This window comes from Lytechinus variegatus, chromosome 3 (genome assembly GCF_018143015.1).
Source record: "Lytechinus variegatus isolate NC3 chromosome 3, Lvar_3.0, whole genome shotgun sequence".
In the NCBI taxonomy this organism is placed as follows: domain Eukaryota; kingdom Metazoa; phylum Echinodermata; class Echinoidea; order Temnopleuroida; family Toxopneustidae; genus Lytechinus; species Lytechinus variegatus.
The window spans coordinates 41,283,466-41,571,823 of record NC_054742.1 but is presented as its reverse complement, the minus strand read 5'-3'; the positions used below and the strand labels follow the sequence as shown (position 1 = coordinate 41,571,823).

The 288,358-nt window shown below is 35.0% G+C and overlaps 6 protein-coding genes across 7 annotated transcripts; 3 read left to right on the top strand and 3 right to left on the bottom strand.

Moving 5' to 3' along the window:
* Positions 1 to 41,946: 41,946 nt before the first annotated feature.
* Positions 41,947 to 51,747, bottom strand: LOC121412031. Its single transcript, XM_041604943.1, has 4 exons — positions 51,461 to 51,747; positions 49,872 to 50,064; positions 45,686 to 45,918; positions 41,947 to 42,240 (listed from the first exon to the last, which is right to left on the bottom strand). The coding sequence occupies exons 2-4, from the start codon at positions 49,966 to 49,968 to the stop codon at positions 41,947 to 41,949; spliced, it is 624 nt and encodes a 207-aa protein (XP_041460877.1). The 5' UTR covers positions 49,969 to 50,064; positions 51,461 to 51,747.
* A 3,949-nt stretch (positions 51,748 to 55,696) lies between these two features.
* LOC121411045 (fibropellin-1-like) lies at positions 55,697 to 112,384 on the bottom strand. The gene is made up of 39 exons (XM_041603519.1): positions 111,972 to 112,384; positions 110,764 to 111,019; positions 108,814 to 108,881; positions 106,601 to 106,735; positions 105,599 to 105,712; positions 103,024 to 103,134; positions 97,445 to 97,573; positions 95,567 to 95,899; positions 94,309 to 94,425; positions 89,602 to 89,721; positions 88,749 to 88,865; positions 87,847 to 87,960; positions 87,115 to 87,234; positions 85,023 to 85,142; positions 82,999 to 83,139; positions 81,666 to 81,809; positions 80,611 to 80,724; positions 79,298 to 79,423; positions 78,941 to 79,057; positions 78,088 to 78,210; positions 76,797 to 76,922; positions 75,523 to 75,636; positions 74,902 to 75,018; positions 73,289 to 73,408; positions 71,825 to 71,944; positions 71,444 to 71,560; positions 70,122 to 70,244; positions 69,318 to 69,437; positions 68,999 to 69,112; positions 68,331 to 68,444; positions 67,858 to 67,974; positions 67,377 to 67,490; positions 66,253 to 66,375; positions 65,099 to 65,215; positions 64,266 to 64,388; positions 63,498 to 63,620; positions 62,195 to 62,302; positions 58,634 to 58,759; positions 55,697 to 57,847 (listed from the first exon to the last, which is right to left on the bottom strand). Exons 1-39 carry the CDS (start codon positions 112,201 to 112,203, stop codon positions 57,756 to 57,758), a joined length of 5,079 nt encoding a protein of 1,692 aa, XP_041459453.1. The 5' UTR covers positions 112,204 to 112,384; the 3' UTR covers positions 55,697 to 57,755.
* A 21,086-nt stretch (positions 112,385 to 133,470) lies between these two features.
* On the top strand, positions 133,471 to 143,317 carry LOC121411044 (paired box protein Pax-2a-like). The gene is made up of 5 exons (XM_041603518.1): positions 133,471 to 133,867; positions 137,108 to 137,287; positions 138,459 to 138,789; positions 141,108 to 141,323; positions 142,847 to 143,317. The coding sequence occupies exons 1-5, from the start codon at positions 133,562 to 133,564 to the stop codon at positions 143,272 to 143,274; spliced, it is 1,461 nt and encodes a 486-aa protein (XP_041459452.1). The 5' UTR covers positions 133,471 to 133,561; the 3' UTR covers positions 143,275 to 143,317.
* A 9,699-nt stretch (positions 143,318 to 153,016) lies between these two features.
* On the top strand, positions 153,017 to 180,569 carry LOC121411043 (inter-alpha-trypsin inhibitor heavy chain H3-like). The gene is made up of 14 exons (XM_041603517.1): positions 153,017 to 153,466; positions 155,224 to 155,378; positions 159,870 to 160,030; positions 160,766 to 160,876; positions 161,750 to 161,888; positions 162,703 to 162,960; positions 164,405 to 164,521; positions 165,240 to 165,411; positions 165,812 to 166,497; positions 168,900 to 169,254; positions 172,109 to 172,174; positions 175,169 to 175,282; positions 178,819 to 179,226; positions 179,646 to 180,569. The coding sequence occupies exons 1-14, from the start codon at positions 153,343 to 153,345 to the stop codon at positions 179,927 to 179,929; spliced, it is 3,150 nt and encodes a 1,049-aa protein (XP_041459451.1). The 5' UTR covers positions 153,017 to 153,342; the 3' UTR covers positions 179,930 to 180,569.
* A 6,023-nt stretch (positions 180,570 to 186,592) lies between these two features.
* On the top strand, positions 186,593 to 265,006 carry LOC121411042. 2 transcript variants are annotated; one of them, XM_041603515.1, is made up of 37 exons: positions 186,593 to 186,891; positions 197,036 to 197,279; positions 197,877 to 197,963; positions 198,393 to 198,502; positions 202,622 to 202,741; positions 204,635 to 204,711; positions 205,275 to 205,412; positions 206,742 to 206,821; positions 207,983 to 208,148; positions 210,058 to 210,264; positions 212,665 to 212,826; positions 213,293 to 213,400; positions 214,726 to 214,933; positions 215,079 to 215,153; positions 219,728 to 219,880; positions 220,632 to 220,840; positions 221,282 to 221,436; positions 221,979 to 222,032; positions 222,658 to 222,740; positions 222,986 to 223,066; positions 223,855 to 224,005; positions 226,184 to 226,344; positions 229,173 to 229,254; positions 230,597 to 230,775; positions 231,635 to 231,682; positions 233,175 to 233,312; positions 235,113 to 235,382; positions 237,903 to 237,993; positions 238,915 to 239,001; positions 246,860 to 247,786; positions 248,823 to 248,887; positions 249,824 to 249,876; positions 251,743 to 251,823; positions 254,793 to 254,941; positions 260,512 to 260,995; positions 263,237 to 263,377; positions 264,238 to 265,006. In XM_041603515.1, the coding sequence occupies exons 2-37, from the start codon at positions 197,054 to 197,056 to the stop codon at positions 264,476 to 264,478; spliced, it is 5,847 nt and encodes a 1,948-aa protein (XP_041459449.1). In that variant the 5' UTR covers positions 186,593 to 186,891; positions 197,036 to 197,053; the 3' UTR covers positions 264,479 to 265,006. The 2 variants fall into 2 exon arrangements, with proteins under 2 accessions (XP_041459449.1, XP_041459450.1); XM_041603516.1 differs by lacking the exon at positions 238,915 to 239,001.
* Positions 265,007 to 270,088: 5,082 nt separating this feature from the next.
* Positions 270,089 to 271,291, bottom strand: LOC121412209 (GTP-binding protein Di-Ras2-like). The gene has a single exon (XM_041605117.1). It carries the CDS (start codon positions 271,107 to 271,109, stop codon positions 270,477 to 270,479), a length of 633 nt encoding a protein of 210 aa, XP_041461051.1. The 5' UTR covers positions 271,110 to 271,291; the 3' UTR covers positions 270,089 to 270,476.
* Between the last annotated feature and the right edge of the window lie 17,067 nt (positions 271,292 to 288,358).

The following is a 288,358-nucleotide window of genomic DNA, read 5'->3' as shown; positions in this document are numbered from 1 at the left end:
CTCTGATCCCAAAGGTTTATAGGAAGCACTCTATCCAAGCAGCAGATGGGTTAATCTTGGGAGTTATTAATCTGATATTCTCCATATGTCTCCTGGGAAATTAACAAATGGATGACAAGATGCTGAGCAGAAAAAAAATATTGGCATGAAAATAGCAAATTGCTTGCTTTACAGCTCTAGGTAAACTACCAACATTTCCATGGGTACCTGTATGACGAATCGGAATTGGAATATTGTCCAAATGCAACAGTTTGGAATAAACATGTGAAATCATGAAACTGGAGGTAAAGAATTGCCAGATATTAAAATTCATACAAAGCATATGTCACCTACTGAACACCAATGAAAGCAGGAAACAAAACTCACAAACCAGTCAATATAAATTTACATAATGTTCTTTGATGCTGAACATTTTTTCACGCTACATCTCAGTTGACATGATGGCATTTCTGCTTAAAAAAGTTGTAGCTTCATTTAACATGGAATAAATCACTACAAGTAATCCCCAGCGGACTTCCTCAAGCTCTCCATGCCCTGAGAGCATTGTGTAACGGCACACACGTCAAGCCTAATTTGGTTGATTCTCGATTTTCTACTCATGGTCACTGCACATGCACACCCCCTCAAATAGATAAAACTTAAGAAAAACACCTCTAGAATTTCTTGGCTATATATACCTTGTGTGGATACAATCATGTATATCAAGTGAAAAGGGTACACATATGTATCTTATTTTCTTAATCTCACATTCTTTAGCCTATTAAGTGTTTTTTTCTTCTCCACTTTCATTACTAATTCTTTTGCACTGTATAGTCTTCTTTTAAGTCATATTTCTCATTCTCTCACTGTGTCTGTACCCACTAATTCAACATTTCTATCATGGGATGCACTTCAGCAAGTTATCACTCTCAGGTTAAAGTAGTTAAAGACTATTCACAGATGAAATGGATACTGAAAAAAATGATGAGATAATTGGAATATGTTAATACACTGATTGGAGTATTATAATGTGGAAGGAATTGGGATGCCCTACATTAAAAAAAATATGTATCATGATCCATTTGAATTAATTTCAAGTAACATTAAGCTTAGGGGTTCAAACACATTTTCTCTTTTGCTTCTGTTTTTTTTTCACAAAGATTAAGTATATGACTTAGAGTCTCATTTAAATGTTGACGTGTAATTGATACACAATGCGCAATCTTGTTGATCAATAGGCAGTAGTGCATGTCCTCTTCATATGATCTGACCAATACGGCAATGCAATTTATATGGCATGCAACAAGACATTTAAGTGTGACTCTAAGTCATACTTAAACCTTTGAGAAACATCCCCTGGACTTAATGTTTCTAATCCCTGCTATACCTTGATTTGGTTTTCATTTAAGATTTTCCTTCCCTTTAAAAAGTTAATCCTCCCTCTCAATGTTGCTTCATCTCAATATCTTGTGCTGCACCTATTAGCACTCTGATGTACAGTATGAATTTCATGCTTGCTTCATCTATCACTAATGGACCCTGAATTACGTACCTTACTGGAACTTAACCTTTACCTCTTTTCTTTTGTTTCTGTCCATTTACCAATTTATGCAACTGATTTGTGTAGGTTAGGAAGAAAATGAGTACACCCCCAAGTAATCACACTACTTATTCCATGAAGATTGATTCTATCCACTTTGAATATAATATACCAATACAAAACATCTAGTTTCTATGAATATTTTTTTCTATTATCAGATATTAAGTTTATAATGAAGAAATCATTAGGTTTTGATAATAATGAGAAAAGTGATGAATCTACAAAAGGAAAGGGGCATTTGATTTTCACGCAATAGGTTAATTCTGAATAAATCACAGGAAATTAACCAATTATCCGTAACCTGTGCACACCTCTCATGTTTTAAGTTTGTTTGGCACACTTTATATATACAGAATAAACCTACCCCATCCCCATACACTCCTTCCACTTCTGTAATGATAAGCTAAATAAGTGAAATATAAACATGTTATAACCTTTTTTTATTTAGGCCTACATCTAATCTCAATGACATTTTCAGTGTAATGCTCATCTGATTTTCTCTGATTAATCAAATCAAATCGACATTGTAGTTTACTTGACCTTTAAATAAATCAATGCAAATTTGTCAGGGCTAGAGCTCCAATGATCTGGAAATACATGCGGTGACAGATTATAAAAAAAATCCCCCTTCATACAGGGAAATAGATTGTTATGAAAGTTAGGCCTTTTTTCACAGACGATCAAATGTTAATATCTGCCTATAAAGTATATTAGATACATATGCACCTTGTAAATTTGACCAATAAAATGACATTAGAATAATTACTTTTTTTTCAAATCAGCACTAAAATAACCATTATTAAAACATTTAATTGTATAGATCATTAAAAACATCCAGATTTATGAAACTCTAAATGCACTTAACAAGTTAATATGTCCATCCATATACCCATATGCATAAGGTACCATAATGCATAAGACATAAATGGATAAAGACATATTTTACATGCATAAGGCATTATGAATGTATGAATTACTTTGTATGCACATGATTTTTCGTGTATCCATTAAAGCCTATGTGAAAAAGTATAATGCCTAGAAACTTCCATTACTACATTCAAAATTTTCATGTATACATTATGTATAAGAGATGCATTTAATTCAATGAAGACATACTGTACATATAAGACACATTTGTATAAAGTGTATGAACGCATAAATAATCTGTCAGGAACTGTATGTATCCCTAAACACAATCAGGGTACAATGCCTGGATACTTAAACTTAAACGAAGAGGTTTTATGATTATTAATTATGCATTAGATGAGAAGCAATGTTTTATATAAGCATATAGAATGTATGCTGAATGGATGTTTGGAAGGTATTGTGTGCATGCCTGGGAACCTTTGACACCTCCATAATTCCTGCCAATAACTTTTTGCAATGTTTTCCTTCTATCCTCCATGTGGTCAATGTAAAAGAACGTGCAGTATGTTCTGTTCAGTAAATACATCAAGGAACTTCTAAAGAAGATACAGAGGGGCTAATACACTATACTTTATACAAAAAAATAAAGGTGAATCAATTAAGGTAAAGGTAAACTTGATAGGTTACATTTTTTTTCTTACACATCTTCCTTCACATTTACAATATAAAATGCAACAGTACTGCAAATAGCCCTTACCTGGTAAAGTTGCTTCTGTGAATACCGCATGAAGTCTACTTGACCCTTCTACTGACCCAGTCCATCTAACGTACAAGAAATTCTGTGTGCTTGTAACACTCTTTGACTCTCCCAAGTTGACGTAACCATTAAGTACAGCTAAAGGATCAGCCACTGAAGAAATGCCATCAAGAATTTCAAGTGCGGTCCAGTTGCCAATTTGCAGATCTGATTGCAATGTAGAGAATCAAAGGAGCACTCGTATCAATATTTCCTTTTCTTTTTCCCCTTTATGTTGTCCAAGTTGTTTACTTACTAAATTCAATATCCATAAATAAAAATCTGTTTTTTGTATACATTTTATTTCAAATTCCCAACTTTTTTTATTACCCTGTGCAAATATTCAACTTGATATACAGACAACATAGGATGAATCTCTTTAGAATAATTGCAAAGATTACACTATTTCCTAAAACCTGGGCCCATGTTATCACATGTAACTCTTGCTAATCATGTAAACTTACAGTTACAATTCATTATCCAATCAATAGTATTTTTAATGGTGCCTGCAGTGTCTTATACAGGATTACCATGTAAAACATTGCCTAGTAAATACCTTCATGTAGATATATATAAATCAAGGGCCCTAGAACAATTAAATAAAGGGTGAAAAGCAATGTAAATTTGACGAGCACCCCCAGCATCCCTGTTTCCCAGGGCCATGTGTAAATCTGATATAAATCTGTGTATTTTGTCCTTATTTTTGTATTTTTTGGTTGCTTATTTTTGTTAGAACATACACAGAAACTGAAAAAACTGACTGTGAATACAATGTGTGAATTAAGGCATGACTGAGTAATCTGATGACTGGGGTGATAATAATCCTTGGATTTTGTGTGTTACTTACCTTATTGATATTTATTTAACATTAACATTTTCATTTGGTTCCATGATCTTCTTTTTTAAAATAATTTCTACATCTCACCAATGTTAGCTGTCACCGGTGCTACCTATCACTTACCTAAGATATTAAGATGAACGAGTGAGTCAGTTGGTGCCTGGATATACCAGAGATAGTCTACTATCCTGACATGATGAAATGGTGAAAGACTGGCTATCAGCTGACCATACCCTGTACGACTCATCTCAGTCTCTTGAACTGAAATATACAAAAGTAAGACAAAATTGATGAATGTACAGAGGGCTAAGGATATCAAGATTCTCAAGCCGATAAGGGTCAAGTATATAACACAATGTTTAGTGAATGGTTAAATTAATATTTAAAATCGACTGCACATTGTGTCAAACTATCATCAAAATTTGATCTATGATCATTCGCTTAGCTTTGTGTTAAGGGGCCTTCTTAAATTATTTATTCTTCAGAAACTAAACTCTTGATGATGTTTCAAAATACATTGAGACTTTATTGTTGTTGTTTGAGTGACAGAACAGTGTTTATACTCATGGCATGCATTCAACAGGCACATTCAGAAAGCTTCAATCTGTTTTCTTAATTCAAAGACCCCCACCATAGCCTACAGGCTAAAGTTGAAGAATATGAATGAAAAAAAAGTCATAAATCTGCCTCTATTTTTTTTTGGGGGGGGGGTGGCAAGATGCAAGGGGATGTAGTTTTCATTTAAAAAGCTTTTGCATGTCTTTCCAAGGTGAAGTTTGTCATGTCCTTTGTTGACTCATCATTTAATCCTGATGACTCAGTCATGCGCTTTAAAAAAACAGTCTCACATTCAAATGAGAAACATGATCTGAGAAGCTAGGACTGCAACCTGTATCCTAAATAAAAGTTGACACATGTCTCACGCTTTCAATCAGAAAAACATGTATTGTCGGCATTCATTGGAACCATGGTATAGGAAAATACAACAGTGTGAAACAAGATCAATGAGTCTAAGTCTCATCATATTTTTCCAACGTTGGTAAAAATCCTTCAGAGGAATGTAAACCTTTATAAAAAAAAGTATACAACAGGAATGCCTATCAATGATCTCTCCTGAAATGTTTTATCTTTATTTTTTCATCAAAAAAGAATGGGGGGAAAACTGCAAAAGAACTTTGCTGGCACTTTTGGTTTTAGCAAGAAAGCTTCCCCATTTACAATAGTGCCATAGATGAAGCAACAATGCTGAGTGCACATTATATTTATCTGATGATTCAACAATCGTAATCAGTCTTTTTCATAGCATGTTAATGGCAGGCAGATACAACAGTTTGCTGAATGCATATTTGTATATCAAGTGCACTGAGTCATTGTCTACCGTTGCTAAAGTTTTTAATTGAAAAACACAATTTTGTACCATATGTATAATGTATTCTTGCATTTGAGAGTTTTCCATATTTCAGCTACAAACAAATTTTTATAATATAGAACTTTTGGCACATACAGAATAGGATTTACACTGCAAACATCTAAACTTGAAATCCTGACCCCATATTGACTGATACCCCTTTCATAAACCCAATTATGCGGCTAATAGCAGCATAATTGGGTCGTAAAATCAGAGGAGGACCAGAGTTATCCGCATTATTTCAATGCTGCAATTATCCGCATAATAGCAGCATCGGGACCAGATTTTTACTTTATGAACGCATTTCGAAAGTAATGCGGATAATTGCCATGGAGCGGTCACAAGGTCACCCTTTTCCAACACAACCGCATCGGAGGGGGTGTGTGCGGTTGCCATGACGATTATCCTCCTTTTTCAGGACGGGCGCTCATAAATATAGTGTGGATTATTTTCGGAGTTAATGAACGCAATTTTTATTTAATTACCCGCACTACTCTTAGGCGGCTAATTGGAGGATAGGTTTATGAAAGGGGTATCATATGACAGTTCAGATGAGTGCTGCTGAGAGTTGTGTTACACGTTTTTATAGCAACTCAGCATCTCCTTTCCTGCATCCTCAAATTGTTTTGTTTACACTGAAAAGAGAAACTCATGAGAAGAGAGACCCTAAGCGGGATTCTCACAGAAAGACATGACTCTGATTTTTTGTTACATACACTCAAGGTCATAACAGTTGATGTCATCTCTGTACTTATCTCCTTTCTTTATAGTTAACCAGTCCTCCTGATAGCTGCCCACTCTCAACCAAGTTTCTATCAATCTCACTCTCCCTGATACCAGATACTCATAAACACTCTAACTGATCTTTCCTTTTTCCTCTTTAAAGCCTCACTCATCTCTTCCTTTTTATCCTCCGATTTTTTTGGTCCTTTTTGTTTTCAAATCCCTTTGTTTTAAGCTACAAACAATCACCCCAACTATCTATCTCTATCCCCAGCACAATCTCTTTCTAACTTGATACCCTGTGACAGCTAGAGCAGCACTTCCATAATACCCGCTCATCCACCCTCCTTGTTAGTCAATCCGTTCATTATGTATCCTTGCTTCACCTGATCCATCTAATGAATCTTATTGAAGCCTCGTTATTCCTCATTGGCAAGCCACAGAGGCCAGAGGACTCAACCATTTCCACTACTCGTTTAAATGCCAACAAGAGAGAAAGTGAAAGAGAAGGGTGACGGCACGAGGCTGCATCACTGAATATTTCACACATTATAATCACTTTTTTTTCTGTAACAGATTTGTCTTTTGCTTAAATTTGCTTCTTATCTTCAAGATTTTGTGGTATAAGTTGCACGACTGATGTTAATGTATTTTAACATCCCCTTTTCAAATCGATTTCTCATTCTGTTAAAATTTCCTTTGCATCATTTACCGAAATAAGCAGCTTAATTTGCACTTTCTTTCGATATCTTGCAGATTACATTTTGTTTGTAGTCTTCCTTATATTTACATAACCACCTTTAAAAGATGATGAAAATAAATAAATTATTTCAAAAAGAAAAAAAAGTATTAAAAAATATGCAATTAAATTTTGTTATTCATTGATTTTCATACAACTTTCAATATGTGTGAACATAGCCTATCTTTTCACTTCTTTGATTTATGAAAAAAAAAACATACACAATACCATCGATTCACATCTTTTTCTTGTTTTACATAAACAGGAAGTAATACTTAAATACTTAATACTAGATATAAAAAGGATGAAAATAGAGTGCCTTGCCTCTCGGTTAGATTACTTTCACTATCTTGCCAATGCTGCACTTGATTTGAATGCACAAAGGCCATTCTGCAGGTGATGGCCAGGTGAGAGGAATTCAAATATAATCTGGTGAACGTGAAGTATATATATTGAAATTGACCGACCGTTGGTTAACCTGAATGACAAATAGACTTCATTTAATTTGGACATTTGCACAATATAAATTTGCAGGCTGAAACTGGACAATATGAATTTGAAAATATATTAATGATAAGAAAATCTATTTCATAAAATGAAAATAACATACAATTTCAGATGTTATAAATCATTTTCCCATTTGAACATGTCATTCAACAATTCAACCTCTTACTGTGTATAAAAATGTGCTTGATTTGTATGGTTTCATCCTGTTTTATTATAACATTTGTATCAAATACTATGAAAGGGTATACAACAATTGTACATTAACATGATGTAATGACAAATAGGATAAATTTTAATACAAAGTATGTGAGATCACAAATTAAGTGACAAGCTGTACAATTTTATTTTAAGATGTCATTTCAATAGGGCAGTTCATCCTGATGGTCACTATCAAAAATGGAAAATCAAGAAAAATTAATGAATGTTTGATATGTTGATCTGATTCTTTGCATGATAGATTTAAGATTTGTTTTTAAACTTTGTTACATAATAAACACTCTCCCCCTACAATGACATGAAATATCAATTTAATAAATTTGAATTTTTGTTGTGATATAAAAAGATAAAACTTTTTGATTATTTTTTATTAGTTTTTGACAAATCTTCTGACGATTCTCATTTTTTTTTCCTTCAGATTTTATAAAAAAAAACTGAAGGTCAAGAAAGCTTCCTCCTTTGAATTGTGCAAAATATGAATAAAGTGTAAATGACACTTTTCCTATGAGCCACCACATTCCTTTTGGATATTTTCTGATGTATGCAAACTCAATTTGCTGAAGAGAATATATAGTAACTATACATGGAAAAATATATCCTGTCATAGATTTATTTCTAGGCATATATAGTTTTGCTTGAGATTGTTATTTCGTTCATGTGAAAGGAGAAAGAATGATTTTTTTGCGAGTCAGAAAATTGAATTCGGAGAGTAGTGAGGATCTTGTAATAAAATGCAGCATGTGTGACAAATATGAAGTGACAGAAAGGAAGCGCAGGGTAGCGCCAAGGAGGAATACTGAATATCAGGGGAGAATAATTATATTGATGAACCTGCCAAATGCAGCAAACATGACACTTGTCTGCCAGCATTCTGAATGTGCTCTCATGACTAAAACCCAAGTACACTCACTCACTCTCTCTCTCTCTCTCTATCCTATGTTTTTGGTAAAAGCAATCTTTATAATATCAAGTATAGGCCTACATGTTTTATTTCAAAATACTGTAAAGTGTGAAGGCCATAACTTGGGTGCTTCCAAAATAAGTAAATGATATATAAAATATTAATCAATGAATCAGGTGTGCTGCTATGTCAGAGCAGAATTTATTCTTTTTTTCAGCATACTTGAAGTCTCAGGAAAGAAACTAACCCCCCCAAAAAAAGAAAACCATTCAAACTGAATAGATGTAAATAGACACCAACGATGGTTGAGAATTAGTCTTGACGCCTGGCGAGCATGTATCGTGGAATATGATGAGTTATTTTCACTGGTTATATTGTTATAAGCTACTGAAAATCATTGTCTCTGATTGGCCGGGAACAAATTAGTCACTGACACCACAGACGAAACTTTTCATGAAAATGCTCCCCTGCATGCAAGATATCCTCAGGCGTTTTTGTTACATGATCATTACTAGGTTACCTTGCCATACTCTGAAAAAAATCTTTGCTCAATTCATCCGGCAAAAAAACGGAAATCACAGCTATGGCAGAGCATTTGGTTTTACGTGTCTGCATGCACAGCAAATACATGTACACTTATAATCTACATACTAATATATTACATGGGCAAGAGACACTTGCAACCAAATACCCGGCCCAAATGCAAGGAGAATTCCCTCTGTTCAAGAAATGCATTTATGAATAAAAGAATAATGTAGATTGAATCTAAGCAGCTAGCAGTGGGGTATGCATGTAGGCAGGGATCGAGAGAATGCAAGATATATATGCCTCTGAAACCCTTTGAATCACTCCTTTGATATCATGATGCTAATGAAGGACTTCTGGATGTAGTGAACATTATAGATTATAAAAGATAAAACCATTATCTTCTGCCTTGATATAATAAAGCACAAATGCTATACCAATGACATCACTTTTTATTATTTCTCTCCACAATTTCAACTTTCTAATAATACGTTCTCCTTATATCAGGGAACATAATCTAACTACTTTTAACTCCTTTTCCATTAGAAAAATAGTAAATTATCATGAAATCAAATTTCAAGGTTTAAAAATATGGTAACTAATGAAAATATGACTTACTAGAATCTATACCATGTACTTCAATAAAACAAAAGGGTCTCTTGTCCCAAAAAGTATCATAGACATCCATGTGATTGCAACTTTTTGCAAAATTTGCATATCACATAGTGTACTTTTTTTCTTCATAAGATGCATGTAAGCTTATATTCAAAAGGCATCAGCATTACTTTCCATAATGCGAAAAGTAAACATGGGCAGGTATCAGCATAATCTAATTTTAAACTTACTAATACAAGGTAAGATGTGAGCTCCAATTTCACAGTTTTTCTGCTACGTATTTTCTCAATACATTTGATTTTGTGAAAAAAATGTAAATAAATTGGATTGGTGTTGAAAAAGGTCACTTGACAGCTTTGTAAAAATTGATGGAATTTGAGATAGCTCTATGTCCAAATTGTTGCTGTTCTCTAAGTGCCTTATCACAAATTTAATCAAAATGGGAATAGGCCTATCTAACATCTGATTTTCCTTTTTATTTCCATAGTGATGAAATGCAATTGCCATTATTGAAAATTATGTAAATCAAGGGGGTTTAGGAGCGTGGTACCAAACCTTGAAACATAATGCAACAACTTGACTAGGACCCCCAAATATTTTTTTCAATATGTCACCCCATCCGATACTATAATAAATAAGAAAAGATGATTTTGAATTGTTAGCACTAAGTGCTATATGAAGAGAATGATGGCTGAAGTCAATAGATTAAGAATTACTGATGGCTCGAATCTTCTAAGAATCAACCTTGATCCTTCTCTGATTTCCATCGTAAACCATGCTAAAAAGATAGGTCAACTTGGAGACAGAGCTCTAGCAATGTGCAATACTGATTTGATATTTTCAATGGGTATCTGAACAGAGGCATTTTGGAAAATATTAGTTTCTTCGGTTTCTTCTAAATTGAATGCTAGTTGGATATTGTTCCCCTCCTTACTAGGAACGCTGCTGCTGCTGCTGCTACTACTGCTACTACCACTGAAACTTCTACTTTACTAATGCTGCTGCTTCTACTAGACACTAAATTACTACTACTACTACTACTACTACTACTACTACTACTACTACTACTACTACTACTACTACTACTACTTCTACTACCGCCGTCACTATGACCACTATTCTTATCAAAACTATCAACATTGATAGAATAATTGCAATAATGATATCAACCATACACTACAATCATTAAAACATGTCTTCTTTATATACTTATCATTCATAATTCTTCTTTTTTTCTTGAGATTTCATATTATTGCCCCCTTTAATCTTTGCTACAGTACTGGATACTAAAATGCATGTTACAAAGCTGTGATCCTTTTCATTTTAATTGGGAGTTAAAATGTGTTACTTCATATTTTCTTTCCAAATAAAGGGGCTTTGTTATGTGTTAATTAAGCCAGATGGCTGTGATTATATGAAATATGATTTAATATCAATATAAAAAGCTCATTTATGAAAACAAATGGGCCACAACATGCAAGTTTGTATGTATTCCTACTTCCTGTAGTAGAGCGGATAAGCTTTTTATGCTTTAGTCAAAATTTGCACAATTGTGATTTTTTGGAGCTTATCCGCTCCACTACTGGTAATAATTGACACATAATGGGCTGTTGGAAAGTCCCAACACAAATCTCCTCAGTAATAAGAAATATTTCTATGAAAATACATATATCCATGAAGCTTAGTTAAATTATTCTCTCATTGATATAATTGAATGGTTGGGATTTATCAAACAAAGTTTCAAATGCTTATTAAGGCACAAATAAGCCATATAAATTGAATTTCTTATCAATATTTGATTTATACCCATTCTGTATAGCTTCCCCCAATTGAGAAGATTAACTACCATCTGAATCAATTAAATAATATAAGTATCATCAGCGGCCTGAGGGAATGAAACTTTACTCATACGACAGATTCATCATTCATAAATCTAACAATCAGAATTATTAATAAGTGAAATTACCAATTTTTGGAAGACTATAAAGCTTTTGCGACAAGGTTTTGATTAAATATTTGGAGAATCATCAATTTTAATGAATGCAGTATATGGGGAGACAGCTGAAATTTACTGCTACAACATGGATTCTACTATGAAATCACAATGGATTACATGTATATCTAATCTGTTCCCTTCATATTTCCTATTAGTATAATTAATTTGATTTTCATATAGAGTAGTAGATTGTTCCAGTTTTAGGTTTATCAGATTGTATGGTCTGTATTATGTACATATACATGCATTTTCAGTTTTTTTCACAGAAAAAATGATTCACAATTACTTACAGAATTGTTTTTAAATGCTTAAATATTGAATAATATATAATATAATAATATAATATATTGAATGTTAATCAAATTTTTATGATGTAACAAACAATTACCAATTATATGTTGACAATAGATCAAGCAGACAAACCCTTTTCAATACCCCCATTCCTTTTGAAGAATTAAATCCTTATAAATTAGGCCTATAAATTATGTATTAGCAATAATGACTGATTTAAATATCTGAGTCACATGATCCTACATGGCACTCATAATATGTTGCAAACATAATAACATTCTTTAAAAAGGTCTTGAAAATCCTCACCCCCAAAGAAAAACAATATTAGTGCATCTTGCAGCAATCAAATATATATCTGTTGAAAAAAATAGAATTTCAAACCCTTCATATTTCTAATAACAAGGTTCATCCATTATACATGTAGATTTTGTAAATATATCTGATCCTTTTGATATTTTCCCTGACCCATTTGATTGAAATGCTATGCATGACTGATGATATTCAAACAAATAATTATTTTATGCAGTTTTAGCTGGGGATTCAAAAGTCTAATCAATCTAAGTGGTTGAGCTTATATCTAACAAAATTGAATACTCACCAACAAACATAATGCAAAGTAAATTTAGATCATTCTCTGCCTGCCTAAAGATAATTTCCATATTTAGATTAATCTTATGTGCAATTATATTTTTGTAAAACAAATCCTGTTGTACAGTAATGAGTAAATATTAGCAAAACATTTTAGCAATACCCAGGCTATCTTTTCAGTCTACAAGTATAACCAGGCTCCTGTCTTTTTCTGCTACGGCAAATTTTCAGGCACTTATGTTTCAAATAATTTTCAAATGTTTACTTTTATGAACTATATAAGGGTGCACCAGAGATGATTACATACAGCAGAGATGTTTACATTACAACAACATCACCACATTTTACTTCAATGTTAAAGAAACTTTCAATATTGTTGTTCACCGCAAATTTGAATAAGATTTGACTTTGAATATAAAAAGAACAACTACCTTATGATTTAAGTCATTGGTATAAATATTTCATGCAACATATTGAATAGAAATTTGCAATTGTGGGCTTTCCTCATGTACTTGATAGAATAGAAGTCTAAGCCAATATTAAGCATTTTTTTTATTCAAAATGATTAAAATGGAAACTTTTGCAATTGTGAGCTTTCCTCATGTACTTGTTAGAATAGAAGACTAAGCCAATATTAATCATTTTTCATTACATTGGACTTTTGATAAAGTATATAAACTTACCACTTGCAAAAATACATTTATCGAATATCCTGAAAGTTTTTGACTAACTAAAGAGTATACAGCTCATGTAAATGCATTGCAAATTCATGTACTGATATTTTAAAGCATACACTAAACTGCTTCAGATTTACACAACTGCAAAAATAAAAGTGCAATAAAAACGAAACACAAGATCTGATATTTTTATTATGCCACACAGATTTACCATCCTCTGCTGCTTAATTTATAAAATGTCAATTGCCCATTGCGTTGATTTGGGAGAAGCAATAACAAAGGAGAGACATCTGCAACAACAGAATGAACTGCTGTCTGGGTAATCCTCTCCAAATTCACCTAAATCATACTAAATGGACAGAGAAATGGGTTAACAAATGCATAACCAAAGGATCTGTCTCCCGTCCCCCTTTCATTTTGTCGGATTTTATTTGTCTGTTTATGTTTCTGTTTACTCACTTACACACCCACACATTATATATTAGTGTGCAGGACTTGCTCCAGTGAAATGGTTTTCTCTATCTCTCTTCACTAATCTACCACATGTGACACAATTATTCAACCTACATTAATTTTAAGACAATTTTCCAGGATACTTGGAATAATCAATAAAAAGAGAGAAAAATCATCTAAACTGTAACACTTGTGCTAAGACACACAAAAAATCAATGGTTTATGATATGTTGTGAAGTCATGAATTCTTTTTTTTTTCAATGCGATACCCTAGAATAGTGTTGGATTCCACACCAGCTGTATCATTATTTTACAAATGTATGTCACAAAATGAATGCTATGAAATTTTGACAGTGCAAATAGACCAGTTCGTAGTTACTTCATGGACAATTTTGGTCAAATGACCTTTCATTTCTTTCATTATGATGGGCAGATTTCAAAGCAAGATATTACGTATGCATGCCTTACATAGGGGGTTGAAGAAATTGAATAGACCAGGTGACGAGAATAACACATCAATGAACTCTATGAAGGTATTTGTTGCATTTCTACTTTGAATGCATATTACTAGAGGATGTTGTACAATGCACTTGGCAAACTGTGAAATATACCAGTCATTTGTGGACACATTGTTTTTTGTGGATGTGAATGAAAAACACAATATAAAAGAATTATTCGAATAATCAAGACATCAAAGTTGGTACTTATCTCATTAAATTTTAAACCACCATGTCACTTTAGTACAAATGACCTTCCTCTTATCATGCGCAGAGTGGACTACGAACTGGCTTATTCCATTGAACAAATAATTTCGCATGACTAGTTTTATTATTAACATTTAATTCTACATTTACAAACTTGAGAATGTAATCAAGGAGCAATAACAAAAAAATATCATTGAAAACAACTGAAATGGCTCTGGCCGTCTCACCTGCATCACGCGATTCAACATAGCAGCAGTGCTGACTTTGAAAACTATTATAACTCACACAAGATGTTCAGTGATACTTGGTTACTCTTATTTCCACGTTTTATGAATTAGACCAATACACTTACAGAGATAGGATGGTAATTCAACAAATATCCCCAATGCGGCAAAAGTTCATTGGTCTCACATGACCTTTGACCTTGATCATGTGACCTGAAACTTGCACAGGATATTCAGTGATACTTGATTACTCTTATGTCCAAGTTTCAAAAGTCAGATCAATAAACTTGCAAAGTTATGATGGTAATTCAACAGATACCCCCATTATGGCCAAAGTTCATTGATCTTTGACCTTGGTCATGTGACCTAAAATGCACACAGGATGTTCAGTGATACTTGATTACTCTTATGTCCAAGTTTTATGAACTAGACCAACATACTTCCAAAGTTATGATGGTAATTCAACAAATACCCCCAATTCGGCCAAAGTTCATTGACCCTAAATGACCTTTGACCTTGGTCATGTGACGTGAAACTCATGCAGGATGTTTGGTGATACTTGATTAACCTTATGTCCAAGTTTAATGAACTAGGTCCATATATTTTCTAAGTTATGATGACATTTCAAAAACTTAACCTCAGGTTAAGATTTTGATGTTGATTCCCCCAACATGGTCTAAGTTCATTGACCCTAAATGACCTTTGACCTTAGTCATGTGACATGAAACTCTAATAGGATGTTCAGTAATACTTGCTTAAGTTTATGGCCAAGTTTCATGAACTAGGTCTACATACTTTCTAAGTTATGATGTCATTTCAAAAACTTAACCTTAGGTTAAGATGTGATGTTGACGCCGCCGTCGCCGCCGTCGGAAAAGCGGCGCCTATAGTCTCACTCTGCTATGCAGGTGAGACAAAAACATTAATTTTCCATTGAAGAGTACAATTTTCAATATGAAAATTCTAGGGGGGAAAATAAATGGGCAAGATGATGGCTAAGGGAATGGAACTAGGCGAACTATGGACAAATTTGACCAAAATAACAAATCTCATATAAGTACGACCTTGAACTAGATTACATAGGCTTTGAAGGTAATTATGGATGCAGACATATACAGGCTTGCCATCATTATTGATCCCTCATCTCACATATGAAAACAGATTTAACCACTGAGTGGAAAGAATAGCAATGAGCATAGGATGGAAGGGAGAAAATCCCTCAAATCATAAAATGTAAAAGAGGAATTGAGGAAAGCTTGGGAATATATAGGTGGTTTCAGACCGCCTCGAAGTTCGTCAGTTCCAGGTATTCTCTGAACGGGAAATTTACCCCGATCAGAAAATACCAGGTATTTTGGTAATGTGAAAGCAAACTACGCGTAATTTCCCCGAAAGAAAATACCCGCTAAATAGTAGGTACTTGGCGAAATTACGAGAACTTTCGCGGGGATTTTTCCAAGGTCGCAGGTAGTTTGGTGATGTGAAAGCAAATTACGGGAACTTTTAGCCCAGCGTGTCGTTGGGTGCGGCGCCATGGGTGGCTGCTGGGCTAGTGATTTTGAATCTCGCGCCTTGCCTGCTTATCAGACCATACTATGCGCATGCTCGTAACTTCAGGAACTTATCCCGAAGAATATGTTTTGGGGCGGTGTGAATGCAGAAATAATTAATGGGTATTTTTTTAGCCGAAAACAGTTCCCATAATTTAACAGGGATTCTTGTGATCGAGGCGGTTTGAAACCACCTAGTGTAACAGCATTTGCTCAGTTGTGTCAGGCTTCAAAGTGATATTAGCCCATTTTATGGACAATACTATCACCATGTCGGGTTTTCATAAATCATGACAGTTCAAAATATGGAACAGAATTGAAATTACTGAAAATTGCACAACATTAAAAAATTACAGTGAAATTTTTTCCTATTGTCAAGACACTGATTATTTCATTTTTTTCTGCAATTTTACAAACTGGCATTAACAAAAATTTTTGTCAAATTTTCAAAATCAATTTTTTTTGTGCATATTCTGAAATCCTGTTAATATGAAAATTAACAAATTTCAGATCAATGGTAATTCTGATATAAAAAAAAAGAAAAAGAAATTAAAAAATTTGCACAAACCAGCATATCACCCTCCTTTGATTTTACAGAGTGTCCTACACCATTGTCTCCATATGGGCCTGCATTGGTCAAAAATCTGACAAAGATGTTGTGTGTATGCATTGAGGGAATTTATAAACTGGCATAACAGTTTGTATGCATGGTTTTATGAAGTGACCTCATCCCCCCTCTTTTGCAAAAATAAAGTTTCTGAAATGCTTCATTTTCAAATATTGAAAAAAAATAGATTCCAACTGTATGTGAACAAACTTGTGCAAATTATAAAAGGATAGAATTTATATTTCAAATAGGTATAAAGTATCGTTCAGATTTTTTTTAAGTGCGAAGTTATGAGCATCAGAAAGACATCCACACTTTAAATGCCATTATCTCAAAACTCAAGGATTAGGCAGGTTCATAGAATTGATGAGTTTTTAATTGCTTGGAATTACATCTCATATGATGGGCATGCAGAATACCTTACCCCTAATAAGATACATGCTCCTACACTGTTCCATCACTTTTCTTTCACACAAAATAACAATTGACCCTAAGATCCCAAAGTCTTTATCCTATTGAGACAATTTCTATTCACTTTGACTTAAGTTGTCTATCTTGACCTTTCAGCATCCTAAATATTTCCACGTTTTGAAGTTCCCAAAAGGTACACACTCCTTCCTACCGAGTTGGGAATGACCTTTTCAAACGAAGTTATCCTTGCACATGGGGAAAAAACAGCTTTATTTGGAAGTCATTACTCCCGCCTTGATTCTCTGAACCTGTTGAAGATAGAGGCCTCTCAAAACGGGTGACCCAATTGTCAAGTTTGTTTCTAGCCCACTTAAGGGTTGTGCCTTTGTCAATTAACACTTTAACTGCCAAGCTTTCACAGTCCTATAGGTATATAATACATTATACTCATTTCCTGTGTTTAATGGGTAAAATCAGATCATAATGCTTAATGCAGTGAAAGTGCAAATTTTTCATGATTGAATGAGTGCTTTCCTTATATTCACAATATGACCCCCCCCCTTTGCTAGAAGAAAAAACTATGTGATAATTCAAAGGGCAATTCCAGCATAATATTAAGTTGGTATGAAAAAATAAGGAAATATTGAAAATTTCATCAAAATCGGATGTATTGTAGAAAAATCATTAATCTTTGCTTTTATTTACAATGCAAATAAATGTGAAAATGTCAACGTCATTACATTCACTATTATATACTCAATTTAGATATTGCTCCTCTCCTCTCCAAAACAATAAATACAAAAATACTGAACATACATATCAACACTTTCAATACTCCACCAGGTGCCTTCTGTGTTAAACCTTCAGAAATGGGAAACTTTGGTACTACATGTAGATAAACAGTGTTAAATTCGTCAGCGCATTTTAAGAAAAAAAAATAAAATGGAAACCTGTGAGAGTTCCACAAAGAGAAACTGCAATTTGAAATCAAATTTCCTACTGCATGATAATGAATAAAGGTATCATCTCATTGGTCAGATCATGCTAAATAAAGGTGCTCTATGTGGTAATCAATAAGATTATATCTTACAATTTATATATGCATGTTGGAATTTAGTTTGACTTAAAAGAAAAAAAAATACATTGTCCTCTTTCATGGATATGAAGTCCAAAGATAAAATGTTTACAACTGGTACATTAACAGTTATAGTGACAGTAATTTTTTTCTTTAATTTAAAACCAAGTAAAAATTGAATTATTCATGCTTAATGAATCACAATTATAACAGATACCTGTCAGAAACAATTGAAGAATGATGAATGTTTTCTACAAATTTGTTAGTAATCAATTCCAATCTTATTTTTTACACTTTGTAAAAGGTGGATATGGTTTGGATTACTTTGTAGGGTTTTGTATTTTTTCCACTTCATGAAATGTGATACAAATGCCACATTTACATAGATTGTGCCTCATTTTTTATGAGGCAGAATACATTATATCAATCAAATACAATACTAGTAAATTAAAAGTAATAACTGCTGCTAGTCAGATATTACTTGCACAGAATCAATGATTTATGATGACAAAGTTTGATTTTTGCCTTCCCTTCATCATTATGTTTTCTTGTTTCTCTTTTTTTGTTAGTCTTTCATTTCCCTCATGAGTCATGACCTATATTTTTTTTGCTCACTTTCTCATTCATTTGGCCACATCATTTGCAATTTACTTGCTAGATATTAGTTGCACTTGTCTCTTCAAACTAATTATTTTGTATATCCATTGCCTTCTCTTCATCTCTTAATGTACTTCTCTTAAAGTTACCCGATCCTTGGTCTTCCTTGATTAAAAAAAAAAATCTGCTCCATCAAAAATATTATTTTTTGTGACCATTATCCTTGAAATATATTTTCAAAACCAGACCAAGCAAAGAACTAAGACAAATGTAGTGTTTAAAAAAATCATAATCATAAAACAATAAAGGGCTTAAATCTATTCATATCTCATATATACTCTTCTTATGTTCTGTGAATCTAGAAGTTGGTCTACCCTCAATCATTTACTGTACAGCTAAAAGTTTGCTGTTGCTTAATTTTGCAAATTTTGTGAGTCCAACGTTGCTAAAAATACAAATTTTTGTATATTGCTATTGAAGTTATTGAAACTATATCAAATGTAAACAGCATGTGATTATGAGGAATAAGTCCAATATGATAAAAATGTCAGTTTGCTGAAATATTGGCTTATACAGTGTAGGACACCCATTGATATTGTAGAAGGATATTTCCAGATTATGAAATGTTAAAATACTTTGAGATGCTTTTGGTCAGTAGAATACTAAAACAATTCTGAACATCCATTTTGCATTTTGTCTCTCTTACAAAATTCTATGAAGTCAGGACAAAAATACTCTAAAACTCCATTTAAAATGTAGTTTGTAATTTACGGTACATTCCATTTCATATGTGATACAGCAATTCACTGAAAATGAAAACTTGATACCTCAATGGGGAAAAAAGCCTGTTCAAAACACAAAAGCCAAGGTCAGATAACATCAGTAGACTTTGCTGTCAAAGAATTACTTAAATTAAAGACAAATGTGATGGAGTTGGATTACCATAAAGAAGAAAGCGTTGACCACAGATCCTTTCAAATGGACTTAATTTTCAAATACTATAGTACACATCTAGGATACACTCAACCATGAACAACGGTGCAATCCACACACAACAATACACTTTTTTCGAGCTGCTGATCTGGCACTCGGCCGGCCCCGCGGCTGGAGGCATATGTAATAAACGACAACAAAGCATTCATCAATCTTCCTTAGCTGTACTTCATTTCTTCCATAATATTCAGGAGAATATGGTGACAGGTTGGTCCCCTTTGCCTCGTTACACTGCTCGTTGAATGCATTTATAACCCCTCTTGTGAATCACCCATACACTAACATTGAGAAGCAAGGCCAAGCTATGGCCAAATACTGCAAGTGTGTTGATTTAGAAAATGAATGTAATATGTGTAGATGAAAATGTGTACCGTCATCTTTCTTGAAATCTATATCTTTAGATCAAAATTATGTACTATAATTAGACATTTTTGTTTGTTTGTTATTTCACTTTTTTTAAAATTGTTTAATTCATACTTTTGGATACTGCCATATTGTGAATACTGCATTTTTGCAGTGATATTATTTTTGTACATTTAAAAATGAGTCCACCACTTCAAATGCTTCTGTGTTTTGTTATTGCCACACTGGCTCTTCCTAAATGTGTTTCAGTCAAAGCTGTTGACAGTACAACTGACATCTAGCTTGTAGATACAAGATGGAAGAGCAAAAAAAAAGAAAATACCAGATTTCTTACTTTTTCAAATTTACAGGAAAACCTTTTATCAAGTCTGATCAAATAGCATGCAATAATGTCTCAAGATCATAATAATCATAACTGACACTGACAACGCTAATCCTTCATGATATTCAAGGTTCTAGTAATATTTCAAAATACTGATCTCATCATCTAAAATGGTCTAGATAATAGAGATAAAAGATGTGTGTCTCCTCTAATTCCTCTGACAGTCACCCTCTATTGTAAGTAAAAGAACAGGTCCACATCCTTATATCATGCAAGACACTATCTAGTTACTGACAAAAAAAAAGGACATGAAACCTGAGATGGCAAAAGGTCATAGTATGAATTTTCTCGGAACATAACCCGCAAAATTGCCTGGAAATATGAAACGAAAGAACCCGCAATGAGCATTCATTTATTAGATTACAGCTCAAATACAAGCATGAAATTGACTTTATTGCGCTATCCATGAGCTATGCTATGATGCAAAAACATCTTGCAAGCATTATACACAATACACTCATTATGGGCCTGGAAAGTGATTCAGCATCTAATATATTTCCATATGCTGCCAAATTTCACCTTTGATTGGATTTGAGTACAGCCACCAGCAATTCAGCATCATCATGTAATATTCATATTGTTTAATCTTTTAATACTTGCCTTCTTATTTGTGTCAGTTGCTTTTATATTCTGTTGTCTGTAATGTGTCAGTCATCTTATTTGTATAATATTTTTCTTTCTCCTTCCCTTTCCCTCTTTTCCCTATAAACTAGATCAAATTCTAATATCTTTTCAATCTTGTATTCCATTCCCTTCAATCTGCTTGTCCAATTACTTCAATGCATTTTAATAATTTATTTTCACAATACAAAATATAAACAATGTGACAGAATATGAGAGATCTGAGATTGTGACGATGGATCTGAGAAAAAATATATTCAGCATATGCATATGTACACTTATGAGTCTACAAATGCAGCCATGATGACAATTGTAGCATTCTAGCTACAAACAATACAAAAGAGTCTTGATGTCACACCACACAGGAGTCTGTGAGAACAGTATCCTCATGGGACAAAGTCTGATGTACATTTAACCTGGTAGCCAATGACACAAATGCAGATCATACATCTAGAAATGCATTCAATCAGAATCCTACTTGTTTATCCAACAAAAAGAGTTTTTAATACTTTTAATGATTAGTTGGAACCAAAGTTGCACTCAACCATTTCAGTCTTTGAAAAATACATTCTCATTCTATTCCTGTTCTGATCTTTGACATGTAACAGACATAATTCAATATAAAGAAAAATATTAAAGAGTAGGGAGGGGATGGCAAGGGTAAGGGAAACAAATCCTCAGAAAATATTAATAAGAAAAAAAAGAACAGAAATAAAATGTATGAGATAAATAAATGAAATGACTGAGTAAGAGCCAATCATACAATATTCATAGTATGAATGTCTAGAAAATATAATGAAAATTTGAATAGAATAACCTGCAGTGAAAACTTATCCATGAGTATGTAACATTAGTCACTGACAAGGTCCTAGAGCATCATATAGTATAAGTGAATGAGATTGAATGAACATGTCCAAAAACCCTCACTTCATCTTTGCATAGTTGTCCAGAAGCAGAGACAGGGGCCGCATACGCATCGACGTGAAGTGGGTGTATTTGACAGTAAAATGGCGGTAATTAGTCAGGAATATAGAGGCCAAAGATTGATCTATGTCCTCTATCAAATCAGGTTAAGTACTTTCCAGAGAATATCTCACTACTGACAGTGACCTCACAGGAGAGGAATTTTGCTGAATGCGAAAGGATAATGACTGCAAAGTATTTGAACAAAAGCAGTGAAAACAGAGAATATCTCACTACTGACAGTGACCTCACAGGAGAGGAATTTTGCTGAATGTGAAAGGATGATGACTGCAAAGTATTTGAATAAAAGCGGTGACAAAGATATTCAGGCTGAAAACAAAAATCTCCACTAGCTTTCAGAGATTTCTCAAGGGTATACACATAAACACCAACGTGTATCCCTGTTACTGTTTTTGCAAGATGGATGTGGCTATATGTCTACAAATGCTGTTCATCATTATAGGGAATATTCAAATTTTCCGTAGGCCTATATTTCTATATTTTGTAATTTTGAACTTTAGTTACCACATCTGACATTGACTGTTTTAATTGCCTAAGCATTTTTACCTTGTATCAAAGCTGCCATGTGCAGACGTAAACTGGAATGCCAATCAAATACATGTAGTCATGGTCATTGTTAGGCCTACCATATTCTGTGGATTTTACGATATACATGAGTTATTCCATTGTTACTAGGTAAATTTACCATTCTCTGGCCCCTATTCTGAACTCAGATTTAAATTAAACTCTGGTTGGGGCACAAATCTCTATTAGTAAATGATCAATTCATTTACTCTTATTACACTCAAATCTTTTCTAACTATTTCAGAATGATAGCTGAAATAATTTCTTCATTATGAAAGCAAAGGAAACAAAAAAGTAAATATAAGAAATATACAATATATGCAGAGTTTTAAGCTCCCAATAATATTAGCACAGAATTAGACCATGGTCTAAATTATACCCGACTTCAGAATACGGGCCACAGATTTTGGTACATTTCCCTTCGAAGAGATGTCACTATTAATGGTAAAGGCTAATTGGAATAATTCCCTTAGCATATGCCAAGAATTATGTACATTACAGTCCGTGTGCATGAGAGAGGCAGTTCAGGCAACCAATTCAAGCTCTTAATTTGATATTATGAAACAGTGATATAAATCCTAGTCACATGCTCTATCATGTGATCAGTAATTTTTATGGCTATTAATCTGACTGATGATAGTTTTAGTAGCTGGTCATAGATTTGAGACGAGGACAGTTCATCAAACAACATGGATCCACATCGCTATTATCACTTTGCTCGGGCATTAAAATAATTACAGACCTTTGAAAAGGTCCAAACACTCAGTTACTAGTATACTGAAGTTGAAATAGTTGAAACTATTCCAAATGTATGTCTTCCATGATGATGATGATGCATCCCCCATGCATGTGGCTGTTAGAACCCGTTACCTTGGGTGCAAAGACCGGCATCCCTAAGAAAGATACTCTTTAGTTTTATTTTTCATTTAATATTGAGTGTCTTAAATTACTAGTAGATCTTTATGGCTTGCACATTTTCTATGCTCTGTATTATCACAAGCCATATATCTCAATTATAAAAGTTGAGAAAATTTACCATGCATACCTCCTTTCAGGTATCTGATTCAAAGTGCCCTGTGGGAGACTGCCCTAGTGCCATAGTCAAGACAGGCTATGGCTTAGCTCAGTGCACCAAGCTAGCAGAACAGGGCAGATTAATACAATACAAGTCATAAAATCACAAAGGTCATGACCAAGTTACCTATGACCTTACTAAGCAAATTCATGTACAATTACATGTATTCCTGAATGTACTCTGCAATATCATATATATTTATTTAATTTAAGATGAAAAAAAAACCTGATGACATCAAGGCACAAATTCATTTAAATATGGTGATGACTGTCGCTGACTCCTCCATGGACACCAACCTCGAAATTAAGGGGATACAGTCCCTGCATCATCATGGGTGATAATTAGCCCTAATGGCTACCTTGGGAACAATCTCGTAAGCCTTGTTGATCCAGCCATTTCATTTCAAAGCAAATTAGAGCTTCATTACAGCAATTAGATTGAGGACATGCACGCATGTTGGGCACTGATTTCCTCTCAACTATTTTCAGCATTTAAGCTCAATGCTGCATTGAATGTCAATGATTCATGGTATTTAAGGTAGTATTACGATGAAATGAAATTGTTATACTAAAGCCATCAAGCACAATAAATGAATGTAAATATAATTGTATTGCTGTAATTGAAGGGAGTGCCCTTTTTTACTTATCTTTTGAGTTACTGGTATGCTATATTTACCTCATACATGTATCATTTCAAAGTGTGTTGACAAATATTTTGATAGCTACAATACCTACATGCATCTTTTGAGTTTTCGTACAAAACTAACCTATTCACCAAGAGCAGAAAAAGAATTATCAAAATTATTAAATGAAAATGGGATAAACAGAATAAACATGCCATGCAAAATATGAGAAACTATTTTGTGAAGGATAAACTGCATGAAGAACTGCCTTAATAGATGTGTAAATATTAATATAGCACTAACATCAAGTTGAATGAAAATGAAACGAGAAGCAAGCTAACACTTTATAGGTTGCATTCTCCTCATTTCTGACTATGGTTTGTTTATTATTACTGTAGCATGCCGAAAGCCATTCCTTCTGTCTTTTCAACATCTGTAACAATAATGCTTTGAGCAATTCAACTCTCAATCAGCTTTGCAGGTATAATGAATATAGGATCTTGCAAAGTGCTATACAAGGACACCACTTTTAAAGAATCAAATTCCTTCTATGAGGTTAGGGAGCAGTACCGGAAAATGTTTTTATATTTCACACATTCTAGTGTGTGTATGTGGAAAAACGAACTAACACCTTGATTTTATAATCTTAATTTTGGATAAGCTAAAATCTTCAATAGAATAGCCAGTGAGAGTGTACAAGAGTTAATCACTACCCCATATTTAATTTGAAATTGCAAGCTAGTACATGTAGTAGCATCATGGCCGAATTACAATTGATTTAGTATAGCAACACCATTATGCACAATCTTTTTTTAAATAAATTTACTGAAAGATAGTAAGGAACAGTGCATATATAAAAAAAAATAAAACATGGTTAAAGTGATAGTAGATTTACTTCTATGAATTACCTTCCTAAATGGATCGAAACATGAGTGATTAGATGGTTCAGCAAATCGCTTCTATTTTTATGAGGCCATTAACGTTTATGGGTGGATAGGGTAAAAGAAATTCTTCTGCAAAACAAAAATATGGCAATTTGGGAGATATTGGTCATTATAAACCCATTTTGTAGGGCACGGTTAAAAGCAGAGAGCAGCTCCGGGCAATTCTAATTTGAAGGTGATGCTAATCAGGTTTTCATCATGTTCATATTTTTGAGGTCCAATCTTGATTCAAATCTAATTTCAGACCATCTGAGGAGATTCCTTAATTGGATTTGCAAAAACTTTTGCAATATCTAGTCCCATTGTATAGAGCAACATGCCAGGAATGTGGTTCAATTGTTTTTTTTTTTATTGTTTATAAAGCTAGTCTCTAACCTATTTAAGGAGTGGTATTCTAGTTTTCAAAATGAATTTCATGTTTTACTGGAACATTTGCTATAGTTTTTAAAATGCGATGATTAAAGATGAATTAAATTGTCATGTAGATTTAGAAATGCTCTTACGAGTACTATTTTTTCCCTTAGATGTAATATAATGGGAATAAAATGAAATACAATATCAAGAAAATCAAATAACAAAAATCAGCTAGATTCTGTAAAAAATCACAAATGTATAATTTTTCCTTTTAAGTCACAATTACGTTATTCATGGCTGCACCACTAAATCAAGTTAGCAATATTAATCTAGTAATATCTGTAAAAAGTAAGCAAAATGATAATAATATTTGTAGTAATATCAGTAGAAATGGTGTTTGTAAATGTAAATGTCTTTGTAATTCATTACTATTATTAGTAGAAGTAATAATAGTACTGTAGTAGAAGTAGTAGTAGTAGTAGTAGTAGTAGCAGTAATACTTAGTAGAAGTAGTAATAGTTGCTGTAATAATAGAATCAATAATAACAGTACTATCATTATCATCATATTGTATTATCATTATCATCACAATTTTCATTACTATCATAAAGCTGTGTACAGCTTTAATGTGTTAACATCTTCTGTAGATAGGACTGTGTATAAGTGATGTGGGGTAAGTGATATCAAAGTCTGAAAGATAAAATAATTGGCAGAATATTTATATAGAATTTAACTTACAGTAATGGCAGCAGACTTAGCCGTTCTAGCCATTAGGGTAGTCATAGTAGAAGTAGTAGTAGAAGTAAAAGTACATGTAGTAGTAGTAGTAGTAGTAGTAATAGTAGTTGTAGTAGTAGTAGTAGTAGTAGTAGTAGTAGTAGTAGTAGTAGTAGTAGTAATAGAAGTAGTAGTAGTATAAGTAGTAGTATTAGAAGTAAAAGTAGTAGTAGTAAAAATATTAGTTATACTGGCACTCTGGCAGAAGTAGTTGTATAATCTACGGTGAAAACATGCTACCAATAATGTGGTGTAAAGTGATAATTATATCTAAAAGATAAAGCAATAGTTATAGTAAAATCAGTACAAATGGTTGCAGCACTAGAGCACTCCCAGTAGTTCATAAGTAGCAGTAGATATTAGCAATATTGTAGACACTATTACTAGCATGTCTTTTCATTACGACCACCACCATCATTATCAGCAATGGCAAAATATGTTAACATCTACTATAGATAAAAAAAAGATCTTAAGTGATATCAGTGATGTGGTCTCCAGGAAAACTGATAAAAAGTCTACAATGAAGTAGAAGTGGTGGTAGTAGTAGAGGTAGTATTATTAGTAGAGGTAGTATCAGTATAGTACTATTTAAGCAGCAGCAGTACTAGTAGTACTTTAGAAGTAGTATTAGTAGTAGAGGTAGTAGTACTATATCAGTTTCAGCAGCAGCAGTGGTAATAGAAGCAATAGTAAAATTAGTATAGTACAAGTTGCAATAGTAATAGTATTAGAGGTAAAAGTAGTAGTTGTACTACTAATATTAGTAGTAGTAGTAGTAGTAATAGTAATAGTAACAGTAGTAATAGTAGTAATAACAGTAGTAGTTGTTGTAGTAGTAGTAGTAGTAGTAGAAGTAGTAGTTGTTGTTGGTGTTGTTGTTGTACAAGAAGTAGTAGTAGTAAGAGTAGTTTAGAAGTAGCAGCAATAGAAGTTGTAGAAGGGCTTAAATGTCTTGATATCTACTGTAGATAGATGGACGGAGGAAAAGTCTGATCTGGCTTATTAAAATTCATATCTTTCTGTTCAATAAAAAAAAATGATTCATCCCATATTAAGAGAAAGCTGATAGTGAAAAAAACAAACAATGTCAATTACTGGTTGCTTAATGGCTTTCTCACCTAAATCCTTTCAAATTCTTCATCCAATATATGTTTCAGAAAGTTTCCTCAGTGAGATGCTGAAGAAGTCACCTGAGGCAAACCATCACACACCTGATTACCTATACTAAAATAGTTATGAGAAATGTGTGTGCACTGCTTCAATTAAACTTAAGCAGAGAATCACTGCTGGAAGATATACACGCTTATATCCTACCCCAATCTTCTCTTTCGTCCCCTGTCATACCCTGCAATCTCAAACAAATAAGGGCGGCATCTTCTTGTTTGCAACAGGAGGTGGAAATAATAACACAGACTTCGGCGGGACAGATGCGAGTTAATTAAACAGAGCACTTTACTTGGAAAGCAATCAAAATTCTGATAAAGGTAGATGGCTAAAGTACAACCAGACCAATGTCCAGGCTCTCAGAGTTAACCCAGAAACTATTAGAAATAATATAAAAAAAATACTGCAATAAGGACATTAACACAAAATAAAACTAATATTGTGAAACTCTCAATTTGCACAGAATTTTTAGTGGGGCATTGATAAGCATATTCCAACTATCAATATGCCATAGTGTGACTTGGCATGTCCTGCACATGAGAAAAAGTGTCTATTCGTAAGATCAGAAATGGCAGTGGGAAACAATTTCTGAGCACTATTTCAAAGGGTAAAGGAGATTTTGTTGTAAAGTATAATTTCTTTGGTGGTACGGGTGATAGTAAAATTACTGGTGACTCCTTTATGTTTTCACAAGATGAAAATGACAGAAAACATGACATTACCCATGATAGGGGCACATGATGAAGAGAAACCAGCATACCAACAATTTAACAGAGGAGTATGTGAAACTTATGGTAACATGTAACTGAGAAGAGACTGGATATGATGTGGAAAAGGTTCATCGTGGTGAAGGATGGAGTAGAAGAAATAACTAGTCTCACGATGTATCAAACGTAATTGGAAAGCGATGTTTTGTCTGCAAGCTGCTAGACTGGATATGTTTTTATATAATAAGGCCAAGATGCTGATTTTTCATCAAGATAATGTTTTGAAAAAATAATTATCCCAATTCCAAATATTTTTTATAATTATGATTTTCCACAGATTATTTACATAATAATTTCATCTTATAAGCTCAGAAATTAACAAAAGAAATGATGTTTGGTGGATAAATGAAAACCTATTTTTCATAAAAGTTTTCTAAATTTCTGTGGATAAACATACTGTAAAAATGTAAGTCTATGCAAGATAATGTTTTGAAAAAATAATTATCCCAATTCCAAATATCTTTTATAATTATGATTTTCCACAGATTATTTACATCTTCAAGAATTTACAAACACTTCAATAATTTCATCTTATAAGCTCAGAAATTAACAAAAGAAATGGTGTTTGGTGGATAAATGAAAACCTATTTTTCATAAAAGTTTTCTAAATTTCTGTGGATAAACATTCTGTAAAAATGTAAGTCTATGATGTGCATGGGAAAAACATGCATGGAATGGAATGAGAGCACATGTAATTCAATATGATGGCAACATAGTTTCCACTCATGGAAACAGGTTAGGTACAAAAACCTTATCAATTTCTTCAGTGCAGCTACCCAATGTGTACTTATGGCTCTCCAAATTGATGTCTAACAATCTCCGTATCTGGTTCCGGTTTCTGCAAGGTGGCCTTTGTAAACACCCAAGACAGAGGGAGCCCCAGTATCATTCTACCCGACATGGTAAATAGAGCCTCCATTGGTGAGACCGACTGTCGTCTCTTTGTCAAACACAACTTCGGCTTGCAGAAATTGAAAGAAAATATTAGGTAAACTTGAAGCACTACTCCTAATCTCTGCACTTAGGTAATCCAACAGTTTGCATTCTGCATGTACCTGCAAGTACATTTACAATTTGGACCAAGGAACAATATGAATTCACTTTAAAAATTGCACATGATAGTTTTTTCCCAAATCATTTCAATTTTTAAATGAACCAATTATTTTGTGCATGTCAATGTAAAAATTAAAAAAAATATTTAAAAAAGACTGAAAATACAATGAAAATCAAGAATATTGAGGCCTTAAGATAATAAAAAACAGTGTATTGTTTCTTTCACTCAGTAATATTTCATGTAGGGAGAGAAAACAATAAAAAAATGCTTGCAAACATGAAGGGAAATCAATAAATCGGGCAAAAACTATTTTGAAACAAGAGAAAGGCCCACTGAAATTCTTAGATCAAGAGTTCGTTTCACAGACCTTAGCACTGGCTGGTTTTTGTGCTTCATTACATTAATCATTGTGCACAAAAACATATAAATCAACTCCAGAATTAAGATCATTGCTATGATTTGTAGAACAGGTACCAGAAGAGCATTACACCTTTAAGATTTATTGTGATATTTTCTGAGAGTACACCTCTCCAGTTGCAGCTTGGTGTTTGAGTAACTCAGATAGCTAAGTGGAATACTACATCAATGGTGTTTGCTCAACAATGCCAGGATGAATTTAGAAAAATATTTGACAAAACTGAATCTTATTCAATTCCAGAATTCTGTGGTAAACTGGGACAGAGTCGCCTGAACAGAATTGATATCAATAATTTGTATTTTCTATTAAAAAAAAATATAATAATCAGTTACTACAATAAAATAATATTACAAATAAACAAAATTGGTTCATTGAAAATTAAAAGAAGACTGAATAAAAATTGATTTTATTGATTAAGAACCATTCCCTTAACTAATACTAACTACTTAAGAAATAATTAAAAATGTAAAAGTTCAGGCATTTTTAAAGTAAACTGGATAAAACACTAAATAAATTTTTGGAAATAGAAAGGACGCACAGTTTATTAATTATGGATTTTGACATCACCACGTCTTTGATTTTTTTTTGTTTACAGAATATTCAAATTATTTATTTACAAAAAAATATACCAATATCAAAACTGTTAAGGTAATGTTGTTGTACCCTGTAAGTTATATTTTTGATTTATTATTAGGCAGCTTACAAAATATTGATTTTAAAAGCAACATGCATACTAATTGGAAAATTACAAGTTTAAAGTGTGCTTCATGGATGAAAAATTACATTACATCAAACTGAAACTGGCATTATTTCATCCAACAGGCATAATGTTCTCTCTTTACCAAATATTGAGTTTAACCTATGTTTTGAGTGAGAATATTAGTCAGATATTTGATAACTGAAGAAGGAATGAAGGAAACTAGGAGAAGTACTTGTATGTTGTTATTTTCAAACACACTGCAGTTTGGCAAAAGTTTGAGGTGGAAAACATGTAGCCTTTTTTAGAGCAACTCAAATCAATAATGTGGTTGATATTACATCTACTAGCATGCTCTCAGGCCTGGATTTTAGCAAAATCCATACATACAGTTAGTTCCAACAGTGATGATGAAACAGAAAAACTGTAACCCAACACAAAATCAGTCAGTGCAAAGAGCTCTATACATATTGGGTATAACTGAAGAAAATAAGTCTATTTTTGTTATGAATGCTCCTCAAGATCAGATTTTTTTGAAAGATAACTTTTTGTTTGGAGCAAGAGAGCCTGGTTTGGAAATAACACAATCTTATAATTCTATAAAATGTTGACAGATTGAGTCACACTAGGAATCCATTCAAACTTAAACACAGAAAATTTCCTAGCAAGAATATTTTCAATAATTTGAAATGTATGTGATAATTTATAGAAAAAATATATAACATGTAAGAACATTCCTCCACAGTAAGGTCTTGCTTGATTTTTTGTCTTGTTCTCAGATAGCAATAAAGCCAGCAACATCCAGCATTAACGATACAGTTTCAATCACATCTTACATGGGCTTCCAAAGGCATTACCAATTGAGACTTCTGGTTATCAGTCAGAAGGAGGCCATCTTCAACCTTCTCCAATGACCAATAATTTTTTTTTCAAAGAACAATGTAACCCTATATAAGTATCAAATGACGATGATGAAGCCAATGTAACATCTGGAGGGGATTGTTCAATGCCTTCAGAAAGAATTGCTCAATTTTCAGAAGGGCAAAGTCTTGGATGTCAGAGGTAGATTGCAATTAAGATATCCTCTTCAGGTCATAACTAGTCCTTAAAATCAAGATAAAAAAGCAATGCTTTACACTTTACCCTCATGTCTGTATGCTATAAGATGCATTTTTTTCAAAGCTAAAACACTATTTTATACAAGTATGCATTGGTCGAAGTTTTCGATCACTAGAAGAATAACTTTTCAAAGCTTTCAAAATTAATACACATAAATACTGATGTTTATTTCCAATATAAGTGATGCTCATGTTAGCAGTGCTTGAACAAATATGTATCATGTTTAGTGCACAATATTGTTTTAAAACTTACATATGTAGATTTTTTGAATCAGTTTCAAACCAATTAAGCTTTGGCTATGCAGCCTTAAAACATCTTTATTGCAAAATTATCATTCTTATACCGTCTGGATATATGATCATGAGTTGCAGTATATACATGTTAATGATAAAGTCCCATACAGTAATATCCAATAGAAATAGGCTACTTAAAATAGAAAGTAAAAAAATTGAGCCATCACTATATTTGAACTGAATGGGTTTTTTCATTTCCTCAATAAATTTAAAACAAGGCATAATCGATGTTGTGTCTCGCCCACTTGTGAAAATAACCAGAAATATCGCAATTTGCTATGGCAGGCAACAGAATTGTATCAAAAGTTCATTGTGAAATAACTGCGATAGTATAACATTTTTCATAAGAGAGCCTTGCACGTAATTTTTAACGTTGACCTCAAAATGACCTTTGACCTTACCATGTGACCTCCGACTGCACAATAACATGCAGGTCCCTTACATCTACAGTCCAAGTGTTGTTGAAAAGTGATTTATTGTTGTAAAGTTATGTGTCATAATTTTTGTGACAGACTAACAACAGTCGGATCCCCTAGTCTCACCTTCACCTCTGGTGGGCGAGACAAAAACAGCTATTATGCTTTTCACACTGCACTTTTTGTCCTAAATTGGTGGGGCTAAGGGGGGTCTTACCCCACCAATTTCCCGGGGTTAAGCTTAGCCCACTTCGTTTTCACACTACGTTTTAGCAAAGTGGGCTAGCACGGTAAATAGTACGGTACTATCTGGCCCTGCAAAAAAGCAGGGTTGGCCGGCTTATTGTGGTGCTAGCACCACAATTGCGGTGCTAAGAGATGCAGTGTGAAAACGAAACAGGGCTAAGGAAAGTGGGGCTAAGCATTAGCCAATCACAGACGTCGAATTGCACATTAATCATGCTCTGTTTGGTAAAACCATCAATATTCATGAGCTGAGGGATAGTCCGGGGTTAAGGCATTAACCACGGTTGAGCAGATAGTATGGGGTTAAAAAAGACAGTGTGAATCGAAAAAAAGATAGTATCGGGTTAAGGATAGTCCGGGGTTAAGGATAGTATGGGGTTAAGGAAATGCAATGTGAAAAGCATATAATATTGCTACTTTTGAATAGTGTAAACATTTAGTTTAAAGAGACCACTCTTAATTCTTTTTAATTGTAGTATCAATGGGAAGTGTCTTTAATCGGTGTTTGAAAATTAAAAAAATATGCTACCAAAGATAGATCCATCTGCTTTGTTAGATTTTTCATTCATAGAGAGAATGCATAATAATCAGTCATCACAGTTTGCAACCAGATTGTAGTAATATGTATCAAGAGTTGTAATTATACAATCAGGCCTATGCCTGTCATATTTCACATGACATGCTCAAATTGTTGTCTTTTGTTTTTCACTTGTTTAAACTGTTAGCTCTGGATATAATGGTAGTTCACAACTTCATACTGTACAGCAAAAAAGTTCTACAAACTTAGATCAGGGATGTCTGTCAGTTCCTCTAACTGGGCCTGAAAAGATTATAAGGACATAGCGCCAAAAATAAGATGTACAATATTATGAAATAAAGCCAGAAAAGTCCTTAAAGGGGGAAAGTTGTGAAGACCTGATATTAGGCAAAAACCTGAAGAAATTCATCTCTGTTATAATACTTGCTCAGAGTGAGAGCATGTGATTTAAAGAAGCTTTGCAAAGATTTAACGAGAAGCTTTGCAAAGATATCCCTTGAATCATCAACATAAGTAAGGTTGAAATGAATGCATATTATTTTTTTATTAAGATGAAAAAAGAACATGACCATGTAACACGCATAAAATTAAATAATAAAGGGGAAAATTGCCAGAATCAGAGTCTGGAAGAAAGTCTAACTACACTGCAGTTGAAAGGAGAAGCATTTCTTACATTTTCTCTTCCTATCGCACCGACAGCACTAAATTTCACATCTCAAGTGCTGAACCCTAGGGGTCTGGGGCCGCACTTGTCAAATTACTGCAATTTACATAATCTCACAAGATGGGATCGTCGTAGACCCAGGGGATGCCTGTATAATACAAAGAAAATCTCAAAACTAAACAGATTCAAATGTTTACAAAATACTTGATTTTTGAATTTTCGCTTAATTCAAAGAGATGTTAAAAGACATTTTAAGTCATAGATGCAAGATACAACAGTGTATAAAGAATATATGAGATTGCAGAGATATATTGGTTGAGGAGCCGTTTAGAGAAACTGGGAAGGAAAATATTCAAACCAAAGTTCTTTTTTCATTCTCCTAAAAGCAAATATACAATGCATGAAGAATAACATTACAAAAAAAACAACTATACATTTCATTCATACAAAATAACAAATGATGTTGATATGAGGAATAGCACAAAGCAATTGGCCTATCACAGCAACTCCTTGATTGACATCACTACACAAAATCAATTCTTCTCATGAACACTTGAGATTGAGAGAAGGAAAATGTATTAAAAAAATCAAAGAGTGGGAAAATAGAACAAATAAATATGAGAATATTTTGGTGCAAAGTTACATTTATCTTGTCAAAGCAGGAAACAGTAAAAAAATGTGTGAAAATACACAGGCTTTGTCATGTTAATATAAATGAAATTATAATATAATTTGATGCATAAACTAAACCCCTCAAAAAAAGTTTTGCAACTCAGTTTTGAGGGATGATACCTTTTTGGTTAATGAAGTATAAAAGATGAAACTGGTATCATTGGAAAGCTGAATTATTCCTCTTTACAATGACTGTGACATGCCATTTGCTGTGATTATGTAATCATGGAATATGCAGTCACCCTGAACATTGAGAAAAGTCAGAAGTGAAATGTTGCAAAATGCATTGATTTCTAACAAGAGTCTCCATTTCTATAGAATTTCCACAATGCGGGTGACAGTGAATGCACTCGGTCCATCCTCGAAACAATTGGAAACGACGCATTTTGCAACATTTCATTTCTAACATTGCTGCGTATTATGATGTCTGTGTATTCCATGATATCTTTAGCATTACAAATGACACATGATTGTAAAGAAGAATAATCATGCTTTCTAAAGATATAACTTTTACACATGATGATGGCACATTAAGAAATTTATTAGCACTCAAACTTGCAGTTTGAGTTGCAGAACTCAAGCATGACATGGCAACGAATTTTGCAACATTTCATTTTTTACATTGCTGCATATTTATCATGTCTGTGTATTTCATATACATATGATAATGGCACACTAAGAAATTTATTAGCATTCAAACTTGAGTTGCAGAACTTTTTTTGAGGGGTTTATGATTTACTCTTCACTGGTCAATTGCATATCAAGCTTTCAGAATGAAGGTGATTTATTTTAGGTTTAAACGGGGATGAGGTTTCTTCAAGTGGAACTCAAAGATTTTTTTAAAAAGCCTTTTTTTATTAAAGGTCAAGTCTACCTCAGAAAAATGTTGATTTGAATCAATAGAGAAAAATCAGACAAGCACAATGCTGAAAATTTCATCAAAATCGGATGTAAAAAAAGAAAGTTATGACATCTCAAAGTTTCGCTTATTTTCAACAAAATAGTTATATGAATGAGCCAGTTACATCCATATGAGAGAGTCGATGATGTCACTCACTCACTATTTCTTTTGTTTTTTATTGTTTGAATTATACAATATTTCAATTTTACGAATTTGACAATTAGGACCTCCTTGACTGAAGCACAAAATGTTAAAATAATGGAATTTCATGTGTTTAGGGAGGAATGAAACTTCATTTTACATGACATTGACGAGAAAATAAAAAAAAATCATATTTCATATAATAAAAAACAAAAGAAATAGTGAGTGAGTGATGTCATCCGCTTTCTCATTTGGATGTAACTGGCTCGTTCATATAACTATTTTGTTGAAAATAAGCGAAACTTTAAAATGCCATAACTTTCTTATTTTACATCCGATTTTGATGAAATTTTCAGTGTTGTGCTTGTTGAATTTTTTTCTTTTTATTCAAATCAAGTTTTTGTTGGGGTGGACTTGTCCTTTAAATACATCATTTTCTTCTTATAGTAGTGCATTATATCTTGTTCTGGTATATTTTGTTCCTTTCTATACAAATTATGTGCATGGAAGCACAATGCAGTATAATGACAAGAAATATCATTTCCATGTTCAACACAACATCACATGGAATCACCACTATGATTATGTTGAACATGGACATGCAATGACACCTATCTTTCACAATGCAGAAAGTGTTATCAATCGATGCTACAATGGATAGGCTAGACGCTCCCGACATGTCCTTGGTCGATGGGACATTTGAAAAGGTCATTTGGATTTTAGAGAAGACCGAAGAAGGGCACTCGTCCTGTCACTGCAAACATTGTGACTTCATCTCGAATTGGCAAGATGCGCGGCAGTGAGCAGCTGCACAAGCAAAGCACATTTTCCATATACAAGGCCCTGCAATACGAACCCTTGCAAACGATGTAGGACTGATATTTATGATTGATGTCTTTCATCATGATACAAAATCAAACATACAATCAATGTCCGATCAGTCGCTAGAATTGGTGCCACAAGGGCCCTGCACTAAATTTCTCATCCAGCAAATTCAAAATGCACATTATCAGTGAAAACAGAAAGGTGAGGGCACTTTTGGTTATTATATTGCGTCTATCGAACCCCGCTGCTTTCCTTACCCTAGTCCTTCACAATCTCAAGATTGATAAGATCTTTGTCTGCGTTTAAAGCGATGGTGGATCACTAGATTGGATCAAAATATTGGAATTTAATTTTCTCTTCACATCAAACATGTAATACCTGTCCTTGATAGGGGAAGTCAGCTCTACTGTGCAGAGAAAAAAATATACTCAGGCAACAGGGAAAGACAGGCATGTGATAAAACATTTTACTGGGTCACTCACTCAACAAATTGAATTAGATTTATCTAAATATAGTCATATTTTACATTTGCACCAAATGCAAACATCTGTTGAAAAAGTGTGAATAACCGCCCCAAAAATCAAATAATCTTAACCCTGTGATGTATTTTGGATTGAATGGTAGATATAGACAGAAGGACACACTGAATTTCATAGATGAATGAAATTTGCTATGTACAGTGACCCGGTGAACCCTGGATTTAAAATGAAATCTGTAAACATCTTAATTTGAAATTTTAAAATTTGAATTTGAATATTTTTAATTTAAAAAATAAATCCTTAGGATCTAACTTAAATCCAGAATATGACTGAGTCACTATTCACTGTCAATGTGGATTTATTTTTATATCCATGTATTCTAGTATTTAGAAAGACTGTAACATTCAAGAGGCTGGAAAGATTTGACAGAGAAAGAGAGGTGGGAGAGAAAAGGCTATGAGGTTGAGAGAGAGAAAGAGAGAGACGAGGGGAAGAGAGTAGGAGGAGAGAGAAAAAATGAAAAAGAGATGAGATGAGGGATAGTGAGAGGCATTCACCTGGGACTGAATATCGTAAAGTGGTACCGGTACTATGCAAAGAAATGCCATTGGCAAGAATGCATTAGTTCAATGATAAATTTGCTAATTACACCAATATGTTTCTTTAAAGAGGGATAAATGCATGTGTTTACATAATATGTAATAAACTTAATGGGGAGAATTGATGTGCAGTTTAATCAACTCCAACTACATGTGAATGATATAAATACAAAGGTGTCTGTGTAATAAAATCTGCAAATATGTATTCTTTGTGATACTCTCTTAACAATTTTTGGTGTTAATAGTGGGTTTTTTGCAGGTTATTTCAGGTAAATTGGTAATAAATTGATGAAAAAACAATAGATATTTGAAGATCTTAAAAAGATCTGCTCTAAACAATTTGTTTGTAAATGCAAGCTATATCCCATGAGATATTCAGCTGGAAATGTTATCACTTGCACAAAAGCAAATAGTTCTAGAAATTGCTGATTTTTTTTGTAGTGATCACTTTATCAATTACATGCATGTCCTTCCGGAAGCCGATGGGCAATTGTGCTACCACTACCCAATTTTTTCTTGATCAAATTACATTTCTAAATATATTAATGTTTAGCAAATTACAAAGCGTTGCTTTTAATAATTACTGTACATGCTAAACTCCACCCTCCCCCTCTCTCTTCTCTTTTTTCATGTTTCCCCAATCTGGCTTTTTTCATCTCTTCCCCCTCGCAATGTTAAACATGTTCTACAGATCGGTATAACATCTTTCAGTTCATTAAATCGACAATTACTTCATAATATGTCATTCCTGTATGGCCATGCATCATGAACTCGCCCCATTTGTGTTACATCGCCCAAATCTAATGAAAGCGCACCTATCTGTATACTATTTCTGAAAGAAAATTTCAGGATTCCAAAAATGGCATTTACAATGAGGTAGGGTGAACTGCTTACATTTTATAAATGAAAATGTTCAAATTTTTGGACCTGCCCCGAATATACTTTATTTCACACATCCATATTTGTTTTTTTTTTATCGTACCATTAATTAGTTAACAGATTTTTATTGCTCAAAAAATTTCTTTCAAATGATATATAACTTAAGGGAATTTGATAATTTCATCAAGGTATGATTTCAATATGCAAATTTATGTTAATTTCAATTATCGAAATCCATCACATTAAAATAATTTTTACATTAATTTTGAATAAATCATAATCAATTGATGATTGTATGATGTGTTTAGAGGTGTATTATTATTATAGGCCTACCAGTTAAATTTAGCTGTAAAATGAGACCAAAATCAACGGTCCAGCCCCTTGGATACCAAAGTCATGCATACCAGCAATATGACATAATCCCATTTGCATGTAATGTGTACCGATTCCACCCTTCCTAAACAAACCTTGTTTTATTCATTTTATCAAGCAAAATGACTCAAATTGATATGAATATAAGTTTACATTACTATCCCTAATACAGCTTATACTCAGCTTTCAAATGACACCAATTTTATAATAATACGTCTGCATTCAGCTGCAAAAATCACATCATAGAATGTTCCTATGCGAAAATTTTTGGCGTTTTTTATGTTGAATTTTAGGGATTTTAAAAACTAATTATCACTAATTAAATTAAGTGATTGCTTCAAATTGTAATAGTGTTGGATAATTATACTATTCACAGAGCTGCCAACCTGAACAAGAACATTTCAGTATTTTCAAGGCTGAAAATCAGTATTTTGGTGAGGAAATTAGTATTTTCACAGAAATACCATAGGACAACACATAAACTGAAACTAAAGAAATCAGTATTTTGCATATGAGACCATCAATATTCTTCTCTATTTTCAGTACTAAAAACGAAAAATCAGTACTACTTGGCAGCTCTGTATTCACATCAAGCTCTAAAATGAGATCAAAATGAAGTCTCTAGCCCCCTGTTTGAAATATGAAATGTGACTTTTCCCATAGACTTTGTGTGTACTCTCCCCCCCCCCCCACCACCCTCACCACTTTTTGTTCTATCAATCATGGTGTCGCAAATTTACATGCTATTGCACTTATTTCTTCAGACATGATAGAGTATATTCAGCTTTGAAATGACACCAATTTCATGACAATATCATTCCGTTCAATTGGGATAATGTATGTTGACCGAATGAAAATTGAAAAAGCGCAACAAAACCACCTTTTTGTAAGGCGGGTTCACAACCCATGGCCGTATAGAAAACAGTTATTTTATAATATACTCTATATATAGAGCCAAATGACTCAACAGGATAAATACTTCTAAGATCAGAATTTCCAGGATACAATTCTTGGATGAGATATATCTTGTTCAGAGCACATATCCCTTGGAGAAGAACTACCCGGCATATCATCTAAGGTGTAAAAGACAAAACATGAATGGAGGGCTAGTCTCCTGAGGAAAACTTGCAAGTCACAGGGGGAGGGGGAGGGGGGGGGTGTCCTTCAGCATACAAGGATATTGCTATCACAGCTTTCATTCGAATGCAAAAGTAGCACATCTTGCATTCAAGGAATGGAACCTCCAAGGCACAAATGTATTTCCCTTGAATTAGGTTGAGTGCAGCAGATGTCAATGATTGTCTTCCTGAATTAAATTAACATTGGTAAGTGGAAATCAAACTTTAAAAAGCATGTGTGGTAAAAAAGACATGAGTCTGGACCACTACTTTGTGATGCATTACATGTAGTATCCGATGAGAGTGGAATGGATGACTATAAAAAAGGACCCAACTGAATATCAATCTGTTGATTTGATCTCCCATTTTGGACATGATCTCTGCTGCTTAAAATACAAATTATCAAACATCAATCAATGATATATACATGCAAACCCTGCCCTTACTTTGCCTGCTTCAATAATATTTCTCCTGCATTTATAAACAGCTTTCCTTGGACTTTGAATTTTAATTCCTTTCACCCCTCATCTATCTTTCCCTTTTGTGATATTATTTGTCATGTAAAAGTAGAATGAAATAAATTGAATTGAATTGTATTTTCTACATCAATTAATTATGCTTAGTGTTGACTTGCATGTCACGTTGAGAAAGAAAACCAATTATCACAATTGCTCAATTTAATTGTATGAAATGTGACATGCAGTCAACTGAACATATGGCTGACTAGCTGAAGAGTCCTATTTGACACAATTTGACAAAATGATTGTCGCTACTTTAAAGAAAAGAGCAACCTTTCATTCCATACAAGAAGAACCATTTGGATACATACATTACTATTCTAGCATACTAGAGCTTCGTTGATAGCCCTTATGAGCTAGCATGCTCCATATCATGTTGTATAAAAAAAAATTACTGCATGCACAATCATCCATTCACTTTTGGTCATAGTAGAATGACAGGGCTGATAGACCTTGTTATAAAATTTTAAAAAATTGAGGTTAGCTCAGAAAAGCAGTATTTTAAAATTATAGCAATGGTGGCAGTCTCATATTGTCTGAAAACTATCGCCTGATCCCTAGTGAGAACTCTTTTGAGGCAAAAGAAGGTTGCTACCCATGTTATTACTCTAAAATGCAGTTTATTCTGAGCTGTCATAAAAATATTTAAATTTTGCGAGACATGGTTTTATCAGCCTACCTGAGAAATACTGCAATCAAATAATAATCATGTATCTCTGGACAGGAGACTACTGTGCGGAAGAAACTATCTGGCGCAAATATTCACTACTGAATGATACGCGCCTAATAAGCTAAAACAACAACACTAACTATTTCACAGTATTGACGACCAAAGAAATAATGAAGATAGTACACTTTAAATGATAAAACAGTAAATGCTGTCAGATTTCATAATCACCTAAATGATAAAGCAATTAAATTTCTGCTGAGAGTAATATGCAACCAAATATATATACGTATGCATTATTTGCAAGTATGGGAATACCAACAAGTGTTAAACCTGAACCTATTAGAGTGGGGTTTGGGAATGTGAGAGCATCTATAGCGAATCATTTGAAATTTTACAATATTCAATGAATATGAAATGTCGCAAAATCTCTATTTACTTTTCCTGTAACATGACAATCCTGGTAATGGTGAAGCCTCCTGTACAGAAGGTGACACAACATTTCCTCCTGTGACAATTGCTCACGGCTTTATATAGGTTTAGGGTTTATAGGTTACAGATAGGGTATAGTGATAAATCTAGTGTTGGTCATTCCTTTTGTGTGTGGAATTCATAGCAGAGCAATTGTTGCCGGAGCAAATATCATAGAACCATACAGAACCTCGGTAGCAAAGTAGTTCAGGTGGGCATCCAAGACAATCACATGCATCGTCTTTGGTTATTAAACCAATCCATGATACCATTCCTAAGGAGTGGATATATCCCATTTACCTGTATATTTCTATTGATCACATGTGCATCTAGCCTTCCAATGCATAGATATTTCACTTAACCTATATCTTACTGGAACCAAGCAGTCCCTGTACAGAGCCTTTAGGAGTTATCAAGTACAGTAGTTGGAGGGTTAAGGACTTACCATAATAACCTCTGATAAGATTGTCCCACTCCACCATGGCCTCTGCCCTTGAGAGGAACTGGTAGCCCACCTTGAAGAGGCTAGGATGATAGACCATTCTACTGGCAGTTGGTGTGTAATGGTACTCCAATATAACCTCATGAGATGATGATATATAAGGTTGGGGTCTTAGCTGACTGCAGTGCCTGGTTACGCTGGAGCCATCAATTATCTACATCATAAGAGATTACAATGACAACATTACTGTACATAAATATCCATGACTGTTAAACCTGATATATTTGGATACTGTGGCAGTTTATACCCAAGATTTGAAATGAAAGTGAAATATTTTTATCTTATTCTATGTGCATACACACGTGTCAACTCCCTTTAAAAGCAATCTAAACATTTAACTTCAGTAATGAGGTTTACTCAAGTCCTTTATTTGCTTCTGGCATGCATTCACTGAAGAGAAATAATTGCACATTAATTTTCAAGTGGGCACACAACAAGGTTATAACAATCCAAGGACACAGGGTCTTGGATGCCCTTGGTCTACATGTACCTTACCAAAAACATTGATATACATAAATGGAGAAAAATTATACAAACTTAATCTATAAAGCAAGAATTTTACTTAGAGAGGTGTGATATCTTAAAAATTTGCTTGGTTTCGTAATGGGAGTTTCTAGGATGTCGAACAGTATCGTGAGTATTTTTTCATATAAGTTTCAAATTTGTAAATGTTTTAATGATTTAAAATAAAAAAAGCTCTTGATTGAATCAAAATTAATTTCAATAAAGAAAATTTCACATGTTTTACATTGTTGATGAAATGATTCATAAAGAAAAAGTGAATGTGTCGCATCATTTTCTGTCTTATTAGTGTACAGATATCATAACTTTCTTATTTTACATCTGATTTTGATACTATTGTATCAGTCTAACGTGTAAGCATATTTTCCTCTTTGTATATCCAATTCAACTTTTAAGTGGGTCTGCCAAAGTATAAGGATTTGTTTTCTCTCTTACTCACATTACTTCTATAGATTCATCTTTAGAGTTATACATCGGTTTGCAATGTTCAATTTGTATCTTGTTTGTTTTTATCTACAATTTTACTAAGTAAATACAAAAAATTGGAATTTTAATTTTAAATTTTTTTTTGGCGGCATGACTGGCCTGTATATCTCTAAAAAAAATTGGATTAGATTTGTTGAAAATTAAGACACATACAATCAAAATACTTTATTACTTTTTGCTTTACCACAGGTATTTTCAAGAAATCTAAATTGACGTTTTTTGGAGTTTCTTTAAATGTCTTTTACATCAGGACCCCTGGGGCAGATACAGCATTCATTACATGATTAATCCATGCTGATCGATTGAATACATCTCAACACCCAATCAATAGCTTCCCAGTGCAGTCCATATATCGTGTCCATGTCCAATCGTTGCAAAACCACCGGAGGTGGGGAAGATGAAAAGCAAATGTTTTACATAACGAACATTGATTTGCACAGCCTGACGCAAATTCCAAAATGGAACCGTGCATTTCAACACCAATACTGCACTGGCTTTTATTTGCATGGGTACGAGCCATGCAAATAGCACAAGAGACATCATCCGATGTATGTATACATGTGTATACAGTACCTGAAAAAAGTGGGATTGACACAATCGGCGGTTGATGGGGAGAGAAAACAGGAAACTTGTATTTGACCAAATTTCTATTTATGAAAACCAAATCCATCATTGGAAAGTCACTTGAGACCATGCTCCTTTGATAACAGTGAACTATCTAATTTCCTTTTGCTAATCATAATGTGCTTGACCAACTAATACTAAGTGATTTTGAATCACAGTGCATATAGTATTAAGGATTAACTATCTCACACCTTGCAGGAGTATAACAAATTCTTAATACTCAAGAATACCCTTTGACTAAAACTTTTGAATGTTTTCAAAAGGAAAATCACTGTTTGTTTTAAATATTGATCACTTTTAATTTGATTCCCCTGCCAAAATATTATGTAGCTCACTACATGATTGTATTTTTAATGTATGCATATGATGGAATGTTATTAAAAAATAACGGATTATAGAGTGCTTAATCCACCTATGCACATTTGGGAGGCAAATGTTATGAACTGACTTGTCAGATGTCTTTTACAAAATTGATTTTATTTGATAATCTAACAGTTGGAAAATTGTGCTTCTCAGCTAATCAAAATTACAATCAAGGAAATTCATCAGTAGTGTTGGACAACAAATGTTTCTAAAATGCTCTCCTGATTAAAATACAATTCCATACAATATCCATAGTATTATCATATACATGTATATAATATAAACAAATACTCAGCAAATTATATGAAAGTACCTGAATACTAGGCTTGCATTGAGAGGGTCTGTTCACTACAACCCCTCAAATGACAAGGTACTAGAAGGACACTACAAAGTATTTCTCTCAATTGATTGCCTCGCCTGCATGTGTATACAATATATTTGACAATAACTGTAGAGAGGGTTGAATGCGACTGTCCACTAACAAGATGTCAGGGTGGCTTGACTTGATAGCAAATATAGGACCTCACATGACCCCACAGCATCTAATGGAAAGAGGATCCATTTATGCCGAAAGGGGTCTTCTTTTCCTTGCTCTGAGTCATCCCTCTCTCTCTGAGCACTTCTCTCCATCTCCTTTTCTCTCTATCACTCTTTCCTAATCCTCACTCTCTCACTATCTGCATCCGCCATTCCTCATCTTCCCACTACCCCTCTCCTCTTTCTACCTCGCTTTAACTCTCTCTCCTCTCTCTCACCATTATATTATCTTACTTACCCCCACACTCTTTCTCTCTGTCTCTCTCTTTCTTTAACTCTTTCTCACCATCATTTTATCTAAGTCATCCCACTCCCCCTTCTCTCTCCCTCTCCCTCTTTTTTTTCTTTCTTCTCTCTCAACACACATATCTGATAGCAAATTGCCCTATTTCTGCTACAGAGCCTAATGGAGTGCATAGAGCTATTCATCAGGTTGGTTTGCATTTTTGCCTCTCGTCCTTTTACATCAGTGTAGACATACAGTATCTTAACAGCCACATGACATCTCTACTTTTCTAACTGGTTTCTGCCCCTTGGTATACCCTTACCTCTCTTCCCCTCTCTAACACTTACTACATGCATAAAATTAAAGCACACATGAATGCACTTTAAATACAATGCTCTTCCTGGTGATGGGAAATACACAGGGAGAAATATTTCAAATACTCTTCTAAATTTCACCACTCCGGTTTAAACACAACCTTGTCAAGTTAAATTTTCTATCTATCTGACGATGACACAAAATTTGCTCCTGCGACAACTGCTCCAATGTTATTTTTGTCTAATATGTCGGGTTAGGGTTGCAACAGGGTTTTATGTGAAGTTAAGGGTAGGGTATAGTGTTAAACCAAAGGTTGAATTTGGTCATTCGATTAGTGTGTGGAATTCAGAGCGGAAATTGTTGCCGGAGTAAATGTAATGGAACCTAGGGAGCTTACAACATGTACATCTCTGTAAGTACTGAAATGAGAACTTATAGGTATATTCTGTACCATATCTGAAGTTCTAAATCATTTTAAACTCTCTTCATGCCATCACCCTGTGCAGAACATCATTAATCATCTTACCTTTACATAATCACCAAGCATTGATCCACACTGCATGGAATTATCCAAAGTCATGAGGAAGAAATCGGTAAAGTTCAGTTTAACATGTCCATGTCTGCTTCGATGGACCAGGTGATACTCATATGTGGTGGGTAAGGAGAAATGGGTGTTGGGAAAACCAGGAGAGCTGAAGGTTCCATCTCGTGTCTCTCTTGCATTGTGGCTCCCATTAATCCAAATATGAAAACGATCATCTGAAATTAACAAGTAGTTGAAATTTCATAATGAAGTGCACATAATTATGAGGAGTTTGGTCAACTTCCTACAAAATACTTTAATGTATATTGTACAAATTTCGAAGAAAAGCAAGAAATATTCTCATCTTCTGGTAATTATCCAAATTGAGTTCTAATTCTATAGTATCAATTAAATACACATACCATTTAATAAAAGAAAATTAATCTTGTTTGATTGTATCTGTATTCATTGTAATTTTTAAAACTAAGATCTGAAGAAATCATAGCAAAATTCAAAAGAGTTGCAATTATGGTCAATGCTTTATGTATTACATGAGGTCAAATACATAATATCTTCCTTTTTTTTGGGGGGGGGGTGGTTCAATACATTCACTTCTTGGCAAGTTTACAACGTGCTATCAGTTTTTGGATGATTGTCATTTTTTATTGCATGTTTTCATATCCTTAATATAAAGGAAAATTAACTATCACATTAAATTTAATTGTGAATAAATACTGAATGTGACATAATTTTCACTTTATTTTCTTAGGGATCGACAAAGTTTAGTGCATTAAAGAGAATGCAATAAAACCCTGAACAAAATGTACAAAACGCAGTCATCTATTAGCATAAGAATACAAACTAACATCCAGTATACTACATGTACTTGCCCTAATGCTCAAGGATTCTTATCAGATATTCTAATAATAGGGTAAAGCAATTTTAACATTCCCTGAGGGTAAACACATTAATAATAAACAATATATTTCTGCGAAGTTTACTCTGTGATCCAGTGCACATGCAGGTATTCAGGACGTGCATACCTCACTTTAAATTTTATGAGGAAAGGACTGCCAATAGTTCTATCTTAACCTTCATTTTCAAGACTTAATTTTATTTGATTTGTTTCCTAGATCCTTGTAGTGGTTGCTGAGAAACTCGAGCAAGAAAACTATAAGAATAAAAAGAAAGGATAAATGTTTGCTGTTACACTTACAAGAGCAGAAATATATGTTGCAATTAAACATAAATGATGCCAGCTATGACAATGACCTTAAGTCTTAAGTCTTGACCTTAAGTTTAAACAGAATCCAATAAAATGTTCAAATAGACAACATTTTGGATTCTGGTAAAAATTCTCAATTAAATGATATTGGTATGAAATGTGCTTGCTTTTGACCTTTGATTTCATGAATTCACATTGCAATGTTTATGTACATGTAAGCTTTATAGTAACAACTTTAAGACCTTTTTTAGGGGGTGCTGAACCAAGAGGGGGATTGAAGATCCCCCCCCCCCCCCCGCTCTAAATGAATTAGTACAAAATTGATTTGCATTAGAATGTGTTTTCCGTATAGTCAGCCCCCCTTCCCCCTCCCACCTTTATAAATTGTTCTGGGCCCACACAAAGTGCTCTAATCAGATATTTCAAAAGGACTCATAGATTTCAAATTGGCTGCCCGGATGGCAACCATCTTAACAGGGTGTAGTCAAGAGTAAAGAGAACTAAACTTTAGCAAATTATTACTTTCGTGACCATAATACCTTGCTGAGCAAAGTGTATATAATTATTCATATTTTTCGGTGGTAATTCTTTGTGATGTTTTCACCGAATTAATCTATGTGTGCACCTTTATTGTTACTTTCACTTTATCACATGGCCCTTGAATGTCAGTATTTACTCTACTATAAATGTTTTCGCTTAAAAAAAAATGATAATGTTGATATGGTTCCGATCGATTTGACATAAATTTGCACCTGCGGAATTTAAATCAAGTTCTACGAGGTATTGGATAGAGCGCCCCCTGCTTACGTTTGAGAGACATAGGGAATACAATTTTTTTGTACTCCTGAGACGCCCTCGAAATGCACCTCGAGCGGGCTTGTCAAGATAACGTACTAATACAGGGCAGGAGAGGTGGTCTTGCACAATTTCCTGAGAACTTTTCTTTCCTTTCTTTCTTTTACTTTTCAAACTGACATAATTTGAACAAAGAAATTATCATATTTTGAAAAAAAAGAAAAGCATATTTATAAGGCAACAATAGTCAAAACTGACTAGTTTGCCTATTCAAAATAACAACAACAACAACAAACTTCATCAAGAAAGCATTGTTTGATGTGACTAATTGTGTTTAGCTTTCAATGCATGGTGATCCCAATTATTTGCAGGAATTGCAGAATTATCTTAGGGGCTGTTTTGTTTAATTGGGTCCTCAAAAATTGATTCACAAGGTAAAAATTACAGGTCTATACAAGTCAGATAACAAAAAAAAACCTTTGAAAGTGCTATGTTATTGTATCATGAAATCCCCAGTAAGTAATGGGTTAATGATCCGCCCCTGAAAAATGAGCTGTCTAATGTAGATGTGAACTTATCATTTAAGAACAATAGGAGTACACAGTGAGGGTAAATTTGTTGCAGCCCCTCCTATGATATTTGATTATCATTGTCATGTCCCATGGTCCATTTTCATGGAGTGATCTGTTGTTCAACAAACCATTCAATAATGATGATGATGATAACGACTACAATGATGAAAATGATGATAATGATGATAATAATAACCACAGTTATGATTATAGTTATAAAAACAACACCAATAATTATGAAAAGAATTAATAGCTTTAAAAATAATGACAATATTTACAATAATGATTCCTAATATTTATGCTATTATCAACAATAGCAATCATAAACAGTAAAAGTGAAACTTGATATTAAAGTTTCTTTTTCTTCACACAAATAAGAGTAGTATGTCAAAATGCAATTCTCATCAAATAATTGTATTGGATTAGAACTGTATAATTTTGACTGCATTAAGTAAATGTATTATAGTATGTCAACTTCAAAATTCAATTAATTACCCTTACAAACTGCTTATTATATATTAATAGGTTCTTCATGCAAGAGTGAGAATGAAGCGACATTGGATGTTTATCAAAAGTATTACATAAACCTGTTCATTGAACAGAGTCATGTTTATAATCTAATATCCTTGAACGGTGAAAATATACTCCAAATTGCCTTCAGACCTGTCAATGTAAATCCTCACAGGATATTATGGCTTGATGTTTAATCATTGCTGCATGCACTCAAAGCACAATGAACAACTTTAAAACAGAGTACCGGTACTTTTTAAGGATTAATCTCCCTTCACACTTTGCAAGTGACCCAACTGGATATTTTATTAAAAATGCAATAAATCCAGATATGGTGCTTCAAATTGTAAACTGTTTCTGACCCAGATCCAGAATAGTTATCTAAATGTAAATATTATTGAAATTGCTTCTGATCTTAGTATTCAAGCTAGCAAGTCAAAGGCCAGCTGCTATCACGTTGTCATCTCTGTTTCTTAGCATTTGCAAATTTTCTACAGCTGCATTGGCTAGAGCTAGACAGACAATAGCAATCTTAAATCATAATATTCCTATACAGCACTTCAGTATATAAGTTTGGAAGAATTGTCCACATATATATTACATTTCAAACATCCAGTCTCAACCAATCCCAGGGTGTGAGGCAGGCTTTTAAATGATGTACAGTTGTTGAAAGATAAATGGAATTTCCACCCTGATGTCAAATATGTTGGAATGAAAGCAGAAAAATAACAAACACAAAAATTACATCCCATGAATATTTATCAAGGTTGAAAGAGTTATGTTTTTAAGTTTTGTGATTGCACTTTAAAAAATGCTCCATCGATGTTTTGTATAAATTCCTTCAACTGCCGTATTTGATAGAACATGATGGACAATTCATTTTTATTTCAATTGTTAAATAATTATGTCTGAAACTATTCCAAACATTTGCAAAAGAATTTGCAGTTTGTGGGGTAAATGGCAGTTTGTGAAATTAATTAATTTTAGAAATCCATCTTTTGATGAATATAAATTTCAAGACACTGATACGTTTCATTCATTTCTGCCTTCATTCAAACTAGGTTGATATCTGGATGGAGTTAGTTACCTGTAGGTTGAGGTTGCTGGCTAGCCAACACCAGAATAGTGAGACTCCAAGACAAGACTTCTGTCATAAAGAGGGTATGGTGGACTGGTCGCAGCATGTTCTATGTTCGGTTTGGCCTCTGGGAAAACTTTCATCAGTCTAAACTGACCATTGTGTTTGATGAGAATCCTTTCACAACAAAAGCTTATGCAATCTAAAAGAACAAAGAGTGAATATTGATTGAATTTTGGGAGAGAACACAAAATAGCAGCAGTTTCTAATTCTCACCACACTTCAAATTATTCTTTGTTATTAATCATGTAAACATGTGTATTGGGAATTCTATGCTGTCTTTACATTTCATTTATTCCCATTCTATCTGAACCAAGTTTTATAGATTAAAAAAAAACCTGTCATCACTCATGAATACTAGCCCATATTTTTTGCTATGAACATAAATGAACATTCATCTGGTTTCTTGTCTAGTGGCAATTTGAATGAATTAGCCATGATTAATTTTCACTGTATGACAAGAGTTCAATATTACTCAAAGTAAATGGAGTAAAGTGGCCCAGTTTTTACAGCACAATTAAATCTACTGTAGCATCCATGGCTATGCAAACACTGACCTGGGTGTTGAAAAGGGGTGGGGAGGAGAGGGGGATCTTTCCAGAAACTGTGGACTTCATACAGTAACCAAAACAAAGGGGGAAGGAATTTGTCCCCCACCACCAGAAGTTAGGAGGGCCGTGTGTGGATGACAGGTGGGGCCGTTAGAGCTGAACCCAGTGGTAATAGTGGAAGGGAGTAGTTCCTCTCCCCCAAAATGTATTGAGGAAAACATACACCTTTATGCTGAAAATCTTATCAAATTCAATAAAACTGGACAATAGGTTCTCTCTATTTGCTCATGTAGCCTACAATATATGAAATATAAAGTGCCTTTATGATAAGCTCAGTTGCTTTGCCCCTTGCCTTATAACAAGCCCCCCCCCCCCCCCCCCCCGGCCAACCTTGGCTGTTATGGTAGATTGTAATGTTTTTCATTTGTCAGACTATTTCTTATTCATCTGCCTCCATTCCTGGTTCCAGGCACATGATCTGTTATGCATGCATACCTTACCCTACCCCAACAAGAAGACAGTAGGCCCAAAATTAACCTTTTCATTTTCAGGGCTCCTTTCCACAACCTACAGCATAAATTGGCAAAACTGGATAAGCTTTAACCCATCCATGGGGATTTTCCATGGCATATTTTTTAGCATGGAATATTTCTTAAGTGGAGGACCTAAATCAACACTTTTTCATCAATACAAATCTTCCTAGGCCTACATGTAATAAAGTAGATTTTTAACATTTTTAGTCAGTATAAAAATAAGTAAGAAAAGATATTTAGACTAGAACTTTTCTACTTAAAAAGGATGATATTAAAACAGGATGTTTCAGTTGTACATGTACGTAGTGACACAACAATATTTTGTTAAATTATCTTTGAAAAGATCTGAATCAACTCTAACGTTACTGACAGATTGAAGAAATTACGAATAAGCACCAATCAGTGAATCGCTTAAACTAAGCCAGCGGATAACCACGAACTTGACCCGGCTTACCGTAGGGGAAAAAACTTGAGCCGTCCCTTGGTCTTTACCGGCAATGCATCCAATGTTCGTTGATTAAGAGGCAAGAAATTCTTGTCTTGCTGATGATGAGCTTCCTATTCAAATATGATGAGAAGAAATGGGATGCACAACTACACACGCCACTGAATTCCACTTATTGGCAGCGAAGCATCGACTTGAAAAGCAAACTGAATAATCCGACGACAGCGAGAAGGAATCGACATCTATAAGCAGCACAGCGAGTCGCTCACTCGCGCTCGACGTTCGAATTTGTCGCTCTTCAAATTTAGCGCGATGTTCCAGCAGGTGGATCGCATTGTGAAGTAGAAATAAAAATGCGCCATTCTCTGTGCATTCTATCCCCTCAATATTTCGCTTGATGCGCGATCCGAGGGGGACGAAATACCCCTTTCGATAAAATTTTCTCCCCAAAATCATATGACCTTTACTGGTGTACAGATGGAGGGAGGGGGCCGGGGGGGCTTAAAGGCGATGGGCTCCAAAATTTCTACTACCGATAAAAAGAAAATAAATTAGAGGAGAAAATGGAAATGAAAATGAAAAGCTAAGACATGAAATGATTTATAAATTATAACTAGTCAAAAATTGGGAGGGGGTAAAAATAGGTATCGGGCAAATTTTGTAAAAAGCTGTAGGTGAGCAACACTTGTGACCAATTAAATACAAGAATCAAATTCTATGATATATTTTGACATAATATTTAGAAAATAATAGGATATTTCAATTCCTTTCTCCTGTTCCCTTGTTCGTAAAAATTATGGGGTCCATAGCCCCCAAAACCTCCCATCTGTAAGCCTGTGAATTTTATAGGTTTCGATTTTACAATAACAAGTAACTTTTCCTTGCTCTCTTCGCTTTCTCGCCACTATTTAGAAATCTTCTCCACTTTTGTGTCATCTTCATTTTTTACCCATTATGCTGACCTTACGATTACACGTGAAGGCATTTCAGGATATTTTTTTAAGTCATCCTACAAGGCCTATCAGCGTGTTTTTTTTAATTACATTTATCAAGGAAAACACGATAACGAGCCTACCACCAGAAGGAAAATACCATTTCAATATTCAACAATGTGTTTATTGTCATAATTTTCAAGGGGGTGGGCGTTGAAATAATGTGACCCCAAAGGAAAGCCCTAAGCATGAACAAATTTTCATATTTACTCCCCACACAATATTACTTTGACAAGAAGAAGAAAAAAAATAACAAAAATAGGTTATCATTCCGTAAATGGTCATATAATGTCATTTTTAATCTGTCAGAAAAGAAACAACCACTTTCTAAGGGCTCCGGTTTAATGGGAATGTTTTCATCGCTTTTTGCTTAGACGCCAGACGCCAGAGTAAAAGAGACCGGGATTATAATGGACTTGTATTTTTGCTGAGTAAATGAACTCGGGAGAATAATGAGCTTTATCATGTTAGTCACTCAATTAGCTTCCTCTCTGTCGGTATACCCCTGCTAATGAAAGAACATTACTACAGCTCTTTGTCAAAATTATCATTATTATCACAAACCATTCGATCACTGATTCTTAATAATTAAAGATGGCACTACAAGGGGTTGAATGCTCCCTTTCTCACCTTTCTCAAGAAGCGGGGGTTGGGGTGAGAATAGGCCTATGCCTAAATAGAATAAGAGGAGTGGGAGAAGTGATTCTAACAGAAGAGACTCCGGTTATAGTACGCAACCCTTATATAGCTCTGTAATTAAATGATACAGAATATGACGTCCTTCGCGTTTTCTTGCCATCCCTAACAAAAATATCCTGGCCCCTGCAAATATCATACCAATATACATGATATATAAATTAAAAAAATGACTACCTAATTACAAAACAAAACTTACATTATCTTGAAATTTTATCCTCAAACTAAACATAATAATGTATAAAGATGACATCTGTAGTTGTAGGCTTACTTTAAAAAAAGTACGGTAGGCCTACTGCCCTTTTAGGACAGTTTGCAGTGACTCATGAGTATACAAATTTCGGCAATCAAAATGATGCGAGCGCGAAGCACGAGCTGAACTTTTTGATATTCCAACCTGAAAATTTGACATTTATAGCACTTTTTGCAATTATGAAAATGAATAAGCGCATTTTTCAGAACAGGATTTATCTCAATAAATCTTTTAGAGAATTTTACCTAGAAAATGGGACCTTCTATTCACTTTTGAAACCATAAATACATAAATAGGACAAGCATATTCCTAAAAAGATGCGAGCGAGGAAGCGCGAGCTGGAGCTTTTTTTATACTCCAATCTAAAACTGGACATATAGCGCGTCCAATTACTGGTAAACCCAGTTGCTTGTCTACAAGAAAGCGGAGCTCTAAAGCAAGAAATTTGTTATTTTAATTTTTACTTCGCATTGTAAAGCAGTTCTGATCTACCGTATAACACACACTTATCTAAATTCAGATAAATCAAGTCATTAGCCAAAAGAAATTAGCTAACCGTCCATGCTAACAGTGACCAGATGAGAAAATGTCAAATTTTGAAGAGTGTAAAACGCTGTTTTGGACAATGGCGTAACAGGCAGGGGGGCGGGTTGGGGCAGGCTGTCCCCCCTGGCGGAATTCATCGGGAAAATAAAAAAAATCAAAAACACGGGAAGAGAGAAAAGGGAGAAAGAAAGGGAAAGGAAAGAAAAAGAGGGAAACAGATGAAAGGGGAAAAGAAAAGGGAAAGGGAATAAAAACAGGAAAAGGGAGGAAAGAAGCGGGGGGGGGGGGTGCTGTTGGGGATTTAGCGCCCAGCACTTTTTTTTCCAAAACCTGGCACAGAAACTGTAAAAAATACCATTTTATTATGATTTTTTGCATGGTTATTATGATTTTTTGCATGGTCAGCCCCCCCCCCCCCCCACTTTCAAAACCGTTCCGCGGCCCCAGAGAAGAACTCGAGAAAGAACAAAATTAGCATGATTAGTAAGACAGGGGAATAAATTCAGAGATGACAAAAATGCAAGCAAAAGCGGGAAATGAATGCAGAATGGAATGAGCCAAAAGCTTGATTCGAATTTCATTTCAAAAGGCAATTTTTCTTTCTGGCTCGCTTCGCTTGCTGTCGACTTTAATTTTTTTTCCACTTTTGGTATGGTGTGCCCTATAAAATAATTTGGATTTTTTTGTGTGAAAGCTATTTGATTAAAAAATAGCGGCCATCTGTCGGGATCAAAATTGCTATATATCAAGAGGATCCAGGGGCTCCGCCCCGGACCTCTCCCACATAGCACTGTTGCATGGAAGGGTTTGGACCATGGCCCCCAAAATTCTACAACAAAAGGAGGAAAGAAAGAAAAGCAAAAGAAAAGTGAAAGAATTTTTGTTTATATATCACGTCAAAATCTATCTCTAAGTTAGATTCTCATGAAAAGGTGATTTTTTTTCATCGTTTTGCTTTATTGGGACTTATATTAAGCAACTCTTTTTTTCCACACTCGCCATACTGCGCCCCCTTCTTGTTTAGGGTGAAGCATAGAGCTTCACCCTAAACTCGTGCACAATAAGAACAAATCCTGTTTACAGTGACGTACCGTCCAAGAAAAAAAGGAATGTTTTCTGCTGAATATTATGTAAAAATCTATCCAGAAATAGGATTTTTAAAAATACAAATGTAAGGATTTTTGCTCGCTCGTTATGCAAAAGAAAATAATACAGCTCGAGTAGGATATTGCAACATTTTTTTTTTCAGTTCTCAAAACTTCGGGGGGGGGGGGGGTGAATGCCGCCCCCTTGGTGCCACCACTGCACCTACTGGCTATCCATCCGTTCAACATAAGATTACGAATTTCAAATTAAATTTAATCAAATTAGCGCAGTTTGAACTTGTCATCTGAAGTACCGACAAGGATTCGCTGAAATAACAATTCCAGTATACCAAAACGTGAAATCATTTAACTAATCAAACCACTGAATGAGTGATGGCGCTGTTTTGTGAGTAGCAGTAGAGCACATACTATCACACCAGACTGTGAATATTTCCCCATCGACACTTACGTATTAACAGTAAACAAAATTCAAATAAAATAACGATTACATTACATCAGGGGGTCCCATGTTCACTACCTGTATACAGGAAATGTAGTTGATATGTATTTGATAAATGACCCTTCCTGGATCCTCATTCCATGACAAACAATTTTATGAAGTTATCAGAGTAACTTAGAGTAAAGTAAGAAATAACAAATGACATCAGTGATATGTGATTTAAATTAAGATATCATTCTGCATTTATTTCAGAATACATAAGAACTTTTCCTTCTTTTCATTGTTTACATGGTTGACATTGTGTGCCTTATATTATTTCATATGTTCTGTAGTACTGACATGAAAGACCCTGCTTTTTAAACAATAAATAAGCAACAACTTTTGATGTAACTGTATAATTTCACAAATGCGAAACAAATAAACCAGCAGATTTCAGATCAAGATTGGATCTGATGAAAATGACTTACATGAAAGTAAACAGATAAGTTATGCTGCAAAATAAACATTCTCTCTTAACCTTAGCTATGTAGGATATACAATTTACAGTACTGTTTGTTACATTGGGGAAAAAACATCGAAAGGCACTTCAATTTGTTGACTGATAAAATAGATACTAAAATGTATTAGCAAAGCAGTAGAATATACAGGGCTTTAATAGAAATCTATAATAAAGAAAAGCCTATAGTTGCTGCATTACACAAGTGGACACGATCATTCTAATAGGGTTCCATTCAAATATCTATTGCATTTTAAACATCTGAGTAAATCCCTTTTCATTTTTGTTAGACTTCATCCAATTCAAAACAGAATAAAGTAATTAAATATTGTATAACATTTTTTAGAGCTTGAATGAAAAGTTTCATTTCCGGCTGACAAGATAAACTTTCTGTGATAATCATTACAAAAATTTAAAAACATGTATGTATACTCAACAAATTTTAATATAGAGCAATCTTGTGCAAAAGATGTATTTGATTCATCAAAATCCTCTCAGTATAATTTCATTATAAATAGAAGAATCCGCCACCACAAAGATTAGTAATACAACTTAAGAACATCATATACAATATAATAATTATGTTTTTCCTTAAAATCACATAAAACTGATAATAAACATTTTCAGTGAGTTAATAGTGAAATAATTTCCATGTATAATGATAGCAATCATTTATTAGACACCAACTGCAGTGCTCCCAAATAATCAATTGATTTCACATTACATGTTAAGAGGTTGTCTATCGTCAGTTTTTTAATGGGGAATTTGACAACTTTGAGGTCCGATGTATGTTTTTCCATCAATTTGAGTGGAATGGAATGGAATTGTAATTGGGCTTCTTTTCTTCCTCATAGTAGCAGAGTAAATAATATCTATCTACTATCTGGCCTGATCTTTACTGGATGAAACGAAAGAAGGTTTGTCCCCAATTTCAATGGTTTATTGGATCAAGGATCTACTACAAATGGAAATATTCTGCCTAAAACTATGAATAATGGCACTGAGTATACTTTCTGAAGTACGCCATCTTGTACAAATTATTCTTTTTATAGATTATGCTGCAGACTAGGAATAAAAAATAATACCCAGGTAACATTGTTTCATAGTAAAAGAGAAGGAGGAAAAAAGAAAAAAATACAAAAAGAAGAGAAATATAGAGCATAAAAAGTAGATAAATATATAATTTAAGAGAGAGATGGAGAGAAAAAGGGGGTGAATAATACTGAGGTAGAAAATATCAAATATATCTATCTAATTCTACATGATAAATATTATTATAAAGCGGAAAAGAATATAACAGTGCCTGAAGGAAAATGAAGGATAGACACATACGTCTCAACAAATTGCATCATCATTGTTGACAGGAATGAAATAATGAAGTGTAAGATGTACAGGAAATAAATGAAATGACACAAACATGTATATTTTTTTTCATCCTGAAAGACATAAGTATATGCTTCTAATCTGATAATATAAAGAGTAAAACGAAGATGGCAAAATATAGGGCACTGACTTGTTCATCCAGTGGCTATAGTAATATCATTTAGACGTGCAGAATTTAAACAGTTTTATTTAATTATATTCCATATATTTTAACTGGTCTTACTTTGAAATAAAGTTAATTTACAATTTAAAAAGCATCTTTATCTATATCCCATATTCCAAATGTGCATTTGCAAGTTTTTGTTTCCTCAGAAGTGTTCTTTCAAAGTAACGATTGATCCTAAATGGGGTTACGGGGTAATGTGTTATGGGGGCTAGATTTGTGTTGATGCATCACTGGTATAAACCCATCAGCAGTGAGATGATACAAAACAGGAAAGTCAAACTTGATGATTTTATATTGGTCGCATGTCCACCTGCTGGAACTAAACAAAAGAAAGAAAAGAGAAAAAGGGTGAACTAAAATTAAGAAAGGTGAAGATAGGATTAAATATAGTCCAAGGACTGTGGATGCTTGTCATCTATCTTTGGCCTACAGTGAACGTACGACTGCAAGCTTTGGAAATTAGCTTGAGAGAGTCCACTTGAGTGGATGAAAGCTTGCTCCCTAAAACTACAGGTTGGTATAATTAATAACATTTTTATTTGATAGTCTCCGCACGATGCCAGTTTTTCTGCATTATTCGCTGAATTGTAAAGACAAAAAAACACTCTATGTAGATTTGTGAAATAAAGTTCTAAAGACCAAATACTTCTTTTAAATAATATAAATGAATAACAAGCATGAATGTGCATAGTGCCTTATTGTGGATGCAACCACTATTGATGACTTTTGAATATACATTTTTATAATGAAATTAAATTTCAACATATATTCATGCATACTGAAATGAATTTTGATTTTCGTATTTGTGTATTATACCTCAATAAGTAAAGTAAATGGAATGAATTTTTTGTTTCCTACCACTGCATGTAATCCATTCATTTGCAATGTGTCAATATGGTGGGTCACAAATGTCCATTTTTAAGTGCTGTGTTGCTTGTATTAAATCAATTAAAAAGTGGGGAGTTGAAGGACATATCTGTCCAGGGAACCAAGGTATGGATAGCAACATGAGGGCATACAATACAATCAATGTTGATGAATGGGGAAGCTATGGAAAAAAACTAACTCTGATGTAAGTGTACTACCTCAATATTCTGATACTTACCGAATTCACAAACATCGCCAGTGTATCCGGAAGGACAGGTGCATGTTGGTGTAAGTTGATTGGAAGAGATTGAACATCTTCCGCCATTCTTACATGGGTTTGGTGAGCAACTGGTAGTGGTCGGTACTAATCAGGAAAAACACAACAACATATACTAGGAATATCATGCATTGAATGACTATAATCACCATCAACCTGATGAGTGTGTGCCTGGTTTACTGAAAAGATCTTCACACATTGTAACAGGTAGTTCAAAAAGAATATTATTTTTTTAATATTGGCTTAATGTTTTCACTTTAAAAATACTATTTTTAAAGTCAGGAGCGTATCCAGCATCAAATCCTACAAAGCATTTCATGGGCTCAATTGTCTGGGGACAATAGTGACTCAATTATGCTTGTGAATGGGCCAAACATTTGTTTTAGTCCAGGATAGAAGAGGCATAACCTTGTTTTTTTATATATATGATAATAATAATAATAATAATCCGCTTTTTTATATAATACATCGGAACGACGTGTCTAAGCGCTTTACAGATATATTATTACCCCGGTCATCGGATTCAATCAGTCATTTCCGCACACAACGTGTGCACATCCTCCACTCCCTGGGGAGTATTCCAGTCAGTCGCCGGTGAGGCGCACACAGTACTGGACAAGCTACAATGACTTTCACATCCTACCGGGTACCCATTTAGCACCTTGGTCGAGAGTGGCAAAGTGTGGATTAACGCATTGCCAAAGGACGCCAGACCGTGGTGGGATTCGAACACACGACCCTCTGTTTACAAGGCGAGAGTCAGAACCACTACACCACGGCTCCTCCACAATATATACAATGTTTTATGATGGTTTCTTGTCTATTCGAGGGTGCTGATTACGAATCCGAATGATGCCACTCGTGTAACCTTGAGCATTTTCCGCAAATCGGCAAAATCCAATATGGCCGCAAAAATATGCAAATTACCCATGAAAATCCTAAAATTGTTCACACATTGCCTACGAAATGCATGAAATTGTGTGGCAGGAGTGAAATACTCTCTGAAAAAATAATTTTTGACAAAATATTTATTTTCCTGATATTCAAAATGGCCGCCAAAGGCCCTTGTATATTGTATTATGTACAATATGAATAAAGAAAACTAATTTTCACAAAAATGAGCACTAAACTGCAAAAAAATCGAGATGTACGAACGAAGTAATATATGCAAATCATCATTACTAACGAGATATATCATTTATTATGTCATATATAGGAACATTTCGGTATTTTGATATCTAAAATAGCCGCCACTCGCCCAAACAGTATTGCGTACAATGGCAATGGGGGCCAAAAAATTCACAAGAGTGATCACTAAAATGCATATTATTAAAATTAAACGAGTGGAATACTGACTAAAAACATAATTGTTAACGAAATATATTATTAATATGCCATGTATGTGATGAATGTTTTATTTTGATATTCAAAATGGCTGCCAAAGGCCCTAAAAGTATTATGCACAATGAGAAAGAGAAGCAAAGAAATCACAAGAGAGAGCACTAAAATGCATATTATATGTGATAAATTGATTGGATACTTTCTAAAAACATATTTTCTAAAGAAATATATCATTCAGGTTTCAAGTTTGTGTTAAATACTGCATTTTGACTTTCAAAATGGCCACCATAGACATTAACAGTATTATGTACAATGTAAAGTGGGAAGCCAATATTCACAAGAGTGAGCACCATAAGAGTGATATATGAGTAAAATATTGTCTGAAAGCATAATTTCTATTAAGATATATCATTTATTCTGCCAGTTAGGTGATAAATGCTGTTATTGGAAAGTCAAAATGGCCGCTACAGGCCCTTATGGTATTATGCACAATGTGAATGGGAACAAATTATTTCAACAGAATTTGGTTTTGCTTGGACAAATGGTGATGTATGAGTGAAATATTGTCTGAAAACATGATTTATAACAAAATATATCATACCTTATGTAATTTAGGTGATAAATACTGTATTTCAACATTCAAAATGGCTGCCATATGCCATTATTTGTCTCCACTCAAATTGTATATTATACGATAAGGGCTTATGGTGGCCATTTTCAATTTAAAAATGCAGCATTTATCAACTTAATTACACATGATATGATATATCTCGTAAGAAACCATGGTTTTAGACAATATTTCACCCTTTCACAATTCACAATCATATGCAATATTTAGAGTCAAGCAAAGCCAAATTCTGACAAAATTATATGTCCCATGTTACAATGTACACAATACTTTAGGACCTATGGCAGCCATTTTGGATTTCAAAGTACAGCATTTATTACCTCCACGAGCAATATGTGATGTATTTAGTTAGAAATCATGTTTAAGACAATATTTTTACTCGTATATCACAGTTATATGCATTTTATGATTCTCACTCTTGTGAAAATTAGTTTCTCCATTCGCATTGTACATGATAAATATAGGGCCTATGGCGGCCATTTTGAATGTCAAAATACAGCATTTATCACAATGACATAAATGGCATATTAATGGCAATGATGTTTTTAGTCAGTATTCCACTCGTTTATCTTAATAATATGCATTTTAGTGCTCACTCTTGTCATTTTTTGGCCTGGGCCAATGCTTTATACATAATACTCTTTGGGCTAGTGGTGGCTATTTTGAATATCAAAATACAGCAATGTCCCCATATATGACATAATAAATGATATATCTCGTTAGTAATGTTGATTTGCATATATTACTTCCTTCATACATCGCAATTTTTTTGCGGTTTAGTGCTAGTTTTTGTGAAAATTAGTTTTCCCTATTCATATTGTACATAATAGAGTATACAATGGTCTATGGCGGCCATTTTTATTGTTTCAGAGAGTATTTTACTCCTGCCACACAAATTTATGCATTTCATAGCCAATGTGTGGACAATTTAAGGATTTTCATGGGTAATTTGCATTTTGCAATTTGCGGAAAATGCTCAAAGTTACACAAGTGGCATCATGTAGATTCGTTATCAGCACCCTCGAATTGACAAGAAACCATCAAAAAATATTCTATATATAAAAAAACAAGGTTTGGAAAAGTTCCTATGAGGCCTATCCTGGACTATTTGTCATAGTTGATACTGGATATGCTAGTGAATATTTCTTTCGTTAACCATAATAAATCAGTTTTGTTGTTGATGTTTGTATCTGCATTATAATGGTTATAAGAGCAATAACTACTTGTAACCAGAATTAGGTTTAACTATTTTGCTCATTGTCACTCGTATGTATAATGTGTAAAGTTTGAAGTTGATCTGTCAAACGCGACGACAAAACGGGATGGATGGACGACTCAAAAACAAAGTCCTCCGGCAACCATGGGGGGGGGGGGGCGGGCGGATCTTCTTTTCGTATACAAAGGAATTGTGCCTTCCTGCTGGAGAGTTATGGCATCTATGGCTTTCCATACCTCGGTTGGGTCAGATCAATGATAATAACTTTGTAAAGACCAACCCCTTGGGACTGGGAGGCAGTGCCAATTTAACAATGTGGGAGACATTTTTCACTTACTGTCACAATTTGTTCCTGTGAAGCCATTGAAACAGCTACATGTGTATCCATTCCCTGTCGTTGAGCATAAACCTCTTCGGCAAGGGTTTGGAATGCATTGACGTGTATCTGTAAATGAAAGTCAAGATGGCTATCATTTCTTCATTCACTCTACAATAAAATGCAAACAAAACTGACTCAATTAAAAAAGAAAGCCCAAATTTTTTTATACAAAGTATAGTCACAGAATAGATGAAACAGTGGATTTGCAATAAGTGGACAATGAAACAGAGCATATAAAGACAATATTATAACAAAACAGATGTAACAGTGACAGGACATATGTTTCATTTACAAATGAAAAGAATCATTTGAAGACTGCTGAATTCTTATTAACCACAGTCCCATAACAACCAATAGGTTAATCACAGGACTAAGAATGCAGATCATGTTTTTTCTGCAACCAAGTGACTTCGACAAAAATATATGATGACTTTCCTATATTGAAATTTCACTTTCATTTCAGTTCTTACAAAAATTACAAGTGTTGATAATTTCTTTACTTTTAAATGGGTTAGTCCTATTATTTTGACTCTCATACTCTCATTGTCAACCATGGAAAGTTATCAGATCTAATAACTTGTCAGATGACAAATTTTGATGAAACACTCTCATCACACCTACTAAGTATCTTCATTTCACACTAATCTTGTCAGTCTATTTACACAGCAAAACTTTTAACTGGTGTAAAATATGAAACCACCAGTCATTTTACTCTGGTGTTAAATTAACAGCATTAGTCTAACATCAATTTTTTATTACACCTTTGGTTCTGACTTTTTACACTCTTAGGTGTTTAAAGGTTACCAATATTCAAGCTCTAGGGTGTAATTCTAACACCTCAGGGTGTTATCATCTCAGTGCACCAAATCCACAATTTATTGCTCGTTAAGGGTTAGCACCCCAGTTCTTCAGTAAAAACAGTGTGACTCCATCGTGATCACCTTTTTCTATAAGACAGCGTAGCACAATCAATCAAAAGATTAAGACTTAAAATGAAAATCTAACTTTTTGATAGATTTTGACATATATTGAAAATGAAATTTTTACTTTCACTGTCTTTCCTTTTTTTCTTTATTATTAATAATAATAATAATATAGGGTATTTATATTGCGCACATATCCACCTTGTTAGGTGCTCAAGGCGCTCCTATATTGTTGGTTTATTGTTGGTTTGGAAAATTTTGGGGATCCATGGCCCCCATTCAATTGCTACTGTCCTCGCTGTTGTAGCTTAGTTTACATTCTTTGAACCAATACTTACCATTTTCGCATCGATCTCCCGTAAAACCAGAGACACAAGTACAAATGAATTCACCAGTAATTGTGCTTTGAAAGCACGACCCGCCATTCAAACACACAAAACCACTGCACTGGGACGATGAAACTGGAAAGAATAAGTTAATGATAATTTTATGATAAAAACAAAAATGATTTCATGGAGCAACATGCTCCTTACCTATGTTTCTGGAAATTTTGTTGGAAAGCGTTTCGCAAAGAAACTCTATAGATAGAAGGGTGTTTTGTGAGATATAAAGCTCATTTTTGACTGTTTGATAGACGAACATTACTTTCATCATACTTTTCAATAGCAAAATCTGGTTCTTGTACAACTCCCCAAATATGGCCACTCCTGTGATGACTGTCTTACAATGTTTTTTTTTTCATTTCGGTTTAGGTTTGCTATCCATAAAGGGGGAACAGCGCTCCAAGGAACTTTTAAATCCTACATTTTATCTCAGATTTTTAAAGAATTTGACAAATTTTGTGTATCAAATTGTAATTTTATACAATTCCGAACACCACGGATATTTTGTCAACTAGAAAAAAGATTCAGTGTACAGTCACGTTTTGAATTACTTGTATATAATTCATTTTTATTTACCATTTGCCATAAAACAAAACATAAACGGAAAAACATGTAGACATTTAAATCGAAACACTATCAGTTTCTGAACGATATTGGGGTGAAAAGAATGTTGCCAATTCTAGGAGTGAAATCGGATGAAAAGTTGTGAATTTTGATGCTTACCCGTTGTTTGGCAGAATTGACCTGTATATCCCTCGTCGCATACGCATCTAACAGTATTGCCAGAATCATCACACGTTCCTCTGCCGAAGCATGTATTCACAGTACAAATTTGTGTATTACCATCTGTATTATAAAAAAAGTTGAGTCATTCAGCGAACTATGCTCACGAATGTCACTCGTTTTTATCTGAAAAATGGGATATCTTCCAGAACAGTATTCACACCCAAAATTATTTTTTAATAATGTAAATAATAAGTTTGTTTTATTTCCGAAGTCATAAAAAACAATATAACATACACAATAACTCAAAAAACAATCATAATACTATGATACGTTTGGATAGCCCAATTCAGAGCATAACAGCTCTGTACTTCGATGGGGTCTCGTACCATTTATTAAGGTTTGACAGATCACAATGATCTCACAAAACCAGCAAAGGGAACCAAAAATATTGTTAATATTATGAAACAAAACGATGCGTGATGTGTAGTAAAATACTGGATAAACGAATTCATAATGAATTCATTTTCATTTCTGTAATTAATATTCTCCATCTTCTCTCAAGCTCATTGTTATTTCATTTGATCGGTTCTAGTTTCCTTCTATCATGCTCTATTTTTTTTTATCAAAACCTTATTTTTGCATGTAACTGAATTGATTTATTAATATTAGCTCAACGATGTCATGTTATGTTTTTATGTTACTTTAAAACAAAGCATAACAGGTTCATGAATATAAACCTAAATCTGCCCTTCTTCAAATCTTACATAACACCTTTATTCCTATGCAAGAGCACTGGATAACCAAAGTTAAATTGATGACTCCTTACGAACCTTCTATTTCACACAATGTTCCTCTGAACCCACCAGCACACGAGCAAATGAAACCGTTGTTGTCAGTTGAGAAGCAGCTGCCTCCGTTTAAGCACTCTACTCTATCGCAAACTGACACTGAAATATATAAACAGTCAAGTTCAAATTGGATTAGACATAAGGAACTTAATTAATCATCATGCAATTATCATTTTGTATAAACTGTATTGATTACAGGTCAATGCTTATAAACTAAAAATAACAGATACCTATCACAGCCCGGGCTATACCTTCATGCACAATTACGTCGATATTTCAAACATCACTTTCTTGTAAAAATCTGCATATTTACCCAATTAATCACGTCAATTGCTTTCTTTTTTGTCTACGATACCTGTCAATAAACATAGTAACAAAAAAGAATGACTAAGAACGCTTAAAAACTATTTCCGGGTCTTAAAAATTCAGGAATGATTTTTCATATATCCCCATGAATCGTCTTTAAGTTGTTCCTTACGAATCAAATTCTTAAAAAGTAGGAACAAATCGTTTGTGCGAACATTTGCGACTGTGTATTTCCCTCTTTTCCCCGCTAACTATCCTTTGTATCTGCTATCTACAATTTAATTAAAAATAATCATAGTTACACGTCTCTTTCACTTATGGATGCTATTTATACTTGAAAAACATCTAGAATGACCCATTTCCACAATGGAAAAGGTGTTTTCTATGGCCAAAGATAAGTTGAGAATGTCTGAAATGAGATTTTGGTCTAAAAAGTGGAATCCCTGTTATAAGATTATTATTCTGAATCGTTTTCTCCTTTTTCAAACGACAATATCAAAATTAGAGAAGGTGAAGCTTGACAGGGGAAGACCTATGATGAGAACCCTGCAAACAACTGAATCATATGTAAATTTTTGGAAACAAATGAGAATATGGTTGAAAAGTATGAAATAAGAATCATAAAAGACCAGTTATTAATCATGATTTAGCGGTGACCATAATTCTATCCAGAATTGCTACAGGATAGGTGGATAAAAAAATTAGGGTTGGCGCAGGATTTTTAATTTCGAGTAATTTGGAGGACAAGAACCACTGATAGGGTTGAGTAAATGAATAATTCCCATGGGAGCAAATATAATGGAACCATATAGGTAGCTTGGTATACTCACCTGCAGTCTCACACCGTGGTCCAGTAAATCCAGCAAAACACAGACACCTTACAAAGTTACCATCAGCATCTGGAATACAGGCACCATTACCGCTACATTCATTGTTGCAACTCACCACAGACACTTCATGGAGAAAAAAATGTAGTAATTTAAGTCAAACATGCATAATTCAAGTGTCTTAACAGTTATACATTTGATAAGAGCCATAATCCACCATTAAGATAAAAAAAATGCAGATGACTAGAAAAGTAACTCGGGTGGAGAAATCTAGAAACAAGAGATAACCAAACACTTTCTTAGTTGATCAACACCCATCTAAATCCAGATGAAATGACATTCAACTGATTTTGAGTAGTGAGTCAGGGGCGCGGTCGGGGTATTTTGAAGGGGGGGGGCGTTGGGGACGATATTTTCTTTAATTTTTTTGATGGAATTATAGGGGTAATATACCTCTCTTTTTATATTCTCTTTTTTGTTCATTTCCCTTTATTACCATTTTATTATCATTTTCACTATCTGAAAAATAATAGGGCCCATACCCTGAATCTATGCAGCGCTGCCCTTTCGTGGGTAAAACCTAGATTTAAATGAATTTATACCAATTTGATGATTGTATTTTTAGTAGCAAGAATGTGAATTTTTGTGTCCTGTGAGGAGGGAAAAGCACTATTATTACTTTGGTAGCCCATTTCAAATTATTTGTATTACATTTATTTTTAAATCGCAAGAATGGTAACGATCTGTCATATTATATCAAGATCTACAAAATATCTTATAACTCTACCATACATCTCTATACGGTATGCAATTAGAAAGTTTCTTGCTTGTAACCTAAATGGGGAGATACATTATGGGCCGATTTTAAGATCGATTTGGCCGTTTTGTGTAGGGTCGAAATTTTACCTCAGCGAAATATATAGAAAAAATAAAGTGTGGTTCGTCCTGGGATAAATCTCCATCGGTTTTGAGTAAAAAATTATATGATTTTTATCAGTTTGGAATTTCAGATAGAGTGCTGAAGCTAAGGTAAGCACTTTGAATTGGTTTTCCAATACCTATGCAAGTTCCAACTCCGGACTTGAAATCACTCATGATATTGATAAACTTTAGGACAATTATCATACCTGGCGTTTCGCAAATTTCACCCGTGAAATCGTTCTGGCATTGGCATGTGAAGGTATTTCCATTCGGTCGGCATATTCCATCATTGAGGCAAGGATTTATTGCACACTGATCAGCTGATCCAAATTAATAAGTAGATACAGAGAAAGAGAGAGAGAAAAAAATATAACAGTATTATTTAATGGAGATACTGTTTAGGTTAGGTCTGAAAAAGTCTCAAACAATATTTCTCCTTTTAGAAGAGCGGGAAGGGGAATCGGGCATAACGTACGTATTGTTTCATTTGAATAGTGAATGCATCTTGGAAAGTTAGACATGTCTTACAGAGAATGCATAATTTGGGCATATTTGCTCAACATCTAAGCCTCACAGCAGAAAGCGGATATCGAGAAAAGGGATGGTGATGAGATTTGTTAATAAAAAGAGGCTTCTGAATCAAAATATAAAAGATAAGGGGGGATTCAACAAACCAGTTCAACTTACAATCCTGACAGAGGGGTCCTGAGAACAGAATTGGACAGTCACATATAATCTCCGTCCCCACATCATTTACGCTGCATTGTCCATTATTGAAACACGGACGACTCTGGCACAATTCAGCTGGAAAAGGAATAGTGTAATATAAATAAATATATATATATATATATATATATATATATATAATGTGTATCTTTGAGAGTACATCACTAGAAACAGGGCTCAAAGAAGAGTCATACTGCGGGGAAATACTCACACGCTTTCATTGGATAACATTTTGATAGGCCACATAATTGTATCTTGCTGTGAAAGATTGAAGACAGTTATATCTACATTGGTTTGGTCGTCTTTCACCAAGAAGCTGCTGATTGTGGCTATGATCAAGAGTTATACATCTTTAAAAAATATCAAATATAAAAAAATATTGTTAAATTACAAAGCCTCAATTCAACTTCTAAACAAATCATTTTCATACTGACCATCTTCACATCTTGTACCAGTGAATCCATCTCTGCATGAGCATGAAAATGTTCCTTGATTTGTAGGCTCGCATGTCCCTCCATATTGACAAGGATTTGGAATACATGGATTATCTGTACACATAAAAATAACACAAAGAGGTAAGTTCTCCTAAAGCAAATGACATTACGAAAATGCTTTGGGTAAAATGTTCCTATGTATACCGTCTTATCTTTATGCAAGACGAAATTGATCCATCGTGATATGCATGTGTGACTATACACACGTTAAGAACCAAAATTGAAGTGACATATGGACAGTTTTTCTATAGCATGCACTCATAACAGTGATGTTTAGGAATGATGTATATAATTGACAGATTGACACGAAGCCTAGGCTGGTCGTCATTTTTTCTTGTTTCTTCTTGTCCTTAGTTCTTTTTAGCTTCTGCCTCGCTTTGTTTTACATGACTATCGCATTTTAGGTGGTCTGACGGTATCAATATTGCTTCTTATTTTTGTCTCTTTAACAAATTAGGTATATACTCAATTATTTTTTTAATGTTTTCAAAGCAGATCACACTTTAAGTGGACCCCCTTATTTTTGTATGCTCTATTTTATACTGCTTTCTAGAGTTTTCAATTTGGATCTGATTTATACCGAATTGAATTGAAATACCATTCCTTACCAATATTGCAGTGGCGCCCGACCCACTCTGTAGTACAAGTACAAGAGTAATCACTGTCGCCCATCGGATTGCAAGTTGCTCCATTCTGACAGGGATCGGTAGAACAGGGTCTCGCTTCAATGTTAAAAAAAAGAGATATTGGAAAATTTTGATAAAGATTTAAACAAAGGACGAGGGAAATATAATGATTTCATACTAGATCAAATCAGCATGATTAGTAAATGCCTTTTGTAAGTAATGATGCACAAATATGTTAAATCTATATCACTGTGACACAGTAGATGATATGAAAGGCATCATAAATATGAACTGTACTTACCTATTTGACAATTAGCACCGGTATATGATGACGTGCAATCACAGCGAATGTGTTCTCCGGTAGTGAAATCATACACGCAAGTACCCAAATTCAGACAAACTGTTCCTTGACATCCGCCGGCTTAAATATATCAATAAGAACAAAGACATTAATTATTAGGTACCCTCAACTATCAACACGGGTCGTGCGGTTCAGTGGTTAGAGCAATGGGCCCATAATCAGAAGGCTGTAAGTTCAATTTCCACTTTGCCATTGTCTCCACCTTGATAAAAAGACCCGAGAGTAATATATGTCGTCTATATCGTCGGCCACTACATCTGATTAACCAAGACGTAAAATGTTCCCTAGGTAATGGGTTATACCAGCTTGGCGTTTACTAGCAATAAAGCTGTCCTGCCAAGTTCTAAGGGGAGTTACCATAAACAGAAACAGAAAGTGTCTCATTGTCACACCTAGGTATACGGATAGATCGGAAAAAATGGAATGTATAACAGCTTTGGCAATTAATTTTTCGTGGAATAAATGAGAATAGAGAAAAATGGCAGGAGTAGCTTACATCACGGTTCCCGAGATAGCTCCCTTTTCGAATACTAGAACGCTAGTGCCTAGACCACAGACAGGTTAGTGGTTTGGGCGAATCCAATCAAATGGACGGAAAATAGATAAATATTTAAAGATATTTGACAATCAGTTAATTGTCAAATTGTTTGTTTATCTTGCTACCCATTGTTCAAATTTATTCAACTCTATTTGTCCAGCTACAAACAATCATTCCTTCATTATACTAAAATCTTTTAGGCTCACCTTCTTGGCAGTTATTCCCTACCCATTCATGCGGGCACAAGCACTGGTATACAGGTGGTTCAATCCCAGGCGTAACTTCACATACACCTCCGTTCTGACATGGGTTCGAATTGCAAGGGTTTACTGCACGAAAAGGAATAAGATGATAAATACACTCTACCAGATATCTGACTCATAGATCTATCTCTCTTTCTCTCACCCTCTCACTACCAACCAATTCCATGCCTGAAATTCGAACAAAGTGTACACCAAACGAGCACATATAAGAAATTTTATTTCATTGTGCAATTTTTAATGTTTTAATATTTTTGCCTCTGTTGCATTTAAAAAAAATTTACATCATTATTTTTTAATTTTTAAAAATTCTTTCCAAGTTTTAAAAACTGTGTATAGTCCCTCAGATCTGCAAGTTTATTTATTGTAGTTCTCCAATTTAGACATATAACACAAAGTAATCAACTCCAACCCTGTACGAAACACATTTTCAATTATTTTATTTTATTTCATTTGTAAATTTATTTATACAGGGTAGCCATGTCAGTTTCAGAACTGCTTTCCACAACTTCCCTGTCCGCATGACAAGCAATTTGTCATAATTGATATAATTGAATCAGTAATATTTACATAATCAAATGCTCAATTACATATTCACATATATACTGTTAGATATATACATTCGACACTCTATACTATATATGTGACTTTTGGCGTTCCATAATCTGTATAGCAACGATTACGATTGCATTGAAGTACGTGATATATTCAGTTGTTGAACGAGACGAACATCAAGTTAGCACAATAAACAATAAAGATGGTTGCGATAAGACGCAGATTCTGAGTCTTCGAGACTGCTTTTTGGTGTGCATTCCCAAGAAAAACCCAACCCAAAATACATAACATATACGTATATATCGAACCAAAAGGAATTGAAAAAAAACATAACAAACAAAACATATCTCTTAAAATCTAAACTTCGTTTATTAATAAACAAAACACCCAAACAAACTACAGAAACTGATTTTGAAAAAAATCATAAACTTTTCGAACGGAAATATATTATTTTTTTTTTATCTGGTAGGCATGCTTACTTAATAGTGGAATCAAACAGAATATGAACTATGTAGTAATAAAGGGGGTCGGGATTTTATAATTCTTTTGTCATTCTTTTTTTTTTTGGGGGGGGTCATGATAAGTTTGTAAATTCTATATTATTTCATATTCTATATGCACATATATGTTTTAAATGAATGCTAAATGAATGAAATAAAATGATTCTTCCATAATAAAGAGCGAGCTGCATATTCTAAATCTGTTGAACTTACCAAATTCACAATTGTCACCGAGACGTGAAAGAGGACAGTCACACCTCGTTAATTCTCCTGTTAAAGTGTTGTGTATACATGTCTCTCCATTGCAAGGATTGGGATTGCAACCGCTAGCTGAATTATAAAAGTTACAATTAAAATTATATTAGAAAACAGTGAAGACTTAATTCTTATATTGTAAGATTTCTGTCGGGTTTTCATGACATAAAAGTTTGGCATTTCCCTACAATCTTCTGTTTTGTCTTCATAGTTCTGTGCACTCAAAAGTGAAATGCTGTGTGCGGTAAGTGTTATATCTACCAATACATTTGTGATTCTAATTCTGTTGACGTTAAATTAAACATCAACTTTTAAACTGCTTTATGATTGTAAACTTACGTATTTCGCAGGAGTTACCGGTCCATGAAAGTGCACAAATACATACATGTTGAGCTCCGTTAGTGGAAACGATATTACACTGACCGTCATTTTGACAAGGGTTGATGAAACACGGATCAACTGTGAAAAGGCACAATTATTTTAAGACGACTTATAGCATAGGTCAAGGTTATAGATTATAATATACTACACAAAAATAGTGAAATGGTGCGCCTTTCGGCAATGGATCCAGGGAGGCCCCACGTATACAGAAACTAATATATTTCATTGTATATAGATTAAAAACTAAATCTCAAAGCCTGGTTATTATCTAGAAATTAAAAAAAGAGATCTCCATCCTCAAATTATATGCTTAATTTAAAAACATATAAAGAAAGACATGTATGTAAATTATTAAAGGTCAAGTCCACCTCAGAAAAATGATGATTTGAATCAGTAGAAAAAAATCAGACAAGCACAATGCTGAAAATTTCATCAAAATCGGATGTAAATTAAGAAAGTTATGACATTTCAAAGTTTTGCTTATTCTTAACAAAATAATTACATGAAGGAGCCAGTTACATCCAAATGAAGTAGTCGATGATGTCACTCACTATTTTTCTTTTTTTTAATTGTTTGAATTATACAATATTTCAATTTTTATAAGAATTTGACGATTAGGACCTCCTTGCCTAAAGCACAAAATGTTAAAATAATGGAATTCCACGTGCTCAGGGAGGAATGAAACTTCATTTCACATGACAATGACGAGAAAATAAATATATTTCATATAATAAAATACAAAAGAAATAGTGAGTGAGTGATGTTATCAGTTTCTCATTTGCATACCGACCGAGATGTGCATATAACTATTTTGTGAAATGAAGCGAAACTTTAAAATGCCATAACTTTCTTATTTTACATCCGATTTTGATGAAATTTTCAGTGTTATGCTTGTTGAATTTTTCTCTTTTTATTCAAAACAAGTTTTTGTTGGGGTGGACTTGTCCTTTAAATATTTAATGAAAATCTAATGAGGATACATATGTGTATATATGACATACATTTACAACTTTGGATGTCTTCGCTTTAAAGTCTATCATATAAGTATGCTTGTATAAAAAGTCGAACAGCACTGAAAATAAACTAATCCGCAATTCTTAAAATGGTATCATGACAATCTGTTCAATATGAAAGGAATTAAGGAAGGTTTGTACGTTTTTAATACATTAGAAAAAGAACATCTGGCAAGGTGATTGATTGCGTCGAATCGAACAATTTTGTGTTCTGATGGTGGTAGTTCTTTTATTACTATTGGATTCTATGATGCACCAGTAGGAAAAAAAAGGGAGCAGGCAGCCTCCTCGATATGTAAAGTAATAAAAAAATAAAAGAATAGAAAAAGATGAAAACAAATTCTGCATTAATTGAGGCAAACACAGTTACGGTCTAGAAGGAGATCGTATATAATGAATATGATCTTACTGGTTTGGCAGACTGAGCCTATAAATCCAGGATCACAATCACATCGAACAAAACTTCCGGTAGAGCTGTCCGAAACACATTGCCCATTTACGCACGGGTTATCGGGATTGCATCCGCCGTCTGTAAGATTAACATAATATCATACAAACTCATATTACGAGTTGAAAGAGTGTTATGATGATTTGAATCAAGAAGTACTTCAACATTGTCCTCTCCTTCATTAGCAAAATCGATTATAGGAATTATCATCGTATTCCTATTGACATAAGGTCAGGTAACACACTTGGTCTACAACTTAACCTATTGGTACTAGCCAATAAGTCTAACACCATTTAGTCTAAACCCTAATAGGTGTAGACCAAATGGTAAGTGGACCAATTGACAGTAGACCAAATGGTTATTGACAGTAGACCAATAGGTGGTAGACCCCATTGGTTGTAGACCAAATGGAAGTATAGACCAACCAATAGTAGACCAAATAAAAGGAGACGAAAATGTTGTAGACCAATTGGTAACAAAGCGATTCCGGCGAGAATAAATTGCCTGAATTATATTATTCAGTGAAAATGGCATTTGCACTTGGAAAGGACGAATAGGAGGCCTACAAAAAACCCGGCAAGACTTGAGTGCAGGAAATTTTTCAAGCAGAGTGTAACATGCATGTTGAACTTTGTGAGATTTGAGTGCAGGGTGAATATTTAGGTATGATTATTTTGTTCTATTCCAACCTACCGTCTCAAAAATTGTATGCTCCATATATCTTATTGTCCATTTACTGTAATTAAGGCTGATGTTCTTTTCAAATATCATATGAATAACATATTTACTACAGTTTTTCGTAATTTGCATCTCTGACGATAAAATGAGAAAGTAGCGTAGGTATGCATATTCAACGCATTAAGCTAACCATCAACATTTGATACAAAACTATTAAACATTTTCTTGCTGGAGAAAACTCTACTTAGTAAATCACATTTTTTGTTATGAAGTTAAACTACAACGAGATGTGAAATTGACGAAACTTGACATATTTCTTTTTTGCGATCGGCGGCTCGGAGAGCTAAGCTCATCTTTTTATTGGGATCGTGTATTCCCAAAGAATAAGGTTATGTTAGCTTCATCATTAATTAATTATTAATTTGACGATCAATGTTGCCCAGTTTGTAGTTTATAATCATCAAGCTGATTTTAGTTTTATATTTCATGTATTAAGATTTTAAAACAAAGCATTCTAATGGCTTTTTTGCATTCATAAACAGGATCCGTATCTCATTGAGTAAATAATGTGACGCAAAGTACAAACTTTGTCATATACTTAAAAATACTCAGCTGGCTGGCCGTGAAAATGCACAAAACTCAAACAGTTATTAGCTTGTATGTTTTTTATAATTCAATTTACCCTTTAGCTCCGGTTGAGGTGATGGGAAATGACAGTTAATATAAAATAAAAAAGAGATGAATATCTTTTGTCTTAGAAAAATGCATTACAATTAATATACTAATGAGCTTAGCAAACAACGTAGTTTCCAATGGAGATGGACGTGAAGTGCTATGTAAGCCTATTATTTTTAACTATAAGTTATATACATTAAATGCCTTTCGATAAGACTAACCCAGTGAACAGTCATCTCCAATCCAAGAATCTGTACAAATGCAAATTCTGTTGAGACCGTCATCAATCCGACTACATGCCCCACCGTTTACACAAGGTGTCACCAAGCATGGGTCATCTGCAGAGACAAAATAAAATACAAAGGGCGTTCACAATCACATCTTCATATTTAGTTGGCAAGATAAGGTTTAACACTAAAGTCACAATAGTTTTGCTTTTATGCCAAGGACACAAGAATCTAATCGAACGTCCTCCAAGATGACAGGGAGGGGGGGAGTAAAACGAATGAGTAGCATACACAAACAAAATAAAACTTATCTTTGATATCTTTTTACAGGAAAATATAAAATTGAAGAAATTTTAATCAAACGTGTTGAATTTACATTATTATTATCATCATTATTATTGCTATCATTATTATTAATTGAAACACAACAATAACCCATTTAAAAAAAGTAATGATGATTAAAGCAAAAGCATAATTTCGATGTCCACGAGCTCAACCAAACAAACACTAGATTAATAACAGAATAGCTGTAACATACGTACACCCCCCCAAAAAAATTTTTGAATAAGAAATTATATTCTTTGGCAGCACAAGCTATCAAAGCTACGCTCTTACCGTACTGACATCGCATTCCGGTGTACTCTGGTAGGCAATTACAAGTGTGTACAGTGTTTGTCACCTGGTTACATGTCCCTCCGTTTAGACAGGGATCAGTGAGACACGATTTGGCTGGCGATAATAAAAATATCATTATATTATATACATGTACGTGAAAATAACAATAATATTTCGCAATATTGATCAGCATGGCTCTAACACGCTCATTTATTTGCTAAAATAACATATAATAGCATTCCAGGACCACGTCTTACAAAGGGTGGCAATTGATGAAATGAAAATGAAATCCATCAATGTCTTCTTTTTTATTTCTACAGGAAATATGCAGCATGTTTGGGGGTAAACTAATTTTTCAAGAAAACGATTAATGTACAAAAATACAGCATATCTAGAAAATACATTAAAAACACATGCTGTTAAGATGCTGACTTTGCTGGGTTTCAAAAATTGTGGTTGATCGGACAAATTGCAATTATTTGTTAAATGGAGCCCTGATGAACAGTCATTAGTCTGCTGGGCAAACCTTTCACTCAAAATAAGGGTCTGATCAATGCGCAGCCTACTCATGCCTTGTGTACTGAAGGCTCTCTCGCTCTAAGTTTTGCATGTGCTAGTCTTTGCGTGGAGGCACACTTTTTGATCAAAGTTCCAATGAGGGTCTGTGCCTGCAGACTAAACAGTCATAGGCAATGAAATCTGTGTAGGTCTACAGTGGTTGTAACGTGGTTATAGAAGTATCGTTATTCAAGAAGAAACTTACTAGTAAATACAAACTGCACAGAAATTGCATGTAGTACCACAATTGCATATAAAGATATCCATGGAAAGACCAAATTATTATTATAAGATTATTTCTTAACCACGTTTTTTCATTTTAAAGAATACACTCAAAGGGGAGTTGATTCCTGCCTGTGAGAATTTGGTGGAAACAAAAGATGAAACGATTTAAACCCCCTCTTTTTTATAAGAAAATATTTCGCAATTTTTCAGGATTCATCTCTGGAAAAAGTGATTGAACCCTGTTCAATTCACAAAAAAAAATATACGTTACTCTTGATAAATTAATGGGACATGCAATGCAGCACACGAATTCACATGCCGCTTAAAATCATATTTTGATTCATCATTACTATTGTTATTTACATTCTTATTATTATCATTATGTTTGTTATTATCAGTATTGTTATTATCATCATTATTATTATTATCATCATTATTATCATAATTATTATTATTATAATTTTTAGTATTGATAAGGACCTGAAACTTACGAATTTGACACATAGTTCCGTAATAGTCTTCGGGACAGTCACAAGAATAGTTGGGCGGCAAATCACCTCTGTCAATCACATTGCAAGTACCACTATTTGCACACGGCTGGGCATTGCATGGGGATTCTAAATTAATAGTTAAAAAAAGCAGGATATATCGTAAAACATTCCCACGTGGGGTTCACCATTTTGATGTATTTCTCCATACATCTATGAATGACCCCTGGCTGGGGCACATCTGAGAAAGAGTGGCATCTAAACACAAATAAAAAAAAAATCAAGCGCAAGTCTATAATACTCGCATTTCATTGTTTGAAAATCAAGTTGAGAATGATTTTTAAAGAGACGGGTCTGATTGCAGGTTTGCAACCCTTTCTACAACGGCTCTTGGGTCCGTTGTATACATGTCTGTTATTATTATTTCAATGTGTAAAATAAATGGGTGTAGAATTCTTTATTGGTGGACCCGATCTTATGAAAACAAAATGGGAATGTTTTCCAAAATGTAAGCTGACGTGGTGACACGAAATGACGCGATTTGATCTATTGCTTAAAATAATTGAGCCCTTGAAAATGAGACCAAGACAATCTACGACGGTTGCTCTTCAATCTTTTCATTGAAATATTGTATGCAACCGAGAAGTGCTTTCCCGTAAAATGAAGAGATACTGACAAGAAAAAATGTCATCAAAGCACTCGAAACAATCTACCCCTCCCAGATACGTTTACACCATAAACAGCGTAAAGATTCTTGGCGTGATCCTTTATAGAGAAGCAATATTCAATATCCAATCTTCATGGCTATGGGATACAGGGATACTAAAGCACCCTAATATTTTTTTTCTGGGGTGTTGGGTATCATGTTACAGCACACAGAGCATCCCCTGGAAATAAGGTTGGTGTGTAAAATTTCATTCCATCCATTAGTTTTGCAACTTTTAAAATAACAAAGAAAATACATGGTACATAACAAATATTTCACAATAAAAAAATGTGAGCAAGTTTTTTTTTTCTAAGAATTAACAACTTTAAGAAGGTTGCAGGGGTCGCCACTATAGCTTGACTATGTGGCAACTCCGGAACACAATTGCACATCATTTATCCGACAGAAATCTCCTTCACATGACAGTTTGAGAGCGATCTTTTCGCTTGTCAATATAATTTTTTATGTATCAAACTAAACTTCATTCCACTTCACCAGCACCACATTTTCAAAATTGTTCCCAGACCCCTGGCAATTCAGGGTTATTTCTTAATCAAGAAAATAAAAGTGGGAATAAAGGTAAAATACCATATTGGCATAGAGGTCCAAGATATCCAGTAAAGCACGTGCAGAAAAAGTTCTGGTCTTGGTCGGTCGATGTACATGGTGCATTGTTTTGACAAGGATTTCTGGTGTCATAACATGGAATCTCTGTAAAAATAGTAAAAGCCCATCAATGAAAAAATAACTTGGTAAAAGAGATCGAAGAATTATAACTAGATATCTCAACAACAAATGTAATCATGGTAATCCATTAAAAAGAAACAGAAATAAACTTTAAAAACATTCATTAATCCTCAGTCATATTTGATGCGCCACGAAGCTCACCAACATATTTGATTATTAAAAAAAAAAACATGTAGAGCTTTTCATTTATTTATGACGCAATTTTTGTGATGCGCTTATTTTGCCAAAAAAATGTTGTATACACATACACGAGGTTCATTGTTAGCAAGCTTTAAATTTCACAACCCTCTCCCACAATGCGGAATATCCTCTCACTAATAAACACTCTTTTTTAAAAAAGCTTTACCTTTTTTGGCAAGACCTTCCATTTTACTTTTAAATACAAACGTCATCTGAGGTAACTATATTTATTGAATTGTGTTCCTTAAATCTATGATTGTGTTATATATATTATATCATGTCTTGCAGTGTTTTCGACCTTGTTAAGTTATGTTTATCATATTATGTATAATTGTGAAACGGAAATCAATAATGAAATCAAATCAAATCATTTTTTCTGCTTTTATCAGAACCAACTTGACGGGAGAGAGATACACAGAAAAAGTGTAATGGCTTGTGCAATACTTTAACTTTTGTACATACCTATAAACAAAGGCAATGGGGGAGATATATGAACTGGTAAGAAAATGCTTACCAGTCTCGCATCGCGTCCCAGTATACCCTGGCGGACAAAGACATGACTGAAATGTGCCGCTCGACGTTGATTGACAAGTTGCTCCATTCATGCACGGGTTTACTGGTGAGCAAGCACCTGAGAAAATTGAACAAGTGTATCCATCAAACATTCAATAGGATATAAGGCAAAGACGATACAATTATTATCATTTTATGATACATCTTTTCTAGCTTCTTCTACACTCACTACTTCTGGTTTGTTATGAGTTCTTTCTACTTAATGATTTTTTTTCTTGACTTATTGCGATGCTCTGATGTCTTAATAATTTATAATTGCCTTTAAATTAACACTTTGTCTAGTATTGATAAAACCTACCAATTTCGCATCGTTGACCTGTCCATGAGCCTATACAAGTACACCTGTATTCAGTTGTAGTGCCAGAGACCACAGATCCATCACATGCACCGCCGTTCAAACATGGGTTGCTATTGCACGGATTAACTATTGAATAATGAAAAGAAGGCATCCATAAGGAAATGATAATAAGAATAATAGTAAGAACACCACCATTGTAATGATTTAGAAGGAATATCTACCCATTATATTGTATAATTAATACAGAGACGTATGCGGGGGGGGGGGGGGCTGAACTGGGGGCTGTTCCTTATCTGCAGACACATGCGCTTGGTTTTCAAATAGTGCATGATAGAGGGTCTGAAAAGGAGACTAGAGCACTGTGGATGATTTGACTTACAATTACAGTGTTAGGAGTCTAGTCTCCATCCTATGGTATTATTTGTTAAAGTATCAAATTTGAGTCTCTGCTTGCAGACTTACATGGCCGCCCCCTGGAGAACAGAACTTTTATAAAAAATCATATTTTTTGTATTAAAAAGGTACCTTTTTGTGCTCACTCGCTTCGTTCATTCACATTTTTACAGCTGATAACGATACAGTGTATATAAACAGGTTTGAAAAATTAAACAAAAACTTTAAATGTTCTAACTTTGTTATTTGTCGCTGATGTCAAAAACATTTCTAGCACTGTGTTTATTTCATTATGAAACTTTTTTTATTAGGCTAAATTCATCATTAGGGTATACTTTGCCTTTAGGATTCATCATCATTCAAACTGAACCCTCCCCCCACTCCGATATAGCTCTACTTCGACGTTTTTGTTTAACCCTTTGTGCACTAATGTTGCAATTTTGCACATTCGTACAATTAAATTCAACAATCTCAATAAATAGTTTTCTCCCCTATAACTTCAAATTAGACAAGCTAAAAAAGGGCAATAGTTCTTGAATAGCATCTATATAATAATAATAATAAGTATCAATGGTGCAATATGGAAATCTTGAATTAAATACCATGGAAACAATTGTCATTATCATCCCTCCAAAATTAATTTAGCGTGCAAAGAGTTAAAGATAGTTACAAACATAGTTTAATCATAGAGCTATTACAGAGCTCTATGGTTTAATCAAAGAACTTGTAACGATGCATATTGTTCATGCGCTAAGTTTCATCTATTTTATCACAATTCATATTCATTTATATACTAAAAGAAATATCACAACTGCTTTGTTCCGGTTACATGGGGTAACGACGTACATAATAGTTTGATGCAGCGTAGTGCAAATACAAATCTTCATGCCTGCAATGATGTTAAGAAAAGTTAGATTTACCTGCTTGGCATCGTTCCCCAATGTAGGAATTAGTACAACTGCAATCGTAGTCAACAAGTCCAATGTCTGTACAAGTTCCTCCGGATAAGCATGGATTAATGGTACAAGGATAAGCTATATAACAAAATACAAAAACACGATTGATGCTAATAATGCATGCACATTCAAGGCGACACTGCTGGATTGAGTGAGGGAAGGTGAGACCCAGTTTAAAATTGTGTGAGGAATAATTTTTACAATTTACAGGTCCACAAAATAATGTCGTCTGGAGAACAAAGGGTCATGGTTCACAGCGATCATTAGGTCAAAGACTGATCTTCTATTGAAGAAAACAAATATACGAAATTTTACAGCGAGTCTCACACATTTTTTCTTCATTTTCTTGTTCTCCCCATTTTGCACTCCCAGAAATTGGCACCCGGGAGTTATTTCACATTTTGATTCCCGTCGTCAGAATGGGGTGTATTCAACCAAAGAATAAGCATCCTGGATATGCATACACACCAATTATAATAAAGCTGTAAAATATTTTGCAACGATTACAGCAATTCTTCAGCATAGTGGTCACACTTCAAAGACTTTAAAAAGATGACTGAAGGCAAACGACTAGCAAGTTCGCGCCTATGGTGTGTACCACAATTGAACCTTTATATAAAAAGAGCACCAACTTATCATGACATATACCGACTTTTACCTCATTATCTAAAGGCATGGTCACACCACCCGAGCGTTGTTGGAGCGGTCGTGGAGCGGAAGGGAAAGAGGGTCGAATTTTGCTCACAAAATTGGGGGAAAAATCGAAAACAAAAGAAACAATCAAAATAAAAAATGGTGAACGGTAGCGAGCAGTGATGATTTTTTTTTCTCTCCACTCCAACAAAGCTCGGCCGGTGTGACCATGCCTTAATTCTCTAACAGATTCTTCATTTAATTATGTTGTTGTTTTGTTTATTTTTTTATTTGTATTATAATCGAATTGGAAATGAAATAAAGAACTGAAATAATATTTTTCATGTTTGTGACTTTATTAATAAATGTTTCCTTCAATAACTTACCATTTTGGCAATTGTCTCCATAGTAAAGATTTACGGGACACGAGCATGAAGCAATTGGTGCAGCATCAGGATCAGAAGAAGGAAACATGACAGAGCAAACTCCATTGTTCTGACAAGGATCGTTAACTGCGCTACAAGGATCCTCTGGGGGAAATTAGAAGGAACATACTAGATGAAGTATACAGATACAATTTTAAAAGAAACATTCTCCCAAATATCATTTGTCACCGCTTTAACAATAGTTTATAACAATATTTTGTACAACCAAATTTGTTGAGTGAATTGTTTTTTTTTCATATAGCAAATGTATCGAACGATATATTAATTTTGAGTTAATAATCATTTACATGTATGCGTATTCCATTTACAAACAACAATTTCAAGGGACTGTTTCATGACAGTTATCACCACTGACAAGCTGACTTTCTCCAACAGTTTTCATAGAAACAGTCAAAGGCCAGAGCTTCTCAGCAATTCAAAATCAGGGTTTTAACTGATTGTCAAACTGACATTTTCTATGAAACGTCCCAGCTTTAGATAATGTATTCCAACTAGAAATAACATTACAGGGTCCTCATTTTTTAATCAATGTGCAACAATCTGAAAAGAAGTAACAAAGTGACTAAAGGACATGATTTGAACACATCACGCATCTGATTTTTAAAAAACAAATATGCCTTCACCAATAGACTGTGAGGCCTAGCAATAACCTTTGATTTCACCATCAATATAGAAGGAGAGAGGAAAGGAAGTGGAAGGAAAAAAGTTAAATAATAAGTAATATTTTATGCCAACATCTTTAACCTAATTAAGTTTAATTTTCAAAAATAGAATAACGCATACAAGTTTTACCCCCTCTAATAATTTGTATATTTATCTATTTTATTTATGTATTTATCTATTTTTATTATCATTATCAGTATAATTTTTGTTATTTAAACCCGAGTTCAGCATAACGGCCTAGGGGTTTAAAGGGGTGCTAGTGAGTTTATTATAGAGATATATTACTAGTTTGCGTTATTAGTATATATCTCTATGGTTATCATGCTCGTCCGTGTTCCGTCAAGTGTGCAGTTAGCGATATTAATCAATCTAATAAGGTACAGAAATGAACCGTGTAACACAGGTGTAAATTTGAAACTTCTTTACGTCCAGTAATGCTACCAAACTTATAAAGAAGTAAAAATTGCATCTTTTAGGGTGCAAACAAGCAATTCTTGGTGCAAATAATAATAAAAGGTGCATTTTGTACTTTTTTCCACTTAGGATGCAAGTTTACACCACAATCTAATGTGTTGGGCCTCAAATTTGGTCCATCTTTTATCTAACCTACCATATCTGCATGTGAGTCCTACGTATCCAGTGTTGCAGGTACATCGATAAGTATAGATTCCACTAGCAACTTCAATATTCTCACAAGTGCCTTGTCCATTGCATACACCACTGCCAGTGCCCTGGTTGGTACATGGGAATGCTGTATTCATATAAATAAATGTTTCCATTCACACATGTATGTACAAAAAATATATGGCGTAAAGGTGAATGGCGTACGTACATACATAAGGTGATTCATACACAAAAGTATGACGACACGCTTATCGTATCGTAAATGACTAACTATGTCATTGTCGAATGTGATTTACCCTGAAGATAAGGGGAGCGATTCATGAAAGTATTTGTCAGATGTTTTATCCGACAAGTACTGTTTTATCCGACAGTTACTATGGTTACATTACCTCCCAGCCAATCGTATTCAAGGATGGTTGTCAGATCTGACAACTTGTCGGACGAAAAATGTTGATAAAACGCTCCGCAGGCATGGGCGGAAATCCCAGGGGGAGGAGGCCCCTACCACAAAATAGTAGGGGACACAATATCAAATGTCCCCCTTCTATTTTTGGTCTTTTATGATACTTTAGAGAAAAATATATTATTAACAATCGAAATAATACATTATTTTGAACTAAATGACTTTACATTTTTGGAGACATTTCTTTTGCTCGTTATTTTATCTCATTTTATTTATTTTTTTTGAGAGGGGGGGGGGTTAAAATGACCTTTTATTTTGGGTGATAAAGTTTTTTTTGCTTGCTTGTCAATGTTGTTTAAAGCCCCTGTTCTCCCTTACCTTTGGGGACAGATTTCCGCCCATGTCCGCAGGCGAAATTAGAGTTCCTTGTTTTGAAACCAAAGTATCAATCTCTTTTGAATATGCACTGTGTTTTGAAATTTGCCCAGTTTATTAATTGCTTGAACTGAAAGCCTAAGTAGTTTTTCAACAGGCCCTATTAAAAATGAATGAAACCAACATCTCAGTGTCGTCTAACATCTTATAAAATCGACATGGTTCAACATTATTCCAAACATTTCAATTCGTTATCGTGGCTCGGTATCGTGGTCAATATGCTTGGCACTGACTTCCACGCATTAGCACATCAAATCCATTCAAACCCAATCTGTCCTCGAATTCAATAGTTAAAACAACAACAATTTCATTATTTCATTTCTGACATTACTGGAAAATTATATATTTCACAACATTAGCACAACAAATGACAAATCAAAGAAGAATTGTACGACTTTCAATATTACCATATTGATATGATCACGGAACAATAAGAAATAAATTTCCAGTAAAACTTGGAGTTGCAGAAATCTTTTGAGGTGTTAATCATTTGGTATTAATATTGAAGAGCGTATTATAAGATACGTATGACAAAGCACATATAGATAAGCAAGTATTCTTTCAAAATAAAAAATTTAAGGTCTATTTCATACCGTACTCAACTACGCTAAATTTCCTTCCTCTCGTGCCTGGTAAAACATGGAAAAGTTTTGTTTTCTTCTTTTTATCATGTATTGCGACTGTATATAGCTTAGAATGATGTTAGTTTCGAAAAGACTCTACCTTGACCTTCTTTAACCTTTTTTCGATACAAAACTTGTATCTTTTTTGTACAGAATAAATTGATAGATTCCCTTTTTAATTGTTTAAGAATCAAACTGAGCATTTACGTTAATATTAAGTACTAGTTAATCTAAGAAATTCTGAACTCAATCTTCACAGCCCGTTCCTCCCTTAAACCTCTTTTAACATACTTGGTGTAATGCGGTATCAATAAGACTGTTTTATTTTGCTGTTTTAGGTAGTTCGGTATATAATCTAGTAAATGTAAAATATTGACTAAAAATGTTTACAAGAAACGGGTTATACATATGCATAGATATTTCACATGGCCCAGCACGACATAATCGAATGACTAATCAGTTTTCTTCTTATGCAAAAAAAAAAAGAAGAAAAATGATGGCGCCATCACGTAGGCACAAAATGACATGAGATAATTATCTATAACTTACCATTGGAACAGAAAGGCCCATAATACTCCGGAGTGCAGTCACATGAATCGAAATTTCCACTAATTGGATCAATGTTACACGTCCCACCATTTTGACAATTCACGTTGTCACATCCCAATGCTGTTGGTTTGAATGATTCCAAGATATTAGGTCGTTGAAAAGTCAGTTGCATGTAAAACTGTACTTCGATGAGTGGTTGACACAGGACATAGCACAGGAGTTTCAAACAGACTTATATCCAGGATGAAAATATTGGATTTAGATATTGTGCCCCCACCCCACCGTCGTTACCGTCTCCATCGTCATATTGAAAACACAAGGGAAATAATCATGTAATTACATTCATCATTCAAAAGACTGCAAATTGAAGAGTATCACCATTTAAAAAGCATGCCACATGTCAATATCTCTGTTTGTACACAATCCAATATTATTTGTATCAACATGTTCTTAATTGTCTTTTCCCCTTCCCTTTCTCTCCCTACCTTGACTTTGAAATCTTGATTAACATTTTATATTTGTTATAATCATCATATTTATTTGTAAATACCCTCGATTTATCCCTCGTGGCTCTCGATGTGCCTCTATTTTCAATTTGTAATGTAGTTTTTTTGCACGTACTATAGTTTTCTCTCTATATCTATTATTATAAAATTCTTTAAAAAATCTTATGCGATACATGTTCTTGTTTTTGCTTTGATAACTATGTTTGATTCTAATTTGAATATGAAAATAAATGAAATGAAAAATGAATATTCAACAAGTGGAATGCCTCTGGACATCTCACCTGCATCACGCGGTTCAATATAGCAGCAGTGCTGACTTTGAAAACTACTCTTACTCGCACAAGATGTTCAGTGATACATGGTTACTCTTATGTCCGCTTTTTATGAACTAGACCAATAAACTTACAGAGATATGATGGTTATCCAACAAAAAAACCCAACATGGCCAAAGTTCATTGACCTTACATGACCCTTGACCTTGATCATGTGACCTGAAACTCGCACAGGATGTTTAGTGATACTTGATTACTCTTATGTCCAAGTTTCATGAATCAGATCCATAAACTTTCAAAGTTATGATGGTAATTCAACAGATACCCCCAATTCGGCCAAAGTTCATTGACCTTTGTCCTTGGTCATGCGACCTGAAATGCGCACATGATGTTCAGTGATACTTGATTACTATCATGTCCAAGTTTCATGAATCAGATCCATAAACTTTCAAAGTTATGATGGGAATTCAACAGATACCCCCAAATCGGCCAAATTGACCTTTGTCATGTGACATAAAACTCATGCAGGATATTCAGTGATACTTGATTAACCTTATGTCAAAGTTTAATGAACTAGGTCCATATATTTTCTAAGTTATTATGATGACATATCAAAAACTTAACCTCAGGTTAAGATTTTGATGTTGATTCCTCCAACATGGTCTAAGTTCATTGACCCTAAATGACCTTTGACCTTGGTCATGTGACATGAAACTCTAATAGTATGTTCAGTAATACTTGATTAACCTTATGGCCAAGTTTCATGAACTAGGTCCATATACTTTCTAAGTTATGATGTCATTTCAAAAACTTAACCTTAGGTTAAGATTTGATGTTGACGCCGCCGCCGGAAAAGCGGCGCCTATGGTCTCACTCTGCTATGCAGGTGAGACAAAAACTTGATGTTTTCATCTGTTCAATGAGTGTTTTTCACACAAAATTGAGTCAGATACACCTGACACACTATACAGTATTTGCTTTACATCTGAAGTAATAACCTAAATGTTGTAAATAAACTGGTGATAAAATAATGACAATGATGCCAATACTAATGATGATAGTGATGATGAATAAGAAGGTGATGATAAAGATATAAAAAAAATCAAGATAATGAGGACAATTATAGTGATAAGAAAGATGGAAATAATGATAAGCCCTAAAACACTTACATTAAACAATAATGACTTCTTAATATTCGCTACATCATTTTCAAAATTAGTTCCGCGACGCAATAATCATACACGAATAATGAATTACAGAAGATGTTGACATTAAGATGGCAATTTGAGCAATTATGACATCTTAAGTACTCACGTTCAGTACACGTTGAACCTCCCCAGAACAAAATACAAGCACACGTAAAGCTGGATCCGTCCATTGCAGGGTTGCATGTTCCACTATTTTGACACGGATTTACCGGCTCACACGGGTCATCTAAGGAAAAAACATATTGCAGTAAAGTTAACTTCAAAACCTTGTTAAACGATGAGGCAGTTCCTGTTTCCTTCTAAAACATATTTTTTTAGAATGAATCTAATTCATATGCTATACTAAAGACTACATATGAACATGATAGAGAGACATAAGCTGTAAAAGAAGTCTCCTTTAATTTCAAAAGAGATTTTCCAATAAGAAGGTTTTTCAGACACTGCCCATACCCAAATAAAAATCCCTTCTAATGATAATGAGAAACGTTGCATATGTAACGCAAATCGCAAAGAAAAATACTTTTCAATTTTTGGTGCATTTCATGCAAACACAAAGCTGCTCCTTGTTTTCAGATATCATTAGGTACCAGAGTACAAATTAATAGGTACCATCTAAAAGTGATTATCAACAAGATCAGCGGTGTGATTAACAATGCAAAATGTGAAGCAAATTTTGAAAGATCCATCGTCATTATTAATTCAACGCAGAAGAAATGGAAAGAAGAAAGGAGAAAGAATAGCGACAAATGGACATAAGTAAAAATGAAAGTAGTTAATTAAAATAATTGATGTTATAACAATGTGGAAAATGAGAAAAGGTTTATGAGCAATATCTCACCATGTTGGCACACATCCCCAATGAATCCCTGAAGACAAGAACATGAAAATGAAGATCCTGATGGATTACAGGTTCCACCATTCTCACAGAGTTGTGGATCATTACATGGGTGGACTGTCGAAAGTATAAATGCGTATGAAAATTTGGTGTCAATGCTTTCATTACAAATTTCCAGTTATATCCCACATACGCAAGCATGCACATCCACATTCGTACATACACAACACACTCAGACACACAACCCATACCCTATCTCGTTGATCCGCTACACACACTCGACAATCCCGCCTACACCTTCATGAAAGTTGTCTTGTCACGACTACCAGGTAAGCTCTGACAATTTCAGTGAAATGCTTGATTTTGATTGGCTGAGAAGCACTGGTCATTGACTACAGCTACGGTAACTGTCAGAAAATTGTCAACTTGTCAGACATCAGTGCTGACAAGCTTCATAAAATATTTTCCTGTATACTCGATACAAACGCACTCACAGTCACCCACCCTCGTAATAGCCGGACAAAAACCGATTACCCACTTAGAAAGAAATGCAAGTTATTAATGCATTTTCGTCCAAAATTGTACTCCGGCTGCTGCTTAAAATAATACTACTTTGCTTTCCCCCACCCTACCCCTCCACATTTGTGGGATGTATTTCCACAGCAATATCGGAAGAATTTAGAATCCAATTTTGCCACAGTAAATGCAAATCATGGGATTAGCCGTGAGATAGTGATGACCAAAAACATACTCTTGCTATTATTTGATTTTTAGACTATTACTAGGCATCTATTTTCCAATAAACTAAACATATTTCCAACACTGGAAAACTTATATATCTGGTAGCATAAGAAATAATCTTAAACACTACAATCAACAACTGTAAAGGGGGATGGTAATTTTACCGATTTCACAAAGTGAGCCCGTGATGAATGGGTTAGTAGATAAACAACTGGGTGTAAATGTAGCGGTGACACTACAGTCACAGTTATTCAAACAAGGGTTGTTAAAACATGGGTCAGCTAAAAGAGAGAGAGAGAGAGAAAAAAAAACTCAATACATAAATTAATTGAATATACATGCAAGTTAAAACAACTATAAAAAGAGGTTTTTCCAATTTTCTCCAAATGAAGTGTATATATAAACAGGGCTACTCTGATGAACAGAATTCAAATGAACTTATTCGACATTAAACTGTGGAGAGTGACCTTTAATTTCAAAATTGTTACATGTACATTCAGATGTCTTTCACAGAAATGGAACATTATTTGTCCGAAACAAGTCATTTTTGAACGCCACATCAGAGACACCAAAAAGGAGACTTTACAGATTTTACTTCATTATGTTACAGAGTATACCAACAACAACGAGAAAGCTAGCTTATTTCAAGAAACGGATATACATGTAACATGTACAAAGAAAAGAAATTGATTACTCTCACAAGATAATTGAATAGGAAGTTTTACTTGAATACAATTCATGTTAATTTGGAACGATTGATAATTGATACTTTTTAGCTGAACTCGGTGTCTCACAAAAAAGTTAAACTAATTTTTCTTTTAAACTTGTGCCTCAATGAAGCCTATATACAGTAATTGTTTGGGAATTTTTCGAAACATGTCAATACTGAAAAAAACACTCTAAGAAAACAGACCACACCAGAGACAAGCAACTTTTTTTCGGACCTTTAATAAGTGCTCCTATATTTATTATAGAGGGAGAAAGAGAGGAAGAAAATGTTTGTCATAAAATTCTTACCAATGTTGCAGGTCTGCCCAAGATATCCAGGATAGCAATCACAGTTAAAAACATTATTGACATTGCGGCAATCACCGTTGCCATTGCACGGGTCATTTGCACAAGGCATAGGCACGATACCTGTGAAACAAACGACAGCAGAATCTCAGAATAAACATGACAAATATAACTGGTTACCAAACATTATAACTTGTAATTAAAAGTGAGGCATGATCCTTGATATAAAACCCTATTGCCGGAGCGGGACTCTCAAGATCCGACTTTAAAGTTAAGAACATTATCTTAATCTTATCATTATTTGATTTGAAGTCAGGATTTGTAAGGACGTAGTGATTCCTTTCGGTTGCGATGGGCTACACCTCGTAAAATCTTTAAAGATCTGACCGAAAATATCACTCATTTTACTCTAGGACAGTTCTAAGCATGTCTTTAAGAATATTCAATGAGCATATTGATGATGTCATATCCTCACTTGTTTTTTTTTCCAAAATATTATTATTACATTATGTTTATTCAAATTATTTCCTCTGTGTAACAACATAATAAAAAGGAAAGTGGGGACATGACATCATTAGCCCACCTGATGAATATTCATTGACGATGTGCATTTAACTTCTTTCACAAAATATTGCTAAAATTTAATAACTTCGCTATTTGTATTCAGATTTGGATAGAATTTTCAGCATTTTGCTCAGTGAATTTGACTTAATTCAGTTGAATATAATACTTTTCAGCCAGGAGTTTCACTCTGACTTATAACGAGTCATTTTTTTTTCCCGCAACAAATTGTTGATCAGTACAACGGTAAATCTGATCCGGAATCTAGTTCTTGTAAAACGGCAGGGCCCTGGGAACGATTTTTTTTATTTACAGGGGGTGCTGATGTAAATTTGACAAGCAAAAAAAAAAAAGGTTTAACTATAAAAAAGGATGAAGGTCATTTTGGTCCCGAGAAAAAAAGCAAGCAAAAAAAAAAACAAAACAAAACAACTACAAGGGTTTCTATACATAACGTAGGTCATTTTAGTTATACGTTGATCCACATTGTCACACCTATCAGAATTCCAGGGGATGCTGCATATGGAGAATAATACCTCCAGGAAAATCATGCGGGTGCTTCAGCACCCCTGCCCCCCCCCCGCTTCCTAGGGCCATGTAAATCGAAATAGCTTTATTCTATAGGCCGACAGTGCGTCCCAGGAAAGAAAAAAAACCTAGAATTTTGAGCATTTAATTATCATTCCACCAATATAATCAATATTCAAAGGATGCATGAATATAAATCGAAGCACGAAACTAAACATCATTTCTAGTTTATTGTTCCTGATTGAGGTCTCATACACAGGAGGGGAGATTCAACTCCTTTTTTTGCATTTGTAATCTTCTCTTTAAAATAGAAATGTATACCCACAGACTTTTTGGTCTCCTTTCTTGAAATCTTTTCACTCACGTATGTGTGAAGAATATATTTGTGTTTATTTTATTAAATGGCCGAACGCAGCGGGGGAAGTTATCCCCAGACATTTTGAAAACCTACATTAATTTACTCAAATTCTTTTAAGAACTTCACCAAAAGTTTGCACGAAATCCTTGAATTTTCTCTTTCAAAATGCAAAAGCACCTCCATGAGAGGCTCGGTCGCTTCGGTCCCTCGCTTTCGAATTTCTTCCAATTTTTACACATCTGGCCCTCTGTGAAAAAAATTCTGCATACGACCATGATTTATTATAAAAAAAGGACATTTCGTATGCATCGAGCTGTACAGTTGAACAATACACGTGTATACAATAATGATAAACAATTAAACACACACAAGAATATAAACACGACACTTAAAGGTTCCGTTACTTCATATATACGTTTAACAGACCAAATAATATATTTTCCTGAAAAAGATAATACATCCTGTTATATTTACGGCGAATACAGAAATGGATCATTGGTAAAATGAAGAATGACACAGATTAAAAAATGGAGATGAAAAGAATATAATATTTTGTGAAAATGAATGATATTAATGATGAGATGGAAATGAGATGAGACGTGGGTCACAACTGATGATGAATGGTACCCTGTCATGAAAAGAGAAAAGAAAAAAAAACAATAACATGATGACGAAGAAGATTATGTATGATGACATGAGAAGTGCAAACATTTAATTTTAAAGTGAATTCAAGCAAAATGATGAGATGGCAAAAAAACATAACAAAACAGGGAAGCGGATTTGTAAAAGTTTGAATAGAATAGTATAAAAATGATGAGTTATGACTTAAAAAAGTTGTAAAAATATGCGATCTATATATATGGAGAACTGACATCTCCTTATTACCTGAAATAATTTTGACGTAGGTCAGTAAAACAAAATGAATATGTTGCAATAAGGCAATAACTGAACTTTTAACTTTGTCAAAAAATCTACTCATAGACAGAAGGATATATTTCTTTCATGAAGCCATAAAAACCATCTATATTCCGTTTCCAAATCTAACCCATATTTATATTCTTTTATGAGAAATTATTCTGTATAATTGATAATGAAAAAAAAATTGAAATTTTTTATTTTGTAAATGGAAGAAAAAAAAAGCTTATTTGAATAAGTATCAATTGGCCTACCATAATTTTATCAGAAACCCGAGGATCAAAGTAAATTAATAGAAAACAGCAAATTTGATAGAGTACAAAAGAGATGAAATGGTTGTCAAACTCCATTTGTCACAATCGACACACGAATCTTTTAAACGAGTTATATACCATGGTTAGTTTTCCCTTTGATTCCGAGGCGAAACCAAACTTAATTTCTAAGGCGTTAGATTTTCAAGTAGGCATGATGATGCATGAGTAAACTATGCAGTTGTATTTTATACAAACATGAGTTTATGTCAATCTAACCCTGTGTTTATGAATGTTTACCCTTTGTAAAATACCATGAAAGGTCGACATGACAAAAAAAGCAACGTAGAAAATTATAAAATACCAATATCTTAAATACACCCAATTATACTGACTCACTGTATTTCCAAAGGAATTTTACTCAGAGCCCTTGTGGATAACATGTATAATATATTAGCAGGCGCAGTTCTAGGTAGCAGCTTTGGGGACTGAAGCCCCCCCCCAGAAAAAAAAATCGTCCAAAAAGGGGAAATATATAAAGCTTAGAATCTATTCTTTATCTTGAAATTACTTAGATTATTTCTCATTTACGCATGAGTGAGCAAAAACAATTTGAAAAGAGGATACGGAAAAGTCACTTGGCGGGCCGTATCTAGATTTTAAAAAGAAAACCACAATTTTAAAAAACTCAATATCTGCTCTTTAATTTGATACCTCAATTACAGAAAATGGTCAAGAAGTAACAAAATTCTAGTTATTTGAAATAAAGCTTGAATTTCAATAATTTCATAAAATGAAGAGGTTTTAACTTTGTTACTTCTTGACCATTTTCTGTGATTGAGGTATCAAAGAAAAGAGCAGATATTGAACTTTTTAGTCATGTGATTTTCTTTTTGAAATTCAGATACCCCTCGCCAAATGAGTTTTTGGCATCCTTTCTTCGAATAGTTTCTGCTCACTCATGCCTGAATGAGGAATACTCAAGTAATACCAGGTGAAAGAGGAGATTCTAAGCTTTACATTGATAAGTCATTTGTCTATTTTATTTATGATTAAGTTATGATAAATCATCGCTAAATCTCTGTTTCGTTTTTTCTGGGACGCACTGTATATATATATATATATATATATATATAGGCCCTACTTGTGTATATTTATATAAAATAATACATTTTTCCATCCATGTGGTTACGTTCTCTGAAATTATAGCTTTTATTATTAAATTCGAAAAATTTCTTGGCTGGTCGCCACACGTTCCCTCGCAAAATAACATCTAAATTGAGAATACATTTATACTCTTTTAAAGTGCGAGTACAGCAGGTTAATGATCCCCTAAAATCACTTTTTTTGTTTTTCAAATTACTAATAGCCTCCCCTTTTCACCCACCACGAACACCACGAATATAACACTATTAAATGCCGTTTGAAGTTTTAACTCTGAAATTGTCTAGATTTTTATCAAAAGTGCTCTGATTATTTGCATTCTTTTAGATATGATTTTTTTTTGAAAATGGCTTGGTCGCTATTTCCTCCGACCAAGGCTAAAGTTATTTATGATATTTAGTTGGAAATTCAGTTTAGAGTTAGAAGTGTTGATCTATATTCCCGATGGGAAGGTGGGGGGGGGGGGGCGTGAAAAATATATCAAAAAATTTACGCCCAAAATTTTCTGTGTGAAGCACGATCTCGTGAGATGTTCTTATGTAGCATTTCTGCATGACGAGTATTTACCCTTGACATGCCGAAATGCTGCAGAAGAACATGTCACGGCATCGTGCTTCACACGCAAAATTTATGTCATGTCTAGTATTTATCCCATTCCCCTCGCATTGTATTATAAATATCGTTTCTAAGTTCGGGGATAACTGCTTGATTAGTAGGCCTATATAGTCTCCTACGTGCACTACGCTGCCCACGATATGCCCTTTCCATCGTCATGAAAATTTCTCAACCCCTTAGTAGCCCCCCCCCAAAAAAAAAATAGTTTAGAACCGCGCCTGCTAGACCAGTCTCATTAGTAAATACACTAGTTTCTTTAAATATAAATGAAACAAACGAATATCAAGTAAAAGGTTAATATAATATCAGCAAACTTACTATTTTGGCAGAATATGCCCTCGAACTGATCAGTACAATCACACCTATAGGCGCCTACTCCAACATCAACACACGTAGCACCATTTTCACACAAGTGAGTTGCACAGTCATCAATATCTGTTGCACAAAAATATTTTTGCATAATAATAAAGACATACTTATTTTTCATACAAAGAATGGTTATCTATTTTATGCAATACTGAATCAACGTGAGAACAGGGGAGCGGTTCATTTAAAAAATTAACATTTTTGTCCGACAAGTAGTCAGATCTGATAACTCTTCTTGATTTTGATTTGCCCAGATGCACTGTTAGAAGGGTGATTGTCGGATAAAATATGACTAATTGGATAATAAGACCTCTAAGTCCTTTCATGAAACGCTTCCCTTATCAACAAAAACATAAAAATCAATATACAGTATGATAATTTTTGCATCATTAAAAAGGGGGTCCATATGAATGTTTCAACAGAATGATATATTACAGAGTTTTCGCATTTAACCCGCTCTCTGCAACACACCAATTCCTTTGAAATGGCAAGTCAAATCACAATGGAGAGTTAAGAAGCTATTGTCGAAAGTTGGTGGACCGGGATAGCAGATCATCCGGAGTTCGAACAATTGCAAATAATTTATGTCGTCAAGAGACGACAAAAGCATCCATATTGTGGTTTGACTTGCATTTCAAAGAAATTAATGTGTTGTAGAAAGCGGCTCCGTGGCAAATGCGAAAACTTTCTATTACGGACCTAACGGACATGGGATTGACAGCCAGGACAGGACAAATAAAATTTTTTTTAATTAGCTCATTCGCTTTAAATACCAACTCGTTCCCTCGACTTACTTACTCTTTCCCCCCAACTACTAAGTCGCTCCTTCGACTTCAAATGTGTTCCCTTGACTTACTAAGCCTTTCAGTCAACTTACTTACGGCAACCTCGAAGTCTTGAGAAGATGATAAGTCAAGGGAACGAGTTTAGAAAACAAGAACATGTCATGTAACCGTAAGGGATGACGTTGTCAATGGATTGGTGCAAAGGCAATTTATCGTAACGAGCATCAGTTGCTACACAATTACACAAATACTCTTATGATCTACATTAATACTTTTTTCCAGTCACATTGGAATTTAAATTGTGACAATTCTTACGAAAATAAAGACAACTGGGCGGAGAGTGACCACAAATGAAATGTACCCTAAATAGAATAAATTACTTGAAATACAAGACTGCATCTTAAAAAACGGAGAGAAAGACCTACCTGCTTCATATGTGATGCTGAAACCAACATAGTTTGTCGATTGGGGGTTGCTCCCGTCTGTCACTAATCGGAACCAGACGAAATCTCCTTGAACATCTTTTCTATGGTTTGCGATGATTCCTGTAAACGTTCCTAGGGGTCTTGCGAGGAAGCTATCGTATCCATATGATAATTCATCTACATTTTCTTCAAGTTCAAGTTCAACAATAGTGAAGATGATGTTCGTAGCGCCATGGACCAGTACAGTGTAGAAGCGGTCAATATCGTTCGGATAACTCTGGGGATAATTGGGGCTCTGGAGCTCATCAAACTTGTTTACAAAGTATTCGATATCTGTAGAGAAATGATATGAAAACTAAATTGTTCAGGCCTTTGCAAGATCTATTCACGATTGAAAATACATTCTTAGAGTGTTATATTTACTAAAAGTGAACTACTTAAAAAATCGTGTTCTGATAACGTGTATTCCAAATCAAAAAGACACTTGCACTCTAAAATAAGTTTGCCCAATATTGGGTAAAATGGGAACATGCATATTTGATGGATAAAAAGAGACCAAATATTTTGTAAATTTTAAGCAATGTTGCTTTGAAATTTAATCTTCAAGCACGCATTTTGCCAAATATTGAGGGAATAAAATACCCAGAAAACATACATGTTCCCTTTCTACCAAATATTGGGTAAAAACTGGGTAAATGAGTATATGCAATATATGTGTGTATATATGTATATATACTGAAATATATATATACATACATATATTGCATATACTCATTTTTTTTCTTTAACACACTTTCCTTACATTTGCTAGCTGTAAAATACATGATATAACTGCTATTTTCGATTTCTGTTTAGGTGGAAACGAGTAAAGAAACACTTGAGTGAAGAAGGGAGGCGTTCAACGTAGAAAAATTGGGAATCCTTTTACATTTTATATACATGATATGAATTTCTTTCGAGTATAATGACAAAACTTTGGTTGTACCTCTACTCAGCTACAAGTATTGTATTCTTACCAATCCTGTTTATATCCGATTATTATACATTGTACTGAATAATAATCAACAACGAAAATCCCAATAAGGTCTGTGGATCATTCACATTCACGACGGTTATCTCCTTCGGCCGATCACCCCTTTTCAATAACATTTTCTCACATCATTGTGACAAAATCTTCACATTAAACAAAAATCTGTTTACAGTTGTTCATAAGCATGATAAGTGGATGTATAATGTGTGTGGTATTCTCTTGTCTGCGTGAAAACATAATTAATAATTTGATGAACTGATGAAAATAAAATGATATACATGTACATGTTAATTGACTAGTTTGTTTCTATTCAGAAAGATTATGAAACAAATTGATTTTCTACGTTTTATTCTAATTAATTCAGTCTCAATTTTTTGGGTACTCTATTCCAGTCCCTGTTGTAAAAGAAGGTCTAAGGCTGGATAGAGGACATTATTAGGGAAGAATACCATTTTGTGAAAATAGTACATTTGATTATCCATCTTACAATCGAAATTGGTTTAAGGCTATACAAATGCATTATTGGTATCTAATGCTTCTGAAAAGGCTACAATCCACTTAACACAAACCCCATGATAGCTATAGTGGTTCATTTACAATGTAGGCAAGTCTAAACCAATAATTTGAAATAAACCCAGATTCATGAAACATTCCAAATCTTGATTTTATTCATTTCGTAAAGATATCAATTATAAACAAATTTGAATGTAAATGATAACGAAGTTGAGTTGGCTTCCTAAGATATGTCACAGGTTGCGCTTGTTTCATGCGTAACTTTATGAACTACTTTATGAACTACAAAATACTTTATGAACTACAAACCGGAAGCGTTTATTTTTATGTCATACCATTCTGTCCAACTTCACAGTGATTTCCATAATATCCATTGGTACATTTACACGAGTAGTAATCGAATGGAGCATCGACGCATACACCTTCGTTTTGACACAGGTTAGATGAGCATGATCCATTATTAACTGCGAAGAATGTTGGAGAAAAAAGGGAAAAGCAAGAATAAATATTAATAATTACCTTCAAAATAATGAATTGCATTGCATTAAAAAAAACATTTCGCTGTACAGTGTTGCAAACAAGAGTTTTTCTTTCTAAAAAAAAATTATTGGGAAGGTTCAAACTTGCTTTAAATGTAGGCCCCATCCATTTACGTAAAGGGAAATTCAATATACTTGCATACTGAGGGCCCTATCTCGAACGACGTCCCAGAGACGTACAGTCCAGGCGATGTCTCGAACATATTTTTTTCCCTGGCATAACCAAGCAGAGGTCTCTGTGACTTATCCAGACATGATCACAAGTACTTTGCCTTACAGTCGCGGAGATGTTCCTGCAATGTCTCCAAATAGTGGCTGTGACATCTCGGAGAATTTTCCTAGTTGCAGCCACATCTTCTTTAGCTTTTAGGATACGCCGCGGCGCAGAGAAATTTTCTTCGTTTCACTGAAGAAACTTTAATGTTGAGATGTTTTCGCCCGTGAAGTCTCTGACACGTCACAGAGACGTCTCCTTTGGTGAGATATAACCTTAAAGTAAGTAAAACGTCATCAAGTCGACGTCTCATCAATCTTCCTGTTCTCCTTAAAGTATCTTAGACTTAGCAAAGACATCGCGGGGAAAGTCTAAGCAGTCAGGGATGTTAATAGTCTCTTCGACGTCTCTGCAACTAAAGACCCGGCTTCACTGCACTTACGGATGCAAAGAGGATGTAAACGTAAAAAAAATCTGTTGGAAAATTATATGCATCCGTTGTGTACTCATCGCATACGTGTTTCACAATCTTACGGATGCAAAGAGGATGTAAAACGGGAAAAGATCGTGCCATCCGTGAGAAAACGCTATACATCCGTTGTGTACTCACTGCATAATGCTACATAAATTAAATTATGCTCTATCCATCGAGCATCTGTCCACTGTGATTTCATCCGCGCAAAAAATTTTGAGCTGCACAAGACTTTTAGAACTTCCTGCCGTGTATACGATGTAAATCATGGCCCTGGGAGGCGGGGTGCCCTAAAATTTTCCTTTGGGGTGCTGCGTGTGTTAATTTCCATAAGCAGCACCCCTGGAAATCTGGTAGGTATGATAAATGACAGAAATATGATACTAGCATGGATCCCAGGTCAAAGGTCACGGTCACACTGACACGTTTTCATCTTACCCTTTTGAAGTCCTTTTAAACGCGATAACTTTAGTTCAACAGGGCTTTAGTTTAGGACGAATAATCGAAAATATCCCTTCCAATCAATAACATTTGTTGGTAAAGTCATTATTACATTTGTGGGTAAAGTGCATTATTACATTTATGGGTGAAATTATTATATTTTTGGGTGTTATTACATTTGTGGGTAAAGTCTTGTTACATGTGTGGGCGTTATTACATCTGTGGGAGTTATTACATTTGTGAGTGTACCCCCCTTCAGAAATTTCATACACAGTGGTTGAAATAGTGCTTAAATTCACCCTTTTCAGATCAGAATATTAAAACTTTTCTGCTCGTGCTTTGCGCTCACATTAATAGTAAGATACCAATTTACCCATCCTTTTCCTGATCTACAAAAGATGAAGAGAGTGTCCCGTTTTTACGTCTGAAATCTCTTTTTTTCCCGCTCGCATCAATTGTATAGTTATATACCTATCCTGTTCATGATTACAAAAAGTGCTTAGAATGTCCAGTCTTTAGGTCTGAATGTTAACAATTTTCAGCTCGGGCTGCGCGCTCGCATTATTTGATTGTTGAAATATGTATCGTATTCCTGTGTCACTGCAAACGGTCCTTAAAACAGGTCCCTTTTCGACCAGTTCAGAACGTAAATTAAAAATTTCTGCTCACGCTATAATTATTTGTTAAATATGCATCTTGTTCAGGATCACAAACATTGCTAAATTCTCAGGATAAAATAAGTTTGCGCTTCGCGCTGGCACTATGTTTTTTTATAAGAAAAAAGCTAAGAAATGACTGCCATGTGTGTGTGTGTGTGTGTAAAAGAACATTGGAAACTCAATTGTGCCCCCCACCTTTGATGAGAGATTTCAGCCCATGTCAGCACCCCTACTGAAAAAATCGATCCCAGGGCCCGCAACATCTACGAGCAACAAACTTTTAATGTCCGTTGTCATCCGTTAAACGTCCGCTGTATCCTCTCTGCATCCTCTGGACATCCTCGCAACTCATATCCAATCAAGTTGAGCAATAGAATGAGGGAGGAAAGATATATGGAGCGTCTGTACATCGTCAGTAGCACGGAGATACGAAAGTTGTAAGCGTATTCATCTCGTATTAAAATGTATTCAAAACCCTCGGTAACCCCTCTGGAGCTGTCATCCACTTTCATCTGCAAGGTTTCCGATGAACATTCGTTTAACTGTTATATCCGCGCTACCAACTACCCACGCCCGTTCTTTTAGGTTTTCGCAAACTTTGTCCACTTCTGGTAAGTTCTGGAGCGGATGAATAGGTATGGAGCCACCCCCGATATTTTGCTGTGTCCTAATGAATACGTTTTGTGTCTGTCGGTCAGTGGGACCAGGCCTTTAAGGCCTGCTCAAGACGGAGTAGACCGATGAGTAATTTACTGGTCACAGCAGCGAGCTATACGCACGAGACGGACTAAGCATGATTAATTTGTGCGTTTTTATTATTTGATTTATTCATCGACACTTTCATAATTCAACGAGACCTTAGTACTCTAACATGTCCCTTAGTACTCTAACATGCCCCACTTTTTTTTTTTTAATATCAATGAAATAGTGTACATATAAATTGCATGCTATTTCTAACATGAAAGTGAGTCGCTAATGAATTTTACTTATGGTTGGAGAAATAAGGCTACATAGCTTAACGTGCTTTATTAGATTTTATGATTTTTACCTCACCCTGACTCCTTTCTCGTTATCACATCTAATTTGTACTACCTCGGTAAGCATTGATAGGTATGTCACAAGTTTGTTAGCCTGTTGACTAATTGATCATGTGATAGACACACAAGCTTTGTACATGGATTAACCAATATCAGTAAGTATCTGGTTAAGATAGGGCTTGGCAATCAAGTCAATAAAAATTGCTACATGAATTTCCTCTACTTTCTAAAAGCAAAGTTTAGGTCATTCGAATTTACAATAGGATATGTATATATTTTTGTACAATAAGTTCAAATGATGTTTTGTAAAGATTTCAAATTTTGCAAAATGCACAACTTTTCATGGTTGTGTTTTGAAGGTTTATTGACGGCTGGTCCACTAGCGTACCTACGGGGGCAGACTGCCCCCCGACGAGTCACAACCCATGTAAAGGGACCTATCCCTGCCCCCCCCCCCTGACGAGAAGTTGAATACCTCTTTTTTTTTTTTGCTTGTCAATTTTTTTTTTCTGCTGTGTAATGCTCTGTAAATCCTGTTGAGGACCCTTTTTTTTTGCTTGTCATTTTTTTTCTGGCACGAAATCCTTTATTTGTGGTTGAAGACCTTTTTTTGTCAATTTTTTTGCGGACGATTTTGCCCCCTGTGGAAAATCTTAGGTACGCTACTGGGCTGGTCTAATATCACTTGGTCTGATCTTCAGATGGGCTAACAACATTCGGGCTAAACCAACTTAGTCCAATTCTCATTTGGTCTAATGACCACTTGGTCTAAATAGCCATTCGGTCTAATGCCTAGTTGGAATAATCGTCGCTTGGTTTAATTTTCATTTGGTCTAATGTAATTTATTGTCATTTGGTCTAATATCAGTTCGACTAATTTTCGATTAGTCTAATGCTAGTTGATCTAATACCAGTTCGTCTAATCCTCAATTGGTCTATTGTTAATTTGGTCTAGATCTATATTGCAGTTGGTCTAATTTCCAGATAGTCTAACATTCATTTCGTCTACATGCCACTTGGTCTAATTTCTAAATTGTCTAATTACCATTTGGGATAAAGGTTTGTTGGGCTATTCCCATTAGACCTTTATACGTACAGTTTATTCATGTTATTTGTGTTTTTCTTTTCATTTTTTATTTTGAACACTGTGGAAATGTAATATTGCATTGTAAGTTGTCCACTCTAGGCCTTATGTTAGGGCTATCCATTTTCTTAAATGTAAATGAGAAATGAGAGGGGAAGGGGGTATTATTTTTTAAGGTATTAGCTTGTAGAATATATTAATGAATGTCAATGATAATTGCAATCTGGAGAATTATAGAGTGTTAGTAAGTTGAGTCTATATGGGAAATTATCAAATCATATTTAGGTCATTTTTAAACATTAAAAAACGGGGTCGATCATTAATAAGGGTTCTTTTCTCAAGTCACACTTTCTTTTTACATGAATATTATAATGACTTGTTTAGTGTGAATGATAATTTCATTGTTAATCTATGCAAATTCAACCGTTCATCTGCTGGTCAGATTGTTAAAGACAGTATTTCAATGTAATGAAATAGTGATTTCATATCATAGTTATTGATATACTATCATAACTATTATCACTGTTGTTACTACTACTATTACTACTACTACTACTACTACTACTACTACTACTACTACTACTACTTCTACTTCTACTACTACTGACTTTAATACTACTACTACTTCTACTGTTATCTTCATAACCACCATTATTATCTTTATTATCATAAGTAATGTTGCAATTTCCATATCTTTTATTTTTTGTGGTAGTAGTAGATTAGAATTAATGACATTAAGGCATTGCTGATTTCTTGTGTAAGCAAATATTAAAAGTAAGCCTACAAAAGTCATTCCGATTTGCATTAGACAATATTAAGTAAGGCTTTCCTTACCTCATCTGCTTTAAAGAGCCTTCGTCACCTTTGAGCTACAAATATCTGTTCTTGTGGTGCACCAATATAAAGGCCTACCTTAATACTCAACAACCGAGGACATTGAATAATGCTTGATGTTGATCATAATAATTAATTACAACAACATACTTATAGGGTTTACCACAACAAGGCATTTTTAAATGGTGTAAGAAAGAAAAAAAAATGCAACACCTGAAAATATAAACAAAAAAAGGAAGAAATGTGAAGAATTCAATGAGGTGGTTTGATGGATGATTAAACGATGGGCCGTCTCCAATCTGGTAAGAACTATAATATTATATAACTGAAAGTTGACTGAGAAAAGAAAGAGTCAGTTTAACATGATAGACAAAGTATACAATAAATATTATTCACTGTAGGACTTCTTCAGCACATATCTGATTATCCTAAAGAACATAATGAAAATATAGATTCAGACCTTCATAAAACATAGAGTACAAAGTTGAGTGTTTTTAATGTTTCCTTTATAAACTCTTAAATCTTAATTCCAACTTTCTTTGTGTTGTCTTTGAGTTGTCCGCTGGGTTACAACTTGAAGACATCTATATCTGCCTAAAAAAGGACGTAGTTATATCAATGATGAGCAACTTACCTATATTACATAGCGTTCCTGCCCATCCCTCTTGGCAAGTACAAGTATATCCATTAACTTCGTTCACACAAGCTCCGTTCACACAAGGGCTTGAGAGGCATTCGTTGAGTTCTAAAAAAAATAATGATATAGACAGAAATATTTCTTTGGAAAATATAGTGATGTATTAGTCCAGTAGAACCACAACATGATTGTCAAGTTGGGTATATATGCAATTTCTGTGCTTAAAATGGTGGTATTGTGTATCTTCTTCAAGAATCAGAAGGGTACCACCTGGTTTCGCTTATTTTCACAAAACAGTTATACGCACAACTCAGTGAAATGCAAATGAGACAGATGATGATGTCCCTCACTCACTATTTCTTTTGTTTTTTTATTGACTGAATTACACAATATTTCATTTTTTAATGATTTGGCAATAAGGACCAACTTGAATGAACTATATAGTATCAAACAATGTTAATTCCACATGTTCAGGGAGTAATTAATTGTTGTTTCACTTGACAATGAGGAGGAAATAAGAATATTTCGTAATTCATATAGGAAAATAAAAAAGAAACGGTGAGTGAATGACGTCATCAGTCTCCTCATTTGCATACCGACCAGGATGTGCATATAACTGTTTAGTGAAATTAAGCGAAATTTTAAAACATTATAACTTTCTTATTTTACATCCGATTTCGATGAAATTTGCTGTGCTATGCTTGTTGAATTTTTCTCTTTTTATTCAAATCAACTTTTGTTGGGGTAGACTTGTTCCTTAAATGCCATGAGATCCATATACTATCTTTTGAATTTTCATAGATTTAATAAATTTAAATAGATTTAATTTGATAGCAAACATCTCAAGTTTATTCAGTATAATAGAAAAGACAATTGTTTCATAATATTACCTTTTATGACCTTTAATGACCTTAAAATGACCTGTACATAGCCAAAATGTCATATAAGTAAATATTTACATTTGATTTGTCATAAGTTTTAATATGATACCAAACATGAGATGTTTATTATATAAAATAGAAAAATCATGATCTCGAGATTTGTGAAAAAGTGGGCGTGGCTTATGACGTCAATAGCAAAAAAATTTCAAGGGTGCCTAGGTGGCACCCATCAGATTCTTGAAGAAGACACCCTATACTACAAATCTGAGCAAAAAAAATCATATATACTCCACTTGACAGTTTGTCAAAATTTAGATCACGTCTACCTGACTATCATTTCCGTAATAATGAAAGAATGTGTTTGGTACAGGGTGTCTTTTAAAAAGGTAAGTGAAGTTCAAAGGTTAGTTATATCAACAATACATAATTTATCATTGTGATTTCTATTTTACTTAACTAAGTAACTCATCAACTTTATTAATTTGATACCTTGCTTGCGTGAAAGTTGTCAAGGGTCATAGAGATATGGTCCATCGATGGCAAAGGGTACAAACCCACCTTTTCCAAGTTTTAGGGTTTTTTATGCACGAAACCCATTTTTTAGTGAAATGCTATCACCTCTTTTCTTTTTTTTGTGAGAGACTGGCATTTACATATCAACTGCCTAGCTTCAATCTCTGTTGAACACGTCATTCATACCTACATTTTGCACCAACAACTTCAACGTTTTCACAGTAACTCCCTTGTCGCCGATGCACTGCTTTTCAAATCATTGCATTGCATGTTTGTGATGAAGAACATATATCTTAAGCTAAACATGCGCTCAACCAAATTTGCAGCTACATGTAGATACCAATTATGTGACATTCACTCGCAAAAAGAAAATATCAGAAGGTAAACGTTTCATTGATATTCGCAGTGAAAAACTCTGAAGAAACAAAAACCTTACGTCAACAAACTGAGTTCCGTGCATGTACATTAAAACCCTTAAACTTGGAAAAAGTGGGTTTTGTACCATTCACCTCTGTGACCCGTGATAATAGAAACGTATTCAGTGTGTCAAATTAAAGTTGAGGAGTTACTCAATTATGTAGAATAGAAACCACAAGAATAAATAATGTATTCTTGATATAGCTGACCTTTGAACTTTGTTTACCCCCCTTTTTTAGAAAAACCTTGTATATAACGCCCCGCGATAGAACACAGACACAGAATAACACCCCCCCCAAAAAAAAAAAGATAATAAAATGAAATAAATAGATAAACAAATAAATAAATAAAATAAAGTGAAATGAAATGAAATTATGAAAAAATGAATTATCATAGGAAATCCTCATGAGTGGCATTTCTCTGTTATGGCTCGAATAGAAATAATTGCACTGTAAATTCCATGGATGTTATTATAAAAACGATGACAAAGGTTAGTCAATTCTATAAATGAATTCAAGTCTCAGGTGATGCAATAATAATGATGATAATCATTACAGTGGAAGGGTCTTCAATAACGCTGTTTCTAAGCACACATTTTCAGAGTAATGTTTTCAAATTAATGATTGGACTCAAATAATTAATCTTATCAATAAAAGTGTAATTGATTAATCTAAAATTCGTAGCAAGGAATTAACAATTTTGATACTCGATCAGGATTAATGTGTAACCCCCGAATTATAGAGTATGATGGTTGCCCTTACCAGAATCGCAATTTAAACCTGTCCAACCAGTATAACAAAAGCAGGTATAGCTGGAACCTCCGCCGTCTGTACAATCTCCGTTAACGCAAGGATTGGCTCTGCATCCCTCAATTACTATGGATATAAAGAGATAACATATTCATGAAAAGCAAAATAAGATTTAAAAAGAGAGATCTTTATGGCAGAAGAGGATAAAATGTAAGAGAAGATAGTAAAAAAAAATAAAGTACTTGTTAAAAACAAAGTCTTTAGTTGCCCTTCACCACGGAAATCTTGAATGCCATGATTTACAGTTTAGAACTTCTCTATTATTCCTGATTCTTTGCTTTGTAATATTTGTATCGTAATAAACTGACAGTATTATTCAATTATTGATTATGCAACTATCATATCTTACCGAATAGCTTGGATGTTTCATACGGCCGAGTGGTCTATGGCGCCTAACATTACTATTGAAAGTCCGGTAAGGTACCTATATGACCTGCCTTGAGCGAGACATTTTGAATATGCCCGCCGGTATCACGGGAGCGCACCATCAATATTTTCGTCGGACAAATTCTCAGTTCCGTGATTAACACAGAAAAACAGTCAAACGCTATATAGGCCTACCCGAATTGTATAGCAGCTTAAAAAACATTTTTCATGCATAAACTCACCAATGTATCTCCTCTTAGAGTGTCACAGGTAAAGTTCTATGAAAATTGCATTTTTTTATTTTAAGAAGAACGATATCTACACTATATACCCTGCAAAACCAGCTGTGCTAATTCAACACCAGCCTGGTATCTATATCGGTCCACACCAGAGAGATGTTGAAACAACACCAGTTAAGAATCAAACTGATATTGGTTTAAAACTATTGGAGTTGCTTAAGTGCCAAACTGGTGTTAGTCTTACACCAAACCGGTGTTGTTTCAACACCTCTCTGATGTGGACCGATATAGATACCAGGTTGGTGTTAAACCTAACACCAATGTGTTAGTTTTGCAGTGTAGTACTTACGTGTTTGGCACGTGTCTCCTTCCCAAGGATCAGAGCAGGCACACGAAAAGACGACATTTTCAGGAGGTCCTGGCTGAACTGTGGCTGAACACAGTCCTCCATTTAAGCAAGGGTTGCTTGTTAAGCAGGGGTCCTCTGAAATTAGGATGAAATGTACATGAGGGCTGATCAATAGATACACAAATATACAGATCAATAAACAGGTATAGGACTTGATGAGGAATAGCTTCCTCTTTTAAAAAAAGCCACAGACGGAGCCCTTGAGCTCTTGAGGCAACTTTTCGTGTTTTTTTTTAATTTAATACATCGTTCCCTTGAATTATCAACTCGTTCCTTCAACTTTATAATATTAACGCGTGACCATGAAAAACTCAAGCCTAACTTAAGCTAAGAAAATGAGCTAGTGTGTCTTGGGAAAGACTTTTATGTCGAGGGAGCAAGTAAGACGAGGGAACGACTTTGTAAGATGTGGGAACGAGAAAGTAAATCATGTAATTGTCTTCTAAAAAGGTTAAAGCCGGAAGGAAATTTTCATAATGATTTCATTATGCATTAAAGCAATACCAAATCTTGAATCTACTTTTGAGTGAAATCATGGACAACAGATAATCATGCCACACATATCTTTGATAGTAATATTTTTACAAGTTCTTGCAAAATTATTGTTTGTCAATTATTTAACCATTGTGTAATATTCTTTGTGTTATATTTCACATAATTATCGTATTTCTGCTCCCATGCAGTACGATTTACGTAATAAGACCGCATCGGAAATAAACCTGTCCGGCCTCCAAAAGCTATTCTGTCAGTGAACTATTTTTCTTTTAATTACCAATCAATTAAATTTTATACTTCTTACATTTCAAGAAAAACATAACTAACCAAATAGATAAATAAACAAACATATGCATAAAATAAAGTAGATCAATCATTCCACTATAGTAGAACGGATTCCATAAAATTTATGGAAAAACTTAATTGTAATAAAACCGTAAGTATGTTTTTAGGTACTCGGCATATGTTGGCAAGACATAAAAACTTCACTTACGCATTCGTAAGTATGTTTTTAGGTACTCGGCATATGTTGGCAAGACATAAAGATCTTCACTTACGCATTCGCGAAACAGATATTCAAATGGTAGAAAGTGTTAAATATCTTGGAGTTTTTATTGATAGGGAACTTAAATGGAATGTTCATTTTGATCACATGTGTTCAAAAATTGGTAAAATGATTGGTTTCCTTGGCAGACTTAGGCGATTTGTTAATGAATCTAGTTTAAATTTAATATATTCTTCGGTTATCCTTCCACACTTTGATTATGCTGATATTGTTTGGCAATCTGCATCTAAAAAATATTTGGATTTATTGCAAAAACTACAAAATCGTGCAGGAAGAATTATTCTAAAAATCGATCCATATTTGCATACTTCATCCTCATACATCCATGACATCTTGAAATGGAAGACTTTAAATACCCGGCAAAAGGAACATATGTACGTAATGATGTTTAAAATTTTGAATAATTTCGCACCTGATTATATGAAAACACAATTTTCTCGTAAATCATACCCTTACTCTCTCCGTACAGAAAATCACCTCAGTCTCCCAAAACCAAAGTCAAACAGCTGTAAACGGACATTTTTGTATAGGGGGGCTACACTTTATAACAAATTCCCAATTCATTTATCGTCTAGTTCAACGATACAGTCATTTAAATCAAATATTCAATTGTATCTCGGTTTTCCATAATGATTTGCCTGTTGTTGCATTTTCTTTTTTTTGAGGGGGGGGGGGTGGGTAGTGATTTTTTCATTCTTTTCATGCATTCGATTAAGTTTTGTGTATATTTTGTATATTTGTTTTATATGCATGTATTTATGTTTTAAGGACCCCATGGAAGAACAGTGGTTTCTTATTGATACCGCTGAAATGGGCCATCCTCCATCTGTATGTTATGTTAAATAGATCATGTATATATGTTATCTTTTTATATGGAAATAAATACAATCAAACGGTTAGTAATTGTAGCAACTCATCTTTGCCTTGTCCTTTCCGATTTTGAAATGAGCTCCCTCAATTATTTCTTACATTGGACGTATGCGAAAAGACTATGATTGCATGACGCGAAAATTTCCGAGTTGTGCGTTTTTTCTTCATTAATGCTGCACCACCCATCAGCTTCTTCCTTTTAACTAATCATCTACTTACTTACCCCTGAAAGACAGACTAGCTGTCTGGACGTTTGTGTAAAACGTCTGATGGTCTATAACGAACGTGGATCTAAAATTGATGAAATAAAAAGAAAATAAAAGGAAAAAAATAAACAAGGGGTGGTGATTATGGGTTATGAACACTGTAAAAAAAATATTGGGTAAAATTTTAACCAGCACGATGGTAATTATGTGTCCAACCAATTTGGGGCAGTATTTTACCTAATGCGGAAAACATATGGGTCATGTGTCATGTTAGAGCATTGGACTCATAATCGCAAGGTTGTGAGTTCGAATCCCAACTCTGCCATTGTCTCCACTTTGATAAAAAAGGCCCGAGAGTGATATCTGTCGTCTATAACGTCAGCCACTATGACTGATTAACCTAGACGTAAAACGTTTCATAGGTAATTGGTTATATGCCAGCTTGGCGTTTACCAGCAAAAATGCTGTCCTGCCGAGTTCCTACGGGAGTTACCACAAACAGAAACAGATATTGTCCAGTAAGGTTAAAATTAAGCAGCAATTACTCTAGAATGGGCAAAATTTTCATCACACTGGATAAATAAAAATGCCCGAAAGAAATGCCAAATATTGATTGGACATATAACTACTCTCATGGAGTATTTTTACCCAATAATTGTTAGAGTGTATGTATGACATAGATCTACAAAAATACTCATATTTTACAATTTCTAAGTGCTTGCCAATGTGATGCAACATTAATTTGGCAATTTTTCCCCACAACAACTAATTATTTCTTATCTTTAACCCTTAATGTTCAAGAATAAAAAAAATAAAAATCTAATCAAGCAAATTACAGTGCTAAGCCAGAATTAGTACTTCCTTTCCTAAAGGTCAAGTCCACCCTATAAGAAAAGATTTATTTGAATCAACAGAAAAAAAATCAAACGAGCATGATGCTGAAAAATTCATCAAAATCGGATGTAAAAAAAAAGAATGTTATGACATTTTTAATTTTCGCTTATTTATATACACGGTTATATGCACAACTCAGTGACATACAAATGGGAGAGTTGATGGTGTCCGTCACTTACTATTTCTTTTGTTCTCTACTGTTTGATTATACAGTATTTCAATTTTTACCAGTTTGACATTAAGGGCAAAGTTAATTGAACCATATAATTTTAGCTCAGGGAGGAATAAAATTTTGTTTCACAGGACAATGATGCATGAGAAAATTAGAATATTTCATATAATAAAATACAAAAGAATATAATTGATGTCATCAGTCCCCTAATTTGCAATACCGACCAGGATGTGCACATACCTGTTTTGTGAAATTAATCGAAACTTTAGAATGTCATAACCCTTTTTGTACATCCGATTTTTGATGAAATTTTCAGTATTATGCTTGTTGGATAATTATCTTTGTATTCAAATCATATTTTTTTGTTGGGGTGAACTTGTCCTTTAAACAGACATACATTTATATTGCCTCTCATATGTCTCACATTTTAATCTGTCAATCAGCACCGGTAAATGTATTGATTCCCTAAAAATTACAAATGTAAATCCCGTTGTCAAAAAGGACATTCCACATTGAATAATCAATGGGAGAACAAACTTTATAAGTTTCCTAGATCCTTTTCATATTCTAAATTAAAACCGATGTGGATTAAAGAAATGTTATATTGACCAGGTTTTAACACAAATCTGCGATAAAATTGCAGATGCAATTGCACGTAAAGAACATACATTACACCAAACTAATAATAAGAACCACCCCTGGCTGTCTACCTACATTATTCCCTTCCACCCTCAACTCACTTTCTCCCTTTTCGCTTTTTACCTACTTCCACTCCCCCCACCCTCTCCCCCTCTCTACCACATCGTTCTTCTTCCAACTCTCTCTTTCTCCATCTTTGTCTCTGTCTCCATAATCACCCCTCCTATTTCTCTCAAGAGGAGAGCGTTCTTTGAAAACTCACATAAACCGAATTTCTCCATAATTTTCAGCAGCTCTCCACAAGAATTCCGTCAACGTGTCGGCACTTTTATCAGCCGGAGAGGCATGCGTTACCATGCGATTTGGGTCACTCGCGCAGTTCCCATATCGGAAACCAGCCGGATGACCTGTCCAGATTCCGACGGCAGGGGCATCTGCCGAATCATTTGCCACCGCTTTCATTGCAAATCCCCTGTAGTTTATGGATCCAGGGACATCAGGGTTCCGGAGTATCGTCACTGCAAATCGGAATGAATGGGGGGGGGGGGGAGCTATGACATAAAATTCATCATCTTCCAAATTCAACGATATAAGTATGCAATAATAACAACAATGATAACAACATCAATACTAATACTGATGATGATGAAGAAGAAGACATTAATCAAATCCCTACAAGTTGAACATGTAACTGACCACATGGCAGTAATCTCGATTCCTGGTTACAAATGTGTTGATCCTAGATCGCCCCAAAGGAAAAAAAACATTGGAAGGCACTAATTAAACTTGGCATTAAAATATTGCTGAAAAGGCCGAAAATGTACACATTTTTTTTTTACTTTTGCCCCCCCCCCCGCCTCCAAAACATGGATCGGTTATTTGGGGGAATTTGGGTGTAATATAATTATGGATACGTCATTTCAAAATACTATAGAGACCGTGAATGTTGCGACCACTCCTTATTTTAGTATCAGTTTAGTCTACCTGTCACTGACACTGTCACCGACAATTTATTAGTTTTTTTATGTGTTTACACTTACATTTGTATATTATTATAAGCTTTATCCTAAGGCATAATACATGTATCAGAGCTTGCCAGAATAAAGTTAGAACTCTGACCATTTATATACTACTGTATACTTCACTTACATACATATTTCGTTGTGTTCACCTTGCATGTAAATAACTAAAGTCCGGGAGCCAGTTTCTTTCATGATGACAATAATGATATTCATGCAGTTATACAAATTGAAATAATGGTAATAACAACATAAGATTGATAATAAAATAACAATAACGGAGAAGAAGAAGATGATGATGATAATACTAATACATTGATGATGATGGTCATGATAATAACAATATGATGGTTATAATGATAATTATGAAAAATAATAGTAATAATAGGCCTAGAAAGTATAACAATTTCAATAATAATGAAGATAATTATGATAAAATTAATCGACATACCTGTTATAGGATTATCTAAATCATATATATCCTGGTTTCCTCTGAAGATTAGGTATGGCGATGCTGTTCCTTGTTGGGGTTGAATCTGGTTACCAGCATTGTCAACATGTCCTGGTAAAAGATCTGAGCACGCCGAGTCTGGTGGCCCGGATGGGTATCCTGCGATAAACGTTCCGCAGCGAAAAATGGCCGAAAATAGTAACCCAGTCCATAATTTCAGGAGAACCCCCATGTTCAATCGAATGACACGAAAACACACTATTTCAACGTGAACATTACTTCATGTACACATCACTCTCGAACAGTAATGATTTAGACTTTTCGACAGATATTTTTGTTTTAAGTTAATATGACCGGAACGTCCACACCCAAAAACTTTGCGAGTGCAATACGTAAAATATACTCATTTATAATTGTATGAAAGCAACAACCCATCATGCATCGCAGGTAGTGCACACACAATGATCTCTCTCTCTCTCTCTTCCTCCCTACACATCTCTTCCACACATACACGTTTCAAACACACCCCAACAACAACAATAGTTCTGTAACAATGAAAAAATTGGTAGCATATTTCCCTTTGTCACTTTTTTGGGCGGACTATCCATGGTTGGATGAGTTTATTGAAACGCACCTACAAATTCGTCTTTGAACCTTGATCTTTGTACGCAGTATATTATATTTTGCATGAACCGAATAGATTGATATGGGAGTGTAGGATTATGAATAATATTCGACCTAAAATATGGTGCTTGATGAGCGTGGTTTGTCACGTTAAGTGATATAATTTCATGGCAACTTGAGAGAACTCTACTAAGAGTGTAAAGGAGGCGGGGCTCATGGCGATGGTTGGATGGCGGTTGTTATGATCCGGCATGCAATATATACGTTATATGTTGATTTTCCTTTTATTATATCTTGATGATGTAGTCTGATCAGACATTCATAACATATTACATAGGGGGTCGGAACATACTTAGGTGCATGATTATCACTTCACATTAAGCTCAATTTTTAATGAAAAAAGATCTTTCTAAGATATCTTTCTCATCGAAAAGATGTGATTGGCGTATCGACTATCGTAATTCACTGGCACATACATGATATAGAGCTTACTGGACCATAAAGTCACACGAATATGAAAAAATAAGTGAAGTTAAAAAAAGGAGAGAGAGAAAGAGGTGAAATGTAATAGTAATTATGTCACAATCTATCACAAAATTAGGTTCTCGTGGTGAAAAGGGCCACACTTTTCGCTTCCGCCTTGGCGACTCGAGAAAATTGCTTGGATTTCCCCATCCGCCAAGCATTTAGTACTCAATGTTGATCTGAAAGAAACCAAAATGCTTTTAAAACGTAAGCATACAGCATCACTATATGCTTTACGTCTCTCAAAATAAACCACTCTGATGAAATTCTTTCAAAGATATCTCTGAGCCTATTTTTGCGAAATATAATATGTCCGGTACACCAATGGGAAGGGGAAAACCATGCTCAAATAAATCATCTTTATCTGCAAGAATTAAAGAGCGCCATCATAGACGATGACCTTAGTGTTTTTTCCCTTTGATTTTAATTATTAATGTCAAATTAAGCAAGATGTATTAACAACATAACACCAAGTAAAAAATCGCATACATTTGTAATTCCGAAGCTTCGTTATTCCGAAGGTTCGTATTTCGGAAAGTTCGTAATTCCGACGGTTCGTTAGTCCGAAAACGAAATGAGGTTCGTAATTCCGAAGGTTCGTTAGTCCGAAAACGAAGTGAGGTTGTAATTCCGAAGGTTCGTTAATCAAAAAACGAAAGGAGATTCGTTAGTCCGTTAAATGATTAACGACCCTTATTTCGTTTTCGGACTAACGAACCTTCGGAACAACGAAGCTTATTTTGTTTTCGGATTAACGAACCTTCGGAACAACGAACCTTATTTCGTTTTCGGATTAGCAAACCTTCGGAATAACGCCACAAATGTTCGGATTAACGAACCCTTTTACGTTTTCGGATCAACGAATATCGAGGTATAGGAAATAATACGTATTTCGGAATTACGAATCTTCGGACCTTCGGAATTACGAACCTTCGGAATTACGAAGTGTAACCGATTCGATATAGCAGCAGTGCTGACTTTGAAAAACAGTTATTAAATAATTATTCATAAACGAAAACATATGATAATAAAAAGTTATGTCCATTTACCCAACATGACCTTTGACCATGATCATGTGACCTAAGACATGTGCAAAACAATCTTCATACTTGATTATTATGTCTATGTTTCATGAACTACATGAGTAGATTCATAAACTTATAAAGTTATGATGCCAATATATTCAGGGATACATGGTTACTCTTATGTCCCAAATTTCATGAAATAGATCTATAAACTTTTAATGCTATGATGACAATTCCACAAATACCCCCAACATTATCAAACTTCGTTGACCCTAAATGACCTTTGACCTTGGTCATGTGACCTGAAACTCGTACATGATGTTAAGGCATACTTAATTGCTCTTATGTCTAAGTTTTTATGAACTAGATCAATAAAATTTCAAAGTTATGATAATTCCACAAATGACCCTAAAGTACCTTTGCCCTTGATCATGTGACCTGAAATTCAGAAAGGATATTTAGTAATACTTGATTACCCTATACCCAAGTTTCATGAACTAGGTCCGTATACTTTCTAAGTAATGATGACATTTCAAAAACTTAACCATGGTAAAGATTTCAATGTTGACGACGTCGCCACCGTCGGAAAAGCGGCGCCTATACAAAACGGTACAGTTTAAAAAAGTCTATCAAAATTTTGTTTCAAATTATGATATCTATATTTTGTTGTTCATAGATGATATGAAGTCTTATCTTTCAAATGTCATTAAAAAATTATCAGTTTCGTTTATGCTTGAGCAAACACGAAAGACTTTTGGGAGGGGTAAAAAAAAAGCTTGCGTCAAACAGCAGAAAATGAGAAAATACTGATCATCAGTTTTCTTGCTAATCAGCAAACTTCATTTTAATCTTTTCATTATCTCTGCCATAATTTTTTAATTAGGCTGTCAAAATCAATCTTAAAATCTATCAAATTACTTAAATTTGTTTGTTGGTGATTTTTAAATATGGTATCTTTAGCATTGAACTTTTTTTATAAGTAAAATAAAAAAAAATGTCAACCCAAGTAAGGGGATTCGTATTATAAATGGAATAGCTTGTAATTGGATGAAATCCTTTTATTATGGGCTGCAAATGTTTTGGTGCCTTTGAAAGACATGAATCCTTCTGTTATGATGAATATTGTCCTGTCAAATACAATTTGACTTGTTCAAGGAATCAATGTCCCCTTGACAATATGATTCACGTCTTTCAAATGCACCATAACCTTTGGTGCACATGATAAAAAGGATATGAATAAATTAAAAGCTCTTCCATTAATAATGAAAATCTCCTTGCTTAGGTTGACAATTTTTTTCTTACTTGTGAAAGAATATTCAATGCTAAATGATAAGATATTTAAATGAAACAAGGTGGTTTGCGAACCATAAGTCTCGTCTGATTTCGCGATAATTGAAATATGAAATATAATCTTTAGACCCCTAGACGACCTTTGACCCCATCATTCTCATAAATACACAATCATGTAGTACCACCCAAGAATGTGTGCCAATTATGAACATGATTGATGCAGAAATAAAGAAATCAGAGCAAGTTGAACAAAAACTTAGAAAAGGATGGACATGACCACATATCATTTGACCTTTTGACCCGTAGACGACATTCGACCTCATAATCCTCACTGACAGATATGTAAACTTATCGAATGATGATATTTATTAAGTATAAACATAATTGATGTAGAAATAAAGATATGAGAGCAAACTGAATAAAAACTAGCAAGAAGTCTGATGATCAATATTATCTAATTTTCTGGCATTTGGCGCGAGCCTTTTTTTTAACCCCTCGCAAAAAACGTCTTGTGTTTGCTCAAGCATGAACGAAACTAATTTTTTTAGCATTGGAAAGATAAGATATCAAAGCATCTATATCAACATCAAAATATAAACATCATAATTTGAAACAAAACTTTGATATAATTTTTTATACGCACTGTAGTCTCGCTCTGTATTGCAGGCAAGACAAAAATGAATTTTTGTACACATACTTGTATTCAATATTTTGAATATGATCTATTATGTAATACACAAATTCATTACTAGTATTGTAATTATGTTCTTGTTGAGACTCTCATACTCCCAATCGGGAGTCGATAGAGTTTAATAAATTACTTATCTTAGCTTAATAGTCAAGTATTTTTCTTGACTCGTTAGTGACAATATTTGTTTTCGCGTAAAAGAAATGTAAAAAATCGATCAGTTACAGACACCAACGGGTCTGTAGTTCTATTTTTGGCTAATCGTCGCTGAATATAAAATATAATAGATTTCTTGGCTCGATCCTGCCATGCTGCTACATCGATCATGAACCGGCCTGCTATCGGTCTGCTAATCGATACTCACAAAAAGTGATCTAACACGTCTGCGCATGGAAGCGCAAAGGCGTGTAGCGTAAAACGGGTACCAAGTTTACCGTATTTCCTCTCTATTCGTCGCCCTCCATTTAAAAAACATGAAAAGGCAGCCTTGCCAGAAGCAATCCCCTCGGCATATAAACACCGAAACACCTGCTTATTGTAATGTTTCCTTTTACATCATCCCCATCACACATAAGCACTAGAAAATGTCTAGAGCTACTAAAAAACGCTAGCAATGGTTTTTCCGCCGTGGCGCGAGGGAGAATTTCTCGTGTCGTCTCACATGAATGGAGCGATATATTCGGCCGGTGGGGCCTGGGAGTCGGTAGGCGCATCGCGGTGCTCGGGCAGGAAGAAGCCAAAATCAATGCGCGGAAGTCGTTGTGGGTGGTGTTATGCGATTTCGCTCTCGCCGCCGTATTTTCTCTTCTTGATAAAACGAGCAAAAGGAGCGATTTAAAGTATACCCGGCAGGTGGTCCGCCTCAGTGCAGTCTTTTGTTCCTATTGTCACAGATGATTAGCGATTTGCCGCGACGGAGAGGTTATCACCGTGGGCTGTCTGCTCACCGAACACTAACGCGCATACAACAAGCATAAATGGCTGCTCCCTTGCCGATGTTGTCTGGACATTGATAATAGTTTCACATCTTCACAAGATCAAAATTGGACATGAGAATTTCTTTTTAGTAAACCCCGATTCCTTACGAAGTCTAGAAAATTTGATATGCATACCTTATTTAGTATAACTCTTTCTTTCCATCATCGATTTCTGTTGTCTGTTAGTAATATTGAATCTTATTCACTAAAAAAGGCTAGAAGTTCTTGACATTGCAATTTTTTTTTGTTCTCTCCTTGTCTTTTTACCTGTACCAAGCAAAATCATACATCTAGCACATTTGTTTTTCATGGGTTATAATTATGTTTCATTGGAATCCACGTACATGCCAATTTTATACTACCGAGACCTATAAAGATCATCAACAGATTTATTCATTTTCTTCCTATGAAAAAGGAATAAATATTTAACCTGGTCATTCAGACAAGAACAGAAAGGACGCCGTAAGCGATGTGGTTTATGTTAATTTTTTTTAATATAAATTATGCACAAAAGCCAGAGATTAGATTCACCTAGTATTTTGCCATACTTTTTGTTAAAAGCGCAAGAATTATCCTGTACTGTAGCTCCTCAATGACGAGTTCATCGAATGGTTTTAATGTGTTCCACTGATATTTATTTGGAAATCATGGGCCTACATGCATGTATCTTAATGGAAAAGAACTTGAATGAAATTTAAAAACTCTTCAACAATTTTGAAATTCCAAGTTCACGTAACATGCCAAAATACTAATTGCAAAGTAACTTTGCATTGCCACTTTGCGGTTCACTTGAAAATAATTCCAATTCAAAATCACGATTGTGCATTTTGCAAGAGGTTTGAATCAGCAAAAAAAAAACCAAACAAACAAACACAGTTTTATCGCATTTTATATTTATTTGCAATCTATGAAAACTTCTTTAGAAAAATATGATTTTCTATCTGTATTCCAGCGATGAGCTTTTGTAGGGCAATGAAATATCTTAGAAGTCTAACGCTGAGAACTAACCAAGTTATAAAACGATCTGACAACCCACAATTTTCAATCAATCCAATTTCAAGTCTGTACTTAAAAGTTGGTGATTCTCATTTTGAAAATGTTTAATACTCTCTAATTTCATTAATTCACCTCATGAATGTACAACATTCCTATATTTTCTTTCAATATATGTTTGAGCTGTATAAATAAATTAACAGATTGGATCAAACGCTTAAATGGGTACTCCAGGCTGAAATTATATAATTTGAATAAGTAGAGTAAAGTATACCACGCAATGAATTAGCAAATTGATGCATGTCACGTCCACACGTTTATTCTTCAATTTGTTCATTCTATGAAATCTAATTATTTCATTTTGTCGTGCAAGTGCATGTAAATGTCTCCCTTGTTTCAAACTGGTTACATTAATGCAATCCTAAGCTGTTACAAAATTATTCCTTAAAAACAGAAATTCTGCCGTACGGGAACTTCTATCAGATATACTGTTATTCTACTGCATATGCCCTACTTCTAAAAACAAATTATGGGCATCTGTTTCTATCTAAACACAATCTATACAAGCATCAAGATCGCCTGAATTTTTCAAATCGTAAATTTAGTTTTTGTTGAGTCCAATGAAACGCAATCACGTTGCTTTAATACATAGCGCATAATAGACTTCAGAAAGTGTCTTTATAAGCAGTCTTTAATCCCACCTGGGTTGAGTGCTGCACAATATGAACAATTTCTTGCTGACGTGAATTAACGCATCTAGTAGTATTCGAACCTCCGATTATTGAGACGTGAGTCAGAACTGCAACACCTTAACGCTTCCAGCTTTCTTTCATTTCATTTCGGAGCTTTTGTTTAGGGGGTTCTTATTTCAAATAGTCACAACAATGTACAGAATGATATACCTTTTCTCCGATTGATAATGATCTTTTTACAGTGTATATACAATTTGTAGTCAGTCTAAATATACATTTTTGGAGCAGAATATTCAAGTAACTATGATATCTAAAATACAAAGGAAAGTGGGAGAGATAACATTATTAGCTTGCCGGTAGCATTGTGATGTTCATGAAGACATGCATGGACACTTTACACTAAAATCATCAAATTTATACTGACTTACATTGTTATTTCATAAGGTTTTGACATTTTCTTCATTGTTTTTTTTGTTCAATTTTACTGATTTATTCATACCGTGAATGATATCGAATGATTTTTTTTCAAACTACAAACTCCAGAAAAGAATCAAAGATTTTGAAAGCCACTGTGGCAAAGCTTTTAACTTGTTTGACATTAGTGTCATGCGTCAGGTTAACGTAATGCTCCACCGTGAAGTAACAACCCAAGATAGATCGGCTGAAATCGTCCGTTCTCAACTTCATTAGAAAATACACCTGCAAGTGGGAGTCACTGCACTATGTGTTAACTGCGAGCCTTCGTTCTTTTGAGCCGCCAAAGTTCCTCCTTTTTCATACATATATGTATATATATATATATATATATATATATATATATATATATATATATATATATATATTTATAGATAAAATTTATATGTATGTATAAAAAGTAAAAAAATATAGACCTATGCATGCAAGTGTATGTTCATCAAATTCCTCAGCCTCGTTACCCCCTTTTATAATTTATTTCACTTTTTTTACTTGTAGCAAATTATTAATTCATTTGTCATGTTCTGTTATTTACATTTAAAATTTTAGAGAAAGGAGTATCATCTTTTCTCTTCACAAGAGGTTGACATTTACAGTCTTTTAAAAGCAATCGTTGGTCACAGGTACCAAGGTACCACTATTTGCAAAAGGGGCGAGACGTGCATGGTTACATCAAAATACAAAGCATTTACAACTGAATGTAGTACTTATGCAAACTTCTCTCGAAGTTACTTGAAAGGTTTTGTTTGTTTGTTTAACAGTATAGCGCTTTGCGCGCTTTAATTGTCCAAAGTTATTGAATCAACCCATATGGAAAATCAGTTAAAATAAATAATTAAAATATCTAAATAAATATGTAATATATATATATATATATATACATATATTCAATTCATTTCAATTCGATTCACATCTCTTTAAAACATCAAAAGATCAAGTTTACAAATCAATACAACATATTATACATAACATTATAAAAGAAATGGTAAAGATGAAGTAAGGAGGATGTGGGGGATAAACAAAAGGCCATTGGCCTGTCAAGGTAAATCCCCGAATATACCCCACTTCAAAAAATAACACAAAATAACACATTACAAACACAAAGCTAACAACATAAAACATCATAAAAGGCAATAAATTAAATCAAAAATTAAATTATTTAGATCTAAGTAAATACAATTTATATTTTCTCCTGAAATTAGGAGTAATTTGACTTTCTTTGAGGTCATCTGGCAAGAGATTCCAAGATTGTGGGCCTTTAAAACTGACAGTTGTTCTTGAAAAATTATAATGATAAAAAGGTACATACATTTTATTGGCATTTCTTGTGCTATATTCATTTATGTTGATGTTATATCTAAAGTATTCATTAAAATAATTTTGAAGCAATTGTTTAGAGTAAGAAAATATTTTCAATTTCTTAAATAAAGGTTGAGTATGTGCTAAATATTTGGCATTAGTAATAACTCGCATTGCACGTTTCTGTAATAAGAATAATTTCTTTAACGACTGAGATGAACAGCTGCCCCATACAATATTGGAAAACATGAGATGTGATAAAATCAAGCAATTGTATGATTTAATGAAAATCCTCAATGGTAAAATGTGTTTCAAACTATTAAAAACTCCAATCGATCTTGATATCTTTAAAGCAATGTGATTCACAAGTTCCTTCCAATTCAGGATTTCGTCTATGATTACGCCAAGAAATTTATTACTACTTTCTCTCTTTATTAATACATCATTAAGTTTTATATTTATTTCACTATCTTGTATTCTGCAATTCCTACTTTAAAGATCATGCAACATGTTTTATTTTGATTAATATAAAGTTTATTTACAGTAAACCCAATATGTATCTTTTCAAATTCTAAATGAAATAAATTGTTCAATGCCACAGGATCATTAACTGATGAAAATAAACTGGTATCATCAGCAAACAAAATTATTGATAAAATATTACTAACATATTGCAGATCATTGATATAAAGTAGAAATAAAAGTGGCCCGAGATTTGAGCCTTGCGGTACGCCTACCGTTACATTTTCATATTCAGAAGTACAATTATCAATAGTCATATACTGTTTTCTATTATAGCTTTCAAACCATTTTAATGCACTTCCCTTTATTCCATAATATTTCAGTTTGTTTAGTAAAATCGAATGGTAATATATATATATATATATATATATATATATATATATATATATATATATATATATAATATATGCGACACTTTCCACGATGGCAGCCATGTCAACTGTTATAAAAATTTGCTCTTATATTCACTTTTTCTTACTAATTCATGAACATTGAATACTTCTATTCAATTTTCATCAATAAACAAGCCAGGACAAAACTAATCACAAGAAATCTAGTTTTAATGATATAGTAACATAGTTCAATGCAGTAAATCATACTAGACTTTATGTAGTTGCGTGTCCCCTAAAAGTAAAAGCTTATATTATTTGGCTATCCCTGATAGTTGTGATCAAATAATTTAATGCATAATTAAGACAAAAAACCGGTAAATCATATATATTATATATATATATATACATATATATATATATATATATATATATATATATATATATATATATATATATATATGTATATATGTATGTATATATATACATATATTGTATTCATTACTGTTGGTGTTGCAATCACTAAAATCATCATTATTGCTATGATTACTATTATTGGTATCATCTTCATCAACATTATCATCACCATTATCTTTTTCCTGCTACTTCTCATCCTATGCCTCCTCCTCCTCCTCATCATCATAATCATTTGTCATAAACAACTCATCCAATTCAAATACAGTACACTTCCCACACGCTACCGTTGAAATACACTCTCTCAATGTCAGAACAAAACTATTGACATAAATTCATAATGACATTTTGTTGCCATCGCAGAAATTCATTAAGCGTTAAAATCGTCTAGCTTGATTTAACACACATAATGTGCCCAACGCATTGAATATAAAATAGAGTGAAATTGATGAAAATATGATGGTATATACCACCTCCTTTCAAATGGAACAGCCTTCACACTTGAGTGACCAATGAGAGCACTCGATAAATTCATCCCTGTATAAGCGGAGAGAGTCAGATGTTCAGACACTCCTTCAGGTGTATAACTGCCTCCTCGTCCAAAACGAATAGTGGCCTATAACCAGTTACATTCTCAGGGCGCACGCGCACGACCGTGTCTAGATTGGGAACGAAATTGGTACCATTAAACCCTCATCAACTAAACTATGTGGGAGGGAAAGATAAAGTGAGTGCATCGATGAGGGAACTTTGTCCCGAAAGAGAGAGAAGGGGAGATACAAACAGTTACACCACTGACCATTTGACATCCAGTCACGGGCGAGTCGTTCCCACACGTTCCTTCGATATAGGCTTCCAAACGGGGTGGAGAAAGCATTTTCTGTTTTATCATTTTTTTTTAACTGTAACCAGTGATCCAATTTTACCATGACACATTCTGGTGAGTATAATGCCTTTGAATTTTAATCAAAGTTCATCAGGTATAGGAATGGTATATATAATTATTCTCAATGTGTATTTTTTCACTTTTATTTAAATAAATAAAAATGTCCAGCAGTCTCAGGTTTGCCACGGTTTGTTTTCTGTGCTGTATAGCTGTATACAACCTCATTTGCTTTGTCATGATAAGATGTTGTTTAAATGTAAACAAAATGTGTAAAAAAAAAATAAACATCAATGTTCAATTCGTAATATTTATTGAGTAAATGTTAAAATAATTGTTTAAGCTTTTTAAACATTTATAAAAGCTTTTTAACTCTCAAAGAACATACATACGTTCACATAGTAAACCGGGTAGTTTAAAAACAATAAATTCTTTATTAATCTTGTTTTCATTGTGTGCAAAAAAGATGAGTGTAACAAACACCACGATCACTTAATATACATAATAATTTGAAGACGGTGATATAATTAACATATATATCAAATAAAATAATGATGCACATACTGTAATAATTTCTTGTTATATTTTTGTATGGTTCATTGTTTAAAGCGTTCGTTGCACTCAAATACATAATAATTCCGCTTGATTCTTGAAAGAACAGCCAGCACAGTTTGAATGTTTTGTGTGTATAACATCTGATAAATGACGATTTTAACATCAGCACTGCTTATTGATACGATGAACAGAACGACTTCTCTATTAATTAATCATTTCTATTAGTACCCACGAGATCATATTCTGTAATCTAAAAAGTATGTGCTGTTTTAATGACTAGTATATATCGATTTTGTGTTGCTGGTGGTGTTTGTGTCATCATTTCTATAAATGTTGTGAATATTCAACGAATGAGTAGATGATGCATTATTTCGCCTACAAAATCATCACATGATATCCTTATTGATATTGCAGTGTTAGGTATGATTTTTTTTCTTTGTCAGTAAAAATTATCGAATTAACTGATATAGGTATGTTTAATTTATTTTTAATAATATATATTTGTGTGCTTTATTAAACAAATCAAAATAATCATATTCAATATTTATACAATCATGTCGATTCGAAGGAACATTCCAAATAGAGAACACATTAAATAAAATTGAAACAAATAAAATCGATTTAAGTATAAACTGATTTAAAATATATAAAGAATACCATCTAACGTATTCTATTTTGGCTAACAATAACATTAATACAAGTTGATTTTTAAAGACATAAAATCTAAATCGTATTCAAGCTTATCACATATGAAAAAAATATTACATGAAGTGGGACATATAATTAAAGACAGAAAATACCGTTGATATCTTATTCAATTCTCGACAGCACCGGAAAATTTAAACAAAACCTGACGGCACAACGCAGCAAGATTGATCAAGTGCTAACTCTGTGTGTGGGACTTACGAAAATCACCCCATCCTCTCGTACTTACCATCGCATTTTCTTTCTATATTTTCTACTACCTAAGGACAACTCAGGCAGTTCGGAAATACTGTACATCAACGTAAGCCTACGATAATCAGATATAGCTATATTTCATGTTATTGTTGAAAGAATGTGCAAGCTGTCTCAAACAGAAAGGATTATTTACTAAGACTTGGCAAAGGAGTATTTGACAAAGCATTCTCCAAGAAATTCAATTGAACTTAATAGTTCGGAAAGAACGTTGGGGTAATATATCAAAGAGAAGAGGTTAATGATTGTCCTGCACTCCAAACGATTAAGATAATCCAGAGAACACCTGTCATTCGTTCTAGACTCAAAGGTATAAGCGCAAGTCCCAATATTACGATTTTAAGGTGGGGTTAATCCATCAAGGGGCCCCGTTGAAAAAAACCTTTATAATCGATCTTATTAATATCAACTACGATTGATTCAACTTTAATATCCATGCATTTCATCGAGAAAAATTGTTCTTTGAAGACTGATATGATATATTAACATGAATATTTTTTTAAGTAAAGCGCCATGAGGGTAGATAGACATTTTGCTCCTGCGACAATTATTCCGGGCTTTGTGTCTTATGAGGTGTAGGGTTGGGGTCGAAATAGGATTCTCTGTTGGGTTTAGGCTAGGGATAGGGTAATAATGTTATATCCAGGGTTGAACTTAGTCGTCACTCGATTGGTGCGAGGAATTTATAGCGGAGCAATTATTGTCGCCAAAGCAAATGCCATGGTATTGTAAAGAGGAGAATTGTGTAATTACAAAATTGAGAAAGACAAGTATATGAAATATTTCTTCTTGGATGGAATCTAAACTGGCAACTCTTTTTTTATATAGAAGGTCATTTTTTAATGATATTAGATTTGATTTTAATAATTATGAAAGGCCAATTCAGTCCTAACATTAAATTTATCTGAACAAGTTCTCTCCATAAAGAATGGTTTAGAGTTGTACCCCTTTTCTAATCTATCCTGAATTAAGTATAAAATTTGTTAACTGGGCTTACTTGTATTTTTATTGCGACGTTCTTCGCGAAATGCTTCATATACTGTTTACGTCTCGCAGACACTTTATCTGTGAATTTATAATTTATAAAACCGATATGAAATCAAATTTCTTAACGGACAATAAATGTATTCAATTCAATATTGGACTAAAATTAATCAATAAATACTAAACTTTATAGCATTTAAAAAAAAATACGTTTCACGTAGCAGAGACATGAATGTTAACGCAAGCTGTTTGAAGATGAGAGAGGTAATATCCCGCTCTCACTTTTCAGGATTATGTTTATTGAAATCACAAGCACTTTTTATTTTGATATTGCGTGATTTTTTATTCTCCATTGTTTAATTAATCCTCAAAGTTTCTCATTTTTACTATGATTTATTTATCCAAACACGTCAGAAACTTGCATTAGGAAATGTCGATTACTTTAAGTTGCATTTAAACGCTACCCTTGTATGGATAACAGATTGAGATGTTGAGAAACGTATAAGTAGTTGTCCCATGATGTTAAAAAATGGGATCCGAGTTATCTTGATTTTCGACGTTCAAATGATAATGATTCGATAATTATCAACGACTCCTGTTCCCTAGAACAGACGAGTTTGTTATCTCACACAAAATTGAACGATCTGTGGCTATCCACACTGTTTTTCTGCTTCCTATTTTTTTGACACCCCACTCTCCCTCGTAATCATGGAAACTCACTTGCTAGCTAACCCCTTTGGTTGAGAATATAGTTTTGAAGCTTACCCACAGGGAAGCATACCCCCAGAAAAAAAAGACATCATAAGACCAAAAGCAAAGAAAACTCTAAAAATCAACCGCTTCCTCATCAAATCTACGTCTTTATCTGACCCAACCAAACCATTTTCAAACTGGCGTCAGACCAAATCATCACCATTTTATATGGATGAGTCGGTTCAGGGTTTATCTGTACCATTCATCAACGGAAAGAAAATCACTTTAGAATGAGCGCTGCAAATAAACGCGAAATATCTAACTCTGCTTTCTTTTTTGCACTTTGGTTGTGACCCTCTCTGACTGTATAGGATTGGTTGATGGTGCCTCTATTCTTGAGGTGGTTCTCGAGTCATCCAAGCCCACTGTAATACTACAAATCCTTACATCAGAATATTTCAGTGTTTAATTTATGCACTCGTATCCACCGAGCCAAGTGCCCAAGGCGATATTTACCGGCCAATCCGGCAGAAGAACAATTCTCGTTTAATAAAATGGCATAGATGGGACTCGAATTCACGACCCTTTGACCGAATAGCACAAATCAGATGTATACCTTCATGTTACCCTTATAACACATGCTTTTTAAAACTTTGGCAAATACGTTACAATAAGGATCGTCTTGTTGTGTCCGTAACGGATATCCCACAGCTCCGTTAAGCTATAGCATCACAACAGATTTGTGTTAATAGTCGGCCAGCTCTGGTTGCCGATTAAGAACACAACTCTTTAAATATTATGAGGCAATAAAAAAAGAGAAAGTATTGTATGAAGGTATATTGATTTCAATGTGATACAGAAAAAAAACCTGTATATCATTATGGAATATTCATTCAAACTTGAACTTCATTGGAATGAAAGGGTATAGTTAATCACTCTGCTTGTTTGATTTTCCCTATTTTCATTCATTGTGGAGATGCGGTCAGTGCTCGCCAGGTGTAGATAAATATGGCTTCTGATAGAAAAGTATATTGGCATTCATTAACTCAAAACGGGTCTCAACACAAAACATGTCTTTATTATTTTGTTCAAATGTGATTGTGAGAATATTCTTAACAATCCATTTTGCATTTCCCCTGAATTATTTGGCGCAAATATTCCTCCCCAAATTTTCCTTTTTAGTGGCGATGGGGTTGTATAGTTCATCCAGATAGGTGGTTCTGTAATTGATACTTGAGTGTGTTTGGGTTATTGTGAATAATGCAAATTAATTTCATTCACATCAAAAAGAAACTGGGAAATCAAAGAAGACTTGCAAAATGATGTTATCAATTTCATATTGATGCTTTTGGTTTAAACGACCATATATTTGGCCTTTTTGCCTAGGAAATCAAAGGGGATTGTAATCGTCTAAAAAAGAGAGATTTTTTGACAATAATGAATGTCATGAATTAATGAATAAATAAATCACAGAGGAGCGATTTACTTTCCTGCACATGTTCTGAAATATTTTGATATACAATGAGGATGATTGAAATTATTTAGATGAAAACACTAATCTTTTTAGAGAAAATGGATATATCATATTGTATGCATAACTAAAGATATAAAAAAATATAAATACGAATACATAAGAATCTTACTTCAGAGCACTGTAACTTAACGGGGGGGGGGGGGCTTTTAAAGAAGAACAATCGCGCTTCCAATCGATAGTGTAATGATTAATAAGCGTTACTAGATTAGTGCATAGATTATATTTTGTTAGGCTTTTCTGAAGTAACTACCGCAAAATTGGCATCCAAACCGAATTGTTCACATAAATGAAAAACAAGATAAATACAAATTTCTTGATTGATAATAGATTGAGAAGACTGAATAGTGAAAACGGTAATATTTAAATAGAAAAAAGTAAAACGTGAAAAGTAAAAATCTATTGAACAGAAAGAAGGATGACTTTCATGAGTATAGATAATTTGCTATTCTGTTCCTACTTTTTCAAATGATTTCATTAATTAAAAAGGTTTCTTGTGTGTCCACACCGTTCACTCTATCATTGTCGTTGAATCAGTGCGTTATTTTGCTCCATGAATGTTAACTATTCGTAAACTTTAAGAACAAGTCCATCCCTAAAAAATCCAACCAACATACCACTAAAATTTTTTATCAAAATTGGATGTAAAATAAGAAAGTTATGACATTTGGAAGTCATCCACTCACTATTTATTTTATATGTGATATGAAATATTCCAAATTTCTCCTCATTGTAAAGTGAAAACAAAGATGAATTCCTCCCTGAAAATGAGGAATTAGCATTGCTTAATACTATATGGTTCAATAAGGTTGGTCCTTATTGTCAAATCTGTAAAAAAAATGAAATATTGTATAATTCAAACAATAAAAATATGTGAGTGAGGGACATCATCGACTGTCTCATTTTGCATGTCACTGATTTGTGCATTTAACTGTTTTGTGACAAATAAGCGAAACTTTGAAATGTCATAACTGTTTTTATTTTACATTCGATTTTGATGAAATTTTCCGCGTTATGCTAGTTTGATTTTTCTCTGTTCATACAAATCATCGTTTTTATGGGGTGGCCTTGACATTTAGATAAAAGGCAAATTTTCCGAATGTTCGCCAGATACTGTTTATTTCCTTTTATTAATTTGTACATAATTTACCCTATTTTGAATGATCTTTTATGTCGTATAAATTTGTGAATGGGTGTGGTGTGTGTGTTTGCGGTATAAAGACGTATTTGTGTGTGTGTGCGTGCGTGAATTTACCTACTACAGTAGTAGCTAGGTCCATGGTGTGAGTGGGTGTGTGGCGGTGTGCAAGTTATGGGTTCGTAATATAGGGAATGGTGTTCGGTCTTGTTTCTAGTGATTTTATGAGGTTGATTGAATTTTCTCTAAATTAAATGTGAATGTATGAATAAAATTGTGTGTCTTGATTTTTTCCTTCATAATTGAGTTTGTAGGTCGATCTTGGCTTGGTACCATTTTCCATTATTAATCATTTATTAATTAATTATGTGTTAAAAACAAAACTACTTTCCATATTCTAATACGATGTAAAAAATATATTTGGCTAGAATGTGACTTGAATGAAAATAAGACATCGACTTAAATAGATTTGCTAATTTTAATCATTAGTTTTTATCGTTTGTGAATCTTTTTCAAATAGGCCCCCAGATCGATTAGATGACTATTTGGTTATCTTATATTGCTAATTTTCATCTAGAACTTTGTCAATCTGATAACTTGCTTTAACTGAAGACATTGATGGATAGATTTCCTTCAAATAATTTTTTTTCCGGTTTTGAAACCATTTCAGTCTACCACAGAACGACAATCTGACAATTAGCGCTCATGAATTTTAATGAACAAAAGTACAAGTTTTCTTCAGCTTGTAGTGCAAAGAGTATCGGGGTTGTTCTTCAGTGAATGATTTCTTTGAGTACACAGTTTAATAACTCTCTTCGACAGTGACACTTTTCCCCGTCATGTTTTCCATTGCAATATTAGTTTACGCCCTTCCTATATCAACCACACGCCTCGATAGATTCTTCATATGGCTCCAGTAAGCATTGTCCCCTGGACTTTTATTTAACAGAAACCAATATCGGATTCACCTTTGATTATTATCCATCCCTCTCCTTCTCCTACTATAGAAATTAAAGAAAAACACGTCAAAATTACTCTTGGTGCGATAATTTTCAGCGTGATGCTCATTCTCCACGCCTAATGGAGATATTTCTTTTTCAGTTGGTACGAGCGAAGCGTGTAAGAGGAGAATCATGACTTCTCAACCTCGTCTTCCCTGTTCTGGTTCGATGAACCATGCTATAGACCCATCTTTCTCCATCACAGTCAACCAATGTTAAATGTACCATGGGCTACCTTCCTCTTTCTCTTCTCAATATCAATTTTCTTCTCAGCCCCGTGAGCAGATGATAAACAAGAAAAGTATTAGAAAAAGAAAAAAAAAGAAAGAGAGAGATCGAAAGCGTTCTTGTTGTTATTATTCACCTTGATGAATATTGTTAAAAATAAGAAGTTAAGTCGTGCGGTATCAAACTCGACTGTAGCCACGAACCACCAATTCTTAGCATCCACCGTGAAAAAAAGAAATATTGCAAATGCCATGAATTTACACTAGAATTCGTTCCTTTATTCTCGCATCCACCCCGCCGTCCACGATCGCTAATATTATTGAGCATGCTTGCTCAGGCGTTACTGGAATCGCCCATTTTTCTGTCTCTCGCAATTTCACACCGGTATGATTTTGAATCAATTTTTGCCTGCCGTGTCGATTTTAAAATCGAGAGAGAAAAAACGGGGAAAGGAGAGAAAGGACTTACATAGTATAGGTACTGCACTGTCTGGTAGGTCAAGCGCAATGTATTTACTGAGCGAGAACAATTAGAGGCAAAAGTGTGCGTTTCTAAAGACTCTTGGGTTGGTTATAATATACACTACGGGAAGGTCGAGAATACTCAGCACCAGAAAGATCAAATATAATACAATCTCCCTCTCTATCATTCTCTCTCCTTCGTTTTCTCTTTTTTTTTCATTTTCCCTGCATGTCTCTGATATATTTAATCCATTTTGTACATATTTCATACCAACTTTTTCCTTTTATATATTATTCTTTTCATATTTGAAGTGCCATGAAGTATGCATGATAATCATTAAATATATTTCCGTTTCTTAGATATCAAGCAACCGGTATATTTTATTGTCGCTCTCCTCCCCCCTCTCTCTCTTCCTCATTTCTTTTATGATTGCAACAACAGTGTGTTAATAAAAAAAAAGCCTAGGTACGCGTTGCGCAGCTCTCTCGATCGAGAGAAGAACCGGCAGATCGATCGCGATCATTTTGTCGTCATGGCAACGTAATATCGAAAAGACTCATTTGGGCGGAAAGTTTGCAGGAGTTATATGATGATGATTATGATTGTAAAGTAATGGATGGCTTGGGGAATGGCTGTGCATTTGTGTGTAAGCAGAGTGCCGCTCAACAGACCATGTAGAATATAAAACACAAAAGATGATGGGAGGTTTCGGGATCTACTCTACCACTGAAAATTAGGTCTGATGAGACATTACGATTCATGAAATTTATGATGACGTAAATGAGCCTGAATTGAATTATCAGTCGTAAATGACTAAGTATTTCATCAGGTTTGTATTATCTATGGCCATCATCTTTAGACGGTATACGACTTTGTTGCTATTTGATTGAGCTTGAATTGGGCCATAATCATGACAGAATTTATCAAACATCAGGATACTATCGCGATGAAATGACTGAGCAATCTCTATTTAAAAAAAAAATCCAACATTCAAATGACGCAGATTCCGATTGAAAGTGCAATGGCAGATACGGGGAGCTAATGTTATTAAAGAAATTGGTGTGACACGACTGTTCTTCCAAATGTCTTGTTATGTTGTATCGAAACCATGAACACGGGTTGGAAAAGAAAAAAAATGAACGAAGCAATTGCATACTTAATTATCTAAAAGTTATTTTTATGGGTAAGGATAGGTGAAGTAAATGAAGGGTAATGAACGGATAGTAAATGACATAACAAAGTTGGTTTGTCATTGGTTTGATATTGATGGAATCGGGTATGTATGACGTATGTTTAGATAATCAAGTTGGGTGTGTAGCCAATGATTTAAGAATTTTACAAGTAATAAACATTTATAGTGTTATGTTTGGCGGCTATATCATACGACAGAACAGATACACCATCGTGATTAGCACCTTACTAGTGTGATAGTGAATGACTCTCCTTCAGACCAGAGGCAAAGAATTCTCGACACGCGTCCCCAATAATGATCCCACACCCACACCCGACTCCGTATCAACCAAGCATTATCTGACCATGGACCCACCATGATCTGACAAAATAATATGATCATAAACATATACTTGCTCTCAATCATTTTATGTTAACATTTGGGCTAATTCTTGCAGGGCCCTGGAATATACTTTTAAACAGGGGGTGCAGGGTTGAATTTGATAAATGAAAAAAATATAATAAATAGGTACAAAATGAAGGTCAAGAAAAGAAAACCCGCAGGTCATTTTGGTTAAATTTCTGCTATTGCAGATTTCGAGGGGTGCTACCTAGAGTAAAAAGAAAAAAAAACAGCATCTCTGCCTCCCAGGGCCATGAATGCAGTAGAGTGCAGGTCTGGGCCGTTTTTTTACAGTTGAATGAGACCAATAAGACTGTATCAATTTTCTCATCTTCACCATACCATTTAAACATTATCGAACCAGGTTAGATCTTTCTTTGGATCATGAGAACGTTTAGTAATGGGCTTGCCGGTGATGGGGGTACGTATTGAGCAATAGAAAAAAGAAAAACAAACAAAAGTACGGACGACCCCCTTCAGAAATCATGAAATTTGCCCAAGCTGATTTGTCCAAACGAGTGAGAAGAATAACCATGGTAACGGTATGACTACTCTAGCGAGACGAAACGTCTTTGAGATTAACCACGATCGTCTGCGAGCATCATCAAACGGAAAGTACGCTTGCACCTTTCCCGCCTCTTGGCTTCGGATCGCTTCGCGACGAGATCGCTTCATCAGAAAGTATTGCTATGTGATGAAGCCAAAATTCTAATACAGATGGAAAGGTGGAAACGAGAAAGAAAAATCAAAGTCCAAATAACTTTGGTTAACTAAAAGAAACAAGAACGAAATCTCATGTCATTATCTGTGCGTGTATTTGAGTTTTGTCAGACGTGTATCAATCAGATATGATTATTTACGTCTGGGAACGAACTTTAACGTCACCATCCGAAAGACGTGACCAGGGCTCGAGCCTCGAACTTCTGCATCAATTTGTAAACTTCCCCCACATAGCCTGGATTACAGGCACACGCCACAATGTCCGGTGTGTGTTTGAGTTTTGTCAGACGTGCATCAATCAGATATGATTATTTACGTCTGGGACCGACCTTTAACGTCACCATCCAAGAGACGTGACCAGGGCTCGAACCCGGGGCTTGAACCTCTGCATCAATTTGTAACTTCCCCAAAGCTTGGATTACAGGCACACGCCACAATGCCCGGTGTGATATATTGCATGTAGGCTATGTGTGCCTTTAGGTTTACTCGAAGATGGTGAGCGGAGAGGATATATCAAGTTGACTTGATTGATTATTGATCATGGATTGAATGGTGGTATTGGTTGATTCTATTATTCAGGTATACTATAAAAAAAAATACAAACTTATTTTCAAAGCAAGTTAAAAAATCATGACCAATTAATAGTGCCTATTCAAAGTCAGAGTGCATGACATCTAGTGTCTTTCCTACAATTAATAGGATGTTATATATCGATAGTGATTTCAGCAAAAGGCTATAGCAAATGGTTACAGATTACATGGGTTATCATTTTATGCATCCGACCCATTATGTTAGCCATTGATAACTGAAGCAATGAAGTCAAATCCAGACATAAGCTAATTGATGTTTTTCTCATTGGAGAAGTGATATCGAAATGTATATTACAAAAATTTTGCTTGATTTATTTGTTTCTTGATAATATTCATCATGTTTTTTTTCAATCTCTTTAATCACAGGTATATCATCCGAGGAGAAAAAACAAACAAACATGAACAACGTAATCAGTATTCTAAATGTTAGTTACGTGTTTTTTTTTCTTCTTCTTCATCTTGCATGCCAGTTTATCAATTCTGCTTTGGTCTTTGATACTTGTTGCAGGTCAGGCAGGCGTGAACCAGCTAGGCGGAGTATTCGTCAATGGTCGCCCACTTCCCGTGTGTGTAAGGGCACGCATCGTCGAGTTGGCCCAGCTTGGCGTCCGACCGTGCGACATATCCCGACAGCTTCTGGTCTCGCACGGATGCGTCTCCAAGATACTCAGCCGCTACTACGAGACTGGCTCCATCGCACCGGGCAACATTGGCGGTAGTAAACCAAAGGTTGGTCGACTGCATCATTGCTGCCAATTATTATAGCCGTGATTTCCTATAGCGACGTATTGCGTCCTTACAAACTGCAGCGGATAATACCTAGGATTATTTTTTTTTAAATAATCATAAAAACAGAACGTTAAATTATATGCATTTTCGTACACTCTTAAAAATGTTGGGCAACATACTGTCCACACAACAATTGGTTAAAACTTTATCCAATTCTTGGTATAATTTATAAACCAATAATGTGTGATTTGGGTGAAAACTACAGAGTATTGTTTAAAAACTACCCAGAGTTTGATAATTTTTCAACCAATTGTTGTGTGGACAGTATACGTTGCTCAACATTTTAAGAGTGTAGAAATTTGCTTCCATTAAATTAATGTGACCGGCTAGTCTCTATTTTACTCATATAATGGTATTTTGAAATATTTGTATCAATACTGTAAATCAGTTCTTAAACGTGTTAAATGAGATTATCCCTACAATGAATCTAGTATGCTATTATGTTAGATATATTTTTATGCATTTTCGAGAAAACATTATATCTCCTTGGCTCAGCATATATACAAACACTTAATTGTTTCGATTTAGAACATACACAAATAATTCAAATATCTTTATGTGCATGTTTGAATTAAAAGTTTAGTATGACTATGATAATCAAAATATTGTATGATAGGGACTTAGGATTATATCGACCTAAATTATGTCAGACGATAAAACAGCAATATAGATATTAACCATTTTATTAGTTATAATGTAACAGAAATTTTGTTGGATTTGATCACTTTTTGGTTGAGAATTATTCATCAAAACGGTTTGTTTTATTTTGAACAATCTCTTTAAAATCTACCGTCTTGTTTTCATCAAGATGAAAAACAACACAAAAAATGAAACAAATGAAAGACAAAGGCCCATATTTCGTTTACCAAATAAAGATAATTGCCAAAGATAATGGTGCTTGAGATGGATTTCACAATTTTCAAGCATTTTTTTAAGTGTAAGTTTTGGTAAATCTAAGATGACTCATATTCAAAGTTTGAATTCATTGTCAATTAAGATGCTTACACATAAATTTGATTTTTAACGAATATTTTACAAAGAATTGAAATTTAACTAGGAATCAATGAATTGGAAACGAAATAATGGTCTTTTCAAATATGAAACTTAAAAAAATAGTCGAATATTAATCCCATAAGTCAATCATAAACATTGTACAAAAGTCGTGTCTGACAAGGCTATACTCTTCCTTACAAGTTTTAAGCGGGTATGATTATTATTATTTCACACTTTAACTAGGATCAGATCCTTTAAAATTTTATTAAACAGAAAAGAGTGAATGATCAGAATTCCTTTTATATTAGTATGGACATATTTCTTCCATCGTTAATGTATCATAAGAAAATACAAATGATTAGGCCTATAGCACAATATGGATAGGACACTAAAGTTCTTAGAAAAGAAAACATCACTTCAATTGAATGGTTTTTATCGTTAATGATAATCATGCTTGCTTATATGGCGTTTAACAACAATTGAAAGCAAGGATCATCATCAAATTTAAATTCATGTCTGTGATAATGTACGACATAACTCTGGATTAAGCAGAGCATGTCATGCCTTAATTATACCTGTCAAGAAACTTTAGTCGCCATATTTCTTGCTGAATGAAATTAACACATTGTGGGGTAGGACTCGAATCCATGACCTTTTGATTTAAGAGAAGGAAGTCAGGAAACAAATATGTCACGATGTCTACCTGTCGTTTGCCAAATTTCTTCGTGAAATTTTCATCATTACTGTATTTTATGAAATTTTATGAAAACTTTTGACGGTAATGTACATAACATAACCCGATCATTTTATCACGTTCTTAGTCGATAATGTCAATATGGGTTTAGATTTGTAATTTTCCCCAGAAAAAAAGTCAACGAGTCATGTTCTCCCTTTACGAAGCAGGTGCATGCATTCATTACATGTACCCGCCGTGTACTTTCAGAGTTCATATAAGCTTAAAACTAATTAAAATGTACATTTGTGTTCGTAATGTACCCAAGCTGTTGAAATCAGTAACTATGTAAACGGGACTTACATGGAATTTATATCAAATTAAAAATGATGAATAAATCGAATTTTACGACTCATTTAGGACGATTTCATGCAAGCGCTTTCAATTTGAAACATCCTATTTACACCTCAAAGTGGTTTTAATTATTACTAATTTTTTTAGATAAATTCGAGTGATCTGAAAAGTAATAAAAAAAAATAATCATCTTATTACCTAAAAGTGTATTCTTTTCCACCCTTTTCTTCGATTCTAGAGACTTCATCTCACTTGTCTTGTTGAATTTCCCTCTATGTATAATATTCTAATATGATAGATCAATCTCTGTGGAAAAAGCCTTCATAAAATTGAAAATATTTAAATAGGTTTGATGTCACAATAAACATAGTATTGTTCAGAAATGGACAGACACCCTTAAGTAAAAATAGTGAAATCGTTGATGAAATTAATTATTCATACGAAAAATACACACTGTTATAAAATTTGTCTCTTTTGTAATGATAATCATTACCAGGAATTAGTAGCGGCACCAGGATTTTTAAACTAGAGGGGCAACGGGTGGAGGCGGACACGAATTTTGAAAGGACTGGTTGCAGTGACTCGTGAAGATGATATCTCACCAAATAAATAATGCGAACGCGAAGCGCGAGCTATTTTTATTATTATTCTGAGACGATCCTTTGTAATTGGAAGTTCTAAGCACGTTTTGTAACCATGAACAGGATGGGTATCTAACTATACAATTGATGAGAGTGCGTAGCGCGAGCTGAAAAGTTTTGATATACTTCCTTTTTTAATTATCAACATGCAGGATGCGTATCTCGTTATAAAACAAATAATGAGAAAAAGAATCGAAGAATAATTTGTGCATATTGACTTAAAACACTGGATTTTTAAGCCCATAATATCCTCTTAAACAGCTTTTTTTTCAACCAATAGAAACTGCGAGAGCGAAGCACGAGTAAAATTTTGCATTTTATATAATTACCCGATAGATTTTTGTTACGTTAGGAGCTAACAGTGACTGGATGAGAGTGGAATGACTCCGTGCCCCTCCCCCCCCCCCTTGGTGCCGCCAATGTCAGGGATAATGATTGATTAGATAAAGTAACACTTTTTTAGTAATGACTATTCCAATTTATTTAATCAAACTTTAAAAAAATATGTTTCATTATTAGGTTGCAACACCTCTGGTTGTGAAAAAGATAATGAGTTACAAACGGAAAAACCCTTCAATCTTTGCCTGGGAGATACGCGATCGCCTTCTTCGGGAAAGAGTATGTGATAAGAATACGATACCTAGTATTAGCTCAATCAACAGGATCATACGAAATGGAACTTACTTCACCCATGAAGAGGTAAACATTATCAATATTATGACTGCGATTGTGGTGGTGGTACTTCTTGTACTGTAGTAGTCAAAGGCAGCGCCGTACTATTTTGATAGGAGGGGGGCGGACAAGATGACTCAAGGTGATGTTATATCTTATTCTAAATTGGTTTATATAGGGGTACTTTGCACAAACCTTCCTTTTAATACTTATTTTCTTTGTTTCTTCCATTTTCCCCCTCTATCTTCTCCTCTTTCCTTCTTATTTCACTATACTTAAACCATTGGGGAGAGAGGGCCCCTGCACCCTGTGGCATTGCACTTTGTGGTAGGGGTGCCAGCAATTCGAGCACGAGCTTTCGATATGTACTTGCTCGAATGGACTGCGAGTAATTTGTTATGTTTTTTCAATCAAAGCACGCATAATGTGATGTACATTTTTTTTACTATGAACGACGACGTAAACTCGGTACGTGGCGACGCCATTTTCATAATACTTGCATGGCTAAACTGCGACACTTGGCTAATCTAAAGTTTAACACAAAATTCTGGTTACGGATTCTTCTCAGGGGCCTGGGAACGATTTCCTTAAAGGGGGAATTGGTTTGTTAAGAAAAAAAAAATCGAATGATTGTGAAATTTGTCAAACCCCTCTCAAAGAGAGATACATGACTCATTTTGGTATTTAATTCATGGAGGACTGTACACCGCCAGATTTTTAAATTGTTTTATTTTGTAATGGGGTGCTTAAACACCCCGGCAACCCTGCTTCCCCGGGTCATGATTATTCTGCAACAATTTTGATTTATGATATATCACAAAGAAGAGAATGATTACGTTACTTTTAGATAATTTAGAATAAAGTCAAAGGTAATTATGTCTTTTATTGTTTTAATTAATTATGTTTTTGTGACTTCGATTATTGGGTTCTGTAAAGTCTTTTATCGCTACAGTTAGTAGGCAAACGGCAAATCAAGGGTAAACAGGTACTAGAAATCTGCTACAAACGATGGTCCTCGTTGATATTAGTGTGTGCTATATATTATTTAGGCTATCTAAAGATAAATTCTTGATATAGATGCACCCAGTTTCCCTTAGGTGAATAATTGGTATTTTGCTTTTCTAAACCAAATTCATTTGAATTCAGTTGAATTGTTACGACTTTATCTGAATCTTACCATTTCTCTTCGGTTTTGAAGGGTAATCCTAGCTCGCTGCCTGCACCCATACCTCGCGTCGCATCAGGACTTTCTCATGGAAACGTGTCGCATCCATCTCAAGGTATCATCTCTTCAGACACACCCATGACTCCGTATCTTAGCAACCGCCTCATAGAACTGGCAAATGACCATCATCGATTGGCCAGTCTGGAAATGACGTCACCTACAGATAGAATACTTGTTCAAAGTGGAGACGGCAATCAAACTGATGTCCGAGATGTTGATCAGAAGAAAGAAATGACGGAAACAGAAAATGAAGAAGATGAAGGTGTTCAAACTGACGTGGAATCTCCTACTAATGAATATATAGGTGAGCAAAACTTCCTCACCAGACTCTAATTCTACATTAGCCTACCTTAGCGAAATTGAATTCGATCTGTTTTTCTACAACCAAATGTAGAAGTAACCGACAAATATCACTGAGATTGAAATATCATAACTAATTACCTTTGAAACTCTATCAATAAATCTACAACTGCAATAGACAGGCGCGGATCCAGGAGGGGGCCGAGCCGGCCCCGGGCCCCTATTTTTGGCAACCTGCCAAAAAGGTGTATCGTTAACTTCATTGAAAAGATGAAAAACAGAAAGAAAAGTAAGAAAGAGATACTATACCCATGATGTGTAATTTACAACCTCGTAACGGCCGGCCCGACCCCGAAAGGAAACAAGAAAAAGGTGAGGGGAAGAATTGGAAAATAGACTTTATATAAAAAAAAAATCGCTCGCGCTTCGCGCTCGCATTAATTGCCTGTGTAATGAATATCAACCAAGAGGATTAAATGGCACTTAATATATCCAATTCTGAAATCAATTTGCACACAATATTTTAGCTTGCGTATTAAGCGTTCATTATTTTGTTTGATTTACAAAAATTGTTAATATATATCAACATTTTCAGCTCGCGCTGCGCGCTTGCATTGTTTTATTTGTGATATACCTATCCTCTTTGGAAATTCTTACCAAAATTTCTCAAAATGTCCCTTTATCATGTGAGTATATGAAAATTTTATGCTCGTTCTTCGCGCTCGCATTTAATTGTTTGAGACACACAGCTTGTTCTTTATTTAAATAAAAACACGCTTAGACTGTCCAGTTTTCAGGTCGGAATATCAAAAATTTTGAGCTCGTGCTCCGCACTCTTGTTATTTAATTGATGATACTTGAACACTTCATTAATCACTAAAAAACAGTCGATCCTATAATTAAGTCAGTTTTCACGTACGTTACTATATCGCATTGATTAGTTGGATACTTATCTTTGATCATGATATAAAAACTGCTCAGAATTTCACGTCTAGGGACAAGAATTTGAACTCGCGCTTCGCGCTCGCATTTTATATGAAGACCAACAATAAAAACTAAATCTTCAGTCTTGAGTTAGGACTACCCCCTAAAAAAACACCCCCAAAAATCAAATTTATAGCGGCCAATCGGGAAAAATGTTGATGGAAATATTTTTCGGCTCCCCCCCCCCCCCCCTATTGGCGAAAGCTGGATCCGCCCCGCTGATAGAAGTTTAATAACATCGTCTAATCCCGAAATTTACGAACAAAAAATAAAATTAAAGATGTCACTGATTCGGCTAAACAAATAACGAATTTCAGGACATTTACATTTTCTCATTGTTTGTCAGTGGTATGGACAACCTAGTAGACCTGGGTCCCATAACACAAAGGTTAGCAATTGATCGTACGCTTGATTTTCACGATTGATTGTACACTGTAGTCAATGGAATCAATCGTAGAAAAATGTTCTACGATCATTGCTAAGTTTTGTGTTACGGGTCCCTGGAGTTCCTTTCATTCTTTGACACGTGATCGTTGCTTTATTCTCCTCTTATTGTATCCATGATGTGCAGCGCTTTTGAATAATTTGTTTAATTCGTAGAACATTTAGAAAGCTTTATAGAGGAGACAATAATTATTGTCACAAATTTGAACAACAATATTCGTGATCTTGTGCAGGGAGTTCAACAAGTTCGATATAAAGTTATTCTATCACATTTTCTTTTAACTCAATACTAAATAAATGATTTGAAACATAAAAGCAGGTGATTGAAAATAACTTTCACGGTTGAGAACCCGCTGTGTGCAGCTAGTGAGCGCGCGCTTATACCACGGTCGCATTTGCTCTACGGCCGTTTCATTCATTTTGTACCAAAACCACCTATAAGTAGCTGATACAAACAAATGTTAAAACGGCTATTTTCGACTCGCTGTACGGCCGCCGTAGAACGAATGTGACCTAGGTATTATAAAAGGTGAAATTGGAGTCGCTTCTACGCAAAAAAAAAGATGCCTGCTGATAACTCAGTCACATTTTGCTCTACGGCCGCCGTACGGCGATCGACGGCGATTCGAAAACAGGCGTTTTATGAAATTTTATGAACCACCTATATGTAGCTGGTACAAAAAATATCTGAACGGCTATTTTGACTCGCCGTACGGCGATCATAGGGCCCGCCATAGGGAAATGTGACAAGTATTATGGTAGCTGCCCAGATGGGACAAGATTCGATTCTAGCTGTTGCACCGTAATCCGCCTGAATGATTTCAAATTTTGATTCTCTGTATTAACTCGAAGCACAAAATTGAAGATACACTGTTATTTTGCCCAATTTTTCAGGTGCCATTCTGCCGAAAGTAAATCCAAGTGAACAAGATATCTTGAAGACCTCTCATTTCCTTCACCCCATGACTCGTCTTATGAAAATCGAACGTTCACGGTCTCGGTCACCACCTCCATGCCGATCGCCACGATCACCACGATCATCTCGTGATAGGATGGCGGGAGATCATGACAATAATAGTCAGGAAGAAGAAGAAAGAAGAATTATGGAAGGTATGCTTTCTTTGTATTGTTTCATCAAGTGGGTGTTTCATAAAGCTGTTCGTAAGATGCGAATGACTTTACGCACGACTGGTGATCCTTTCTTGTGCTAGGTGATATCCCTATGACCTAAGAACATGTTCCAGTCGTGCGTAAGTTTACGAACAGCTTTATGGAACACCCACCAGGTATGTTGTGATCATTCTTCCCGCACAGTTTCACATTTCCTTTGGGTCTTTTCTGTAATATAATTCAAACTTTTTTTTTTGCTATGGCTACTATCCCCCGAACTTTGACACTTAAAATTGGATCAAAATTGTAGTTCCGTATAAGGAACGGTGTTTGTGTTTGAAGAAATCGCGTACTAGTCATGTAGTTGAATAGAGCTGTAGCGTGTCAAGGGGGCGCCATAGTATTGAATCATCAAGCCACATTGAGATTTTGCAAAATGGAGCATTTTGTCTGTGATTATTGAAAACCCAGTAACCAGATTGATATATGCAGGTAGGGGGGGGGGGGGCATTCAACTCCATCGTATTTTGGGGGTCGTTATCCGGCAACAATGTTTTGTGAATAAAAAATAAAATAGTTTGTATTCAAGGCAAATCGAATCCACAGGCCACATGATAAAACGAAAAAAAAGGAGAAACAGAAAGGTCAAAAACTAAACAAGATCACAACAGTGATATAGCCTATAATTTTGAATTTATTCAAGTAGAAACAACAATAAAAATAATTATGGGACCATGAGATTTCAAAGTGGCCTCATATAGGCCTATAGTCTAATGTAATTGCAATCATGACAAGCCGTCCATTAATCAATACACCAACGCAATTGTAAACTTGTTATATACCTCTTTAATTCCTTGACCGATTTCTTTCGAAATTTGACCATTCAATGAGTCATGTTTTATGTTCATTAACACGAAACATAGAACTTGCATTACAAAGCTTGGATTCCCCCAGACCCTAGTTATGGCCTGCTTTAGTGTCAATTCTTGAAATCAATCGGTTTATCAACAGCGTCGCAATTAGGGGTCCGTCTTGAAATATTGATCGGGCACCTACTCAAAATAAATTATTGTGTCAAATCGCTAATTATATCGAACAAGATTCTTTTAAACAAAATCTCATATCCTTCCCATCTTAATTGTTAATGGCATACACATTCATACAATATTGTTATGAATCGGAATAGCGATATTTCTTAGCTTTTTTTTCTTTTTTTTTTTGGGGGGGGTACTAAAACTAAGAAGAGTCATTAAACTTTTCCCATACCACAGGAATTTTGCAATACATTGCATAACGGAGATGTGACAATCGTTAAAAAATATGCGGTGGCAATCGAATGCCCTTTGGTTGCCTTTCAAGCGATATCGTGATATTCAATGGTCAACAAAAATGGCAAAGAAATCCCAATAATAGTTTAAACAAAATGATGAAATTTTGATTTTAATACATATACCAGCGTTATGAACGTGTCACGTAATAAATGGATTGTACCTTTCTTTCTCTTCGATTCTTATTGAATTTAGGTATGCAGTTGTCTGCGTTTCAACCGAATTGCAAGGGTTTTCCTCATATCATACCACCAACTTCTCTGGCAGATATATCACGGGTCCCGATGGCATCAGCAGCAGCCGCGGCCGCAGCTGCTGCGTCACGACTCGCTGCGGCGACGGGAATCTTCCTGCCACTTGGAACACACGCAAACGGTCCTCACAGTCTCGCTCTGTCGGCCGCAGCAGCGTCTGCTGCCGCCGCTGCGGCTGCAGCATCACCGACCCGCGGTAATTTTCTACCGATCGGAAGAAATGACGCAACCGTCGTCGGATCTCCGGTAGCACAACTCCAGATGACGCCCTTTCCATTATTTGTTAATTCAGCGTCTGGGTGTTGGACAATGATTAGACCTATGGAATTTGCTCAAAATATGATTGATATGAAGACATCTTGCACATGATGATTATAGCTGGAGATATTATGGACAAAATTATTTACTGTAGAGAATGATGAAAGAACGGATGTTAAGAATATTTTTGCTTGAAAAATGCTTGAAAAATGGTTTTCGAGTATTTTGCACTAGGATTCCTTCGCTGGCGATAAATACAAAACCTGGTTAATCTTTAGAACCATAGTTGCAACAGAGTGCACAGATTTAATAATGTGAAACCCTCAACATTTTTTGCCCCCATTTCTCAGTCATTTGGTTGTTTTAATGGTTTCATATATTGATTTATTTCGACATGTCAATGCTCAAACAATTCCAGTTTAGGTAATGCTAGTCAATGAAATAGAAGTCGTGTAGTGGATTTTTAATATCTCTTTAGTCGGTCACTATTAATACCGTATTCCACAGTTCGCTTTTGTATCAATAAAAGGCACCTATTGTAATCAGGCTCTCGGGATTGATATACCTTTACGAGATTGTTGTAATGTGTGCAAAAAGTATACATTATAATTATTATTGAATGTTTTCATACGCAGTTTATTGTAGAGGAGACTTCTATCACTTTGATCTAACCACATTGTTGTAATAGGTCTCTTAGAAAGAGTTGGCTTTAATTGCAGTTTAGTCACATCATGGTTCGTGGGAGCAAATGAAACGAATATTTGCCTCCCTTTAAAAGTATACCTGAAATTATAAGTGTGTAAATCGGTGTATTCCATCAGATACAGTTTGAAAATGCTTGCTGAATATTTTAAACAATAATGATATGTTGGCGTGATTGACAAGGCCTTAGCTATCCGCAAAATTTTCGGACAATTCTTATCCAAAGTATGTTTGGACAAGAAACATAACTTTGAGTACGTGAAAACTGCCCAACATGCATAGTTAAGTGTGCACAAATTAAGAAATCCTGAGAAGAATTTTCAAATGAGGTATATCATGCTGGCCAAAAAAAAGCACCATTTTAAGCTTAAAATCACACTTTATCGCGAGGGAACAAATTGGAGGAACAACTATACGTGTAAGTTTTTGTATGATAAGTATGGTATTCTGACACAACCTGATGTCCTGATCGCTAGAAAACATATTGTAAAATTACAAAATACTATAAATAAGGACTTGTTTATTTATTTTTTTAGAGAGAATTCGAATTTAAAAGTGAGATGACAAGAAATTACTAATAGAAAGGGAATATTAAACATTGCAGTTAGTGAAATACATTCAATAATCATTTTCATTACTATGATCATTGCTGGTATTAATATTATCATTATTACTAATAATTAACATTATCATCATTGCTTTCGTTATTTATCGATATCTTGTTGTCTCTGCCCGATGGAGTCTCCTCGATGCACAAATTACTCTTGAGATAGCTTGTGTATCATTGTCACTTTACTTAGCAGTATCAACACTGGCAACGTTAATGATACAGTTTTTACAATTATTATTATTATGATTGTTATTATTATTATTATCAAAATCTTGCACATGATGACCATCCTCACCATCACCATCGTGTGACCCATTGTAAATTGCTCCAGTGCATTACCATAACTTTTAATGGACTTTTAGTATATATTTATGCCGGTAATTTAAATCAAGAATATCAAGACGGTAAAACACAAGGGCCCGTATTCTGATAGCAGGTCTAACTTAAACCCAGGTCTAAAGTTGTGGTTTAAGTATGGATAGCCAACTGCTACATAAATCACTAACAGTAAAGACATCATACTTTTGCTCATTTGGCTCTCAAATCATTCATAATCATCTAGGAAGTTATAAATAGATGATTGTCTTCACCATTGATGAATCAGGAAAGAGCACAGTAAACATAGGAAACATACAACCTAATAAAAATTTTGATAGTTTTGGCTTTCCATACTTAAACCACAACTTTAAACCTGAGCTTAAGTTAAACCTGTTATCAGAATACGGGCCTACATCTCTTTTATTTCATCTTTATTTGCTGATTTGGTAAATTTTCGCAATTTTATTATGATAAACATGCCATTGTAAATCGTGTGATACCTATTCAGGTATTATGATACAGTATATGCTACCTAATAAGTTGTGGTTACCACCGTTGGAAAATATATTTTCAACATCTATATAATGTAAAATATTATTCGATGGTGTTTCTTAAAATGTTGTTCTTGTGGTATTACTATAAATTGTATACAATTCTATATGACCGTGTGATCGCAATCAATAACTAGGTGCAATAAAGTGCAATATCATAAGAACCATTATCATGTAGAATAAAGTTTCATCATTTACGTGTCTTTACAGTATTCATGTTCGTTTATCCGTTCTAGACAACTGAAAAGGGTTTTCATTGCAAATTAGTATGACAAAAACCGTGTAAAAAATACGCTCACAATGAACCCAGAGCAACATTAGAAGTTGTTTCACGTCCAAGACGAATTGTTGTAATTTATTCAAAATTTGCTTTTTAATCAATTCATATCAATGATTCACCACTGTTAAAAAGAGAAGTATCAGTGATGATAGTATTTTGTATAGCGGTGACCAGGATGTCGCTCTTTGAATTAAATATCAATATATTGACACATGGGCGACAATCTAGTGAGGAGGGGATGGGGGGGGGGGGTGGCATGGGACAACACCCCCTTCTACATTTACACGGCATGGAAGACATAGAAAGTTGCCACCCCATTAGTTTTTTTAAATCGTGTATTTCGTAGAATCGGGTCGAGTTTGAAAAACAATATTCACATAAGAAAATTACTGTTCCCGATATCACCAAATCGATACAATTTCGTTCGTTCCTCCTGCTCGCAAAATCTTAGTTTTAAAATGGAATCAGAAAGTCAGTCGCTCTTATCCTAACAATTATATATTTTACATTTGGGCACGAGATGATTGATTACAGTAAATACTCACATGAAGATATACGTTATATGAACTCATGAAAAGATGCTTGCGTTGACTCGCTCTTTTCTCTCACTCGAAGGTTACAAAATAATGTATGGATGGCACAAATAGGCTTGTGGATGTAAGATTAATAAAGGAGAAGGTAACTCTGGCACTTTACATTATATTTATTTAGCAAACTGCGTACTTGGTGATTAACGACAACACTTTTACAATGTTGAATAAAGGTAGTTCGAACGCACATGTACCCATTAATTCATTGTAAAGCGCATTGATCATATTTTTTGGTAATGCGCTATATAAGTACCATACCAGGTGGGTATTTCATAAAGCTGTTCGTAAGTCCAGAACGACTTTAAGAACGACTGGTGATCAATTTCTTGTGGTAAATGGTATGTTCATTGGTGATGATTTAGCGCCTAAGAAAGGTTCACCAGTCGTTCTTAAAGTCGCTCTTAACTTACGAACAACTTTATGAAACGGGCCCCTGGTATGTATGTATGTATAAATAAATACTCGCCTATCTATCTATCTATCTATCTATCGCAAGTGCCCCAAAGTACCCGTAGGAAAAAAGGCCCTTTTTCAAAATGGAAAATGCCTTTTTTCAAAAATGAAATACCTTTTGTGAATTAAATACATTTTAGTTTAGAAAATCAAAACTTATATAGCTCACGTTTCGTGCTCGCATCAATAATTGTTTAGTAAGATATTCATCTTGTTCGTGCAAAAAATGCTTAGAATGTTCAGTTTTCAGGTTGGAATATTACACATTTTTGGCTCGTGTTTTGCGCTTGCACCAATTATTGTTTATTAAGGTAGTCATTCTGTTCCTGGTTAAATAAAATGCCGAGAATGGACAGTTTTCTGCTTATATTATAAATTTTCAGTTGGCGCTTCACGCTCGCATTATTCAATTGGTAAGATATGTAGCACGTATCAGATTCATGAGTCACTAAATGCAGTCTTTAAAAGGTTCGTTTTCTGGTCAGTATATTGAAAATTTCATGCTTCGAGCTCATGTTAATTCTTTAGTTCACATCCATTTTTCATGATTCACATCCCTTTTCATGATTACAAAATCTGCTCGGAATGTTTACTTTTCATGTCTTATTAAATGAAATTTCCAGCATTTTCAGCTCGTAAATCGCGCTCGAGACATTTCACAGGGATGCCCTTTCAACAGTAATTAGGTCCATAATTGACCAAAATAGCGAGTTTTACAATGTTAGATTTGAATTTTTTTCCAAACCGGTCGATCGCTACGCTCGCCTAAATATATATCTTATCAGTCAGAAATCACTTCAAAAACCAATTGTTCAACTTAATCACTACATAACACGCAACTTCTCCACACAGATATCTCAAGGTGAAAATATCCGTTGCACCAAAATGTCCTTTTTTGGCATATAAGTGCCCTTTATTGGCTTTGCCCCCCCCCCCTCCTAAACGAAAATACGTTCCGCCACCCCTGCTATTCCCCTCCGTGTGAATTGTCTCGGAAAACAAAAAGACAGTTGGTACTGAGCTGGATCATGCTGTCTTTTTAGCACGACCGCCATCTCTCGTTACATTTGAAATGGAACAATGCCCATCAACTATAATTATTATTTTAAGATACATCTTTAAGAATGTCATTACATTTTCAGGGGAAAAGTCCTTTGCAAGCGATATTTGTGACGAAATTTGTTAAAATTCTGAAGCAAAAAATAAAAGGAATGCTCTCTTATCGCATTTGTTTCACTAGTGGCTTTTATGAAAAAAATAAACGATTTATTTTAATCTACTCTTATCGCAAAAAGACATAGAAGAGGAAATGGTGTAACGAGTATAAGACAATTTCACTATGAAACTTACTCGATTGAAGAACTTCAAAGGTTCATATGGAATTTAGAGTCAAAGCGGTTATGTGTTTGGTGTATTTTGGAGATTCAGATGTTATTTCGTATCAAAATTATACTGATATTGAATCTCAATGTAACCGAAAAAATAACTGAATGTTACCACCAACAACAATAGCAGAAACGGGGATGATAAGTCTGAAGTCCATGATTTCAAATTTTTGGCCGGTATTGACGGAAGCCTCACGATATCCCTACACTGCCAGATATTTCCTTTGATAAATACCGCAATTGGTTCGGGATGTCCCGAGTATATTTATCCTTTTCCCGTCTGGCTGTTATCACCGATACTAGATTCTAAGGAGGTGCCGTGGACGATTGGTCTAAGGCGCCTGGCTATACATGGAAAGTTCGGGGTTCGACCCCCAGCCGAGACACATGTGCCCGTGAGCAAGGCAGTTAATCTACAATGCTCTTTTATCCTGCATTCAAATAAATGGAAATGCTACATGCAACATTGGCAACCACATGTGCATAAAAAATAAGAAATGAATAAAATAACGGCGTACGAGGGTGTGTGTTGAGGGTGTGGATGTGTGTGTGTGTGACCCACTTTCGCCCTATTTGTTTTTGATTGCAATAGAATTACTGGCTCATGAAATAAGAAGGGACAAAATTATTAAAGGGATAAGTTTGGGGGAGCATGAAATAAGACAGGTCTTGTATGCCGATGATATGACAATTTTTTTGAAAGACATGGATTGGAGGAAGGATAATTTTTCTATGTGATTATGAAATGAAAAAGATAAAAAGTAAGTTGAATATTCCATCTTATTATTTGGAAATGCTAGATGCTTGGCAAAAGATTGATAATTTAAGACATTTCAATGGTTCTAAAAATCCAATCATTTTCAATAATAAGAATATTTGTAGAGAAAATAAAATGATATTTGATAAAGATTTATTAGAACGAGGGTTAATTAAGGTTGAACATATCATTGACAATGGACATGTTAAACCAGTCGCATATTTTTTGAACCTTGGTATGGGAAGTGATCTTTTGTTTATAATAGGTGAAATATATCATGCAATTCCAAGTGATTGGAGAAATGATTTAGGTTCGATACAATTTTGTGAGATAGACTTAATTAATTATAATATAAACTTGCTTCTGTTGGGGAGGGAAATTAGCTTTAAGGAGGTATTATCAAGAAAATATATGAATATTTTATTAAAGAATTGCAAAAGTCATATGATTTACAGATAAGAGATGGACAAAATAATTATAATTATACAGAGAAAGAAATTAGTGAATGTTTTTTTAGACCAAGAATAACATTATTAATTGGAAGACAGAGGGAATTTAAATTTAAGCTTCTGCATGGGGCAATTTACACTAAAGGTAATTTGTTTAGATTTGGATTTGTTGAAGATAATCTCTGTTCGTACTGTAAACTGGAAACGGAAACATATTCACATATATTTTTGTCTTGCTTAAAGGTCAAACTGATATGGGAAACCTTGATACAGCGATTTGAATTAGATGAAATAAAGGACTTGAACTGGCGGGATATATTTGTTGGTTTGTCAGGCAATACAAATAGAATAAAAAGTTGTAATACTATTATCTTTATGGTAAAATATATATTATTTATATTTAGAAAGGAGGGGGTTTTACCAACCATTGACGATATACATAAACTTATTTTAGAATATAAGGATCAAGAAAAGAAAATAGCTATTGAAATGGGGAAATTAGGGCGGCACTTGCAAAAATGGGAAACAGTAAAATTGTGACAAGGTTAAGTTGTAAGTCTTTATTTACTTTCAATATATGTAATACTTCTCCCGTGAGCTTGTTATATTCAAAATTGTTCATCGAATTGTTTTGTACTTTTAAACAGGATTTATTTATAATGAGTGTGAGCAGATCTTCTGGGCAGTGGTGTGTTGGGTGTGTGTGTGTTTGGGTGTGTTTGTGGTGGGGGGGAGTTTGGACTTTAAGCATTTTTATAATAACCGATTTCATTGTTGTTTTTTTTAAAGATATATATGACTCATGATTTTGTTAAGTTAGTGGAAAAAAGTGAAAATATGAAGTGTAAAGTATTATATATGATTTGAAATGTTAAATTGAAATGTTATGTAACTATTTGTTCATGAAATCAGAATAAAAACATTATTCAAAACAAAAAAAAGTGTGAGGGTGGGTGCGTGCGTTTGAGGATGTATGGCTACGGTGGTGTATGGGTGCATTGTAGGAGCGTTTATATTAAAAAAACTGGCAATTCTCGAGCGGAGGAATTTCAGTTCAATGCTTTATTATTTGGTTGTTTCCCCGTTGGGCCAAATGTTTGGTTATTTAAATTGAAGTGATTTTAAGATCATAAATGATATTTTGGTCACATTAATTAACATATTCAAATGGAAATTAAAAGAAAATGATAAATGTTTTTATTTTGATCAATAAGGTGATTGTAGACATAATTATCTTTTTTCTTGTAACATAGTGATAATGTTTTGAGAAAATGTTGAAAAGAGTAGGCCTATTCAAAATATTCCACGCAACATTTTCGCTTCCAGTATATCATCTGGAATTGAATTTAGTTTAAAAAAAGAAAAAAAAGTATAGATGTTATTTGGATTATGTTTAATTTACAATTTGTTGGAATAGAATCTAAGAGCAAAATAACAATTCAAAGATTAATTCATATTTTGTTTTAACTAGAGTTGTCGTTTGGAAAAAGAAGAAAATGTAAAATCTAGAAAACCGAGTATCGTCTTCCAGAAATTGAGGCAAATGTCAAAGGTTTGAATCAAAATGAATAACGAAGACCAGAAATGATCATTCTACAAATAATAATTTGATTTAGATCGAGAGTTGAAAAATTTAAAAATTATATGGGTAGTCGCCCTCCTGCAGTACCGACTGTTCTTTCATTATTATCACTCATCAATGCGTGAACATATAGGAGAAGGCGTATAAATGATCAAACTTTAACATTCTGCAAATAAAAATCTATCAAAATGTATTGTAGAGACAAACACAGTTACATTATTGTCAGATGAAGAAGGCCGTGTGTATTTCAGTTGAAATAAGATTTGAATCATAGTGTGTAGGCCTACTTAGTACTTGATCTTTTCTCCTTTCCATTCGCTTCTCGCGTACCATTGGTGTTCTGGTTTATCTAACGAGGAATTGCTTAACACGATGAAAAATTTCGAGAAGTGTTGCAATCCTGGTGACTGATAGAAGCTTCTGGCTAGAAAATAGGACGCCAACTTTTCATGACTGTTCCTTGTTTCCTTCCTTCCTTCATATGACTTTTGGACATGACACGGGGTAGCTTCTTATATAATCGGAATCGATAATTTATCAAGCTTCAGTGAAAATTCATGAAAGTTGTCTGTACTATGTTGTTAGTGAAATAAGCCTAAAATGTGTTGAATGGGTGAGAAGCATTTTTAAAAAGAAAAAAATGGGAAAAACAAACAAATAAACAAATTGATATTTCAAAATATATCAATGTCAAATAGAATATTAGCGTCGTAAGAATAACAAACGGCATAATAGTTGAACATCTTACCAAGAACAGAAAAAATGGTTCTCGAAACGCCAATGACAGTAACTCGGACCATGGACCTATAGGTCAATGCTCGGACCATAGACCTATAGGTCAATGCTCGGACCAAGTTATCTGGTCACTGGTCCATGTAATGGCCACCATGGTAGTATATTACTCTTCCCTTTGGACATGTTGGGCTGTCAGCACATCACGGTTACGTACCAACTGAATACATGTCAATTCATATAACAAAATTAGAAGATTCCCGGGAAGGGGCATGGACCTCGATCACGGCCAAGGAGGATTATCTATTGTTACCAGTAACAATAGATTAATCCTCCGCGGACAGGGCCCTGAGTAGCGGGGGGGGGTATTCCTCCAGGTGAAACCGACGGATTTTACAATCTCAAAAGGCGGTGCTGCACCATCCCGAGTTTGCTCAATCTCGAGATTTTAGCCCGATCAGCCCTCTTCGCGATTAATCTCGAGATTCAAGAAACCCCGTCTCCACCATCGCACGAAGAGCGATTCTTGCTCGAGCGAGGCAACAAGCCCGATATTCCGAGCATGCGCACTTTCGATCTTGGAGTTTCAACGGCCCGCGCTTTTGAATAACTTCCCGCGATATGCAATCAAGTGCATGTTGTACTCTTAGCTTTTCACTAGCACTTTCGCCGAATTCGACCGTTGTTATGCAACAATCCTCTCAGCTCAGCCGCGCTATAACATAATTATAAGCGAGTGAAGTATTCTTCGTTTAATATGATGGCGGAGGAGGCAACGACAAGGGGGGGGGGGAGGGAGGAAAGAAAGCTATAAAATTGCTCACATTTTGCGAAGGAATAAGACGACACTGCTGTCAGTATTGTTATTGACTATGACCATCGTCGATAATGAGCGCCTCCCCCATCGGTCTGGTCTCTCCCAAAATCCATTCACTGGGGGCTGGACACCATCGTTGCTGATTGGGGAATTGATGAACGCTATTCGCGATAAAGTTGACTTTCGCATGCGTTCGGTACAATCGCGATGTGTTTATGTTTTGACCAAGGCGGAAATGGAAAGCGAATTGCATTATGGACTGAAGGTCATGAATAAATTAACCCGAGTCCAAACCCGAGTGCGTCTGCACCTACGAATTAGCGCGATAATTCGTAAATAGCGCGCTATTTTGCAAATAAACCCGAGTTGACTTGGGATTGCAATCTCGAGATTAATCCTACGAACTAGCGCGATAATTGCGTCTGCATTACAAACAATCTCGAGATTTTTCAGATCGGGATAATTTGCCGGATCAGAAATAGCGCGCTAATTTGAAAACTCGGGATGGTGCAGACGGCCCTAAAGAGATGCATGTTTGGTAGAGAAACAGGTTTTGAAGGGTATACACCAATGGAAAACGTCAACGCCCACACATTATATTGGGAAGTAAAACAGACGTCAAAGTAAAAGATTTAATTATTTTAACGTGTGATATCAAGATGATACGCGGCAAATCGACAATTTGTGGTCATTTAATTTGACGGATGGTCGGATGTCATTGCATTTTGCTTTCACTTTCATCAGAAATAAACGGTGTTCCGCCCCTCAAAAAGTCTTTAAATACGACTAATTCGGTGATAACCGCTGGGCAGAAAGTGTTGGTGGTCAGGAAGTCCATATACCGTTAGCTACCATAGGTTTTTTTTTGTTAGCAAGAGTTATCATCTGGCTTCTGTTGCTGAAAAGTGACTGACTTGTAAGGATATCGAGTGCACAGAGCAGAAAGCACAACAATGACAGGCGTGATCGTCGTTACTTTCGTTCTCAGTGTCATCAGTGTTGGAAGATGTCTTCCTACAAATCTAGGTGCTCATGCAGAATTGTCTAATGACATGACTGCAGTTTTGTTACCTCATGGTACGTACACACGTAGCGTGTAATACTTTATTCCATTCTTTAACTGACAAAGAATATTATTTCATTTAACATGCTTACCATGCAGTTTGTTGATATACAGTGCGTCCCAGAATAAACGAAACCGAGATTTAGCGATCATTTATCATAACTTAATCATAAATAGAATAGACAAATGACCTACCAATTTAAAGCTTAGAATCTCCTCTTTCATCTGATATTACTTAGGTTATTTCTTATTCACGCATGAGTGAGCAAAAACAATTTGAAGAAAGGATACCAAAAACTCATTTGGCGGGGGTTATCTGGGTTTCAAAAAGAAAACCACATTTCTGAAAAGTTCAATATCTGCTCTTTAATTTGTTACCAAAATTACAAAAAAGTGTCTAGAAATAAAAAAGTTCTGTTCATTTGAAATAAGGCTTGTATTTCCATAATTTCATGAGATAAACGTGTTTTCACCGGTTTCCCACAAAAGCTTTCGCATGGTGAACAAAAGATTTAATGCATGGCTGATCGTCAACAAAACAGAGTGTCGAGAGAGTTTGAAAGCCATCCTGGAGAACCTCTTCATTTTATGAAATTATTGAAATTCAAGCCTTATTTCAAATGACCAGAACTTTGTTATTTCGTGACCATTTTCTGTAATTTAGGTATCAAATTAAAGAGGAGATATTGAACTTTTAAAAAATGTGGTTTTCTTTTTGAAACCCAGATACCCCCCGCCAAATGAGTTTTTGATATCCTTTCTTCAAATTGCATTTGCTCACTCATGCGTGAATGAGAAATAATCTAGTAATATCAGATGAAAGAGGAGATTCTAAGCTTTTAATTAGTAGGTCATTTGTCTATTTTATTTATGATTAAGTAATGATAAATGATTGCAAAATCTCGGTTTCGTTTTTTCTGGGACGCACTGTATAGATATTTTGTATGTTTTCATTCAAGTTGTATTAAGGCTATCGTGATTATTCCAGAGAACTCACAATTCAATAATCTAGATCATTCGAGGTATTCTTATAATGATAGATGGACTTACTCACCTTCGTCCATTCTGCAACTTTGTATAATTAAGTATCAGCGCACTACTTGAAATTATAGTAGGTCCGTTTAATAACCTTTAAAAAGGTCGGTATATATGCTTTCTGTTGCACATCAAGAATATATTGCAAGACTTATACTTGATAGTGTGACTGGAAATCTATCTTCTTTATTTTATTTTTAATGAAATGACATATGAAGATTGTCTCTGTAATTAGAAATCAAACGTAACATCTTGATAACTCAATCAAATCAAGAAAGAATCTAAAAGAAATTAGAGTTAAAAATTTGAGGGTTTAAAAGGGCCCAGAGGAAACACAGGATAAGATTAATCTTTTATGTGCATGAAGTTCTAGTAACCATGTTTTGGAGATTTCAGAGATGGAAAAGCAATACCAACTAAAGTGTATTTCAATTTTTGTTTTTTGTTGTTTATGTTTTATATTGATTTTTATTCAATTGTATCATGGTGGTGCCCCATTTAAAATTTTCTTTTAAACTTCTAGGGGCTCCCAGTCCCATGTTTTTTAAAAATCATATTTGTATGCATTTGTATTTTCATGATTGATTGATTGAGACAAACTTTGAATTGAATTGAATTGAATTACTTCTCTCTTTCCCTAAAATGTTTTGGGTTTTCCCCTCTCTCACAAACATCGTAACTTATCTCCTTCTACCCCCTCCCCCATCACACTTGTCATTAACACTTCTCTCCATAGTCCAAGGAGATGAGTACGGATACGATGACAATGAGATCTTGGATCGAGAGGAGAGGGGTTTATCCTCATTGGGATCAGGATCGGGTCCTCTACCGGGACCCCTATCAGGACTAACCGACGACGAAGACCTAGTCACCGAGTCTCCGCTGTTAGCCGTGAGTACGATAGACTTGGATATTTTTGAGAGAAGAATTAAAGATGGATCAAACCAAGGCCCTGCAACACCACTCTGTAATCTTTGGATGGGGTTCATAGCAGCCCTATCCATGAGTGTATAGTGGAGGAGCCGCTTTTGCCCCTTATCCTCTTCTTATTGATACATTCTTCTCATTTTTTTTACAAAGTATAGGAGAAACTATGACTTAAAACATAGTTTTATAGGATTTTGTATGCCTATTCATAAATGTTTGTATTCTAGTCAAATTCGACTAGAAAATAGGCAAATATGACTAAAATAAACATTCAGTTATTTTTCAACTAGTTCTTTTAACTAGTTCAATTTCAACTTGTTCATTTTTAACTTATTCTTTGTGTGTAAATAGTTCAAAGTAATGTGTATACGTGACACGCTTATCAATATGATATGCCTGGAAAACAACATTTTATAAGGTTAGGTTCAATGATGGTGCTGACGCACGATTTGGATAAATAAATTTCGTTTCATTGAGATATTTCTTTCAGTTTCACTGATGACTTTCTTGGATGGGGTGTCTGTTTGAATTTAATTGACAATTAAACTTTATTAAGGTCTGTTTTTTGTTGTTATCAAATACATCCGGGAAAACATACATACACATTTTAAGGTTTGTTTCAATGATGGTGCTGACGCGCGAAAGATGGGAGGAGGTTGACTGCTGAAATAAATAAGTTTTCATTTCATTGAGAGATTTCTTTCAGTTTCACCGATGACTTTCTTGGGTGGGGTGTCTGTTTGAATTTAATTGACTATAAACTTTATTACGTTCTGTTTTTTTTTTGTGTGAAATACATCCGGGAAAAACATACATACACATTCAATGATGTTGCTGACGCGCGAAAAATGGGAGGAGGTTGACTGCTGAGATAAATAAGTTTTCATTTCATTGAGATATTTCCTTCAGTTTCACTGATGACTTTCTTGGGTGGGGTGTCTGTTTGAATTTAATTGACAATTAAACTTTATTATGGTCTGTTTTTTTTTGTCAAATACATCCGGGGAAAACATACATACACATTTTAAGGTTTGTTTCAATGATGGTGCTGACGCGCGAAAGATGGGAGGAGGTGGACTGTTAATTTTTTTTTTGGAGATATTTCTTTGAATTTCATTTATGACTTACTTTCGGAGTGACTGTTTGAAGTTTATTGACTAGGAACTTTATTCTGGTCTGATTTTAAGTTATATATTTGGCGTATAGTAGGCTGAGAGCTTGAGTAAAAGACGCGGGAAAAGACGTCCCGGAAAAGCATACACATGAAAAAAAATCATCATGTTTGGTTCAATGTTGGTATATAACCTCTTCTAATCTGAACAGTTACCAACCTTTTACCCCCTCCCTCATGGAGATATAAATGAAGTAGGACTACATGACACCAATCAGTGAGAAATATTACAATGTTAAACACCTACGCAACACTTTGTCATGTTTATCTCACACAAACCTGTAGAAATACCCCGAGAAATACCGGAAGATATTAGGAACCAAGGGAGGATATCCGGATAACCGGATAGCTACCGTGACTTTAGTACCATTTTCCCAAGCACGATATTATTGTAAACCAGTTTTTCTTTTCGCGATTTCACTTCTAACTTGTTTCAACCCGTTGTTTTATTACTCATGCAAATTACTGCATGACTGATAGACAGTGAGAGAGAGGGAGAGAGAGGGGGGGGGGGGGGAGGAGGAGGTGATGATGGGAAAGAGAGGGGCGTATTGGAACAGGGGAAGGTTGCTTTATAGTAGCCTACATCATGTACATATTCTGGATAATGATTTGTGCTTGTTTGTCACCCGTGCCATCACAATCATGGATATTAAGTCTTTTTGATAAACCAATCGACTCTTAATGTAAACCCGATTAATCAATACCATTTTAAAACAAGGCAAACGCCAAGCGTTGTCTCGCCTGCATATTGAAGTCATGAAGAGACTGCATGTCAAAACTACAGTGCGTATCAAAAAAAAAAAACGGGACAGATTTGAAAAGTCTATAAAATTTTTGTTTCAAATTATGATCTCTATATTTTGGTGTCAATACGTTCTCTGGAGTCTTACCCTTCAAATGCCATTTAAATAATTTAGTTTCATTCATGCTTGAGTGAACACGGAATGTTTTTGTCTGGGGTAAAAAAGGAGGCTTGCGCCAAAATGGCATAAAATGATAAATATGATGGCCAGACTTCGTGCTAATCAGCAAAACTTCCTCTTAACCTTTTCATTATCTTTGCCATAATTTTCGAATTATGCTGTCAAAATTCATTTCCAAATCTACTTATTCGCTTGAATAATTCTTTTGTTGTTCCTTTTTAATATGTTCTCTTTTAGCTTTGAATATTTCTAGGCAAGAACTTTTTTTAAAAAAAGCAAAAAGTATGGGAGAGCGTGTTTTTTTTTCTTCAAATCCTTTCATTGTGTGCTACAAAGGTTATGGTGTCTTTGAACAGTGGCATACTGAGGGGTGGGGGCTCGGGGTGTTCCCCCCAAATAAAACATTATGACCAAGGAAGAAAAATGACAGAAAACATAGAAAGTGAAATATGATATCATTTTCTCAATATTATGTCAAAATCACAAATTGGATATTTAATAAAAAAGTGGAATTTTTTGCTTGCTCACTTCACAACTTTTTTTTATACATTTTACCAGATCTGCCATATCTTGCTCCTTCAAAATTTACTCAATACACCATTGCCATTGAAAGACATGAATCCTTTCCTGTTTGTCCTGTCAAGCACATAATTAAACTTGGTGAAAGATTCAATAACCCCTTGAAAATAGAATTCATGTCTTTTATAGGTACCGTAACATAATTTGTTTCACATAATAATTATTAAAGGTACCATAACGTAATTTGTTTCACATAACAAAAGGATTTGAATAATTACAAATTCTCCCAATTAATAAAATGCAAATCTTCTTACTTGGGTTTACAAAAAGTCTCTTCTTTTCTTACTTATGAAGGAAAATTCAAAGGTAAAAGAAGTTTAAATGAAAAACAATATAATTCAGGTAAATAAATAAATTTGTAAATGAAATTTGACAGCATAATTCGAAAATTATGGCAAAGATAATAAAAAGATCAAGAGGAAGTCTGCTGATTAGCCAAAAGTCAAATCATCAAATTTCTAATTTCTGCCATTTTGCACGTCCCGTGTTTGCTCAAGCATGAACAAAATTTATTTTTTTAAATGGCATTTCAAAGATAAGATTTTAGAGCATCTATGAACATCAAAATATAGATATAATAATTTGAAACAAAATTTTCATAGAATTTTCAAAACTATCCCGTTTTTTTATACGCACTGTATAGGTCATGTCATTAGTAGAACAAACAGATAAGGTCATGCCATTAGTGGAACAAATAGATGCAAAAAGCATCCGAACATACAGTACCAGTCAGATATCTTTAATATCTGTTTCGAAGCTATAGAAAGTTATTGTGTGTACAACACAGCACAGAGCCAGTCATGGAAAGTTCATTGACCTTTGACCTTAATTAAATTCAACTCACATTCAAACTTGACCTGCATCTTCAAGAGATGGACCTCTTGTATGAATTTGGCAATCCTACCTCGAAGATATAAAAAGTTATTATGTGTACAACACAGCACAGTGCCAGTCATGGAAAGTTCATTGACCTTTGACCTTAATCAAATTCAACTCACATTCAAACTTGACCTGCACCTTCAAGAGATGGACCTCTTGTATGAATTTGGCAATCCTACCTCGAAGATATAAAAAGTTATTATGTGTACAACACAGCACAGTGCCAGTCATGGAAAGTTCATTGACCTTTGACCTTATTCAAATTCGACTCACATTTGAACTTGACCTGCACCTTCAAGAGATGGACCTCTGTTATGAATTTGGCGATCTCACCTCAAAGCTATAGAAAGTTATTGGGTGTACAACACAGCACATTGCCAGTCATGGAAAGTTCATTGACCTTTGACCTTATTCAAATTCGACTCATATTCGAACTTGACCTGTGCCTTCAGGAGATGGACCTCTGGTATGAATTTGGTGATCCCACCTTGAAGCTATAGAAAGTTATTGGGTGTAAAACACAATTGTTGACGACGACGCCGAAAATAGTGATACCTATGTCTCGTTCCGCTACGCAGGCGAGACAAAAACCAAGTGCACACGTAGTTACCAGTTTCCATTTATTTGAAAGCAGGATAAAAGAGCATTGCAGATGAAATGCCTTGCTCACGGGCTTAGGTGCCGCGGCCGGAAATCGAACCCCGGACTTTCCATAATAGCCTGGCGCCTTAGACTATTCGGCCGCGGCACCACCCCTACCTACCTACCTACCTACCACCCAAGACGTAATCGATATTGATGGATAAATAATTTTTTTCGCCGCCGGCATCACTATTGCCATTATTATCATTTTTAGATAACACTCTGTATAAGCATGATCTTCTTTCTTCTTTTTTAAAGACCAAACCAGAGGTACTCAGATTGGCAATAGCTTCTAAGATAACGGCTCGGTTCTCCAGTACAGAGGTCCGAAGCAAACTTAAAAACACGGATAAGAATGCAGCAGAAGCCAAGTTCACAATCAGTCTACCTGATGATGCTTTCATTAGCGCTTTCTCAATGTAAGTCTACTAACATTCGATTGGCCCGGACTTTTCTTTGCAGTTAATAGCAATAATACTTCTTTGACATTCAAAAATACAAATCAATTACACTTATACTTCTTGTAGAGTAAGACAAAAGAAAACGAAACACACACACGGGGAGAGTATTCTTACAATTGAAATTGTGGTTGAAATATAAATTTCATAGCTGAAATAAATATGACGGGCATGCACATGTGCTTGTAAACGACAGCTTAAAGGAGAAAGAAAGGGACCAAGACATTGATTAATATGACCAAACAAATCCTAAATGGATAGAGATTTTAAAAATGTAGAAATAAATTAATCAAGAAATACATGGTAATGTCGACAAACAAAGAGATGGATAGATGAATTTTAAAAAAGGTCAGAAAAATGATGTGATTCAACCCCAAGGATTCACTCCCACCCCCAAAAAAATCAGGCAGTTCATAATCTGCCTCTTTGTAAAGGTGTATGGAAAAATGGGTTTATATAATAAAGAGGTAAAGAGGGAATATATAAATGACATAATGATAATGCTTATAATACTAATGATAATGATAATAGTAATAATGATGATGACGATAATAATAATAATAATTGATAATAATGATAATAACAATAATAGTAATAATCATAACAATAATGATATTATTATTATTATAGCGATAATAATGAAAATAATTGTATTAATGACAATGACGATTACAATGGTGATGATTGTGTTTACAGGACCATTGACAATGTCACCTATCACTCAGAAGTGAAGCCTAAGGATGTGGCTCAGAGGGAGTATAACGAGGCCAAAGCCAAAGGACAGACTGCAGGACAAGTTAAACAAAGGCAAGGTTATTATATGTCTTCATCCAGGTCACTCATGACATCTAAGTTGGGACACAATTTCATGATTATTGTCAGTGCTATAAAGGACGCACCATTAGATTACGGGGGGGGGGGTTGATGCATTTTTTCCTTTCCTTTCTTCTTTGAGCAAATTTTTGTTTACCCCTTACTCCATTGAGACAATTTTTTTTAACCTTTCAGATGTGGACCATTTTCTTTCTTTTTCTACTCTGATTGTGAGACAATTTTTTTTTTTTGGGGGGGGCTCATATAGCAAGTTATTTTTTTGAGAAAAATTCTAGCCCCCCTGAATATCTTTATCGTGCGTCCCTAACAAGTTGTCATTCTCTAAACCGAAGACCATTTTCATCCAGCAAATCCAATTCTACGTACGTGTTTAAGGATATAGGCCTATCTTTCCTATTAACTTTCTACAGCTAATTTTATTGTAATTTCAACTCTTTCAGTGAATTATATATTCAATTATCAAAATGTGACTGAATTAAAACTCTCTATAAATTTCAAAGAAATTTCATGAAATTGATGGTGAATGGTGACATATCTAACATAAATCCAATATTTGGCTTGTTCTTATTCATCATAGCTGATGTAAATTTATTGTAAATCCTTGACATTTAGATTGAAGTAGCGAAATGAATATAAATCTGAAATTTGACAAACATATCCTGTCAATTTGTTGGCATTGAATGTAAAGTTCGTTCGAGGTCGTTTTATGTTTTTTTACTTTCGATCATGAAATCGGGATTTGATCTGTGCGGGAAAAATCCTATAAAAAGCTGTTCTTGCGAAAGATTGCCAGTTGTTTGAAAATATTATTTCTCAAATTTAAGATGATTCTTTTTTCTCCAACAGTTCACCTGATGAAAATAAATTCACGGTGTCCGTGACCGTGGAGGCTCGAAAATCTGTTCGTTTCAACCTCACATATGAACAACTGTTAAAGAGAAAAAATGGCATATTCGAGCAGAGGATAAGCATCCAACCAGGCCAGGTCAGAACTTTTAAACAAATATTTCTCATCTCTACTGCAAATATTGCGATGCATGTATTTTGTTCATCAGTTCAACAACAGTAAATTTATTGTATTTTTAACGAAGAAAAAAAAATAAAGATGAATTTTAAACACCCATGTGCCAGTGTTCATAATCTTCGATTTTGTCCACAAGATAGGGGAAGGCCTTATTTTTGTGTTTATCAAATAACTGGACAAATTCCACCAGACGAAATAATAGGTGTATATTTACAACCAAACTCATCCACTGTTAAAACAATTTAAACAAAGCTGTGTGTGAATCGCAAATAGTTGTTTTAACATTTCAAGCAAGTGTTTAAAATCGTAAACAACAAAGTTTAAATTCAAATATTCAATTATCAATAATATATGCATTGTTCTTTAAGATTTTAAACACTTGTTTAATTTGTTTAAATAACAACTGTGCGATTCACACAGCGTTGTTTGGAGTATTTCTAACAGTGTAATGTATTTAAAATACTACCAATAAATAATGAAAGACTGCCTTTCAAACGTTCTCTGTGTGAAAGACGTGTATTAATTAAATATGCCAATTTACGTCTTGGGACGGACCTCACGTCATTATACGATAATACAGGATTAAAAAAATGAATTTCTGAAGATAACTTTTGAAGTGATCGCAGAAAACGTATAACATTTTCACGTGTTTGATGAATATCTTAAGTTACTGTGTAAATTTCTAAATTGTGCAGCTCCCTTAGAGGGTTTATGGTCCTGAAATGCCAAACAGAAGGTAAAAATTGATTTCTTGAAATTCATGTTAAAAACACAGATGGTTCCGGATGTTCGTGTAGAGGCTCATATCACGGAACCCCAAGGTTTGAAGGATGTCAATGCTTCATGGGCGATATCAGACAAATCGGATGAAACAAAACTCAACAACATGACTGAAGTAGATCTCAGACCTCGCTCTGCCAAGGTACTCTTTGATTCGAGAGGAGAAGGACTGCTTATTACTTCCACCGGCATCATGGGGGATTTCATTATCAAATATGACGTCATGCATGACGTCAAAGCAGGTCACCTCCAGGTAACGTAGGCCTACGCATCCGTAATTTACCGGTTCAGATTGATTATCGAGCACGCATTTTATTCAGATACGCTACTTTTTTTTTTTTTACTTAAAACATGCTTAAATCATAAAGTTTACGGATCAGAATATAAAAAATGTCGTGCTCGCGCTTCGCGCTCACATTATTATTGTTAGCAGATCTCTGAAATCTCAATTTTGTTTCCGCTCGCGCTTCGCGCTCGGATCAATTGTATAGGCATATACCTATCCTGTTCATGATTAGAAAAGTGCTCAGAATATCAATTTTTTTAGATCTGAAATTTCAATTTTGCTTCCGCTCGCATCTATCGTGTAGTTATATACCTATCATATTCATAATTAGAATATAGTAGTAGTAATAATTACAACAAAGGGGAACGAGATGAGGGACTCCCTTAAGTCGTATGAAATTCCAAATCGGGGGGGGGGGTTATCAAGCAAAAAAAACCTACAAAATGGAGGTCATTTTTTATCCAGGAAAACTTTGACAACCAAAAAAAAAATCACTCACTCGCGCTTCGCATGACATGTTCCCATATTTTTGTGTGCCTCTCAAATGGGGGGGGGGGGTGGCAGGGGCCGGATGTTGTCTTACCTGTACCCGTCATTGAGTTCGGACACATCATCAAATGAGCGTCATTCAGCACTGTGCATCGATGAGAATCAATGATGTGCTTCATTTTGAATTTGCACTATGCATCAATGAGAGTCAAACTTTGCAGGGGTCCTTTCAAAGCCTTCTGATAAGTTAGCTTATAATTATGAATAAGAAGTATTGAAGAAGTAAATCAATTAAAGTTTGAGAAAACATGAACAAATAATGAGAAAGCTAAGAGCATATGAATGTTGAGATCACCAAACCAATTCTATATGGATAGACGTCCTTAAAGTAACAAGTAAACTGTGTCGTAAAGTAATATGATAGTTCTGCAAGTGTGATATTAATCATGTTAGTGCGACTGTCGATGAGAGAATATCGTTATCATTATAGTGATCTTAACATTTAAATGCTCGTAACATTAAATACTATTTGTTCATTTTTTCTCAAACTTTAATTGATTTGTGTCTTTTATTTGTCCGTTTCCATACATGCTTACGTGTTCTCAGGATTTCGTTATACTTTAACCTAGGCTGGGATAACATGATTCATTTAAACCTGGTTTATTTTATAGTAATACTCTGTATTTTCATGTTGAATTATGTTTGTTAAATTTTGTAAAGCATTTTTTTTCAAATCTGAACGGCCATCCCTGCAGTATACAAAAATACAAACAAATAAATAATTAAATAATAATAAATGGTAATAATAGTAGTGTTGAAGTGCATCCTTTGAATACGCCTTCAATTTCCATCATCGCCCCTGAAAAAAAATATCTCATTCTGTATCAATTACAACCATTGCCGTTTATATAACCCATTTTAGATCGTCAATGGATATTTCGTTCATTACTTCTCACCGGAAGGTTTACCGAAAACAAGGAAGAATGTTGTCTTCGTGATCGATGTCAGTGGTTCAATGCGTGGTCGAAAAATAGAACAGGTGAATTGATTTTTTTTCTTTAAAAAAACGGGGGGGGGGGCTGTAATAAGATGATATTCGGTGTTATTTTAAAGAAACATTATTCAATTTGTTCTTATCGTCAGTGTACTATTATCCAACCACTACAAATCTAATCGCTCACGAGAGTGGTCTCCTGCATTCCTTAAAATTATAATTTTGTAACATCTTGTTGATATTCATTTTCACTGCTGATATTGCAACCATTATCATTTTGTTATATATTACCTTATATATTTGATATTTTGAAATTCTGTTATTGATATGAATGCAGAAATAAAATCAAATAAAAACTATCAAGACCATAAACGAGTTTCGAAGACTAATAAGAACGCTGGTGTCAATCCCATACCCCTTTGTACGAGTTCTATTTTCGTTATAACAAATTTGGTTAGAAAAAAACTTGACTCTGTCAGGAGTATTTAAAAATTGTGTAAACAAAATAAATCACAACGCTGTAGTATGAAATGAATTAAAATAGAATATGAATGTATATGTCAAAATGTTGACAAATTTTTCCCCTTTCTTTGTCATACAAAATTGATGCATTATCCTAAGCAAGTACATATTTTTCAAAAGCAGAGTCGTGATATTATTGTATTAGTTCCATCGTCTTTAGCGGGGCGAAAGCGCGGCTATAATGCAGCTGATATCAATGAAATATTTACTTCTATTTATCATTTTTTTGTTTCATGAAAAGACGAAAACGGCATTCACTACGATTTTGGATGATGTCCGCCCAATAGATCGCATCAACATTGTACTCTTTGAATCGAGTGTTCGAGTTTGGAGAGCTAATCAAATGGTGGAAGCTACCAGTAGAAATATTGCAACAGCTAAAGAATACGTTAATCGTCTTTCTGCAGGTGGAGGTATGTACTTTTCATCAGGGAAATTATACTTCATATCATCAAACAGATATTACAGAAAGGTAAAATCAAAAGTTAGTTTGATCTGATATAATTTTAAGGGGGAGCAAGTATGAGAACATCCCTTATTTGACATTGGTGTACACTTGTCCTTCCTCGCTGCGTCCATTTTTCTTCTTCCTGTGATTCTTCTTCTTTTTTTAAATGTTACCTTTTGTTTTTCGAAATGATCTATTATTTGTCTTTATCATGCTTATTTCGTCGTTGTCGTTGTCTTCTTCTTGTTCTCAGGCATGTAGCCAAAGTTTGACTTTCGGGGAGGGGGGGGGCACAAACAGATGTTGCCATCACCACCACCAATACCAAAAAAATCTCTATTGTTCCCATTCTCCTTGTCGAACAGGAACGAATTTATACGATGGTCTAACGAATGCTGTCGATCTCCTCACTGGAAATGACAATGATGATGCCATGCCCCTTATCATTATGCTTACCGACGGTCAGCCCACGTCTGGTGCAGTCACAAGTACATCTGTAATCGTGAAAAGAATCACAAATCTCATCGAGGGTCGACTGTCATTGTTCAGCGTTGGGTTTGGAAACGGGGTTGACTTTTCATTTCTTGAAAAACTATCACTATCCAACCAAGCTCTGGCTCGTAAAGTCTACGAGGATTCGAGTGCTAGTGTGCAAATGAAAGGTTTTTACGACGAAGTCGCAAATCCACTCCTTTTCAACATCAATCTCGAATACAGCAACAGATTGGTTGACGAAGACAGTCTCACGCAGTCGAATTTCATGGCTTACTTTGATGGCACCGAAATCACGGTAGCCGGCAAACTGAAAGATGAAGTTATTAATGCTGTTTGGAATTCAGCAAATGATGTGAATGGACCTATGACATGGGAAAATCGGGATGAATCTGATCTCGTACGCAATGAAACAATCTTAGCTTCAGCTCAACATCCGAACACGATTTCAATCGTGGATGGGAACGAAGATGGCATATACGGTGAACCATTCTGTGTCGTAATCACTGGAAAATCCCTCGATGTTGATATCGAGTTCAATACATCCACAACGATAGAGGTATAGTTGGAGTGCAATAGCGGATTTAGGTGGGGTGGGGGCTACCAAGTAATTTCAAAGCCAACCCCCAATCACCTTCATTTCATAGTGAACCTCTTTTTTTTCTTGTCAAATTAATGAAATGACCTTCATTTTCTTGTGAAGCCCCCTTCTTTTCCTTGTTAAATTTCTCGGTCAAACCCTTCCTTGAAAAAAACAACAACTAGATTCGTCCCTGGAGTATGAGCGGTAACACGGCAAAAAGAATAATACAGCCATTGATATCACAAGTGGGGTTTATGTTAGAATGAGCCATCTTCTTTTAGTATCGAATTTGATACTAAAGATTAATTTTAGGATGGATATCCCGATGGTACATGTTAAGGCTGCTGGCATGGCATTACTCTAGTCTATTTCACTCTTTCCAAAATGACCTATGATGAAAAATAATACGCCTCATGAATGTCTATTCATTACATCATATCATTAGGTGATCTGTCAATCGACAGATCAACTATTAATTTCGTACGAATTTTCTTTTTTATTTATTCATTCTTTATTTTATTTTTCCACCCTTTTCTTGTTAGCGTAAAATCTCAAAATCTACATCATCAACTTTCTTCAAAATATCATCAGGTATGGGGACTTATCATGTCATCAGTACGAAACAAGTTCAAGGTCAAAAGGTCATCATGACGTCATCTAGACGCCATTTGTAAAATCACATTATCAACCATATCTTCATTATCAATTATAAAAAATTAACAATATTTACATCACATTAATTTCAGGTCAAGGGTCAACTGCCCATGTCATCAAAGGTCATGTAAAGGTCACGACGTGCGCGTACGCGCGAGTCAAAATTTTAAAATGCTCAAAATCACTTTTTGACCAAAACAGAGTACGAATCAGTGGGCCGTTTCATAAAGCTGTTCGTAAGTTAAGACCGACTTTAAGAACGACTGGTGATCCTTTCTTACGCGCTAAACCATCGCAAATTCAATATACCACTTACCGCAAGAAGGGATCACCAGTCGTTCTTAAAGTCGCTCTTAACTTACGAACAGCTTTATGAAACACCCCGGCCACCTGGTCATTTTAAGCATTTCAAAAATTTGCGCGCGCGCACGGTTACGTGCGCGTTCTCGCGCGTAACGGCACTATCAAATATAAGATCACCATTTTTTTCATATCAATGCACCAAGAATAGAATTCTGAACAATTTGATACCTTGATCAACCTTCTACGACAAGTAATAAAGGAATTAGCCTCCATCAAAGTTTACAGCACGCGCGCGCGCGCGCACTAACCATAGACAATATATGTGCAAAAACATGCCTATACAAAATTCATTATAGCTCTTAAAGTAGTCCGTTGACCCCCATTTTTTTTTCATATTCGAATAGAGTATGGATGGGAGATGTGATTTCATGTCACATTTGACCCGAAATTTTATCATGACGTCATCAAAATGGCGTCGGAACTCAAAATTCCCATTTTGCTACTTATGACGTCATCATAATTATGCAAATTTGACTTTAACTCTGTAAATATTGGTCAATTTTTGCTCAGTTTTTTTCTACGTTGTAGCTGAGGACATGTTCTTTCTATTGTGATGGGTATATTTACATTTTAAGGATCGGATCATCCTGAAAAATGGCAAGTTATAGAGGCATGTCATTTTCGCTCATTTTGTGTGCAATCTCTATGGGAAATGACTTTTTCTCAAAACTGGATTTTACATTCCTCTATTTCGCGAGCCATATCTCCATTTCTATTTGTTGGTTTTCTCTGAGCTTGGAGTATGTAGTAGCTGAGATTGTAAGCTATCGCAAGGGTGGTCTTCGTTTTCCGATCAGATGCCGGGATCATGCCCGTATTTCACTTGCAAAGTTGGATCTAAGATCCTCTTGTTTTGCCTATGTGTAAAGTCTATGGGAAGTGTGTAGCTCATTTGGTAAGGCATCAGTCTTGCGTCCTTAGGGTCCAGGGTTCGAACCCAAAAGTGGACATAAAGTTTTTTTATTTTTTTTTTTCTTTTCAACATTTCGCAAATGTTCCTTAATCACCATTACAAGGTATATGAGTTCAAATATCGCACAATAAAATAGATTAAAATTGTTTTTAATGAGCCTCTAACATGTACAATGTGTATCGCCTACACCTACATGTATTTCACATATTCTCAGTTCCCTCTTTTTTGGAGTATTCCACATGTTCTTTTCGTAATAAAAGTTTAGTTTTCAATATGAGCATCGTATTGATCTCAATAAACATGGTGATTGTATTCGTGATCATGAAAATCAGAGACAGATCACCCAATTCGTCCTCATGACGAATTAAAATTCTAGTTCTATGGTACATTACAATCCCCTCCTCACTCTAAACGCTTTATTCTTCTCATCATATTGGAATATATACAGAAAGATAACTCTCTTCGTCGTCATGAAGTCGATGACTTCGCCCAGCGCCTGTGGGCATACCTCACAATCAAGAATCTTCTTGATGAACGAAAGACAGCCGACAACCGTGCCACAAAAGAAGCGATCTCCGAACGGGCCCTCAATCTCTCTCTCAAATACCATTTCGTTACACCTCTTACCTCGCTCTTGGTGGTCAAACCAGATGATGATACCGACATCCTCGCAGAAAGTGTACCTGAGGTGCCAAGTGATGAAATACAGAACATGCATTCATCATCTTTGTACTTAGCCCCAATGGCTGCAGGGCCTGCGGGACCTCAAGCCTCGTTCCCGGCTCAGCGAAGATTATTCAAAGGTCAGTAAAATATTAATATCCAAGGCAAGTGTTTAGCTCCAGTTATAGTTGATACTTTGTGTTTCTGAAAAAATATAACCAAAAAAGTAAGTCCCCCTAAATCAAAGTGCTGTAACTTTTGAACGGAATTATTTTGAGATATGATATTTCGTAGGTAGTTTTCTACACTCATTAAGCAACCCCTGGGGGAAAATGAGATTGATCGGTTGAGTCATGCATGCATAATTAAAGATTGAATTACAAGAGTCGTTTTTCAGATTGTGCAAATAAAGTTGGGCAAAAGTTGAAATTTATGGTGTTAATGGTGTATTACTATCTATCATATAGCAACTCCACACACAATTTTGATATCGTATGTTCATGGTTGAGTGAGCACAATATTGCAGGGGCCGCAGAAGCGGGAGGGGGGGGGGGGGCTGGGGCCCCCACTTTTTTCCAAAATCATGTACAAAAATGTAAAATTGACCATATGATTGTGATTTTTTGCATGGTCAGCCCCCCCCCCTCTCCCCACACTTCGAAAACCGTTCCGCGGCCCCTGTATTGTGACGTATCATCATAGGGGTTTTTGGTAGTATCCTCTACAACTTGTAACAAGTTAGGTCTTATTAACATTTGAAAATGTTGGTGGCTACCCCGATTATAGGCCCCTCCCCCATTTTTAAATTCTGGATCCACCCCTGATTTGTCCATAAATCAAACTGATCATGAGAAATTGTTAGGAAAAAAATACATTTATGCAGTATAAAGAGTATTCATTCTTAAGTTTTCGAATGTGCTCGCTCAACCATGAAAATGTTAAAAGTTCGGAAAGTGTGTGGTGATAGAAATGATGGATGATAAAAACAACAGCAATTAAAGTCACAAATGAAACCGAATTTGCCCCCAATATTAAACTTATTACCCTTTAAAATGAGTATGTGACATTATTGAAAATACCCATTTTCCCACTTTGATGCGTGCTCACTCATCCATGAATAAACAAATCGATTTCATTTTTGCACAGAATTCTGCCCATAGGTTGATAAACATTACTGCCAAATGACATTGCTAAAGACAGCCTTGAAAAAAAGTTCCACCATATTTAATAAGGGGTTACTTATTCTTAAACATATGCACCTATAATGTACACAAGTCTATGAGAGAGGAAGTCAAAATTTTAACAAATGGACGGTTTTTGTTACTTCTACCAACAGTTATTTCATAAAACTTCGCACATGGCTTCAGGATAACACTATCCAAAAGGCGCGCACACCAAAATAACAATTCGATACGGCACAGAGTGGGGCCAAGGCCTTGAACTTTCTTCCCATTTGCATAATTTTCGAATATTGTGTGCTCACTGATGCATTAAGCATCGGGATTTTCATAAAAATCAAATCAAATGAACCATGCAAGGAGGTTTGTGACAGATATCCATAGTTACATATTGGATTTTTTCCAATAACGTAAAAAAGAGCTAATCACATTCCACAATGTTCATTCAAGCGTGAATGTTAAATCAAACGTCTTTGAATCATTGAAGCATGTTAATTGCTCATGAACATAACGAAAAAAATTGACAAAAGATCAGTTTCAGTTACCAAAATGACACAATACTTGCCTATGATATTTGAAAATCGTATTTTTTGTTTTCAATAAATGTTCATTGAACCGTGAAACGATGAATATTGTTGAAGATACTCTTCCCAAAAGTAATTGTCATCATAGTCGATCATTATTTTTGATTGATAAAAATGTGTAAAAAGACCAATTATAGCAAATTTGGACTTGTGTTTATTCAACCGTGAAATTTAGCCAGAAAAGTTGTATCGTCTTTTAGAAAATACCTTTTACAAGCCTTCTGACTATTTTTCATGATGAGAATGTGGAATCAGTTCGTATGAAATGGAATCAAAGTCATGATATTTGGCTTGTGACTTTTGAAAAGTGACATTTTTGCCTTCCGACGGTGCTCACTGAAACATGACGTAAAATATGTCCATAACATTTACTCAGAAGGTAGCTTATAAAATTACCTACACGCTCATGTAAAAATATATCAAAAACTCGCATTGGTTCGGAAATTATTGATGTTTGTTCAAGGGGGGACTTACTTTTTTTGTTGTGTATATATTGGCATTCACATTCCCAAGAAGCTTGAAAGTTATGGTATTCGAGGTTAATCACGTGTCACATGCTGGTTATTACTCTCATTCATGTAGTCTCCCCTGAGGCTCCAATCTAGATGGTTTTCAAAGTGAGGGAGGGGGGGGGGGCTGACCATGCAAAAAATAAATCACGATTAGATGGTCATTTAAAAGTTTTTGTACATAGTTTTAAGAATAAAAAAGTGTTTCAATGAGGTGATTTTTTTTCTGACGCTGTCTTCTTAATCATGTAAATTCCACCTCTGACACCACCGTTTTCATTAACTTCGGTTTATGACGCAGCATTTGACGGCTTTGATTTGTACTTTTCTGTAGTGAATATTCATTAATGTTCAATATGTATTTTCTAAAAGATCGGGGTTAAATCCCCTTTATTATTATGTTTTTGCTCATGAGTTGTCATAGCCATCTAACGCATCTCTGCAAGTTTTGGTAATGACTATCATTTCATTTTACGAAAATTACATTTTTTTTAGAAAATTGATTTCATGATGTGTATTTGTGTTAAGATTCAAGGCAGGGGGGGGGGGTGCAATTACCCATAAGCCAGTTGGAGAAGAAATTGATTTTTAAACGCAACCTTTGAATGGTTGAAAATTACTGTTGCGTTCAATTTTGGAGTTGAAATCCCATTTAAATCGAGGTTGGATTAATTAAAATTCGCATTCCTCTCAGAAATATTTCAAATTTTCAACTCTGAATAGGCCCTAAAGGCATGAGAGGACCAGGTCGTCCCCCATCGATGACAATTCCCGCTTCGCAAGCTTTTGGTGAGTATAATCTCTTGTGATATTTTCTCCAACATAAAATCATTTGTTTTTAAACATCTCCAATATCTATTTTTTTACAACACATGTTTTAGTACTGGTGTCAATAATAAAGAAACTATACAAATTCCAGAAATATCTTAATCCCATCAATGTTAAGTTGGATCCTCAACAGCACACCTGGTATCGGTCATCGGTCATGAGCAGAGGTGCCGTGGCCGGGCGTGGGCCGTGGCCGAGTGGTCTAAGGTGCCCGACTATGCGTGGAAAGCGTGTTGTGATTTCCTGTTTGGTGATCATAAACATGATAAACAGGAATCGAGAATAAGAGATTCTTTGTTTTTTCTGATTTCTAAACTTTTATTACTGTGAATGCATACCAAAAACAAAATGACAACATGGATTCAGTTCTGTTGTCCGTTTTTTAAAAACGCAAAAACCAAGTCGCAACACACTTTCCGCCCTATGATTTTGTTTTCGCACCACATATTGTATGATATCGGATATCAGTGACATGCAAACACCTAAATTCTTGTCGACTCTCCGATTTGGTTTTCGTTCATGAATATTAAAGAACGCCATCTACTTCAACAAAATGTACAAGCACCATAATATTCAACTAGGTGCCACGAGCCTAATTACATCAGGAGGGCTAAAGATATTCGTTCGACCCAACCCATTCGATTCTTTTCAATTTGATATTGCTGATTGACAGAAAATGTATGAATATGATTCAAAATCTAACACTGATTCTAGAAATGGTAACTACTGAACTCCTTCGCCCAAATTGGGAAGATAAATAAGTGACTTGGAACTATTTTTTGACTGGCAGAATAATTAGTGCTATTTTACTGTTTCAGTTGATGAATTTGATCGATTCATAGTTATCTTCATAAATGGCGATTTATTTTTAAAATGAACTGGCTACGGTACCCTTTCCTGGCCAGATATGGAATGTCAGATATATAACCTATCCAATGGTAGCAAACATTCCACCCTCTAATTTCACACTTATTTTTTATGAATTTTTCAAAAGTGCCATTTTAACACACAAGTCTATGGGGAATGTTTTACGCGCGTGACACCACTACTACTACATATCTTATTATCTCGTTATAGAATATATATATACTGGCATGCTATGGGCGTCAATCAGTATTTATGGCGGGTTGGGGGTAGAATATTCCTTTCTCTTGTGAGGGATTAAAAAAATAGGAGGGGGGGGGGGGGGGTCAGTGGCGTAGTCTGAATATTTTAGGGGAAAGACATGATGTAAAGGACAAAATTAGGTTAAAAGCTGAGAGTCAGCGAGCAAAGAAATAAAATGAACTTTTTCAATACCTAAACCATTTTAGATTTTGACATGATATTAAAAAATATATCATCTTTCACCCTATTTCACTTTATTTCTGTTAGTACCACCCCGGTTTATGATGTAAAATAAGTGGAAACATGCCAAATAAATGAGAACAGAATGAATGTATAAAAGGGAAATAATCCTGAAAACACGAAAGAGTCTTCGAAAGGACTCATTTCCTGGTCAATATTTAAAAAAAAAATCAGCTCGCGCTTCGCGCTCGTATTATTGATTTAGTACATGCTTAGAACTACAGTCTTAAGGACTCCCCCTAGTGGCATGTAAATGTGACAAAGCTTGGATGGGGTTGCTCGTGCACCCTCCCGCTGAAGCAGATGAGTTCCGACACTTACAAGCAAAACAAAATGTGCAACCCTTCTGCTGGTTGCATCAACTGATTTTCCCAAACTTAAGTTCCACCTCCCCAAGATGTGTATCCCCCATATGACTTTTGTTCCACCTAGCCATGCTCGATCCAGCCTACGCTCTTGTGTGGAGCTTGGGAGGGAAATGTACCATAAAAAAAGTCTCACGACATGTCTCATGACAAAGAAAAAAAAAGAATGGAAAGGTGAAACAAGTACCATGTCAAAATATATTAAAAAAAATTGATTATTCATTGAAAGTTTCATTTTATTGCTTGCTCACTTCGCTCCCTTGCAGTTTTTTAAATAATTTTTCCCTTTACGCCATGTCTTACGCCACGCCACTGAGCCGCCCCCTCCCTTACTGAAAAAACCCCAAACGAAAGAGTCTTATCATTAATGGATGCATGGATCTACTAGTAGGTCCTTGATGAGTGGAATCGATTTTAAAGACAAAATAGATTTGACTTGATATTTAAAACATTATGTCATGTTTCACTTAATTTCTGTTTGCAGTATCCCGGTTTATGATGTAAAATAAGTGGAAACATACCAAATGAATGAATGTAGAACTGTGAAGGATTGTATACAAGGGAAATAATCATGAAAACCCACAATTCAGAGTCATAAAGAAAAATGGCTCATTTTCTCCCTGTACAAATTGTCGGCCTAGTTCCTTTGCCTCCATCATCACGATGATGACCAATTTAACCTTCCCATCCTTCCAATCTATTACATTTCACGCTGTTTCAGTAGTCTTAGTCTTTAAGCATTATCCCGGTTTATCATCTAAAATAAGTGAAAACATACGACATTCGAAGGAGTGTATTAAAGGGAAATAATCCTGAAAACCCACAATTTAGAGTTAAAAAAACAAAGGCTCATTTCCTCCCTGTACAAATCGGCAGCCTAGGTCCCCCGCCTCCATCATCATCATCATGACGAATCTAACTTTCCCATCTTTGCCCTCTCCCACCACTAACGTCATAGAAAAATCTTCATCATTTCAACTCTGGACATTGTCACCGGTATTTAAAGTGGAGGGGGGGGGGGACTGACCATGCAAAAATCACAATCATATGGTCATTGTTATGTTTTTGTACACTCTTTTTGAAAACAAGTGGGGGTTGAAGCCCTCAGCCCCCCGGTTCCGCGGTCCCTTTACGAGCATGCAGCACCATACCTATTAAAAACAACAAAATCTAATAATAATTATCTGAATAATTGCAAAATGTTTTAATTATTATATTCTCTGCATATTTTTTACCTAATCAGCTGACAGCGATCCACACTTCATGGTTGAGATTCCCCATTCTGATTTAAATGTGTGTTTTGATATAAATGGCGATCCTGGTGATGTATTCAATCTCCTGAATGACCCTAAGTTCAGTAAGTATTATTCGGTTGTAATTGTTCGAAGACACGGGCACACTATTGGTGTGACCATAGTAGTCCAGGATAGGCCCCATAGAGGAGGGGTCGAACCTTTTTTTTTTTAGAAATACGATATTTTTTTACGGCTCTTGTCAATTCGAGGGTGCTAATTCCGAATCTGAATGAAGCCACTCTTAGTCACCTTGAGCATTTTCCGCAAATCGGCAAAATCCAATAAGGCCGCCAAAATATGCAAATTACCCATGAAAATCGTAAAATTGCCCGCACATTGACTATAAAATGCATGTAGTTGTGTTGCAGGAGTGAAATACTTTATGAAAAAACGACATTTGACAGAAAATTATTTTATTGATATTGAAAATGGCTGCCATATGTCCCTGTATACACGGCTAAAATGTAGAATATGAATGGTGAAAAATTATTTTAAAACATGAGTACTATTATTGCATGTGATTGTAATCTACGAGTGGACTACTGTCTGAAAACATGATTATTATCAAAATATGTCATTTGTATACTATATAATGTGATAAATGCTGTAATATGATATTAAAAATGGATGTCATAGACCCAATATATTGTGCTCAATATATAAAAGGGGACAAATAATTTTCACATTTGGATTGGCTTGACTTTAAAATGCCAATAGTTGCGAAATATTGGTGCAACAATGTCTGACTACATGATTTCTAACGAGATATATCATTTCCTTTGCCATTTTGGTAATGATGCTGTATTTTGAAATTCAAAATGGCTGCCATAGGCCCTATCTGTAGTATGTACAATGTAAATGAAGAAACTAATTTTCTCACGAGTAATAACCATAAAATGAATGCAATTGTGATCTACGAGTGGAATATTGTCTGAAAGCATGTTTTCTAGCGAAACATATCAATTTTTTTGTATAGCATGAGATAAATGCTGTATTGCGAAATTCGAAATGGCCCCAATGTGCCCTTACAGTATTATCTGCATTGAAAATGGGGACAGATAATTTTATAAGAATTAGGATTTGCCCATTAAACTCATATAATTATGTTGTATGAGTAAAACATTGTTTGAAGACGTGATTTTTAGGAAATTTCTTCACCCATGTAGTTGATAAATACTGTATTTTGAATTTCAAAATGGCCCCTACAAGCCCATAATATATTTTGTAACATGTGAATAGGGAAACTAATTTTCACAATAATAGGAAGCAAAAATGCAAGTAACTGTGATGTATAAGTAAAATATTGTCTTGAACATGATTTCCAGCTAAATTCATCACACCTTGGTCGAGAAGGTATTAAATGCCTTACTTTGAAATTCAAAATGGCTGCCATAGGCCCCCAAAAGTATGATGTACATTGTCACTGAGGACAGATAATTTTGACAGAATTTTGCTTTGTTTGACTATAGGAATTGCTTAACTTTGATGTAGGTGTAAAATATTGTCTAAACCCATGATTTCTAACGAAATACATAATATCTTATGCCATAAAAGTAATGAATGCTGCATTTTAAAATTGAAAATGGTCGCTATAGGCCCTTATCGTATTATGTAAATTTTGAATGGAAAAGGATAATTTCCACAAAAGGGCATATTGCATCTATTTTGAATGTTAAAATATAGTATTTAAACATAAGAGATGATCTAGTTCGTTAGATATCATATTTTCAGACGTTTCATACATGCAACACCATTTATTCAAGCAAAGCCAACTTCTTTTAAAATTATCTGTTCCCATTCACATTGTACATATAAGTGTTAGGGCTTTTGGAGGCCATTTTTTAATATCAAAATACAGTATTTGTCACAAACATGACATAAGAAGTGATATAGATCGTTGACGATCATGTTTTCAGACATTACTTCACTCATATCTAGATCATAATAATTTGTATGCTAGTGCTCACTTTTGTGAAAATAGTTTTCCCCATTCATATATAATTGTACAGGGGTCTATGGCGGCCATTTTGAATATCAAGAAAATGAATATTTTTTCAAAATCTTGTTTTTTCAGAGTATTTCACTCCGGCAGCACAACTGCATGTACTAGCCAATGTGTGGGCAATTTTATGATTTTCATGGGTAATTTGCATATTTTGGCGGCCACATTGGATATTACCAATTTTCAGAAAATGCTCAAGGCTACACGAGTGGCATCATTCAGATTCGGAATCAGCACCCTCGAATTGCCAAGAAACCATTTAAAAAATTGTATATCTACACTGTTAGAAAATTTATCCTAAAAGAAGTTCCTGTAGCAGAGTCTCCAGAGTCCAGAACACCTGTATAATCTTACAGGAAATTGGTATTTGATGTATGGAACCTTATAAATTTCCTGTAATAAAACACCCTTTTCCCCTTTTAAGCAGACCTGTTATGTTAAATTGCAGAAAAATTCATGTTTTATGAATTTACAGAATGATTCTGTTTTATTACTTTCTGCAAAATCAGTGTTTTTTAACAGTGTAAAAATAAAAACAAGGTTCGACCCCTTCTTTCGTGGACTATAGACTTACTATATACCAAAGCAAAGCAAAAACTAAAAGTTAAAATATATAACAACAGAAGAACGGACAAACAAACCGTTTTACCGTTGTAGTGTATTTACAAGTTCCTTTCCTGAAAAAAAATCTTAGATTCAAGAAATCTTGAAAAAAAATAAAGACAATTTTTCGGTTTTGAATCTATAAAATAAAGTCAGTTTTCATCAGGGGCGGATCAAGGATTTTCTAAAAGGAGGGGCACACTTTCCCTCGGAAATTTGACAAGCGGTCAAAAAGTCAGTACAAAAATGAAGGTCAGTTCCTTCCGCGTCAATTTTGAAAAGCAAAAAAAAAAAAACCTGAACAAAAACAAACCAAAAAAAAAGGTCCTCACCTGTATTTGAACGACATATTCCCATTAGAAATATTTCCTACACTGTTAAAGTATTTATAATTTTACAAAGAAAATCGTAAATTTACAGGATGTATACCTTTTAAAAACAGACAACACAATAATTTAACAAACCAAACGTATTTATGCAGTGATATGTAACGTAGAATTACTTAGTACAAATTAAATGTAAAAAAAGATATAATAATCTTTGTAAAATATAAATTAATATTACTTATGCGGTGTTGCAAGAAACTTGCGATAAATTGCGAGTCTATTTTTGGTTCCTAAATCTATCATAAGCCTTGCAGTTAATTGCAAATTAGTGACTGATTGCTAATCTTCCCCTTGAACCAAGAAGTTTAATCTGATTTGCTTTAACTAACGTTGATCTATCAGTTGTAAAATTGCAACAGAATATTTGCAATTGATTGCAAATATTTTCTTGCAACACCCTCTAAGAATTAAAAAGAAATGTTCTGAGACGTTCCATATAGTTGAAGCTGTAACTGATGCGATAAAGGATTTCAGCCTTTATACCAAGAAGGTCTGTTGTGTGAGGAGGGGAAAACGATCCAAACGAATCATTAAGATTAAACAAGTTTATACCGTACTTAGATACTTTAGCGGTTTCATTTGTAAAATTTGATTTTGTCAACTGCAGATCTGCAAGTATCTGCGTATGTCATCCCTGTGGAACACAATGGCATTTCCAATCCAGGGAATAACAGTACGTATTTCGGCAAAATCGGCGTCCTTTTCGGGACCGACCGGTACCTCGTTCTGACGCCTACCTACATTGAAGTCAACAACAAGGCATTCAAACTCGACTGGGATGACGACCTCTCAATGCGCGTGGGTGACTTCGACGTCCATATCAGGAATAAACATAGAGTAGTGATCAACCATGGTGACGATGTCGTGGTGGTGATCATGGCACATCGCGTAAGACACGGAAACATCTTCCAGTATGAGAGAGAAAGAGCTGCCAACCGTTCTCACCGCGTTGATCACCTCGGGTTCTATGTGGAAAATGGAAAGGGTCTTTCTCAAGATGTCCATGGACTAATTGGTGAGTTTTGAATAGTCCGTATACAGCCAAGCAGTGGGATAATTTTGAACTCATCTGTTATAGGACACTATTTTGTAAGACCACGTATACGTAACAGGCCTCCTTTAATCAGATTATTTTTTTTTGCAATAAGGAGGTTTGTTTACAATTTCCACATGCATCATTTAAATTCTGTTCAGGAACTATTTGTCCAAAAAAAACACAATTTAAATGCATAAATGATACAAAAAATTTAACTGACAATCGGAAGCATATGTGGCATTCCCCAGGGTTCCCTTTCAGCCTACTTTCAGTTTTATGAGTTATTTATACGATTTCTAAATATCACGGCGTATTAAACAAATAGCACAACCAACGCTCTAAAAATCACGATGTACTCATTATAAACTATTTAAATCTCCATAATCTTACATTCTCAGGTCAATTTTACCGGAAGAAGGAGGTCCTTGTGTCTAGTTCGGTCACCACAAGTGTTGACATGTCGGATGTACCTCTGCCAGTGGTCTCACCCGATATAAACGCAACTCTCTTTATTGACGATCGAAATGTTCCCGTGAAGCTCATTAACCGTCGCATACCTCTTATTCGAGATTATAAAGAATGTTGGCATGCTGCTGATAATGCAAAGGGTCTGATCGAAGGAGACTACACAGACTACAAGCTACCATCACTGCTCACTCATCTGGACAAACATGGCAAATAAAATAGAAATTAAGAGCTCACTCCAACATATTAACGAAACAAAACGATATCTAGTTCCAGTGGTATTACTCAGATATTAATGAAAATTGTTTTCGTATACAAACAGCATTACAATTTTGCACGATAACTTTGTAGGAGTAATCTATGAGTAAAAAATATACCCCAACAAATCACGTTTAGAATACTTGCCAATGAAGGCCTAATGATGTACTGTTGGTGGTGTGGAACCTAATCAATTGATTGGAAGATGGCTTATCCTATACGCGAAATTCATTGGTCTTGAGCATTTGTTATGAGAAAATGTTGCATGATCTCAATGCAAGAATATAGGCCAACAGCAGTTCCAGTACATTCACCCATGTGAAAGCACATAAGGGACTCTTTAACCGCTTCCATCATTTTTGAAACACTGACCACTGTAGATTTGTTTGGGTAATCATTGATACCACCACTCGTGTTCAAAATAAGTATACAATCAATGCGATGAGTACTGTTAGCATCAATAATGATATGAAACTCCCTAATCTCCACTGAAAAAAAATATTATTGAGTATACATTCAAATATATATACCGTCTTGCTGAAAAGCAGCTTCTAGTTGAAAGCAGGCTTTTACCCGTGATTAAATAAATAAAATACAAATATCAGTAGATCGTTTTGATGAGGACTTTTACTATTTTTTTCTTATTATCTAGGAGAAAAAAGATTTCTTATACTTCCAAAGTAGAGTGATTAATCCAGCATTTTCACTTTACCATTAACTTCATTATGAAGTTACTTTCTGTCATTCTTTATATTCTAAATGCCAATGACTTTCAAGCATTGGCGGAAATCACAGGGGGGACGCGTCCTCCTACCCAAAATGGAAGGGGGACACGTACAATATCAACACTCTAAAAATTCGAATGTTAAATCAACATTTGAAAGGTTGGAGGAGTGACAACCTTTTCCAAATGTTACATCCAACCTTGTATAAAGCTGAATCCAACATTTTTAAGTGTTGGGTAGAACCATTTAAAGTGGTAAATGCAAAATGTTGTCACTCCTCCAACCCTTCAAATGTTAGGTTAACATTTCTTGTTTTTAGAGTGAAATGTCCTCCTACTATTTTTGGTCTTTTATGATGGAAATTGCCTTACTTTTTGGGTGTTAACCTTTTTTTTTTTTTTTTTTTTACCTCTGGGGAGAGATTTCCGCCCTTGCTTTCAAGATGACTTATCTCCCTCCATATGATCTAGCATCGTCCCGTTAATTTCACGCTAATCTCCCCCTCCCCTCGACCTGCACCCGAATTTCCCATCCTACTCATTCCGTCCTCCCCTTCCTCCTTTTAGTGTATTATGTGGGGTTATTTGTAGTATAAGTGCAGTATTTGCACCGTTTTCACGCATAGAATGTAAATAAAAGCGAACATAATGCCATCCAAGAAGTATTAATGAATTTAGTGTGAATACGCAGTTGTCTGTGTGTATTTTGAAGATCTTTTTTTCCGAAGGTTTCCATATTTTGGAGCTTCGTTATTCCGAAGGCTCATAAGTTCGAAACGAAGGCTTGATAAATCAAAAAAAGTTATTCCGAAAAAAAAAGAAAAAACAGTGTCATTATAGATGAAATAGAGTTATCCTTGTCAAGGTGACAAATAGGATGTTGAAATAATAATAATAAAAAGAAAAAACTCACAAAATATTCTGCAAAACGTGACAAGATTTATTATATGATCATGTTCAACTAATGAAGATAGATGTTTTTATTGTTGTTTGTTATGAAATAATCTGTAGAAGGCAGTATAAAACCGAAATCTTGTAAATAAAACTTGAAGGCGTACAGCTATAGTCTCATTGTCTCGAATATCATTTTTATAAATGCATATGCGATTTCTGTGACGATGGGGGGGGGGGTGATTGGTGTCTGAGTCCCGGCGAGGGAAGTTGTGAGATGGGGGGGGGGGTCCCCTCCCGCGGTATAGTATGTTTGATTTTGCCAGCGCCATAATGAGGCTGCGATGAATGCAAGGAATGCTCCCCAGGGAGTGGAAATTGTGCACTTTTCGTGCGGGATTGAAATGAATCCAATGACCGGGGTAATAATATGCTGTAACGCGCTTTGGGCCATTCTGGGAAAAGCGCTTTATAAAAATTGGCTATTATTATTATTATAGGGACTTTAAACAATTGACATGCGAAAATCGCATTTTAGAGCATATCAAAATCACTTTCTAGGCCATAACACTGTATTGTATATTCCACTTTCTCTATTCACTAAATTACCATACACTGTAACACACAACAAGCTTCCAGTTTACAAGTTCAGTTCAGTTCAGTTCAGTTCAGTTTGGTTTATTTCATTTCAACTCAAATCAATTTTAACAGCAAAAGAAATCATTACAAAGATATAAATGAATATGCAAGTATATACAGTATGACAATGTGGCATATAAAAAACAATAGACACGAAACAATATAATCATAATAATAATGATATTTACGATGAACTAGATAATCTGCAGATAGCTGCAGACTATTCATGTTAAAGAGTTTTGCATATGATTTATTTTATTCATCTTTACTATTTAAATAAATGTTGAGGAAATGGAGGGATCCACTAAAAAGCAGGGCTTGTTGAGTGTGGATTCCTCAAAGAATAAAAGTATTTTATTTCAAGAAAAAGAACAACTCAAACATTGACAGAAAAATGCACCCTAGCTATAGGCCTATAATAATCAATATCGACATTCTCTTTGTAGAAAAAAAATACAGTGAGAAACTGAGATCGACAGTGAATTTCAGCAATTTTCTGTTAAACGTTTGCTCATTTCCCCCGCTCTTTTCATTGGTATACACAGTATAATATTTCATTTTCCCACCACCTCTCTCTTCTCTCGCACTTTGAATAGTGACCAGTTGATATTAGAATTTAAGATTAATCCTTAAATATTGATTTTTAAATCCAAATTTATTAACATCTAAATCTTTAAGGATTAATTTGTAATTCCTATCATTGACTGGTCATTATCCATAGCCGTAATGGATACAAATCCTTGTAATTTAGACTGTATATGACCCGTAATCTGAAGTCGGGTTTGACTTAGACCACGGTCTAACTCTGTGCTTAAATTATGGGAAGCCAAACATTAAAAAATTCTGTTTAAATTGTATATATCGAATGATAAGATTTTGTTTCCTTTTGCTTTTTGCATGAAGAAAAAAATACTGTAGTTATAATTCCCAGATAATTATGAACAATTTAGGTGTCATATGAGTTAATACTATAGTAAACTGAATGTGTGCATGCTGTTATAGGGATTTTGCCCCAATTGGCTCTCCATAGTTAAACCACAAGTTTAAACCAAGGTTGATTTTAAACCCGAGTTCAGAATACGGGCCTATAACTTTTGAGTTGAAAGGTGATATGAATTGCATTGGTCATTGATTTCATCTCAATCCATGGCAGACTTGATTGATCTCATTATCTATAGGATTGTGAGCAAAGGGAAAATTTATGTTAAAGCTATATATTCCCAACCTGTGTAACCTCTGCTATCAAGAATATTATTATTAAAAACTTTATTATATTGAGTGCATTTGTTGATAAAACAATTTTGCTTTTATGCACCATCGAAATGAAAGAGAGCCTATATGAATTTAATCATAGCTCGTGAATCTGCAATTTAACTTATCAAATAAAGATGAGTGCGCGGACTGTTTTCAAAACAGACTTGTCAACTTCACAAAAAATCAGGATTAACTGAATTGGGGATCGAACGCTTATTTTATTCTTTTTTTTCATTCCTGTGTCGTCATTTTTTATTGATTATAAGACAATCATTCATAACACTGCATTCTACATAATAAGCAAATGTATTGATACTGATGAGCTATGACTATTCCATTACATGGCACACAAGCATGTTTCCAAGTCGGTTTTGACTCCCTCAACTGTCAAACCCAGCCCAGTCGGTTTTCATAATATTCAAATTTAAGCATACCTTTAAACTTTGACAAACTATAAATACATTCAAAGCAAAGGCTGTCTTAGGCCTATCTGACATAGCAACAAGTAATATAATATGCAAACTGGATTCTAACAGATGATTGAAGGTTTGCATGGTGGCATAAAAAATTGCTGAAGAGGTTCACTATCAAAGGACTGGGATAAAATAGAGGTAGATGAGAAATGGAGAGGCGAGAAAGTGGAGGTTGGAAAGTCCTATTTGGATACGAGTTAAGTCTTAAGACTGTAAACCAGAAAGAGTTGAGTGTAGTAGGCAGGATGAGAAGCTTGAGTACTGTTGAGTTGGAGGGGTAAGAGAAGATTGTTGTAATAAAATGTATTCAATTTTGAATATAAAATTATATCCACATTTGAATACACTGTAAAAACGCTGTTGAAGGGGAGGTTCACCCTGAAGAAAACTTTGTTGTAAAAAGAACAGAAAAATAGTAAAAAATACCGGTGAAGGTTTGAGGAAAATCCGTTAAAGAGTAAGAAAGTTATTAGAGTTCAAAATTTTGGATTTGTGACGTCATAAACGAGCAGCTGCCCCATGTGTTATGTAATATAAAATGTATGAATTTCAAATTTTGTATGGTTCCTGATGACTTGATTTTGTTTTCTTATCATGATCGGGTGTGAAATGATTTGTCTATTGATATACAAAAGTTACAGTGAAAACCATTTTCAATTTTCTGAGAAAATGACATTTCATTGATTTTTTACCATTCGCTATGTAGGAATGCTGCTCGCATATGACGTCACAAATCAAATAATTGAATTTCTAATAACTTTTTAATTATTTTATGAATTTTTCTCGAACATTCGGCAATATTTTTTACTATTTTTTCAATAAACTTTTTGTCAGGGTGAAGGCTTCCCCTTTAAATATTTTCAGCGCGTTGTTTAAGCCCTTTAAAATTGTTTAAACCTTTTAAACAACAGCTTAACAACTTGTTATTAGAGTGATGAGCTTAAACAACTTATATTTTTTTCCCTTTTTTTCTGTGTAATATATTCGAATTTGAATATAGATATATTTAGATTTGGCTATATATTCGAATTTGAATATAGATATATTTAGATTTGGCTATAATAATATATTCAAATTTGAATATATTATGAAAACCAACAGGGGTTTGACAGAAGTGCATTTAAAACCGGTTAGGAAAAATGAATTGTGTGATGTGATGAAACTGCCACAGCCCATTCAGTAACAATTTTTAATGAATTGAGAATGCAGTGTGGCATGATATTATTTTAAAGGAGAATGAAACCTTTGGAACAAGATATTTGCGAAAACAGAAAAATCCGAAAGAAACAGATCAACGAAAGTTTGAGAAAAATCGGACAAAATAATGAGAAAGTTATGAGCATTTGAATATTGCGATCACTAATGCTATAGAGATCCTCATATTGGCAATGCGACAAATATGTGTGATGTCACTTGTGAACAACTCTCCCCATTATACTTAAGTATGTATTTCGCTTAAACTGCCTCTTTTATCACATCTATATCAGTATTCTTTTTATAGCATATAATACAGATTTTTAAAGAATACATCTTGGATAAAGAGTTTGTATATCACCATAAGAAAAAGCAAAAAGAGACATTTGGGGGTATTTCATAGTCAATCAAAGGGAAAGTTGTTCACATGTGACATCACACATCCTTATCGCATTGCCAATTGGAGAATCTCCATAGCATTAGTGATTGCAATATTCAAATGCTCATAACTTTCTCATTATTTGTCTGATTGTTCTCAAACGTTCTTCTTTGATTTTTCTGTTTCCACACAAACCCACTTGCTCCAAAGGTTCCCTTTAAACCCGAGGGTGGCCCCAAACTTTTGGCCTGTGTACGTAGTTAGCCAAAACTTACTAAACACTCGATCTCTGAATAGCCCCTCCCCAGGACAATGAACAACCTGAAGGTTTCACGATAAAGGGGGGGGGGGGGGTGGGGGTGAATAAAGCAAACTTTATGTAAATTTGATACTATTTTGGGGGGAGTGTTTCATCAACATTTTCATCCGACATGTAGTCAGATCTGACATCTTTCTCTGATGTTGATTGGCTGAAATGTACTGTTATTATGATAATTGTCGGATAAAATGGGACTTGTCAGATAAAACGTCCGACAAGTCTTTTTATGAAATGCTCCCCAGAATATTTGAATGAAAAAAAAGAAATCGATTTTATTTTTCAAAGGTCAAATTACTGCTAGCTCAATTCGCTCACTCACAACTTTTAGAAAGCATCTCTCGGGGCATCTCTCATGTACCTCGTGAAAATATTTGGTTCATTACGCTGTGAAAATGAGTATTCAAAATGGTAATTTACAACTTAGTGGTCTACTCCAACTAAAAGTCAATTCGCCTATTAAACTTTTGATCGGTATACCTTTACCATTTTGTCTAGTTTCCTAAGTAGGCTGTGCCTAATTTGATATTCATATAGTCATGTCGATGTTGGTCTAAAGCCACTTACCGGTACGGTACCTTAATTAATTTTATGATCTATGAAAAAAAGAACAGTGGCCACTGACAATAATCTGCTCATTTATATCCACTCCCTCTTTTCTCCCTACCCCCGGCCCACTCTCTGGTACCGGTACCGTACCGACGAAGTTGCTTGGTAGACAACTGTTTGCCGATTTAACTGGAGATGGCGCCACTATTCAGTCGCGCGCTCACGATCACAGATACGATCTTGAGCGTTCCGTTTCCAGGCAATGCCGATGAGCAGCGGCTTTCGTACAGAGCTCCGTGACCTGACCGCGCCTGGTCTGGCGGACCAGTCAGCTAGTAGCACCTCGCTACATACCGGTATCAGTTGGCCAGATCTTCCCTGATGACGCAGCGCAGCGATAAGATTAATTTATGCCTAATAATGTTACACGTCACTTGAAAAGGTGAAGCAGAGGCTGAGGCTAATTGATTTACGATACTGGTGTATTATTTTTGAAAATGTGGTAAGAAAAGAACAATTTTATGACGTAACATTAGCTAATTTGATGGTCATGTAAGTCTGTACCGTACCCGGTACTGTGTAGCCTGTAGGCCTAGTCATGCTAGTTGTAGGATGGGGGGTCGGGTGTCCGGACACTTAATATTTTTGAAGCCCCGGTGGGGTCACTCAGCCGCAGAGGGGGACACGTATGACCGTTACCACAAATGCAAGTGACCCCCTATTGCAGTCAATTTCAAGGACATTTTGTGAAATTTACCCCCCTATTTTCACGCAAAACAAGGACAAAATTGCGGTAAAATGGTATGGTGAGACTACTACATATCGACCACCTCTCTTGAAACCGACCACCTTGCGCGCGTTAAAATTATTGCGTATTACAAACGATACGCGCAGGAGAGTAGGCGCAGTGTCCATAGAAACGGTAAGAATCGATTTTACGAGAAAAAAAGAAGCAACAAAAAGTAAATATTTAGTAGAATTAATCAAAATTGTATTGACCAGACCCAAACCCCGCTGAAAAACCAAGAAATCCGATAGGAAACGGCTTTAGAACAAGTATCCGTCGTCAATCGTCGAATCATGTGCCGGAGCTCGCAATGAAAATAGTGAGACGATCATTTAGCATGTTGACATCACAGAACTGATTTGGAAGAGTCAAAATACTTCGCCACCGCGACAAGAATAGGCCGTAAACTTAGTGTATCGCGGGTGGTCGGTTTCAAAAGATGGGTGCAAATGAGCAAATGTAAAATCGTCGCATTCGTTGTTCGTCGATATATACGCTGATTGAATCGGAGTCGCCGTGAGAAACATGGGAATCTGATCTGCTCAATTTTCTGCACAAATGAGATGAAAACTGGGTAAATTTGATGAATATTTTCGCAGATACAATGCTTAGAAGATTAGGTGGTCGATAAGGGGTAGTTCCAACCATACCTTGAAACACTAGTAGGAGTAGTAGGCCCTAATTATAAGATTGTAAGTAAGGGCACTTTTGGCCATTTCACAAATTTACCCCTATTTACCGTATTTCAAGGACAGGGCATTTACACCCTTTCCTCATTAGAGGAAATTGCAACACAGGCATCAGAATGCTCAGTCCTTAAAGATCAAGAGCCATGTCATACTGATACAATAATCCAAAAGAACTTTATTTTTCTTGAAAAATAAGAAAAGTAGAATTCTTTGTAAAATAAATGTAGAGTTGTCTTATAAAGATACAGACTACAGAGCATGATGCGCACGCCCTCTGCGGCTGGTGACTCGGCGACGGATTTTACTTCCTGTAATCGTTCTCCCCTTTTTCCTGACCCCTATTTCCATCAGATCGATGACGGTGAGCACCCCTATTTTCACTACTTCGAGGAGAATGTAGAGTTGTCTTATAAAGATACAGACTACAGAGCATGATGCGCGCGCCCTCTGCGGCTGGTGACTCGGCGACGGATTTTACTTCCCGTAATCGTTCTCCCCTTTTTCCTGACCCCTATTTCCATCAGATCGATGACGGTGAGCACCCCTATTTTCACTACTTCGAGGAGTGTTCTGTCCGCGGACGTTCCGTGAAATTGACCCCTTTTCCCGCGATTTTGGTAACGGTCATGCGGTCCACAAGTCATATTGAGTGACCCCACCGGGTTTGAAGCCATCTTTTTTGTCTTTGGATTACACTAAAAATACGAATTCAATAATTGTAATCATCTTCTATTTTGTTCTCTATAATATTTCCTAACATTTGTACCAAACATTTATGAAACTTCGCTTGTAAATTTTTCCAAATGACTTTCTAAAACTGATCGTCCGGACACACAACCTGTACGGAAACAACATCTGGGTATACTACTTGTAGGTAACCCAGTTAACCCAATTTTTAGTACAAATTGTTAGGAAATATAAAGAACAAAGTAGAAGATGATTACAAGTATTGAATTCATATTTTTAGTGTAATCCAAAGACGAAAAAGAAGGCTTCAAAAATATAAAGTGTCCGGACACCCGACCCCCATCCCACTAAAAATTGATGAAACTTTGCTTGTCATTTTTCTAAATGACTTAAATTGACCGGACACACAACAACTGTGGATACTGGTAGAATGGGGTTGCAATTGCACTCCAAAAAAATGGGGAAAAATAAATTATGCGTGTGTATGTGTGTGTATTTTGAGTTTTGTCAGACGTGTATCAATCAGATATGATTATTTACGTCTGGGACCGACCTTGTACGTCACCATCTGAAATACGTGACCAGGGCTCGAACCTCTGCATCAATTTGTAACGTCCCTACAGCGTGAATTACAGGCACACGCCACAATGCCCAGTATGCACTTATATACCTCGATTATATAGATTGAATTGAAGGTCTATCGTGACACAGAATCCCACTCAAGGGTTCATTGATTACATGCTGCTGCGCACAGAAAAATCAAGCCATATGGCATAGAAGTCGTTAACCCAGGGAGCGCCGGCACGCAAAGTGGGCCGGCGCCAAGGAGCTCACTGTGTATTTACCCATTACTCGTGGGACAAGGGTAGATCATGGTCAAAATATCTAGCAAGATAAATTGTGAAAAAACAAATTTATATGGATGAAGGTCTATCGAGTGGTAGAATCCTGACATCGAGGCACAGACTGGAACCTCAAAAAACCAAAAAGTTCTATCCGTCTACCAGTCTCGATTGGCCATTTTGTTACGATTCATAACAAAAAAGGCCGATTGAGACTGGGGTAGGAGAGAACTTTTCGTTTTTTTGAGGTTCCAGTCTGTGCCTCGATGTCAGGATTCTACCACTCGATAAACCTTCATCCATATAATCGTGGTAAGTGCATAATTTCTATTTTCATAATTTATCTTGCCAGATATTTGCTCTGATTGGTCTGATCTAATATAATGACCACCCAAGTTTCTGTTTGTAAAATATTTGCCAAAGGATTCTGGAAGAAATTGTGTAATTGCTGAGAAATAAGCAAAGTAAGCGTGGATTCGGTCACTTCCGTCGGGTCTTTATTCCAGCAATAATAATACACTGTCCCACGTGTGCCTATCTGTGTTGGTGATCTTTAGTGTGAACATTTTTCGGCGTAGATTTCAAGATTTCACAAAGTTCATTTTATGTAACTGTACCAGATCTAGATCCTCAATGATATTCTGACAATTAAAGGGGAATGAAACCTTTGGAACAAATAGGCTTGTGTAGAAACAGAAAAATCAAAGAAAAAGAATAAAGAAAGTTTGAGAAAAATCGGACAAATAATGAGAAAGTTATGAGCATTTGAATATTGCGATCACTAATCCTATTGAGATCCTCCCATTGGCAATGCGACAAGGATGTGTGATGTCACTGATGAACAACTTTCCCTTTGGTGGACTATAAAATACCCTCAAAATGTCTCTTTTTGCTTTTTCTTATGATGATACAAATTAACTCTTTATCCATGATGTATTCTTAAAAAATATGTATTACATGCCCTCATGTAGAAAGAACACATGATCTATGGATAGATGTGATAAAAGAGGCAATTCAAGTGAAATATATACTAAAGTAATGGGGAGAGTTGTTCACAAGTGACATCACACATCTTTGTCGCATTGCCAATTTGCTATCTCCATAGCAATAGTGATCGCAATATTCAAATGCTCATAACTTTCTCATTATTTGTCCGATTTTTCTCAAACTTTTGTTGATCCATTTCTTTGATTTTTCTGTTTTCACACAAGCTATCTTGTTCCAATGGTTTCATTCTCCTTTAAGCCTGGTTTTACAGACTTCCTCATGAAATCAGTGTTTACTGCAACTACTGGCATTTCTCTTTAAGCACTTCTCAGTTCTCAAGCACATTCAGCAATTGGATATCATAAAGCTACATAAAAAGATCATATTTTCTATAGTCGTCACCCTATCAAAATACATTTGGTGTAACCTGGCAAAATAATATCCAACAAAAATACATTTTATTTCCTATAAAACTGTTTCACAACTGTTTAAGGGCACTCATATAATCTAGTAATGAATTAGAATCGTGATATGCTCTTATCACCAAGACTTATAGCAGGCTTTGAATCTTTATGACAGACCCTCTGATCTGCTGTGTCACTGGGATGGTTTAGCTCGACCATGTCTCGTCAAGAATCCATAGTAATACAAATAAGCGTGTAAACGAAAGCGTGTGCATGCAGGGCCAAATAATGAATGATGTGTGAGAAGAGCCGATGGATATAACGCACCGAGATCCGCGGGACTGAGTGCGGTATATCCATTTGGCAAGTCAAGCACAGAGTTCATTATTTAGGTCCTCTGTGCACAAGAATGCGTGCATAGTTTGTTTTATACAAGCTCTCTCCCTCATGTTACTGAGTTGCCCCAAATGGTATATTTGATCTAAATTCTAGATAATTCCAGACCTCGTACTATCCTGCACTCTTACGTCAGATTGCAGGATAGTGCAGTTTTGATGCAATAGTGCGATTCGCTGATATCATGTGATCCGATTTGAACCAATCAGATTACAGGACATTCTTGGGAGTTGCATAACACATGATAAAGCTCTTTGAGAAAGAAAGATCTCAATGAATGCTATTTTGGGCACAATATGAGTATATATTACCAAAAGCAAGGTATTGTCAATGACAATCTCAGTTACCAGTACTGATCATGTGTACATGGTAATGGTGCTCAACAACTAATAAAAATTAAGGATGGTAAAATTACCTACCACAATGGTAAATGTGGTCATTATGCAAAATAATATTCCATTATAATTGTTATCAGGTATGGCAAAACCCACAAAATATTGCAGTCAGTGTGTCATATCAAAGTTTTGTTTTTAGTATTTCAAAAGTGTGTGTTTTTCTGTGCACTGTAAAAAAAAAGATGTATCAAAACAACCCAAAATGCTATTTTGACAGCTTTAATTAGACCCATAATTTCATTTTAGAAATTTTATTGCAATTTTTTATCTTTCTGAAAGCCAAAAAGAGGGCGCCGTCATATCTGCTTCCTGGTATTTTTATCTTGCTCTGTGTTTTTCGAGCTATTTTTATCAAATTTATGACATTTTACTTGGAATTGTCGTTTTTACCATCACTCATCCTTTTCTATCCTCATTACTGATCTTCGTGAGTAATATTGGTGTGTTTTAAGTTATTTAGGTGAATTTTTCTTGTGATTTGAACAAACGTTGTAATACAACTCACTCGCCTACCAAGAGTTCCGTGCCTTCGTGGCGCCTTCATGCTTGGAGGTGGAAGATAGCTGTGCTTATTGTTGTCACGCTTTTCTTAGCCTTCATAATGTTATCTAACAATGGAACCCGTGTGCGAACTTTCTCTCAACATGAACTTTAGGACTTATGTAATTCTGGCAAAGTTAAGTTGCCATTCGATGTTTATTCGAACATTCGTAATCTGGGGTTACTTTGTCATCGTGGTCGTTGAGCTGGCAGAAACACTCGTCGTCGTATCCCAATTGTTGAACAGTTTAGGCCAAACCGTCACGGACACTATTTCGAACAACGCACAAGTGTTTTGCGTCATATAAGCCACCCCGTGAATGCAAAGAAAAAAAATCTGTGCAGCACTTCCCTCTTTTCTTCTACTAATTGCCTGTTCACTCTGGAATAAGTTCAATGATTTTCAGTCAACTATTTTAACACAGCATGAGAGTGTACACGTTATTGCAGTTACCGAAACCTGGTTTAGTGCCGACAAACCAGCTTCTTGTTACAATCTTCCTAAATTTACTCTTTACCACCGTGATCGCAGTCAGCAGAAGGGAGGTGGCATTGCTCTTTACATACGGATTGGTCTTTGAGCCGCTTGTACCCCTGCATCTTGAGATTTTATGGGTGAAACTGTCTTCATCAGCCAGTATAAAGTTGGCCACACCCATCTTTGTTGGAGTTGTTTATGCACCCCCTCATTCACCATTTCAACAGGACATAATCGATCACATCATACAAATAAATGATGTGGTTAATTCATCAGTCGATAGTGCTGCTCTCATTGTCTTGTGTGACTTCAACGACCTCCAAACTGAAGTGATTGAGCAACACACTCTAATGACGCAGATCGTCAAGCATCCAACTCGGAATGAATCTATTTTGGACAAGATACCAATATTCCAGAACGTTTTGCTAATTCTGTCGTCTGTGCACCTATCGCCAATTCTGATCGAGTTGTTGTTGCACAACCATATGATGTAATTCCGTCTTTGTAGTCATCTGATATTACATTTCGTCCATTCCGAGACTCTTCCCTACGCTTATTTGGACAATGGATCACAGATCATCAGTGGAATGAGCTGAATAGTATTAACGATCCTGAGAAAGAGGTTAGCAATTTTCAAGACACACTCTTAAGTTTATACAGGCAATGTTTCCCCCAATTGACTACTAAACGTAAGCTTGTATCTACTGACAGGCCTTGGTTCAATGATGGTATCAGGCTCTCCATCAAGAGTCGAGATAAAGCATATAAACTTGGACTGACTGATGATTATCATAAACTCCGTAACAAGGTTCAGCGTGATATAAAAAAGGCTAAAAAGAAGTTTTACCGTAACAAAATCGAATGCTTGAAAAAGAGTGAGCCTGGTTAGTGGTATAAACATCCGCTCTCTGACTGGTGCTTCCAAACAACCTTTGAAAATCTCTAGTGATAAAACTCCTCTACAAATGGCAAATGATTTGAACTCCTTCTTCGCTAGTATTTGTACCCAATTACCCCCATTGGACTTGTCAAAATTACCTGCATATCTTCCCGCGATGTTCCCCCACCTTTGATAAAGGTGCATGAAGTTTATGCTCGTCTCAAACGCCTCAATGTTTCAAAGGCAACGCACCCTAATGACATCCCTATGAGACTGATTAAGGAATTTGCATTAGAACTTTCTTCACCTCTCACCAAATCTACAACGATTGTCTACGTTTCGGTTATTTCCCTTTGATTTAGAAGAATGCTTCAGTTTGTCCCATTCCGAAAGTTCCCAATGTGAGAGATTTCTCTTAACTAAGACCGATCTCAGTAGCTTTAGCAAGGATCTTTGAAAGTTTCCTTCTTACTTACTTCAGACCTTGGACATCGCATGGATTGTTCACAATTTGGCAACTTGAAAGGTAGTTCCATTAATCATTACCTTGTGAGCTTGTTAGATGTCATCCAGCGCAATCTTGATAAGCAAGGGCACTATGCAAATCTTTGTGCAGTTGATTTTATGAAGGCCTTCGATCTCATTAATCATACATTAGCTATCCAGAAGCTGATTTTTTCTGATGTGCATACCTCCATTCTTCCAACGGTCTGCAGCTTCCTGACTCATCGCTCCCAAGCAGTGCATTATCAAGGAAAGACTTCAAGTGCTCTGGACCTCACGTGCGGTGTCCCTTAAGGGACAAAGTTGGGTCCTGTCATCTTTCTTGCCATGATCAACGATGCCTCTTTAACCACTAATAATTGTTGGAAATACGTGGATGACTTGAGTCTTCTTGAAGTTGTTTGGAAGAATCAAGTTGGTGCCATGCAGAGCCATATTGATGCCCTGAGCGATTGGTGTGTTGAAAATGATATGAAATTAAAACCTGAGAAATGTAAGGCTATGCAGTTTAGCTTCATTTCATTGAAATCTCCTCCTCCTAAAGAGCCTCTTCATATCAATGATTGCCGTTTGGAATGGGTGAAATCCTTGGTGTTACTTGGAATCACGATCCAGTCGAATCTTAAGTTTGATCGTCAGATTGAGCTCATGATCTTTCGCACCGCGCGGCGTTTTTATATTCTTAATGTTAATAAGAAGCATGGTGCAAGGGTAGATGATTTGGTGACCATCTTCAAAGTCTACAGTCACCCACTTTTAAAATTTGGATCACCAATTTAGAGTTTGAGTCTCACTGCAGCCCAATTGAAAGAACTAGAACGTGTTCAAAAGCGAGCTCTATGCTGCATTGCATTCCCGAATGTTCTACCTTCTTTCAACCAGCTTACGTTGTATGGACCAAAAACTCTCAAAGAACGTAGAGATGACTTCCTGCTTCGTTTTGGACTTGGATTACTGAAATCTGAGTGTCATCAAGATATGCTCCCTCCTACCAGAAGATCCCAGTCCCGCTCGGATGTCCAGCTGCGGAACTCTGAATGCTTAGATATACCTTTTTGCAGAACTCGGAGATATAAACAATCCACAATACCATACATTGTATCTGTATTGAATTCACAATGATTTTGTTGTATTTTTTCATATTATCACAAACCTTGCCCAGTTCCTTTATTTCTTACTTTCCCATTTCCCCCCTTTTCTGATCTTTCTCTTTTCACTTTTTTTCTTCCCTTGTCTTACTCTCTTTCTTCACTTTCCTCTTTTACTTTACCCCAAGTGAGTAAATGAGCTGACTGTGATTTTGTTTTTGTGCAATATTCAAAGCTTGTTACTGCCATATTTTACCTAATTATATTTGATATTGTAATGTTTTCTGAACTGGTTTTTATCCCCCGGCAATCCGGTGATCTGCACAATTTTTATTTCTAGATCAAATGAATGTAACAGTTAACTCTAATGCATGTATACTAAATTGTAATTCGTGCCAATGCGTATCTTTCTTGCCATTATCTCATCGACCTCACATCTCACCTTTATTCTCTTCGTTGACTTATTCTTGGTAATTTTTTATCACTTTCCTCTCACTATCTCTCTTCTTTTTTTTTGTCCCTGTATTACATGGTTATATATGTAATATAGCATTTAACTCTTTGTCCGCCGTGCACAGAATCCCCTATTGCAGGATTAATTCTGTGGACACCAAAATTGGTGTCTGGATTTACATGCGTAGTTTACATAGCTGTAACTTTTTTATGCTTTTTCCTACAGAAAAGTGTTCTTCAGTACAGTTGTAGAGAATGAAATTAGCTTTCTATTGATGTATATTTCATAAATATTTACTCATGTTTAGAAGATATATCTCTGATCAATGGAAACCTTCAAGTTTAAATTGGCAAACGATAAGTGTACAGGCCATTCATTCCCAGATTTTTACAAAATATGAGAAGAAGCTACTGATAACCCTTTTGTCAAAGAATGATAATACAGGCCCAATACTCAAAGGCAAGGCAGGAAGTGCAGCTTATTAGGGAGCTTAGCTTTTGTGATTGATAGCATTCTATAAATCAATGTAATCGGATTGTCATGAGATTTGTTGCGATCGGCGTACTTGGCGAAGCAGCAAGTGTTAATGCCCTAGTTGCGTTCTGTTCGAATTATACCCTCACACTTCTTGACATTTGTACATTACTTTTTAAAGTTTTTTTTTTCAGTGTTTCTTTTTCCTGGTATATCTTTTATAATTGTGTAATATGATTATGGGTTGTTTTTTTTCTTATATTTCATCTGTATAATATTGTACTTTGCCTTTGTTTATACTGTACACTGGATTTTTCAGTCTTTGGACTGTTTTGCCAGTGTTCTTGTTTTAATAAAATACCATACTACAAAGTATTCCCCTTACTATCAAGTCCAATAAACTGAAAACTGGGGAAGCTCTATATAGCTTGTATCATTACTTCTTTGTAATCTTGAACAGGATGTGCCTAATTAGTTTGAAAACTTTGGAGCTAATTTGATGACCCCTTCTAGAAGAATGTGAATGAATTGTAATTTATAATCCTCCTTTTTGTCATTTTTTAACAATAGCATGAGGGTAATTCCACTCCAATAGACTTGGTAATCCCTTTTTTACTAAAAACTTAATTTCTATAGTAGTGAACATCATCCTCTATGTGATAAGGGTCTCATAATGACTTATATATCATTTTAGAATATCCTATTTCAGTAGAGGTATTAAACTGAAAATTCATATCTGATAACTTTTTGTGAGTTTGCCATGCCTGGTTGCAATTGTTAAACCATTAATCAGCCATACAGTCCTTTCTTAATTAGGTTTAGGTGATATTACCTGTTCAAGCCATCATTTTGGCTCACAGATGCATTTTCTACTCCTTAACATACAGTATAATAGATTTGTTTTCATGTGAATTGATTGCAATTTACACGCAAATGTTAATTGTAAGTCCTGTTGGATTTGCAATATAAAAAAAACAAAATCACTAAGAAAATTTCATTTTATACAATATACCATCTACTTTCATATCCAATTATTTGCAGATATGACATCGTTATGACATGGAGTCTGAAACTTTGGAAGAAGAGATGGAAGACACCAACTTTGATGAAGAAGGCTTGAGTGGGGCCACAATGGACCGATTGCATGCTTCTGTGCCTTCAAATGACAGTCTTCTGAGCTGTGAGAGTCAAATAAGGAACTCCTCTCTCTTTCACCTAATTCAAGATGGATTCCAGCTGAAAAATAGCTATGAGCATAGCAAGAAACTTACAGAATTGGTTGATGGTATGGATTATTGAAGGCTTTCCCCCCTTACCTCTGTCTAACAATTCTGTTTGCCTCTATTTAACATTTCATACAAATGATAAGAGGCAAACAGCATTTTTAGAAAGAGATAAGTGCATAATTAGAAATAATAATAATTAGAATTCAGAAATCAATTGCATCATTGCATGCTTCTTCAAATCTATGCGGAAAAACAAAACAAAACATAGTTTTATGCCCCCACCTTCCCCGAATGGTTGCTGGAAACATTATTTTTTCCATGGCAAACTGGGCTCAGGTAGGCAAATGGGAGTGAAAATTATATGATGAGATATGGGTGTGTGGGGTCAAAGGTTACAAGGTCAAAGCTAACAAAGGTAAATTAATATACTTGTATTTTTTATATTGTATTTTCAATGGAATAAGCATCTTTTTTACTGCATACAGATGAGAATTCATCTAATATTTAATGCATTTGATATTTTATGTGGGTGTCTATTATTGCAGTACAAGGAGCTATTTCAACCCAGTAGATTATAAATGTTCTTATTGTCATTATTATTTGAACTGTGTGTGGTTCTATTTCAAAATGTCTTTTTCCCCTCTTTTTTTAAACAGTAACATACAACCCGAGAACGAAGCAGTTTATTTTTCTGGACACAAGAGGCATTACCACATGGTATAAAGATGGAATAGGACATACAGGTACGTGCCAGCGTCTGAAATTTGTGCATGGTCCAAGAGGAATTGAATTGAAACTTTAACACAATCTTGTGATATGCAGAGATAGAGGGGATTGGAGGAGGGGATAAGCCCCCCCCCCCCCCCCGGTGATTTTTTTTTACCATCTCCCCCCCATTTGGAGAAATGAAGAAAAAAAAATTGTAAAACAAGGAAATCTTGCCATAGTAGCCAATTCAGGCTGTCAAGTGCTTTTAAATATCATATTTCGTAATTGAGATTTTTTCACTCTCACCATAAGCTCTCTTGCATTCTTTAATTCTGATGTAGGCATACAATCATGTAATGTATTCTTCAAAATCATGAAAATAACATTGTTTTTGACATTTTTATTTTTTTACATTCTGCTGACCTAAAATATCTTGCTTTATTTTTGTATTTTCTCTATCATAGTCAGTCGAAGTATGACATTTCCCAAGTACCAAAACAAACTTCTCAGGAACATCATCTATGCCAGGAAATACAATGTGTATTTCTGTCTTGCCAAAGACTTCTCCTTAAAGGTTAGTTCATCTAACATGCTTTAAAGGCAGTAGTTCAAATGGACAGAATATGTAAGTAATTTTCTCTGGAGGCACAAAAGAAAGAACAACTGCAATGTTGCCTTGATGTCAATTGTTCATAGTCGCCAAGTTTTATGCTGAAAGCTAGAAGTTGTATATCTTTTCAGATTGACTATTGTGAATAAATTAATTATTTATTTAAAAAAAATTGAAAATGACAAAAGGAGGATTATATATTAAAATTTAGTAACATTTTCCTAGAAGGGTCACCAAGTTCCAAATTTGTTCCAGTCTATTGGCATTTAATATCATGGCTACGTCTCTAGTCTTGTCTTTATCAAAGGACAAGTTCACCCCAACAAAAAAGTTGATTTGAATAAACAGAAAAATCCAACAACTTTTCCCAACCTATTGCCTAAATCTGCAAAAGAAATCAAGCTTAACATTGTGATGAAGGGGATTTCCAGGGTCCCTTTTTTAGTTTCTAGGATTCTTTTGAGCATTGCCTCGCTAAAAGTAAATTCCTGGTTTTTATACCTGTTTGTAGTGTGGATGTGTGATACAATTTTGTTTTTGGTTTACAAGTATAGATGAAAAGTGAAATTTGACAGTTCTGATCAATGTTGCATGGATCTACTAAAACTGTGTTTTTTTTCTAATTTACAAATAGTTCGGTTTCAGTTTAGAAGCTGGAGTTTATTTTTTGTTGACAGCTTAAAAAAGAAATTAGCAAAGAAAATGATAAAACAAATTATGAAGAGAATTGAAATCCGACAGATATGAACAAGCATTGCTTGCACTGACCAGAATAGAAATCAATAAAACAACATGGCTGCATGAGATTCGGGGAGGGGTACGTGTAGCCTAGGGGAGGAGACCCTTATTCATTTTGCCTTTTTGAGGGGAGGGGGAGGTTGGAGAAGGAAAAGGTTTAAAAAGTCAATATAAAACTGATGAAAATATAAAACTGATGAATATATTATGGGTGTATTGTCAGAAAAATCCATGTGTACAGTCAATGCAATATTAAATTACTATAGGAAAACATGTACCTGCTATAACCCCCCCCCTGAGTAAGTAAAACATACATTTCTTATCTTTTGATAATTAAAAATGTAAAGTATTATGAAACTTTTATGATTTAAAAAAGCCTTACATGTAAGTATTAAGAAAATGCCTTTGAAAATCATATAGCACTGGTAAATGTTAAATGTGTATTGTCAGTTACTGACAAGTAATGATAAAAATTTTCAAATCAAAGAAGGAAATTAAGAAAAAGAAAAAGTTTTTTTCATTGAAATGTTCCTAGAAATGCGGGTATACTTCCACATCAAGCTCACTTTCATGTGAAGCCCTGCACAGAAGATACAATGCAATGATTCCATACATTTGACTTCCATGTGTTATCTCTATGGCAAATTAAGTGTAATGTCAGTTACCAGCATAGTTGTGGAAAAATTATCATAGCCCTCAAAAGACAAAAACAAATTGTTAAATATTTTGACACATCTTAACCTAGTAACATAGGTATATTTACATATTCAAATTATTACTCTATCTACTCAGGGACATGAGATATTTCAATTTTAATGAACACCCTGAAATTGTGTGTCCTTTTGCGTAATGTCAGTTACCGATATATTTTTGCTTGCTGATGCGTAAAAAAATGTGGTTACATAGGAAAACTTAGTATCAGAGTATAAAGCAAGGTTCACTTTATTAACTCTTTCAAAAGCAAACTCCCATCATTTGTTGTTTTAGAGATACACAAAATGAAAGGTGTGAAAACATTGTGCCATGTAATGTCAGTTACCGTGAAAATTCCCTTATCACTGTTTTGTGAAAAATAAGCGAAACATTAAAATGTCATAACTTTCTTATTTTACATCCGATTTTGATGAAATTTTCAGTGTTATGCTAGTTTGATTTTTCTCTATTTATTCAAATCAAAATTTTTCTGGGGTGGACATGACCTTTAATCATCATATCATATTTTATCTCCTTATGGTTCTCATGCCATAATTCCTACTTATTTGATCCATTGCCATATCTGCCTTTGGAGGTCAACAACAGCGCAATTAACTGTGGCCTGATCCCCAGCAAATCATGTATATACACATGTATACAGTGCGTCCCCCCAAAAAATGTACACTTTTGAAATGGCTGCCAAATAAAAAATGTAGTACTTTGGGGGAAAAGACTTATAGATGCGGAAAGCCAATAAAGTCAACTTTCAAACGACACCAAACAGCTGGAAAATTATTCATGCTTGAACGAGCACTGAAACAAAGGGTATGAAAATTAGGGTGGGCCGGAATTAGCCTTCCACTTTCTTTCAGGTTTTTATATTTGGTACCGGTACTTGCAAAGTTAGGGTTATTTGGTGAAAAAAAGATCAGATGTGATCAGTTTGTTGTTTGTGAAAAATTAATACATTATTAAATGGAAATTTAATGCATGAGTGATCATGAATTGCAATTTTTAGTGCAGCATTTTGTCTTTATCATGTGAATCTCAACAATGTGTTCATGACAGTCAGGAGAAGAGGGGGGTAATATGACTTAGGTAGGTGAAGTACGTTGATGGGATAAAGGCCAACAGAACATTTAGCAACCCCTCCCCCCACTTCTCTTCTCCCGAGAGACTAAGCTTGGCTAGGCTGGGCAGGAATTAGCCTTATAGTGTTTTGAGAGGTAAGTCCTTTGGAATTTACAAAGCTAAGGGTGTTATGCTATTTATGAGTGAGAAGAGTTATTGTTTCTTAAGGCAAATTTCATGAGTTATTAAATTGAAATGTAATGCATGAGTGAACAGGAATTGTAATTTTAGTTTTATTTAGCTTGTGGACCTCAGAAGTGTGTTCGTGAGAGTCAGCGTAATGTGGTAATGTGATGGTACCTGTTACGAGCAAGAGGGCGAGGTATGCTAAGACTTGGTTAAAACGGGGCATTCCTCTTCTTTTTGTCCTTTTACAAATTAAAAGTCATATGTACCCTCCCCTCTCCACCTCCATTTCCCAGCCCCCCCCCCTCTCCCTCTGTCTCACTTTCTCGATTGTAGCCTATTCAAAACTTAACTGCCAAGTGACCGGTGGCTGATGGTCAGTTTTTTTTTATTGAATGATTACCAAGAAATTTTATGATTATGATGATTAATGAAGTAATTTACTGAAAAAAATGAATGTTTGATTGATCACATTGCACATTGAATGATATTTACCGATAAATTGTTAATTGAATAATTGATAAGAAAAAGTTAATGCCCCAATTCAGAATTAATCATTAAATCAACATTCTGCTCTGGACTTCACGCATACATGACAACAGCCATCAGTTTCTCAACAGGAGGGGAGGGCGGGAAAGAGGGAGGGGGCGGGGGCTGAATGTTCTGTTGACCCTTATTCCATCAACCTACTTCTCTCAGTGAAGTCTTATCTCACCCCCTAATTCTCCCGACCCCCATGACACATCGCTGAGATCCACGTGATAAAGTTGAAATGCTGCCCCAAAAGAGATCCAAATGATAAAGTTGAAATGCTGCCCAAAAAGTGTGATTTATGTTCACTAATTCATTAAAGTTCAATTTGATAATTTAAAAAAATTGCTTAAGCAACCAAAACTAGTCACGATTGATCATTAATTTATCACAACGCCCTTAACTTTGCAAGTTCGAAAGGATTTGCCTCTCAAAAACTGACATAATTTGAAAGGCTAATTCCAGACACCCTAATTTTCATACCCTTTGTTTCAGTAGGCAGTGCTCGCTCAAGCATGAATAGTTTTCCAACTTTTTTTTGGTGTCATTTGAAAGTTGACTTAATTGGCTTTCCATATATGTAAGTCTTTTCCCCCAAAGTGCTACATTTTTTTATTTGGCAGCCATTTCAAAAGTGTATAGTTTTTTTTTGGGACGCACTGTATTATACATTATATATACACTGTATGAGGATACTAATGATGGTTGATGTACAATGTAGAAATCAATCTGTGATGATATGGTTTGCAATGTACATAATGCATACTTGAGTGCAACATTTTATGCAATATTAACACTTGCGACAGATTCTCTACATTATTGGTAAATCGTTTTACTCTATTGTATATTCACTTCCATGTACAGGTGCTAAATAAGGATTTTGAGGAGACATGCAACATTGATTCTGACCTGAGCTCTGTGATGTTCCTACTCTTTAACCCTGTGAGAGATGAGCTTATTACAGGAGGAGTCAAAGGCACAAAGGTACACTCTCATAAGGGCTACAGTATTTGATAATCACAGGAAGATCATGTCAGTAGGAGGATAGAGCTACAATGTGCTCTTTTGGGTAAAAAAAGAATACTCCAAAAGGTCAAGAATACTTTACATATTCTATAGCCTCATATACTGTTAATTGTGTACAAGGAGTACTTTTCCTTGACCCCAATGTCATGTGTGCGGCAGCACACAGCAAGCTCCATCCAGCTTATGGATATCGATGTTATTTCCCCCTGATGGATACATTTTTTTCAAAATGTAGACTTTCTCCCTACAAAATGAAGTTTACATGTGGGACTACAATATTTACTTAGCCTACCATCCAAAATCCATCTTTAAAGCTAAATCGGTAGCTTCCAGCTAAATCAAAACAATTTCAAGGATATATGGAAAATAGATTTAAAGATGTAAAATATGAAATTTCAGCAACTTTCAGGGATTTTTTTTTCATTTAAAAGAATGAAAAAAAATGAGTCGGCATAAAGCACATAGTGAGTGCATGTGCAATTAGTGTGTTTATACCAGGTACATTAATTGTACACAATCGTCCTTCAGCATTTTGGATACATCATTTGACATCTTGACGGTATTTGTGTTCTTACAAAGAGAAGTCTATAGCAAAGATCTGATAAGCAGATGAGTATTGTGACTTCTGTAACACATTAAGCCACAGGAGTTTAAAGTAGGATGGTAGTTCTAAATTTGATGGTCAATATTCCAAACACACTCAAAATAAACAGTTCAGGAACACAATTCCATACAGAAAAAAAATAATAAAATTGTTCCCAGGGCCCCAATGTAAATCTGCAACATAATAATTATACTTGCTTATATAGCGCTTAATACTTACTTTGTCAGTAGTCTCTAAGTGCTCTACTGTATATGCAGCATAATTACCCTGGCTTTAGCAGTGCGGCTGTTACGCGCGCTGCGTTTCAAGGAATAAATTCTTGACAGGTACCCATTCATCTCACCTGGGTTGAGTGCAGCATGATGTGGATAAATTTCTTACTGAAGGAAATGACGCCATGGCTGGGAATCAAACCCACAACCCTCTGTTTCAAAGTCAGAAGACTAGGCCACAACGCCCCATCAAGATTTAATGACCGTTTGCCATTTTTCCTTGTAATGACTTCTCTTGTAACAGTATGCAATTCAGGAAGAAAAAAATTGGTATAAGAGGAAAATGACTTAATGTCTCAAATATTTCATCCAAAGGAGATGGGGGTTCCTATAACAAAAAATATGTCCAGACAACCTTTTAGTTAGAAAAAAAAATAGGTAACAGGAGAGAATAATTGTTATATCTGTCCCAAACCACTTGTGAATTTATCAGAGGCATATTTGTGGTATCTCCTATTTCTTGGTATCTCTAAGTCATGTTTAATTTGCATGCTTGGCTAATGTGTTGACCAATTGGATTACTGTTGCTACCTGATTATACACTGGGCATGGTACACTTGACCAACTAGAATTAGTACATTTAGAAACATTTTCTCACCAGGAGAGGAAGGTGAGATCCTAACCAATAGACAAAAAATAACTTTGCATACAGGTAACTTTGTTCATCTATAGACTTGGGTTGCAGACCCTATTTATATTTCATCCCGCAACAAGTATCATATGTACATATATGTACTGGCTATGCGTTTGATGTCATAATAGAAAGTACATGTACATGTTAAATATTTCTTAATTTGTCCTATCCAAGAGGAATTGAGGGGGAAGGAAGAGAGAAAGAGAAAGAAGAAAAAGAGGGAGTTACATAACAAATATTGAGGGTGGAAGTAAGAAATATGGGAATGTGAGTGAATAGATGCAAGATTGAGAAGCAGTCATTACACACAATATTTTTATTTGCTCTTTGTTGTCACTAAGGTTTGGGAGTTCAGACAAGTTGCTGATGAAGTTTGGAGAGAAATAAAGCCGATGGCAAACTACAAGCTCTTCTTAACGTAAGATTCTGAGATTTGAAGTACCTTCAGTTTTCATTTGAAGCCCTCAAATGTAAAAAATTCTATTAGTAGTACTTGTGATTGCTCAGCTTAAAGACCCAGACAAGACCCTAGAGGGAAATTGACATTTCATGTACCAATCAAAAGTTTATATTAACTATTTAACACATTTAAAGTATTTCACTACCAGATGAGTATTTTGCTTAAGATTAAGAATAGCACAAATTATCAGGCTTAAAAAATAGGCTTTCTTGTGCTTTTCACCTACCTCAAGACCGCTCTGTAATGTGGAGTTAGATACATTTTAATTCCATAGTTTTGTACAAGAAAAACTGGGTGATTCTTCTACTTTTCATAGTGTTAGAGTGTGCATACATGTAAGGAAAACTAAGGCGCATATCACAGTCTGCTAGTTTTCAAGTTAGTTAAATATGAAAACTAAACCTTAAATCTAACATTTTATGAAATTTATATCAATCAAAACAGATGTACATTGACAATCACATTTCATTTTATATTGAAGATTGTTCTTATTTTGTGTTGTCTCTGTGCACTATTTTTAGGAAGGAGTTGGAATCTGTGAAAGGTAGCTGGATCAAAAAGGTCGAGCTGAATGAACAATTCCAGCACATATACTGCTGCTCTGACACATCTGTTCAGTGCTATGACATGGATGGAAAACTTCTTTTTGAGATTGAAAGGTGAGGCATACAGTACGCGAGGCTTGATTCGGTACAAAACTTGTGAATCTTCTTGTATGCTAGGCATTCATACCATAGCAGAAATTATGCCAAAAATTTCTCTATAGATTTAACGATTATGTTACTATTTATGTATACAAATGATGCATGGGTTAGACTGGGTAAGTAGGAACTGTGTGTACAAGGTAATTCTGGTGGCATGGTTTAGACCGTAATGCCAAGTTACTGCATGCCCCGGGGGGGTACTCGACCAAAAAAATGGTGGGGGTGTGCCGAGGGCTTATTGTGAAAAGGAGGGTCCTCGGAACGGGCTTCGGAACTAAAAATGTTTGTGAAAACGGGGGTCCTTGGAACGGATCGTCCAGCGTGTGAGTGCGTAGGCATCCCTATGCCTATGGAACGTTAATGCGTGCATGATGCAGCGAGCTCTGCGGCCGCCGCGCCAGCCTGGGTGAGCTCTGCGGCCGCTTTTCACCAAAATTGCAGCTCACTGTAGCAGATCAATGCGATCGGAACGGCGTAACAAAAAATATGCGAAGCTTTGGAGCGGATTTTTTTCTTCTCTTTTCTCGATAAGAAGAAAATGCTTTGCCTTGGAGCGGCTTTCTTTGTTCTTTTTCTCAATAAGACAAAAACATGCTATGCCTTGGAATGGAAATTTGAGTGTTAAAATGGGGGTCCCCTCCGCGGCACATACCCACTATGCATTATATACTGAGTGTGCCAGGGCCTACGGCTGCTGGCTGCCTGGGCTGCAGTGTCTACATTACGTCAAACCCTCGTTGCAGATTCACCAGCTCACGGCTTTGCTACGGTCATATACCCCGATAGCAAAATCCTTGTTGGAGGAACCAAGATATTTAATTCCCAAGCGCTATCAACCCTGAATCGCCCGATAATCCTTGTATGTAACGTTTCTCCTCCGCAGACTCAAGCCCAAGGATAACACTATAAACAACAGCTGTGATATTACGTAACAGCAGCTGTGCCTGTAGTAGGCCTCTTGGAATTGAATTATTGTATTTGATATTTAATCAAGTTTTCAAAGGCATATTGTATTTTGAAATTTAATGTTAATTTGTTTTCAATTTCAAATGAAGTTGTGCAAAGCTTATATGCAAGAAGTCTTGAAATGTGGCGCAAACTTTTTGCTTGTTAAGTTTATTGTGAAAAATGTTCAAAGAGTTAATATATGGTTTAAAACCATCCAAAATCTAGCAACTTAGTTACATTTCAGAGGTATTTTGTGTGCATGTAGTTTTTGCTAAATGTCCACAATAATGTGTATTATTTCTATATCTATGTTTACCCTCCTTTCATTTCTTTCAGAGCTCATGATGCTCAAATAAATGCTTGCAAATACTCACCTCAGGCCCGGCTTCTTATTACCTGCTCAAATGATCATGAAGGTAATTTCTTCATAGTTTTTGTTTCTGATTGAAAATACATTGATGGATATTTTTTGTCTTCACATGGTAACAATATATTATGGGAATATGTAAGGGAAAAACCTTATCAAGGCCCGGTACTTACTCAGTTTTCACCCACACATTGTTCTTGGAATGAAGACATGCAAGACACATTATTCCTATGGTAATGGAATATGGCCATGAATAAGGAAAAAAAGCTTCCTAAGAAAATGACGTTACAGTATTACATCAGTTTTTAATCCAATGTTTGTGGCACATGACGTTAGACACACAAGACACATTTTATTCACTATTTCAGGTATGTCATGGTAATGATATATGGCTGCAGATACAGAGAAATCATATATTTTTCCTTTTTAAAATCCATTGGTTACTGTTTTTGACATAAATCATAGAGAAAAAAATATGAAAAAAAATTAATGAGAGAAATTCCATCAGGTATGGTCGTTTTTTTTTAATTATTTTCTGAAGTAGGCATCACTAGTAATCTTTCAGCATAAAATATTGTATGATATGTTGGAAACGTAAAAAGAATGTATGTAAATGTTCTTTTTCATTCTTTTGAATAAAAATGAAAGAAAGGAATAAAAGAAAATAATTCTGTATTTGTACTTGAGATAAAACTTTACAAAAACAATTTCTATGCTTCATATTATAACTCAAACAGTCAAACTTGCTAAACAGTCAAACTTGCTATAAAGCCAAACTAGAATTGTCTTGGGCAGCACCAGACAAGAAAAAGAAATTAAGTCTAAAGGCTATCATGTTTATAGACTATAGATTAAGTAAATTTTAGCATACATTGTAAAGTGAATGCTAGCTCAAAACCAGCTTGTAAAAAAATCAGCAAGAGAGAGACAAAAAACATTGGCATATTGACTTAAGGAAAGCTTGATGCCATGTCTCATTTTGCTTATTCCTTTCCTTCATGTTCCAGACGAATGATTTGGCACATCTGATTGGCAGATTATCTTACTTGTTAAAATCAATTGTGTGATTTTTACCACTGCTGAAAATGTATCTTTAAAAGTCTTCTTTTGTATTCTTGACAAAATTTTATCACTAGGAATTGTAGTTTTGATAGGAATCTGTCAATATAGATGACTAGTTTATGAAGGTAAATTTTCTTATCAATATCAGTTAAGGTGTGGACATTGAATGGAGGACTGATTAATGTGTTTCGAAGCCATACCAAGCCAGTAACCGATGTAGTTCTTCACCCACATACCTCAATGATGGTACTCACTTCTTCTCTTGATGGAACTATCAAGATCTGGTCTCTAGACATCATGGAACTCCTCTACAGGTTTTTTTTATATTCGTTGTCCAACTCTTTCTTGTTTGTAATGAACATATGATTTTTTTGTTATCATCTATACAGGATTTTGTTATCATTTATATATCTTTCATATGTAATTACTGTCAGTTTTTGTTAAATTGTCATGTAGGCATTGATATTATTTTTTTCAGAGTATGTGTAGTAGACTAACAATTGTTCATCCTTAATTAACAAGTTAAGAAACATGTTTTTGTCATCTGCCTAAACTACAAGGGACCAGACTTGACGAGCATTCATGCTATTTTCTGGTTCCTAATATCCTCCGTTTTCTACGTATTCATAACTGATTGGCTGTAAACTTGTAAATTGTCATTGGATAATAAATAAATTATTTTATATATAGTTTAGTTTCCTCATTAGTTCCATGACCCTAGTAACTAGCATCAATCCCCCCCCCGCACTTGGCGATAAAAGCCTACATTCACTATTTGACACTTCTCAAATGCGCTGAATTGATGCATGCAATCTACATGTATATAAGCCACGAATTCAGACATACGTAAAGAAACCCCGTAAATTTGGACCATTATGGTCCCTGTTTCCATTCTGTGTAGTTCTCTTTTGACTTTTGTAACTGTGGCTGGAAATCTTATTGTTTCATCTCTTCACTATTTATATCCATTCCCTGTTGATTTTATTAGCACTTTGCAATCTTATGAAATGTCACTTTTGGGCTGCTAATAATGTTGATTTTATTAATAACATTATTAAATGGTAAAATTGGTTCAATACAATCCGTTTTTGTCTCACCTGCGAAGCAAAGTGAGACTATAGGCGCCGCTTTTCCGACGGCGGCGGCGGCGGCGGCGGCGTCAACATCAAATCTTAACCTGAGGTTAAGTTTTTGAAATGACATCATAACTTAGAAAGTATATGGACCTAGTTAATAAAACTTGGCCATAAGGTTAATCAAGTATTACTGAACATCCTATTAGAGTTTCATGTCACATGACCAAGGTCAAAGGTCATTTAGGGTCAATGAACTTAGACCATGTTGGAGGAATCAACATCGAAATCTTAACCTGAGGTTAAGTTTTTGAAATGTCATCATAACTTAGAAAATATATGGACCTAGTTCATGAAACCTGGACATAAGGTTAATCAAGTATTACTGAACATCCTGCATGAGTTTCACGTCACATGACCAAGGTCAAAGGTCATTTAGGGTCAATGAACTTTGGACGAATTGGGGATATCTGTTGAATTCCCATCATAACTTTGAAAGTTTATGGATCTGATTCATGAAACTTGGACATAATAGTAATCAAGCATCACTGAACATTTTGTGCAAGTTTCAGGTCACATGATCAAGGTCAAAGGTCATTTAGGGTCAATGAACTTTGGCCGAATTGGGGATATCTGTTGAATTCCCATCATAACTTTGAAAGTTTATTGGTCTAGTTCGTTAAACTTGGACATTAGAGTAACCAAGTATCACTGAACATCCTGTGCGTGTTTCAGGTCACATGTCCAAGGTCAAAGGTCAATGAACTTTAGCCGAATTGGGTGTATCTGTTGAATTACCATCATAACTTTGAAAGTTTATGGATCTGATTCATGAAACTTGTACATAAGAGTAATCAAGTATCACTGAACATCCTGTTCCAGTTTCAGGTCACATGATCAAGGTCAAAGGTCATGTATGGTCAATGAACTTTGGCCATGTTGGGGTTTTTTGTTGAATAACCATCATATCTCTGTAAGTTTATTGGTCTAGTTCATAAAAAGAGGACATAAGAGTAACCATGTATCACTGAACATCTTGTGCGAGTTAGAGTAGTATGCAAAGTCAGCACTGCTGCTATATTGAACCGCGTGATGCAGGTGAGACGGCCAGAGGCATTCCACTTGTTTCCCTTTGACCTCTGCATAACAGTATGGTGGCATCCACAGAAGGGATACATTGGATGGGCTTGACGGGAGAGGGTCAATTATGGACAGCAACCTTACATGACCTCAGCCTATGGTCAATCAACGAAGTGGTCAATTTCTACGCCTTGGCGAGATGCCGTACAACATCTCTTCAAGTAGCTCAGCTTGAACACAAGACTAGCAGGGTAGTTGCAGTTGGTGAAGATAGCAGGTAGGCGCATGTCTGGTCCAAGGTTAAATTCTCTGTAGGCTTTGTTTAATTTCTTAGAGGAGAAATCCTTAGATCTGATAATAAAGTATACAACAGGTAGGAGATTAGACCCTGTAACTTGTCACAAGCTACCAATCTGACTGTCAATATGATATTAATATACTCCCTGTGATCTCATTTTTATACAACAATACCTTTCTCATTCCGTGTTCGATTTCAAACATTCACCAATCTATTTTCATCCCTCCACACAAATCATGCTATGACCGAGGTTAGAGTCCCTTTTAAGGTGCCTACTATTAACTTATTAACTTGTTACTGCGTATGATGAACACAGAATTGACTTCTCCTGAATGAACATTGAATAATATTCTTGTCTTATCTCCCAAAGGGAAAGACAAAAAAAAATAAAAGTTGATATAAAGTGACAACTGTTGCTGTCTAGAACTAAACTAATATGTAAGCAAAACTAAGTTTTTGAGATGTTGTTGTCCTGTGGTATTATGTTCAATCTCTCAGTTTTGAATAGTTTATCGACAGATTTCAAGGCAACTTTGAAAGGAAAAAACCCTTATCCCATTAAATTTACATATAATGGTCAGTAAGTATCTCAAATAGATGAATGGAGTTTCATATCACTCGGCCTTGGTCAAAGGTGATTTAAGGGTCAATAAACTTACAATAACCTAAAAACTTAACATAAAGTTTTATTTTTGATTTAATGTTGAAATTACTAGTCTGTATTGTGTTGAATTTTGGTATGCTTCAAGGCCACCGCACACCTTACGACCCGACTGGTCGGCGACTGGCTTGTGACTGAGTGAGGGGAGATGAATCGCAAGGCAATCATAAGCCTCGACACCTGCGATCTGCGACTCACGCATGCGCTTTTTGGCATAGCATCTGAGAAATTGCGCTTACTACTGCGTATGCACGTTGTTTATCATAATACACGTTATGCAACTCTGCTGTCTGATTGGCTGGAGGTTGGATTGAGCTTGCGATCCAGTCATAAGGATTCGACATGCCAAATCCTTCCGATTTCCTTGCAACTTGTCTCTGACCGGTCTGCGACGCTCAAGGTGACAAGAATTGTGACGTCACATCTCCCCTCACCCAGTCGCAAGCCAGTTGGCGACTGGTCGGGTCGTAAGGTGTGCGGTGGCCTTAAGATGAATCATCAATGTAATAAGAATTTCATCCACTTGATCAAGGTCAAAGATTTGATATGTTTCATTATTTTGATGGCCTTTTATTTGTAAATGAAACTTGCATGATATGGTTATTGGATCACAATTGATATGAGATATAAACAAGTTTGTATTTAAATTCAAATGTCATTTATGGTCAACAAAGTTATGACTTAATTATCAATAAATCACCTGGGAAGGTTCTTTGCAATTAGCCAAATAAGTAATTCGGTCTTCAAATAGAAAAGAAAAGCTTCTTTAAAGTAATAATTCTTCTTATCAATGTCAAAATTTCAAGTTGTAAAAAAATAATAGAAAACAAGATACAAGAGTTCATTTGACACATATTTTGTAGACTGCTTGAAACTTAAAGTTAAACTGAGATTGCACATTATGCACATATCATCCTTATGTGGAATCTGAACTTCAAACCTTGTTTTCTTTTTTTTTTTTCAAAATTCATGATGATTTTCTTCTGCATTCTATGGAGTACTTGTGTTGGCTATTGTTGATCAATTTTAATAAGTTACATATTATATGAAAGCTTAAGATGTGCTTTTTCATACTCAAAATCTTAAAATTCATTTTGGGCAACTTATTTTTGCTTCTGAGGTGGCTGGTCACATTTTTGGTAAAGTAGCCCTCCCATAATAACCAGGAAGTTAAAAATTCGGAATGAGCTAAATTTCAAACTGATTCAAAAAGATTGATTACGAAAAGCATGCATAAAATACGGTCAGACAAATATGCTGAATTGGCCAAATTTGAGGAAGGATCATCATTATGAATGTTATCAGCATTACCATAAACCTCCGGCGCTCGTTTGAGTTGAACATTCCAGAACCAAATGTTACCCCCATCCTCACTGAAACCAAACCTTTGGCCTGGGAATGGAATACATTCAAACCAGAGCCCTGTCTTACAAAGAGTAAAGATTGATCTGATCAACCGCAACTATGGAAAGCCAGCAACGTCAACATTTAAATGTTTGTTCAAAAGTTTATCAATATGGTGTATATTAATACATTCATCATATTCTTGATAATTCTGTATGCTCATCCCTGTTTAAAAATGATTATATGCAAATTTCCTGTAGATAAAATTACGACATTGATGGATTTCCATATATTTGATGTTGATCTGATCAATCATAACTCTTTGTAAGACAGGGCCCTGAATTGCATCCAATATTTTCCTTTCAATGTGCTAGTGTTCGACTGGTGTCTATGAAGGATCAGAAGAATCTCTCCACTGTCCTACCGCCTCCATCGGTTTCCCCGCTCACCCAAGTTCTTTCTGTGACCTATAATCGTCAATACAGTCTTGTCTACCTCCTGGTAAACCCCACAGAGATATGGGTCTACACTATGAAGTAAGTCTACATTTATGAACTAGAAGTAGAATTAAGAGAAGAGAATTGTCAATCACATGTTTCTTCTTACACTGTAGCTGAATATATTTCAGGGTAGTTTTGTGTTTGCAAATTTCATGACATGACCAATATACAACATGCACAAACTGAATGAAAAAGAAGTATCATTCCTGAAAATTACTATTGTTTTAATCTTGAAGTAGAATTTGGAAAAATTCTTTTGAATTAAATATATATGGCATGTAGGCTCAAGAAAATGATTTCATGTTTGATTATATTTAATGGCCGCTGGTTATACCATCGCATCTTTGCAAGGAAGGTATTATGTTGTTGAAAAGCTATATCAGTGAAGACCGTGATAGGTGTTGCTTGTGACGGCTGTTAATACCAATATGGGTGGATTACTTTGTTGCCCATGCAGGTTTCCATGGAGATTTGACACTTTGGTTTTATTTTGTCTATTCAGAACAGACCCTGCATGTCGAACTGCTGTTTGGGATGTAATGAAGATCCAAGATCGGAACAAAACCCGAGCCCAGTCTGCGCGAGTGCACCCTTCTACCCCACTTCCAGTGTAAGCTTGCACCTTGAGTCTAAATTAATAAGACATAATTTTCAGTAGAGCTAAAAGACTGTCATGTTTCTTGTACAGGTGCTCGTTTAATGAATGACATTTTGGTATACATGCTATCATTGAATTCATGTCATGTTTACACCAATTTTTGGGGTAGGGGAAGGCGGGGTAAGTTGTGACAGTTTTTGCTTTTTGCATGTTAAAATAGATATGATTAATAATCTTGTCGAAATAAGTACCTTGCCTTGAAATTTCATTCTTCTGAAATATTTTCCACCTATATATAACTTTCTACCCCAACACTGAAAGTCATCGTGACCTTTGAAAAAAACCGATGTCAAATGGCTCAACTTGCCCCATATATGGGGTAAGTTTGAGCCACCTTCTGGGGTAATTTGAGCCACAAAAACTATGTACAAAATGTATGGGGGTGAACCAGCATGTCAATTTTGTTTTGCTCCTTTGAGCCTGCATTTAAATCGACTTTTATGGTTTGTTTGTTTTTTAAGATACATTACCATAGGAATTACCATGGCTCAACTTACCCCATGCTGTTTGGCTCAACTTACCCCAGTCCGAACTTAGTGCGATAATTTTGTATCCACACATTTATTATGCATCCATCATATAAAAGACTATGACAAGAATGAAGATCCATACCTGGACTAATAATGTTGTTATCATGTCTTTATTATATTTAAAGACGTGTGTGTTTATAAAGCACTTATCTATTTCACACTCTTTTTTACTTTTTTGGCTGAAATTCACATTTTCCCCTCTAAAAAACTACTTTTTGTTTCAAAGTTGGAAACAATGCGGTGGGGTTAAGGGGTTACGCTATGGGTCATCAATACATGACACCACCACAATGTCTGACTCATTCATTATTGGCCTGGGGCTGGTGGCTCAACTTGCCCCTATGCTCAACTTACCCCGCCTTCCCCTATATATTTTCTGATTATACAGTGTCTATAGTTATTGTTTGATATTAATTAATTGACTCATAACTTTCTTTTTTATGATAAATCCATTAGTTTCAAACCTAAAATAAATGTGATGAAAGTGAGTTTGTTCAGAATTATGCATTAAAACATTAAAAAAAGTTAAAATGCAGATAGGTCATTCATGAGAGGTACAAGGCACCTACCACTTTCCAGCATTAAAGGAGTCATTAATCTCATGCTGTCATCATGAGCTAGTTAATATCAAAGTTATACTGATGTTATACATGTAACTGGTTATAACTGGTAAATATAGTGGTATAAATGAAGTTATACCTTTGAGTATCCCATTTTGTTCCATTTGTCAATGCCATTCTTTTGTAGTGACAAGAAAATGGCACCAACTCAACGGGCATCCAGTGCTCACTTCAAGGGGTTCCGCATCCGCTCTGCCAGTGCAGAAGGTCCACCAGGTGTCGAGATGGCAGCTCCTTGCTGCTCTCTTCTTGCTCTACATTCTCACATTCAATACTGGGGAGATCATGGATTTGTTTGTCCACGTAAGACCAGTCTTCTTCTCCTTGGCCTTGAGGTAAATTCAAGTTTCCTTTTATCATGCCCCTGCAGAAAAAAGTATGAAGACATGTCTCTCTTTCTGTCCACCTGTCCCCTTGATTCTTTATTCCAATTTTATTCAATCATATTTCAATTTTCTGTTATATTATATTTTTTTGAAGGATGGGAGAATTCTCTTCATGGATCCAGTCATATTTGGGATCAAGATTTGTGAACTCCAGGCTTGCAAAGATGCAGTAAGTAGTTCTATTCTAATTCAATAACCTTGAACTATAATGGAGAGTTGTTCAATATTTTTATCATATTTCATTTTATATATCATTGTATTTCCCTCACGCTTATGATAGAAATTGTTTTTAATTATGCTCCCCTCTCTTGTGGAAAGGTGGTGTGGCATTGTTGAACTTTGAATATAAGACTTGGCTACATCATGTACATAACTCTTTTTTGTAAAATGGGAATCTAAGATAAATCTAAAATAATTCATGCTCATTCTTTTTTAAGTAATTTTGAACCCGGAGCTACAATCGGAACCAAGAGTATTATCCCCAAATTGACAATTCAAATATTTCAAAGCTTTCAAATTTGCATCAAAATGATTATTATCATAATACACATAAGCATAAGTGAAGGCTCCACACAATTTTTTTTATGGTAGCTTGGTCAGGCAACCAAAACCATGTATTATTTTTTGGTAGTGCAAAATTAAAATTGGTGGCCTTCAACAATTATAAAACAATAAATAATAAACTTTAAACTTAAAAAAAACAAAAAACATGAGCATTAAGTCAGTTTATGTTGTACCATGTTTCATTTACAGAAGTACATTTTCATTGTAACTTTAATGTCATTGTTTGTTATACTTGCTTACCCAAATCCAACAATGTAGGATTATGCTTATTGATTCACAGTGCAAATGCACAAAATGCTCCACAATATCAGTATCAAGTTGCATGTGGCGAGTAGTTGCATGAGACAAGACAGAAAAGTCTTTACTCAAAGTCATGCACAGCAGCAGCGTACTTCCAGTGGTTGTTTTTATTTCATCAAGAATTGAAAACGATTTGTAAATCTAACATATTGTGGCTGGGCTGATAAAACCTAAAAATTTGAATATTTTGATGACAGCTCAGAACAAGCCACATTTTAGAGTAATAACATGGGTAGCAACCTTCTTTTGCCTCAAAAGAATTCACTAGGTATCAGGACACTGTTTTCAGACTATATGAGAACTGCCACAATCGCTATATATTTTTAAAATACAGCCTTTTCTAAGCTGCCCTAATTTTTTTTTTTTTAATTTGAGATACGAGTTTTAATCAGCCCAACCACGATATGTAACATTCATGTAACACACTTTCCAGCAATGAATTAGTTTACCAAGTGTGAGTGAGTAAGCATGCATTTTTGTCTCATCTGCGAAGCAGAATGAGACAAGGTGACACCCCAGAGCATTTTGACACCTTTTTCAGAAAAATTGGTTAAACATTGAGGGGATGCCACCCGAAAAACGATGTGGGGCGAACAAGTAAGTTATGCAGAAGCCGAGATGTACAGTTTTAATGAAAATAGGTGGAGGTCAACGACCTTTTTGCTCCAAATCGCTTTATGGGTGGCACCCGCTGAAAGTTTGACAAATATTTCTGAAAAAGGTGTCAAATTGCTCAAGAGCACAAGCTGCATCTCTGGTGCTGGTCCTCTCTGTGATCTGAAACATCACCATTCTATAGCCATGGTTTAGCCCATCACTATTAAAAAAAGAGTATTTTACTCTCTTATATTATTTCTGTTTTAAGGGAATCTGCCTTCCAAAGAATATGTTGCTCAATTATCATTTCTAGCTGTCCTAGTAAAAATAAGCATGTTGTTTTATGTATCCAGAAGCCATAGCCTATCGATGGGAATTGAAGAAAACAAATTTGATTGGCACTTGAAAGGCTTCTTAAAAAAATGTTTGTTCTCTTTTATGGAAGCTGAATAAAGATATCAAGCAGCGTGATATGAAAATCACGTTTCATGCAAGGACAAAAAAATATTTATATTTTCTATGCAGTAACTTAAATTCTTTGATATACTAGACAGATTTGCCCTGACTGAATTTGATAAATGTTAGATGTATTATAATTTGTTTGTAGCCTTTGTCAGGGATTTTCAAACAGCTTTTCATTAAAATCAGATGTAAATGAGTGAGTTATTTTTTTTTGAAATTTTGCTTAGTTTTTCTCAAAACAGTTATATTCACAACAAAGTGAAAGGAAATTCTTCATTGAATCAAGATAGGTTATTGCAATGGGAATTTAAAAAAATGAGATTTGACTGATATTTTTGTACAAATTAGATACATATTTGTCTTACCTGCACAGCAGAGTGAGACTATAGGCGCCTCTTTTCCGACGGTGGTGGCGTGAACACCAAATCTTAACCGAATGTTAAGTTTTTGAAATGACAGTATAACTTAGAAAGTATATGGACCTAGTTCATGAAACTTGGCCATAAGGTTAATCAATGTATTACTGAACATCCTGCCTGAGTTTCACGTCACGTGATCAAGGTCAAAGTTCATTTAGGGTCAATGAACTTTGTTCGAATTGGGGTTATTTGTTGAATTACCATCATAACTTTGAAAGTATTTGGATCTGATTCATGAAACTTGGACATAATAGTAATCAAGTATCACTGAACATCCTGTGCGCATTTCAGGTCACATGACCAAGGTCAAAGGTCAATGAACTTTGGCCATAATGGGGGTATCTGTTGAATTACCATTATAACTTTGAAAGTTTATGGATCTGATTCATGAAACTTGGACATAAGAGTAATCAAGTATCACTGAACATCCTGTGCGAGTTTCAGGTCACGTGATCAAAGTCAAAGGTCATGTAAGGTCAAGAACTTTGGCCATGTTGGGAGTATTTGTTGAATTACCATCATATCTCTGTAAGTGTATCGGTCTAGTTCATAAAACGTGGACATAAGAGTAACCAAGTATCACTAAATATCTTATGCAAGTTGTAGAAGTTTTCAAAGTCAGCACTGCTGTTATATTGAATCGCGTGATGCAGGTGAGACCGCCAGAGGCATTCCTCTTGTTTTAATGTTTCAGTTGTATTATTTACCAAATAGGGCACTGCCCCCAGAGAATGTGATACTAAATTTGTAGCCGTGTCATTCCATGAAGTTTGGGCACAAATTATGACATTCAAGCATAACTTGATACTATTTATGCTTATACATTTGTTGTTTGTATCGTAGGCTTTATATTTATATGAAGACCGTACATGTTACTGGAAATTTGGGGCCATTAAGGGACATTTTGCTTAATTTTCCACTATTTTATTTAGTAAAACAGTGTAAAATGCTTTTTAATGTACCAGGTGTACGTGTAGTATCAGGGTATTTACATTGACTCCTTTTTGTTATAATTTTGGATCAATTGTCCCTCTTTTATATGTCCAATATGTCAAAGCTTATCTGAACCCATTTTGTGGATTGTTTTAAAGCTGAAATGATTGATGATATTTTGATATTGTTAAGGAAAAACTACGTGGTCATGCAAGATAAAGCCATTGTTGTACTTTGGATAATTCCATGTGTGCTACATCAAGAAACTGTCGTTTGCTGTGTTACAATACGATGCCTCTAATCATTGTATAAAATTTGAAACCAGGTAACATATTATACTTAATTGACTGAGAATTTTCTCTTTGCATTCAAGTGTCATGTGCTAATCAAGCAACATCCTTTTTCTTGGAGTGCACCAGTATTATACAACCATTTTGCACTTTTATCTGGGAAAATCTAATAATTTACGAAAAATATATCGAACATACTTGTTTATGTATGCACTCACTACACTGATGCATATATGTCCAGGGAATAATTTTGCCTTACAAATTTGAAAAGCATTTTTGGTCATAGGAGAAAAGCTCTCATTTAAGTCATGTCTAGTCCTACAGTATGTAAAATATGCTATACAAAAGACTTTATGCATAGCAGTCTTTCAAAGGTGTGGAGCAAATTCTGATGCCATACCAGGAACTTTTATCTCTGTATGTCCTATACGTGACGATTTGCTATCTATCCTATGCTAGTGTAATATGCAGTATACAAAGTGACTATTATATCTGTTTTATTTTCTTCATATCTTTTACATCAACTTTCCAACCAAACATGTAGGCTAAGGCCAAAGTTGCTGCAGAGGCTGTGGCCATGAAAAGGCAATTGATAAGCATTTGAGGTTCATTCATCGCTTAGACCAACTTCAGAAATCTAATGCAGATTTGAAAGCAAAAGTAGAAAAAATTGATGGTAAATTAGTTGAGCTTGAATCATCGCTTTTTACCAAAGATGTTGAGATTAAGCGGCTTCAAAACGTTGTTAGTGAACAGGCAACCTCCATCAATAACTTGAAGCTGGCAATGTATAAGGCCGAACAATATTCTCAACTTAAATGTCTGAAGTTCTATGGTGTTAAGGAGAATGGATCGGAGAATGTTATATGTTAAAAAGCTGCTGAGCATCTTGGTGTCCATCTAAGAGTGAACAATCTAGATAGATTGCATCATGTTGCTCCAAGGAGTGATAAAGCGACTTCAGACTCTGGATCGCGGCCACCAATTAGAAGAACAAGAAGCCGCGTGACATTATTGCATGAAAGGAAATTAAGAATTATGAAATCATCTCTTCAAAAGGTGCGTTAGTGAGATACACATCTTACTGCTCGGAATTGGTTATATTATTACTTGAAACCATGTTTGCCTGAATTTTACAATAATTTTTACGTACTATTGTTTGTCCACACCAACCTTAGATTCTTGAAATGCAACGGGATTACTACCATGATACTGTTGTCATTAGGAGTCACCTTAGAGAAGAAGACCTGTTCCAGTTTTGGTCATTACCAGAGCTCCAGCTCATGCATGAAGCATTGGTTACACCTGACATCACAGGACATGCAAGATTGGTGAGTTCATAGTATAATGTAGGTTGGTGAACTTTCATCAGATTGCGATTGATTTTTTTTTTAATCAATTTTTTTCATGGTGATTGTGAAATGTTAATGATTCATCAAACTGATTTATGCCATCCAGATAATTTCTGTAGATATAAAAAATGAATTCCTTGAAATTATGCCTCATTTCTACAATCTATCAAAATCCCCTCTTAAAATCTTCCTGCTTCAACCATATTACAAACTTATGGAATTACAAGATTCTTTAGTCTATTGTAAATTTTAAGTAATTGTTTTTATCAATTTTGAAAAAGCTTAACCTTTCTGAAAGAGTTTTGAAGTGTTTTTAATTCTTTTTGTGGGTAAATTTCCCTACAAATTGTATTGCGGGCACATTATAGTCATGCCAGCTATTTGATATATTCTGTTCACATAATATTTACATAACAACAATTGTAAAGATATAGGTTTCTAGTCATTTTTTTTTTTTTTTTAGTTGGAAGTTTATGCAGTATTGAATGCAAGAGCCCACCATCGGGAGCAGTAGGGCTTGAATGGGTGGCGGACTCTGTAAGAAATTAGGATTAAATTGTAAGCAAAACATTAGTGATCAAGATAAGTGCCAGTCTAGTGGATGCCAGTATGGTGGGTGCAGTGCAGATGCAGGTGGAATGGAAGCTTGAGGTGTGTGTGTAGAGATTCATAGCTAACAGAAGTAAATTTCTCTCAAGGATAAACAAGAAGATATTCTGTTTGTTTCTAGGGTAAGAAGTTATTCACTGGACATTCTGATGGAGCTGTCCAGAGTCATGAGCTCCAGTCAGTGTCAGATGACCCCCATGCAGGTCTAAGACATACAGGACTATCCTTGACTATGATTGGTTCTGACAACAATCCAGGACTCAAGGAACACACTGGACCTGTTGTAGGCATGGATGCGTGTCCAGATAGAGGGATTTTTGTCTCTTGCAGGTGAGGAAAGACTTAATTGCTTCAAGCTAGGGTTTATAGATGACTGGTTGGGAGAACCTTCTTGTAGGGCTTGATGATGCTCATGGAGGCCATGTGCCATACAGCACTTTCTCAAAATGTCACTTCCCCAAGGAACAATACTCTGCATTGAACAAGTGGTCTTTGAAGGCAGTGAGCATGTGTGATAGAGATGCCCGAGGTACAAATGTGAACAATAGTTATTCTATATTATTTGACTATTCATGGGAATTCTTTTCTATAAAGCAAATAGAAGATTGAAAATTGATGCAGATTCAAGTTAGAGTTTCTTATCAATTAGCACTGTAAGTATGAATTATGCAGTCCAATTTCAAAGTAAAAGCTCCATTTTCATTTCATCCCATCTCATTTCAGTGATTTGTTTTCATATTCAGAATTAACTTGATTGTATTTGTTTCTCAGTGCTGATGCCATCATCAAGGTATGGAGCTGTAATAAAACACTCTTAACAGAGATCTCACTGAGCCAGACCCTATCTACTGCAAAGTTTCTCAATGCCAAAGGAGATCTTCTCATTGGATATCTGAACCACCTCTTTATCATTGATCATACCAAAGGTAATATATTTGTATTGTGACCCCCCCCCCCCCGTCATTTTTAATGGTACAATCGTGCACTGTATAAGGAGAAAGGGAAAGTAGAATGAAGGAAGGAGAAGATTCCTCATTTAATAGAGAAAGTAGAAATTTTTTGTCATGTTCCATTTTTGTCTTGTCAACCAAAGAGAAGACAAGACTCTTGAATCCGAAAGGGCATCTCTTCATAATTCTTTGTCCATCATTGATGTAAAGATCACGTGCAAGACGCTCTTGTGACTAATAACTTGACATTGGTTGCTTGAATATAAACCAAACTTGGTTCATCGATGCCCTGGGAATATGGACATGTGATGATGATGTGTGAGATCAATTGCAAGAAATTGCAAGAGATCTTGCCATCACTTGATGAGGTCAAAGGTCATTTGAGGTTAGATGTTGAAGTTTGGAACATATTTATTGAACCAAGCTTGGGTGGCAGCTGCACTTTGGGGTCATCCTATTTTCCTTCAAAGATCACATGGTCACGAAAACTTTTTTTTCTTAAATATTGTTATTTACAGTGTTACCATCTGCAGACCAGTCTATCGAACATTCAGAGGATACCTTTGAAACTGGTAAGATGATGGAGTACATGTACCTACATTGTTTGTCAAAATTGCAAATACTGCTACCATTGAATAGTGCAGAAGCATTTGGAAAGCTACTTGTGTAGATTGGTAAAATGTCAGTGTATTTCTCTATTTAATATAATGTGTAAGTTGGGTGAAGTGTGGCCAGCAAAAAGCAGTATCACTATGTGCCAGTTTGCTTAACCCATTTTAACATCTGCTTTTCTTTTTTCTTAAATTGTAGCTGAATTAAACTTGCTCTGAAGGAAATGTGTCCAATTATATATGTTGAATGCTCTGGAAATTTAATCTCTATTTTAAATTTATAAGTAATATTTTTCATTTACAGATTTGACCTTTATTGAGTACTTATTGTCATGTATATTCATCAGATATGCATGAAATCCTGTTAATTACTCTTTTAGTTTCTTAGCCACCAGCTATGAAAAAAGTCTATTGTTTTGGGGCTATTGGCCATCTATATGAAGTTAAGAATTTACTGGCTTTTCTTACCAGTTTTTCTAAATTTTGTTAAAAGCAAAGAAACACTTATGTGTGGCTATTGTCAAACCATTCCATTGCCATGCTTTGTTTTGAAATTCTAATTTTTGTTAGATAATGTCATTTTCAGAATCTGAAATCTATGAAGATCCAGCTGTCAAGTTCGAAGGAGCTGCTGCCAACCCCGATCCACTAGATCTTGACAATTATTTGGTGAGCGTCTGTTTTAGTAGTTTTATACTATTTTATACTTTGTATGTAATGCATGGGTTTGAATGTACCTCAATATAAATGAGAAAGAGAGTTGGGAGGGGATGGGGAGTTTTGACCTCACTACAGTAAGTTATCATTAAATCACAGCAAATTGTTTTTGAAATTTGGTCTGAGACACTTTGAAACTTAAAAGAGTTACGTTGATTTTTCTTTGAAACTTAAGAGTTACTTTGATTTTTCTTCAGGTTCCTTTTAATTTAGATCTAACCCAGCGTTTCTTAGCTGGAGAAGCATCCCCCTCTGGCTCAGTTGAAACTTCAGATGTGGTAAGTTGCATGCTAGGATTGTTAATGCTGTTATTTTAATGTAAATAATTTCTTGTGAATGATGAAGGCCCCGATCAAGTTGTTCAGTTGGCAATGGGTGGTACAGACTTGTCACTTTCTTTAACAAAGCACAGGGAAAATGATACACCTTGCATGCTTTCAATGTTTGTTTCTGTTGATAAACCTGACAAATAACTTATAAATCAATATCTCCATATAAAAACTGGTGATGAGTTTGGAAAAAGTTCGATTGAATTTACTTTTTAAGTTTCTTAATTTTTTCTGTGAAAGCAATCTTATCTTCCTTGAATACACTATGTTTTGTTAGATTTGTTTTTATTATAAAACTTGTTTTTAGTGTTAAATCGTATAATTATGTAAGCATAATTTCTCTTTCAAAAACTTATAGTTATGTTACTCATGAATAACAATTAGTATATAAATATCTGCCAGTAATGTATACATAGTAAATCACAAAGTGAAACAATTTTTTTTTAAGGTAAATGCTATGAAAAATCTAGTCAGGGAATGAATAGTGATATAAATACTAGAAAATGAATTAACAAAATAAGATTTAGGCTTTGATTTTATTCAAAAAGCTAACAGGTGAACCGTAGAAAAACAGAAATGGTGAAAGATTGAATGAAATCTGCCACGGTGAGATTAGAACCTTGGACCTTGTAATCTGCTGTCCAGAGACATATCCACGAGATCATTCGAAATGTTTAATCTGTGAAATAGGCAGAGGTTGATCTAATTTGCCAATATCTTGGGAAATTTACTTGTAGGAGAATGAAGATGACACAGAGAGCCAGTTTTCCCATGCAGCTACTGAAGTCTACCAATCACCTACGGCAACACCTCGTCGTCTTTCTGTTGTTGATATGCTGGTCGCCAGTGATGCTATTAATACACAGGCAATTCAAGAAAATAAAGAAGGTATAGCGAAATTGTATGAATGGAGAATAAATATATACATGTGCATTATAACATTTATATTTGAAGTTTACATGCTTGTATATGTTCCCTCGTTTTATGGTACACTCCCCCGTTCTACTTGTGATTTATGTCTTGATGTTTCTGTTTGGCCATTTTTAAATGCTTTACGTAATATTTTGTTTGATATGCCCCCAATTATTAATGCATATTGAAGATTTCAGTTATAATCTAATGGTCTCCAGGCGAATGCCTTAGGCTTGTCCTTTTATATTTTCCTTTCTTTTTATTACACTCTTTTCGTGTACATGCTGACCATTGTGTTTGTATGAATTTTATAACCAATGAGGAGAGCCTTTATACAGAAATTATTATTTCTTTTAGGTAATCCCCAGGCATCGGTTGTTGTTTATGTTATTATGTATATTGTATATTGTTAAGTTTCATATGAGAATTTGTTATGTTATTATGTTATGTGTTCCTGGAAATTAAATAAACATAAACATTATATTTATAATAAAGTTCAATATAATTTGTATGTAGCCCCCCATCATTCTTTGATTTGCATCATGAAGTGTAGCTTGCATCCTTATTCTTTCATACATGTACATGTATTCACAGAGTATGAATTTGTCCATTATATGTACATATTCTGTGTGCTTGTATTGCCTTATTATGTTTTACGGACATTTCCTCATTCAAAACAGCATCACATTGCAGTTTTGTTAGAACGCCAAATTTATAGTTCGTGTACAAGGTTGGTGAGCTATTAGGGTTTTATGGCTGACCATGCATCGATTGTAAAGTACAAGATCATCTGTGAGAACCTCACAGCTACATCTCTTTGTTGCAAATGATACTCATGAATATTCATTGGTGTCAGTTTGTGAATGTGTAAACATGTACATCTTCACTTTATATGGCCGTGCAATTGTTTTCTTTACATGAAAACAAATTTATCTGAATTGGTTTATGTTATGTACTATCATGGTACTCTTTATTATTTATGAATATTGGCAAGTATCTCAATAATGTTATGCCATGTTGTAAGATTTATATTTTTAAATCAAAATATAACTATAGACCAGTTTCCTACCAGAAAAAACAGGTAGAGGTTTCCAGGTCTCAAAAAAAAAATCATTGATATGAACTTGTATTTGAACTTTGATATTGTGATTGAATATTGATGTACAAAGATGAATTGTACAGTATTTATAACCATAGATATTCAGAGAAAGGATATAATTGATTAGAATTATTCATACAGACAATTTTAGAGCCCAAATACAAGTGATATTTTGTTGGTGCACTCGACCCACTTAAAAAGTTTGTTGAACTCGCCTAATATTTTTCCGAGGTGACACAATATTGAAAATATTGGACGACTAGAAGGGGAATTCCCGAAGTGTACGCACCACTCATCGCGCGCGCATGCAGTTTTCAATGACAAATGCGCACTGTGTGTGGAACTGTGACTGCAGAGTGATGAACAATTCCTATTAATTTTTTTCTACAGAGGCTGCAGTAAATCTCTAAATGCAGAGAAAACCAACAACTGTTAGGAAGTTTAGAGTTATATTCGCTTTAATTTCATTTTATCCTATAATAATTTGAATATATTTTAGAAATTGAGGCACAGGAAATACTATTTTTTTGCATGATAAATCGAGTGCGTAGCTTTAGGACCCCTTCTACATCGGGCGGCGAAATTAAGAGGTTTTCGAAAAACACGACGGGATTTTCGTATTAGTGAGTTTTGTGATATTTTCTACTTGGTTAATGATCTTTAGAATGTTTGCCACAAATTAGTGAAATATAATTTGTTGAAATATTAAAATTGGGACAGTTTTTATTGTTTGAAAACAAAGTGCGTAGCTTTAGGTCCCCCCATCATACAGCAGAGTCAGAGTTTCAGGGCGGGAGGGTAAGTTAAAAATTATTTGCTAAAATTCTCTGTATGAATAATAATCATAATACTGGATGTCCCATTTTTCGGTCAATACAAGGAAATATAGGACTCGCTTTGCAAAATATTGGACTCGTCTTCGACTCGTCCAATATTTATGCAAAGCTCGTCCAATATTTCCTTGTATTAACCTCTAGGCCATCCAATATTATATAAATAGAATTGTTTTTAAAAAATAAGTGGCTCTTTTATTTGTGTTCTGAAAATCTATACAGTTTATTCCCTGAGACGCAAACAATCTTCAAGAAGGCATTCATTTCATGGCAGGAGAGATGGCACCAGTGGATCCTTTGAGTTTCCAAGCTTTGGACATTCTCCAGGCCCCTCCCCCACGCCTACCCCACCCTCTACCCCAAGTGATGTATCAGTTTCTGATGTAAGTATTCTCCTAAACGCATGGCATGCAACACAGATACCATACAAGTGTTAAATTGTCACATTTGTAATACGGTTGTTTGTTAGTTTCCAAGGTAGATTGTTCCTTATTTTCTCTTCCTAAAGAATTCCAAGGGATTTAAAAGAAGCTAAAAGAAGCAAAGATTAAGATGCTTTGAGGGTTCTTCCAACTAATCTGTTTATGATACATTGATTGCCCTTTTAATGCACAAAGTATGTGCCACCACAACTGATGCATATAAAGATTTTGTTAATTTTTTTTTCAAGCAACCATATCAGATAGAAATATCAAACATATCAATGTGTATATACATAAACATGTACATGTGATAAGGATAATACAGAATTCGGTTTGGGCCATTAAAAAGAAAATTACTTGCAAAGATTGACCTTAAAACAAAAATATCAAAATTAGCTACAAACAACATTAGTAATTTTTAATCGATAATCGTATGCAGGTTATATGAAAATGTATTAAGCTTTCAAAATATGTTACTTTCTTTCTCAGAGTCTTGTGTTACTAAGTTCTAAACGAATTTATGCAAGTACTTTCAGTACGAATATAATTTTTTTTCATAAAGAGAGGCTTATGTAATCCTGTTTTTAGAGCATATTATTTTTTAGTTAAAAGAAGGCAGTTGAACTTGCTAAATGATTTGACATTGCATTATCAAAGTTATCATGTGTTATATTTAAAGGTCAAGTCCACCTCAGAAAAATGTTGATTTGAATCAATAGAGAAAAATCAGACAAGCACAATGCTGAAGATTTCGTCAAAATCGGATGTAAAATAAGAAAGTTATGACATTTAAAAGTTTCGCTTATTTTTAAAAAAATAGTTATATGAATAAGCCGGTTACATCCCAATGAGAGAGTTTATGATGTCACTCACTCACTATTTCTTTTGTTTTTTATTGTTTGAATTATACAATATTTCAATTTTTATGAATTTGATGATTAGGACCTCCTTGCTTGAAGCACAAAATGTTAAAATAATGGAATTCCACATGTTCAGGGAGGAATGAAACTTCATTTCACATGACAATGACAAGATAATCAAAATATTTCATATTTCTAACAATAAAAAACAAAAGAAATAGTGAGTGAGTGACATCATCGACTCTCTCATTTGGATGTAACTGGCTCGTTCAATATAACTATTTTGTGAAATGAAGCAAAACTTTAAAAATGTCATAACTTTCTTATTTTACATCCGATTTTGATGAAAATTTCAGTGTTGTGCTTGTTGAATTTTTCTCTTTTTATTCAGATCAAGTTTTTGTTGGGGTGGACTTGTCCTTTAACTACTCAAATATTTGCACGTGCATAGAATTAGATGTAAGCTACATGTACAACAGAGATGCCAACCCTCCCGATTTCATCGGGAGGCTCCCGAAAATTCATCCCAACTCCCGCCCTTACGATTACCATCCTTATCCTCCCGAAATTACGATTTTTTTGCATTGATCAAATTGGATTGGAAGGACATGTATCGTCTGCTAACTTTAGCATGTAGTAACTCCATTACGTTCGCTGCTACTAAATTCTGTGTGAAAAGTAGACAAATAAGGAGCAGCGAAAAGCTGGTGCATGTGATATGCAACGGGAATCCACTGTGCACCAGGCAGGTAGGCCCGGCTAGCTTCGCGAGGCGTGTGCGCTCGCGGCCACTGGATTTGTCGAGTCGTGCGGTGGAATATCGGTGTGTGATTTCGGCGTATTGATGGGTTGATATTGACACGAAATGGCGGAAAATCAACAAAAGAAGACCAAGAAATGGTCTCAGAAGTATAAGACTGAATACAGTCTCCAGTACCTGTGTGTTCGGAAGTCGGAAAGAGGAATTTACCATGCATTTTGCGCAATTTGCAGCGTGGACATTTCAGCTTAGCAGGGAGGTCGTGATGATAATTCGGAAGCACTTTCGTTCGGGAGCAAACGGCATAGGCCTACGGACATTGCGATGACAAGATCTTCGAGCTCCACTAGTACCCTGTTGTCTTTATTTCACCAAGGAAGGGACCAGCGCTGAGCTTTTCTTTACTGGATTTATAGTGGAACATAACCTGCCTATAGCTGATAGTGATAATTCATCCTTATTATTGTTGTTGAACAGGTACTTCTTTTGTCCCCTCATTTTTTATTTACAATTTTAATGTTAAAAAAGTGGGAACAATGTTTATTTCAAAACATGTGAAATGGCCAAAATAAGGGTCAGATTGCACCAGAGAGCAACTAGAAACCCAGAGCTTCCAGGGCCCTAAGGCGGGCCCTGGACCCCGGCCGCAAGGGTCGAGCGCTCCGCGCTCGAGATGTGCGCTACACGCACATAATTTGGTGGCGGTTGCAAATCCTCCCTAATTCTGATTTCCAAAAGTTGGCATCTCTGGTACAAGACCCGGGGGGGGGGGGGGGGGGGTATTCTGGAAAGTCTCATAATAAGTTTCCTCATAAATTTCTTCATAACTTTCCTTTTAAGTTCCCCTTTTAATGGAGCGCTAATGGACCTCCGAATTCTTATTTTGAAAACTCTATTAGTGTGCAATTAACTCTCTTTAGACCACACCCTTAATTGGCCAATCAAATGTGCTCTTACAACATAGAAGTCAATGTGCAATGTCTCTTCACTCTGCTGACTTTAATAAAGTACAGCGCCTAGTTGCAGCTGCACTGCCCCACGGGCTTGCTAGTGATACAATTTTTTTTTTGACTTGGCTGATCTTTCAAACCCTAGTTGAATATGCATATAATTTGTATAACTTACTATTGGTAACATTGTGGGCTAATATGTTGTGTTCTCTCTTCCAGATATCTAGTGAATCTGAAGAGGAAGAGAAGGAGGAGACTGACAATGTAGAAGAACAAGAACCTCTCTTCCCAACTGAACGGAGTAAGTCCATACAGTTTCTCTGAATAGAAATAAAACTCTTTGATATCTACGAACCAATCAATGCATTTACAGTTATGCAGCCATTGCTCTTAGCCCATAGGAGGACAAGGCATTTGAGAAGTAGCCTCTAACTCTGTTTAGAAATGAAGGCACCTACATGTTGGCTATTTTCAAAGGTCGAGAAGGGCATCACAACATGATGTGCCCTATAAATTCTCAAAATAAGCAATATTCAGATTTATATTAAAAAGAGAGAATTTTTGAGTTAGTAAATTAGTTGAGTTGCATTTATAGCTGTAAATGAAAGACCTGGAAACTTGTTGATACCTGAATTGATTATTAAGTAAATGGATTGTGTTTATTTAAAAATGAAAATTGATAAATGAAAAGATAAGGGATAAATATCCAAAGTATTTATCCCATTTAGTTGGCTTAAGCTGTTTGATGGTAATTGATGTTAATTTTATTTCCAAGTTCTCTGTTGTTACAAAATTCAAAGTTTGGCATATGTTACATCCCATTGTAGTTCAGTGTCATTGTTGTTAAAGTGCTTGATATATGATGTTCATTTAGGAAGCTTCATTCCAGACATTGCTTCTGCTCCAAACAGTACCGTACAGATCATTGCTGGGTGCCAAAAAACACATTGTAACTAATGAAAAACAATCGAAATCTTTTGAATAATTAAGAAAATAGTTTGGTTTAAGGTTACTTCATGAATGTTTAAGCCTCACCATAATTCAACTCTGCAAAGTTAGAATGTACATTAATTTGGTTGAATGAATTATATGCTTAGTCAAATATACTGTGATCTCAAAAGCATGGATTTAATAACACTCTGTGACAGAAGCTTGCATCAATCATGGGACCCTTCAATGCACATACTAAATCAACTCATTTCATTTTGCTTTACTTCAATCCCACTTTGCCATAGGCATGTTTACCTCTTTATCCATTGTACCTCCTATGATGGTAATATCAAAGACATCTGGGTAGAATTAATGCTTGAAACATGCATGAACTATAGTGGTTTCAATTCTTGGTTTTAAAACTAAAACAATTGTGAATTCTGTAAGGACAGTGGTTTTTAATGAAGAATGTTTTTTCCATTTATTTAAACTTGTAATCTTGATCTGAACTGGAAAATTTTGTCCAAAAAATTGTACACAGCAAAAATATGAATCCTGTCTTGCAAAGGTAAATTCATTTTTTTTTCACACAAAAAGTAAAGAATTAAAAATTGATTTTTTTTTATGAACCAGTTAACGGAAGATATCTGCCCCCGTCCCTAATTCTGGCTTTTATCACTCTATGGTTTGAATTCTGCCCCCCCCTGTTGCAGTTTCTATCATTGAGAGGAAGCCACCATCTCAACCATCTGATCCTGCTCCTGTGAAGAATAATAAGATAGAAGAACCAAGGTATGGATTATCTACCATGAAGATTGATTCCAAAGCCCTTCTAAGCATGAGGAAATCACCAAGCTCAGCCACCATAAAGAAACCAAGTGCCCCATCTCAGGTAATAAGACTTTAATAGTGGTTCCTTCTTTCTTTCTCTCTAATCGGTAGAAAATGCAACTCTCATACCAAGCAGATTTTGATTGTAGCTGCGCTGTCATTAGACTAGCATTAGCAACACTTACTTGAACATTTATTTGCTTTTTGAATTGATTATTTATTTCTTCCATTCTCGTGAAAATATGCACACAATTATTACAACCAATGTACGTGTATATATAAATATCAATATATATACAATAATGCATAAAGAATGTTCATCATTTACAAAAGACTGATAATGGCAAGGAGAACCTTTGGAAAAGTCTGATATGGCTTTGCAAAATAAATTTTCTCACAAATATATATAATTCCTGTTTATATTTTCGAACATTGATTTTACATGGGAAAGTTAAAGGGATTAAAAAATGAACAAAGAAACAATGGAACAAGAAGAAAACAGGTGGGTGAATTGTCATTGATACTTTGAATACAAATGAAATTTTAGCCTTTTTTAAAAGTTGAAATGGATTTTATTAAAGCATAGTTAATGGTATTTTGTTCCAAATCATTGGTAGGGTATTTTTTACAAATTTTTTGAACAGAGAGGTTTTTAATTTCCATGAATGAAATAAGTTTTATGCAGAGTTACAATTTATTGAATAAAAAAATATGTTTTCATCAATATATCTATTTGCTTGTTTGCTATTCAATGTATTGAATTATCTATATAGAGTATTTTAGCTATGCATAAAAAATGTATATAGTGATAATGATTACAATCGTGATAATGATATCAGCTACTCCAGATAAGAAAATTTTATTGTTCAGGAGTTGTGGTCATACATGTACATACCTTTGTTTTGCGTCTGATTTCGTAGGTATCTGTAGATGTTCAAGGTAGTGAGAAGAGTCGGCCATCAACAGGTGTAAGTTCATGTGTACACACCCAATTAGTTTCTCCTTTTTTTTTACACAAGATAATTTTGGAATGAATTTCATGTTATAGTGAGGAAGCAATAAGCTAGTTTAAAATAAGCCCATGAGCAGCTTTTCTCAAATGACCTTTTAGATTTATTAGGATGTCTGAGCACTAAAACCTTTCAAATTAATTTTTTTTGGCTCATGCGAAGAAAGCAGTTATGAAGTGGGGGGTTATTCCCAATGAGTGTGATTTACAGTCATGCTTAATTGTTGACACACACATGATATGTGATGCGTAACCTATTGATTAATATGCAATAGCGCATCTACTTAGTATGGTTTGATCAATGGGGTGATGCCTTTTATACTGTGCAAAACTGTTTCTGAAGCAACCCGCAGGTCTATCAATAGGGAAGTTCACTAACGCAGAATGTTCATTCCAGCGTAATGGTGAAAAGCTCATCAAAATAAGATGTGAAATGTTATATTTCAAAGTTTACAGTAATAGTGCACATAGTGGTCAGTATGGAATTATGGGAACTCGTGACGTCCACCACTCACTATCTTTTGTATTTTATTATATATATATTATATATTAATAAATGTTTTTATTTTTCCTCATAGTTTTAAACAATGTTTGATTCTTCCTGATCATTTGAAATTGCCTGTTTTGCAACATATTGCTATTTGAGAAAGAGGTTTCTTATTGTCAAAACTGTAATTATAGTCCACATTAGAGATAATATTGACCATGTTCAAGATAAAGATTTTTTATTTTTTTTGGCGACATTAATGATGTTTTTCCTAAAAGAGAGAGTTTGGTTAAGACTGGACTTAAGTAGTGATAATCCTTCGCATTGGTGGTACAAAAACATGATTTCATTTACAAATCCAATGAAATTTTTTTATGTAGCCCAAATTCATAAATTATCATATTTATGTTTACTGATTTAAAGCAATTTATTATTGTTAGTATGGCTGAAATAATGTCGCCAATTATTTACTTTCAAAAGCACTAAAATCATGAAGTAGAAAAACACAAAAATAAATCAGAAATTAAAAATAACAATGATAACAGATACAAAAAAATGATATTGTCATTTTTTTAAATGCACATTCCATAAAATTCCTTAAGAGAGTGTCTTAACCATTATTTAATGTTTTTGGAGATATATTTATAGATTTACAGCCCAATTATTTTTTTTGTTTTATGCATTAATGAGCATAATGACTTGATGAATATAAATTTGAATCAGTTTTGTAGTTAACTATTTAATTCTTGAGATCCTGTCATGGGTGGCGCACACACCAATTTTCATTGTGATCTTGCAATCAATAATTTAGAGTTGAGGGGGAATTCCCCCCCTGGCTATATAGGTCATGAGGTAAAAGGTCACAGAGGTCTTTACATACATTAAAATATCTTGTTCTTGCAATACTAAATTGAAATAACTATTTGAAGGATCAAATTCAAGCTTGGCTTGTTTTTCATCTCAGAAATCACCCATTAAGAAGAAAGAACAGAAGAAAAACAGGACCCGTGTTGGTCATAAGTCTAGTGAAGAAGGAACTGGAACAGGAGGAATAGGATCCTCGACTCAAAAAGCGGAGTTAGGAGCTTCTGCACAGTTATCGGTGAGAATTTTTATATACCTTAAGTAACGGTGTATTAACCGCACCCCCAACTTTGGACTAAAAAAAAAAAAAAAAATCTTCTCACATTTACATGCATATTTGAGGTACGAAGAAACAAAATCTAAGTTTTTTAAGATTTCAAAGTATCCAAAGAGATTACCGGTATGCAGATATATGCTGTTCTTGATCAATTCATCTACAAATGTTAGAAAGAAAGAACGGTCCCGACAATATTGGCAACTTACACACTCGCTCACCTCACAGTCACAGTGTACACACACAGCACTGCCATTACATTGCAAACTACGATACAGTACAAGTCATGCCAGTACATCTTATCAAATTATGATCTGTCTCTTTCCCAGGCCCAGCGTAGGAGGAAGAAACATTCACATTTCTTGCATCACAATCTCACAATCACTTTCAGAAATTTGATGTCTTAGCATGAATTTTGGATACGGGATTATAGGAAGGTTCAAGAAACAAAGAAATTGGCATTTTTTTCCATTTGTTTTTTACGGCTTCTTGCCGTCTCTCTCGTGCGTGGTTTACATGGTATCTTGTGAAAAGCAAACAGGAAGGAAAAAAAACAAGCTGGCGCAAAACGGGACTTTGAATAGCGCCAGCTTAAGTCGCACTATAACCACATTACAACGCAATCTCTAAGCTCACTCAACTCTCGCTCAGCGGTGACAAAATATTACCGAGTATGCTTGGCGTCTCTTTAAATTCGCCAGGGAACTTCACTACTTTGAATCGAGAATAAAGTCAAAATTAGTGTCATGAAGGTGGGTGCGTTTGTTATGGACAACATTTAATTAATATTGCAATAATCGCTTCCCATTACCCGCGGCTCATACCCCTCTAAACGACATTGCCTGGGCGGCTCTGCCCGGCCACTAGATGTGTTGTGAACTGGCAGACATCGTACATGTACGGGAGGGGTTACGGCGGGCTGGCTCTGACCCGTCACCGTGTATAAACCGCACCCCCGACTTTTGCTTCTGCCCCGCCGAGAAAAAGGTGCGGTTAATACACCGTTACTTACGGTAGTTATGAAATTCACTTTGTATAATTATCCACAGTAATTTTGAAATATTTGAAATGTACCGTAAGTCAAATATGTTTTTTGGTAAAAAATGAGCTTTATATTGAAATGCAAAAAAAAAGAACACTATGTGCTTTACAAAATAGATTAGAGAGATGTCATTGGAGAATGAATTGCATCAATTGTTTGACTGTGGTGTTTTAAAAGGGTGATCTGGGCTGAAAATGTTCATAGCCTAGTCACTGAGCAAAATGCCGAAAATTTCATCAAAATCGGATGACAAATAACAAAGATATTGAATTTTAAAGTTAATCAATATTTTGTGAAAACAGTCGTCATGAATATTCATTAGGTGGGTTTGGATTGACAACTGATTTAGTGCATTAGATATTTATTGCTGCAACTTATTTTATTATAAGGGAGACATATTATTCACACAAGTATCAAATAATGACAAAACAATAATTTTATGTAATAACATAAGAAAACGGAAAGTGGAGATGTGACATCATCAGCCCACCTAATGAATATTCATGATGACTGTTTTTACAAAATATAGCTAAACTTTAAACTTCAATAACTTTATTATTTGTTGACCGATTTTGATGAAATTTTCAGTATTTTGCTTAGTGAATTCTACTCTATCTATTAGGCTATGAACATTTTCAGCCCGGACCACCCCTTTAATAGGATATAGGTAATTCCAATAAATTGTACATTTTCGATATTATCATTCACCTAAAATCAAACAGACCAAGCAGATTGAGAGAACGGCAGAAGACAAGATTCTGCAAACTAAGAATACCTCCAAAGGACCTGCTGTTGGAATGTCTACCATTGAGTTGGATGGACCTGTGGGAAAAGATAGAGGTGGTGCCCCTGATGCTTCAGCCAGAGGCAAGAAACCTGTGGTTCCACAGAAGAAGAAGAAGAAACAGCCTATATTATTATCAAGAGCAGGTAGAGGAGGTACTGATAGCAAAAGACAATCAAGCAGCGAAAAGGACCAGGCAGATTCAAAGGTTAGTTTCACAGTTTGATGTAGAAGAGTGATACATGTAATTAACTTTTAGTAGTGTGACAGTTTGGATGGCGGCGTCAACACTAAATCTTAACCGAAGGTTAAGTTTTTGAAATGATAGCATAACTTAGAACGTATATGGACCTAGTTCATGAAACTCGGCCATAAGAGTAATCAAGTATTACTGAATATCCTGCCTGAGTTTCATGTCACATGACCAAGCTCAAAGGTCATTTAGGGTCAATGAACTTTGGCCGAATTGGGGATATCTGTTGAATTACCATCATAACTTTGAAGGTTTATAGATCTGATTCATGAAACTTGGACCTAAGAGTAATCAAGTATCACTGAACATCCTGTGCACATTTCAGGTCACATGACCAAGGTCGAAGGTCAATGAACTTTGGCTGAATGGGGATATCTGTTGAATTACCATCATAACTTTAAACGTTTATGGATCTGATTCATGAAACTTGGACATAAGAGTAATCAAGTATCACTGAACATCCTGTGCAAGTTTCAGGTCACACGATCAAGGTCAAAGGTCATGTAAGGTCAATGAACTTTGACCATGTTGGGGGTATTTGTTGAATTACCATCATATCTCTGTAAGTGTATTTTGTCTTGTTCATAAAACGTGGCATAAGAGTAACCAAGTATCACTGAACATCTTGTGCGAGTTACAGTAGTTTTCAAAGTCAGCACTGCTGCTATATGGAATCAAGTAATGCAGGTGAGACCGCCAGAAGCGGTCCACTTGTTATAGGGATTTTACTTCAGAATGATGTAAAATGGAGGATTATGGTGTGTTTAAGATTTATGTTGGAATTCACATGTATGCAGATTTCGCTTGGGTGCATTGCCACAGATTACAGATGGACCCCATGGCCCAAATTCACAAAGGTGGTTTTGAAAACCATCGGTTGAACCCATGGTTTATGTAGATTTCCTGCATAACTTGTGCTTAAATATCGTGTATATTAACAAAGTGTCCAATGTTGACACACGCTTTTGTCACAGTGTGCCAAATTGATGCCTGTTGCCATGGTGAAGTACGCTATTTTATTCATGATTCCACTGTTTTGAAGAGTGAACTCATGAATAAAATTTTGTACTGAACCATGACAACAGGCGGCAATTTGGCAAACTGTGACAAAAGCGCGCATCAGCATTGGACATCTTGTTGATATACGTGGTAAATAAGCGCAATATATACACAAAATCTGCATAAACTATGGATTTGACAGATGGTTTTGAAAACCACCTTTGTGAATTTGGGCCCATGTGTCCACATTTTCTTAACATTAAATGGAGATTTCAATTTCTATGCATTTGAAAAACATAGACCTGAAGTGATGGAGATGCTTAAGTCCATTTATAAACTAATGTTTTTATTTTGTACAAATGCATGCAAGATATTGTGTCAGTTAAAAAGCTGAATATGAATTCTCGTGCACATTGATTTTTCTGATGGATGAAATTACAATACTTTCTTTGATAATTTGATTAAAAATATGCTATTGAAGAGAAAGCCCAGGAATAGTTTAGAATTAAGAATTTTAAATTTGTATATTGTGCTTGCATTCCAATTTTTCAATACCTGTAAAAGCCTAAATTTATTTAATGATATCATAAAATTGCTTGAATTTCCGAAATGAACAAGAAATTATCATTTTTTAAATTTTACCCTCATTCATATTGCAACCTTGACTTCTCTTAAAAACAATTGAATTGAAATGATTAGGTTCTATAAAGCTTTATTTGATTTAAGAAATGAGGAAGTTGGATTAATTTTCATGAAGACCACTGTTTGGGCTCTCTGTCTTATTTTCACCTCACAGAATGCTTGAATTCATAATATATTTGTATAATATCATATATCATTTACTTTATTTCATTTGTCTAAGGATGAGAGCAATTCAACAATTTTTAAACACTGAAAAGTGCAACAAATTTCAGACTTAAAATTTAGAAGATGATACATTGATTTGTTAATTGTGTATAGTGAGAAAGTATACTCTCTTAATTTTTTTTTACATCAAGACCCATGTTTACATTTACCTGAAATAAGAAAGATTTTCAAGTAATGCTACCACAAGATAGTATAATTTTGTAAATCCAAAATGACCCTGACCTTGATCTTGTGCACATTTCCTATTTGGAGCTTGCCTAATGTATACATGGTTCACACCTATGAAATCTGCATAAAACTGGTCACAAACCATGTTTTAAGTCATCTTACTTTATAGGTCATATTAAGCCTGGTACACACTATGCGATGGAAAAACTTTTGACATGCCATATGTGTGAGATTTGGCCTGCAATCCTACTGCAACAAAGCGGGTCGCAGTTGTGGCGCATTGTAAGTTGGCGCACACTCTGTGATTTTGTTGCAATTGGATCTTGCTGCAATGGCATCACACAGTGTGCGCTGGGCGTAAATGTGTGTGTGTGTATTTCTTTTTTGGGGGGGGGTTGTAAGTGGGTACTGATTTAATAATTGATTTTCCTCTCTGTGCAGACCACTGAAGATACTCCCAATGAAGCACATGAAGAAACAGAAACTGAAGAGGGCTCATCATTAGTAGCTACTAGTTCTGCTGGAGGACTTGGTATGTAGCCTTAATCTTTTGGTACTTTGTTGAATATGAATTTCATATGGCCATGTTCATGGAGAATTAAAATATTTCATGTAAAACAATTCCAAAGATCATGTTTTTGTATAGTTATTTTGTTTAAAAAGGGGTGCAGTTTAGAATGGGCATTGTCCAAACCAATGACAAGAAGATCCCAGGGTATTTTTCACAAAGCTTTGGTTTTTCATGACCAACTGGAATATCATATATGACAAGCCAGTTGTATTTCCTATTATTTTTTTCTCATCGCTAATAAAAGTGTATACATGCACTTCTAAGGATATCATTTGACTTCAGTGTAAAATAAATATTGTCATGCTTTGTAGCGATCCCTTAGCTCATACATTGGCACTCATATTCTGATCATTTTTAAAGTCATACATAACTTTAAGAAGCGGCTCAATAAAACACCCTCAATGTGTGTAGGGTTTATACTTAATGATTTAATTATACCTACATGTAAATGTGTTGATTGCATGTCAGATACTGGTCTTATACTTTAGCTTTAAAGAGCAGACTGCCAGCAGCTTACTTTTTAATGAAATCTAGAATACAACCACGTTATATTTTTCATATTGAATTAAGAAAAAGTGAGTGATACATGTAGTACTAAATCAGATACTGAAATAAAATATACCGGTAACAGATTTTGATATTTTAATTTAGTTGAATTCTGTGGAATCGTGTGAATATGTGAAGTAATTATAGTCATTATGTTTTTCAATATTTACTTATGATTATTACATAAATCATAATCATGATTGATTATAGATGACAAGCTTCAAGGAATTTGAATGTATCTTTTAACGAAATCATTAATAATATTTTTAAAAATATACTTGTCTGATGCAGTATCTGCATGCATACATAACAAGTGAATATGTGCTCATTCTTCAGTCTTCACAGAGGAAGAAAGCAATGAGAAAAAGTTCAACACTTGCAAAAATGGCCATCAGTTCAGATCAGATGTCTGTACTCATTGTGGTAAACACCATTACTATTAGCCTATGCATGCCAAACCATTCCACAGTAGATTTTTAGTTTTCATTCTTTCTTTCTCATTATTTGTCTGTTTAGTGATTAAATAAATCTGTAGCTCTTGATAAAGTACATGTAACTGGTTAAAGTAAATGTGATTTGGAAATATGGATGAAATTCCTCACAGTATGTAATGAGTTGATTTGTAATTCTAGGAATTAGCCATGATGAATGCCCCCATTTATTCACATTGTTGTATTTCTATCAATATCATCTATAAAAACGAAATCATTTATTTTGAACGTATACAAAGTTACAAATATTTATTACTCCAAAAATCATGACCAAATAAGTTGATTCCAGAAACCAAACATAATATTCATTCATTTATATTCTTATTAACCCCCCCTAAGAAATGACATAGAATATGAATAATGATAATACTAATACTACTACTAATAAAGATTGAATAAAGAAAATTCAATGAGTCAGTGAATGGTTATATAAATGATGAATGAAAAATGAATGAAAATGAAATAAAATAAAAAAAAGGGTAGTATAAAGAATGATTTATTCTGCTTGTAACCTGGAAATGTGACAAACTATTTAGGTTATTTGGATCAGTGGTGTATGATGCACCCAATTTACATTGTGATTTGGAGAAATTTATAAAAATTCTTTTGAGAGCCACAAATTAGAGTGCTTTTGAGCTTTGTAGAATATCTATATATATATATATATTTTTTTTTTTTTCATTTTTTATTTTTGTTGTTTGATTTTTTTTCTGTGGGCCATTTTTAAATGTATTTCTTTTTCACAACTCTGCAGTATTTTTACAGCCAAAATAAGGATAATGATCACAATGTCATAGTTTTGCATGTCATTATTTTTCCAGTCATACTAATATTCAAATGAAACTTGATTATTGCATGATTGTCCTTTTGTTTTCAAATTATATATACAGAAGCTTTATCATTCTTTGCAGTGATTTGTAATATACATCATACTTCTTTATGATGAAAATACTGCAAGTTTTATGAAATGGCTTTCCCCCCTAATATTGCATTATATGCATATCTGTTAGAGAAATCTCATTCTGTTTTTTGCCCTTCATTTATTGAGTTGGCATACTGTACCTGTACATAGGCCTACCCTTTACAGTGACATTTTTACCACTTATGTAATATTGGAAAACCAGATAAAATACAATAAAGGGCTTGGATGTACATTCTGGGCATTAATTTGTCTTCACATTTTTCCCCCCAAAAGCAAGGATTACCAGCCAAGATACTAATACTTTCCCCTCATATCTACATGCCATGTTTTTTTCTTAACTCATTTAGAATAGTGAATAATGTTTTTAAACTGCATTCATTTTTATGTTGTTTTTGTGGTTCATGCATGTGACATGATAGGTTTGAAATGTTATATTCTCAATGGAATTTCTGAAAGGAAAGCTTCCAATTATCCACAAGCTGTATACTTTCTATTTTTTTCATTTATTTTATTCCAATTTTTTTTAAATCGGGTAAGTAACATTACTAAGAGCTCCAAGAAATGATAGGGGCTTATGAAGCCATATATATTTATTTAAGATTTATCTAGAAGCTTTGACATGTATCAAAACTCCAAGATGGCCCTGTTACAACCAATATTGAAGTGATGCATAATGTCGCAGAGTGTGACATGATGCTTTGACAGTGAAATCCTTAAATTTTGCAACTTTTCTGACGCATAATGTCACATGTCCTGACACATAATGTCGCAGCAAATTGCCGACGCATAACGTCTTATGCCTCCAACGCATTATGTCGTAGTGGTATTTATTTAAGGAATCTGAATTTCAGATAGGTTTATAAAATGTTTCACTCAGTATTACTATTTATTCAGCATCTGTTGGCAGAACAGTTAGGGGGGGTAGGGTAAGTGACATAGGGAGGATGGTCGAATTCATACTTATTTATGGTGACAGTAGCATAATTTTGAGGGGCTAAGTATGGGGCAAAGTTTCTATGAAAGAATAGTTGTGAGTCAGGAGGGTGAGTCAAATTTTTTACCTTCTGACGTTTTTTTTACCACAGATCTTGGAACAAATACTGAGTTTCATAAACTTGTCTGATCCTCAGACTTCTTGAATAAATACCACTGTGACATTATGCATTGGAGGCATGTAACGTTATGCATTAGAAATTTGCTGCAACATAATGCATCAGGACATGTGATGTTATGCATTAGAAAAGTGATGTTATGCATTGGTGTGACATTATACGTTGTGACATTGTCAGTTGTAAACAGCGCTACAAAAAACAACTACAGTTCCAGGAAGTACACAGGAAAATGCATTGGTTTGACATTATACCTTACAGCAATTTCAGTTGTAACAAGCCCTCAAAAATGTATTTTTGTGGCTGTAGAGATTGATGTGTATTACAGTTCCCAGAAATATACAGGAAAATGCATTTGCCCTGTGACATAACCAATTGTAACAAGAAATCTATTTTTGGAGGTAGAGGTTGACATGTATTACTATGGTTCTAGGAATTATACAGGAAAATGTGCTGCCCAGGAAAAAACTCCTATTGAAACCTATTAAATTTTCAATTGGTTTATGGAAAATTCATATTGTGACTATGTCCCCAATAGCAAAGCTTAGCTAATGAAAACATATGAAGTAAACTTCTCGAGATATTCACCTTTATATTAAGTACAAAAAATTAGGTTGAAAAAATACTGTTCATAATTCAAAGGTTAGCTAGAATTTCACTTTTTTAATTTCTCATACAAAATCAGAGCCTAAATAATTTCCGATTTTATCATCTGCTTAACTCCATATACAGGTACATGTGCAGCTGTTTGCATACTCGTTAACATTCATGAATCACATGACCAGAGGTTTTAAAGGTGTAAGATTCTGTTCACATAGTTTTTAATTTTTGCACTTAAACCACGTTTTCAAAATAAATCGAGTAAAACACAATTATATACATTACGTCAAACCTTGTTTGAGAGACGACCGCTTCTCAAATAAAAGAGGAGGTATACCCAATTTAAAAAATCCTCGTATTGGGAGGATCCATAATATTTCACTTCCAAGCACTATACCCTGCGTGGTAACCTAATATCTGTTATCTAACTTCACCTTTGCAGGCCAACCTGAGCATTGAGCCAGGATGAAATGATAAACAATAGCTGTGATGTTATGACCTTGAAATAAGGAAACTATTAAAGAGAATAAAGATGATAATAATAACATTGTATTTATATAGCGCTTAATACATGGTGTTTCTAAGCACTTTACAAAACAATTAAGTAGCATACATCAATAACATTGAACAGTTTAACATATAAGAAGGAAATGTACAGTGTAAAGTATTTTCATAACAAAAATTACAAATTAGCTAAGAAAACTGCCTACTCAAGTTGGGAAGTACATGTACAAAATGATAATTATAAAAAACCAAGACGTTTATTAATTAAATAGTTCGAATACAAAAATTTCAAACAAAATGAATTATCAGAAATCCCATGACATATAGATTATGTAATAATATATGATGGCAAGTACTATGGAAGTGTTTAGTATATCTTCCTATCGCGAATTCAACAACCCGCAAAAATGTTGGGACCCCGTGGTTAGCTAAGAATTCTGTAAACAAAAATAACAGCTCTTATAGCACAAGAAAGTGCGTTGATATGGCTTAATGCATCAAGAAGTTATCGGTTATAACAAGCCATACAAGAAACCTATTTTGGGGAAGGTAAAGGTTGATAGAATTATAGCTCCAGGAAACAAGAAAATGTTTGAAGAGCTTTTATATGATGCAAAGCAACCATGTGAAAAAATACGGCAAAGACTTTTATATCCAACTTTCTTAAAGTATACACCCGAAGACTTAAAAAGTATGCTTATTTTAGTATCTGGCGTAAGAAGCCCAATTTAGTTTCATATTCAAAAAACAACTACAGTTCTAGGAAGTACACAGGAAAATGCATTGGTTTGACATTATACTTCACAGCAATAACAGTTGTAACAAGCCCTTAAAAATGTATTTTTGTGGCTGTAGAGATTGATGTGTATTACAGTTCCCAGAAATATACAGGAGAATGCGTTGCTGTGACATAACCAATTGTAACAAGAAATCTATTTTTAGAGGTAGAGGTTGACATGTATTACTATGGTTCTAGGAATTATACAGGAAAATGTGCTGCCCAGGAAAAAACTCCTATTGAAACCTATTAAATTTTCAATTGGTTTATGGAAAATTCATATTGTGACTATGTCCCCAATAGCAAAGCTTAGCTAATGAAAACATATGAAGTAAACTTCTCGAGATATTCACCTTTATATTAAGTACAAAAAATTAGGTTGAAAAAATACTGTTCATAATTCAAAGGTTAGCTAGAATTTCACTTTTTTAATTTCTCATACGAAATCAGAGCCTAAATAATTTCCGATTTTATCATCTGCTTAACTCCATATACAGGTACATGTGCAGCTGTTTGCATACTCGTTAACATTCATGAGTCACATGACCAGAGGTTTTAGAGGTGTAAGATTCTGTTCACAAAGTTTTTAATTTGTGCACTTAAACCACGTTTTCAAAATAAATCAAGTAAAACACAATATATACATTATGCCAAACCTTGTTTGAGAGACGACCGCTTCTCAAATAAAAGAAGAGGTATACCCAATTTAAAAAATCCTCGTATTGGGAGGATCCATAATATTTCACTTCCAAGCACTATACCCTGCGTGGTAACCTAATATCTGTTATCTAACTTCACCTTTGCAGGCCAACCTGAGCATTGAGCCAGGATGAAATGATAAACAATAGCTGTGATGTTATGACCTTGAAATAAGGAAACTATTAAAGAGAATAAAGATGATAATAATAACATTGTATTTATATAGCGCTTAATACATGGTGTTTCTAAGCGCTTTACAAAACAATTAAGTAGCATACATCAAAAACATTGAACAGTTTAACATATAAGAAGGAAATGTACAGTGTAAAGTATTTTCATAACACAAATTACAAATTAGCTAAGAAAACTGCCTACTCAAGTTGGGAAGTACATGTACAAAATGATAATAATAAAAAACCAAGACGTTTATTAATTAAATAGTTCGAATACAAAAATTTTAAACAAAATGAATTATCAGAAATCCCATGACATATAGATTATGTAATAATATATGATGGCAAGTACTATGGAAGTGTTTAGTATATCTTCCTATCGCGAATTCAACAACCCGCAAAAATGTTGGGGCCCTGTGGATAGCTAAGAATTCTGTAAACAAAAATAACAGCTCTTATAGCACAAGAAAGTGCATTGATATGGCTTAATGCATCAAGAAGTTATCGGTTATAACAAGCCATACAAGAAACCTATTTTGGGGAAGGTAAAGGTTGATAGAATTATAGCTCCAGGAAACAAGAAAATGTTTGAAGAGCTTTCATATGATGCAAAGCAACCATGTGAAAAAATACGGCAAAGACTTTTATATCCAACTTTCTTAAAGTATACACCCGTAATTTGGTGGGCTGAAGACATTTAGCGGGTCCGTGGGATGTGGTGGGGTATCATGGTCCTCAGGTGTGGGCATGCAGGATAGCCATTGTATTGGTTTTGATGTTATAAATATATATATATGTTTTTCTGTATATTGGAAAAAATTATGGGTCATTTCATATATATTTGCTATATCTGTTATTTTCGTCTTGCCTGCAAAGCAGAGTGAGACTATAGGCGCCACTTTTCCGATGGCGGTGGCATCAATATTGAAAGCGAAGGTTAAGTTTTTGAGATGTCATCATAACTTACAAAGTATATGGACCTAGTTCATGAAATTTGGACATAAGGGTAATCAAGAATTACTTAACATCCTGCCTGATATTCAGATCACATGACCAATGTCAAAGGTCATTTAGGAACAATGAACTTGGAGCATGTTGGGGAAATCAACATCGAAATCAGAAAGTTAAGTTTTGAAATGTCAATAGGATTACCTATTTTGCCTCCATTGTTGATGTCACTGAGGTCATTCAAGAGTCTTCTAGATTTGACTGCTCCTGAAAGAAAGAAATGTTCTTTTTAAAGACAAATTAGAAGCTTCCAGAATAGTGAATACTAGAAACTTCCAGTGTAGTGAATAATTTGTATACAGTGCGTATAAAAAAAAGTTTACACTTTGAAAAAGCCCTGGGAATGAAAAAATATACAACATGTGGGTAAATTTTTCACATATGATTTTGGGTTTGGGTCTCATCTATCCAATGAAAGTAAAAGTTTTGTCAGAATGTTACACTTGAGTGAGCGCTGTCCATTTTTGTAAAGCTCGCAGAAATCTGTTTGCGCAGAAATGCTCATTTTCACGCTGTATCAAGGGGGAAGGGCGAAATCAAACTTGCCCTGCGAAACATTTCTCATACATTTCACTTGCACTTTTAGTCAGTTGAAATAAAACGGATACATTCAAGCATTCTGTAATTGGATTGGCAATGACCAAAGACCTGTGGAAGTTATAATCCCCCAATGTAAGTTACTGCAACTACATAAAAAACATAAAAACAAACACACAAAAAATAGGCTCCATTGTATTTAGATGCTGATGAAGAGTGGACAAGATATTTATAATTTTCATGTACATTTAAAAGATGAAAATGTTTTTATTTTCTATTGGCGAATCGTACGTGATGACAGGTCCTTTGTAACTAATAAAAGTTCTTAAAATACTTTCCATATATTTGGGGAGATGAAAGTCTTGATGTTTCTTTTTGAATATATATTTATGTTACTAGTAAGAGTTATTATCTTAAAGTATCTGGTTAAGTCCCTTTGAATAAGAAAACATACAACAAGCTACAAAAAAGCATGTAAATCATATCTAATATTTTAAGATTCCTAAACAGTGGTTTCACATGGGCACAATAATTACCATGGATTAGGAATGATACTTTTTGCATGTTTTTTATTATAACTAGTGTATGTAATAAATTAGATGTGAAGCTTCCCTATATTTAACTGAAATATGTTGGATAAGGCAAGAACATTGTATTACTGGTATGTAAATTAGTGAGAATAGTGGTTATGTAAATTTGAGACTGAGAACACCAATTGCACATGACATTTAAAGCAGGTTGGCTGTCCGTATTCAGGGACCTGTTTCATAAAACTTTTTATAACAAATTTGCAATAACAATTAAAAGCTAATGAAATCCGTCTGTCTGATTGGCTGATGGTAAATTTGTTATTGAAATTCTGCATTTATTACTCTAACAAGTCTGGATGAAATGGGACCCAGGAGTCTCCTTGTCTACAACTCTTCTCGTTGACTCGAGCCCCTCTCACCTCTCCAGCTCAACCAGTTTTCTACTTAAGCCACCTATCTTGCCTACTACTCAAACTTTCCATTCATTCTGTGTATACAGTCCTTTTTTAGGGCTACACTCATTTTCCAAACATACTCTACTTTAGAACCTCCACTTTCTCATCTGTCCATTTCACTTCTACCTCTATCCTCTATTATTCAGGACTTTACACATGGTGTACCGTAAAACACATCCATGATTTTTTTATACGACCTTGCAAACCTTCAAACATCATGATATCTTTAGTATTTCCTTTTAGCTATTGTGAAAATGTTGATATTTATTATATAATTTTCAGTTTCTGTGCATGTTGTTCTGAGTTTTTCTTGGACAGTTTGTACTAAAACCAATTGGCATTCACATGGACTTTTGCTAATTTATGTACTCGGGCTATGTATTGATATTTTTTGGGAAAGGCAGATCACCGTTTACCCCTACCCTTTATGTGCTGAACATTCATTTTACATGCATATTATTTTCATTGATTATAGGTGCCATGGCAATGTTCAAAGCAGCAAATAAGCTTCAGATCAGTCAGAAGTATGGTCCTGAACAAGCCAAGATTTCTGTAGTACCCCAGGCAGATGACACAGAGAATAATGAGCTTCAAAGAAATGAGCAGAGAAGTCCGTTGGCTGTTACCTATGAGATGCATGACAAAGACCATGTAGGCTCTTCTCAACACGGTGATGGACAAGATGCCGGAGTCCCCATGGAAGATCAATGTGAAGCAAAAGCAGAAGAAGCACATCATAGGATTGATGAGGAAGATGTAGGGAGTGAAGTTGGAGATGAAAGTGGGAAAGAAACCCTTGGAAGGAAATCCATCAATTCTGGAAGGAGCATGAGTGCTAAGGAAGGGCGTGTCAGGTTTAATATTCCATCACAGCGGGCCCAGTCGGCTGCACCAAGGCTAGCAGGAGAGGGTGTTAGAGCAGGTCTGCTTCATCCTTCAGGATTAGATAATGATGCCTTTTCGATGCTTTCTTCTATTGACAGAACAAACTCAGAAGATGAGCTTGCAGATATTCCTGAATCAAGACAGAGTGTGTTCGATGACAATGACTTCAATGACAGCCCCACCCCTCCAAATACAAACTTTTCTGTCTCAATAATATCAAAGGCAAGTACAAGGCAATCAAGCCTTCCAGAATCTCGTATGTGCTCTGGTCTTTCGAGGTTTGAGATGGATTCTCCTTTCTCTCCCATGAGGTTACCCTTCTCCCCATTGGCTGCCACTTCACCTCTTAGTGACAGATTCCTGGATGAGGAAGAACAAGGACTGCTTGCTATGGAGCATGGTAATGTGGTAGATGATGTAGATAGTATCACTGATGTGGCTCCTGTCAACTACAACAGAGCTATCCCTTTCAGTGCACCACCTGAAGGGCGCAGGGCAAGACCAAATACAGCAGAACGTAAGTTTGAATATTTTTAAAGTTTTTGAAATGGCAGCATAACTTAGAAAGTATATGGACATATTTCATGAAACTTTGATATAAGGTTAATCAAGTATTACTGAAGATCCTGCCTGAGTTTTAGGTCACATGACCAATGGTCGAAGGCCATTTAGAGTCAATGAACTGTTGGGGGAGTCAATATCAAAATCTTAACTTAAGTTTAAGTTTTTGAAATGTCATAACGTAGAAAGTGTATGGACCTAGTTTAGGAAACTTGGCTATAAGAGTAAACAAATAATATTGAACATTTTGCCTAAGTTTCAAGTCATATGACCAAGGTCGAAGGTCATTTAGGGTCAATGAACTTTGGCCAAGTTGGGGGTATTTTTTGAATTACCATCATAACTTTGAAAGTTTACAGATCTAAATCATAAAACCTGGACATGAGAGTAATAAAGTATCACTGAACATCCTGTGCGAGTTTTAGGTCACATGACCAATGTCAAAGGTTATTTAGGGTCAGCAAACTTTGGTAATGTTGGGGTTATTTGTGGAATTGTCATAACTTTAAAAGTTTATGGACCTTCATGAAACTTGGACATAATGGCAGTAATGTATCCCTGAATACCCTGTGCACGTTTCAGGATTATGGCCAAGATCAGAGGTCATTTAAAGGTCAATGACCTGGCCATGTTGGGAGTATGTGTTGAAGTGGCATCATAACCTAGAAAGCTTATGGACCTAGCTCATAAAACATTGACATAAGGTTAATCAATTATGAATGATTCTTTTGCACATGTCTGAGGTCACATGATCATGGTCAAAGGTCATTTTTGGTTAATGGACATATTTTATTATCATATTAGTTGTTTTTCTGTGAATAATTATTCATTAGCTGTTTTCAAAGGCATCACTGCTGCTATATTGAATCTCGTAATGAAGGCAAGACTGCCAGAGGCTTTCCACTTGTTTGTATTGAGACAAAAACAAAATTTGTTTTCCATGTTTATTATAAGCTGCATCAAATATGAATAATTCTTTTGCTTATGAACAGGAATGAGAGAAGAGCAAAGACCTCAGACAGCTGGAGCTGACCCCCATGTGACCTTTCAAAATGAGGTATGTTTCCAAGGCTTGAAGGCCTGTTCTCACTGACCAATGGACACAAAACATACTCTTACAGGACACAGCAGACAAGCAAATTTTCGGGAGTGGCTCCATCCATTTTCATACGCTCTAGAAATGAATAAAATTAGCGAAAAATTTGTGAAAAAATTAACGGAAAAGAAAGGACGTGCATGGGTAGTATGTAGCAGGGATTTCAAACGGATGTTCATTGGAAGGCTAGCTGCTGGAAGTGGATGGCAGCTCCGGAGGGGTTGCCGGGGTTTTGGGATTCTTTATATATGAGATGCGTAAACTTACATACTTTCTATTTCCATGCTACTTGTGATGTATAACGTTCCCTGTACCCTATCTTTCCTCCCTTTTTTTGTTGTTCAGCTGCAGTGTATGTGGGTTGCGAGAGAGCCCAGAGGATACAGCGGATGTTTATGCGAGTGGGACGTTTGTTGCTCGTATATGTTGCTGATTAACATCATACATGGCACAAAGTCCATCTGTTCTAAAAAAAATTTCCAGCTCAAAACTTTTTGCGCAGATGAAGTCACAGTGGACAGACGCTCGATGTATAGAGCGTATGAAACATTAACGGAATGAGTACAACAGATGCATAGCATTTTCCAACGGATGGCAAGATTTTTAAAAAGTTTTGCATCCGTAAGTGCAGTGGAACCGGACGTTAAAATCATGTGCTTATTAAGGCACATTCATCCAAGTTGCATGTTCAATCATTTCATTTCCGTCAGACATACGAGAGAAGACAAAGTCATCACCTTCATGATCATTAGCAGACCATACTGATTTACTTCAGTTTTAATAAAAGGTCATTAGAAATAGCAATATGATGCTATTCTCATTTCTTTCATGGGTCATATCTCATGTTGTAAAATAAAGAAGACTCACAAAAACTTGTTTTTTCATATTTTTTTATAGGATTTCGGAAGCATGACAGAAGAGCAGTTTAAAAAACACTTGGACGTTGTCAGGTGGGTGAACCCTTTTTGCCACTTACATTCTTGGTGTTTAATGTACGTTCTTGATATAGCATGGATGGAGTTTTAGTTGCTAAAATGGCTAAAGTTTAATGGTGAATATGTGGTATTTCTGAGGCAAGCATCATCAAAGATATCTCATTGCTTTGTATCTAATGATGTATCTAATCATGTAGAGTCAACAAACTTTGGTAATGTGGAGGGGGTATTTGTGGAATTGTCCATGTAAGTTTATGGATCTAGTTCATGAAACTCGGACATAAGAGCAGCAATGTATCCCTGAATACTCTGTGCGCGTTTCAGGAACATGGTCAAGATCGAAGGTCGTTTAAAGGTCAATGAACTCTGGCCGTGTTGGGAGTATGTGTTGAATTGGCATCATAACTTAGAAAGCTTATGGACCTAGCTCATGAAACATTGACATAAGGGTAATCAATTATGAATTATTGTTTTGCACATGTCTGAGGTCACAGGATCATGGTCAAAGGTCATTTTGGGTCAATGGAATATTTTATCATGTTAGTGTTTTGTTCTGTGAATAATTATTCATTAGCTGTTTTCAAAGGCAGCATTGCTACTATATCAAATTGTGCAATGCAGGCGAGACTGCCAGAGGTGTTCCACTTGTTAAGTAAAAGTAAGATTAATGTTGTACCTTTTTTTTAACAGGTCTCCTTACATGTAGAGTTTCAGGTTGGATTAAACTCAGTTTGTTTTAAATCATTAGTCAATGATGTACAAAATATACATTGAAATAGTTCCTCATCTAGCTTTTAATTGTAAGAAATTATAAAAATTGCTTACATTGACATAGCTAGGAATTACAAAATTGCTCTAATGGACTTGACAAATATTGAGGCATTATGTAGTGCATACGGAAACAACAAAATTTACACAATTGTTATGTAGTATGTATTTAACTTCCTGTTATCCTTTCAGTCATTCACCCTCACTTGTTTGTAAACTCCCCCCATGTCATCTAAGAATCCCAAACCCCCAATACCATTTAACTGCTAAGCCTTGACCATTAAAGACCAACCCTCAGTGACGTCAGCTTGCTTCATGGAAGAAGTATGACTCACACTTCCAGCCCCAGTCACTTGCACAAAGCATCACCACACCCCTTATACCAGAGAAAGTTTGATAGACAGTTAATTGTAGACCAATCAGATCAAGTTTAGATCACTCCCACCTTAAATAGTTACACCTTCAAAACTAATTATATAAATAAGACTTTTTGATTATTAGAGATAGGATATAGAATATGGAAGAATACTAGACCGACACTGATCCTGACTGACTGACTTCAAGACTTAGACGTCCATCCAGTTTTAATTTAACTTCACTTCGAATCTCAATCTGATACTTCTAAATTATTTCATATTCATCGTCTCCTGATATACTCTGAATCTTCGTGTACTTCGAACTGTAGCTGAATATTGATAATTAAATACTTTGTGATTTTGAACTGAATTATACTTTCTCCAAAGTTTCCTCACTACGCTTCCCTTCTCAATAATTACTGATCCTATTCTCGACACAATAATCAGGTAAATCATGAAGTGAATAAAGGTATTTAATCCCAGGCTGTTTCATGTACAAGGTTACTTCATGATCTTATGGTTTCGTAAGATTGCAGGCAGTAGTCTCGTTACCAAGTGACATGGTTTTTAATCCAAGTTAATTTTTCTAGTTTACTTTGAAATGAAGTCAATGAACTCTTTGAACTCCGAATAGGCAATAAATCTCATAACCATACATGATTGTATTATATTGTTTAGTATATCAACAGTAGGGTATTGCATAAAAAGTCTTGTAATGGTAAAGTGAAACTTTTGTTTGAATCTTTATTTCAAACAGCACCCCCACTGATCTCAGTGGCTATTTGAAAAATGATGGTCTTCAACTGGATAAGAATTGGACAGACAGAATGATCCAGCGGTAAGTCAAACCAACTATTTGATTTCATTCTTGTCTTTGAGGCAAACCCTGTCAACAACTGAAGTAATAAAAAGATAGATTTATAGAGGGCAGAAACGATTCACCTCGCATACATGTATGTTCTAATACGCTGTGTAAGACTTCTAATATGCTTGTTATTAATGAGATAGATGTCTGTAACTTCTGTAGTTGTTTACGGATGGTTCTTTCCTGACTTCAAGTAATACCGGTAATAATGATAATAATAGGCGTTTATATAGCGCCATCTATCTAGAAATATTCTATTCCAAGGCGCATTGTTATTATTATTATTACCCCGGCTTTAGCTCGAGCTGCCTTTCAGCGCTCAGTGCATTCAAGGAATTAATCCTGCCAGGTACCCATTCACCTCACCTGGGTCGAGTGCAGCACAATGTGGATAAATTTCTTGCTGAAAGAAATTACGCCATGGCTGGGATTCGAACCCACGACCCTCTGTTTCAAAGTCAGAAGGCTCATCTACTGGGCCACAACGCTGACAGTGCTAAGCTATTCCTAAATTTTGGTGCTACACAAGCAAATACCAGATCGCCCACTGTCACTTTAGTTTAAAACATGGGATCTGTCAAAGCAAGGAATCCGTTGAGCTGTGTAATTATTCGCGACCATGTTGACTGGGTTTTCTAATATAACCATTCTGTGATGTAGCCAGGAGTTTGACCAGGAAGTGGTTTGTATACAACTAGTAAGATTTCAAATAATATTCTCTAGCGTATTAGTAATCATGCAATGTAAGTTTTGGAGTACTTGTATTACCATGATATGTGTACACCCACAAATAGGCCTTGCACAAGTGTTTTGAACCCTCTGCAATTTCAATATTTGAGAGTCAGGGAGCACATCAGTAGACTATTACAGTAATCCAAGTTGTTAGGGATGCATGCATGAACAATCTTTTTTGTAACATCTAATTCTAGAAATTTATTTATTCTAATTCATGAAAAATTTATTCACAAATCACAACAAAATGCTTTTCTCCTTCATTTGTTGATTTCCAATTTTGTTTGCTTTTTGTGAAAGCTCTAGGTGGGGATATACTATTTCAACACAGAATTTTGAAACTCATTAAATATGCGAATTTATGCATATATTTCAAAACTCACAACAAATGCTTATTTATCTGTTGACTGATTTGATTTTTTTTGTTCCATCTGAGAGCAACATTAGGTTCAGCAAGGTTCTAAAAATTTTGACTAGATAAATTATTGATGCTAATTTATACAAAATATATTCTTAAATCGCAAAAAATGCTTCTATGTCATTTCTTCATCAATTTTAATTCTGTTTTCTCTATTTATGTCACCAATATAATTTATACCTGCCAACCTTTGATGATAAAAAATCAGTATCATAGCTATGAGGGCGCTGAGCGGGTTTCCCCCTCCAACGGTAGGGACTCTGCATTTTCAGCATGTAAAAGTAGCATTTCCCTACACTGTTTAAAGCAAACTTACCCTCATTACCACACCAGAGGATGACCTACACGTAACTTTATGTTAATTAATATCATTTATAAACTTTTAGAATAAAAAAAGCTTTTAAAATATTACTTTTGTGACAAAAAAAAACAAACACCCAGTTTCATTCAGGTGTGATTTGTTCTCATTTATATAGACTTAGGAATAATTTTTCTTATTCACAAGAGCGCTCAAAAACTTTAATCTTGAGCATATTTTTATGAGGCCCTCTATTGGTGGAAAGTGAGATTGATGCAGATCTTCATCTCCACAGACTCTCTGTTCAATTAGAAAAAATCAATTTCAAGAATTCAATGTAGTTTTTGGCCAAGGCATATTTTTATGATCAATTTAGATCTAGGCCTACTGTATTGAAAACTGATGTGTCAAAAAATCAAGCATTTATCCAGTCTATCATCAAGAGAAAATAAGCCGAACATTGACAATCTTGTTCATGTTATTTCCCCGGGGGGGGCACTTCCATTCACAAGTGGATACCATGCGCGACCATGGGGTCTCGAAAAGCACCCTAAACACGTAATTTCCATATTCTGAAAATGCACCCCTTAACAAGTATTGGCGTGCGAAATCCTACCCTTAACAAGTATTGGAAACAAAACGATATACTCTTGGCAAATATTCCCTGATATGAACCCCTGAACAAGTACAGGAATGTTTTATTGTTACGGGTCCTTCGGTCGTCGGCTTTACCTTATTTGGTTTATAGTACGACCCCATCTTCTACACCTCGCGCAAATCGGACTCTAAACACGAAGTGTTGGGGCAAAAAGGACATCCTTTATAAAACATTTGAATTTTGTTTTATCATCCCCGCAAATTCGACCCTAAACACGTTATTTTCCTAGCGAAATAGATACCCTTTTTTCATTATTTTTGTGTTTTTGACACCCTTATCACGTTACGTACGTAACGTGCCCTATCGTGAAAAAGACATCCTTTTTACGTGTTTTTTTGGTCGCGCATGGTATCCACTCGTCAATGTAAGTGGCCCCTCCGGGGTTATTTCACTACACAGTGGTTACTGAGGGTAAGGTTTATATATCATAACCTACATTGGATAAGTGCTTGTTGGTATTAGATTTTCAGCTTGTTGGTATTAGATTTGCTTCGCTTACCCAAACTCCTGGCACCCGCTGAGTTGCTGCACCTCGGCCTACCCACACCAGTGCACCGCAAGTGCAGTGTGGGCCACTGTTTGCATCGATTCTATTGCTGGTAATATATTTGATGTTCCCCTTAAGGCAAGTCAATATTATATAAATAGTCAGTGCACTGTTTAAAGATATGATTGTTGGAATACCAGTAGTAATATACGTTATATTTCATGTCCTCCCTCCCCCCCCCCTCTCTCTCTCTCCCATGACATGAAATAATGACTGAAGGTGACATTACCCTTTGAAAGAACCCTTTGTTCTTGTCTGTTCTTAATATCTTGTATATTTTCATACATAGACATCAATTCTTAAAGATGCAAAAAGATCAAAGAGCAAAGAGCGCTGCTGATAGACGTCAGCTCCTGGAGCTTAGACAACGTCAGAGACGAAAGGCACTTCTAGGTCACCGTCATTGTTCTTCCAATCTCTCTCCAAACCATCAAAGTGGTAAGTTTCATCATTTTCAAAGACTAATCAAAATGATGATAAGGACATGTATCAATGTGCTAGTTTTGTTATATTTTTGTCTCGCCTGCCTAGCAGAGCAAGACTGTAGGCGCCGCTTTTCCGATGGCGGCGGAGTCAACATTAAAATCTTAACCAAGTTTAAGTTTTTGAAATTTCATCATAACTTAGAAAGTATATGGACCTAGATCATGAAACTTGGATATAAGGGTAATCAAGTATTACTTAAGTATTACTGAAGATCCTGCTTGAGTTTCAGGTCACATGACCAAGGTCAAAAGTCACTTAGGGTCAACGGACTTTGACCATGTTGGGGGTATTTGTGGAATCGTCATCATAACTTTGAAATATTATGGATCTAGTCAATGAAACTTAGACATAAGAGCAATTGTGTTTCCCTATACATTCTGTGCAATTTTCAGGTCACATGACCAAGGTCAAAGGTAACTTAGGGTCAATGGACTTTAACCATGTTGGGGGTATTTGTGGAATCGTCATCATAACTTTGAAATATAATGGATCTAGTTAATGAAACTTAGACATAAGAGCAATTGTGTATCCCTATACATTCTGTGCAATTTTCAGGTCACATGACCAAGGTCAAAGGTAACTTAGGGTCAATGGACTTTAACCATGTTGGGGGTATTTGTGGAATCGTCATCATAACTTTGAAATATAATGGATCTAGTTAATGAAACTTAGACATAAGAGCGATTATGTATTCCCGAACATTCTGTGCGATTTTCAGGTCACATGACTAAGGTCAAAGGTTACTTAGGGTCAACAAACTGTGATAATGTTGGGGGTATTTGTGGAATTGTCATAACTTCAAAAGTTTATAAAACTAGTTCATGGAAACTTAGGACATAAGAGTAACCATGTATTCCTGAATATCTTGTGCTTGCTTCAGGTCACATGACCAAAATCAAAGGCCATTTTATAATAGGGTCAATGAACCTAGGCCGTGTTGGGGAAATTTGTTGAATTGGCATCATACTTAATAAAAGTTTATGGATCTACACATGTACATGTAGTTCATGAAACATAGACATAAAGTGTAATTGTCTTGTTTTGCACATGTCTGTGGTCACATGATCATGGTTAAAGGTCATGTTGGGTAAATGGACATAGTATTTTATTATCTATACATTATATTTCTATTGTTAATATAATATTTACACAAATTACTTTTAAGTCTCACCTGCGAAGCAAAGTGAGACTATAGGCGCCGCTTTTCCGACGGCGGCGGCGGCGTCAACATCAAATCTTAACCTGAGGTTAAGTTTTTGAAATGACGTCATAACTTAGAAAGTATATGGACCTAGTTAATAAAACTTGGCCATAAGGTTAATCAAGTATTACTGAACATCCTATTAGAGTTTCATGTCACATGACCAAGGTCAAAGGTCATTTAGGGTCAATGAACTTAGACCATGTTGGAGGAATCAACATCGAAATCTTAACCTGAGGTTAAGTTTTTGAAATGTCATCATAACTCAGAAAATATATGGACCTAGTCCATGAAACTTGGACATTAGGTTAATCAAGTATCACTGAACATCCTACATGACGGCGGCGGCGCCGGCGGCGTCAACATCAAATCTTAACCTGAGGTTAAGTTTTTGAAATGACGTCATAACTTAGAAAGTATATGGACCTAGTTAATAAAACTTGGCCATAAGGTTAATCAAGTATTACTGAACATCCTATTAGAGTTTCATGTCACATGACCAAGGTCAAAGGTCATTTAGGGTCAATGAACTTAGACCATGTTGGAGGAATCAACATCGAAATCTTAACCTGAGGTTAAGTTTTTGAAATGTCATCATAACTTAGAAAATATATGGACCTAGTCCATGAAACTTGGACATTAGGTTAATCAAGTATCACTGAACATCCTACATGAGTTTCACGTCACATGACCAAGGTCAAAGGTCATTTAGGGTCAATGAACTTTGGCCGAATTGGGGATATCTGTTGAATTCCCATCATAACTGAAAGTTTGTGGATCTGATTCATGAAACTTGGACACAATAGTAATCAAGCATCACTGAAAATTTTGTGCAAGTTTCAGGTCTCATGATTAAGGTCAAAGGTCATTTAGGGTCAATGAACTTTGGCCGAATCGGGGGTATCTGTTGAATTACCATCATAACTTTGAAAGTTTATTGGTCTAGTTCATTAAACTTGGATATTAGAGTAATCAAGTATCACTGAACATCCTTTGCGCGTTTCAGGTCACATGACCAAGGACAAAGGTCATTGAACTTTGGCCGAATTGGGTGTATCTGTTGAATTACCATCATAACTTTGAAAGTTTATGGATCTGATTCATGAAACTTGTATATAAGAGTAATCAAGTATCACTGAACATCCTGTTCGAGTTTCAGGTCACATGATCAAGGTCAAAGGTCATGTAAGGTCAATGAACTTTGGCCATGTTGGGTTTTTTTGTTGAATAACCATCATATCTCTGTAAGTTTATTGGTCTAGTTCATAAAAAGTGGACATAAGAGTAACCATGTATCACTGAACATCTTGTACGAGTTAGAGTAGTATTCAAAGTCAGCACTGCTGCTATATTGAACCGCGTGATGCAGGTGAGACGTCCAAAGGCATTCCACTTGTTTAAATTAAGTCTTATCAAAATGGAAAAAGATACTTTTACAGATCTTTGATCTATAAATAAATGACCTTGTTTTGTACCTCTTTTGTAGAATTTGTTTTTGTTACTGTTTTATGTGTGTGTATAGTGTGAGAGAGAGAGGTTTTAAGATTTGATGGATTTATTTTATTTTCCTTGCACATACATGTACTTCACATTGTACTGTACTCAACCCTAGTGACGTTGTACCCTGCAGGATTAATTCTTTGAATGCACTGAGCGCTGGAAGGCAGCTCATACTAAAGCCGGGGCAATAATAATGCTTCAGAATTGATCATTTCTAGCTATATAGCACTATATGAAATTTTTTAGATTTTGTTTGCCCGCTGCAGAGATTGAGGGAATCAGGATTAAAAGATGACAAATACCAAATTTCCTTGCATACATTTAGGCCAGTATTGACAGTGCCTCAGTATATCTCACATTTAAGCAAAAAAATTCAAGTGAAGACATGTCTCTTTAATATACATAATCTTTTTATGAGAATGAGAAATTTGCAATTCAGCTCATAAATATGTAGTATTTTAATTTTGGGATTAAATCCTCTGTGTACTTTTCAGAAGGGCGAGAGTAGAAACTGAATATTATCTCTGTATGTATCGATATTTTCATTGTTATCTTTGGATGAACGTTCATAAGAGTGTTTCCCATCTTTTAAATTGCATTATATTGCAAGTACTTAGAGAGGATAAATTTCTCTATTTCAGGTATCTTTTGAGTCTTTACAATATACATGAAATTGTGAGTCATCATGCTCCTACACTGTACATGGTTGCATATCAAAATCTATCCCAAATAGATACATCTCAAGTCAATTTTACTTTAATAGAAAGAAAGTCTCTTAAAATGTTATTTTAATGAAAAGCTCTTTCGGATTGAATAATCAGCTACATGTGTTTTGATGTATATACAGTATGAAAAGAAAGAAGAAATGACAATGACCGTCCATGTGAATGTGTAATCAATGTCACTTTTAATTGCAGTTTTCACAGGGCTTTATACTTGCATAGGACGCAAATTTTATGTAAAAATTGTCAACATCAATCATTCACATTTAAGGCAGCCAGTGTGCACAAGGATGCATTGCAGATTGTTCGAGGGAGCTGGTTTTAAATGTTGAAACTAGTTATGAATGAAAAGCAACACCAACAAACGATTTGCAAAAATTCACTAAACATTCATGAGCTCTGTGCACTTTGTAAATTGAATCGAGCTATTTGCATCTGTAATGCAAGCATTTATTGACCCATTATCTCTTTGATAAAGCATCCTGCATTTCAAGACTTAAAATATAAGCAAATGACAAGACCCTTTCTAATGTGCAAGAGCTTAGCCAGGCTTTTGACTTGAGATTAAGGATATAAAAGGAGCCTCCCCTGTGAATTCAATTAGTCTTTATAAGATAACCTACAAATAAGTGATAAGCTTTAGACTTATCTAACAATATGCTTCTCCTTAATATTGCAATGAAGCTGCACTTAGAATGTTGCACAATTCCTTTCAGTTACAAATGTGTATTTACAAGGAGATATTTTGTAAGAAAACCTTATTAGCACTAGGCCTAATTACCACAGCATATTTTTATGCCTCTGCCCTACAGGCATCAAGTTTTTTGTCTCACCTGCATAGCAGAGTGAGACTATAGGCGCTGCTTTTCCGACGGCGGCGGCAGCGTCAACATCAAATCTTAACCTGAGGTTAAGTTTTTGAAATGACATCATAACTTAGAAAGTATATGGACCTAGTTCATGAAACTTGGCCATAAGGTTAATCAAGTATTACTGAACATCCTACATTATTTTTATGTCACATGACCAAGGTCAAAGGTCATTTAGGGTCAATGAACTTAGACCATGTTGGAGGAATCAACATCAAAATCTTAACCTGAGGTTAAGTTTTTGATATGTCATCATAACTTTGAAAGTTTATGGATCTGATTCATGAAACTTGGACATAATAGTAATCAAGCATCACTGAACATTTTGTGCAAGTTTCAGGTCTCATGATTGAGGTCAAAGGTCAGTTAGGGTCAATGAACTTAGGCCGAATTGGGTTTTTTTGTTGAATAACCATCATATCTCTGTAAGTTTATTGGTCTAGTTCATAAAAAGTGGATATAAGAGTAACCATGTATCACTGAACATCTTGTGCGAGTTAGAGTAGTTTTCAAAGTCAGCACTGCTGCTATATTGAACCGGGTGATGCAGGTGAGACGGCCAGAGGCATTCCACTTGTTTGGGCTGTCTGTCTCTTCCATCTTCTTACTCTTTCAGGAAAGCTTATTTTCAAATTTTTTATTTTTGAAACTGTACTCCCATTTTGTTTATTTACAGAGTGATTGATTGTCTGGCAAATTTGAACAATTGATTTCATTGATTGCAATGCATGAACACTCCTAAAAATCTACCTAAGCAATCAATTGCTGGGTTGTGTGTAGTGGAGCCCAGATAAGATTTTGGTCATGATGTTCAAATGGCCATTGTATGCCCCAAAATATCTTTCTTTGTTAACTGGATAACAGATTGAGCGATCAATTTCAAACTTGGCTTTATGATGTGAGCGAGATTCTTATTAAAATTTCTTTGTCACATAGTTGGGTGACATTACCGGTATTTCAAATTGTCTATGTAAGTATGGTCAACTGCAGATATGCATTTTATCAGGAGACTTATACTTGATTTGGGGACTTGCATTCAATTTGCTATCATCACGAGATTCCTGCAATTCCCCATTGGCCTTTTTTTGTATATTCTGATATTCTGACTGCCAATCATAGCTCAGGACTTCTGATTTTGCCATCTATTCACTCTTGCATTTTGCGATGAAGAGTGCAGTTTAAAAAAAGATTTCTGCACGTCTATACTCCGCTGTTTTTTTTCTGTTCCAGAAAATCTTTTACAATCTGATACAAGTGTGAGTTCAAAGAGGAGCATGAGGGCAAAGAGTGCACCAGCAAATCCAGCAAGGCGCCTATCATCTCAATCACGTGACACACATTCAGCACTTGATCAACGGAAGCAGGCATCTTTCAGCAGAAATACGACTCAGCAGCTATCGGGTGGAAGACTAGGGTCTGCATCCACCCAACATCAGCAAGCGTTTGATTCCTATAGCTGCTGCACTGATCAAAGGATAAACCATACAAGAATCGACAGGACATTATCGGGCAGTCCCACTGGACTTGATAGGGCAGGATGGAATCAGAGATCGTCGAGCCCTGGTGGTCGTCAAAGCTCTTTGGGTAAAGGGGAACAACACTCTCTCTTTTACAATTGTCACCAAGAACGTAGCCAAATTACCTGCGAGCAGAATGATCAAAAGCATGAGCAAAGCAAAACAAGATCAGACCTTGCTGCTGAAAAACCATACAGGTCAGTTAAAATCTATGTAACACCAAAATACATACTCAGCTTTGAATGTGTCTACTGACTTTGCCTTATGCAGAACTGCCTAGGAAATGTAACTAAACCAGTTTTTGTAATGAGGATGGGAAAATTGTGTCTATGTAGACAGTCGATGTCTGTTGTGAAATTTGGAATGAATCTTCTGATAAATTTGTATTGTTCTAATATCTTAAGCACAAGTTAAGTTCGTTCATAAAATCATATCTTAATAAATTAGCCAGGGTTGGAACAGACAGTAAACCAGGATCTATCCAGTGGGATCAGATTCCAATTAAGTTTTCGGGCAAGTCCAAGAAAAGGTCACCCTAGAAGACAAAAATTAATCTTTAATTTAAGAAGTTATCGCTAGAGGGTATTCATTTGTCTCGCAATCTACTATGGTCAACAAGGAAATTCGTGATCACTCTCGCAAAAAGTGTTCACAGGCTTTCTAGGAAATTCGTGATCACTCTCGCAAAAAGTGTTCACTAGCTTACAGTTTTAGCTTAGCTTTTTGCGAGAGTGATCACGAATTTCCTAGAAAGCCTGTGAACACTTTTTGCGAGAGAGATCACGAATTTCCTTGTTGACCATAGTAGATTGCGAGACAAATGAATACCCTCTAGCGATTATTTCAATCCGCAATAATGAACCTATTTAGTATTAAGAAGTTATTTTTGGTGGGGTAAGAAAGCCCAAATGTTGAATTTTTAAATTTCATTAAGAAAAATTTGATAATATGCATATTTATGCTAATTTGGGGCACCTAATTTGCATAATTGGTAAAATGGGCTTTACGTATGGGACAATTATAAAAACTCATAGAAAATGAAAAGAAAACTTGTGAGATTTAGTCATAGGTGGGACATTGACCCCCTAACATCTTATTACTTTGGGGGAAAAAAGTGGTGTCATCTAATCAATTATGCAAATTAGGTCGTTTCCAAGGATGGAATGTCCCATACGTAACATTTTGAGGATGTTTTTTAAAGTTATTTCTCATAATACAATACTTGTATTGTTGCATCTCTGGGAAATTCTAATTTATAAAGTATGAAAATGTTATACCCCCAAAATTTTCAAAAATAGAGAGTTCACCTTTTAATTAACAGTTAATTAAAAAATTGTTACGTATGGGACATTTACACACAATGTCAAAGGTGAGATTTGTGTACAAAGTGAATGGAGAAAAACAAATTTCAAGAGTGCTCTAAAAAGTGATTATTTACCTTTTCTTTAGTTCTTAAAGACTGATTTGTTATGAATACTGATTAATGAAAGCAATTGAAGGAAAAAAATTGTGAAAATGGAAAATATGAAAAAATAAAAACAATAGAAATAGGAAATTCATGAAACCATGAAAAAAAAAGAAAAAAAATGTTGAAATGGCTAATTTCCTCTTCCGTCATATCAAATATGTCTCAATAGAATATTTTAAAAGACTGAAACTCTTTTGTTATTTCCATATTCTAAATTATTTCAATTTTTGGAATTATGGGGAAAATTGTGTACGTTCTCTATGGGGACAAAAATATGTAACTGTCCCATACGTAACATGTCATCAACTTGTTTAATTAGAGGGATTTCGCTTATGACATGAAACTTGCCTTAGATATACTAAGGTATTGTGACTTTTATCACAGTAAGTTACAAGTTATCAAATGAAATACTTTCAGAGAATTCTCTACTTGAAAAAATGTTTCAAAAATTGTCTTTTTTCTGCGTCCCATACGTAACGGCCCATCTTTTCCCTCTAAAAGGTCGAGGTCAAATGTCACCATTTTTGCATGATTATTCTCCTAGATGTCTACCATCATGAGGGTATTCAATCTAATCAAAGTCATTTAACACTATTTTTCAGGTCATTAAAGCCTCTGAAATGTCCCATACGTAACGCGCGCGAATTCTTGGACTTGCCCTTTCCCATTCAGGTTGACTGATGAAACAAATGGCAGTCAGCACAATCCATGAACTTTGTGAACTTTGTGCAATATCAGTGTTAATTTTAGGTTTGAATGAGACAATTATGTGTTCTCTTCTTTATTCTGAAGTACTTCTTTATTTGTGTACATTTCAAGGTTCTTAATGAAATCGTATATCTTATGTTGTAAGATTTCAGTGATGCTTGAAAACAAATATGATTTGCCTGTTTTGTTGGAATCAGATGCAATAGATTAATCCTTGTAATTGTTTTGCACGGTAATGTGGTACAATTTGTATCTTCAAAAGGTTTCGCTTCAACAGTTCTAAGTCAAAGTCAACCAAAAGCAGAGATGAGGTTCCTGATGATGTAGTTACTCGTGATTCCTCCAGTAACCATCTTGTAGTTAAAAAGAAACAATCTGCAAAATCCATCCCAAGCAAACCAAGGTCAGTTTACCGTCCCATAATTTTTGTTTCATGAAATCTATTTCTAAAGTTCCATAAACCTTGTTGATAACTTCAGTATACCAAACCAATTTGATATAATATAAATGATTTTTTTTTACTACATCATCTAAAACTGGATTTCATTTTGATTGACATTGTAATATTGAGACATGTTTTGTCTCACCTTCTTAGCAGAGCATAACTATAGGTGCAGCTTTTTCATTGGCAGCAGCAGCATCACCAATATCAAATTTACAGAACCACGCAATTCCCAAACCATAGGGGAAGCATGTCTTGCTTGGCTATGCCTTATTTACAGTAATTTTGATACAAGAACAAAAAATGACGTGATTTATTGCTCTGAATTTCATATTTTGTGCTCTGTGCTCCTTTTCACTATAGTATGGGAATGTCAGATTTTCATGATTGTGGTATGAATAAAACATATTCATGCTGCTGACAAAAGAATGAAGAGAAAAAGAACTTGAGTTTTTTTTAAATGTAGTTATTTACTATACTTTCTTACATTTGTAATCCAATAAATTTATAAATGATAAGAAAGCTCATAAAACACTACACGTTTGCTATGTAACATTTACTTTCGAAGTGTTCAGATATTGGAAATAATGTAAAGGAACTTGTTAACCATACAAATTAGCACACAGTGAACAATTATGTCTCCCAGAGGAGGTGGTTGAAACCATGTAAAAGTATCATTCATAATTTATATACTGTACATGTGTGTACATTAAAAGCACCTAAATGGTATTTTTTTATTGTTAGGCACTTATTATCTGATTATTATCAATACTAATGTACATAATTGTGATATACCTTCCTTTTTCTTTCAACCTCTTCAGGCGATATGTGCTGGTCCACCAACCGGGCACCGAACTGGGAGTATTAGTACCCTCAACCCTTGAAGAACAGCTACTAGCCAAGCGGTTTCCAAAGATGCACAAGCGATGGCAGCGGGTTGCTCCTCCCCCTGAAGATGAAATAAATGGGTCTCCTCCTCCACCACAACGAAAGAATTCTTTGAATCCATCCTATGTCAATCCGTTGCCATCCAATCCTGGCTCAAGCCCAACAATGATGTGAAAGCTACTGGATGTTTGTTTGTGTGTGTCCTTGTTTCTGAAGCAGCTGAAATACAGTGCCTCTTCTGATGATATAACAATAGACTTCAATCGGATTCTCCATGATTGTGATTGTATTGCAAAGAGTACATTCTTTAGCTTTTAGAATATGAGAAAGCCACTAAGTTGCTATAAGTTGCACACTTTTCGATCTCAGTGAAGCTTCCAGCAGCCGTAAAAAAACTATTGTATCTAATTTGACTTTTCAAATTCAAGTTTGGATAGAATGAAGTTAGAATCACTCTTTCAGATAAGCTAATTTCATAATTTTTGTTTTAATTTATGAAGACCAAATAGCTCTATTTATAAGGAACCTTCCTTGGTGACTTTTTGTTGGTTTTCGGGTTCTTTTCTAAATCATCCCTTTATATTCCTTTGTGTTTGTATTCCTTGAAACTTAAAGACTGTATCGGTTAAAAGACAAGTCCAGCCCTACAAAAACTTGGTTTGAATAAAAAGAGAAAAATTCAACAAGCATAACACTGAAAATTTCATCAAAATTGGATGTAAAATAAGAAAGTTATGGCATTTTAAAATTTCGCTTATTTTCCGTCAACAAAATAGTTATATGAACGAGCCAGTTACATCCAAATGAGAGAGTTGATGACATCACTCACTCACTATTTCTTTTGTATTTTATTATATGAAATATTTTTGTTTTCTCGTCATTGTCATGTGAAATGAAGTTTCATTCCTCCCTGAACATGTGGAATTCCATTATTTTATCATTTTGTGCTTCAGGCAATGAATGAGGTCCTAATCATCAAATTCATAAAAATTGAAATATTGTATAATTCAAACAATAAAAAACAAAAGAAATACTGAGTGAGTTAAGTCATCGACTCTCATTTGGATGTAACTGGCTAGGTCATATAACTATTTTGTTGAAAACAAGCGAAACTTTGAAATGTCATAACTTTCTTATTTTACATCCGATTTTGATGAAATTTTCAGCATTGTGCTTGTCTGATTTTTCTCTATTGATGTAAATCAACATTTTTCTGAGGTGGACTTGACCTTTAAGTATACTTAATAAGTGTATACATGTACATGTTTTCAGATGAAAATTTTATCAAATTGCCGTTTAATATTCTGAGGGCAAGGCCACTTTTATAGCACAAATGGGGAAAATTAAAAGGGGCATTAAAAGTTTAAAGGCTAATGAAATGACTTTGAGGGTAGTTAACAGGACATCTTCAGTTGGCTCCTGGTAGCCTTGTGGAATATTAAGTTGTAATATTTGATTGGTAAATGGGACAAATGCGTCTAGTCTTCTGCTGTATTGAATTGAATAAGGTAAACGAGACTGCCAACATTTGTCATAAAAGCATTTTTTAGGCCCCCTTGAATTAGACAAACTTGTTTGTCTTTGGTTTTGTCTGTAGTATTATGAAGAAATAATCTTGTATTTTCTTTTCGAGTGTGTGTTTTATATAATGTACAGTTCATGTGTGTGAATGATGGCCTATAAAATGTCATTGATATAGGTTTGATTTTGTTTTTTTAGATTTATAGATACATTTCTTGGGCTATGATGGGCTATTTAGAATGAGTGCAATCCGTCCAATATAACAAGCCTTTGATGTTTGCTTGAACAAATTTTAATGTAAATATCATATTTTTCAAAATTGGGAGATTCAAACATTTAGGGTTTATCTGGTAGGAAAAGAGGCTGTATATATATAAAGTATGTATTCTGTTTTAATCCTTTTTCAGGTTGAAAATAAATTATTTTATTTATTAGCAAAAGAATATTTGAGTCATGAACATGATTTCTTATATTTTTTTTTGCTTTGCCTTGCTTTGAATGAAACAACACCAAATAGAAAATTGTTTTCTTAATTTTTTTTTTCTTTCATCTGTGACGTACAACCTGTCTTTTAAAATGTCATCTTCATGCCCTAAATTCAAATCCAAATTAGTCTACCTTAAAAAAAAATCATATTTATTGAAATGGAAAATCGTAAAATGGCCCTAACTATCTTGTTATCGTCATTTTGATCTCATATTTTCAGGGTGTGCTTATACTCATTTATAGAACTTGTATCATCCCTTATATTTCAATTTTCTTTTGTGCATCAGTGACCATTACTTTTAGAGATAGTGCCCTCTAATGTTTTGAAAGTGTTTATCTTCGATTGACCCTCATTGCATCATGCAAGGTCAAAATGAAACCTGTACCCTTAAAATGTCAATCTCAATAAAAGCACAACAATGTCAGAACCAGGGTGTCAGAACAACTTCTTTGTTGAAGCGAAAATCTTCCAACTTTGGAGACGATATCAGGAATGAAGTATACCTGAACCGTTTTATCCCATTTACTTCCAGTTCGTTGCTTGCGCACAAATAAAGGTGGCAGCAATGTCACTGAATTTAATTTTCCTGTCCATTAATACCAAATACGACAGGTTATAACGTCTATGGCAGAAATCGGTTTAACGCAAAAATCTTACTTCACGTATGAATTGTCAAGGAAGTTAGTGTCTATAAATCATCCTCTAGAGCTCCCTCTCTGTGTGTTGTCTTTCTTGTCCCCTATTCAATCACATGCGTCAATGCATGCACATCGTTCTGATAACATTGCAATTCTAGTTTTAACTACTTGTTACTGCTAGCAGAATGCAACGATTGCAACCACATCAAATTCTTTATTCTCAAAGGATACTTCAAAATTTGATATGGATGTGTATCTTGGTAAAATATCGAAACCTATCGTGATGCTACCCTGATGCTAATCTCTAAATCTATCATGGGGGCGTTGTTGTCTAGTGGATATGACTCTCGTCTTTTGATCTGAGGAATATGAGTTCTATTCCCAGCCTTGGCATTTTTTGCTTCAGCAAGAAAAAAGTTATCAACCAAAATTTTAGGGGGGCCAAATTTTTTTTAGGGGGTCCACCTGAATTTAGGGGGACGCAAGAAACAAATTTAACAAGCAAAAAAAAAGGTTAACAAAAAATTTAGGGGGGGACAGGACCCCGCTTCCGCCGCCTATGGCTGCACCCAGGTGTCGCATGGGTACCCGGTAGGAAGAAATTCCTTGAATGTCAGAGCGCCTGTAGGGAGGAAGGAAGGGAGGAAGGAAGGAAGGAAAGAAAGAAGGAAGGAAGGAAGAGGAAAAAGATAGTGAACAGCTGAAACAAAGAAATATTGAAACCTATAAATAAAATAGTAAAAAATAACAGTTTTTACTATGGAAAATACACAAATTTTAAGCTCCCAATGCGATTTTGACCAGAAAAGCTTGCCAACCAACAAAAAAAAAAATTTGCACCCCGAAGAAGAAATTATTTTAAAAAATAAAATGAAAATAAGAAGAGAGCAAGAGAAGAACAATAGATGTGAATAAAATAAGGGGAGGGATAATTGGAAAATGAAAAAAAATCGGGTCATTACGTAAAAAAGAAAATTTCGTTCACACTTCGCGCTCGCATTCCCTGTTAAGTAAGATACAGTAATCTGCTCATTAGGGTACCATGGAGCTTAAATAGGCCTATCCAATTTTAAAGTCAATATGCACAAATTATTTTGCTTGCGATTCGAGTTTCCATTGCATTCTGTTCATGCTTACAAAAAGTACTGAATATCAGAAGAAAAATCAGCTAGTGCTACGCGCTGGCATTATTTGACAGGAAAATGTAGTGAGATACGTATTCTCTTCATGTATTACAGAAAACAGTAATTCAAGTGTTGCCATTTCAAGTCAGTATATCACTTATTTTCATCTCGCTCCTCGCATCAATTATTTAGTAACATGACCATCCTACTCAACGTTTCAAAAAGTGCTTTAGAATCCGAGGTTTTAGGTCAAATTATCATTTTTCAGCTCGCATTTCGCGTTCGCATTTTGGTTAAGATAGACCCCAACCAGTCCATGGTCACAATAAGTGAATGAATATTTCAAAGTTTCGGTCGGAATATCAAAGATGTTCAGCTCTCGCTTCGCTCGCGTAATTTAATCGTTGAAATATGTATCGTCTTAATGGCTAACTGCAAAACGTCCTTAACAGGTCCCTTTTCGATCAGGACAGAACGCATATTAAAAATGTCTGCTCGCGCTCGCACTAATTATCTAGTTACATACGCATCTTGTTCAGGTTCACAAACATTTCCCAGAATGTACAATTTTCAGGACAAAATACATGAATATCCACCAAAAAAATTTAGCTCGCGCTTCGCGTTCGCACTATTCGAATATGGCTTATGAGATTATTACACATTTATGCTGTTTTATAAGAATAAAGCTAAGAAATGACTGTTAGGATATCGTAGTTTTGCCCCCCCCACACACAACTTTTTACGACCAAGAAAAAAATAGAAAAGGAAAGGGATAAGGGTGAAATATATTATTTTCCAAATGTTATGTCAAAAGCTATCACAAACTTGGATTTTTTGTAATAAAAATATCTTATTTGTACTTATCAATTTTACGTGATACGCCATATTGAGCCCCTCGACAATTTTGACTCATTACGCCACCGGGACAACCCCTTCAAAAAACATACAAAAATCAGTTTTGAGTGGCAGATCGGAAAAATATGGGTAATTTTTGTAAGCCCCCCCCCCTATTGGCGGAAGCTGGATCCGCCCCGATCATAGTTCGTACATAAATTTGGCGCCCCCTAGTTCGAACATCAAATCGACGTCCCGGTCTACATCAAATCGACGATTTCCCTCTCTCTTTTACCCCCTTTTTCTTTCTCTTCCTCTTTCCCTTTCCTTTTCTCCTTCTTTTCTTCTCTTCCCTTCCCCCTCTCTTTCTCTCTTTCCCCTCTTTATTTCTTCTCTTCCTTTCCCCCTCTCCTTTTCTTCCCCCCTTACTCTCCTTTCTCTTCTCTTCTTTACCCCTCTTCCTCTCTCTTTTTTCTCTTCTTTTCTCCTCTTTCTCTCCCTCTCTTTCTTCTATTTCTTTCCCCCTCTTCCTCTATCTTATTTTTCTTCTCTTCTTTCCCCATTTTCTTCTCTCTTTTTCTTCTTCTCTTCCTTTCCTCCTCTCTTCCCTCTTATTTCATTGAGCGGGGGGGGGGGGGCTAGACAAAACGCATCACATTAAAAGATTTTTTGTTTAGTTTTTTAAAGCTCAGCATGGCTTATACCTTGGTCACATTTGCTCCACGGCGGCCGTACGGCGAGTCGAAAACAGCCGTTTTAATATTTTTTTTGTCCAATACATATACATGATATAGGTGGTTTGAATTAAAATTGATAAAACGGCTGTTTTCGACTCGCCGTAGGGCAAATGTGACCAAGGTATTATCTCCATCTTACTTGCCCAATTTACTAAATGATTACATCCCACCCCATAACCTTCGATAAAGCAAACAAGTACTTCTTCAAATTCCCAAAACCCACACAAGCTTTTATGGTAGCACATCATTTGCTGTAGCTGGACCAACCCTTTGGAACAAATTACCCCTACATATTAGACAGGCATCCACTTATTCAACTTTCAAATCCTTACTCAAAACCCATCTTTTCCGAAACTCATAACTAGTTGTAGTATAGGTATTTATTTTATAGGTAATAATTGTAAGTTTAAATATTAAGTAATTCTGTTATTCACGTCTATTTTCTTTGTTTGTAGTATGTGTACTTTGTAACCTTTATTGTAAAGCGCGTAGAGAAACTTTCAGTTTATTATGCGCTATATAAGAGAAGTATTATTATCATTATAAGGCCCCATCGCCCCTCCCCCACTCCATGAATCTGCACCTGGCATATATATCTTCTATTGCATAATTACTTCCAACAGAATATAATGAAAAATTAAAATTCGTATGCACTGCCGATGTTCGGCCCTTTATTATTAGAGAATAAGTAATTTGAATACAAACGTGATTCATGAGTTCACAACTTATCACTTCACTGCTTCGAATGTCACTCAGAATTAAAAGTTTCTTCTGTGTCTCAATCATGGACCTATTACAAAGGTCTCAATAGATCAACTCAATAATAAGTAGTCAGTTTGGGAAATTGGTTATCTTTCTTCCTAAACTTCGAATCTTTGTTAAAATACTTGATCCTCTCTTTCTTTGACCACTGCATACCTTGGGCGAGGAATCTTCGGGTGAGTTGAAATCTGTGGCACATAGTAAGGAGAGACTTCTTGTGAAGATTTCTGCTATTGAGTTCTCATCTTTGGCAGAGCTTTCCATTTGATATGTGTTCCACTGACAAAACATAAGTTCAGCTTCAGCCTGTTCAACTTGTCTTTCAAGATCATTCTTGTTGGCAACGACCACGATGGGCATTCCGGGACCTCTCGTTCTTTCTATTTCATCGCAGGTTTCAAGAGCTTTATGGTAAGACAATGTATCATCAGTTGAGTAAACGACGACAAATAAATCACCATTGTTGAGAGCCAGTTGATGCATTGCTGGAAAGTAAAAGCTGCCACTGGTGTCAAGAATTTGTAGTTTTATCTCTTTGCCTTGGTAGTCAATCGGCCTCTCGAACATATCTTCAACTGTTGGGATGTAATGTTCTGAGAAAGATTGGCTGATGAAACGTCTGATGATTGCGGACTTGCCAACTTGTGCTGCCCCGAAGAAAACAAGCCTCTTTGCTATAACAGGCAGAAGTGAAGTGGGCATGATGGAAGATCTACACTTTCTATCCTTTTTTGAATTGTGGGTTTCCTCAACTTTCAAAGGACTCAGCACCCTATGAGAAATAGCATATTATTCCTTCCAATATATAGCCTGATCTCTGTTGAAAATAGTGCTAATAAACATGAATGGCCAATCACGTATCAGGAACTATTTTGCATTATCATAACGTGCTTGCAATTAAGCCAAGATGACCTCCCTTGCACATTTTGTATGTATTCATCTATGATAGAATTGAAGAAATAAGGCTTTTAATCTCTAATTTTAATTTTGACGTATCATGTTTAACTGAAATCTGGTTGCACGAAAAGATTAGTAATATAGCGAAATGAAAATTTATGGTTATATTTTAGTAAAAAAGAGATCGAGAGAACGGTCAAAGTGGAGGAGTATATTGCAGTTTATTCGTGACACCTTAATGTTTTCTGAAAGATGTGATTTAGACAACAAATTATTGGAAGCGAAATGGATTGATGTATTACTAAAGTTTGGAAAAAACTGCTATTGGTTGTGTTTATCGTCCACCCAATGCATATGTAAATTATTTTTATAACATGCTTGACACCTTTGAAAAGTCCAGTATGGGCAATGTTAATTTAATTGTATTAGGGGATCTAAACTAGGATTACAAGCTCGACGGCAGTCTGTGTGATAATCCTGTTAACCTATTGGAAATTATTTTCTTTAAGACAAAATGATTTTAAACCCCCGGCAAGACAAATGTAAAAAGGAACTTCATCGAAATATTTAGATCATATTCTAAGTTCTATGCCAGATAAGCATCTAATCAGTGATGTGGCTGAAATTACATAAGTGATCACTAGAAAACATACACTCTAAAAATTCGAATGTTAAATCAACATTTGAAAGGTTGGAGGAGTAACAACCTTTTCCAAATGTTACATCCATAAAGCTGAATCCAACATTTCAAGTGTTGTGTAGAACCATTTAAAGTGGTAAATGCAACATTTAGAAAATGTCACTCCTCCAACCTTTCAAATGTTTTGTTAACATTTCTTTTTTTAGAGTGTACAAACACTGATATACCCAACACTTTTAATAGAGATGACTTCAACGATTCCGTTGGCAAGAAAATTTCAGACTCATTTATAAATGATGTCTATGTATGGAATCATCCTGATAGTATTTATTCTTTGCATTCCAGTGTGTCACTAGTGAAAAGGTAACAAAGATCCTTTCACAGCTGTGACTCCAATCTTGAAATTCTAAATTTATAGATACCAAACTGGGATAGCGGCGCCTTACATAAGTTTATAGCTGAGTGCAATTTAATTTTCAATGAAAGCCTGATTAGTGGATCTATACCAGATGACTGGAATATCGCTCGAACCACTCATATTTATAAAGGTAAAGGGTATTTGGATATGACTAATCTTAGGCCTATCTCTGTAGTATGCCATCATTTGGCAAAGTTACTGGAAAAAGAATTTCTTTTCTTTCTTAAACAACACAATTTCATAAATATTGATCAATATGCATTCTTATAATAATAATAATAATAATAATAGCGGCATATTTACCCAGGGTAGCCACTTCAGTTCCGAAAACTGTTCTCCCAGCGGGCCCTGCTTCCCCAATCATTCAACCACTACATGTTGATTGGTATGATTCTTTTCATGAACGTGAGATATAGTCTAGGACAGAAGAGGCATAACCTTGTTTTTTCATATATACAATATTTTTGGGGGGTTCTTGTCAATTCGAGGGTGCTGATTATGAATCTGTATGATGCCACTCATGCAGGCGCGTACGCAGGATTTTTGAAAGGGGGGGGGGGTTCGAGCTGATTTTTTTTTTAAATCTCCCGCCCAGTCTCTAAAAAGTGATGAGGGGGGGGGGGGGAGGGGGAGGTGATGATTTTTTTTCTTTTTTTTTCAGCGCTGCAAATAAGACAATAACATTTAAGTGGGGATGGGTATGTAACAGTGCGGTCATGACCCGCGAGCGAGCAGAAATGTTCTCGTTTTTGCGTTGAAAACATAACCTTTTTGTCAATAGTTTGTTGGTATCATAGTCGATGCTACATGTCCTTCGGATCGTAGCACTCATGATATGGCCAACCGCGTAGCCAGGATTTCATTTTGGAGGGGGCGGTAAATGCACGCGAAGCGTGCCAACACTTACAGAGTGCGCGAAGCGCGCTCCCTAGGGGGTTGGTGCAGGGAGGGGGAGTTTCCCCCTCCCGCGCGAAGCGCGAAGCTTTTAGTGTTTCATAAATTAAAATGAAAAGGAGCCGTTTCTCTTGTCTCTAGTACCTCCAATTCGGTTGACTATATTGCGATTTTGAACCTTGTTTTCAAAAGTGATTGTAAACGCACAAAAGAGGTATACAATGGAGGAAATTAAAATGATAATAACTCCGCGCGAAGCGCGGAAGCTAAAGTGATTTATCAATTTTTCTTGCCATAAAAAGGGTCCCGAGAAAAGGGTATTCTCAAAGATATATTGAAACTTTCTTTGGAAAGATCAGATTTGATTACAAACAATTTAGCATCAGTGCATATTTTTAACTCGCAAAACAGAGGAGAAGATTGGTAGAGGAAGATATTCCTCCCCGCGATGAGCAATGAAACTCTGAAATTTCAAAGGGCGGACGTTTCATCAAATGTAGATATCTCTAATACCCAATCGTCTCTAATTCAATTGATTTTCTAAGATTATTGAACTTCATTACAAGGAAAATAGTGCGCATAAAGTTGAAACTTCTGTGATTTATTAAAATTATCTATCTATATAATAAAGGATGATTAATTTTTTTGACTTATCCTGAAGCGCTTCATTTTGAATATAAAGAAACTTAAGTGTCATTCAAAATTTCAAACTGAGGGCGCAAAACAGGACAGGAGATGAATGTATACAGGGAAATGACATGAAGTTTAATACAATTTGATAAAAAAAATATTGTACTTTTTTATTTAATACGACACGAATTCCATACCTTCCTCTTTTTAAATTAGGAACCTGTTTGCCCCCAAATTATGGTTGTTTATAGTAATGAGCTGAAAAGCGGGAGAAGCTGACTTTATGGAGGTGACGGCAGAAACTGATATAAAGATTTTACCCGCTCGGAGCCGACCAGACCAGAAGTTGCGCGATCAATTGGAAAAAAAAGATAACTTCATACATTTACTTCGGCCTAACCTTACTCAAATTCATGCCCTAATGTATACAATTTTAACTTTAACTGGCAAGAAGCACATAGCTAAGGTGGAAAAACAGGGTTAGAGAAAAGGTGGGGGAACAATGCAGAACTTAAATATTGTCATTTAACCGCGCGCAGCGCGAAAGCAAAATTCATATATGAATTTAAAGCAAGGAGAGCGAAGGAGTTTCTCTTTTGAGAAAAAAATAAAGAATAAATAGAAAAAACACAAAGCTACCTTTCTTCCCTTTCCTTCCTTCCTTCCCTTTTCCTTTTCTCCTCTCCCTTTTTCCCTTCTTTTTTTTCTTTTTGGGGACGATTGGGGGGGGCGACCGCCCCCCTGGCTACGCGCCTGGATATGGCCTTGATCAGAACACTAGAAACTTGAGAAATGTCATGAATAATTACGAGCGAGCGGAGCAAGCGAGCTGAAATGTTTGCGTTTTTCCGTCAAAACATACAATTCTTCTCAATAGCTTGTTGGTAATGATTACATATTAGTTGATGATACATGTCCTTCTGCTCGTAAGTCTCACGATATGGCCTTGATCAAGAGACTAGAAACTTAAGAAATTTCATAAATGATTACGAGCGAGCGGAGTGAGCGAGCCGAAATTTTCGCGTTTTCCCGTCAAAACATACATTTCTTGTCAATAGTTTGTTAGTAAATCAAGTATTAGTCGATGCTACATGTCCTTCTATTCGTAAAACTCATAATACGGCCTTGAACAGGAGACTAGATACTTATGGAATTTCATAAATTATTACGAGCGAGCGGAGCGAGCTAACCGACATTTTAGCGTTTTCCGTCATTTTGGTTTTCATATTGGTAAAACATATTTTGTAAGAAAACGTATGTCTTTGTCTTGGTTCACTTGTATTCATAAGTATACATCATGATAATCATGTATGGCCTTGTTAATGGCGATACCGTGATCATGTCGGCGACATGCGGAAATAAAAGATATAATAAAATGGAGCGAGCGAAGCGAGCGGAAATTTTTTCTGTGTTTTTCGTCGGAAACATGAGATTCTGATCATTATTGCTGTCATATACATTATTGGGTAGGGGAACTGTCCGTAACCAGACCAAGGAGCTATCAGGCTCTTGCCCGATAACTCCTTGACCAGACCGACCTCTGGGGAGACAAGCAAAAAAAAACAAAAAAAAAACAAAAAAAAGGAAACGAAAGGGGGGGTTTGAACCCCCGAAACCCCCCCCCCCTTGCGTACGCGCCTGCACTCGTGTAACCTTGAGCATTTTCTGCGAATTGGCAAAATCCAATATGGCCGCCAAAATATGCAAATTACCCATGAAAATCATAAAATTGACCGCACATTGGATATAAAATGCATGATATTGTGTGGCAGGAGTGAAATACTCTCTAAAAAATAGTTTTGACAAAATATTTATTGTCTGGATATTCGAAATGGCCGCCATAGGCCCCTGTATACTCATTATGTACAATATATAGAGACAACTAACTTTCACAAAAATGAGTACTAAACTGCAAGAAATTGTGATCTATGAAGGAGGTAATGGTATGCACATCATCATTACTAACGTACTAATGTACAATAAACTACCACTCAAGCTAATATATTTAATAAACACGTTCAGATTTTTTTGTATACTATTTTCATATTTGAAATCCGCAATCCTTATTTACTGCCTGCCATACGATAGTAAGCGGTGTAATAGACTAAATTAGGCGTTTATGTAATCAATAGTTATATAGGGTGGGTTAAAGGGGAGGGAGGCATTTTCACAATGGGATATTTAAAAAAAAATATTTGTTTTTAAATGTGAACACCTGGTCTTGACTTGTATGGTAATTTCTTGGTTTTGGTTGAGCGATGATAATTGCATATTTTTTGATTGGCATGGGCATTGCTCGGCTTTGGTCCGACAATACTCCTATTATCTAATGGTCAGGCTTTGATGTCTGTTTCAAACTGTTTGAGTATCTTGTTTGAATGCCATTTACCCCGTTCGTAATCAAAATGACAACAATGCTGAATTTGTAGACTGCTTCTTCTATTATAGTCGATTTGACATTTTCCGAACCTAGAAATGTTCTTTCCGATGAAGTTTTTTTCTTGATTCGTGTTCCTATGGGGTCCTAGAACAAATTCAGCTTGGTTGCCAAAAGTTGCCGTTTGGGCATTTTGCTAATTAGCATAAATCCAAAATGGCCACCAGATGCCATCTTGAAAACCTAACTTTTGAACCCCTGTCCACAAAATGATGGGTAATGACTTGTTTTGGGGGTTTAGAGATGTGTAGAACCGATTTCTGTAATCATTTTTGCAATATAAGGTCATCTTCAGGTCAAATCCAAGATGGCCGCCAGATGCCATCTTGAAAAATTGACTTTTGTTCCCCTTGCCCCAAAATGACCCGTAATACCTCTATTTAGGGGTTTTGGGGGGTGTAGAATCTATTTCTGCTTTCTATTTTGCAATATAATGTCATCTTCAGGTCAAATCCAAGATGCCGCCATCTTGAAATATCAATTGTTGAACCCTTTGCCCCAAAACATGAATAATAACTCTATTCATGAGTCATTTGGTATGTTGATTCAATTCATGCAGTTATTTTGCACAAAGGATAATCTTCAGATCAAATCCAAGATGGCCGCGGACCGCCATCTTGAAAAATTACTGTCCGAGGCTTATACGTGTTAGCACTAATGTAAAGGGATTTCAGTAAGAATACTGAATCTTTTTTTAAATAATTCTCAAGTTCAAGGTCAAGGTGAAGTTACATCATAGATGTCAGATTTCAACATTTATTGCTCAACTTAGAATGAATCCTCTTTAGGTTTGGGCTATGGTCCATTTCGAGTGTATTTTTATTTTTTTAAGGTCCATCCATACTAGTCTCTAGAGCACATTTTTACAGATGAAGGAGGATGGCGCTGAGACACGTTTATATAGAGATGCTATCCTAGCCTTCCTCCTAGGCCTTTGGTCTGCCAATTTAGCATTCCGTTTATTTTCTGACGTCTTTACCCCTGTACTTAGTAGCTCTCCATAGAATGGCGACTATCATCTACACCTTCATAAGTGTTAGTGTCTATGCCGGCAAGTTTTATGTCACGTTTGCAGGGGTCTTTATAACGGAGGTGTGATCTACCGATGGGGTGAGACCAATCACACAGCTCACCTTACCTTGGCGAATCCAAGAAGGGATTCGCCAAGGTTTCATGCGGCAAACATGCCCCAACCACCTGAGGTGCCTTTGACTAAGGAACGAGAATAAGCTTTTCAGCAGGTACGCTGAAGGGCCTCTGTATCTTTCACTTTGTCCTGCCATTTAACGTGCATGATACGTCCGAGGCAGCTGACATGGAAGGTGTTTAGCCACTTTTCTTGGTCGGCGTAAGTTTTCCAGGACTTACTTCCGTGCAGGAGCTTGGCCATGACTGTGACAGATTTACAATCCTGATGCTTATATGCTGGTCCTCTGCATGAAAGGGGGCAAGAGACATATAGTCGGTCCAAGGTAGGTGAGGAGTCCACCACAACCAGACAAGTGTGTGCTGTTGATATACACATCTGGAGGACAGTCGGTGTCTTGAGTCTATCAGGATTTCTGACTGTCTCACAGGCTGATGGATGATCCAAACCCTTTACATGCACAGGACAGGCAGCTGTTATGTATATTCCTCTTGAGATCTAGAGGCAGGGGCGACATCGTTTCTGTAAAACATTTCACGAATGAGAACAATCCTGACCGTGGAACAGTCTTTAGCCTCCTTCTGCAGGAGGCTAAAGAGTGCACTCCTGCTGACCAAGTCAATGGCTCTTGTCAGGAGGAAAATTCCAATAATAATTATAAAGGAAGTTAATAAGTTAACTATTTTGTTTGACAAAAAATTAAGGAGAAATCACTTTTTAATTCAAATAATACTTTAAAGTCATTTCACTGGAAAAGTATGGTTGCACAGAAATAAAAAAAGGATCAAAACTCCCGAAATCATAGCCCAAACCTTGAATGGTTTCATTCTAAAGTAAGCGGTTGATGTCGAAATCTATCAACCATCTGACCATCTTAGACATGACTTGACCTCGAACTAAAAATTGAGTGATTAAAAGAAATGAATCATTCTCACTGAAATCCCCTTACATGAGCTCCAATACATAACAACAACCTTATTTGGGAGAGCACTTCTTCAAGGTTCAATAGTCTCGGAAGTAGTTTTTTTTCTTAATATGGCGTTTAGTGATGGCGTTTAGTGGTCATGTTGGATTATTTTGACCTGGAGATGATCCTATATTGCAAAATTATTAACAGAAATGGAATCAACATACCAAATAACTCACGAAAAGAGGGATTATTCATGATTCTGGGACAAAAACTTGAGAATTAATAAAAGAAATGAGTATTCTTATTGATATCCCTTTACATTAGTTTTAACACGAATAAGCCTCGGAAAGTAATTTTTCAAGATGGCGGGTGGCGGCCATCTTGGATTTGATCTGAAGATTATCCATTATGCAAAATTACAGCATGAATTGAATCAACATACCAAATGACTTACGAATAGAGTTATTATTCATGATTATGGGGCAAAGATAGTTCAAAAGTTGATATTTCAAGATGGCGTCATATGGCGGCCATCTTGGATTTGACCTCACGATAACATTATATTGAAAAATAGAAAGCAGAAAGAGATTTTGCACACCCCAAAACCCCTAAACAGTAGTATACTCGTCATTCTTGGGCAAGGGGATCAAAAGTCAATTTTTCAAGATGGAATCTGGCGGCCATTTTGGATTTATGCAAATTAGCAAAATTGCCCAAACGGCAACTTTTGGCAACCAAGCTGAATTTGTTCTAGGACCCCATAGGAACACGAATCAGGAAAAAAAATTCATCGGAAAGAACATTTCTAGGTTGGTGTATTGAGCCTATGAGACTGTCAAATCGACTATTAAGGGTATCTGTTTATACGTAAATATCTGACCCTTGTTGGTATGGATATCGTTTGGTTTTGGATGGCGAAATAATAACTCACAAGTATTTTATAATGCGTTAACTATTTTGTTATTGAGTAATTTCCCACGTGTTTTAAACTATTTCAACATTGAATGATCCATCGCCAACTAAACTAATATAATAATCTTGTACACATGACTTTACTTTGTTCATATTCATAATGACATCATTATCGCTTTTACTAAGTATAGATGTAATCTGTTTACACATGACTCTTGTTGGTATAATTTTGGGCATTGCCTCGATTTGGCGATGCTCCTGTTATCTAGTGCATGATGCTTTGATAAACGTTTTCACTTGTATAACGGTTCTTTGCATGGCTTTGAGTTGTTCATATTTATAGCACAATTACGCCTTTTTAGATCTATATAAGCATGTATTGATTTGTTCAACATTAATGTGAAAACCAGACCCTAGTTGGCATGGGCATTGTACGGTTTTTGGTTGAGCGATTCACTTTTCATTTTAAAGCGCTCGATGCTATTATGTTGCATTATGTTGTTATCCATACATTTACCATGTTGGAATCCTAAATAGTAACAATGACTGTTGTTTCTCAGAATGAATGGAGGTAAATTGCTTAATATGTACACCTGATTCCAGTTGGTATGGGCATGGACCTATATTAATAATAATAATAATAGGTCCATGGTCAGTGGGCATTGTCAAGTTCTGTTCTGTTTTGGTGACTTTAGTCAACCAAGGCCGAGCAATGTCCATAGGAACACTAACACTAGTGACTCCATCAATATCGCTCTCTTTACTTGCTTTTTGGAAATGCCTTGTTTCACAATTCTATGTACTTCCAATGGGATAAAATGTGCAACTTAAGAATTGTTTCGCTTTAATGAATTTAAAGCGATTTTTCTTTGTTATGTATCTATTGCTCTGATATATATATATATGTATATGGTTTTTTAAAGTAATTTCTTGTTTGCATGTCTTTACCAAAATTAGCAACAGTGACAATCTATTTTCAATTGTACGTTATATTAATATACGTTATATAATGATGTATTTTTACTGTCTTTGCTGTTTAGGTCGGGTTTAGGTTTATATAACTCTATATGCTTTGCTCTCTGGCTGACGCGTTCGCCCGATCTGCCTACGAAGATTTCTGCTAAATCATGTAAATGCTGCCCTCTCTCGAACCTTTATGAATTCGTTATTTGTTTTTAAGTGTTTTTGTTTCTCTGTATCACTGTTACTTATTTGTTCCCACACATGACATTTTATCTTAATTACTCTTCTTTCATTAACTCAATGCCGAAAGTAGTATTGAATGTTGAGACGCTAACTGTAATTCCGTGAATACATTAACTGATATGCCGTTTTATTCTTTGAGTAGTGATGACCTCTCCATTAATTTAAATACGCCTAATAATTCAAATGGCAACCCTCAGGTTAATTTGGCGTACAACCACTTTGTAGCAAACAACATTAATGCATCATCAGAACTTCTTGATTTTCACATTGATCATGACTTAATTCGCAATCCTTCATCAGAATACATCACTGAACTTCAAAAACAGACAATTCTCCAAAGATATTTTTTTCTTCATTACATTAAGAAGCATAAATAAACACTTCGAAGAGTTCCAACTACTATTCATCTAGACATTAATTTTCCATTATTAGACTTACAGAAACTTGGTTAACTGATGAATCCAATATTCAATTTGCACTAGATCACTATGATTTCGTGTTTAATAATAGGAAAGATAGACATGGCGGTGGTGTTGCTTTATATGTTTTCCACAATTACGAATACAAAATTCACAACGAAATCACTAATATGAATGAATATGTAGAGTCACTTTTTATCGAAATCAATGTCCCAAATTCCAAAAATATAATTATAGGTATTATATACAAACTACCAAATTCTAACAATAACGATTTTTTACTTTACCTTTCTAACTTAGTTAAAAATCCATTGTTGGTGAACAAACACGTTTTTATATTACGGGATTTCAATATCGATATATTGAAGCATGACAGTAACAATACTGCCCATGAATTTCTTGAAACATTTTGACTTCTTCATATTTGCCATTAATATCAAAACCCACTCGCATTTCAGATCGCTCTGGATGTATCACTTATTGATAACATATTTTGTAACATCATGCCGACTCCTGATTCTGAAATAATATTATCTGATCTGACTGATCACTTTCCCATTATGTCACATTTTACCCTTAAGCACTCATGTATTAATCCTTCCAAGCCATCAAGGCGAAGACCTACTCCAGAGAATCTTGCAAGACTGGGTGTTTCGTTAGAGTGAATTAGATAAGCATATTCCAAAAGTAAAAGATAGACAAACTAAGTGCAAAATTCACCAAGACTTCCTAATTGGATATCTAAAGCACTTTTGCGTTCAATCAACAGAAAAAATAATTTATATTATAATTCCAAACTTAAAGGTACTCTTCAGGCAAAAACTAAATACACCACATATAAGAATACTTTAACTAAAACAATACGTTTGGCAAAGAAAGATATTTTACTGATCAAATAATTCTGTATAAACACGACATTCAAAATACATGGAAAGTTCTTAAACAAGCCATGAATTTATCCAGTAACAAGTCCGATATAACTTAAATTAGGTCTAACGGTGATATTATTGGAGATCCTGAAAATATAGCTAATATTTTAATGACTATTTTTCATCTATAGGAACTAACCTTGCTAGAGACATCCCCCTTCAACAAAACACTTTCATGATTAGTTCAATATTTTCACTCCCGTAGTCAAAAAAGATATTACTGATATTGTATCTGAATTTTATTTGAATAATAAAAAAGTCCTGGTTATGATGATGTCAATAACTTTATTTTAAAAGGTATGATATCTGAAATTGTCGATCCTTTGACATATATTTTTAACATTTCTCTAACCTCCGGTCAAGTCCCTGATCACATGAAAATTGCCAAGGTCATTCCATTGTACAAAAAGGGTGACAAGTTAAGTGTCAGTAACTATCGCCCAATTTCTTCATTATCATTCTTGTCAAAAATTTTAGAAAAAGTGATTTATAGCAAAACAACTGATTTTTTTTAATCTCACAATATATTTTCGAACTTTCAGTTTGAATTTAGAGAAAAACACAACACAGAACATGCATTATTGAATTTTTTTGATAAAGTGGCCTACGCTTTTGATAATTGCTCACATCTAGTCGGCATTTTTCTGGACTTCTTTAAGGCCTTCAACACTATCAACTATGATATCTTATTACATACTTTCTCATGGTGTGCACGGGAAGGCCTTGGAGTGGTTCAGAAGCGACTTGTCCGACAGACGTCAATTTGTATCTTTGAATGGTCATGTATCCAACATGCAATGCATTAATTGTGGAGTCCCGCAAGGCAGTCTGTTAGGCCATTTATTATTTATCATTTATATTAATGACTTTTGTAAATCATCTGATGTCCTTTCGTTCATTCTTTTTGCAAACGATTCTAATATATTTTATTCCCATAAAAATCCATATACCTTAAATAGTAAATACTATAAATAATGAACTTTTAAAAGTCACAGAATGGATAAGATCCAACAAATTGTCTCTTAATCTACTTAAAACTAAATATATACTATTTAGCAATTCCATTGATACACTTCCCATGGACATTTTTTTTTTAGATGACGCTAATTTAGAAAGTGTCACAATGATTTCTCGGTGTTACCGTTGATAATAAGCTTTCCTGGAAATACCACATAGATTGTAAATGTAAGATTATTTCGAGAAATATTGGCATTATCAATAAACTGAAATATCATTTTTCGTCGTCATCACTTTTAATGCTATATTCTTCCCTGATCTTACCTTACTTGAATTATGGGATACTTGCCTGGGGCAGCACCCACCAAACCACTTAAGATAGACTGTTATTACTTTCGTTCACACACTGACCCACTATTTTTTTATAGCAAATTGCTGAAGATAAGCGACCTATACTTATTTCATTTAGGATTATTTATGTTCAAATTGGACAAAACACACTTCCACGTGTACTTGATTCTATGTTTCCTCTTAATCGGTCTTTTCATAATCACCCTACTATAGGCAATTTAACGAATTTCATTTACCCCGTTTTAGAACTTTTTTGTCAAAGAGTACGTTTATTTTCGATGGCCCTACATTTTGGTACTCGATCCCTCGACAATAACGTAAAAAACAGCCCTGCCAAGCATTCTATTAAAAGAAAACTGAAAAACTTCTTACTTAAATCCTACCGAGGTCTTCATTACTAATTCCCGCTCGTTATAATGTCCTCTCAGACTTCAAGTTATTTTTTTAGTCTTTATCATTTTGTTTTATCCTCTCTTTTCGGGCGCAATTTGTCCTGATTCTATTTATGTTTATTTCTCTTTTTATCGTCATGTATTTTTATTCTATTTTGTTTTATTATTTTTTTCGTTTTGTCTTGTTCTGTTCGTTTTAATCTATTCAGTAAATTTCCGTAGGCAAATAGCAACCATTGCATCTCTCTCTTTCTCCCTCTCTCCTCTTTTTCTCTTCCTTAAGGGGAGTTCGCATTATACAGGCTATGCTTTTGAGTGAAGCCCCCATTTCTGATACTTTTCTTCTATCCAAACTATGTTTTGTATTATATTTATATGTTAATTATCGTGATTATCATTAAGGTATTGTAAATATTTGTTATAATGTAAGAAAAATGATTTGTATCAATATTTATGTCATTTCTGTTGGAAATAAATCTGAATCTGGATCTGAATATGCTGTATTTTTATATTCAAAATGGCCGTCACTGACCCAAACATTATTATGTGCAATGGCAATGAGGGCCAAATAATTCACAAGAGTGAGCACTAAAACACGGGTCGTGTGGTCCAGTGGTTAGAGCATTGGACTCATAATCGTAAGGTTGTGAGTTCGAATCCCAACTCTGCCATTGTCTCCACTTTGATAAAAAGGCCCGATAGTGATATCTGTCGTCTATAACGGCAGCCACTATGACTGATTAACCTAGACGTAATATGTTCCATAGGTAATTGGTTTTATACCAGCTTGGCGTTTACCAGCAAAATGCTGTCCTGCCGAGTTCCTACGGGAGTTACCACAAACAGAAACATAAATGCACATTATTAAGATAAACGAGTGGAAAACTGACTAAAAACAAAAGTGTTAACGAAATATATTTGACATGCCATGTATGTGATAAATGTTGTATTTTTATATTCAAAATGGCTGCCAAAGACCTTAAGAGTATTATGTACAATGAGAAAGAGGACCAAAGAAATCACAAGAGTGAGCACTAAAATGCACATATATGTGATAAAGTAGTGGGATACTGTCTAAAAACATAATTTTTAACGAAATTTATCATTCGGGTTTCAAGTTTATGTTAAATACTGTATTTTGATTTTCAAAATGGCCGCCATAGACATTGACTGTATTATGTATAATGCAAAATGGGAAACCAATATTCACAGGAGTGAGCACTATAGATGCACGTAATAGTAATCCATGAGTAAACTTGTCTAAAAGCATAATTTCTAACAAGATGAATCGTTTATTCTGCCAGTTAGGTGACAAATACTGTATTTTGAAAGTCAAAATGGCTGCTACAGACCCTAACAGTATTATATACCATGTGAATGGGAACAACGATTTCAACAGATTTTGGCTTTGCTTGACTAAATGGTGTCGTATGAGTGAAATATTGTCTGAAAACATGATTTATAACAGAATAATTATAATCATCATCATATCTTATGTAGTTTAGGTGATAAATACTGTATTTAAACATTCAAAATGGCCGCCATATGCCCTTTAGTGATATTGTATGATACGATAAGGGCTTATGGTAACCATTTTCAATTTCAAAATGCAGCATTTATCAACTTAATTACACAAGATATGATAATCTCGTAAGAAACCATCATGGTTTTAGACAATATTTCACCCTTCCTCACAATCATGCAATATTTATAGTCAAGCAAAGCCAAATTCTGTCAAAATTATATGTCCCAAGTTACAATGTACATTATACTACCTATGGCAGCCATTTTGGATTTCAAAGTACAGCATTTATTACCTCCATGATCAATATGTGATGTATGTACTTAGAAATCATGTTTAAGACAATATTTTTACTCGTACATCACAGTTACATGCATTTTATGATTCTCACTCTTGTGAAAATTAGTTTTCCTATACGCATGCACAATAATATAGTTCGGGCTAGTAGCGGCTATTTTGAATGCCAAAATTAGTATTTATCACCTACATGGCGGAAAAAATGCTATAATTCATAAAAAGTATGTTTGCAAATTATATTTTAGACATACAACAGGATTATATGGATGTTAGTCAAGCAAATCCAAATTCTTACAGAATCATATTACTCTCAGGGTCTATATGGGCCATTTTGAATTTCATAATACAGCATTTATCTCATGCATGACAAAAGAAATGATATGTCTCGCTAGAAAACATGTTTTCATACAATATTTTACTCGTAGATCACAAATACATGCATATATTCTTATTCATGTGAAAATTAGTTTCTCCATTCGTATTGAACATAATAAATATAGGGCTTATGGCGGCCATTTTGAATTTCAAAATACAGCATGTATCACATACGTGGCATATTGAATGATATATTTCGTTAATAATTAGGGTCTTAGTCAGCATTCCACTCGTTTCAGGCGCGGATCCAGGAGGAGGCCGAGCAACCTGCAGATAAAGTGTACTCTTTATCTTGATAGAAACTACGAAAAACAGAAAGAAAAGTAAGAAAGAGGTATTATACCCATGATGTGTAACTAACAGTCTCGTAACGGCCGGCCCGACCCCGAAAGGAAACAAGAAAAAAGTTAGGGAAACAATTGTAAAATAGACTTTATATGAAAAATTTCGCTCGCGCTTCGCGCTCGCATTGCCTGTGTAATGAATCCCATTCAAGAGGATTAAATTACACTTCCTATTATATCCACTTCTGAAATCAATTTGCACACAATATTCGCACATCAAGCTTTCATTATTTTGTTTGATTTACACAAATTGTTATATCAAAATTCTCAGCTCGTGCTGCGCGCTCGCATTGTTTGATTTGTGAGATACCTATCTTCTTTGGAAATTCTTTCCAAAATTTGTCAAAATGCTCTTTTATCATGTCAGTATATCAAAGAATTAAGCTCAGATGCTTCGCACTCGCATTTAATTGCTTGAGACACACAGCTTGTTCTTTATTTAAATAAAAACGCGCTTAGACAGTCCATTTTTCAGGTCGGAATATCAAAAATTTTGAGCTCGAGCTTCGCACTCTCATTATTTATTGCTGATATCCTCTTCATTAATCACTAAAAACAGTCCTAATTGAGTCCCTTTTCACGTTCGCGCTCGCATTGTTTAGTTGGATACTTATCTGTTTTTCATGATTATAAGAACTGCTCAGAATCTTCAGTTCTAAGGACATAAAATATCAAAGAATTTTAGCTCGCGCTTCGCGCTCGCATTATATATTAAGACCACATGAGATACCTTATCTTGTTTATAACAAGAAAAACTAACATATATTCAAAACTTCAGTCTTTAGTTAGGACTACCCCCTGAAAAAAAAATCAGATTATAGCGGCTAATCGAAAAAAATTTTGATGAAAATATTTTCGGCCCCCCCCCCCCGTATTGGCGAAAGCTGGATCCGCCCCTGCGTTTATCTTAATGTATGCATTTTAGTTCTCCCCGTCGCAATTGTACATAATAGTAATTGGGCCAGTGGCGGCTAATGTAATTATCAAAATACAACAATTGATATATCTCGTTAGTAATGATGATTTGCATAGTACTTAGTTCACGATTATATCACGATTTCTTGCAGTTAAGTGATCATTTTTGTGAAAATTAGTTTTCCCTATTCATGTTGTACATAATAGAGCATTACAGAGGCCTATGGCGGCCATTTTGAATATCCAGAAAATAAATATTTTGTCAAAAAATATTTTTTCAGATAGTATTTCACTCCTGCCACACAATTTCATGCATTTAATAGCTAATGTGTGGGCAATTTTGTGATTTTCATGGATAATTTACATATTTTGGCGGCCATATTAGATTTTTCCAATTTGCTGAAAATGCTCAAGGTTACACGAGTGGCTTCATTCAAATTCGTAATCAGCAACCTCGAATTGACAAGAAACCATCAGAAAAATTTATTATGAAAAAACAAGATTTAGTCAATTTTCTATATATGGGGCCTATCCTGGACTATTAGTATGGTTTACTAACTACCTATCAGGTAGAAAACAAACTGTTAACTCAAAACTCAAAGCCTGTGGCAATTATTTCTTGAATTCTCAGGCACATTCAGAGTTGATATGACAAATATTTAACATGAACATGCTAATCAAGAACTATCAATGCAAAACATCAATATTCTGATATTTCAAAGTCATTGACCTTGAGGTCATTGACAGTGGCGTAGCGGGGCACTGGGGGGTCCTTGCTTTTTCAGGGGGGCACGATTTTTTCCGGTGTGCGTGTATGTGTCATAAGGGCGGATCCGACTTTCGTCAATAGGGGACGGTGCCCGAAATTATCTTCACCTATATTTTCCGATCAGTCACTTCTTAGTTTTATTCTTATAAAACAACATAAACATGAAATAATCTCATAGCCTTGTAAAAAATTGCGAGCGCGAAGCGAGCGATAAGCGCGAGCGATTTATTTATTTATTTTTGCTTTCATGTATTTTGTCCTGAAAAATCAATATTCTGGGCAATGTTTTGTGTGATCCTCAACAAGAGTCGTATGTAACTAGATGGTTACTGCGAACGCAAAGCGCGAGCAGAAATTTGTATTAACTGTTCTAGCATTATCGAAAAGGGACCTGTTAAGGACTGCTTACAGTAGTACCCACGAATAAGGTATAATGCGAGCGCCATGCAAGCGCGAGCAGTTTTTTTTTACATTCCGACCTAAAAATGGTCATTCTAAGCACTTTTTGTATTATTAAATGGGATAGGTATGTATATAAACAATTGATGCGAGCGCGAAGGAAGGAAGAAAATTGAGGTTTTAGACCTTAA

What these genes read in the sequence shown, in the direction of transcription:
- LOC121412031 (XM_041604943.1), bottom strand. Translation starts at nt 49,968, where the DNA reads ATGCTGCGACCAGTCCACCATACCCTCTTTATGACAGAAGTCTTGTCT. An exon ending in CCAGCAACCTCAACCTACAG is followed by an intron (nt 45,919 to 49,871) that starts GTAACTAACTCC and finishes TGTTAATTTCAG; the next exon opens with ATGATCGTTTTCATATTTGG. An exon ending in TGCTTGGTGATTATGTAAAG is followed by an intron (nt 42,241 to 45,685) that starts GTAAGATGATTA and finishes CTTATGATGTAG; the next exon opens with ATAATTGATGGCTCCAGCGT.
- LOC121411045 (XM_041603519.1), bottom strand. Translation starts at nt 112,203, where the DNA reads ATGGGGGTTCTCCTGAAATTATGGACTGGGTTACTATTTTCGGCCATT. An exon ending in AGGAGACACGTGCCAAACAC is followed by an intron (nt 105,713 to 106,600) that starts GTAAGTACTACA and finishes TTATATCCATAG; the next exon opens with TAATTGAGGGATGCAGAGCC. An exon ending in CGGTGCTAATTGTCAAATAG is followed by an intron (nt 69,113 to 69,317) that starts GTAAGTACAGTT and finishes TTAACATTGAAG; the next exon opens with CGAGACCCTGTTCTACCGAT.
- LOC121411044 (XM_041603518.1), top strand. Translation starts at nt 133,562, where the DNA reads ATGTTAGTTACGTGTTTTTTTTTCTTCTTCTTCATCTTGCATGCCAGT. An exon ending in CTTACTTCACCCATGAAGAG is followed by an intron (nt 137,288 to 138,458) that starts GTAAACATTATC and finishes TCGGTTTTGAAG; the next exon opens with GGTAATCCTAGCTCGCTGCC. An exon ending in AGAAAGAAGAATTATGGAAG is followed by an intron (nt 141,324 to 142,846) that starts GTATGCTTTCTT and finishes TATTGAATTTAG; the next exon opens with GTATGCAGTTGTCTGCGTTT.
- LOC121411043 (XM_041603517.1), top strand. Translation starts at nt 153,343, where the DNA reads ATGACAGGCGTGATCGTCGTTACTTTCGTTCTCAGTGTCATCAGTGTT. An exon ending in TAAGCATCCAACCAGGCCAG is followed by an intron (nt 161,889 to 162,702) that starts GTCAGAACTTTT and finishes TTAAAAACACAG; the next exon opens with ATGGTTCCGGATGTTCGTGT. An exon ending in CCTGAATGACCCTAAGTTCA is followed by an intron (nt 175,283 to 178,818) that starts GTAAGTATTATT and finishes TGTCAACTGCAG; the next exon opens with ATCTGCAAGTATCTGCGTAT.
- LOC121411042 (XM_041603515.1), top strand. Translation starts at nt 197,054, where the DNA reads ATGGAGTCTGAAACTTTGGAAGAAGAGATGGAAGACACCAACTTTGAT. An exon ending in AACTACAAGCTCTTCTTAAC is followed by an intron (nt 204,712 to 205,274) that starts GTAAGATTCTGA and finishes CACTATTTTTAG; the next exon opens with GAAGGAGTTGGAATCTGTGA. An exon ending in ATATGGGTCTACACTATGAA is followed by an intron (nt 212,827 to 213,292) that starts GTAAGTCTACAT and finishes TTGTCTATTCAG; the next exon opens with AACAGACCCTGCATGTCGAA.
- LOC121412209 (XM_041605117.1), bottom strand. Translation starts at nt 271,109, where the DNA reads ATGCCCACTTCACTTCTGCCTGTTATAGCAAAGAGGCTTGTTTTCTTC.